Source organism: Xyrauchen texanus, chromosome 33 (assembly GCF_025860055.1).
Source record: "Xyrauchen texanus isolate HMW12.3.18 chromosome 33, RBS_HiC_50CHRs, whole genome shotgun sequence".
NCBI classification, from domain to species: domain Eukaryota; kingdom Metazoa; phylum Chordata; class Actinopteri; order Cypriniformes; family Catostomidae; genus Xyrauchen; species Xyrauchen texanus.
In genome coordinates this window covers 16,785,231-17,029,124 of record NC_068308.1, presented here as the reverse complement: position 1 = coordinate 17,029,124, position 243,894 = coordinate 16,785,231, and the positions used below count along the sequence as shown (strand labels likewise).

Genomic DNA, 243,894 nt, shown 5'->3' with positions numbered 1-243,894 from the left:
CCGACCGTATTAGCAAACGGGCTTATAGCGGCTGGACTCTCCTGTCTACATGATTACTTCTTACCATAGATATCTTTGTGCAGAAATTAGGATTTTCTAACAAAATGTCTCCCTCTAGCGTTTCAGTTTTAAAACAATAAACTGAACCTAGCAAAGCTAATAAGCTAAAATCTGACTTCAAGCCCAACGGACACAGTGATCGTGTGATATTTAATGGATGCGATTTAAAATTATACACGATGTATAGAGTATTACATTTTTTTTTTTTTTTTTTATTAAAAAGATTCTACAATGCCGATGGGGAATAAATAACGCGTCCTTTAAATGAACGGGCTCGACACCTTCGCCACATCCTGTTACCATGAATATTCATGACAGTAATAAATATGGGTCACAGACCATCAACGTTGTCTGAAATGATAAAAATTAGAAAGATTGTTAAAAATCTAGTTTAAAACACATGTAAAAAGCTCGTTCAAATATAATCTTTGTGCCCATGCTGATTTAATGTCTTTGAACATTTCAAGTGGTGTAACCATCAAGTGAAAGTGGACCTTGAATTTAAATGGGTGTACACAGCATAATTATTAATTCAAAAGAGTCAAACAAATTTGGGAATTTATGATTGTATGTTAAGCACTCATGCATTTTATTGTGTATATTGAAATATTTATTAATTTGTATCTACTATGCATGTACATATTTTCACATAACATGAAACGAATTTTAAGCAAAGTTAAGGGATGGTATTGCTTGTCTTGTTCAGTTGTTTCTAGTTTTGTGCATACAATTAATATTAATATAAAAATATTATTATTTTTCAACTTTTAATAAACTTCAAACACAGTCATGAGGGTTTGCAGGGGTCCTTTCTATTAATAATAATCTTATTAATCTTATTTATTTATGTATGTTTTGTCACATGACAACAAAATTGTTATCTGCAGGTTGGTTACACGCCTGACAATGATTTGGTGTACAGCAGTTTGTCACAAAGGCGAGACAAAGATACCCAAGAGCAGAGGAACAGTTCAAAGGATTTATTAACAATAAATTATAACTTCAGCAGATCCAAGTGAAGTGTGGAGATCCCAGCACCGACTGCAGTAGAAGGTGACTGCACTGTGAGCTGATCGATAAGGAATCCTTTGTGAAGAGTGTGTTTGTAGGCGAGTGTATGCATTGTGGTAGTCAGGAGCAGATTCGTGAAGAATCCTCTGTTGAAGAGATCTGGATGAAGATAATAGGCATACAGCAAACTGGAAGGCAACCACACTCCTGACACAAGGGCAGAGATGGCAACCAAAACAGATACAATAGACATGACCAACTAGACAGAGAGAGTGAGGTGAGTTACTTCAACACCAAACAGCAATCTAGCAAAGAACATGACGACGAAGGGTTTATATGGGCAGTGAATTAGCAAAGAGACAGGTGCTGCTAGCATGCTAATTAGTGGCGTGATCAGTGTTCCCATGGGAACAATCAGCGCCAAAGACACAGGAGGGAGAGAAATAACAAAAACAAACAGAACAGACCGACAAACTCACCGGAACCGTGACCATGGAACGTAAAACCGGTTTGATCTTGGAAACATAAAAATAGGGGATGTATGTGTTTGAGGTAAAGAGGTAATTTGAGATGGACCACCACCAGACAAATGACCGTGGCGATGGGAAACGGCCTGAAAACTTGGGACCCAGCTTACATGAGGGGAGTCAGAGTGGGCTGTCCTTAGAGGACAACCAGACCTTCTGACCATACACGTAAGCTTGGGGCTTAGACTGGTGCCGGCCTACCAACCTTTTAACATGAGCACCAGTCAGTATAAGGGCATCTTTGGTTGCTTTCTAGGTGCACCGGCACTTCTGCCTAAAGGCGTCAATGGATGGTACCTGAACATCGGCTCTTAAGTGGGGAACAGAGGGGGCTGGAAACCAAGGCTACACTGGAAGGGTGTTAACCCAGTAGATGACGACTACAAGGAGTTGTGGGCATACTCGACCCAGACTAAATGATTGTTCCAAGAAGATGGATTACGAGAGGCCACAAAGTGCAGGGTTTTCTCAAGTTCCTTATTCGCCCGCTCCGCTTGCCCATTTGTCTGGTGGTGGAACCCCGAGGATTAACTCACAGTAGCCCCCAGCTGTCTGCAGAATTCTGCCCCTAAACATGACACAATTGATGGTCTCTATCAGAAAGCACATCGACCTGGAGGCATGAATTTGAAAGACGTGGTTAATGACTGCCACAGCTTTCTCCCTAACTGTGGGTAATTTTGGGAGGGGACCAGTAACAAAATCCACGGCTATGTTGAACAGGGTCTCGAAGTGACTGACAGAGGTTGGAGGAGCCCAGACGGGGGGTTACTGGAGGCCTTATTAGTCACGCAAACGGGACAAGCGGCTACAAAACGGCGTACATCCTACGCTAGCGATGGCCGCCAGAATCACTGCCTAAAGAGCGTCTAGGTGGGAGCCACCTCTGGATGATGTTGGATGAGTGGCCCCACTGTAGGACGTGCGTCATGGAACAAACAACTGATTTTCTGGACACGTAGCAGGAGACGCTGTGTTTCGTAGTGCAGCCTGGACTTTAGTCTCCACATCCCTGGATACCATGCCCACCACCACAGTGGCAGGTAGAATGGTATCAGGTGGGATGGTAGAGGTCTCGATTTCGAAACATCGAGACTATAAATCAGGCTTGATGTTCTTAGAGCCAAAGCAATACGAAAGCACGAAGTTGAAATGGGTGAAATATAGTGCCCAGTGAGCCTGTCTAGAGTTAAGAAGTTTAGCGCTACGAATGTACTCTTGGTTCTTATGATCAGTCCAATGACGCCACTCTGTCAAAGCCAGCAAGAAAGCCAGCAATTCTCTGTTACTGACATTGTAGTTCTGTTCAGCTGGTGTTATTTGGTTTGAAAAAAAAGCACATGGATGCATCTTTCCATCCGAAGAAGAGTGCTGCGACAGGACCGCTCTGACACCAACCTCCGATGCATCCACCTCCACCACAGACTGACATGTAGGGTTGGAAGTTATAAAAATTGGTGTGGTAGAAAACCACTTCTTTAATTTAGAAAACGTGGCCTCGGCCCATGGGGACCAACAAAAGTCTGTGCGGGTGGAGGTGAGATCTGTCAGAGGCATGGCGAGTAGGATGTAATTACGAATAAACCTACGATAGAAGTTAGAGACCTCTGCAAAGCCTTGCAAGAATCTGGGGTTGGCCAATAGGAGACAGCTCTGACCTTAGCAGGGTCCAGGACTCCCTCGGACGAAACAATGAACCCCAGGAACGGAACCGACCGTGCATGAAAAGCGCACTTCTCCGCCTTGACGAACAGCTGATTCTACAGCAGTTGATGAAGCACTTGCCTGACACGCTGAACATGGTCCTGGATATTCTGGGAGAAGATCAGAATATCATCTAAATAGACGAACACAAAATGGTCAACCATGTGTCTAAGCACATCATTCACGAGCCCCTGGAAGACGGCTGGGGCGTTGACCAATCCAAAAGGCATAACCAAATATTCTAAATTCGGACGCTCCCTGCAAGAATTTGAAGGCTGAGGACATCAACGTCAAAGGATAACGATTCCTCACCATGATGTTATTCAGCCCTGATAATCTAAGTGAGCCATCCTTCCTCTCCACGAAGAAGAACCCCACCCCTGCCAGCCAAGAGGAAGGGTGGATGAGACCAGATGCCAAAGAATCATTGATATACCTTTTCATGGCCTCCCTCTCAAGAGCCGAGAGCGATTACAGCCGTCCGTGAGGAGAAGTGCCAGGGAGCAGTTCAATTGTACAGTCCCTATGTGTGATTAAGAGGAAGGGTCGTGGTGCTGGACCTGCTGAACACCACCCTCAAGTCATGGTATGCCAATGGTATTCCGGATAAATCCGCTGGTTCATCCTTCAACAAAACACAAGACTGGACAGGGGAAACAGCAGAGTTAGGACAGTGTGACAAACAGTAAGAACTCCAAGCAAGAACAGAATTGGTTGACCAGTCTATGTGTGGGTTGTGCATTATCAAACTGGCACTGACTGCAGTAGAAGGTGATGGGTGTGTTTGTCGACGAGTGCGCGCCCACACCGTAAGGAATCCTTCGTGAAGAGTGTGTCTGTATGCGTGTGTATACATTATGGTAGTCACGAGCAGATACTTGAGGAATCCTCTATTGATTTATCCTCTCCACAAATAAAATTCAAACTGAACTATCAGCAATGTAGCAGCTTGTAACTTGCAACAGAGTATACGGTGAAATCACACAAAACTGTCTGAGCAGTTTGGCTCACTTTCATGAATTTGTGTAGATGCATAAAATCTTGCAATATTCTATTACAGCCTGATCTGAGGGGGGAGGGGTTGCTTGCATTGATGGCACTGAAAGTAACAGGATACCAATCATATTGCCAGTGTAACAGTGATATTTAAAATTTCAGCACACATTATTTAGCATAAAAGATAATCAAAAAGAGCATATTATTTGTATTTTTAGGGGGCCCTTGGCTTCTGGGGGCCCTTTGCCTAGTGCTAAATCCTCCCCTGATCATGCATGCCGACACTTCCAGAGACACATGAGGGAGAGAAATAACAAAACAAACAGAACCAACTCTCCAACTCACTGGAATTGTGACACAGTAAAAAAAAAAAAAAAAAAACATTTAAATGCCAATTTTTCAAATAATAATAATAATAAAATGTTATTCCAAAATAATGATGGCCAAAAAATTTTTTTCTAGAATTTCAGCTTTTAATGATAATTTTTTACTGTCTCCAGAGTCATACCATGTGGGCATTTTTTATTTCACCAACAGAAAACAAATATAAAAATGGCTTTGAACTCAGAAATTGGCAACATGTTCATCATTGTAAAGGTATTTGAAATAACTTAGACTATAATGTATTTTTTTTTTATCAAGCAACGAAAAACAAATATTTACAAAAAATAACAGGGTAAAAAAATTCCAAGAGTGTTAAAAAAAATACAAAACTACAACTATCTTATAATAGTACAGCATTACTAGCTATAATTTGTTTTACTCTCTATCAAATTGATCATTTAAAAAAATTTAAAATCTGAAAAATAACTAAATCTTGGATTTTCTTTGAGAATATACACTTATGAATATAAAATCATGCAATAAATAATAATAAATTAACACTGAATGTATATAAAAATGGTCTAACATCAATGATTCGACAGAAATATTACACAAAATTAGCTGATACAGAAGTTATATTATATTCCTTTTTATAACATTTTAAAAGTCAGTCCAAAACACTACAATAAACAATTCCAAAACAGGTGGTGAACTGTTTCTTCAAAGCGATGATGATGATATTCTGACGTCAACACTCATATGGAGTGGCGACCAATCATCGCCGTAGATACTCCACCACGTGACCCAAACAGGAAGTGAACTCCTGGCTGAAATTTCATTTCCAAGTGACAAAACATCGCTGTTTTTATAAGACAGCAGCAAATAGTTTTCAAACTCACGCATTGTGCGAAGAGAGCTCGTCCCGCTTTTTAAAACTGTGTTTGTAATGTGACCGGCCACTATATTGTTTTATTACAGTAATACAGTAGTGATCGGGTGTTGTGCCAGCAAGAGTAAAGGACAGGTGAGTTGAAGCTCGCTAACTCTGCATGACCTCCTGGCAAATGTACTGAATTAAACGAAGGCAGATAAGTCAAGTCTCTTGGATGACTAGCATTTAAATTAATGGGTTTAATTCGCAAAACCTTTCTTAAAAGTATCGTGCATGAACTGAGAACACAGATTAATTCTCTTCCAAAGCTTGCCTTCTGAATATTGTTTAGAAACTAGAATGACACATGTGTCACCAGTGAATATAATTTACAGGTTGTCCACTTAATGAACGTTCGTCCGCAGGACTGTGGAAAAGATAGAGACCGTATGATATGCCTGCTCTTACAATGTCAGAGACCGAAGACTGTCAAAGACGCTTTCAGGCGGCTGTCGACGTCATTCAAAGCCTACCCAAAAATGGTAGCCTTGCTCACAATCGACAAAAATAACATCATCACTGTTATGCAGATAACATCTTCATTATGTTCCAGAAGTAAAACATTAATAGCTTGAATTGCAGACAGCTGTAGATTACTGTAAATTTGGACAAAAATGTGGGAGTCCACCACCACTGATTACATCATTAAAAACCTTTGCAACAATATGTGAATCTTGTGTTAAATGGTCAACTCTGCTTGCACAGGTGCCTACAGGCCCTCTTATGAAGTTATGCTGCGCTTTTATGGCCTATACAAACAGGCAGTCTCTGGCCCATGTACAGTGTCACGCCCTGGCTTCTGGGACCCTGTAGGCCGTTACAAATGGTTAAGTTTTTAACCTGTTTTCCACAACATATTCAAGTTCCATAATGTGCCTAATTAAAGTGTGATCCTCTGGATGGATTCCAGAGCCTTCAGAACATTTTAAACCTTTTAAAATCATATTAGAATTGAAGTGTGGCTAAGAGAGAGATAGGACACAGCCACTTTATGACATGTTTTCCTGGTCTTATGTCAGGGATGCTTGGAATCAGCAGGGACACATGAGCCGAGAGAACGCAATGGCTACTTATGTGGATGAAATGAAGAAAGTCGCACAAGAGGTGAGACAACATGCAAAATTTCAATGCAAACCTCATAAAACCATTGCGCAAGTTTTGAGAGAAGATAATATTGCAAAATGTTTACCACATCGCTGTAGATTACTTTAAATCATTGTTTGTTTTCATAGAGGCCGTGCAACTTTGTTTTCTTTTTAATATGTCTTATAAATCTGTTTTTACATATTATTTACAGGTAATAGACAATATGCCAATAAATGAAAAGACTGCATCCTTTTTCCACTATTTTGAACCTCTCTATCATGTAATTCATGATATGCCTAGACCTCCAGAGGCACTTCTAACTCTAACATCAGGTGTGTATGGATTTGTTTGCTTGTAATATGTATGTTTGTGTAGGTGGTTGATTATGGAGTAAACCAAATACCCAGTAAATGTAGAATTTTGCATTTTTAGAGTTCTATTTATGATTTCTGTGTTTACTTTATAAAGATGTAAATGCCAAAGAACCAAATGATGGTTTGGGTGAACATGAAGAAGAGGGTCCAACACAAGAATTGGCACCTCAAGAGCAGGACTTCACAGAGACAGTTCCTGATAGTGAACCTCAGTTGGAGAGCACAGGTAGTGGAATGATTATCTATGTGCGGGGCCTAATGTCAGGTTGTCTATTGTGCAATCCACCAAAAACTTCCATCCTAACATTCTTTTTTGCAAAGGAAAGCACTGTTTGTGCCCTGTTGGTTTTAAGCAATACTTGCCAAAAAATGTTTTAAAACAACTTATTTATTATGATCAGAGTAGAACTTTGTGAAACACTCATTTTGCCATATATTTATATGATAATAGAGCTTACCCTGGCTGAGATGATAAATGCCAACCATTAGGGTTGGAATCTATTTTTATTCAGAACTTGTTCCATCTTTTAAAAAATACGGGATGGGCCCAGGAGAAAATATATAATTGTAAAAATATTAACAACTACAGTCTTGACCAACTCAAAATAGGTATAATTTTAAAGCTTAGAATCTGTACTTTACAGTGCATGTAGGCATTATGACCAACACTGAACAAGTTCTTTGAAATTTGCTGACAAATCAAAAGTGTTCCATTTTGATAATTTATTAATAATTGTACATGGTACATATTATTGTAATCAGTAAAAACATCAGACTCATCAAATAGCCATGTATAATATGTTGTTGAAAAGCTCTCAAAGAGTAGAATACAACCAGCGTACTTACAGACAAAAATCTAAAAATGAATAGCTAAGTATATGTCTTTGACATTTATGGTATATGTTGCTCATAAACTGCATTTTCGCTTATATTTACATTTACATTTATGCATTTGGCAGAGGCTTTTATCCAAAGTGACTTAAAGTGCACTTATTACAGGGCAACCTGGAGTTAAGTGCCTTGCTCAAGGACACAATGGTGGTGGCTGTGTGGCTCGAACCAGCATTCTTCTGATTACCAGATTACCAGTTATGTGATTAGACCACTACACCACCACTCCGATATATAATTTTAGAAAAAATAAACAGAGCATAAAATATCACTTAAAATACTCACAAAGAGTATGTGAGAGAGTACTTAGAGGTGCCAATTATATTTCAAACGAGCCCCACACTCAACGTAATCGGATGTATAGATCATTAGATAATCCACATGAAGCACAATGTGCACAGTGCTTACAGCACCTGGCTATCTGGCATCTTGCAATCTGTCTAAAAACACATTAGATTTCCAGGATCAGATGAAGTCATCGGAAACGATGTAGCATCATGGAACGCTAAACTAATCGGATTGGGTTCAGATCAGTAAAAAAAAAAATTCATATTTGGACCGAGAGACATGTGATTGGTGACAGTTACATATGGTAACCAGAAGATGGCACCAAGTACATGACACAGACTCAATGGTGACACCAATGGCACAGAATGAAACTCATTCTGTAAAATCTCATTACTAAAATCATGCCTGCATGCTATGCAAACCTTTAGTCATTGTTGTGTTTGCCTGTGTAATTAGTTTTTATTAACAATTATTATTAGTTTTTATTTATTTGGAGATATTTTTGGACTCGTTCAATTCCATATGATGCCCATCCCTATCAACCTTGTTTGTCTGGCCAAAGTTACTATTCAAACATCTGACTTATAAGGAATACAGGGTATCCGAGGGTTATTAAAAGGTATTACATCAATTTGGTGACAAATATGTCCATTAAAAAGTCTTAAATGACAAAAAAAAAAAATAATAAAAAAAAAATAATTATATTGAACAATAATTCAATAAATAAAAAAATGTTTTGGACGCATAGCTGATAGCAGAGAATAGATTGGGCGCGCGGCTTCACTGATCCCATGAGTGCTGCTCCTGACTCGAGATGTTCCCCATTCATTTTCTCCATTGTCACATCAACAGACTGGGCGATTACATGAGAGAAGACACACTTCACTAAGTTGTACCGTATCTACTTTCAACATACCTTGAGAGATTTATTCATGTTTTTTTTATTTTTCGTGCTATGAGTTGGAGAGAAAATTCTTTGATTCAATGGAAATGTCTAAAAATATGACGCCAATTTGCCCGTAAATATGATGTTCACACGCAAGTAATGTTAATTCCTAAGTAGAAGTACCTCAGTAGATGAGTGCAGAGTATATAATATGTATAATTATATCAATAAATAATTAAAATAAAGTATTAGACTAAAAGTACACCTGTAAAATGTATTTTCTTTTCTCTTTACATCATTATATCTCTCCTAAAACTTACCACATACATTCCCTTCTAAAGTAACTTTGTTCCCTTCTCACTCAAAGCGCTCGCGCTTGTTAATGAGTGGCGTGCTGTCATAGCAACCATGTTCCGTTCCGTTTCCGTTTGTCCTACGAAGGCCATCTCGTTTAAACGAGACTTGTTTAAAAGAGGACACTCGGACACACTGCAGCCTTCCTATTCCAAACGACACACAGCATTTGTGACACGGAAACACCAGGCGTCGCTCATTCTAAGCTGCAGGGAGCGAGAGGGGACATAGACATGGATGAATGAATTAAAGTAAGAGGGTGCTGTTCCATCTGCTGTCCTGAACGCCAGAGTCAAATCCAAATTATTATACAAATCTAAAAACGTGACACAGTATCACAGATAACCAGATTTGAAATGAGGAACTATGTTAACCGTTAAATAAACATGTCCTTCTCTGCCAAAATAAAGGCTTCGAGTCTGCCAAAATAAAAGCTCCAAGTGAAGGTGAAGTAAATACTACAGAAATGTATTTCTATATAAACACAAATCTAATCCTCATTATAAAAATTATATTTTATATTATAATAATAAACTTGAAAGGAACCCACAATGATAATACTATTAATAATATATTCAAATAATATTCAAATGGGTTAAAAAAAAAATAAAGTGAGTGAAATTCTACTGTAAATTTTGCACATATTGTTATTTCACAAAAAAAATTTTTAGTAAAAATATACAGTATGTTGGTAAATACTACTTTTTATTAGGGCAGCAGAATTGCTGTATTGGTTCAAATAAATAAGTAGCAACTGATTCATTGCAGGCTGAAGTTATGTGGTGGCTAAGAACACTCATTCAGGTTGAATGAGGATAATTGCTAGATTGTTCAAACAGTGTTCCCCGATTTACCAAAAATATAGCTCCGATAAATCAAAAAGTTTCACGTGTGGCATGACGGCATAAATAATTTGATTTGGTGTAGTTCAAGGTGAAGCTTGTTGGTAGTGTCAATAATGCAGGGCCATTTGTGCTCATGTTTGATGAGAGCCTTGTTGAGTGCACTAAAAAAAACAAAAACAAGTGGATGTTTATGGAAGATTTTTGGAGTGACATCCAGTCGAGGTACCTTGTGTATAGTATTGAACATAAGCATAAGTAATGAACTTTAATAACTACTCTAGATGTCTGCATAAAAATACACACAGTAAACATACAGTATCAAACCAGCCCTTTATTCTCGCATTAGCAATGCGTAATTTTAATATGTGACTTAATGTTGCATCTAGTGGTGGGTATATTTATACCTATATAAGTATATACATTAACCCCAGTAGTGATTGAAGTATCGATCAAGTCTTAAATGTTTTTTAAAAGGTCTTGAAAAGGGTATTAAAAAGTATTAAACTGGATGAGCTGATACCAGCAGATACCCTGTAATAAGTGATGCCAAGATTTTGTGCACTATACCACTTCCCTTTCGTCCCTGTATATGTGTGTGGAGCTAGCTTTGTCTGATGGTCAGGGGCCGACTAGTGACTCGGAGAGTGAAATCTTCTGTGACTCACTGGAACAGCTGGGTACTGTTAAGGTACGATCTTGGACTGATTCAAATTCTACATCCAATTCATATTTATCAAAGCTACAATGCTTGTTATTGTATGCCTTTTTTCATCGGCACACAGTTTTCTGCAGTGCCAGATAGTTTACAAAATGGGCATGTACACTCTGAGACCTCTGAAATCCAGGAGCATCACCTTACCTATGTCTCTCAGGTGACTCAGATGGGCATTGGACATGGTGGCGAGGGGGCAGAGGATAGTCATGGTCCCCCCATGAGGAGGAGGAATACAGGAAGAGAGAGTCAGCAACAATACTGGAGAGCACCCTCAGGTAAGTATCTATCTAGATATTTAGACCCTCATTAATAACAAAAAAAAATCTGAAATATTTTTTGTTGCAACTTATAATGCCCACCATGTTTACCACCTTTAAAATCATTAAAATCACCTAATCTTGTGCACATTTAAAGAAATACACCATGTTCAATACAAGTTAAGCTCAATCGACAGCATTTGTGGCATAATATTGAGTACCACAAAATCTTGGTTACAGTGAAAATGATTGGCCCCATGCACTTCCATAATAAGTGCCTTATTATGGAAGTGCATGGGGCCAATCATTTTTTTAACATTAAAATACTACTGTTTCAAAAGTATAGCCACAAGACATAAAGGATATGCATGTAAAAATTATTTTAGTGTGATAAAATCACTTTTTTTTCTGTAAAAAGTAATATTTTACAACTTCGTTACCATGACGATATAATGTCAACAAACCCTTAATTCCTTAAACAACTGTAAAAAATTATGTTTAAACAACTTTAAAGCTCAAATAATACACAAGTTGTAACAGAACAATTTATGCAAGTGCTTTTATAAAAGCACTTTTTTTTATAAAATATAAGTCGAAACTACTTTTTTGATAATCAACATTGTCACAAATACTGTCGATTGAGCTTCACTTGTATTGAACCCAGAAAATTCATTTAATGATGGGGCATAGGGTTTGTTTCTCTTCTTCAGTTTCCTAATGTCATCCTTTCCCAAAGTAAGTGGTTAAGGAAAGTGTTTTTGAAAGTTTCCTTTTTTAGGTGGAGGAAAATGCTGTTCCAGTGTAAATGAGAGGCACAAAAAGAATTTGGGGTTTGTTTGGGCACTGTAAACTAGCCTCAAAGCAATAGTTCACCCAAATATTATAATTCTCTCATCATTTGGTCGGTTTTGGGTGAGACAGACCACAATGTAACTCCTTTTCCACAATAAATTTTGCCAGCTGCAGTCTCCTTGGCGCGATCATGATGTCCTTTTTGGAGCTTGAAAGTTTGGTCCCCAAAACTTTATGAATATTTTTACCTAATTTCTCCATCAAAATATCTTCATTTGTGTTTCGCAGAGGAAAGAAAGTCATACGATTTTGAGGCAGTGTAAGGGTGAGTAAATGTGGAGAGAATTATAATTTTTGGGTGAACTGTTCCTTTAAGAATCAGTGCAACAAACACAGTCAATACACATTAACTGTAGACAAAACAAAGGAAATGTTCTATTATTTATGTAAACATTTAATTATGAAATTGTTTGGAGGGTGTTACCACATAATCAGTGCATAATGACCAGGCTCTCTCTGAAGCCCTAGATGTGTGGTGCTAACTCATATACGATGTATACTGAATCCATGTTGGAGACGTCTGAACTGAGATAGATGCTCAGTCTATGCCCAGTATGATTCAATATTTTGTTTTGTGTGTGTAAATATGTGTGTGCGTATGTGTTTTGTTCCAGGTAATATGGCCCAACATTATGCTAGATGGACGGAGCGGTCTGGCTCAGGGGGAGGCGGTGGAGACAATTCTGAGGGTGGGCCTGACAGGCTACAGGATGCCCAGGTGCAACAGCAGATCATTCTAGCCTTACGGCAACTCCGAGAGGACATGCAGAGCGTCATGGAAAGACTAGAGGTGGTTGAGGGTCTTGCCACTGCGAATGTAAGTATCTGAACTTGACAATGCAAGGCTCAACAATAAAGAAGCCCGTTGGCATGGGGCCAGTTAACAGAACTGTCTCTTAATCTGTTGGGACACTGCTGCTTTGTCACTATACATATCTTAATTTGTGTTAATAATTGATATGTGTTTTTGTGCCTTTAACAATTGTTTTTCTATGTACTGAACATGTTTTGTTGAAATTGTGAGAATGGTTTGCGGCCGCGGATGATTGTTTGCTGGGTCGTGAGATCTTTTCTGTTATGAGTACAAATTACCAATTATAAGGACAGAACTGTACATTTGCAGTGTTTGGGACAACAGTGACCTCTATTGTCAAATCGTGTTCATATCTCCAGGTTTACGTAAATGACTGTAAGTAAGAGGCTGCATTTCTCTGATGTTAATTATTACCTGTCCAATCACAACAATTAATCAATTCGGCGAGTCTTTCTTTTTGGACAATGTAGCATTGTATGCGCTAGCTCCATTCATTACTGTGCTAGTCTGAATGCGTTCCAATTTCTGTATATCATCATTTCACAGCGGCAGTTCCAAGTGTAGAGGGAAAAAAAGAAAAGAATAATGTACCTACAACAATGATATCACACATGTTTCTGCGATGGCCATATGCTCTTTAAACAGCAAAAAAATTTATATAATAATAATAATCTGACCATGGAATGCTATTGTCTAGCCAATCAGAAGACTGTGAGTTGCTTTATGCCTGTCAATGTGTCTGCTGATGTCTTTGGAGGATGGGATTTTGGAGAGAGAGGGGTGGTCTTATGTGGTCTAAACGTGGCGGAAGGTGGTGATACAGTTTTTTGATGACTGAATTAATTAAAGGAATAGTTTTACCAAAACTGAAAATGTAGTCACTCTCATGCCATGCCAGATATGTATGACTTTCTTTCTTCTGCAGAACACAAATAAAGATTTTTAGAAGAATATCCAAAACTTTTAAGCTAAAAAAAACACAAAGGCAGAATAAAAGTAATCCATAATTGGTTTAATCCATCTCTTATGAAGCAATCTAATCAGTTTTAGGTGAGAACAGACCAAATTATTTATTTTCACTGTACATCATGTGATTGCAGTCTCCATGCACAATCATGTTTTCAAGCTTGATTACACTTCATAGAGCTTGACACATGCGCAGAATGCTAGATGGCACTATAGGAAGTGTAATCAAGCTTAAAATCATGATCAGCAAGGAGACTGATTATGTCAAGGTTTACAGTAAATTGAAAAAGGAGTTATATTTTGGTCTGTTCTTACCCAAAACCATTTGGATCGCTTCAGAAGACAATGATTAAACCACTGGATTATGGATTACTTTTATGTTATCTTTATCTGCATTTTAGAACTTGAACATTTTGGTCACCATTCAATTGCTTTGTTTGGACCTACAGAGCTGAGATATTCTTCTAAAAACCTTTGTGTTCTGCAGAAGAAATAAAGTCACACTCATTTCATCTGGGGTGGCATGAGGGTGAGTAAATTATGAGAGAATTTCATTTTTGGGTGAACTGCTCCTTTAAGTCCACAATTTCACCTGTGTTTATTTTTAAGGCCCAGAACTCAAAATGGAGATCCCATGTACAACTGACATCCCCAGAGGTAAAACTTGTGACAAACTTGGTATGAACCTCAACATTGTTAGTCACTTTACATTGTAACATTGATTTTGATCATTTGTGTGAAGATAGATGTGCATCCATTGTTATTTGAATTCCTTTTGTGTCCACAGGAGAAATGGTGGCCATTCGACATCTCTGGACGCACATTGCTGCTTTTGTTGGTGTGGCCTTTTGTGACTCAGGGCATGGTGTTCCTAATGAGGCAGAGGAAGAGAAGGCTTCATGTGTGCATATGAATTTACTGTGCTGAGTAGAAATGAAAGAAATAGTCAAGTTAAAGAATGATCATTAATACATTGTGACCTGGCTTTTGGTGTTTTAAATATATAGCACTTGTTAATTAGCTTCAGATGAAGAGAGAAAATGTTTTAACCTCATATATCTTAAATGGATTTTACCATTTAATCTTAAAATGAACAAGATGATTGCAATTTCCAGAGACATTCTGGGGTGTATTGTGTAATTTAATTTTATTCATTTCAATTTGTTCAGTGTAATTCTTTTTATTTGTAGCTATGTGCAGAGGTAGTCGCTGACTTTGTCAATATTGTATGATATCCATATTCTTAATTTAAAAAATAAGCAACATTCATCAGTCATTTTTGCTGAAGTTTGAAACATTGGCCATGTACATGCCATCTGCACCATAAAGATAGGCACTTTGTAGAACTGATTAAAAATATTGGTGTAAAATGTACGCAGTCAAAAAGCCTTAAATAACTAAAGGGGCCATTACTTGGGGAATATGTACACAGAAGCAACCGCTCTGAAATGAGAAAAAATAAAAAGAGCCAGCAACAGAATATTTTGGACTGTACACAAGATGTGTTCTGTAATGAGATGATACAAATAAATGCACTAAACTGTGGCATTGTACTTGGAATAAAGGTCATCCAATTTATGTTTAAGAGATTAAAACATGAGATTAGTAAATAGTTTATTTGACAGATGGAACACGTGATTGTTTTACTTTGTGTCGTTGCAACTCGGATTGAATGGATACGGGATTAATTTAGTTAAATCTAGGGAAGTAAAATAAAACTAAATCTATTCCTTCAGGAACGGATAGCTTTTGATGTAAAATGCATTCACTTCCATTGTCAACGTGAAATTAAAGCAAGTATCTAGACTCTTAGATTAATTTTAGGAATGTGGTCGCACTGAAAAAAACCCGTCATGGTTTGTCATCATTGTGTACTCGGGCTTTTTAAAAAACAGGTTTTAATTTAACCAAATACCCTCACTAAACACTTTATGCCAATGTCTGTCTTACAAATCATGGTTAGGGTGGTAATTTGAGAGCTACGCTATAGTTAGGAAATGTGCTTTTACACTGTTTCGACTGAAAACTCAAAGTTCCTAAGAACACGGATAAAAGAAAACCCACTTAAAAACGTAAATTGCAATCAAACGGGCCTAGTGTTTTGCTTCATGTTGGCTCTTGGTTTAACAGATGTGAAGCAGCTAGCTAACTTCCCTAGCATGATTAAACGTCTGTCTTGGCAAACACTGGGATTAAACATCGATACAAAGAATTTATATTTATATCATAGAAATGCATCAGTGTCTTCTCCAATCGTGATATTTAAAAATAATTTATAGTCGTAGATCTACTCCTCTCACATATACGTGAAGGCTAAATGGTAGTTTGCCAGCTAGCTAGTCAGTAAATCCGCCTATTGTAATATGTTCGGCATAGACTACAGGGGATTTTATATTTGATTTAAATATAACTTGATTAGGTTTAGAACTAATGCGTCTGGTCTGCGTTTTAATCAGTTTGCTTGTGCCATTTTTTTCACGTTAATTTAGGATCCATTACCAGCTAGCAAACTAGCAAGCAAACAAACAGATGGCTAAATAAGGCTTCTTCACTCCATCGTTAGAGATAATTTCAAGAAACAATCAGAGGACGTATTATATTTTATGTTGAGATGCAATTTCTTTTCAACAATAGCAAATGATTGCAGTCATAATAAATTGCAAGTCCGTCATTGCTGTGCACACAACCGTTCCCATTCACTTTGAACAGATAATACGGTTGTTAAAAGAGCCACTTTATTCGTGAGTGGTGATCATTCCTGCCGAGGGCGCAGGGTGTGCATTGAATTGTTCGGTTAGCAATGCAAGACAACCAAATACGATATCACATAATAACAGTATGGGTTTTGACAATTCAATCTTACACTAACACATTCGGCAGAGTTTTTTCTTGATTAATCGGAGAAAGTTTGATGTGTCGTAAATTGTGACGGATTTTTGTACCCGCTTCGGGCGCCTTGGTAGCGTCCACTAGAGTGGCCGGGACGGCTTTCGTTTTGATTGACAGTGGAAACCACCAACCAGAATTCTCGAAAGGGGCCGCGAACGCGCAAAACTTTTTAACCAATGAAAATGTCGTGTGGGCGTATCAAGATCGGAACTGAAAACAACTGGTGAATTGTGGGAAATGTAGGTTTTCGGTTGAGATGTCGTTTAATTCTAATACCGGGCGGGACTTCAAGTCCCACAAAGCAGAAAAATAGAGGGCTGGCCGCATGCGCCTTTACGTGGGGGAGGTAATAAATTCACAAGCCCCAGTCTTCTCCGTAGCAGAAGCGAATTGGAGTTTGAACAGGAGGGAAGTGTTCTCGTGCCGCTAGGAAACCAAGTCAATAGTAGACGGAACGGAAAGAGTTAACATTAACAGTCTTAACAGATAGCATAATAACTCAAACACGAGATTTGTTTTGCACGGTAAGGTGATGGCAGTTTTAACTTATGCGAGTTTGTTGATGCTGTGTCTTATGTTAAAAAGCAAAAACTAACGTTCACTTATTGAGTTAACATTTTCGTCAACGTTAGTATTTGGTGGGTTGATTTAAAGGCAGATATATATTTTAAGATGATTTCTAGTCATACATCAGTTTTAACAAAGGAGGGTGTCCCTCATCACACTGATCACAAACTTGTATCTCCTTCAGGTGGGAGTGTACAGTTATGGAGCTTAAAGAAGAAGCCACACCGGAGGATGACAGCAGAGGGCGGCAGAGAGACGTTCCGACAAGAGTCGGCACTTCGAAACAAGTGCAAACAAATCAACTGAAGATCTGTCCGGTTCTAGTGTCTGGAGATACACATCGTATGTGCCGTGGCCGGGATAGGAGTGATCCGGAGCCCAAGGCTGGCGACGCTGCAAGCGACGACGGGTTTCCCGCGGATCAAACGTCCGGTGCAGTCCGCGAAACCCCGGAGAAAGACTCTCGTTGCACTGGAGAACACACCGAAAGCTTGTCAGATGGCCGCCAGGGCAAGAAGAAACACCGGAGGCGACCCTCCAAGAAGAAGCGCCGCTGGAAGCCTTACTTCAAACTAACCTGGGAGGAGAAAAAAGAGCTGGATGACCGGGAGACGGCACGGGCATCGCGAATGCGAGCCGAAATGTTCGCCAAAGGTCTCCCCGTCGCCCCATACAACACGACCCAGTTCCTGATGGAGGAGCACGACCGCGAAGAGCCCAATCTCAACACGGAGCTGGGCGTCCGAAGATCCGGTGCGATCCGCTCCGACGACACGGCCAGCGAGGAGGATAATTTTGAAGCCGAGGAGGAAGACGAGGAGGAAGGCGGTGATGACGGGGGGAGTGACGGGATGGGTAGACCCGGGCAGGCAGGCGGGGAGTTTCTGCAGAGAGACTTTTCTGAGACCTATGAGAGATATCATGTCGAGACCCTCCAGAATATGTCCAAGCAAGAACTGGTTAGGGAATACCTGGAGCTGGAGAAGAGCATGTCGCGGTTAGAAGAGGAGAACAACTGGCTCCGCCACGTCCGGAGAAACCCCGAGCCTTCTGCGGCTGACAGCAGCACCGCCGCCGCCGCCGCTCACGGTGAACAGCGTGTCCGGGAGCTGGAGACTGAGGTGGAGAGACTGAGAGCCGAGAATAACGAGCTATTACTCAAAACCCCCAAAACTGGAGGGCCGGGACTCAACCAATCTCAGCCGTGCTGAATGAAATCCATTGATGGACAAAATTTCTACATGTTTTGTTTCTGTTTTACTTGTCAAATCGATCTAATGTTTCTCTGTCTTACTGTAAACAGCAGCATCTCTGTGGTAGCTAATACTCTCTCAGCCTATGCCGTCTAAAGGTAATGTTTTCTGACAGAACATTTGTTTATTAAAATCTTATGTGCGGTCCCACATATTTGGTCAGATGACAATAATATAAGTGTTAATAATAACACATTAAATTGACAAAGGATAGCCTACAATGCTTTTTTTTTGGTAATGAAAATGTTTAAAACAGTCAGAAACGGACCTTTTGTGATTGCACGAGCCGTTGCCATGGCGTTACAAATGACTTTAAAGCTAGTTTAAGGTCTTTGTTTGTGTCTTTTAAGCTATTTTCATGTAAAACACTCAAAATAGAACAAATATACAGCGTTTCAGGTTCATTGTTGATGGCGCACATGCTTCCGTGTGTTAATGCATGACAAGACAGTGTTGTAAACCGTGGAAAATCGTTAACGGTATTTTATCTTGCTTTGCCCAAATATGTCGTCCATTAAATTATTCCACATTTTAGTTCTAATTTGTTTTCTTCCTCTGTCCGTCTTTACAATACACTGAATCCTCACGTGATGATTAATGTCTAAGGGGCCGTTCAAACTTAACGCGAATTTATTTTCGTCCGTTTTCAGATTTATTTATTTTTCTGTGTAAACATACGCAGTACGGATGTTTTTGACCGTAACGCCGTGTGAAGTTAAAATAACTAGCAGCAGTTAAAGCTGAAAGCAACTAGCACCACTCAACGGAATTGCAAAAATATACTGTTTTCAAAACCGCGTTCTGAATACATTATTCAACCAATGGCATAAGGTGGGGGCGGTACTATCTAAGTCCCGCCCCAATCTTACACCATTGGTTGAAGAATGCTGTTCGGGCGGGTCTTAGCGGAACCTTTAAAACAAACATCCATTATCATAGTCACAGTGCAACAGAAACACTTCTAGAAAATTAACCTATGAATGGGCTTACTAATAGTTGTCTCCGCAGTTTAAGCTGGTGTAGGAGAAAGTTCTATTAGAAGTTACATACATTTAAAACGTGTCTCGAGAGACCTGTGTCCTGTTATTCGTTGCACTTTTTTTTGTGCAAAAACTGATGTGTATTCTATTCGACTAACAGATTCACACTGAAATAACGAGAAATACAAAATGGTAATTTTTTTCTGCATTGTGTTGATACGAATTGTGGGGAAACGTGCGTAATTTTGACAAAAATAATGCCACAATGTATAAAAAATATGAATGGCCTTAAAAATAGGCTTAATTTTCAATAAGAAAAAAATAGGCCTAGCAGTTGTTAAAAACGCACCTCGGGACACCTGCGTTCTGTTCTATATGGTGTGATTTTTGAGTGCAAAAACACTTGTCTTGAACGGACCCCGACAATTCATTAGATGTGTCTCCACATATGGACAAACCCATAACGTGATTTTATTTTACATTCAACACAAACGTAAGGATTCAACAATTAATCCAAGATTCACTTTCATTTTTGCCTAACATCCACTAATCTAACTTTGCTCTTGTTTCTGAAGCCATTATATGAAGGAACAATAATATTTGTTTTGCCATTTGTTTGCACTAAAGCCTACCCTTTTCATGGGATGGAGTGGGCCATTTCTGAAATGTTATCAAATTGATCTTGTCAGTTTAATAAGTATTTAAACTCTTATGTTGAGCAATTAATACATGGTTGTAGATTTGTTATAATTTACAGGGTAACCTCTATAAATGCCCATAGGAACCCAAATATTTTCAATGTAGTGTCTTTCAGACTTTTTCTACACACAAGCACCACACAGAAACAATATATTTTTTATGTAACAACACAAAGGAAAACCAGTATACAGAGGATTGCACAATAAGAAAGAAACAATTGAAAACAAATAATATTATATATTATATCATATTTATCATTTGTAAACAGAGGTTAACTTAGCAAGGCTTTGTACATTTGTTACAAAAGTTGGTCCACACAATCACCCATATACTATATGTACATGCACAGGTGCGGGTAAAACAAACATAACACTTAGTTTGTTGAATAGGATATTAGATCACGGGGATATGAAGTTGACAAACACACTTGCTGTCTTCCACAGTTTTATCAAAGCTATTTTGGAGTGAAACAGCAAATAGACAGGAAAGAAGATGAGCACAGTGAGTTGGTATTCCAGGACAAATGCTTTGATGTCTCTTAGTCTGACTTTTATGTGCAATTCTGACACTAACACAGCTTTCATTGCAATGGGCCATTTTTTAAAGGGCAGGTATTCCTTTGCAAGGCAAGAAGAAAAACTCCAGACATCTTTTTTTAAGAAACAGTCGAGAGGTATTTTCACAAACTGTTTAGCCATCCCATTACTCTTTTAAGATTGCTTCACCTGAGACTAGGTGCCACATTGTGTTTAAAAATACTGCTTAGCTGGTGTGCAACCCATTGTTGATATAGAATTAGAATGTTGCTCTGTCATATAGTTTTGACATAAGCATTGATAAGACAATACAAAAAGTGGCTTTAGAAGCTGCCATAGAAGTCCTCCTCTTGGCACATTCTCATGAAACCTGTTGTCCTGGTGATATTTAAGCCCAAATCAATACAAAAAAATAAATAAATAATATTTCACAAATAGAAAATAAAGCATACAATTAGGACCATTAAGATGTTTAGCCTTGTGACATTATGATAAGGACAGCGCATTTAGAATGTTTGGTCATCCCTCCCAGGCATATTAACCAACACTGTGTGGCGCCTCCAGTCTCTTCTCCTGCACCGTGTCTCTGGTGAGCCCGGCCGCTGCTGATCCGCTACTTCCCACAAGCCATCAGTTGGAGCCAGGAGACTACCCTGCTTATGGCTCATCCAGCCTGGCTGGTAAGATGGCTCCTTGCTGCTCCTACTAGGCGACACTGCTTGACGCAACCTCTCTTGACCTCTAATAAGAGTGGCTTTGACTCTAGAGAATCCCAAAAAGTGATTGTGAGTGACAGGAAGCATACCCAAGCCCTGCTCCTCTCCAGTCCTGCTCCGCTCCACGTATAGCGAGTGAGGTCGCACTCTCTCTCCTCTCAGTTTCCTCCGGGTGAGATTTGCGGTAATACTTGAGGGTTGCGGTGGGTTGGAGCAGGCTGAGGAAGAGGAGTTGCTTGGCTGTGATGAGGCTCTGAGCCCTGACACACTCTGACGTTGTGAATATAGGAAGCTTCGAGGTCGCCGAGATCGAATCCGACAGGTCTGTTCTCTCTCAGGCACCTTGTCTTCTTTACTAACCTCCCCCTTCTGTGGAATGACATTCTTCTCTTCCGTTAAGCTCTCTCCTACTTGGTCCTCTTCCACCTGTTTTCGTGTTCCCTCCATCTCACCTAATTCCGTATTGACTTCTGCCGATTGTGGTGGGTGTTCACATTGCCTTGCTTTGCTTTCCCCCTCTCTGTCCTCACTCATCTCCTCATAGTTGCTGGCTTTGACTGGCTCGTGCTCAGAGTCCTCATCAGAGCTGCTGCCTGAAGGGCAGGTGCTCTGGCGTTTCTTTCTCTTCCGAGTCACATCTGATATGATGGACAGGGGGAGGGAGTCCTTGGCACTCAGGTCTTTCTCTTTCTTGGAAGTCGACGCTCCCTGTAATGAAACAGGAAGATGTTTTGTATCAGAGATTATTGAAGAACCCAATGTTGTCATGGTTTTTTAGCTGGATCTGAGAAAAAAACAAAGATTTTTTTTTTTTTTTTACCTTAGATTTAGCTGAGTCGCTGTTGGTGGAATCTATATAGGTGAAGAAAAGTGAACAGAGGAAAGTCAGGGCTTTTGTGAGACTTAAGAGAACTAAGAGCTAGCAAATTGAGAAATTAGGGAATCTGTGAACAATAGAATCTGTGCAGTATTTACTTAAAGTATGGAGCTCCTTATGCGTTCCAATGCAATATATCGTTCTCCCTCACAATAAGTATTTTGTTCCCTCGCAATAGATAATGTTCCTTGCAATAAGTTTTGCATTCCCTCGCAATAGTTTGCCCTCCATCACAATAAGTTTTGCGTTCCCTCGCAATCATTTTTGCGTTCCCTCGCAATAATTTGTGTTCCATCACAATAATTTGCACTCCTTCATAATACGTTTTGTATCCCCTCGCAATAGTTTGCGTTCCAATGCTATAATTTGCACTCCCTCACATTAAGTATTGTGCACCCTCGCAATAGTTCACGTTCCCTCGCAATAGTTTGCATTCCATCACAATAAGTTTTGCGTTCCTTTGCAATACGTTTTGCATTCCCTTGCAATAAGTTTTGCATTCCCTCGCAATAGTTTGCTCTCCCTCACAAAACGTTTTGCGTTCCCCGCAATAATTTGCATTCCATCACGATAGTTTGTACTACATTACAATATGTTTTGCGTTCCCTCACAATAATCTTTGCGTTACCTCGTAATTGGTTTCGCGTTCCCTCCCAATAGTTTGCATTCCCTCGCAATAAATTTGACCTTGATATTCATAGTGAAACCATAGTAATAATACAGGAAAATCCATAGTAACCACAAGATTAACCATAGTTAATCTATAGTAAAACCATGGTTACTATATGGATACAGTAAACTGTATTAAAATCATGGTTTCTGCCAAAAAATAACAAAACAAAAAAACATGGTTAGCCTACAACAGTCATGGTTCCTACAATATTTCTGTAGTAAAACCATAGTTAAACTAATGTTTTTGTAGTAAAACCATAAAACCACTAAATGATAATTTTTATTACCATAGTTTTTGTTTTCCTGTATTATCACTATGGTTATACAGCAAATACTGTATCATGGTTAAAGTATGGTTACTGTAGTAAAACCATGGTGAATTTATTGCGAGGGAACGCAAAACTTAACTTTGGTGCCCAAAAGTTTGGAATAATGTACAGATTTAGCTGTTTCGGAAGGAAATTGGTACTTTTATTCACCAAAATGGCATTCAACTGATCACAAAGTATTGTCAGGACATTATTGATGTAAATGTTTTTTATCAAATCTAGACAGGCCCCATTTCCAGCAGCCATCACTCCAACATCCTTGAGTAATCATGCTAAATTGCTAATTTGGTCCAAGAAAATCACTTGCCATTACATCAAACACAGTTGAAAGCTATTTGGTTCATTAAGTGAAGCTTAATATTGTATATGTTTTTGTTTTTGAGTTTCCACAGTATGTAATAGACTGGCCTGTCTTAAGGACAATATTAGACCAAAAATGGCAAAAAAGAAACAGCTTTCTATAGAAGCTCATCAGTCAATATTTGTTTTGAGGAATGAAGGCTATACAATGCTTGAAATTGCCAAACAAACTGAAGATTTCATGCAAAGGTGTTCACTACAGTCTTCAAAGACAAAGGACAACTGGCTCAAACAAGGACAGAATGAGATGTGGAAGGCCAGATGTACAACTAAACAAGAGGATAAGTACATCAGAGTCTCTAGTTTGAGAAATAGATGCCTCACATGTCCTCAGCTGACAGCTTCATTGAATTCTACCCGCTCAACACCAGTTTCATATACAACAGTAGAGAGAAGACTCAGGGGTGCCTTATGGAGGAATTGCAAAGAAAATGCCACTTTTGAAACAGAAAAACTTAAAGAAAAGAGTGGGCAAAGAAATACAGAGATTGGACAACAGATAATTGGAAAAGAGTGTTATGGATTTTAACCCCATGGAGCTTTTGTGGGATCAGCTAGACTGTAATGTGCTTGAGAAGTGCCCAAAAAGACCTGAAGTGCTTCAGGAAGTGCAGGGTGCACCTGAGTATCTGGACAAACTGACAGCTAGAATAACAAGGATCTGCAAAGCTGTCATTGCTGCACATGGAGGATTTTGTTGACGAGAACTCTATGAAATAGTTTAAGAAGTTCTGAATATTTTTTTATAAAATTACAATAGACATTTATCATGTTATTAATGTCCTGTATATAAATTGTGGTCAGACGTATGACATTTTGGTGAATAAAAGTATCAATTTCTTCCCATAAGAGCAAAATCTGTACATTATTCCAAACATTTGGCCACCAGTGTATTTCGAGGGAATGCAAAACTTTTTGCAAGGGCACGCAAAACTATTTCAGAAAAAAAATTCCCACCTTGTCCGCTAAGGGGCTCTGTATTAAAGAGGTCACAAATTTTGTATTTATATAATTTTTTTCCTGAGGTCCACTTAGAAAGTTATCAATATTTGCATCAAAAATAGTCACAATTTAGGTTTTCATTACCATTTCCCATTCTCTGTTCTCACAGTTTTTTTTTTTTTTTTTTAGCACCTGTGCCTTTAAGGCTTGAATGTAAACACCCTATTCAAATGCAAAATGAGTAACAGTATTTTGCTTTGCTCACACATGGGCTGCAGTTTTGTTTTCGGCCTCAACATAAGTTGTATTTGCTCTCTGTCTCTTTGCACAGCATGAATTACATTGTATCAGATCATAGAAATGAATAGCTGTAGAATGCCAGACATTCCACTCTGCAACCGTCTTGGAAATGCTCCTTGGCAGCTATTATCTATGTATACAAGCAGCATACAAGTACAGCTCCTTTCTATTTCAATAGGACAAGAACAAAATCTTCAAACAGTTGGTCAAGATTACGATCAAAGAACATTTAAAATCAGCAATTAAATCTGACAAAAATGGTAATATAAATTGTGCTTCCTTAGCTCAGATCATGCTAAAAAACTACATTTTCCCAGCTTGTCTACCTTATGTGCATGCATGTTCTTGAGTTGACTGATAGTCGATATCTGTATCTAAAAGATTATTGGCTCTTTCACCTGTAAGGCAGGATTCGCCATATTGGATGTTCCAATTTCTCCCATTTATTTTAATGGAAGTGGTCTATCTCAGGCTAAATAGTCTCTGGTAAGATGGCAGTTAGCATGAAATAGGGTATGTATCTGAGGTACCATTCTTTGGAATAAATAGTTTTAAAACTTTTTCAGGTACAGATGTCTCCAGTAAGACAAAAACGTTTAGAAATGTAAATGCAGCCCAATGGAGGATTTGGCTTGATAGACTGGTAAACGCCCCCTAGAGGAAGACCCTGTTATTTCTCATAGGACACACTTAGTGTCCAACAGCATTTGCTGCTCAGTGTGTCAGATTCACAAAACAATCCTTTTGGACTTGGGAGACATTTTTAGTTCTCATGATATGACCCCTTTAGGAGTTGAGAACAAATGTCCTTGTAATGAACAACACAGATTTGTAAAGCACAGATGCGGTTTCAAATGTTTCTAGTGATCATAAAGCAAAGATAAGATTACATCAACAGAATTTAAGGTCAAATGTAAAAAGTTGCAGCAGATGGTCAAATCTTTTGATGAATACACAATGCACAAACACACTCATAAAGGCCGCCTACCACAAACTTTGCTCCATTTGCTCAGCTAGCAGAATGATGCAGAGGGTGTCCAGTAAGAGAGAAATGACAAGCAGCAGGAGAGAAGAACAGAAAGAGTAGGTGAAAAGTGAGTAAGTTTAATAAAGAGGAAGAATAAAAATAGAGATTACAGTAAAAAGGAAAACCATCTCCCAGTACGAAAGAAGAAATCTACTAACTACAGAACGAGAAGCAAGATTTTATAAAGATCTGGATGTGTTAATTATGTGTCCTAACCTTGTGTGACAAGCAATTTTTCGTCTACATTAAAAGATAAAACGCAGTGCTACACAACAAAATCACAACCAGTAAGAACAGTGTAACCGAGTTCCCTGTTTGTGTGCTCTCACTCACTTACAATGCACTCACTACAAAAATATTTTTTGAAAATTTTATTTTTTTATCTTGCTTTCAAGTAATAATATCTAAACGTCCTTAAAACAAGATACATTTACTTCAGAAGCAAAAGGACCTCTCAAAACAGAGAAGAGTAACAAAATTAGTGAGGTTTATGCTTGAAAGCTATTTTCCAATAGGGTAAGAAAAATAAACTGTTTTTCATTTGAATTAAGAGTATTTTTCTAATCCTCAATAGCAAATAGATCATTTTTGTCATTTTTTAAGCATAAACCTCACAACATTTCTCTCAAAACAAGACTTAATATCTTATGTAATTTTGCTTCTTAAATAAATGCATAGATTTTCTACTGGAAAACATTTTGAGTAAGAAAGTATACACTTTATAGTTTTCTTAGTGGATTTGAGGGATTTGTCATATTATATCCCATGTTACTCAACATCCACAATCAATCTCTCCTCATCCATTTTTGATGTTTAATAATCATGAGGACTTGGGTTTTGGTCCAATACGTTTTCAGTGTGGGCGTGGCTACTCGGCACAACAAAACAAACGACCAACAAAATGTAGTGTCTTTCGCCTGTCAATGCTGCTGCTAGTTAGGACTCAGCTTCACATAAAACAGCATGCACTGTATTGCTGGTTGGACTTGGTTAGGACATGGTGTTACAGGTGAACACTGTGACAACAAATCCCATATCTCAACTCATCTCATGTCAGTATCTCTCACCTGAGGAGTCTCCCAGTGGCACCATCCTCCCAATGTTTGACAGGAGGTGGTCAATGTTTGGAACAGGCTGTATGTCCTGCTGGTCCTCTGGTGTCTGCAGGAGAAGCAGCAAGAGATGGATGTCAACTTTTATTAGCTGATACAGAATGATTTTTCACCAGGTTGAACAACACTTAAGTTACTGTGCTCTACCTTTTGTAGAAAAAGTAATTCTAACCTATTAACATCTTGATGATAAGACAGAAAGAAAAGACTGTCAAGAACTCCGCTTGGGGTGAGCTTCCTTATTAAATGTAATACATATTTAATATGGTTATAAAAGACCTTCTCAGTACCTTCTCATCCTTATCCAGCTCATCACTGAAGAACCAAATATGCTGTAAAAGTACAGAAAGGTTATTTTAAGACAGGATATCTTTTCTTATATATCTTAAATTATAAATGTTTTGTGCTTTAAAGGAATGTTCTGGGTTCAATACAAGTTAAGATCAATCGACAGCATAAGAAAAAAAAAACGTTTCAATCATCCCTGGTTTCTTTAAAAAAAGCAAAAACCTGGGTTAGAGTGAGGCACTTATAATTGAAGTGAATGGGGGCCAATCCAAAAACGTTACAATACACATTGTTTCAAAAGTATAGCTATAAGATGTAAATATTATACATGTTATCATGATTTCAGTGTAATAAAATCAGGGATTTACCAGCATTATGGCTTGTACATCGCCATAACATTTAATATACATTTAATAACATAACATACATTTTAATATTGGACATAAATATACTTTTGTTAAATATTTGTAATTCTTCTAATAAAAGTTGTAAAATTGACTATAACTTTACAAAGAAAAGGTCAGTAAGTGATTTTATCACATTAAAATCACGTTAACACACGTATTGTTAATGTCATGTGGCTATACTTTTGAAACAGTGAGTATTTTAACGTTTACTGATTGGCTCCATTCAAGTGCATTGTCCATTGCTTTTTAAGATAAGTATGGATGACCTGAATTAAAATGTTGTGGTAATCAACATTATGCCACAAATGGTGACCTAGTATTGAACCTGGAACAAATTCACTAAATATTTAGGTGGGCAAATCAGAGGAAAAATACATAAAAAAGCATCCCAAATAAGACTTACATGCAAAATGAGAGTCTCTACGATCTTGTAGCGGTCTGGCATGTGAGTGACCATGTCGGTCATGTTGTCTTCTGAGGTCCGCACCAGTGTGGGACCAAAAACCAGTGCCAGGTTCCTGGGCTCCATCTGGAGAGCGAAGAAAAGGAAGAGTTTATTTAAAGTGTCAGTTGTATCAGAAATTTCTCTTGTATATTAAAATGACTGTAGGTCAGGTATGCCTGGTTCAGCAAAAACCTTATTCTTTTCTGAATGGTCTGCAACTGTTTTCAGGTGACCAATTAGAAACTTCAAAGTGTGGTAGTAGTGATCTGGAAGGTCACGTATCTGAAAGGGGCAAAAATAAACAGAGATCACAACATTTTGGTAACCAACTGCAAAAGAATGGAAAATGAACTGTTTATTTAATTAATTGATAAAAATGTATTATTTAACTGATGACACATACTAGTTTCCTCATAGTTTTCAAGCGGTCCCCTGCGTCCTCCAAACGGTTGGCATCAATGAAGTCATTATATTTTTCTGCAGGTAGAGGACAGCAGTGAGCCATGTTTTTTGTTGTTGTTGTTGTTGTTGTTGTAAATATAGGTATCTCCAGTCTGACACCCATGCAAAGCCTTTGTGTAAATTCACTAATGAAGGAGCTGAATTCAACATACCATCTGTAAAGAGAGGTTCTGGAAGCTTCCTTAAGAAAGACTTTAATAGACTGCTGATGACGTTCAGGTCTTGCCATCTCTGTGAAGAAAAAGATAGGTTCCCTTAGTGAAGAAAAATGACAATTAATTGTTTCTTCTAGACAGAAATGAGACTGAAGGGAGCGTATATTGCGACTTTTGCTCATCTCCTGCTTCTCAGATCTTTCTCCTGAGAAAAAGACTTCAGTAACATCAAATGTTCTCAACAATGTCACAAACTGTATTCAGGTGTTTCGAGAAGTCTGTAATAAATCAGAGACAGCTATGCTATCCGGTATCCACATTCATTTGATAGATCTATACTCTTACTGTATGTCAACAACTGTATGATAAGTGTTTGTTTTTTAGTATGGAATTTTTGGTGAAACATCTGTGATAAATTAGATACTTAGAGATACTCCATGATGTCTCTGGAGTTGTAAGAGAGTAATATGCAATAAAATAAGCAGTATAGTTTTCCTCTGGGGTGTGATTGCATTTTTGATTTATCTCTGCAGATTTTCTCTCTGTCTTTGTTACTCCCTCCTCACCTCCTCAGCAGTGTTTATGTCCAGGCCCTTGTTGAGCTGATCCTGAAGAGAAGACACCATGGCATTGTTCCCTGGCACTCTGTAAATGCCAGTATATTCCAAACCCATCACCTCCACAAGATGACAGCAAGTGTCCACGATCTGTGGGACAAACTACACACAAAAAAAGCACATAATAAATTATTACTATATATCTCTGTCCATCCTAATTTGTACATGCTTATAACATATCTTTAGAGTTTAGTTCCCAATTAACTTATGGTAACACTTTATTTTACAGTGTCTGTGTTACACATATTACACGCAAAAACACTTACACAGTATCTACATGTAGTTAAACAATATTACTTAGTGCACAACTACTAGGGGTTGCAAAACTACTGATTTTTAATTGTCGTCTAGTCAAGCACATTAACCGAGTCGAATTCGACTAGTTATGATGTTAGTGTTAGGTTTACGGCCCAGTGTGTCCAGAATTTTTGGTTTCAGCCAAGAATTTTTACTTCGGTGCATCTTGAACCCAGAAAATTGCTTTAAAGCACAACACATTTATAATTTAGGATATATAAGAAAAGATATCCTGTCTTAAAATAACCTTTCTGTACTTTTACCGCATATGTGATTCTTCAGTGATGAGCTGAATAAGGATGAGAAGGTACTGAGAAGGTCTTTTATAACCATATAAATAAATGCATCTATAACCCAACCCCTACATCTAACCCTAACAATTAGTTAGAGTTTTCCTCATTAGTATAAATGAGTCTTCCCTTTCCATACTACATTTCGGAAATCAACCACCCGCAGTATTTTGTATAGAAGTGTTTTGTAAGTCACAAGGAAAGCGACAAGTAGTAGTCGACTAGTCGTGCTACCCTGCGTCACGTGCGTGGCCATTGTTTTTTGGCCTTGCTATACGCAGCGCATAACTTAAATGAATTTAAACCGACTGATCTCAGTTCAGGAGGCTCTGCTGTCAGTAAAGGGCTACATTTCGGCAGGAGAGAAGAAAACATGGTGCCAATCACAGCAGAGTTTGTCTTTGGGAGAAACGACAACAAAACTACATCTGGTAATTCAATTTTTACATTGAAACCTGTTTGAATTTTAGTGATTTAATGTGAAATGCCACACTGCTAATCACAATGTACACTAATATATACTTTGAGCATTTCCTTGGAAATCATATATTCACTGTGCATTATCACATTAAGAATCAATGGGTTAATTTAAAAGCTGAAAAAGTTTGTTTTCAGAGGCTTTATATGGAGTTAGGATGAAAATAAGGTGCAACTATTCTGAGACCAGGGCAGACAGACAGCACTGGGGGTTAAGAAATTCACTAAATAGGGAGTATCCTATAGCTTTCTAAGCAGCTAAGTGCATTCACTCCAAACCTTCTATCAAAAGTTCAGTTTCAGGCTGTAGATGATGTTTGGACCACGCAACATATTTGGCAGACATTGGTAATCAGTACATAGATTCAGAATTTATAATGTATAATTTTATTTTAACATGGTTGGCAGTGATTGGATGATCCTGGCCATTACTTTAAATCTTTCTGCTTTACAGAAAACCAGCTGTAATATCTGAAATGTCTCAAAAATATGAACAACCAACACACCTGGAAACATAATAAACTATTATATATATATTACAGTATATATAAAAAAATAATAATCTGACTTTCAATAACCTGACACAGTTTAGTCTACCATGTTGCCATCAATTTTTAGAAAACTTTTTGCTCATGCTTGGGTCTCATGAGGTTATAGATGAAGTGTGTAATGTCTGTGCCACTAGCGTCACTGAGCAGAATTGCAGAAAATAATGACTGTTTCAAACAGGTTTCCTGAGCACTCCCCGGTCCATCACTGGTCATTCAAAAAGATATTTCAGCGTCAAACTCATGCCATTTGTTTAGCCATTTTTGCAATGTTGCTATGTCAGGATGGTTGGGGTGCTCAAACAAACAAAGTAATATATTCATATCACCATGGAGCCTCATTTCTTACACTTTTCAGAGAATTTAACCTGCAAATGCTTGTCTCAATCCCTAAAGTAATTTTTCATTTCTCATAGAGGAGCACTAGATCATGACTCTGATTTCAGCATTTTTACAGACCTTATTATTGGCAGCAGGCAGGCAGTCCTCCAGCCTTACCCCAAAGACTTTTGGACCAGTTTTCTTTCCCTTTTTCATGATGTTAATTCCCCATGGAGCCTTAGGGGGATTACTGTCATCTATTAGAGTTGGGAGAAACCAAAATAATTCAAATAGAGAGACTAGAGCTAAAAAAAAGAAGAAGAAGATACAAATCCATAATAAGAGATGGATAATTACTGTATTCAGTATTATTTGAGCAAAGAAGTTGTAATAATTTTGCCATTTTTCACCTTTATTTGATAGGTAAGTAGAAAGGGAGACAAGAAATAAAAGGAAAGAAGGCGGGTACAGGATTGAGAAAGGTCCTTGAGGCAGGACTCGAACTCGGTTGCCTGTGATGCTACTGCAACATATTGTATGTCAGAGCATTGCTCACAAGGCTACAGCTCAAACAAGATTTCTTATATTGAGCAGAGAGTAGGTGGGACTTAGTGTCAGAGTGTGTTTGTCATGGTTCACAGAGTTCACCTTTCCCTGGGGTACGGTTCACTCCTGATGTGTTCTCAGTCTTAGAGTGGAGAAAAGGTTGTATCATTCGATGGATCCTAGGAGAAGTGTCTGGCCTACTGCCTGTTTGACTGCAAAAGGAAAGAGATAAGATCTATAATAAACTGCCACATGCTTGTGAAAGATACTCTATTTGTAGTTGGTACATAGACTAAATACTAATGGCATCACCACACCATAAATACCATTTAGTAGGAGAGAGAAATCACCTCTGTTTCTTATAGTCATTTAGCTTCTTATTGATGAGTGCCTGTCTGGAGAAACCTAGTTCCTGTACCAGAGAACAAAGTAAGCTTCACATTTAGTATCCTTTACATTTGATTAATTTATGCATGCATACACATTTAAAACAACTTGCAAAAAAACTCTATGAGCTGTGGGCTATGAGAACTTTAAGAATAAATAAGACTTTTCACAAGTTTATGAGTTCAAAACAAGGCAGAACTTGTGAAGTTATTTTTGTTTGAAACTTTTAATGTGCCGCCAGTCTAGACTTCAAGCTTAATAAATAATTTAATAAAAACTTACTTAAATAAGCAGGGGCACACATTCAACATGGCCTTAACATTGCTTATCAGTAAAACAGGGTAGCTATATAAAAGTCTTTCTAGCAAGTCCACTGTCAGCCATCTTTGGAACGCTCTAGGGAGGCTATTTTCAGTCATGCCAGTGCAGCTCCTATCTACTTGAATGGGGAAAGACTGAAATCTCAAAAATGGTTGGTCAAGATTACGATCAAAGAACATTTTTCAAATCAGCAATAAAATGTTATAATTCTGGTATCAAAACTTGTGTTTCTTTACCTCGTGTTATGCTAAAACACTCAATTTTCCAGGCTTGTATAGCTAATTTGCATGCACATGTGTGAGTTGCTTGACAAGTGATGTCTGAAGAATGGAAGTAAATGGAGCACTGGTGTGACCACACCTTTAGTCTTGGCCATTCGCCCCCCAACAAACCTCATTGTCAGTCTTGCTGTTCTCTCTGATGATTCTGATCCAGCTCAGCATGTCATCCCTGTCCTCTGCCTGCAACAAGTACTCGCAGAAGTCTTGCGTCGTCAAACGCAAGGTGTGCTTGCGCTTTGTCTCGCTGTAAGCAATGTCAATCAGGCAGCCTCGAATGCTGATTGGCTGATCATCCTCGCCTTGTCCGTTGCCGTGACCTCCTGCTCCGGCTGCGTAAAGTACAGCCTCCCGCTTGTCCTTGTAAAGGAAGAGCGAATGGGAGCGCAGTACAGAAAAGACACGTTTCCATGGACGCATGCCGCCACCCACTTTCTGTATACAATATAGACAGAAGCAAGGAGGACTCAAGAAATGCTTGGGTGGTTCACACATCCACAATTTCTCAAAGGTGTAATACAGATTAATGTTAAATATAGGCTTAAAACTCTACACTTAACCCTGGGTTAAAGTATGAACAGTGTGAAACATGGAACAAGGTAACCCAGGATAACGTTTACCTAATAAAAACCTCTAAAAGCAAATGACAAATAATCAGATTCATGCCAGATAAGGGGGTAAGTGAGTGTTAGACCTTTCCCTTCTCGGTAAGTATCTGTTTATAGTGCAGCCAGCCTTCCTTCCTGATGTCAGTGAGAGTGATGCTCCCCAGTTCAGAAGTGGAGTGACGTTTAGAGCGTGCTTCCTCTGCTGCTCGAAGACTCTCTAGAGACTGAAAAAAAAACACATAAAGAGACACTCAGGGCCATTACTTAATTTACTCTTAATGGATAAATAATTACTGTATTTGAGGTTGGGTACTGAAGAGAAGAACTTACTCCATCTGTGAAAAAGCTTTTGACCCTTTTTGGTAGTCTCCTGTAAAAGGACAGGACAACATTATTAATAACATACTTCCGAATTTACCAAAGAAAAGCCAGACAAAGAAAAGCCAGACAAAACCTAGGATAAATCTAGGACAAATCACTTCACATTACATACAGCAGTCCTAAAATGTATTTATACACTTAAGCAAAACTTTAAAACATCTGAATGTCATTGCATTAGATATTTAGTGTCAATCCAATTATAATCTGCAAACAGATGATGACAGAGCTTTTCTCAGAACTAACTTGCATTTTTGTAATAACTTTCAACTAACTAAAAACTAAGAAAAATATAGTGGATGTATGACAACAGTTCCCCTCACGTTCACACAGGTGGCCTAACAAATTAAACAAAAATGTAGTTCATCACATTAACAATGGATGTGATCTACTAAGTTTTGTCCTAATTCTGAACAATGTATCTATGGTTTTATAAACTGAAACCTAATCAGCTTATTTTGTGAAATGTTTTGCTTGAAAAAATGTTTTGTGTGTGTGTGTGTGTGTGTGTGTGTGTGTGTGTGTGTGATATTTCTTTAAAATAAACACCACTTGGTTGGACATTCATATATTTTTTGTATGGCCAAATCCTTTGTGTGACGATTGTAGAATGTATTTCCACACATTAAGATACTTAAAAGAGATTTAAATTCCCTCATCATTTACTCACCCTCATGCCATCCCAGATGTGTATGACTTATTTCTTTTTCTGAATACAAATGAAGATTTCTAGAAGAATATTTCAGCTCTGTAGGTCCATACAATGCAAGTGAATGGGTACCTCCAAAAAGCACATAACAGCAGCATAAAAGTAATCACTAAGACTCCAGTGGTTAAATCCATGTCTTCAGAAGCGATATGATAGGTGTGGGTGAGAAACAGATAAATAATTAAGTACTTTTTTAATATAGACTCCTCCCTGCCCAGTAGGGGGCGATTTGTACGAAGAATGCGAATCGCCAAAAACAAGAGAAGAATGTGAAAGTTAAATTAAAGATGGAGATTTAGAGTAAAATAGGACTTAAATATTGATCTGTTACTCACACCTATCACATCACATCTGAAGACATGGATTTAACCAATAGAGTCATATGGATTACTTTTATGCTGCCTTTATGTCCTTTTGGAGCTTCAAAATGTTGGTACACATTCACTTGCATTATGAGGACCTACAGAGCTGAAGTATTCTTCTAAATATCTTTGTTTGTGTTCTGCAGAAGAATGTCATACACATCTGGGATGGCATGACTGTGAGTAAATGAAAAGAGAATTTTAACTTTGGGGTGGACTATCTCTTTAATGCAGTAATCTGCATTTCAAATAACACAACCTCAGTTCCATTAGATTAAATTGAGATTTTGCCCATGCACAGACGCTGTACTAAAATAAACCCTGAACACATCAACTGAGAATGTAATACAAAAGCTATACCACTGAGTCCCTGAGTATTCTCGGTAAGAGATAAGACAACAAACACTATGTTATGTGCACTGGCTCTTCCAGAGAACAAAGTGATATTTCTGACTGTGCAGTGACACCCCTAACACTCACGAGAAGACATGACCCTCCTCCCTGAAGGTGTTCAGGCCCTCGTCACATGACTTAGAACGCTCCGTAGTGATGGCCAGCAAGTAGGAGGAGCGACGGCTGTTTTTGATTTTCCCTGTTACAAAAAGACAGTGGAGTGATGCATGAAAGAAAAGAAATACATGAAAAAGAGAAAGAAGAGGTGGTGATGGATAAGACAAGTGACAGGACAAATACAGAAATTAATTTCTTAAATGATTTTGGAAAGATATAAATTAAAAGAATACTTAATTTACTCTCCTTAATGTTGTTCCAAACCTATATAATGTTATTTTTTTATATATTTGTTTTTAAGAAACCCACCTCAAATCTTTACCATACACAACAGTTTTTATTGATCATGTCTGTCAACCTCCAAAATGGACAAATAACACTAAAAGTAGTCCATACAAACACAATTATTTAAATAACCAAAGCCAAATCAAAAACAAGTTCAAATGACCAAATTCATTATTCCCTCTCAAATCGAATCATTCATGCAAATCATTACGTACAGTAGCTTTCATTTACAAAATGATACAGGTTTGCCGTCATGACGTTTTTCGCAACACAATGACATTTGATGTTACTGAAACCCAACAGAGTAGTGAAAGGGAAGATTATAAGTGAATCATTGTGGTCTGTTCAACACACAAAGCTATTATACGGCTTCAAATTGGACCATAGTGCATAAAGTAATACAGACTACATTTTTGAGGATTTTTTGGCCTTTTGGGAACTTGACAAATGTGGTCACTATGAACTGTTGCTGTACGGAAAAGATCTTTGTGAATATTCTTCAAACTTCTCTTTTTGTGTTTCAAAAGATAAATAATAGCATATGGGTTTGGAATGACATAAGAGTGAGTATTTATGGCAGAACTATTAAAAGTGTTAAAATATCACCCCAATTAGCAAATACCAATTGCAAAGCTGTGAACTTGTGGAAAACTTACCAGCCATTAGAAATATTTGCAAACATTTGGCTTGATAGCTGTTAAATTTGGAGACTGTGTTGATGACAGATGTGAAATAGAGGGAAAATGATGGACGTTAGAGACATTGAGAGGTAATGACAAAAGACAAAGACAGACACAGATATAGTGACACCATAATGGAGTAGACATATTGAAAGAAGAGACATGGATAGATGAGATAATTCTTTGAGACAGCATAACAAACAGGCAGTGTGATATTGGCTGAGGAAAGAGTCATCAGCAAAAAAAAAAAAAACATGATAAAAGGCTTTGATGTCTACAGGAAAATTATAAATGTGACAGATGATGCTGGTTTTGATAGACAGATGACCATGAGAGCCAACGGTCAGAGAGACAGACAAGAATGAATGAGACTGATAACATGTGAGATAAACTGGAAAGGCAACTGGCAGATGGAAAAACTAAAGATAAAGATGGTGATACCTAAGAGACCTTAAACATTCATGTGTGCTAGAAAAACTACTAAGACGAAACAGGTGATTTTTGTAGAAAGATGATCAGACAAAGGGACAACAGAGCGCAACAGTCAGAAGCAAAAATCCCACTTATATTCTCTTAATCATTGCTGAACAATGATATGCTTTTGTAGAAGCCACAATTAATACAAATTCAATTCCTGGTCTTCCTAAACTCTCAAACTGCCAATATATTTGTCTATAAATCCATAATTTTATAAAGTCGCCAGTCTAGTTTATTTTTTATTTTATTTTTTTTTCACACACTGAAATCTCTATGGAGAAGATTTATGGGAAAAATACTTCTGGAACCAAGGGCGCAAAAAAAAGTGCATAGTCACTGTTGCGCTCTATGGAGGAGTTGGATTTGGGGTTGGGGAGCGAGGGACTCACTGCAGTCTGTGTAGAGGAGGCTGGTAGGGGAGGTGAGGATGGGAGAGACAGGGCTGTTGCTGTGGACAGACGCTTGGCATAGGCTGCTGGACACCACAGAAGACGCTGGCACATGGCGGGCACAAAGGTCTACACTGGGACTGGTGATCTCATCTATTAGATGTGAGAATTAGAGGGGTAAGGGAGGTTTTAGTTGGGGATGCTGAGAAAGAAGGCACTGGTTGCTCCACAGGACAACGGATATAAAATAATTTAGTCTCCCTGAGTTAACTATGGAATTAAAGGTTCTTTGTAGCAAGCAGTATGCCAATAAGCTGACCCAAGATGGTATCAAAAGGAACACATATCTAGGCCCTCATGGAATCTAAGGACTTTTTTCACATTTAATATGCCAATTGTGAGTGGACGTCTGTGGAAATCCGTGGAATAGAGTGAAATATGGTGAAATGTGTTACACAGAGCTGAGAGTTCTAAATTTGTATTGTTTAGCACAAAGAAAAGTATTCAAAACTCTTTCAAATGCAATTATAATAGGGAAAAACAAATAAACAAAGTCACAATGTGTGGGGATGTGATGGATTTTGTAACGGATGGGCATTCAGATTCTGTGGAATTCTGTTAGCGTGGATTCCATGTGGGCCTATACCAGTGTCTGACTCTGAAATTCTTTCAATCTTTTACTAAGCAGCAATATTTTCCCCCTGGAACTTCCATCCACCAAAAGGAGTAGCCGCAGCCATCCGCCGGGGGACAGAGGAGTTGCTGCCGGCCACCTGGATGCGGAGGAATGGCCGCCGTCCGCAAGAGGAGGAGGGGCTCGCTGCCGGCCGCCTGGAGTGGTGGAGCCGCTGCCAGGGGCGGAGGAGTTCCCTATCGGCCGCCATTACGCGGAGGGGCATTCCATCCGCCAGGGGTCGGAGGACTGGCTCTGATCCACCCGGGGAGGATCGGCTGTCATCCGCCAGAGGGTGGAGGAGTGATCGAGGACCAGGGTATCCAGGGATAAGTGCAGCGGAATGCAGCAGTTCGAGATAGAGAGAGCCACATGCAGCTGCCATGTGTGTGTTTACATTTTTGTGTCTTTTTGTTTAAGTTCGTATTAAAATATGACTTTGGTTGTTCAGCCGGTTTCCATCTCCTACTTTCCCATCCTTAACCTTGTTACACCACGATTTTAAGGAATGTGGCTATGCAGAAATTGACTAAAAATATACTCTGAATAATAATCACTGGAGTAAACTGACCCTGGTCACTGCTATATCAAATGTGAGATAACCTAAAAAACATAAATAAAAAACCTGAGAAAATATTTGGGGCATTTTTGCTAGGGGCCATGGTTCATTTCTGACCCTATTAAAAGTGATACATTAAGACAAAGAGTATAATCTAAAATTAGGTTGTAAGGTCCTGTAGCTTCCAGACTGACCTATGAAAGGGATGGCAGCCAGGGAGTCCTGCTCCACAGGCAGGGGTGCAAGTACACCATTAATTTGTTGCGCTGGGTCTCCTGAGCGTGATTCTGGGGCTGTTGCTGAAAGAGGTTCAGACGAATCCACAGATAAAACATATTGGGAATGTCGCAACCCATGAGGGGTCTTTCTACCTAAAGGGGGCTTTTGTCTGAGGACCACCTCCTGAATCTGAGCCTGAACAGGCTCTTCTTCAAGCCCACCAACCCCTGAGCCTGTTCTTGTTACGTCATGGAGCTCTGCTGTGGGGGGCAGTGGCTGAGGAGAGGACTCATGTCCTGAGGAAGACACACTTTCTGGGGAGCTGGTTTTAGGGGTCCAGCTGAGGTGAGGTCCAGTGTACAATGGATCCCTGAAGGAGTGTGACTGCTGCATAAGATGGCTGGCCTTTCGGCAGAAGGAGGGGCTATAGCTACGATAGCCTATTGTCTGGTCATCTACAGTTTGTGCAGGTAAACTTTTGATCTGAGCAGCCTGCTGTGATTGAGGTCCCATCTGTTGCTGCTGATGGGCAGGGCTTGAGGCTCGCCCTGAGAGTGGCACTGTTGCAGAAATGACTGCATGATGATTGACCAGGCTGGGGGGCTCTTCAGTCTTCATTGGCGGACTGTTCTGATGAGGCCAGGCTGGTCTTTCATAGCGTGGTGAGATCAAAACGGATGCCTTTCCTAGAGTCTCTGCCGAATGGACATAACTCTGCTCATACCAAGTGTAACCAGTCAGCAGGTTCTCTGAGCAGGAACGGCTTGAGGTCTGACCTCCAGGCATGCCCCATCTGCTCAGCCCGAAAGAGTCCGTACGAGGGGAGTGGTTGGGCCCAATTGCTGCACTGTAGTGGTGCAAAAGGGTGTCATGAGAGGCACTGTGTGGCCATCCACCATGAGAACCTCCCATTGCAAATCCCAGCTCAGACAGTCGGTCTTGAGAGATGCTCCGATGTTGATGTGACATAGCAAGGCCTGGGCGCTCCGCTTGACTGTAATACCAATCAGACAGAGCCTGGTGGCACAGTTCACTGCGGGCTTGCGGAAGACTGCCTTTCCTAGGGTGGGGGAGAGTGGCGGAGGCAATGGCTGCATTGTGGTTGGCAAAGTGGAAGTCTAGCGGGCTCATTGTTATCCCTGCCGAGGAGAAGGAGCGGGCACGGTGGTGTGTCAGTTGATGATGGCTGGGGGGAACGCGCGGAGTCGCTACGCCCTCTAAGGCATGTCCAAAGATCCCAGAGCTGTCTCCTCCAGAGCATTTTTCTAGAGGGGGCTTGGGTTTACAGTTCAGGTTATCAGGAAGACCGTGGTTCTGGGTAGTGGAGGTGGATTTGTTGCTTGGGTAGCAGATCAAAGGAGGTTCTGGAAGGTTGTGGGCTTCTCCAGTGTATGGCTCATTCCCTCTCAAGTAAGCATCTTGAGAATATGCCTGTAAGAGAAGGAACCAAGTTAATGATGAATGGGGGCTTACTCAATATTCAAATGCAAACAGGCAATCATTGCAGGAAAAAAGACCCATGCTTAAACCAGTTTAGCTGGTTTAATCTAGACTAGCTGGTTTAGGTGATGCTAGAGTGTACAGTATATCAGAGCAGAGCATTTAGTTTCTTACAGATGTGTTTGAGTAAGGAAATGGTGTAGAAAAGGAGAAAGAACAGAAGAAAGGTCATACTCACACTTACCAACTGTAGCACATCCTCATCTTTAGGCATGATGGACAACTCCAGCATATTCTCACTAAAAAGAAACACAAGCAGCTATCAAATTACAAATTCACAGTTGATACCAATCCACTTTGTTCTTTGTAATTAGTACAGTTTATTAATTAATAGCTATTCAAATTAGCCTCACCTATTCTGAATCAATGCAATGACCTGAGAATAAGTTTTCCCCAGCACGCTTTCTCCATTCACCTTCACCAGCCTGTCTCCTTAACACAAACAAGCACATATTTACAATAATGGCTCCAGTTAGGGTATGTGAACAGACAAAGCACACAACACGTTTCAGATATGGCCATACCATGTTCCCCTACCTGTACACAAGCCAGCCTGATGGGCTGGGCCTTTATCTTTCACATTCTTCACAAAGATGGTGTCCATTGGCTCCAGACGAGGCCTCTGACCTCCTTAGCAAAAGCATAAAACTATCATACAAGCACTCACAAGTGAAATACTACGAGCATCATCTAAGGTTTTAGATTAACTTACCTTTGTCATTGCCATTCTCCTCATCCTGAAAAACAGAGTTAATGACTGAGGTCAGTAAAACTGCCTGTATTGGCATGTAACCTACACACCACTAGGGGGAGTACCCAAATGTTCAATGCAGTTGGTTGTTACTCATTTAGCACTTTTTCTTATCCAAAGCAATTTACAGTACAGTACAGTACAGTGACAGCTACTCTGCACATTAGGACTTTACCAATACAATTTATGCTCACATGGAAACATAAATGTGGACTTCCTTAAATCACTCAAACACATACACAGAGCTGAGTGTGCAGTTTGCATGTAGCTAGCTGTGTGAAAGCTTTAGGCTTCGCTGACACGGCTCATTCCTAACGAATGCAGACAAAAGCAAAGGGCTTTGCTGCCCAAGAGAAGCAAAGCACCAGTCTGTCCTGACCCTCTCAGTGACACTGAGGCAGGGGACCTGAGAGGCGGGTAGGGGCTCTGGGGTAATTTATAGGTGGAGTGGACATGGCTAATATGTTGAACAGGGGTGAGGTCCCTGCCTGCTTTCTCAAATGGGCTTTTGATCAAATTGGTGCACCACGTTGACCTACATACTCATGATATATTTGTCTGAAAGATTTAAGCCTTCACTGTGCTTTGTGCCAAGTCAGAGAGGCAGAAGATCACTTACAAGTGTCCTAACCAGACGTCAAACCAGAGGATTTATGTCATGTACTAAAAAAAAAACCTCACTCTAACCCAAAGTAAATGTTGACTTATGTTTTCAGTCACTAACATGCTTACAAGCATCTCCTTTTGTGTTCGACAAAATAGAGACAATAATGCAGGTTTGAAACGAAGTCAATGATGATAGAAGTTTCATTTTTGGGTCAACTATACATCTAAAGTTGTTCATTTTGATACCTTCACATTAGTGTGGAAAGCAGACTCCGGTGGATACACGATGAAGTGCCGCAGTGTAAAACCGAAGCCCTGAGAGTTTTTTTGCAGCACCACCGTGCGGGGACCCTTCCAGGCCACACCCTCTCCTGACATGGGTCGAGTCTTCTGACTGGATGACAATCCTCCATCCTTGTGGCCTTTAGCCTGTAGCAAACAAAGGAACATAATGAGACAACTGATATGAACATCCATAAAGTAACTTCCTGGAAAATTTTTAGAAAGGCAATGTTTATATTTTCCAGTGTCTAAAAGATGTTTTCACTCTTTCTTTGGATGAGTGAAGTCTGATGTTGATGCATTGTAATTTATTAACAAAGGAATTAGTGGGAGATGGGTGGGTTCAATTACATACAAAGGTAATTTCTGTACTTCACCCACCTTAGGGCTTGACCCTTTAAACAGCGGAATGAGAAATGTCTGAAGAATGTCTATTTTAAACGCAGATGCTAAAATAAAGTACCACATGGGACTTCACAACTGCAAGAGGAGAAAATAAACAAAGGAAAAACGGGAGCAGAAGGGCCTTGCAGCCATGTACACAATTAACTCTTAATGCAAAATGTGTGAATAAAGGTAATCTTTGACTCCAGGTCAAGTGGTGCATAGAGTCAGGGACATTAAACATCTGAGAAATTTATGAGAAATTCTACATTACAATGAGGCGTGTTGATACGCTATTGATCAGCTCTATAGGTAGAGTCAGGTTTATTGACTTCAGATATTTAGTTTGAGCTTTCTTTACTAGAGAATTTCTCAACCACAGTGGCTCCTTTACTAGAGCATTTCTCAACCGCAGTGGCTCATTTACTAGAGAATTTCTCAACTGCAGCAGCTACATTAACACTGCAGCTGAATGTGGCCCAAATCAGATTTTTGTGATCGCAGATCTGATAATTGGATGACAGTGAGAACAGACACAAGAGCTTTGAATCTGACATTTTCAAATCCGAATTGGTCCACTTTCATATGTGGAAATAAATCAGATATGTATCAGATTTTTTCCAAAGCCTGTAGTGTGAACCGCCTGGTCGGATTTAATGTGATCTCAAAATGCATCATTTGCACACTTGATTTGCCCACTTATAAATGTCTGTTATGGTTTAAAATAGGGTTGTACCGATACCATTTTTTGAAGAACGAGTACGAGAACCGATACAATTTTTTTTTAGTACTTGCTGATATGGAGTCAGCATTTTTTTTTTTTCCTGAACTCTATTATTTTAACAAAATTATGTTTAAATAAATTAATTCATTAAAACTTTTATCAAATTAAAGTTTAACAATTCATTTTTGACATGATATTGTATTATTATTTATCAAATTAAGTGATTTTATACAGAACCTCAAAGCGCAATTCTAAATACAACACTGGGGTTATTTTTGTCAAATAGTGTGAGCATAACAGAGCAATAGAGATGTGAGATATTGATTCAATTTAATACAATTTCAATTGCTTTATTATTATTATTAGTAGTAGTAGTAGTATAACAGTGAATATTACATAACTATACAGTAGTGATTTATTTCTGTCATAATATTTTCATTTAAATTGAGCTTTTATTTTGGCTGAGCTTTTATTTTGAAGTGTTTCTGTGTTATTATGACCAAAGAGCTCTGATGTTATGATGGCGGCTTCCCAATCCAGTCGTTACTTGACTCAAAAGTGATTATTAAACCACAAAAGGCTACTATTTAAATAAATAAATATGTAGTCTGTATATGACTCATGCTAAAAAGTGAATTAGTGCTCTGCCTCCTGTCATCTACTATAAATAGAGCATGCAATGCTCATAATAGTGTTTTATGTGAATGAACCAAGGATCTCTTTAAGGTAAGAGCTGCTTGTGGCTTTATGTCTGTACAACATCTACTCCACACATTCATAAGCACTCACATTTAAAAGACTGCATGTGCAAACTATATATTTATCACATTAAATTGCAGCTTTTGCTGTTAAATAACCTCAGTAGGACATAACGTGATTTTAATTTGTGCGCTGAATATTTATGTAATGATTTTCGTAAATCAGATGTATCGGTTTTTGGACCCAAGTGTTGGGTAACATCTCACAGCAAGAACTGGCAAATCTGGTGCAGTCTATGTGGAGGACATGCATTGCAGTAGGCCTACTTAATGCAGCTGGTGGCAACACCAGATACTGACTGTTACTTTTGATTTTGACCCCCCCAAATCAAAAGAGTGCCTACTTTTTTACTGCCTAAATATGACTTTTGGACCATCAAAGTGCTGACACCCATGTACATCCATTATTTTGTTCAGAGACACATTATTCCATTTCTACTGATCACATGTCTGTGAAACTTGTTCAGTTTATGTCTTAGTTGTTGAATCGTTTTATGTTCATACAAATATTTAAATATGTTAAGCAGTTGAAAGTGAGAGGATATTTCTTTTTTTGAGTTTATATTTCTTCTTGACAAACTCTAAAGAGTTGAGTTCAACTTTTTGTTTGGATTACACATGTGCATGAAAAGATAGAGGGAGATTTTCTGCACAGAAAACACTGCTGATTTTATTTATTTTTTTCAAACTGCGAATGCAAGCAAGTCAATTGAAATCTGAAATAATTATAAATAACTACTCTTCTTAGCCTATATGTAACAATGCCTTTTTTTCCAGCTGCCCTTCAATCTTATAATGTTTCGCTTTTAATATAACATTCTTCAGCTTTGAAGGTAATCACATTTCCAACGTACGACTGCAAATTACTTATAAATACTACATTAGCCATCAAGAAATAGCCTATGTCTCATCATATCCTGAAATATTATTTGATATACCAAGTTTAAAAACAACATAACAGCCAATTATAATTTGAATGATAATTGAATGACTCAATATACTGTAAAAATACAATGATAAAAATTGCAGGATTTTTTATATGCATGCTCGGGGAGTGTTATACACATGAGGGTCAGTTTAGGAGCATCGGCTGTTCAGACTAGTATCAGATATGGGCTACATTTAAAATGTCATGTGAACAACCTTACAAAAAAAAACATTTTTTTTTCAAAAAAAGAAACAAGTCATTGGCTATTTCTCTTATGCAAAAAAAAAAACAATTGTATATGAATTTAGCATAAGAGAAATAGCCAATGACTTGTATCTTTTGCCTGACACTACACTTATTTCCCCTATGCCCACCCACTTCCTCTTCCCCTGGCTCCATTCCACTGCAACTCACACCAGGCTGTGCTGCAGTGCCAGAAAACAACAGCAGGAAGTGGAAACTATAAAGCAGGAAGTGCAGTACCTCCCTTAACTGGCCATTAAGGGAATCCTCTATACCCCCAAAATAATCCTGACTAATAAAGCTTTCCAACATTAAGCCAGTGACCGTCAATAGGCTGTCTGAACACCATCACTACTTCCCAAAAATCTCTCCTACCACTTCCCTTACTCATGTAGGCTATACTTGTTCCATCTCCAAGGTAACACTTCCCGCTCCAGATTCCCTGAAGTATGTCAAGACTCCACTGTCCATCTGCCCTAACATATGGAGATGGCATTAACCTTGACCATGAAAAATTGATCTAAGGAAGTACTATCCAAACAAAGAAAAGATAAAGATGGAGTACAAAATTGTAAGGAAACAAGAGCAGACATTAGGAATTTGAAAGTTGGTTCATGTGGAGACATGTTACAAAGAGAGTGGATAATACAAGAAAGTAAAAAAAAAAACAGTCAAGCAGGGCAAGGTGCAAGAAACAGAAGGACAGAGAATAAGGAGCTGATCAGACAACATACATTCTTGCGTATGAAACAGAATGCATTTGTCTCAAGATGTGTTAATGTGCAAGATGCTAAATAAAGACTGAGATGTGGTGCAACATTCAAAGATGTCCATCTAGTGCATGTCTACATACAAATGATACAAAAAACAGTGCAGACAGATGCAAAAAGCATTTGTTGTGAATGGCCCCTGTGAAAGCAAAAAGAGTGATAGAGGTGTTGCTTCAAAATGACAAGATTCCTCATTGTGTACCCTGGTGACAATACGCACATTAGTGTTACACTACATTCCAGTGATCTGATACACACAATAGGTTCAAGATCAGTAGATCTCTTTGGAGTGGTGATATTGTAATTTCTCTTGTTTAAATTAATGTCTAAACTGGACTAGACTTAACAGGCACAATCATTAGGGAAAACACTTAGGTTGTATTTTTAAATAAAATGCCATACAATCTTCAGGCATCTGACTCTTTTCTCACCTGCTTATCAGAGCTGCTCATCATTAGGTCTACAAGGTTGTGGAGCACATACTGTGATTCACTCCCACCTTCATACATATGTATAAAACACTCAAATGCTTACTGCAGGCATGGGAGCCACTCTAAATCTTTTCCTCTCCACTTGGCTTTAGCTCCTCTCCAAGTACACCTTATATAAGCCACAGCAGGCAAAGCACAGCAAACACCAAGAAAAAAAGCAGATTCAAAGTCTAGAAAGCAAATGTGAACCCATCAAGCAAGCCAGACATAAAACATCAATAAGAGCCACATACCTGAGTGACACAACATGTAAGCATGTAGGTTTCTGTCACCTGACTAGGATACATAATGTTGCTGTTTGGGTTTCCTCTCAAGAAACTGGAGCTGAATTTACTTTTGACAGCTTTAGACATGTGACATGATGCATTTCAACATCACATCCCTGTTGAAAAGACCAGCATATGTTGAATTTTGGATGCTGGTGTGCTGGTATCCCTACCAGGCTTCTTACAAGCTTAACCCGCAAGCCTTCCATGGTCAACCAGCTTTATCAGAAAGAAAATGTTGGTTCTCCAGCATTTTTTGCTGATGAACAGCATGGCCATGCTGGTCCACCAACTAAACCAGCACAAAGCAGCTTGGACCAGAATGGAAATTCACACTTGTCTAAAATGGTTTCAGCCTCAATTATGTAGTATATCACACTGTAATTAATCTCTTACCCTTCTTGGACCAAAGTGCATCGAGCCAGTTCCAGATATCTGTGCATGATGGGGCTGAACACCAGCGTTCCTCAGAATGGCCAACCATATGCAACGAGGATCTGAATCACTGCAATCCACGCCCACTGAGAACTCAAAAAGCCACTCCATTCCCACTGGAGCTGGAATCCCTGATACGCACTGCATTACTGAACACATAATCAGCCTGACTGAACATAGGGGACCACCAGTTCCACCACCACAGGGCAGAATGCGGCAAGGTCAGTCGGCTGTAGAGATCCCACCCATGAACATAATCATGTGCTCATCTCCTCTTGGAGATGAGCACTTGTCCCTTGGTGATCAACAAGCCAACATTCATCAAAAGATTTAAGAGCCATTTCTAAATCATTTGAACTTGAGATATGGTGTTCTTCATACCAAAATAATGATATTCTTGGCTTGTCACACCCTCATACTGGTTTGATGGTTTGTTGTCAAAGTAGACGTACAGTCACTTCCTTTCCTTTCCTTCTCTCTTTCGAAGATGTCCCCTTCTTCTGCGAAGACATCTTAATGCAGTTTAATCCATTGCATTCCCTTTACATAGTCCACAATATGATTCAGAACCTCTGTAAAGTCTCCCTTTCAGCAATATCTTTCATTTATATAGCTTACCCTGCCGTGCAAGAGTGGAATGAATCATAGTCATCTGTTTTTCCTCTCAGATTGACCTGTAGGTTGTTGAATGCCACAGATTTGAATACAACAGCCAGTGTTAAGGCAGCAAGTTAAATTAAAACTAGGTGTAAAAGTCTCATATCCAAAATGCTGAGTGGTAGTTTCCAATAAAACACGATCCATTTGAATCTATAATCATTAGAATGAAATCCTAGTGATTTTTACAGTCCTCCAATGTCCACTTGCTTTGCTTCTCTGACCAATAAGGGGTTTTCCAAAGCTTGAAGTTTAAAAATGTTTCATAAAGCAGCAGTCAATATATATGTCAGCTCAGTGTGATTTCTGCCAATCAGACAACTTGGGGTTTCAATCTCTCATTCTATCCTTCTCGCCACCTCTCTTTCCTACTCCACTGTATCCCCGACCCGGTCAATCCTGCTAGTTGTGTGATGAGCAGCTCTTTTCATACTGACAAACGTCACTCTCTCTCTCTTTATCTCTCCCTCTGGTTGAATCGCCCTGCATCTCTGTCTGCTCATTTTAGACTCAGAGACATGGCAGTCGCTGCTGAATTCCTACTGAACTAGCTATTGCACACTCAGAGTTAAAAACTTAAATTGTGTGTTAATGCATGATTTAAGCTTCTGTTGAGAGTAACATCACAGATCATTGCTCTTTGCCTTGACAGCAATGTGTGAGGTGGGTAGAAAGCAAGTAATACACTCACAGTGTGAAGGGTTTAAAGTAGAGTTCAGTTGATAAGGTTAAAGGTTTAGTGGCGAGGAAGAAATGCTTGTGTGTCTGGATCATTAAAGAACATCTTTTACTAATGAAATTTTGCCAAAATCAAGGGTGCCTACTTTATTATATAACTTTTGGACCATCAAAGTGCTGGCACCCATGTACATCCATTATAAGAACCTGACAGAGCTCTGTCTTCATCAAAAAATCTTCATTTGTGTTCTTCTGAAGAAAGACATCTGAGATGGCATTAGGGTAAGTGCATTATGAGACAATTTACATTTTTGGGTGAACAATTCCTATAAGTTGTGGATTTGGCGTGCAGTCCATAAGGGAGGGGCTTGAGCACACGACTGGGCTTGAGCACTAAGACCCCCCCCCCTCCCCAGACTATTTAACTAAAGCAAGAAATAGAAAGAGATTTTTAAAATAAGCATTGGTATATGCATGGCTGGACATGGGGGGAGGAATGAAGAGGAATGCTACATTTGTCTGGGGAATAAAGAGTATTTCAATCTTCACTAAATAGCATACAAAAGTTTTGTAGGTTATGCTCATAAATGCATGGGATTTTCTGCATCTGTGGTTCTGCAATGTTGACTATCGTTATTTTCCAGAACACATTCATGCATACATCAGAAGCACAGGGGAATCCACATGCAACAGATCCACACAGTCAATTTAGAAATCCACAAACCAGAAGAATGTTTTTCTTTGCTCACAATACCATCAACAAGTATATAAGTGTACGTGTAATTTTATGCACAAATAAATGCTGAGCTGTTTGTATTGGTATTCTTCTTCGAGAATGTATGTTCCCCGTCTGTTGCTCACTTCGACGTTGTGTCGAAGAAGCGACACTAGGGGTCTCTCTTGAGAGCCTTGCGCATCTCTGAACTTGAGAAAAGACCACTGAGAAATTGGTAGACAGAATTTGCATGTCCCTCCCCTGGACATATGGGTATAAAGGGAGGGAATCATGCATCTGTCCATTCAGATTTTTTCTTCGGAGCCTAGCGGTTGTGTGATCAGGGAGCTACAGTCATTACTGTTCCACACATCTCTATAGAGCGTATGCTGTTGAATCTATGGCGCGTATCGGCGGCTTTCTCCTTCTCTGCATGGCAGTGCAGCTTTGCCCCTGGGAGCTTTGATAGCGCTTCTAAAAGAGAATATTTCTTAAGAGTTTATTTTCTCTAAAAGAGCAATACATGGCGGCGCTGAACATCCTTTTCAGGACGCGTCTTTATAAAAATGCCCTTCCGCCCCGTGTAGTTCCTGGATGCAGTCAAGTTCTCTCTGCTCCTGATGGTCACAGACGCTGCCTCTTGTGTCTGGGCAGCGATCATACCGAGGCAACATTTGTGGATGGTTTGTGTTCTCACTGCGAGAACCTCACCATGGCAACATTGCGGTCCCGGCTTTCCTTCTTAAAGAGGAACGCCACTCCAGCTGGCCCCCCCCCCCATGTCACTCCTTCTGGGATTGAGGACGACACGGCTGGTAATGGAGGCGATTTGGGGATGGGGTATATCCCCACGAACCACCCATCCCAGCACACTCGTTGACTTCCGTCCAGGCTCAAGGTGAGGGCGCCTTGCCTCACGCTCAGTCTGCTTGCTCCCTCAAGCCCCACGAGCTGGATGATGAGTTCGCTGCTGCATCGGAATCGGTCCGCAGTCGGGACATTGCTCTCATTTCTGCAGGAGAGGCAGGAGGGGAGGCTGTCCCCCTCCACCTTGAAGATGTATGTAGCTGCTGTTCCCCTCCTGGGATCTATCAGTGGTCCTCTCTGGCCTTCAGAGACCCCCCCTTCGAGCCACTAGAATCAGTCAAGCTCAAAGCCCTCTCCATGAAAACGGCCCTCCTGATCGCACTCACATCCATCAAGAGGGTTGGGGACCTGCAAGCGTTCTCTGTCAGCGACACCTGTCTTGAGTTCGATCACTCATGTCGTCCTAAGACTGTGACCCAAGGTTCCTCCGACCCCCTTCAGAGACCAACTAGTGAACCTGCAAGCATTGCACCGGGAGGAGGCAGACCCAGCCTTTTGGTTGCTGTGTCCAGTGCATGCTTTGCATACCTATGTGGATGGCACTCAGAGCTTTAGATGTTCTAGAGTAGCTCTTTGTCTGCTTTGGCGGACAGTGGAAAGGGAACGCTGTCTCCAAACAGAGAATTTCCCACTGGGTTGTTGATGCCATCGCATTGGCCTATCACTCCCAGGCCGGGCCCGACCCCTTGTGGGTTTGAGCACACTCGACAAGAAGTGTGGCATCCTTGTGGGCACTGGCCAACAGCACCTCCCTAGCAGACATATGCAGAGCAACGGGCTGTGCAACACCCAATACCTTTCAAGATTTTACAATCTCAGGGTTGACTCGGTCTCGTCCCGTGTTATATCAGGTCCGAGCCGGTAGAACTCGGTAATGCGGAACAACTGACCGGTTTTACCGCTGGCACCTAGCGCCTTTCCCCTCACGTGCGCTCTTATCCCAGGAGATCCAACTAACTCAGCTCCCTGGATGACTCCTCCCTGGGGAGTTCGACACAACTTTGAAGTGAGTGACAGACGGGGAACGTCTAGGTTACTGTTGTAACCTCTGTTCCCTGATGGAGGGAATGAGACGTTGTGTCCTCCCGGCCACGACCCTGAACCGAGCCACTGTTATGGATGAACCTCATTCTATGCTCCTCAGTGCAAAACCTGAATGACAGAGGCATGATTCCCTCCCTTTATACCCGTATGTCTATGTATAGAGGGACATGCAAATTCTGTCTGCCAATTTCTCATTGGCCTTTTCTCAAGTTCAGAAATGCGCCCTAGTGTCGCTTCCTCGACACAACGTCTCGTTCCCTCCATCAGGGAACAGAGGTTACAACAGTAACCTAGACATTCTGCAGTCTTGACACACACACATGCACAATGCATTCATTAAAATTAAGAGAAATATCGAGTAGATTTGGCAATTTGTGTTCAGAATTTCCCTAGTGTAATGTTGTTATAGATTACAGAGATATAATCTGAAATGTGTTTTTAAGTTTTTATTTATAAATAAATAAATAAAAATTCCATGATGGCAAAGCCCAATTTTCAGCTGCAATTACTCCAGTCTACTAAGAAAATAGTGTCACATAATCCTTAAGAAGTCATATAATATATTAACTTTTCTTTTTGTTAAAATTGTTAAAATGGCTGTCTACTTAATGAAGTGTGGAAATCACAATATAGTGTATTTTTCCAGAAGAGGTGTCGAGTACACTGGCAGTTACTTTACACCTGAAAGTCAAATTTCGGTTTTCAAAATAACCAAAAAGAAACATATTTCTCTTCATCACTTGATCTAACTGGGACAGGGAGATAAGTGGACAACCCAGATCCACAACAAGTACATCAGAGTCTCAAATTTGAGAAAAAGATTCCTCACAGGTCCTAAACTAGCAGCTTTAATTAACAATATATGCTGAACACAAGCAAAGGATTCTTGGATGAACAAAGTTTTAAGAATACATAATTTATTTTAAAATATATAGTAAATTGTTACATAATAACTACGGTTCCCCCACTGAATCTTGGCCATTTCGGTCACTGGGTATAGGCATTATTAAATATACTGTAAAGGTGGAGATGGGGAGGTGGAGGGATACAAAGAATAGTTACAGGTGTGAGGGAAGCAGCTGCTTATATGGGATATGATTGGCAGGCCTAGTTGTACAAGCTTGTCCCGAACTTACGTTTGGAGCTTTATTTATGATGATGACACAGTAAATAACACATTTTTCTGTGAGAGAAAGACAAACTGAGAGACATGCTCATTTAATGGCTCTAAATCAAACAGCTGCTATTGCAAGATGCCAGAAAAATAATTGTGACAATCTCACAATTGCAAACACATCAAGGAATTCTCACAGTTTGACGCATGTGTCCCTGTGAGTATGCAGTTGCTGTTAAGCACAACCAGAAACTGTTTAGCTCGAGATAGAGCACTTGAATTAAAATGAATTGGAGAAATTGGAATGCCCAATATGGCAGATGTAAATAAGGAAGTTCTGCCTTAAAGATAAAAGAGCCAATTACCTTTTAGATACAGACATCAGTCAGTTAACTCAAGAAAATGACAAATAGCATTTTTTCGTGTGATCTGAGCTGAAGAAACATAATTTATGATACCATTGCTGACAGATTTAACTGCTGATTTGAAATATTTTCTTTGATCATAATCTTGAACAACCGTTTTAGAGACTTTGGTCTTTCCCCAATTAAGTATATAGGAGCTGTACTTTCATGCCTCTTGTATACATAGAAAATAGCAGCCCAGGAGCTTTCACAAAATGGCCGCCAAGCGTACAGACTTGCTTTGAAAGGGACTTTGGCACAGAAATATAAAAATGATAGAGGACTGAATGATGGGAGTGATTTCAATACGAGGAGAAAGAGGAAAAGACAGGTGGATGGGCAGATAGACAGATGGTGACACAGAGGATATAAAGTCACTACACAAAAACAGTCGCACTGACAATAAAGTAGCTGACACAGAGGAACAATGAGACACGTGGGACTGATCAGGGTTGGGGGACAAATTAAACACACATATCAGGCTTACAATCAGCATTTACAAAAACAGAATTTGGAAACATAAAATGTATATATACCCAAACACACATGTCCAACAATATTTTGGTCATAACTCATAAGTCTTTATAAAGAATCCAATCTAATACTTATAGAAGGCGCATACCATGAAACTGACCATCCTTGAAATGCATGTGTAATTGCCCTTAAAGGGCACTGGTGGGCATCAGGACATAATCAGGCTATGCACTATACACAATATACTATACACTGTATAATAACTTATTTTTTAAAGTAGTACGTGAAACATTAGTTATGCAAAGGTAAACAAATCAAACACACTGTTGTCACATGATCTCATTTCATTGATTCAGCAAGTGGCATCCAGTTATCATCTTCGATAACTCTTGGCAGTCTGATTAAATAATGACTGAGAAACAGATGTAAAAAATTATGGTTAATATTTTTTCAATCATCACACTGGAAATGGAAGATCAAGCAGAGTGTATTGCAATGTGGGATGCAGTATTCCTCACTGTGTTCAGCATGTATAGCCTACTGCACAATCTGGCATATGCAGTATATCTTTGAATTATGTGCATACAGACAATTCACACACTGCACATAGTACTGTATACCTACTACAGAAGCAGAGTGGTACTAATGTTCTTCCACACACAGCCTCAGTCTCATCAACTGCACTAAGTAGACACACCAAATCCTCAACAAAAAAAAACAGCCACTAGTAGGACATCGTCATCAGTCAAGCTGCCCATTACCAGCTTGATCTCATGACAATTGTACAGGACATTTTTTTGTGTAATTATATTATGTGGTTCCTTCGGAAATGTCCACTGTGAGGTGCTAAAAGCCATATCAAATCTTTTTACAAAAATGTAGGTAAAGTAATGTTGTTCTATGAGAACAGGCTGTCCATAAAGCTGCTTCAAATAGTGTAAAAATTTTTACAACAAACCAAAATACAAACCTGCTCTTTTCATTAGACCCATTCTGTAGCACCAATTATTGTGACACTTCTCACTTGCATAACCACACAACTCTGAATGGGAGGAAAGACCTCCTGAATGACCTATATTAAGTCAACTGTGAAATTGTTCCATGCTAACAATAATGTTTCATACTGTATTTCTAAACAAAATGTCTCTGGCCCCCTCATTCTTTTTTCCACATAACATGTTCCTACAATAGAGCTAGCAGTAGACTATCCATGTAACAAATGACTGCTGTTTGACCTCTTCTATGGACCATGAATTATTGTGATTTGGATGTATCCATAATATCTGAACTGGGACCAGTGATCAGATCAGCTCAATCACTGCATAAGATTCAGAGGACTTGTAATACATACAGTATCTAATCTATACAACAGACTTGGAGCCATTTTCACTTGAATTAAGTCAGTCCAGATGATGATTAAAAAATAAGTTCCTTTTCGGTACTCGCGAAACGATACTTGGTTTATTTTTGTAATGTTAAAATACATATGTAGTCTTTATATGAGCTGCATGCTGTAGAGTGAATGAGGTCTGTTCTTGGTCATCTACCACACACACAGAGCAAGGTGATGCTCCTAATGGAGTGTTTCTAGTGTATAAGCAGCCACTTCACATGTTCACTTTGAGGCACGCAGCACATGCAAATTGTATATTTATTTGATTAAATCGCATTCATTGGGGTTTAATAATAACACTAGGACACATAGCAATTTTAAATTGTGCACTGAATGCTTACGCTATGACTTTTGTACATCAGACGGTATCGTGAGTACATAAGCGCAGTATCGGACCCGATTTCGATACCAGTATACATTCTTAAAAATTCTATAACATTTATTTTGCTAATGGAACAAACAACTGTCATCATATTACCCTCAACTTCTCAAAGTAACTTATTACAATGTCACTGAAATGGTAAGTTAAAAAAAGAAAATACAAACCCACGCTTAAGACACATTTAAAATTACCATAATCTTTTCGTAATTCTGACTAAGCACTTTTACATTTTCATTTCATTCATTCTCCTGCTGGCTTCTATGTAAAGTCATTTTTCAAACCCACACTCTCAATTGCATCCCAGTTATCTCTTACTCTACAGCATGTGCTGCTACACTTAGATTCTTCCCCATTATAAATCTCTCATGCTCTTTCTCAGTACTGCTTCTCTCTCTGGTTTACCAAACCCACAGAATGAGCTTATGCTGCTGACTTGAGAAACAATTAACTGCACTTTTTGTCCTCTTTAGCCCACACAATGGAGTCTGAAAATGACAACACTGCTCAAATATTCCTGCCTGAAAAGAATAAGTCCACTCTTCCTCTGACTGTCCATCAAGCCTCTTCCCATTCCAGTCACATTCCACTTGAGCAGAGAGCCAGCCAGATCTGATTTTTCATCAAGCTGAAAGAGCAAGTGCCTCGAAATTTGTGGGGAAAACAGCACACCAGTCATGTGATGGTGACAACTGGGCTAAAGAAACATGTCACAGCATCCATCAATTCTTTAAATTATTTGAGAAACAAGTGTAGATATTCCTGATGTGTGTTAAAGAAACCTGAAAAAAGTATGCTTAATGACAAGAGTAAAAACATGGAAGCATATGGGGCCTGGGTATCGAATCGAGGGCGTGCTGAGTGACTCCAGCCAGGACTCCAAAGCAACCAAATTGGCCCAGTTGCTAAGGAGGGTAGAGTCACATGGGGTAACCTCCTCAAGGTCACTATAATGTGCGGTTCTCGCTCTCGGTGAGGCGCGTGGCGAGTTGTGCGTGGATGCCGCAGAGAATAGCATGGGCCTCCACACGCGCTACTTCTCCGCAGTAACGCGCTCAACAAGCCACATGATAGGATTGATGGAAAAAAAGGGACAAAATGGAAGTATAAAAGACTAAACTTTGGAGATGTTTGAGGTAAAAATCACAGACGATAACACCTTAACTCGACGTATCAGGCTTATTTAAGTTTTATCTCTGGACTCATACCCTTTTCTTCCCTTACTCTTTTGTCCATTGGCTTGTTTTGTAAGAGACTACTATCTTACATGGGTGACAGGAATTTTGCCAAGCAGTATATTTTCAAGGATCAGCATATTTTTGAGTCAACAAAAGCAACATTCTTGTCAAATAAACATAGTCCTAATCCTATCCCTAACCCTTTCCCTATCCCTGGAATCTAATTTGTTTTATAGGAATATTGTTCCAGGACCAACAAGGATGTTGATCCAGTAACATGTCCTACTTAACAATGTAGGAATCATATCTTTACTTATTATGAATCATATACATTTCTAGAACTCCATTTTCATTCATTTCAGACCGCTGATGGAATTGTCATTTTATTAATCAGCAAATGATTTTCACATAAGCCCATTTAGTAGCATGACAATTTACAATATTAGAACTCTCCAATTACAATCAAAATATCACCCACATCACAAGAAGCACTGTCTCATCATCAGTGAAATTCTTTCATGTTGTTTGTTGACATGCTATCGCGAATAAACTATCCTGTTACTTTGTGCATGTGTTTGTGAATGAATTTGGGGATTGTAGCTTCAGTTGAAGACAAATGATCATGTAGTTGATATACCCAGTCTGCGATTAGTCATGTAGTGTGCGCACCATCACAACAGAAAACAAACGTTAAGTGTGTGCTTTGCTTAAGGGAACAGAACTTTGTTGATTGCACCTGAGGATTCATGTTTCCCTTCCTTCCTCCTACACTACTTCTCTTTCATTTATGACATACTAATGTGCTGAATTTCACCCCCCATAAAACATCAAACTATGTCTGCTCTGTGAACTGGTATTACTCCTTCTGCTATTTTATAGAGTTCTTATCTACTGTTTTTCTTCTCAATTGTTCCTTTTCGTATTTCATCATACTACACACATTCTTGTACTAGTCTCCAGCTGGGCTAAGAATGTTTCCTTTCTATTGCACAAGAAGGACATTCATTCCTTTTCCTTCTTACCTCCCTTTGTGTCCAGCAGGTCTCCTATGATTTACTGTCAGTCTTCACACCAGGCCACTTGAAGCAATCTCACCTCTGAGAGAGGGGTGGAGCTGTTCTGTCTGACCCTTCAACCCTAACCTACCAAATCCCCCATCCTTTCATCACACAGTTGCAGGTCCCACTCCACTCCAGCAGGGTACGGACAGTGGCTCATTGTCAACACTGCATTTCAAAGGCAATATCAAGACTGGCTTGTACCTCCCACTCAGAAATGAGCAAGGCCCTTTCAGAGGCCCACTCTATCTCTCTTTTAACCATAATTCTCTCCCGTTATTTTGTTTGTTGTTTTCACAATGTCCTTTTCCACTGATGGTACTAATGCCCATTTTAGGTACTTCTCCACAAGACTAATATTTTTCGTCGCTTTTAAGGGGACGTTTTTAGCTCCTACACCTGTGTAGGGACTTTTAGGACTGTGGGAGACTGTGGGAGGTACAGCAGCCTTTGATTGGCCAAAAACCTATGACACACAAAGAGCTCTGAGTATCTCAAGAAGTCTGTAGTTGCCATTTGTAAACTAACTTTTAGCTGCTAGCCTGCTTTTCATTGCACTAATTTTACACTTCCCTTATGTTTTCATTGCATTTGTACGGTTTGTATTGTGTGACTATACAGAAAATAAAGTGATTTCTGGATTACCACATTGATTTTTTCTTGGGATGACGAATATAAATAATCAGACGTTTATCGAGAGTGGGTAACTGAACTCTATTGTACACTAAACCATCATGAATTTAGTTTACTTGAGGAGAGTATTGTGTGCCTGTTACTCTGTGATTAACTTGCATCAAGATGTCTTTTTTAAGTCAATTAATGTGTATTTTATGTTGAGTCATAAAAGCCTTTATTGTAAAAGATTGTGTTGATAAATAGGTTTATAGTGCATTTTCAGCATGTTGTCGGTTGAGTTCAGCGTATGCTGCAGGGACCACACGAGACCAGTTTAAACTGCAACCTGAAGACAGACTGCATTAGAAAACTGGAAAATGCCTTTGAAGGCTGTATAAGGATGTAGGTAGGATGAAATAAGGTGCTTTTTAAACTGTTTAATGAGTTCCATTCATCCAAAAATGCTGTCAGTTAAACCATTAATCGATTAGACAGCTTCCTGCATTTTCAGATTGTGGTGAGCAGGGCAGCGCGAATGACTTCCACCTGCGTGCCACAATGGCCTCGCATTCCAGTGAGGGGAGGCGGAAGTATTTAAGGAGAAGAGACAGAGGGAGACGGGAGAGAGCTGTACGAAGCTTGTCCGCATCTTTGAGTGTTTTTATGATTTGATGCAGCTGGCTGAAAAGAAGTGGTTGTTTTTATTTATTTGTATGCTGAACATTTTTATTTAATGTCTATATGTTTGTCAAGCCAGTCCCAGCTTCCTCCTTACCTTCTTAAGCGTTACACCGATGCAGCCAATCTCGTATAAAAACAGCCCTAACAAAAGTATAGCTCCGATCCTGTCATCCTCCATCATTGTTGTTGATTATGTTGTTGTTGTTTTTGTTGCGATTGAATCGCACCGCCAATTAATGACAAAAGAAAAATGGCCGATTCTAGATGACGTCCCTATGAGGGTTACTTCTGTGAGTCGGAATGCAAAAGAGGAAAAGTCTCTATGGTTGTTCTGTTCGTCGTAAAGAGTTCTCATTTAGAACGTTACTAAGGGAAAAGTACTAGGACCGTAGGTGTGAAAAGGGCCTATATATTAAACAAAATTGAAACTCTAAAGAGTGTCACTCAAGAACCAGCTCAATTGGCTCCAATCTGTTCCCCAGCCCAACTCAAGGGTACAAAAGGGTAAAAGGTTAAGCATGCTCCAAACTCAATCATTCCCATAATGAGCTAAAAAGAAAACTTGTATAAAGTGAAAGGACAAGGGATGAGTATTGATGCAGACCACAAAATCAAGAAGAACACTTAAGAAAAAGACCTTGCTTCAATGCTCTCTTGGATTTACTTATCACTCTGAGAAGGTCAATGCTGAAGTCTGACAGCAAGTTAATGGCCAGTTTTGAATCCCTGAGGAAGAGCAGAGTTCTGGGAGGCCTGCAGGCGTTTGCCCATGGGGGAATGGCACCCATATCTTCCTCTCCAGGAGATTACTGGATTAGTTTAATTGGACCAAGAGCTTCTCTTGTCAAGCCTGAAGAACTGTCCTTTGCTTCTGATGCACATTGGGCATGCTCACCCTCTCACACACAAAGTCAGCAAGCTAGGGCAAGGGCCAAGTTAATTATTGAAAACAGTCTGTAATGTATACAGAGATAACTGGTCACCCAAGGCCCCAAGGTTACAGAAAAATAGAGGATTAAGGGCTGAAATTGTTCAGCTTCTCAGCCTTGGTTAATTGTAGCTCAATCCATTCCTTACCAATTAAGAGACTGATTAGACTAAGTCCTGTTTTGAAATATGACAGGGGTGCTGAGGAGGGCATAGTGTGTTTAAACCTGGTGCTACCTAGCTTTTATGCTGTGATTTTTACCAACGTTTTTGTCTAAGTGGCAAGTCTGGCCTTAATCAATCGAGTGTAGACTGGACAACGATATAGCATGAAATGCAAATATAGACAAGCTTGAAATTAGAGGTGTGAATCTTCACTGGCCTCACTAATCTAAAAATTAGATTACAAAACAATTCTCGAGGAATCGCGATGCATCTTGTCCTCCATGGAGACAGAAGTTTTTTCTCTACATTCCCACTTCTTCTTTAACTTTCTACCTTTTCAGTTTTATATCGTAATTACAATTATGAAAATGTTTAGATATGGGCAAGGTAATGTCATTTCTTCTAATAGCTGTTTTATGTTCCCTTATTTGTATTTTTAAAGATCTTGACGACTTCCCAACATAGATTAATGGACAGGGGCATTTTAACATGTAGATTACATGTGATCAAAGAGTTAATATACATATTCCATATGTAAATCTGTGAATTGATTGGTTCTTATTATAGAGGATAACAACCCTTTATGAATGCATGTTTCTTTTATGTAACTGCATCAGATTTTACCAGTTGATTTGTTAAATTACGGGTTTTGTTTTGTGAATGAATAAAGGAGGATGATAAAATAATGTCCTGCAAGAAGGATCTGTAAAAGGAATGTACCAGTATTTTTTTTATAATATTTTTAATTTCTTGAGAAGATTTATTATAATTAATATTTTTAATTTCTTGAGAAGATTTATTATAATAGTACATAATTAACCAAAAATTATTTACCCTTTCTTTTACAATTATGATTTAGTACTTGTTCTAGTACTTGTACCTTTAACAATATTGTACACAAATTGAAGACAATAGTGTGGGTATCCCCTTGATTTAAACTGATTAAACACTATGTATGACTGTTCTTCAAAATTCTCCTCTGAATCACAGATCCGATGTAACCAATGGAATTGGCTGAGCAGTAAAACCTTTATTTAACGAGAGAGGGTGATAACAGTTAAATTACAAAATTGTGTTTCTGTCCATAACTTCCAAAAAAAAACGTAGTATTTAAGGTGTTATTCTGCTTTAAAAATAATACATCAACTTAGGAACACTTCTTGACATACCTGTACTTTTAAAAATTTGTCAGTGACAGATTTATGGTAATTGATTCCATTGTAAGTTTGTGGTACCCAGCTTGACATCTTGTCCAGCTCTCAATCTGAGATCAGTGCCCCAGATTCTCACCAGCTTCTTATAACATTACATAGTAAAAGTCATTTCTTGAAAGTATCATCTAGTCAACAAAAAACAACCTTGTCTCATAGTACCACGATACTATACCTGCAAAATGAATTGATCGTGGCTCGTTTTACGGATTGCAGCAGTTTTCTGGTAAAATGAACACTAGAGAGCTACTGATTTTTTTAACCTATTCCTCACACAATGGTATATTATGACATCAAAACACTTTTACTAAATTGCATGACTTGTAAGGCAATAAATACATTGCATTGTGTGCATTATATGACCAACTACCTTTAGCCTAAAAGCCTGTTCAATTGCGAGAGCACAGTAGCTCAACTGATCGATTGTTGCACTTGTGATGCAAAGGACTGGGGTACGACTCCTGAAGAGCACATGCATTGACATGTGCGCTGAAAATGTCATAAAAGCACCACAAAATGATGTAGTTGCTTCAGCAATTGTGTTTTTCATGTCACATTTACTTTTTATTACAATATCGGTTAAGTTTAGGTTTAAGGTTTAAGGAAGGATGTAGGTCTGTTTGGGAGAAAACTTTATTTTTCTTTTGGTGCCACACAGTGGACCTTCCATTTTTATATTATTTAGACTGTGATGCAAGAAAAAAAAAATGAATTCCCCAGTTATTTTCTAAATTATAAAAACAAAAATACTATTCCATTTTTATATTATTTAGACTGTGATGCAAGACTAATTAAGCAGTCCTATTCTGGTTTTCCAAAACTAAATAAAGCAGGTGTTCAGTAAGTATGTTCAGAGCTCTAACTGCTCAGCAAATACAGCTGTGTTTCTAAAAAAAGCTTTTCCAACACTCTACAAGTGTTGGGAAACTCTACAAGAAAATTCTTGAAGTGCCACAGCACTCCTACATGAAGTGAAACACATGTCTATGTGGTTCAGTAAAACTGTGGGACAAAATTGGAGGACCTTGAAGAATATTCAACAGCATAAAGGAAAAGGACTATTTACACAATCTTTTTTTATCTTATCTGTAAATTCTGCACCACTAGCATCACCAATTGGAATTGCACAAATAAAGAATGTTTTCAAACAGGGAGTTTTTTGTTTTCAAAACTCTCCCTGGCTAAATTCAGAATCGGATACTACCATATTGCTCTTACTATTTATTGTACGGCAGAAATTGTGAGAAAATTATAGTAGTATAGTATGTGATAACGAATTTAGCCCCCATCTTACACTGGATGTTTAAACATATAGGGCCAAATTCACTAAACCAGTGATTTCCAACTGGATTTACATGGGTGTGCCCTGGGGGTGCATAAGCAGGTTCCGGGGCTACGTAAAAATAATTCGATTTTGCTATGTTGAAAATTTTATAAAAACTAAATTAACATTAAATAAAACACATGTACGCAATATGCCTATAATATATGCAATTTCAAGAAATCATATTTGTTGATGAAATACTTGGAATTTATACATTTTTAAAAAGCTAAAATGTGACCAAGATTATAATATTTTGTAATGTACCAAGTAAGAAGGTCCACTATATAATTAACAGCATTAGCTAAGAGACAATTTATTTCATACATAAGCAAAATGGGAATTATAACTAAAATATACCTGAAATATAATCAATTATTATTATTAATATTATATATTTTTTATGATAATGTTAAATACTGCTCAGAATCATCCAGCAAGTTCAGAAATGCGTAAAACAGTGCTCTCAGCTGTGATATTTTGAGTGCGTTTGCCTGATCTGCATAATTTATTTAGGACACTAAACCAGCACAGACTACATATACAAATAACCTTCAAATGGTTTACTTATGCAGGGCCGTAGATTACGGGGGGATGGGGTGGAGCATTTGTGGCATAATGTTGATTCCCACAAAAAAATATTTAGACTCGTCTCTCGCTTAATATATATATATATATATATATATATATATATATATATATATATATATATATATATATATATATATATATATATGTTAAAAAGCAAAAGTTGTGTTTACAGTAAGGCACTTGCTATGTAAGTGAATGAAGTCCAAGAAAATAGTTTCTCATTTGCCATCTTAAATGTACCAGCTTCAGCATTATGCCATGAATGCTGTAGATTGAGCTTAACTTGTATTAAGTCTGAAAAACTTAAGATGGGATATGAGAAACTACTTTAACGACAATTACACACTTTACTCTTTAATTAAAAGATACATGTTACTACATAACTTTGTTAAACTGTTGACATCGATAAATTCCTGCCTGATATTAACAACATTCCTCTTTTTCCTTTTGGGTCAACTGCAAGGCCACACAATAATATCAAATAAATGATCAATCACATCATCTACCACATACTATGCTAAGCATCCAAAGGCTTACAACCTCTGAGGGTGGGGAAGTTCCAACTGAACAAGTTTTACAGTATGGGTAGGATGCAGCTGGTTCATGGACCAGTGTGCGCTTCAGTGTTCTGTGCAATATGGAACAATGGACACTGACATACATCCCCCCGCCTTCTGTGTGGGGTCTTGACTGACAGTCACAATGTCCCTTCTGTCAGTCTCTGGGGGCCGACATATGGAATTTACTCTAGTCAGGCACACATTTTTCTTCCAGTTCACTTTTGTTATATCATATCTATATGCCAGTTATGTCTAAGTGTTAAGGTTAAACATATATCTTAACCTCTAGCACCTCACTGCAAAAAGCAATTTGCAACCAACTGTGATGTTATACATATATTACAATGTTAGCACACATATTTGACTTCTCCAAAAGCCTGTGTTGCCATTTAAGAGTCCTAGATAAAACATCTCGACATACATTTTGACAGCCTAACTTCCTTGAAAATATAATAAGTAAATAGGACCTATAGATTTCTCATTCATCCTCTTCAAAGCAATGCATGGCATAGCACTGGGTTATTATATTACCAGTGAAGTTACAGTACACATGTATGCAAAGTAGTCACAGACACAGTCAGCTTAAAATATATAAAAACGTGAAACTTACTCCAGTTTCTCCATTTGGGGGTATTCCAACAAGGCAAAATGCAACTCCATTCATTTGGCAATTCTGCTCAATCAATTAAAAAAAACAACAACAACAAAAACATATAGGCAGGTTGGCATTGACTTGCAATTACATTCTCCAAGCAGAAGAAAAGCGCAAAGAATAAACTAAAGCTATACACAGCAAAAACTTTCTTGTATTTGTGTGTCTCTCTCTCTATATATATCTTTGTTCCAGCGAGTTGAAATAAATGTAAACTGAATATAAAGTTTCTTTCCAGAGCAGTTCCTCATAACTGAACATTGCGTGCAGACTGAATCGCTCGACACATCCCACCCTCAGAGCTTAACGAGCGATGGGCGTGGTCTTCAGAACGTACAACAACACGTGTCAACCAATGAGCAACTAATGTTATTTATGCTTGGGCGGAGTCTAGAGGTTCCCAAACCAAGCGCGGGGCTCAAAATGCCTCAAACACCGACCGTTTTCACAACAGTGTGTGAGGAGGCCAGTATAATTGGCGGGATAACGTCAAGAAGTGAGAATGTTGAAAATGTTTGAAGGTAACACGAGACTGCTTGAATGGGCTGATGTAATTGTATTCTGTCAACAGCAATTTGTTTTTCAAACTTTAAATTCAAATATCAGAATTCTAAATGGTGACGTATGTTTCAGCCTAGAGTATTCTATTCAGGGGCGGAGCTAGGGGGTGGCCAGGGGTGGCCACGGCCACCATGGAAATAATCGCGGCCACCCCACTGGCCACCCTGATCGTAATTACGATCTATTATAAAAAAGAAAGACTAAACAGAGCTCAAAGCTCCATGGATATGTTACAATGTCCCAACTAGCTGGCCGTTCTGAAAGTACTAAAGACACTTTTCGGACCAGTATATTCTACCTCGTGCTTGACAAGATGCTGAGTGAGTTAAACAGACGATTCTCAAAACCAAACTGTGAAATTATGATGGGAATCCAAGCTCTGAACCCAACTAGTGCAACATTTTGCCATGAGAAAGAACTTTTTCCATTTGCCTCTATCTACTCATGCAACATAGATGACCTAAGACATGAACTTCACCAAATGAAAAGAATTCTGGAGAGGAAAGTGCAAGCTGGCATACAGAAGCCCACTAGTGTTGTAGATTTGACTGTGCTCATTGAGCCATTTAAAGAGGTATTCCACGAGCTCTTTAAATTGTGCAAAATTGCAGTTGCCATTCCTGTGAGTACAGCTGCATGTGAACGCAGCTTCTCTAGTCTCAAACTGGTAAAGAGTTACCTGCGCTCAACCATGCATGATAGACTGAGCAATCTAGGTGTCTTAAGTGTGGAGTCCACAAGAGCCAAGTCTCTGAACCTTGATGAATTTGTGAATTTCTTTGCTTTAAACCACAATAACCATAGAATCCAACTAATGTAGGTTGTTTGTACTAGTGTCATGTAATTTGGAAACAGCTTGTAAGTTTGCTGAGTTTTCATAGTTTGCACTTACATAATTGACATGTACATAATCTTTTTTATTATAGATATTGATTGCTATTTGTTAAATAGGTTTGGTCAGCCTTTTGGCTGTTGTAATTGTGCTAAATAAAAAATAAATAAATAAAGTGATCTTGAACATGATTTTCTGGTCCTGTTTAAACTATTTTTTTTTTTTTTTTTCAGCATTGGGAAATATGTATTCTGTTTTCAAAGTGAATTTCCTAAGTTTTATTTGATTAAATAACTTGAGGGTGAGTAAAATTATGACACACAGTTATTTGGTGAACTTTAATAAAAATGTCATTGTAGGCTAACTATTGTACATTATACATCATTGTGATTTTGGGCACCTACAATACTTTAAAAATTATTTTAAGGTTGGATGAGTGCCATGTTTGTTTGCAAAATTATGTTTTTTGTGCCACCCCAGAGTAAATGCTGGCCCCTGCCCGGCCACCCCTATGAAAAATTCCTGGCTCCGCCACTGATTCTATTGCCCTCTCAGTAGGCTATGACAGAATTTACCAGTCACCACAAGAGTACAACAGAACAGTATGTGGGCACAAAGTGTGGGCATGTGCTTTAATGAGAGGCACTCTCTGTGACATGATAAATCTTATTAAACTTTCTGGGTCCTAATATCAATGAAATACTGTCTAAGTATACTTTGAATAATACTTCCTATTTTATTTGATGGATAATATAACTATAATCTAAGACAGAATCTGTTCACTGAATTGAATGGTTTTTGCCCTCTTTATAGTAAAGATGCAAATGAGTTTGTCCACCTGGTTTGTTATTTTAGTGCAGCTGCATCATGTCCCATGAGTGTGTATGGAACTATTGTTAAATGAAGCGAGACCTTGTTTTGATGCTTACATTAAGCGACAAGCCCCTAAAGCAGTACACACACACACTCACTCTTTTTTTACTCTCACTGGCTTACATTTATTACATAACAAACACTGCAGGACAGCACAGAGGAAAAGAAAAAAGTGGAAAACATTAATACACACAGTGCTTTACTTAGTGAAACAATCCCCATACTGATTTGTGGGGCAAACAAACAAATTCAAAGACCACACAAAAGTGTGAAGCAATGTGCAGTTATTATAACCTTATCACTTTCAGTCTTGTTTAAGATAAAACAGCTTTAATCTGACATAACACAAGAACATTCATGTCCCTTTAAGTATTCAAAATTAATGTTGACACATTTTATCTCATGTTAAAAAGAAATTAATACAATGTATAAGATGTGTAGTAATACATTGTATTAAAAACAGTTTGTCTGCTTCACTTTTGCAATACATTATTTTACCAGCAGAGGGCACTGAAACAAATTAACTCCCCTTTCTCCCCTCTTTTCAAAATCTAAGTGTTAACTTTGTTCAGCAGTAATGATACATATACATGTAATTGTTGTTTACTTGCATCATCATTTATATATTATATTTGTTAACCTTAATGCATATTTGAAATTGATAGTCCTGATCCTGGCTGCTGATTGGTCAGTATATGGCATTCCAGCCATACTTAAGTACACAATATAGTAACAACCATTGGCGTTTGTAGACTTCAATCTCCACTGAGGCACATGCCCCCCAAGAATTCATAAAGTGTCCCTTTTTTTCCAGGGGGGTCCGTAAGAATTGGTAAATACCTTTCAGTCTTTCAATTTAAAGTCGATTAGTAACATTAATGATCATCTTTGCATGTGAGGTTCTGTTACGAAAGGGGGGCACAAGGGGGTAAGATATATTTTATTAGATAGATTGCTAATGAGAAAAAAAAAGATTCTCATCATTTAGTCTCTTGTTTTGAATAGGAAACCATATTTCAAAGATCGGTATGTGGTTCACCCTCATGATTTATTGGGACAATGTTACTTGGGCACAGCAGAACTTTACTGGGGACTTGTGCCCCAGTTAAAGTGGTCTAGAGACACCCCTAGTACCAACTATGATGCAAAACAAGTATTGAGGAATTAAACAGGTAGTCCCACCACAAACTGACACCACTGGTTAAGTCTGATCAGGGCTGGACTGGTAATCTGGCATACCGGGCATTTTCCCGGTGGGCTGTCGGACTTTGGGGCCGATCAGGGGCAGACTGGCCATTGGGAGAACCAAGCTTTCTTGAAAATTGTAAATAGTGTGTCACTGTAGCATTACAAATATTATTCTGTTTGTTTTGTGTGAACCGTCTCATGAGAAACAATAACATTGACTCAACCAGTGACGTGAGTTAATGGCAGGACTATATGTTTGTTAGATCAATTGATTGCAGGACAGTAGAGGGGCAGTACCTATGCTGCATGACACAAAGCTCAATCCAGCCCCCTGGTAAGGTGTAACATCATGATATTCAAATTTTACCCTCTTAGTCTTGAATGACCTCTGACCCTATTGAATATAATCACAGCATCGCTTTTGCTATTTCAATTTTAAATTATGAGATCACTTGTATGTGACCTAGGGTATCTTTTACCAATGGTAAACCCAAATTTTAATGCATATATCTTTTACTCCCCTGAAATCTCATTCCTTTTTGTGGATATATGACCTTTGGTTAAATTAAACACAAATTATGACTTTTTGCTTATTTAAACTGTTGTAGAAACTTGGTAAGTAAACGAAAATGTCATTGGTAGAAGCATGCTATCATGAATAATGTTTTAAAGGTCCAATAGTAGACAAATATCTGCCCTTTTCCAGTGTAGACAGGTTAAAAAAAAGTGAGTGTGCATCTGTCGATCCTACTGTCAGTGCTAGAGATTCTAAAATATATAATTCACTAAACCTTCCAGCATGCCAAAGCAGCCATAACACTCATCACAGTCTAACTACAGCTGGGACCATAAACAAATATATATTATTACCAATACCAAATAAACATTAAACAAAGTCAGATATTCTGTTATTGCAAAATGTTTCTGTTTCCTTTTGTTGAGTAATATGTCCTCATGACCACATAAATATATGCCACAAAGAATTTATAGTGAGTTCGTTTTTAAGCATGTATAAATACTTATATAGGGTAAACCAAGTATAGTTGTAATAGAGTACAGCTGTAACACTGTGAATATTTCCCTACTCATGCAAGTTTGAACACACACACACACACACACACACGTTTGGTTTCCATGTTTTATGGGGACTTTCCATAGACATAATGGTTTTATATATATATATATATATATATATATATATATATATATATATATATATATATACATACAGTAGACTGCTCTTGTTACCCACAGTGAGTCATGCATGCATATGTGCTTATTAATTCCTGATGTTTGCAAGTGGACAGATGCAAGCACAGATAACACCTACATCAACTTTCATTTCCCCTATAGAGAGAGAGGAAGGTGTGACATTGTGTTCAGGATCTTTCTCCGACCACTGAAGGTGCTTTCAATTCATCATTATTACAATCAGTAACAGAATGATAGTTTAGATGGTACAACTGAATAATAATTAAGTGTATGAAAAATTATTAAATAACATTAATTACATAATCCTGAGCCAGTGGCTACCCTTGTATTGCAGTGGGTTTCCTTTTAAATGAATAATCAACTTAGCTATTGTATTTATTGTGAATGTCAGTTTCAGACCGTATTATCAGATTAACTTTGTTGTTTCACCAGCTGCTCCAGAGCACATCTAGTAGACAACGTTCCCACAATGTTTACCCCACCTCTCAGTCTACCGTAATGCACATAGATGTATTTGTAGAATACAAAATGGTTAGAAATGAAACGTTTGTTGTGATTATTCAGCTTCATCGGTCATTAATATCAACCTTCATCCGCAGCAACCCCAATTAACCCAAATTAATTCACATGATCCTGCACAAATAGATATTCTTAGCCAGTAAAAAGTGCACTGTTGTGTTAAAACAAAATATACAATACCTTAACGTTCACATTAACAGTTAAAGTTAACTCAGCATTAGGAAAACATTTGAATATTAATATAGAATATCATATATAAGATTGGCAGTGTGTGCACTCTCTGTTTTAGTTCATCCCCACAGACCGCAGTTGTTACACAACAGACTTAATCCTGAGTCCTTAAGCCTTCCACATCACTCACTACCCACGTTCCCCTGCTGCTGCCCACCCTTTCCACCATACAATACTGCCCCACTACTAATACCTCTCATCACACACACACATGAATGCACTCAACTATGGCCTCCTGCTCAACTGTGTCTGGCAAAGGGTAAAAATAAACACAATATGGTTAGCTGAGCTAACCATGTTTACTTCCTGGAAATGCCTGCTTTGTTCTGAGACCCTGCTCATTTAGTCATCTGTGAGTAAAACACTTGCTGTACATTTCACACACTAAAACGTCAAACTTTCACTTTTTAATACTTGTTTGCAAATCCTTTGCAGTCAATTATAGCCTGAAATCTGGAAGGCATAGACATCACCAGACGCTGGGTTTCGTCCCTGGTGATGCTCTGCCAGGCCTCTACTGCAACTGTCTTCAGTTCCTGCTTGTTCTTGGGGCATTTCCCCTTCAGTTTTGTCTTCAGCAAGTGAAATGCATGCTCAATCGGATTCAGGTCAGGTGATTGACTTGGCCATTGGTTGCTTTCGCAGTATGCTTCGGGTCATTGTCCATCTGTACTGTGAAGCGCCGTCCAATGAGTTCTGAAGCATTTGGCTGAATATGAGCAGCTAATATTGCCCGAAACACTTCAGAATTCATCCTGCTGCTTTTGTCAGCAGTCACATCATCAATAAATACAAGAGAACCAGTTCCATTGGCAGCCATACATGCCCACGCCATGACATTACCACCACCATGCTTCACTGATGAGGTGGTATGCTTTGGATCATGAGCAGTTCCTTTCCTTCTCCATACTCTTCCCATCACTCTGGTACAAGTTGATCTTTGTCTCATCTGTCCATAGGATGTTGTTCCAGAACTGTGAAGGCTTTTTTAGATGTTGTTTGGCAAACTCTAATCTGGCCTTCCTGTTTTTGAGGTTTACATCTTGTGGTGAACCCTCTGTATTCACTCTGGTGAAGTCTTCTCTTGATTGTTGACTTTGACACACATACACCTACCTCCTGGAGAGTGTTCTTGATCTGGCCAACTGTTGTGAAGGGTGTTTTCTTCACCAGGGAAAGAATTCTTCGGTCATCCACCACAGTTGTTTTCCGTGGTCTTCCGGGTCTTTTGGTGTTGCTGAGCTCACCGGTGCGTTCTTTCTTTTTAAGAATGTTCCATACAGTCGATTTGGCCACACCTAATGTTTTTGCTATCTCTCTGATGGGTTTGTTTTGATATTTCAGCCTAATGATGGCTTGCTTCACTGATAGTGACAGCTCTTTGGATCTCATATTGAGAGTTGACAGCAACATATTCCAAATGCAAATAGCACACTTGAAATGAACTCTGGACCTTTTAGCTGCTCCTTGTAAATGGGATAATGAGGGAATAACACACCTGGCCATGGAACAGCTGAGCAGCCAATTGTCCCATTACTTTTGGTCCCTTAAAAAGTGGGAGGCACATAAAAAAACTGTTGTAATTCCTACACCGTTCACCTGATTTGGATGTAAATACCCTCAAATTAAAGCTGAAAGTCTGCAGTTAAAGCACATCTTGTTCGTTTCATTTCAAATACGTTGTGGTGGTGTATAGAGCCAAAAAGATTAGAATTGTGTCGATGTCCCAATATTTATGGACCTGACTGTATGTAACCTCCGCTCCCTGATGGAGGGAACGAGACGTTGTGTCCTCCCGGCCACGTCGCTGAGCCGAGCCACTGTGGTGGCCGGACCATTTCCGGGTCCTCAGAAAAATCCTGAATGAACTCGACATATTTCTCTGCCTTTACCCGTATGTCCGGGGGCAGGGTATGCAAATACTGTCTGATTCTCATTGGCCTTTTTTCATAGATCAGAGGCATATTCGGCGCTCAAGAGAGACCCCTAGTGTCGCTTCTTTGACACAACGTCTCGTTCCCTCCATCAGGGAATGGAGGTTACATTCGTAACCTAGACGTTTTTATAGTCAAAACAAGTGAAAAAATCTACCAGTGCTGAAGAAGTAATCCAAAGTATTTATAATACTGTGGCAGCGGGGGCGTGGTCAAGCGCCCGTCCGGGAAGGAGGAGGCGAGAACCGGCTTGACGATATAAATAATAGTTTAATGTTAAACTTAAAAGACAACATAAACACACATGACGGACATGTCTGCTAACGATCTCTCTCTCCCGCACGGCCCTCTGCAGTCAGCCTTTAAACCTCACGGAGGCATAATTAGTAGGATCACGACCCGGCCCCGCCCTCCGCCCTGCCACAAATACGTTACTGACCTTGAGTAATCTAACGAAATGCGTTACAAATTACATTTTACAGCATGTATTCTGTAATCTGTAGTGGAATAAATTTCAAAAGTAACCCTCCCAACCCTGTCAGTTACTGATGTCATGTAGAAGTTCACTATTTCCAGTTAGCCATGATTATTTTAATCAATGAGTGAAATGTCAAACAACAGGCAGTTTCTGAGATAAAGTGAGTAGTATTCAGCTGATCATGTGATTCTAACATGGTCGTCCCCATAAGTGGACCCTCTCCATGTAGAATAAGCAGCTTTTATAGGGTTACCGATATGGCTGATATCTCAACAGAGGTGTTATGATTTTATAGATATATTTCAAAATTACAGTTAATTTCTTTAGGAGTAGAACTATTTTAATGAGGAAAAATTACTGAGTGCACCTTTAACACATTTGATCATAGTGTGATTTAAATTACACTATGATTTAGGATAAAATGACCTGGAAATGTTAACCCAATTAAGAGATAAATTTAAGCCAGCATTCCTGTAAAAATAAACTTGCATTTTGGTTGAATAAACAACCCATTATACTAGGTTAAATTAGCAACCCAACTTGCTGGGTAAGATTAGCCCAACATGTGCCTTGCCCCATATTTAAACAGTGGTAGGGTTAAAAACAGCCCAATTTGGGTTGGTTTTAACCCAGCATTTTTAGAGTGTAGGTTTGCAATGATCCTGTTTATGTTGGAAAAGGGGACATAATTCACCAAGAAAAATTAGAAGTCATGCCCTCTTCACTATATGACAGCCACCATACGGCCCGCACAGTTCAGTCCATGCAGGCTTACACTGCACTATTTATAACCCGGATAAACCTAATGAACGGCCATTGTGAATTCCACTCTTTGCAAGAGCAGATGCCAGGGCAAAAATGTACAGTTTACAATAAATTCACAATGTAAATACACAAAATATTGACCTACAACATCGAGTATTAGCAAAAGAGGAGAGTAAAATCAAACACTGTCAAACATGCCTCAAGGTGACCTCAACTGCTCACAGTGCATTATGAAGTTATGTTGATTCGACCTCTTCTCATCAGCCTGGCATCGTTAAACAAAACGTTGTTTTGCCTGGAGACATGCAACATGCCTCCATATTTACGAATGACAGACTTGTATTGCTGGGGAGAGATTCTGAATGGGTTGCCACTCTTGATATACTATATATAGAACCACAGAGGGAATGTCTATTTAGGAGCCAAGAGACGAGGCCCGAAATGATTAAGAAGGCATAAAATTTCATCTAATGTTACACACAGATGCCTCCTGGTTGGTGAATCTGGTATGAGCGAGAATAAAATGCTACAACCAGATAGAGGATATTTGTGACAATGACAAAATGTAGTAAATATGTCCTTAAAGGTGAAGTTTGTCATTTTTTTAAAATGTTATTTTATCTGCAGAAATAATTAGAAATATGCCATTCAAGGTTTGATTAAACAACTTCTGGCTCATGAGTTTGAGTTTGAGTATGTGGTGGGACTCTTTGTTTGGCCAAACAATGGACGATGTTGGTGATGGTTTTGTGATTCCATTTAATGCTACTAGTGGTGCATAAATTATACGTTAAACTTTAAAGCAATAGTTTACCCACTTCAATGCTAATAATCTAAACAACGCAAGCTCTTGCGTAAACATGTGAGCCACTGTGAACAAGGTTCTCTCTTAGCACTCATGCGAAGATTTCACTGAAAAATTGCTTACATTTCTCACCATACGACTTCAGAAGACTGGCACATGATTCGCATGGACTACATTTATGATACATTCAGTCCTTTTAGAAGCTTTAAAGTGAGAAAATATCAGCTGCCATTGTATTGAATAGATGGACAGAAATATTAATGAAATATGTCTGTGTTATGAATAATAACAAAAGTCATATGCATTTGAAACTGTGGAGTAAATTATGACTGACTTTTCACTTTTGGGCAAACTCTTCCTAAAAGAGAGGTATGAAGATAAATTTGGTATTTTTTAAAACTAATGAGCAGTAAAAAGACACAACCAGATACAAGCCCTATATGTATCCAGCAGAGGAAAAGGAACAAGTGAAAGCTCAGTGAATTCAGTATAAAAACAGAGCCAAGCACGTAAAATAAACCCTGCTGTATTCTGTGACACAAAATGACTAATGTTAATTCAAGCATAATGTTTTTATCTAATTCAATCTGACAAAGGCAATTCTGTGTGGTGGAAATAAAGAGTATACATGACCTTCTATTTAGGTTTTAAATAGGGCACAATTCCGTTTTCTATTTCCCTAACCCTCCCCCCAACACATTCTGCCTTTTGGAGATACACAACATCTCAGGGTCTGGGACTACGTTATAGTACAGGCTTTGGAATAAAACTACTATTGCTGCAGAATTTACAGTAGTTTGTAGAGGAAATGTGTATTGCTCATAGATTAAAAATGTTAACCTAAAAAATGTGGTTACATCTAAATTAAATGGTTTCATTCAAGTCTAAATAAACATGACTAAAATAAAATATGTTTAGGAGTTAAAGCAAGTACAAATATAATTAAGGCAACCATTGCAGGTTACCACTTTTTACAATGTACAGTAGCTCAGTAAACTTAAATTGAGTCCTCAGTATAAACTTTGTCTGAGATTTGTCTTCCCATGTTATTTTGGAGAAATAAAAGTTACAGCAAATTATACAATTGTTGACACAGTAAGAGTATAGAGCAACAAATTCAAAGTGGATAACATAGCTCAAATAATTTTTTATATTACATTTTTTTGTTCATATTAAAGGGGTCACATCATGAGGAATCAAATTTTCCTTGATGTTTTGACATATAAGAGGTTATTCTACTATTAAAACATACAGTAAATTTCAGAACTCAAAACGTAATCCCAAAAGCAATAAAAGCGTTTAATGAAACCATGCTGCAAAAACCCCTCGTTCTCTTCTTCCGCAACTATCCTACATCATTTGGGAGCTCATTAATTCATGACCTCCTACAGCATCCTTGGCCCCGCCCATAGGCGCTCCATTCGTACACAGAGAGAGAGCAGGACAAACAGGCCTAGTGTGGACTATTCCTGAACACCAAATGGGACCCATCTAGACTATTTTCATTTATACTTTATATAAAAATATGCACTATATGCTGTCATGTATCAGGTACTGCTTTTAAAATATGCAATGTCAAGTTAAAACTCGGAAAAGGAAACACCATTCGGTTTCCTCAGTTGCTCTGGGTCTCGCTGTTTTGAGTACAAATGCGTCCTGGATGCATTCTTTTGCACATCTGCTGTATTTTTAATTGTTGGTTTATGTAAACATGCATAGATATATCATGACCCCTTTAAAATCTATGACTTTTTTTGGCAGAGTTTGGTGTCTTGGAAAATCTGTGCACAGTTTTATGATATTGTTGAGATCTCATATGAAATTCTAGAGGAGACACCTGTGAGATTATTAGGGTCTTAAATAAAGCAGGAGAGTTAAACTAAAGTCTCCATTTGCTCTCCATTTAATCTCATTGGTGCATAGGAGAAACAACACAAAGATAAGGCAGAGATCTTATTCCTGGGTTACATCAGTTTCTCATAAACATTCTTGTTATTGTCAGAGACAGAATAAATCTTATATGGCAACAGATAATTATAAAGACTTCAAGAACTTCCCTGCAGGGCTTGTTTGCTGCTGCAGTTTATTATTCTGTTAGTCGGATATGGGGAGCAGATGATAAGCATCAGAAGCACTGCTCATTTATAGAGTCTGTGGTGTGTGTGTGTGTGTGTGTGTGTGTGTGTGTGTGTGTGTGTGTGTGTGTGAGCGTGTATTTATCACTTTGTGGGGACCAAATGTCCCCATAAGGATAGTAAAACCCGAAATGTTTGACCTTGTGGGGACATTTTGTCAGTCCCCATGAGGAAAACAGCTTATAAATCATACTAAATTATGTTTTTTGAAAAGGTAAAAATGCAGAAAGTTTTCTGTGAGGGTTAGGTTTAGGGGTAGGGTTAGGTTTAGGGGATAGAATATAAAGTTTGTACAGTATAAAAACCATTATGTCTATGGAAAGTCCCCATAAAACATGGAAACACAACATGTGTGTGTGTGTGTGTGTGTGTGTGTGTGTGTGTGTGTGTGTGTGTGTGTGTGTGTGTAAGAGCGAGAGAGAGAGGTAAACTTAGTTAGGTTACCACATAATAACTACAACAGAACTGGAACAGAGGGAAAGATTTTTAAAAGGGCTTCATTATAAGTTCAAAAAACTTAGATTACTGTGGTGAGGACATAAACTCAGATAATTGCATGCAATAAAACAAACAGAGGTAAAAACAACTTTTCAAATCAAGAGCATAAAGAAATAAAAAGCTAAACCCTAGACTGAAACATTTATAAACATTACACAAATGTGTTTACAAATGTGTTTTTTTGTTTTTGTTTTTCTAATCGGACAGAAAGTGTATTGTGTGTGCATTTGAACTTGTGGTGAACACCGAAGCTTTGACAGTGGATATTTTAAATGTCTTGTAATAAAGTTTTAATGGTGGGAGGAGATGAGTTCTCTGCAGTGAGTGAAATTATGTCTAATGGGTGTGAAATCAGTGTGGAGACTGTGGGGCCTGATCCATTAATGTACTGCACAAAGCTCACACACACACACACACACACACACACACACACACACACACACACACACACACACACACACACACACACACACACTCACATCACACACACACACACACACACACACACACACACACACACACACATACACACATTCAGCTTTAAAGTGGATGTGAAAGTGGAGAACAAGATATAATGTCAATTATGAGAGAAGGAGAGATTTATTGCTTGAGTAACTACATCACATCTGATTGAGACAGACTTAGGGAGACAAACTGAGAGAGAGAGAGACTGCAAGAAGCACTATTGTCGAAGAACCTTTTATTCTAACCTTCTATTGTAGAAGAAAAATGAGGTATCTCCAACTATTTTTTTTTTTTATATGTCTGAGAATACTATAATGTGGGCTCAAATGTAAATGTTGCTTCTGCATGTTAAGGTACCTTGAAATTGACCCTATTCAGACGAATTACTGAAAAACGGCATACCCCCATCTGACATTTTTGCATCAATGCAAGCATGATTACATTTCCTTTTGGTGCTACAGACAGCGAATTATGCGGGCAGCCAGAAACTGGTTCTGGTCCGGTGGAAACCAGGAAGTCATCACATTCAAAAAAATAATGGTGAGCGTGATTCAAAGGTTGCATTTTACATCTAAGAGGCATTTTATTCCACTGATGGTTAGGTTTTGGGTTGGAGTTTGGGAGATAATAATATATTCATTCCCGCAGACTGTATTACATAAATTACAAATAAAAATACAACTAGTTTCTGGCGCCACTCTGTGGCCATTTTAGCTGGAAACTGAAGCTCACACGTGCCATATGTTCAACAACACTTCCAACTTCGGCCACTGAGGGCAGTGATTTGAATTTCAGTACACAGAAAAAACATTTTAAACTATAATCGCCAAATTCACTGTGGGATCAGTCTAGTGGAACAGCAGTGTAATTTTTAGGGCTGCCCCCGTCCAAAGATCGACTAGTAGTATTTAGTTTAAGCATATTCATTAGATGTCACATGTCTGCTGTTGCTTGGCAAATATGGATTCTTATGCTAAACTTAAGTGGTTGACTCAGCACTACAACTGGGTATTAATGCAAATTTCCTGATTTGATTCTAACACACAACCTCGTGATTTGATCCCGATTTCAATTCAACATTGATTCATATTGGGTGTATTTTAGTTATACTGAAATTTTGCTTACATATGAATCACATTTTCTCCCAGCTAATTCTTTAAATTATACAGGGGACTTTCTAACTAAGTACATTCTGAAAATATTAATTTTACTAATGATATTTTATTCGTTTTTATTATTTTGGTCACATTTTGGCTTTTTAAAAATGAACAAATACATGTATTCAATCAATTAATAAAAAATTATATTTCATATACTATTTCTTGTTACATGTTATTGTTTAATTTAATAATTTGTACTATTTACAACATGGCTGCTGCAGAGTTTCTTAATCAAATTTAAAACTTTTTAAGACATTTTTCAAGACCTGAACAAATAAAATTAACACTGTATCCCCATACCAAAACAAACTCACTCAATCTCAAAATAAATCATGTATCACAGAATCTTACATAAACAGCCAGGGGCACACATTCAATATGGCCTTAACATTGCTTGTCAGTAAAAACAGGGTAGGCTTTATGCAAGTTTAAAATACTCAATATGTTTTTTCTACATACTGTATAAATCACATTAAAATTAGTTTATGTCTTATATAAGTAAATACAAATTAGAGGTCAACCTATTTTGGATTTTTCAGATGAGATAATTTGCTAAAAGAAAGAAAATTAATCTGACAATAGTTTTTAAAAATGGTAGCCTATATAAATATTCTTAGTCTTGAATCCTTCCTGTGATGGGCGGGCCAGACAGAGGCAACAAATGTCAAATTGAATTAATATCAATAACCAGAAAGAAGAAGACGAAAAAAAGATTTTATTAATAGTCTGGAACTTTTAACGTTAAAGGCTGAAATACGCCTGGGACTTTTATTTTGAAATGTTTGCACTTCACTGCTTCCAGCTGCTCATTAAAATGTGCACTCCTACAATAATCTAAAACATATTACAATATAAACAGTTAAAACTAAGCATTGTCATATGATGATCATCATCATCATCAACAGTTCATCTTTAGTGATCGCTTGTCATAAATTTCCGATATGGCCTAATGATTGCAAACTTCTCTGCAACAGCTCGAAATATTCACAAGCCCCCTGTGTGCTTGGAGAATATACAACAGTGCCACCTTTTCACTCTTAAGGATGCAGCGCATATATATATTAATTAAATCATATTCTTTTTAAGTTTGATAATCACATTAGGTCATATCACGATTCCTGTATTTCCGCCCAAAAACTGAAGACCTCTTTAAATTATTATTAAGACTTCTGTTGTATCATTTAAGATATATAAGACTTTTTATTTTTAAAAACTGAATTTAAGACAATCTAAGACTTCTCTCACATCAATCTGGTTGCTTCCGCTTCTGAGACAGCCAATCCGTGCATCTTATTACGTGGCTTGCTGTGCATGACATCGAGGAGACTCACAGCATGTGGAGTTTCATGCTACTCTCCGCGATCCACGCACAACTTACCACACTCCCCATTGAGAGCAAGAACCACTAATCTTGACCACAAGAAGGTTACCCCATATGACTCTACCCTCGCTAGCAACCAGGCCAATTTGGTTGCTTAGGAGACCTGGCTGGAGTCACTTAGCACGCCCTGGATTTGAACTCACGACTCCAGGGGTGGTTGTCAGCGTCAATACACGCTGAGCTACCCAGGCCCCACAGTTTAAGACTTTTTAAGGATTCGTGGAAACCCTGTACAAGTATTTATTGAACACATGCTAAAACCAGTACAGTCTCTTTAACAAAACCGGCAGTTCTGTAAAGAGCATCTGTAGATAAACACGTTAAGAGAGAGACTCCAGTGGCTTTATGTCATCTGTGCCATGCATGATTAGAATTAAATGGTTTTTTTTTGTTGTTGTTGTTTTTAATCAACTGACTGTAGAGAACAGAAAGGGTATTAAAAGAGACATTGACAAATGGCAAATGGGTCGCATGGACCTCGTCTTTGGACACACATTACATGGAACAACATTTACTCTCAACATGCAGTGAAAGGATCTCGCTGCTGAATAATCCACCACTATACTACACAATTGCTGGTGAGTGAAATGTCAAAATGTATCAGCTAGTTGCCAAATATATACAGTACATTTTTTGTCACATTTACTCTCATTGTAGTGGAGGGTTGCTCATAAATGATTGATCTTGGGATTTAAGAATCTATATAATTTAAATGAAGATCGTGATGCATTGGAAAATCAATATTTTTACCAACCCTACTCAGCACTGTAATTTTAATGAACTGAATAAAACCTTATTAGTTAAATGGCAACATTTTGGGACAACCACTGCATATGTTATATTGTGCCAACTTTCCTTTCTTATTTTTCTTAATATTGTAGTTTTTTTTTAACAGTGTGAAGTAACAGAGAAAGGGTAGATGAGAGGGCATGAATGAAAGGAAAGTACAGGGAAAGAAAGAGCAGAAAAAAGCCCTAATTGCTACAATGAAAGAAATGAGACAGAATGAGTTGGACTAGACCCTGCGGGCAATGAAAGAACTACAGCTACAGTTGCTGACTCTTTAGCACACACACATCCACTGCTCACATAATTGCCAGGTCTATTTTTATTGCTTCTGAAATATCCTCAGCTCTATCTTCTATCCTCTGTGCCGGTCTCAGCTTCAGTTTCTGTCATGTTCTCTTATTGCCATTTCCCATTTCCTCAATTCTCTCTCAGCACATCTACAGCCCATTATAGTCTCATATCAAGTAACTTACATTTACATGTATAATTTACAAATCCAGTGCACTTTCCTGTCTACCAAATGTTAGGTCTATTTTATCTGTAACATCTTAGTGTTATGGCTCCATTGTAGTCCACTTTATGATGTGTGAGCAAATGCCGTTTTTTTGACATCCCAGCTGACCTGACCTCAGTTCAGTTGTGTCATTTAAATCCCTCAGAGTCACCAAAATAGTCCCCTCCCTTTCACTTGAATGCACACCACTCATGATAAAACCACTCACATTTAAAGGGATAGCCCATCATTTACTCACCCTCATGTTGATTCAGACCCATATGACTTTCTTTCTTCTGTGGAACACAAAAATAAATGTTAGGCTGAATTTCCAAGCTGCTCCTTTCCAAACAATGAAGTAAATGAGGACTGTTTGTACAGACTGTTTGTCTGTATGGTACAAAAAAGTACCATAAAAGTAGTCAATATGACTCATGCACTTCTAGGTACCTTTGTGTGAGGAACAGAGCCTAACCCTAACCAAATATAAGTCGTTATTTACTGAAAATCTAGCTTGACGGTCGTGGTCACCATTCACTTTCATTGTATGAAAAAGAGCAGCTTGGACATTCTGCTAAATAAATTTGTTCACCAGAATAAAAGAAACTCTTGAAGCTAGTAGTCACGTTTTCACAGTGTTCCACAACCAGCCTTCTTCCCTCCAATTCAAACCACAAACTGAACTGTAAAACTGATCTGAAGACCAAGAAAAATAGCAAGTTCTACCCGCAGAATTTATACACATCCCACCACACGCCAACAACAGGAACAGAGTCAATGAGCCAAGTTTCCCTAAGCATCCTTGACCTTCTGTTCTAATGATCGCTCCAGGTTTTTCACAGAACATTTAAAGCAGTCCAGAGGTTTCCTGCCATCTATGACTGGACAAGGCTTTATTTGGAAACATTTGTGTTACTGTAAACTCTAACAAGTGACAATGCTGGTGGAATTGTTCATCAATTTCATGATGCCACTGATCAAAGTCGCATTGCAACAAAAAAGGACTGCATGGAAATCAGAAATGTCCTTGTCATTTTAATAAAAAACAATAACACACTTCGAATAACAAACTCGAAAGAATAGATCATACACAAAAGGAAGATGTTAGGCAGAATGTTAGCCTCAGTCATCAATCACTTTCATTTTTTCCATAAAATGAAAGTTAATGGTGACTGAGGCTAACATTTTGCCTAGAATCTTTTGTGTTCCGCCGAAAAAAGAAAGTCAAATAGGTTTGAATTGGAACAACATGATGGTGAGAAAATGATGACAGAATTGACATTTTTGGGTGAACTGTCCCTTTAACACACTCACACATGCAAAACACTATCTGCGTCTATGTAACACACTCCTGAATGGATTTTCCTTAATTTTTCACAAAATCCATATATAGACGATTTAGTATTTAAACAACCATGACAACGTAACTATAACTTCTTTGCACATTCGATCACTTTTAATATTATCTGCAACAAAGCTCAAGCAGCATTCAAACACACATAAATAAAGGTAAGACTTTACGTGTTCCCTTTGTTAAGGGTTGATAAAGGGTTTATTAATGACTAATAAGTTAATGCAGTTAGAGTATAAAAAAGGCAAATTTCATCCAATACTTGCCAAATAGTGAGCATTTAAACTCACATGTCATAAATGCTTAATTAATACACTTATTACTGCTGTTTATTAATAGAAAAAAACACAAAATGTCCTAATTCCAGATTGATGTAATAATGTAACAAAATAGACTATTATAGTGATATAAATTATGTCATTTTCCTCCAGTCTACTTTGTTTATATTATTTACTGTATTGTTTTCACTCTCTCCTGCTGTGACTTGCCTGGTCACGTTGATGTCAAAGAATAATTTTTACCTTGTCAATGTGACCTTAAGTCCTCTGCAAAAACACTTTTCAGGATTTCATGCTCATTCAAGGCATTTAAAAAGCATGATTACCATATTAAACCATACTGAACCTTTGTGTATAGGTTTCTTATGTTGGCAACTCCTTAATAAATCCTTTACAGGTGTTTACTTTACATTGAGGTACAATTTCAATGGTTACACATGTTGAATAAATGTTATTAAGCATTTATAACATGTAAGGTAAAATGGCTCACTATTTTGCATGAAAGTCACCCTTTTTATCCGTGTTGTTATAACAGCATATCAATGATTTACAATTCGTAAATGATGAACCCCTTTAAACTCCACAATACCCCATTCCCGCACCCCTCTCCCACACTGTTGCTCCTCTAAGCACCTGCAGGTTTTGCCGGTGTGACACAGGAGACTATGAATATTAATGTTAAACACTCCCAGCATGATGTACCTGCTGTGATTTGTTTAGACTGGTGAGTATGTGTGCATCACTTTATGTGAATAATACGGATTGTGTGATACGTTAATGTGACACCCTCAGTCCCCACCTCACCTGAGCCATGTCTTCAGTGAGCGTGCCCGAGACTCCTAGTTCTTGACATGGCACAGAACATCAGCCAATCTCTTCATACACAGTTCACACACACTCCAGACATCTGAGGCAAATACAAGCTGCTGTGCCTCTTAAGAAAAAACATGATCTCACGTCCCCTGTGTCTCTCACAGTCCTCTTTGCCCTCAGTGAGTCACCGTTGTGGCGATGTCACCTCTTCGATGTGTTGCCCTCCACCTCTCTTCACTGTCACTAGTTCTCTCTATCCAAAAGAGGTGTCTGCGACCCTTCTCTTTTCTTTCTAGGGTCACAGAGTAGCTGTGAATGCCTGCTCTTCCAAGCACTTGTCCTGTTACCAGTGTGTTTGCTCTGTGCTCTAAGCTGGGCTCATCTCTGCCTCTCCCTCCTCTGTTTCCCCTCCTCCCCTCTTCCCCTAAGCACCCCTCCCCCTGCCTTCCTCCCTTCCTCTGCCTCTACACACACGTACACACACAGAGCGAATTATAGGCTGTAAGCAGGGGATCAGAAGGATAGTAAGGAGGTCACGTGACTATAGATAGTAGCGAGTGTGCTGGATCTTCAAGCAGCTGTCACACCCATTCCTCCATGGAGAGATTTGTCACCATTGACAACAACCAGTGTGATCCTAGTGTTATTCAGCCAAACGTCTCCTGCTCTAATCTTATTGGGCTGCCACCAGCCTATCCTCCCCTACTGTCTGTGGAACATGGGAAATGTAGTATTACATGTTTCTAATAATATATATTTTTTCTTTAAATCTGTCAAAAATGAAAATTCTGTCATCATTTACTCACCCTCGTGTTGTTCTAAACTCGTATAATTTTCTATCTGTGATGCAACACAAAAGGAGATTTTAGTCAGAATGTTAGTCTCAGTCATCATTCGCTTTCATTGCATCTTTTTTTTTCTTCCATACAATGAAAGTGAATAGTGACTGAGATAGTCATTAAATTTATTTGGTGTTTCACTGACGAAAGCCATATGGGTTTATAACAACATGAGGGTGAGCAGATGATGACAGAATTTTCATTTTTGAAGGAACAAACTCTAAACATGCATCCCTTAATACAAACTGGCACAACCACACACACACACACAAAACATCCTCCTATGTTTCCCTCAAACTGTATTGCGGGAAACTCCCAACCCTCAACAACAGGAAGCTGGCTCCTGGTGTGGTCCCGGTGTTTCCCACACCTCAGATTCCTGAAACATGCCTTCAATTGATTCTTCTGAACTGCAACATTACTATATTTTTCCTTTTTCTCTGGGCAACACAAGTCCCTGTTTAGGAAAAACAACAACAATGATATAAATATCTCCTCGATCTTACCTGATTGAGAACAGAATCTCCCTAGAGTGTCATCCTATCATTTTATCTCCAACCAATCCTGATCCAAGATTAAACAGCTAACTTTGATTGATGAGACTTTGTTAAAGCATCAAGTCCAAGTGTTTCTGTCTGCATCCTACAAGACTACAAGGAACACCCACTTCATGACACACCCACTACATGTAACACCCCCTTTGGATCATCAAGCGATTCTATTGGCTACAACAACTTTTAAAATCCTATGCAATCGCTGAATGATTCATTGTCTCTTAACTCTTTAAATATGACAAAGAGTAACTTTATATGTCACATCTCATATTTACATGGAAGATATACGTGGTAAACTGAACTTACTTTTTTAATGTGAAATTGTTTGGAAGTGCTCTTTATTCCTGAAAGTGTTTGTACAATTTCTGCTTATTCAGTAAAAAATTTATGAATGGTAAGATAAACATTTATCTGTTCTGTTTTGTCCAGTTAGCTTACAAGCTAATTGGTTAGCCTATTAGCTTAGCATACCACTAGCTTATTCTCTCTTTACTTTCATAACATTTCTCATCACTGTCACCATGATGCATGTGGTGGTATGAATTAATTTAAAATAGCTTTTAATTTTTGCTATAATTAATGATTTTAATCATTTTGAAAATATTTGTGGTTATGGTTAGGTTTAGAGTGATGATAGGTGTAGGTGTATATGGTTGCTGCGGGACTCCAAATAAACACAACAAAAAGTGCATGAATGTGGCATCCAATTGTTCCAAGACTTCAGGATTTCGCTGGTAATCAAGAAGGGGCGTAACTTGTCGTGGGCGTGTCTTTAGTAGTCTTGCAAGATGCAGTAAGACCCCTCTCAGGCCATCTGCCTCTCACTTTGAACATAATCGGTCCCTTTTTGACGTCACTGTCTATCTTGTAAATGGCGACATCTGCTGGTTAGTAGTAGAAGTGCATAGAGAGGGCGCGTATTGTTGAGAAAAAAAGTAATAGTACATTTGTACTAAAACATGTTGCAGTTTGTTGATTGTAATTATTACAATATGCAAAACCAATGTCTACTGTTCTTAGGCATCGTTTCATTAAAAACATAGTATACATTGTGTTATTCAACCAAAGAGATCAAAATTATTGGCAATTTACCTATATTTTGACACAGGCTACTAGTTAAAAATGTGTTTCAGTTTCATGAGCCAAACCCTGTTTACTTTTAGTTGCCTTTTTCAACTATGGAGAAATAGGGAAATGTGTATACCTTTATTTGTGCTGTCTGTGCAGTGCACAAAACACTCCAAATTCAGTTGCATTTCATGATGTGCGGCTTTAGTAATAATAGTAACACACTGCACAACCAGGCCCTGGAGCAGAGATGTAGGTGGTATCTCAAAATCTAAATGCTGCCTACCTATTCAGCATTTTGGGGAACAATATAGGCCAGGCCTGGTTCCAGATCAAAATCTGCTTGCAATTTACAATATTAGTCTTACATATTCAATTGAGCAGGTCATGCAATTCTTTTGGTACTGGGACCACATCAGCTGTTAAGTACAAAATGGAACAGAGAAGATAAAAAGTTCAGCATAGTTTTATCTTACAAGCCAGACATGCACTCAATGTAGGATGCACAATTTTCTGAAGTGTGTACGGACTGATGGGACCATTCTGTGTTTTGCTGCTACATTAGTATAGTATTCAATTTAACACTATATCAGGAGTCTGGTTTAAAAGTGAAATAAAATATTTGGGAAAGAGATTCTAAAGGCTTATTATAATGTTGGCCACAAAGTGAACCCGCTTACAATACTATTGTTACTTTTATATATATATATATATATATATATATATATATATATATATATATATATATATATATATATATATAAACTAACAATAGTATTAATATATTATTATTAAATGTATTCTATTACATGAATACTTTCAAAGCTTCTCAAGTTATTCAGCCAAAAACATTTTGATGCACTTTTTGTCCCACTGTTTAAGTTCACTTTAGACATAAACGACTGCGTTTACCTTAAATCCTCATTTGATCATTTAGGCATTAGCACTCAAACATTAGCCACCTGTCAATCAAACAGTAAGCAGCGACAGACGTCAAGAAATAAAAAGTCAATCTTTTATATTTCATCTAGATCAACCCAGGTGTGCTCTTGCTATCACGATTGGTGTGATGAACACCCCTGTTCTAGATGTACAACATAGACTAAATATAGAAAATTACTCAAAAGTTTATCATCGATATCGAGGACATCTCTCTCTCTCTTTTTTCCAGATAAACATCAAGATTGTTTTATCGAAAAGCCCTATTGATAACATTGCATTAATCTCTCACAGCAGCCCAATAATCTCAGAGATAGATGGTTAAATTACAGCAGAAATATGAAATGTACCTCGATATGTTTGTTCAAATTAGAGACAGGATTAATGCTGATATCTGGCTTGAGCAAGTTAAACTCACGTGACACAGTCATGCAATTGGCCTTTATCACAGCGAAAATCCCTTCCAGGTGGTGTTGTGATGTTCAGGTGTTGAACTGTGCTTGAGGCATCCTCCACAGTTGCCGCAAAATCTGCAGCTGCCGTTCAAATTTTCTTCGTGTGATTTGATTTGACGGGAGTCATGAGACTCTCTCTACCCAATCATGTTGATAGATAAAAATACATTCAGGACAGGGAAGTAGCGAACACAGATGGTGGGAATATAACGCAGTAAAAGTACAGTTACAGCACTTAAAATAAACTCAAGAAATAGTAAAAGTATACAATTTTTAAACTACTTAAAAAAGTCAAATTCTTGGGGGAAAGTAGTTAATTACAGTAACGTGAGTAATTGTAATTCGTTACTTTACACCCCTGATTGTGATGATATGAGTTTACCAGTAATACAATTTTCACTGTAAAAATTGAGTAGGAAATTATCTCAATCTAGTCAAACTGATAAAAAGTGAAGCCCTCGGTTTTTGTCACTGTAAATTTTTACAGCTATCAGCACAGCATGACATTTCATTAAGCTTAATCAGACCATTTAAATGTAACTCTTTTTGAGGACCGGTTCTACTCGCGCTGGTGCAACACAGGTCTGTTTGCCTCCATTCTTTTTGCCAAAACAGTGGACACGAGGCAACAGTCAAAGACGTCTGTCTAGTGCACGTTTACATAGAAAAACAATGATAAAACAGCGCGGATGGACGCAAAAACTAAACGCGTTAGGTGTGAATGGCCCCACATGCGCTGGGCATCATCTGACTCCGAACGCGTATATGATGCCAAAAATCCATGTAGGCAGCATGTTAGATTTTGAGACACCACCTACATCTAATGCTCCAGGGTTTGGATGTGGAATGTGATCATTACTAATTCCGCACGTGCATTAATGATGTGTCAAGCATGTTTTCAACACATTTGTCTCTCTCTGGAAACGCAAGTTTTACTTTTCGAGTCCAGCCCATCACTTCTCAGTATTTTCTGATTCTGTTTCCTGTTTGCATACCCAGCCCCTGCAGTCAATGTAAACACAGAAGTTGATGTCTCCGCGCGCTCTGGTGCTGCTGGAGCACAGTCGTTGAACACATAAGCAATGGAAAGTACAGAAGAACCGGCGGCTGTCACATCGCAGCTCTTGCCGGTTCCACCGCGAAGCGACCACGTCTCCTTCCTGGAGGGACACACGCTGTACATCTGGGGTGGATGTCAGGTGAGGGACATGGGAGAATATTCTAAATTGCATTTATTCGATTTTCGTCCTCTTAATCTTTTTTTTCCTCCTTTATTTGAATTGACGACAAAATTTGAAATAGCATGAACTGCTATTAGAATTTTTCATTCTTTGCTTTGCACTTTTTAGTGTGTGGATGGAAAAGAAACACTTCTGCCCAGTAATGAGATCTGGCTTTATGACATGGAGAGTGGAGTTTGGTAAGATAAAAAAAAAACAACAACAACAAAAAAAAAACATTATTTGTTTGACCTAGTAATGGTATTTCCTAAATAGCTTACATCCCTAGCAATAGGTATCCCTTCTACAAACTGCACTTTCATTATTTATGGAGAGTTTTTCTGTTGTGTTTATTCAACCTGCAGTGTTACATGGCACATTACACATCAGTTGTTGAATCTAATGAGGAAGCAGGGAGAGTTTCTCACTTGTTGCTAACATTGCCAACCTAAAACAACAAGATTTTCCCTTGAGTTTTAATTATGTGTGTATGTGTGTGTGGCAGGTCTCTGAGGCGTATGGGTGGAGACATTCCTCCTGTCCTGTCTGAGACTTGTGGTGCATTTCTCCAGGGTGTGCTTTACATTTTTGGGGGATGTAACAGCAATAGCCACACCAACCTGGTGAGCTGCATTTGTGTTGATAACATCACACAGCAGAATATCTATATCAACAAGTACATCGACAGAGGCAGATTAACATGTTTGTATAAGTCCAAGAGTTATACTGTACATGATACACTATCTATTAGTGGTGTCCTGATACTGATACTGATACTGATACTGGGCTCATGTACTTTGCTCATAAGAATGCTCCCATACCAAAAATGTATACCATATGACGTACGATGATGTACTTAAACATTCAGAGCACAAATTAAAATCACATTATGTCCTAGTGAGATTATTTAACAGCAAAGTCTGAGATTTAATTATTTATATATTTGTAGCAGATGACAGCAAGCAGAGTGTTAATTCACTTAGTAGCACGAGGCAAATACAGACTACATATTTAGCAGCCTTTTGAGGTTTAATAATCACACTGAGTCAAGTAGCAACCTGCTTTTCCAGAGGTGAGAAGCTACCATCAAAAACACAGAAATGGAAAGGCCTTCAAAATAAAAGCTTCCGCCAAAATAAAAGCTAAATTTAAATATTTTGGTTTGTGCTGACGTTCTGTATAATATCACTTCCTTTGAAAATAAATACAATATTATGTTGTTTATATTATGTATTAAAGTTTTAATTAATTCATTTATTTAGATGCCATTTTGATAAAATAAAATTGAAATTAACTGTTAAAAGGCTTGCAAAACAGGTATCACTTTTGGTAACTGCAAGTATCGAAAAATAAATGATACTGTGTCACGAACCCCGCTCCTCTGCCCCATCCCCGCTTCGTCGCACACACACTCACTCCCTCGACCTCACTCCCTCGCTCCGCCCCCTCGAGCTTTTCACGCTCTTTTTGCTCGCTCGAGCCCTCACGCCCACTTTGCTCCTACTCGCTCACATGCTCGTGAGGTTATCTCCCTTCCTCGAAGTTTCTCACGCGTTTCCAATCCCCCAGAACATTATGACCACCTGCACTCGCGTCATCTGCACTCCTGCACATTAGTTTCACCTGCACTCGTCTCATCACCTATCATTGTTTACACCTGCACTCGCCCCTATATATTTCACAACCCGTTCGGTCTCACTCCTGTTGGTTATTGCATTTAGTTTCCCGTGTCTTTGCCCCCGCTAGTCTCGTCTAGTTTTGACCTCCTCTCGTTCACCTCTTAGCTTGCCAGCTCCCCTTGTTCCCCTGTCTTTTGCTCCCACTAGTCTCGTCATTTTCCTCTTGATTCCCCGGCTTTCGACCTCACGCTCCCTTTGACTACTCTTCACTGGATTTGCCCTTTTTCTGTACTTTTGCCTGCCTGCAATAAAATGCAGTTTTTGACTTACATTGTGACTGTCTCTTCTTGTGCGGGTTACAAAATAACCAACTGTTACCGAAGACAGTCACAATGCCCCGCGCTGAGGATTCGCGCAGCTCACTAGAGCGGAGGTGCACGTCACATTCGGCGCGAGGAGCTACAGTTTGGAGGCAGGACCAAGCGCTCGCGGCCCAGGGGCAGCAGGTATGTCCCTTGTCTGATTTATGTCACCCTGTTTCACCTGTGTCTGCCCCTGAGCCCGTTTATGCCTCCAGTGCATTTCTGAGCGCCGTAAGCCTTCAACCCCCTGAGAGGTTTGATGGCTCTTCGGGCGCTTGCCAAGGGTTGTTTATGCAGGGCAGCGGTTGTAGAACTTTTAACCATGCCCTTAACATTCTGGACCCAGCGGCCCAACTCTTGGTTTTGCGTCAGGGGAGTCAACCCTTGGAGGCTTATGTGGTTGATTTTTGTGCCCTGGCCAACCAGGTGAATTTTGATGAGGTGGCTCTGAAAGACATTTTTCAATTTGGACTGAATGAGCCAGCCTCATCATTCATGCCTGGTGGTCGCTGCTCTCTCAACCTGGCTCAGTTTATTGACCTCGCCCTACTGTACGCTGGTTCCTCGTTTACTGTGGGGGAGGCAGAAACTGAACCAGCCTTCCATACCACGGCCCCCGTCTTGAAGCCTACCACGGCCCCCGTCTTGAAGCCTACCACGGCCCCCAGCCCCGAAGCCTACCATGGCCCCCAGCCCCGAAGCCTTACACGGCCCTAGCCCCGAAGCCTTACACGGCCCCAGCCCCGAAGCCTGTCACGGCCCCAGTCCCGAAGCCTGTCACGGCCCCAGTCCCGAAGCCTGACACGGCCCCAGCCCCGAAGCCTGACACGGCCCCAGCCCCGAGCCTACACGCCCCAGCCCCGAAGCCTGACACGGCCCCAGTCCCGAGGCCTGTCACGGCCCCAGTCCCGAAGCCTGACACGGCCAGCGAGTCAACGCCCGTGCCCGCCACGGCCAACGAGCCAGCGCCCATGCCCACCACGGCCAACGAGCCAGCGCCCATGCCGCACGCCAGCGAGCCAGCCCATGCCGCCACGCCAGCGACCAGCTCTATGTCTGCCATGGTCGGCGAGCCAGCGCCTGTAGCCTCGACCGCCCCAGAGCCAGCGCCTGTAGCCTCGACCGTCCCCATGGCCACGTCCCCTGTTGGCCGAAGACGTAAGAGAAGGAAGAGGGCCCCTTCTCCCCAGTCTCGTCTTGTGCTCAAGACCGCAGAGGTTCCCTCAGAGTCTTCCACAGCTCTACCGACCTCTGCTCCGCCCCCAGAGTCTTCCACGGCTCTGCCAGGTTCTGCTCCGCCCCCAGAGTCTTCCACGGCTCTGCCGGGTTCTGCTCCGCCCCCAGAGTCTTCCACGGCTCTGCCGGGTTCTGCTCCGCCCCCAGAGTCTTCCATGGCTCTGCCGGGTTCTGCTCCGCCCCAGAGTCTTCCACGGCTCTGCCGGGTTCTGCTCCGCCCCCAGAGTCTTCCACGGCTCTGCCGGGTTCTGCTCCGCCTCACGAGCCTCCCAAGGCTCCTCCTCCCGAGCCTCCCAGGGCTCCTCCTCTCGAGCCTCCCAGGGCTCCTCCTCTCGAGCCTCCCAGGGCTCCACCTCTCGAGCCCCCCCGGGCTCCTCCTCCCCTCGAGCCTCTCAGGGCTCCGTCCCTCGAGTCTTTCATGGCTCCACCCCTCAAGCCTCTCACGGCTTCGCCTCTCGAGTCTCTCAGGGCTCCTCCTCCCCTCGAGCCTCTCAGGGCTCCATCCCTCGAGTCTTTCATGGCTCCACCCCCTTCCAAGCCACTCAGGGCTTCGTCTCTCGAGTCTTCCAGGGCTCCTCCTCCTCCCGAGCCTCTCGAGCCTTCCAGGGCCCCACCTCTAGAGCCTCTCGAGTCTTCCACGACCTTTTTCCCCGAGCCTCTCACGGCTCTACTCCCAGAGACTCCAGAGCTTCCTAGGGCTCCGCCTCCCGAGCCTCCTACGGCTCCGCCTCCCGAGCCTCCTACGGCTCCCCCTCCAGAGCCTCCCACGGCTCCACCTCCCGAGCCCCTCACGGCTCTGCTCCCAAAGACTCCAGAGCTTTCTATGGCTCCGCCTCTCGGGCCTCCTACGGCTCTACCCCCCGAGACTACAGAGCCTGCCAGGTCGTCGCCTCGGAGACCTCCCACGGCGCCACCTCCATTGGCTCCACCTCCTGAGCCTTCCAGGCCTTCCCCCCTAAAGCCTCCTTCGGCTCCACCTCCAGAGCCTTCCAGGCCTTCGCCCCTAAAGCCTCCTTCGGCTCCACCTCCAGAGCCTTCCAGGCCTCCGCCTCTAGAGCCTCCCACGGCGCCACCATCATTGGCTCCACCTCCAGAGCCTTTCAGGCCTTCGCCCCTAAAGCCTCCTTCGGCTCCACCTCCAGAGCCTTCCAGAACCCCACCTCCAGAGCCGCCTACAGTGCCGCCTCTGATGGCACCGCCTTTCACGGCTCAGCCCGGACTTCCTGACCCTCTCCCTGTCCTGTGGCCTCTTCCCTGGCCTCCGGACCCCATTCCTGTCCGGTGGTCACCTTCCAGATCCCCGGACCCAGTCCCTGTCCTCCAGTCGCCTTCCAGACCCCCTGACCCTGTCTCTGCCCTTTGGATGCCCCCTAGATCTCCCGACCACCCGCCTGTCCACTATGTTCCCCCTGACCTTGCCTTGAAACTGCCCATTGACCCCATGGACTGTCTCATTTCCCACTGTGCCCCTTGGACTGCCCTCAATTTTGTTTGTTTGTTTTGTGGGTTGTCCGTTCAGGGTTGTTTTTTGTTTGTTGGGATCGTCCAGCACCACTTCCCTTTGTCTGTCCCCCGATCATCCTGCACCGCCTCCCGCGGCCATCAGGAGCCGTCCTATTCAGAGGGGGGAGTACTGTCACGAACCCCGCTCCTCTGCCCCATCCCCGCTTCGTCGCACACACACTCACTCCCTCGACCTCACTCCCTCGCTCCGCCCCCTCGAGCTTTTCACGCTCTTTTTGCTCGCTCGAGCCCTCACGCCCACTTTGCTCCTGCTCGCTCACATGCTCGTAGGTTATCTCCCTTCCTCGAGTTTCTCACGCGTTTCCAATCCCCCAGAACATTTTGACCACCTGCACTCGCGTCATCTGCACTCCTGCACATTAGTTTCACCTGCACTCGTCTCATCACCTATCATTGTTTACACCTGCACTCGCCCCTATATATTTCACAACCCGTTCGTCTCACTCCTGTTGGTTATTGTATTTAGTTTCCCGTGTCTTTGCCCCCCGCTAGCTCCGTCTAGTTTTGACCTCCTCTCGTTCACCTCTTAGCTTGCCAGCTCCCCTTGTTCCCCTGTCTTTTGCTCCCACTAGTCTCGTCATTTTCCTCTTGATTCCCCGGCTTTCGACCTCACGCTCCCTTTGACTACTCTTCACTGGATTTGCCCTTTTTCTGTACTTTTGCCTGCCTGCAATAAAACGCAGTTTTTGACTTACATTGTGACTGTCTCTTCTTGTGCGGGTTACATACTGGGACATCCCTTCTATCTATTGTCTATAACCTGATCGGGAATGTACTGGGAGAAGATGATATATACTGTATGTTCCCTTATTTTACCAGCAGAGGGGAATGACCTATGAAACCTGCAGCCCAACCAGCTTAAAATGGTTTGCTGGTCTTAACTCGTCTCCCAGCCTGTCCAGACTGGTCTGCAGATGGATTTAGACTGTTTTGGGGCACTTTTCAGCTTGTCAGGCTGAGAGACCAGCTAAGACCAGCAGACACTCTTAGGCTGGTTTAAGCTGAAGGGTTTGCACATCTAAGTGATATTTTGATATGCAAATGTTGATATGAACCACAAATAGTATTTAATCAGTATACACTGTAGGAAGTTGGATATAGTGTTATTCATGGCTTATATGGCTGAACAAAGCCTCTGTTGAAGGGAAACTCCACCCCCCAAAAATTTTTTGGAGAATGTTTTTCTTGCTTGTCTGCCACTGGTGCACGAAGAGAACAAAGACATAATGTGTCATTACACACTTCCCTCCTTACAAAACATTTATTCCAGCTTTTTTGATCCACTAACATTTCAAAATTGTAGACACATCCGCCAAGTCTAAAAATGTGATCTGTCCAAATATCCTGCAGAAAATTGAGGAAAACATGAAAAACAGGATTTGGATCAGTATCTGGCAGCATTTGTGCAGTGAATAAAAATCTCACTGCTTCTGGCTAAGCTCTTGTTACTGGTGGTATGTTATGACAGGTGTATTGTGTTGACATATCAGATGGGGAATACAGCTGGAGAAAAGTAACAGACACAGTAGGAGCGACGCCCTCTCCCAGGGTCAGACATTCCTGCTGGGTCTATAAAAACAGGTAGGAAGAACAAAGTCACTGAAGAACAATGATTTCATCATTATGCCATCCAATTAAAGTCCACTCAGGGTGGCCAAAAAAGTGTAATGTACTTATCGCTGCAAGTTGTAACTAAAGCAGCACATTGATTTTACTTTAAGGAAGCAATTGAACTTAAGGGATAGCTCATCTGTAATCATTTACTCAACCTCATGTTGTTCCAAACCTGTATGACTTTCTTTCTTCTGTGGAACGCAAAAGGTGCTTTTAGGCAGTATGATAGTCTCATTCACCATTTTCACTGCATTTTTTTTCCAAACAATGAAAGTGAATGTTGACTGAGGCTGTTATTCTGCCTAACATCTCTTTCTATGTTCCATTCATAGGCTCATCTACTTTGGCGGTTACGGGTGTAAAACTGTCAGAGAGGTCAACAACGCCAAGAGCTTTATGGTAGATGAGACATCCTGGGTAAGCAAAAGGATCTTGCAAATAAATGCACATCTACAGTTGCTGTAAAGAAGAACAGGAGTTCATTTAAACATCTCTTCACAGGCAACAATCGGGTCAGAATCTTTCCAGTTTTGGGGTTGGAATAATGAAGTCTATATGTTTGAACCTGAGTCAGCCACATGGACTGAACCACAAACACAGGTAAAAGAGATATGATAGGCAAACATAAACATGATATCATAACAAATGTGCTCTTCTCTTAGGCATAACTATTAATAGATGACCATTTGTATACTACTAAATGTGTACATTGTTTTGTTTTCCTTCTGTCCGGATCCACTTGTTGCAGGGCCAGACTCCAGAGCCACGGGCGTCCCATGCCAGTACTACTTTAGGCCATAAGGGCTATATATGTGGAGGTCTGGTAAGTAGACATTACACTCGGTAAACACATACTTTTAAATAACCAGAATTCAGATAATTAAAGTGACCACTGAAGGACACCGAACATGCAAGGCCAATGTTCTGGATGCATTGCTATGCATCATGTTTTATGTGTTACGTGCATATTAAGTATGTTTCAAGGTCTGGTTATTGTAGTAGGAATCCTTAAAACTATATATAAAAAATGTCATCATAGAATACTGAAAATCATTCTGTCATTGCAGGAAACGAAGACGATAGACATTCATTGCTTAGATCTGGTGACGTGGACATGGACCCAAGTGTAAATGCAGTTTTTTCCAATTGACCTGCTAATTTTGCTCATTAAAAAGAGCAAACAATGTTAAACATTTTACACAAGCGGCTCTTTAAGCACACATTGGTTTCTACACAATGAGGGAGTGTGTCTGCTGTGGAAGACTAAATATCATGTCTTATCAGTACTCTCGCCACTTTATTAAAAATTAACTTGATTTTTATATTTACAAGAAATGACGCTTATCCATGCAAAACTTGCCGCCACAATTGAAGGGTATTGTGGATGGTTGCCAGGGCTTTGCTCTGCACTTGCTAAGGTGTATTTTTGAGGTTGCTTGCTAGTGTGTTCCGAGTGGTTCCTAGAGTGTTGCTACACCTAAAAAACTGGCTTCATGTGGACAACTTTCCTGGTTTTATTTAAGTCAAAAATATTATTTAACATCACCAAATCAACCTGAATACATTAAGAATGAAAACATTATATACATAAGGGTAAAATCAGGTAAAAATATTTCTTTAAAGGGATAGTTCACCCAAAAATGGAAATTCTCTCACCCTCATGCATCCCAGATTTGTATGACTTTCTCTCTTATGCTAAACATAAACAAGTACTTTTAGCCGAATATCTTCAGAAGTGATATGATAGGTGTGGGTGAGAAACAGAACAAAAGTCATTCACATCTGGGATTGCATGAGTAAATGATTAGAGAATTTTAAATCATCTGAAAGTTTCAGCTCTGTAGCTTTCTAGTGAACATGATCTCTGCTTTTGGTTCTGTTGATTTGCTTCCATGTCTTACGGTTTGTTTTATTTCAGAAACATAATTGTGAATATGCAAAACATTTAGTTAAACATTTAAGATTAAGACATTGAGGATGAAACATTAGTGATGGGTGAGCATTAAATGTACTATGTTTTATGTCATGGGACAGTTTAGCTTAATTATTCATCAAGTCTAACTGTTAATGAATGTATATTACCAGTCAAAGGTTTAGACACACATCACTGAAATGTTTGTTGTGATCTTTAAAGCTTTTTGATCTAAAGGCTTATGCTTAAATACTTGAAATTAGTTATTGTAGACAAAAATAAAAAGTGGTTATTTATGAGTTCAATGCTGTTTAAAAAGCATTCCAGGTGGCACTTCATGAAGTTAGTTTAGATAATACCCCAGTGTGCAGAGATGTTATCAAGGCTAAAATGTGTACAATAGTCATTTAAAGAATACATAGGTGTGTCCAAATGTTTGACTGGAAGTGCTGGTCTGCATTTCTTTTCTTGAACCCAGTGACCATCAAGCTGATTCTCTCCCACGGGGCCGCACTCTTCACACGCTCACGGCCGTCTCAGACCACAAACTCTTCCTGTTTGGAGGCCTCAGTACTTCTGGGGAGGTTCTTAGTAAGTTCAGAAGTCAAGGGTTTAGAAACATACGTGTCCAAAAATAACCATGAAAAATTTTGCTTACATTCCATATTTTTTTGTTTAGGTGATGGATGGGAATTTGACACTTTAAAAAGAGAATGGAGAGAGAGAGACCATGCACACAAAGACAGACTCAGGTAGAATACATTGTAATATAGTGTTGTATATGTTTAATCTCAATTTTGAGTTCATGTATTAGACATTCGTATTACTTTTAAGATTGTAATAATTTTCATCATTTGTCCATGCCTGGAAAACAATTTTAAAATGTCCTGATATTTCAAGGTTTTTCATGACAATGGGAAACCTGAACAGATTAGGCCTGAAGAAGTCCATTGAGTGTCAACCTTCTCTGTCCTCAGGTTATGGCATTCTGCTGACAAGGGGAGGGATGGTGATGTAGTTGTTTTTGGAGGTAGCCAGACCTTCATCTGCTTAATGGATTCGGTATGTGCAATCTACTAGAAAAGGCTTGCATTCGTGAAATGCACAGCAGCTTTCATAAACATTGTGATGTATTTATGGCTAGAACATTCACAGGCTCTGTATCGGCTTTAAAAGATCTGATTCAAGGCTTGTTTTGTTTGAGACATAATCCATGAGCTCTGAACAGGGTTACATTCAAGTATTGCATGCAGATCAAGGAGGGTTGCACATACCAAATGTGACCCCAAAATGAATGGATAATGAATGGAAGTTTACTTATGGACTCAACAATTGCGTGACACATTAGCTCAGAACTCTCTGGGAGATGAAGACTTTGGTTAGTTGGAATTCATCCAAGAACATCAAGAGTTGGTTAAACCATTGTTTGATTGTGATAGTTGAGTCACAGCCAAAGTGCATGCACTGAAAGGTCATGTTATCAAGCCCAGCACCTGGCTTCATAAAAACTTATATTATAACTTTTAACATATATATGCAAATTAAGCTCTATTAACTATCGTCTACTACCCCAAAAACATGACTGATAACTAAAAAAATTCTGTACAGAAATGCACTCATGATGAACTGTTGTACACTTACCCCACATACATTTTTATAATTTAAGTCAGTTACTGTCTACATGCTACAGATGCTATCAGTATAGTTTAACTTGTATTTAACCCTGAATATTCCTTTAACATCCTACCGTTTCTACCTCTTTAGGTGGTGGCCCTCAGATCTCCCTCTCAAAGTCACTGTGGAGATGTGTTGGTGTTTCAGACCCAACCATACTCCCTGTCAAGGTAAAAGCCAGGCGAAATACACAGTGCACTGAACAGCTCAAAAAATCATTCTCTGTTTGGGAAACAGTTAATTGTGTCTACAGCCTAACAACCCATTGGTGACCAACACCCTTACTAAATTTGTTGCCTTCTTCCAGTTATAATAATATACGTATATAATCCATTAATAAATATATAATAGCTCATTTGAAGTGTTCTTAAGTGATCAGTGATTTGGTATTTATTTTTAGATTGTGTGAGGACTGCCTAGGAAAACACACATTTTCTATCCAAGAGCAAGTATCTTGGTTACCAGCCAAACTTCAGAAGACAATTGGCAAGAGGATATCCTACTTCAGGGCAAGTGCTCAAAATTAGATGCAGTATCATAAGATCATAAAGGACATTTCTTTTTTTAATTGATGGTTTTAAGAATATTTCTATCCAAGCATTCCACATACGAGAAACACATAAATGCACACTTTGTATTTAAAAAATAAAGACTATTATTATTAATAATGGATTATTTACATCCTAATAAACCTTTAAAGCTTTTGAAAATCTATTAAGGAAGAACTGCACTCTTTTTTGAAAGTATGTACAGAATTTGTGTAAAGGATGTCATGAAAAAGGGACAGTTCACCCAAAAATTTTAATTCTCACATCATTTACTCACCCTCATGCCATCCCAAATGTGCATGACTTAGAAAAGAGATATAGGATTTTTAGAAAAATATTTCAGCTCTGTTGGTCCTCAAAATGCAAGTGAATGGGTACCAAATATGTTAAGCTCCACAAGGACATAAAGTCAGCATACAATTAATCCATAAGACTCCTGTGGTTAAATCCATGTTTTCAGAAGTGATATAGGTGTGGGTGAGAAACAGATAAATATTTAAGTCCTTTTTTACTATCAGTCTCCACTTTCACATTCTTCTTGTGTTTTTTGCAATTCACATTCTTTGTGCATATCGTCACCTACTGGGCTGGGAAGACTATTTATAGTAAAAAAGGTCTTTTAAATATTTATCTGTTTCTTATATACACACATCTCTTCTGAATAAATGGATTAAACCACTGGAGTCTTATGAATTACTTTTATGCTGCCATTATGTGCATTTTGGACCTTCAAAGTTCTGGCTACTATTCACTTGCATTGTATGAACCTACAGAGCTGATCTTTGTTTGTGTTCAGCAGAAGATAGAAAGTCGTACACATCTGCAATGGTGAGTAAATGATGAGAGAATTTTCATTTTTGGGTAAACTATCCCTTTAATACTGTTTTCAGTGCTCAGTGTGTGTGTGTGTGTATATATATATATATATATATATATGTGTAATATGGTCTTACCCATTTAAAAGTGAAATCGCTTGCAAGTGCATTTGCAAAAGGCTCTACCACTCTTTTTTCATTTGTATATATATTTTTGGGTGAGTATATATGTTTTACAGACAATAAAAGCAGACATAAAATAAAAACAGACAACCTTAGGAGGAGCTTCTGAGAATTTGCTGGATAACGTGTCTAACGTGCTGCTATTGTTTTGGGGATGTCTTCTCATTAACAAATCTGTTAACTTTAGTAACCGGAGAGCAAAAACTTTCAAAATATCAATCTTTGCATAGGTTTATGTGGGAGAAATTAGATTTAATTTTCATTTAATTATTGTGCATTACAATAATACACTTACCCTTTCATTGCTTTAATTATCACTTTATTATTCAATATAATGGACTGGAATGCTTTGTTACAAAATAACAATGGAATGATAAAAAAAACTGATGATTATACTAAACATTGTTTTTTTTATTATTATAATTCTATAAAACCTCATTGTCTTGTGGTTCTTATTCTTGAAGGACAACAACTTTCAGTGTTTACTGTACCTGCTTGCCAAGAAAAAACGTTTTTTTTTTATATATATAAAACCTAATATTCTTTTTGGTATTCCCTCAAAGTGCATAGTAAAGTATTCTTTAACCGTTCTTTAACTGCAGTGCTTGTGGTAGAAGACGACCACTGTTTAAGACTTTGTACTGCTCAAGACATTGTTTGCATGATGAATGTTGTCCATTCATACGGCCATTTATATAATATTACAAATTCCTAACCGATTCTACAATCTGAACGTACCGATTAGCATTGCCCAATCATCTTAAAAAGGTCCATGGGAAGTTTTATCCACTTCACAGTTTTAAAATCAGAGACAGAAAATAATCTGCAGATTTTCAACACAGCAGCAAAGCAATGCATAACCCCACCAAAACTATGCAGCCTTGCAGGGAGACCTCACAGGGATAGTTGACGGAAAATGTTTAATTATGTCATCATGTACTCACCCTCATGTTGTTCTAAATCCGTTTGACTTTATATTACCTGTATGACCCTCCCTTGTGTTCCACAGAAGAAAGAAAGTCAAACGGATTTAAAAGACATGAAGGCGAGTAAATGATGACAATCTTTCATTGTTGGGTGAACTATCACTTTAAAAAACATTGAAACAAAAAGCCAAATTGAAAACAAGAAAAACAATGCTTGCTCAAATGCCAAGAGTCTAGCTAAAGCCTAGATGTCTGGTTGAGTAGGATGAACGTATTGTAACATACACTGGGGCAAATTAAAAACAGAAAAGAAACTTAAACGTAACCAGAATTGTCATGCGCTTCTCAGTGCATCCCTCACTCCTGTATCCCTTTCGTCCTCTATACCCCTCACCCATTCTTCCTTAGATTGGCTGTACATAGTTGGATGGGAGCATCCCCTGCATTCCTGTGCGCTCCACGCGTCCAAACATCCAGCCCTCGTCTATCTGCTGCACGTCCACTATCAAGTCCCCATCTGCAAATGATACCTCATCCTCATCAGCAGCAGCGTAGTCGTAAACTGCCCTAAAGCACTTCTGTAGACACAGATGAACAGGGTTAAGAAAGAAAAGTTCCAAACCTTTTGACTTTCTTCTTCATGTGCAACATAAGAGTCCAAAAGTTAGCCTCAGTCACCATTCATTTTCATTGCATCTTTTTTCCATACAATGAAAGTAAATGTTAAACATTATGCCATGCATCTCCTTTTCTGTTTCACAGAAGAAAAAGTCATATGGGTTTAAAGAATATGAACAAATGATGATGAACTATCCATTTAAGAGCCTAATTTGTATTAATGTCTATGAAAATAAGCATTAGACAAGTTCCTTACCCCACCACTAGAGGGCGGTGGAGGAGCAGCAGCTGAACGCACAGGCTGTGGATCATAGTTGAAGTTCGGAGAGTGAGTGGGTTGCTGAAAGCCTAGCCACAAACCAGGAAATATATATTAGAGTATTCAAATGTTTAATCCTACAGACAAAATAAGGAAAAACAGCCTTGTTTGTGTATGCGTTCATACCCGGACTGGTGAAGTTGTCAGTGGGTAAGCCCTCTCCCCCCATCCGACTTTTTTCAAATTCCTCATGATACTTTATCTATTAATAAACACAAAAAACTGTAACACTTCACAGAAACACTGATGGCATGTGTGTAAAATAAACCACAAAATGCTTTAATAAGTAGCATTTTATTTCCTGTGTTTACATTTGTTATATTAAAACAGAAAGTTGGGTTAGAACATATCGAAGGGCTCAGTCCATACTAAATATATATATATATATATATATATATATATATATAGTCAAAAACCTTTAGTTAACATTACTGCCTGGCAAATCACTGAGAGCTTGTACCATGGATCAAAGCAATGAAGAAACTTAAAAAATTGATAAATTCCAGGAACTTCCATTGCAATCAACTGGTGTTTGAGAAAGGACATTCATTTTCAGATGATTACTTGTTATTGCTATTCAAATGTAGGAGGTACTTATAATTTAGGGGTAGGGAACATTCTCTCTTTTGACAGCATATTATTGAACAAAAATGTCTGTGCTCCCCTGCATTCAAGAGGAGAGTGCAACATTTTTGGTCCATTTTCCCAAAACAGAAAAGTACATTTTAAATGAAAATACCAGCTTAAAGTTATTTTTGTCAACTTTAAGGAGTACATTAGCACATGGATCGCCTCAAAGATAATAGGCATTGATTAAATGCCAAAAAACTCATAAAGCAATATTCTGGGTACAATACAAGTCAAGCTCAATCGACTGCATTTGTGACAATGTTGATAACCCCAAACATTTATTTCAACTTGTTACTTCTTTTTAACCACAAGAGGTCAGTGTGTTGCTCTACACTGCTGCCGCTTAGTTTGGTCTTTGCCTGGTCTTGCATGCACCAAGACACTTCCCTTTAAAGAAGAGGCTGCTCACAGACTGAGAGGAAATGACTCTTCAGCAGCAGACATGTGATCAGAGAGTTGCTTGTCAACATTGCATGACACGTAGGCTGAGTTTGGAATTGCATACTACAATACTCATCATATTTCTGCCATTGACAAACGTGGGAGGAGTAGTAAGAGTAGTATGGGTAGTATGCCATTTCAAACTCAGCCATACTGATGAGGATAAAACCATGAAGGAGGGAAAGAGCAAGGTGGAGACAAGGGAGAAACAAAAGTGAGTGTGAAGATACATTTATCGAAACAACCTGGCTAGTCTAAAAATTTTGGGTTTAAGTATTTGAACAACGAACGTGGACTGATATCTATTCAATGACATTGCTGTTAATGTTCTTCTTATACTTACATTGCTGATCTGATCTTGCATTTTCTTCACCCTCTGCATCTCTGGTGTATCAGCCACCGCACTGAAGCCTTTCCCTTTACTCTTCTCAAACTCCTCTTTGTACAGCACCTGGAAGAGAGAGAAACTGACTCATGTTGGGTTCACTATCTGATTCATAGAAGTGACTAGGGTTCATTTTTACAGATTTTTTGTTTTGTTTTGGTCATAGTATTTGTCTTTTGATGAAATACCATTTAAATTTGTGAATATTTTGTCATTTTATTTGTATGTAATTTTACGCACATAATTTTTGTTGACAAAAACAAAACTTTACTTATAATATGAGGGGATGCAAACTCATATTCAGTGAAAAAGGTGAGTCATAGCAGCTGTTCCAGATATGCAATTTATGTTGATTTGTTTAAGCTTAAAGTAACCCTTTAAAGTGATTTTAATAAGGAAAATATTGAAAATGTTATAATGCAATTTTTGAAAATTAGCTACAGAAAAGGTGACAAGCTGAAAGGTGCTATATAAATGTAAAACATAAAAAAAAAAAAAAAAAAAATCTATTTCAGCCATATACACTAATCAGTTTTCATTTAAAAACTCCCATTTATAATTTCCCAACATCATCTATAGATCTTATTCACGGTAGCAGTAAAAACATTTGATTGTTTTATGGGAATGACAACAAGGATTTGAGGGATAGACTGACATCTCTTCCATGGCACATAAGTATGAAGCTGTATAAAGCTCACATCTGATTTTCCACAACTCTGGAGTGTCTGGAGTTTTTGTCTGGGAAAGATGTTTTTTCAATGTTTTGTCCATGGAACTAACCAAAAACACTTTAAACAACAGTACAACCCATTGATGAGACTGTACGTCTATCCCTAACAGACTCGTTGTCATTCCCATCAAAAATCTTTAGCTGTGAATAAGGTCTATATTCAAAGTATGTGGTAATGGTGAGTGCTCTCAAAACGCTCCTGTGGAAGAAACAAGTGTTGACGTGGCATATGACAGACTAAATTGTAACCGATAATTTTCAAAAATATCTAAACATTTGTAACATTAAAAGGTGCTGTAGGCAGTTTTAGCCATTCTAGAATTTCCACAAACTGAGCTGTTGGATTAGCCACGCCCCCTTTTTTAAAAAGCACAGCACTCCAAAGATACCAAACACGCTTTGAGGCCAACAAGAGCAGAAACGGTTGTAAAAATCAACAGCAGAAAAATAGCGCCCTCAACTGCAACTTTTATAAGCTACATGGAATAAAAATGGCATTAAACCTAAATAATTTGCTACAATGACAATACTAGGAGAATATGGGATACGAAATGCGACAAACGTGGTTAATGGTAATACAATAATTGATAATGGTAAATCATCAAATAATGATTATCAATTATCCAAAGTACAACCATTACCCTCAAGTTTTCCCTTTGGATAATCGTTCACTCATGTTTAACCATCAAGCCATTGTCCCGTTTCTATTATAATCAACCACTAAACTATCACTTGTTGTATTATCACCTAGTGGCTTTGCAAATTATATGGTGTACTTCAGTGTGGCACATTCAATTTCAATGGCTGCTACATGAACAAGATGAACTCTCCAGTGGCTTTGACTGAAAATAGCATTATTTTGCCAAGACAACAGATGTCGCTGTTGCACATGTAAGAGCGTGAATCCCTCCCAAATATTTGAATTCAATGCGCTTGGAGAAAGGACATGGCTTCCAACAGAGGTTCACAGTGTTGTTGGCGGAATGCAAAGTAAGCAATTTGTGAAACTAAACAACTTTACCGCACTAATGTAACCGGTTCTACATTTATGTGTGGATTACAGCTCCATCTTTGGTGTAATTATTGCTAGTATCAGGTCTGTATGTGCAATTCCACCACACTCCCCCCAATCTAAAAAATGAGAAGACAAAATCAAACCTAACAGTTGTTCAGCTCATGCAGAAGTGGGGAATCCCCAACATACAATGACAGGAATATTTGAATCAACTATTTTCCTTCTATATCTCTCGTCTTCTAAAAACTATATTACATTGTTAAAATATCATATCAGTGTCAAGGTATTTTCATCTTGTCTTTATTTTAAAAAAAAAAAACATTTTTGGGAAAAGATTAACACTGGACAGACCCCAGGAAGCAAAAACAAGCTCTTACAAGGAAAATCTACTAACAAGTCTACACATGTATAGCCTGCCTACAGCTGATTTAGCCTTAGTGGTGAAAATATGCTATTTGCTTTAGGCATACAAACACTGACTCAACACACAGCCACACACACTAGATATACAGTAAAAAGGGAATAGCATGAAGAGTGTGTCTGGATGGTCTTAGCTCAATATTGCACATGCTGTTTTTAACTGCACATCCAAAAAACAAACCACACAACTCCCATTAATAAAAACCGTGTGAAGAACTGTTACAGAGCAACAGTCCACCATTGAATCCCATCTTTTTAGGTAAAAAAAAATTACTGAATGTTAAATAAATAGCTAACTATTTTACACTGGCACTGCTGCGAGGGAAATTAAAATCAACTCTGGCTGTTTAATATATTGCAGTACAGTATACTGCCACGCAAACAGCAGATAAACACTAACCTTAGCTTGGTAAAGTCGGTATAATTTGTATAGTGCATTTCACTATACATACAGTATGGCTTCAAAGCAGCTTTGCAGAAAATCATGCCTTAATGTCTTTAAGCCACCAGTAAGCAACTATTGCAAGAAAAAAATACTACATTAGATGTTTAGATAGTAAAGGGAGACAAATCTTTAGAGGAAAATGCCCTTGAAAGAAACCAGCCCATCCTTGTCTGCCATTACAATAAATGTATGTTTGTCAAATATAATCTAGGTACATATTATATTATGTCTTGTGTTCATAGAATAAATTAAATCATTCAATATGTTAGTAAGGCAATGTTTAAACCATATGAATAACTAGTAAAGTTAGACATATTCTATGGGACTTGTTTTTATTTGGGGTGGGGTCCGGAACGTCAGCGTTTTCAAAACGTTCCATTTTCTTTGGAGGAAAACTGCATTATAGTGTAGGCTTAATCGTAGCAGCAATCAATTCGTTTTCAAACAAAAACATATTAATGTGGATTAGAAGCGTAAACGTAGCAAAATCAATGCGTTTTTTCAAACAAAAATGTAATGCTGAATATGTATTAATTATTCAAGGCAATATCTCGCATCTATGCTAGAACACCGTTTTCCTTAATCATTCTGAAAAACGCTACCCATTTCCGCAAACTAAACAAAAACAGGACGTTGGGAAATTGAAAACTGAGTTTTCAAATAAAAACATATTTTGTTTTAAAAGTCACATTAAAAGTCAGTAGTCTGAAGGACTGTGTTGAGTTTGGCGGATGAAGCTTAAAAGCTCTAGGATGAATTACAACCAGAAATTTTGGTCTCGAGACGGTTTAGGGATTTTGAAAGTACCCTAAACCAAGTCTATACAATAACATCATGTTACCATTGTCAGGCCAACATAATGATTAGTTTATAGTCTTTTAACTCTATTCTAAATCAATTAAACAGATCCAGTGGGTCAGTTAAGCCTTTGCTTTCTGAATAATGAAGGCTGTAGTTGGCAGTCTACGTTAATTTATTGATTACAGAGGGCTAGTGCATGGCTACAATTTATGAGGCTGTCAGTGAGGGGGTGTATACTGCTAGCCAAAACTCCGCTCTGGGTGAGGTCTGCCCACCATTTAGACTGGCAAAACGAGTGTGACTGAAACACTGTCATCAGTCCTTGGCTTTACATCACTTCCTGAGAGTCTGACCCAAATACACGAACACCACTCAAATACACTTTTACACACATTTATGGTTGAGCCAAGACAGGGTGGGGTGGGTTGGTAATACATGCTCACATATGCATGCATTAAAAAGGCCCCTGACATTACCCGGATTGACATCCCCATCCACATTTTCTTGCATCATCCTGGAAATTCCCTATAAATTGGCCAGTCTGAGCTGACTCTGGGGTGTCGGACTGCTCCATTCTCCCATAGCCTGTAAACAAAGACCCTAAATAGAGAGAGAGGGATAGAGAGAGACCCCTCCACTGCACAACTATGCTAAAAATGATGATTAACAGCCTTGTTATAATGGTTGTGCTGTATTGCTGCAGTATCCCTTCTGTGGTTTACACAGTTACAAATGGGCTGTGAGAACATGATATAATGATGGATGAAATGAAAGAGATAAAATGACATGTACGTTATCTTTAAAGGGGTCATATTAAAGATTATTTATTATTTTGTTTTATCTATTTATTATTTCCCAGAAGGGTTCTTTCATTATTAATATAATACATTTTAATGCATGACCATTTTACACCATTTCTCTAATATTTTTAATTATGCTGGCCATTGTTTGGTGCTGTGCCTTAAATGAATATTCCAGATTCAATACAAGTTAAGCTCAATCGACAGCATCTGTGGCATAATTTTGATTACCACAGAAAATGATTTAGAAAAAAAAAAAAAAAGTAATATAAATTTTATAAAAGCACTTACATTAATTATTCTGTTAAAACACTTGTATTTCTTGAGCTGTTGTTTACATTTTTATATTTACAGCCATTTTAGGGGTTGTTGACATTACATCGTCAAATAAAATTGTCAATAACTTTACACAGAAAAGGTTTGCAAGTGATTTTATCACACTAAAATCATGTTAACATGCAAAATATTTCCATCTTGTGGTTATACTATACAAGTCAAAATAGATTTTTGTGATTTTACATCAACATTATACCACAGATGCTGTCGATTGAGCTTAACTTGTATTGAACCCAGAATATTCCATTAAGACTTTTGTAAAAGTTCTTTTTGCTTGTGAAATGAGCAACAATGCTTTTCTGTAAATACCCAGCAGCGTTTTTTTTGCCATCAGGTAAAAAATGTTTTGTAACTGCTGATTCTTCCATAACAGCCCCTTTCCAAAGCCTGTATGACAGTGTGACAGGTTCAAAAATGCAATACACACTGAAATGTCCCACTCCAGCTGTTATGATCAGGATGAAATGTTTAGAAATATTGTTAAAAAATAAACTTCCAGACTGATCAAACTGTGAATTCAGTGACTGGAGTTTGAAATGTCCACAAGATGGTGCCAAAAGAGTGTTATTTTAATATTATTTAATTTATTAGTATTTTTAAATGTAAATAATGTAATACAGTCAACAGGGATGCATGTTTTATTAATTCTACCCCCTAGCTCAAACCCCAAAACTAAAACTAACTATCAGAGAAATAAAAATGTAATTTCAGAGAGAAAAGGCAAACTCCAAATTCTGCTCGCCATTGTTTACATGAATGCGACTACATTCTGGTTTTCGTGGGACTATTACAGTGTCTCTGATGCCCCTTTTCCACAGACATAGTTTGAGGGCTGATGAATTCCACCACAGAATAGGCAGTTCCAGGAAGACATATTTTTTTTTTTTTTTTTTATGTATACGTCACGGGGCGGAGTTCAGAATAATGCATTGTCATCAAGTAAAGTTTACAAAAAACTCTTTGTAACAGTTAAAGGATGGGCAAATAGGCAGTGGGAGCCAGCTGAACGGTCAACATCAATTTGAATGTAAAACTCAACATAACAAACAAACACAACACACACATGCAGCGCGACTGCGTGCGTGTCTCTCTCTCTCTCGAACTGGCGTCTCCGGCGCTTTATCCCGCTCTCCCGCTGATCATCCGATTCAGCGCCAGCAATGAACCCTCACGGCCCAGCCACACCCTCCTACTCTTCACACTCTTTAACTACAACTAAACCACTAAGATGTCAGACATCAACAGAGTTTACCAGTGGTCCATAGAAGAAACCAGCATTCTACTTGTGATATGGTCTGCTATGGAGATCCAATATACATTAGAAAGCTCGCAAAGAAGAAGAAAAAAAAAAGTGTATGAGGAAAAACGGCAAGAATTTATGAACTGCGGCTTCAATCAGACGATTGATCAAATCATAAACAAATGTAAAAAATTTGAAAAGGAGTACAGGGATCAGAAGAAGGACCGATTAAAAGCAGCTGTGGACAGAGCAATAAAACCGTATACTACGATGTCTTGGACTCGGACACCGAACAGCTAGCTAACTAACCGGGGCATTAAAATAACTAAATGAATTCAGCGACAGTTACGCTCGAGACAAACACCAAATCGAGTCATCTGTAGTTGATATCGGAAAGTTATTACATTTGCTATCTTTGATAGCTTTCCTTACACACTTTTGTGCCTTGTTTTGGTTCAGTAAGGGCATTTTTTGGCCAGCTACTCACTTAGTTAGGAAGATCATGGCTATCTGTTAAGTAAACTGGTGGAATTCTCAATCAAGATGCCAACATAATATTATATGCTATGGAAAAAATCCAAATATAACCATCTGTTACACCAATGTGAATTACGTTTCCACTGTTACATTTTATAGCAGGGACAAAAATTTTTATGTTTTTTTCATTTCAGTTTGTTCAGTTGAGCAAAAACGTAAATTTTTTCATTAAAGGTTAGAACAAAATAAAAGAACAATTAATAACGTTCTTTTTAAAGTGACAGTACTCTGTGCAAGAGGTGGTTGAAATACCAATCACAGTGTTGCCAGATCTCACAAGAGAAACAGGCGACCTGGTCTGGAAAATCAAGCTCAAGTTAAGCAACTTGCCTCACCAAAATAAGCAGTTTTCTTGTAATGAGACATACAAATCATAGCAAGTAGTAAATTTACAATTTAAGTAGAATTTTATTTACAGATCTGCTTCGGAGTCAAAACCCATAAGCATCAAATCTGTATTAATGAATCATATCTAACAATAATTCAGTGAAGACTTGGAAACAACTGAGAAATTTACTTTTTACCTCTAATAATGTTTTCCTTTTATCTGGATTAACTGTGCATGTGTACTGTATGTTGTAATTATACGGTTGTTAAAAAGGTCTTCATTCAAAGAATGCAACAATCACAATGGGCGATAAGGCAAAGAAATGTGTGATACAGCAGATTCATTCAGGATCAAAGCACATTTGTAATTTTTTCAGGCAACATGAAATGGTGTAGTTCCAAAAATTTACTGCAATAAACCAATGAAATATTATCTGAACAAAATGAACCATTTACAACCATTTACCAGCATTAAAAAATTATGTTTTTACTCTGGAACAATTGAAAATCACCTAAAAATCTTTTGTTCGTTTTCATTCCAGGAACTGTTTTTAATCCCTGGTTTATAATGTTTAGCTAGTCAAACCACATTAAAAGGTTAATCCAAATAATGTAATTACGTTACCTGTCATCTTGAACATCGATGTCATCTATGGTAATCAGTTTAGATAGTCACGTAAAACTACCACATAGCCATGTAACCAGTTATGTCAATGTGTGAAAAAAAAAAAACAGCCATTTTGCGATAGGCTCCAGATTACCCCAGTCAAGAACCAGCCTAGTACATGCTCTGGCATGAGAACCAGCGCAATTTCAGTGGAAAAAGTCAATGAGGTTGCACAGTAATGCAACAAGGCATAGTAAATAATTCCGAATTGATGCAAAAATGTCTGATGGGAAGTAGCCATTCATTCTGTAATATGGCTGAATGGGGTTGATTTCAGGGTACGTGAACATTCGTAATCAGCATGTCGATTTCCTGTGTGATCATGTTGAATCTTCAGCCACTTTGACTGAACACTGGGATCAGAGCAGCAGGTGCAAAGCCAGGGAAAGCACAAGGTTTGGTGGACTATACTCATATTTGACTCTTTATCATAACTTCGGGTGTAGTTGATGTGTGAACATGTCATATGTAAATATTATGCGAGCGAGGCATTCGTTTTTCCAACTAAAGCCTAGTGTACACCGCACGACTCAAGCTCATCTCCTCTGATATTTTGAGTCTGCGAATGGTCTGTGACGAGAAGTCTCAGATCTCACGACTAATGATCTTGTTGTGTGCGCACTACTGCAACATGCCTAGAATAGTCTAGGGCTGAAACGATTAGTCGACATTATCGACGACACAAAATTGTCGCCAAAAATTTTCATTGTAGAATAGTCGTTTGATCTCATTTTACGTAACATAAGTCAACACAGAAGCACTCTCGTTGTGGAATAAGTGGAGTCGGAGCTCTTTAAAGGATACACCCCAGTGTTACATCTTAAATGCAGTTTAATGCGTTATAGCTTCATTAAATTTCAAATAATACGGAAGCAGATCATGTAATTAACTACAAACTCCAAAACTGGAATTTCTCTGTGCGGTCAGTGCCTCTTCGATGAGTTGCGCAAATTTCCTGATATAAGTGGGAGACACTGAAACTGCACCCGGCTGATCGAGCGTCGCAGGGACGCTCGTCCATCGATGCAGCTAGATTATAACGTGATGGCTCGTGACATATAATATGATTCAATATGTCCCTGGGCATTTCTAATCATGAAGAAAATTGGCAATACGCAGCTTTATTAAGAAGAGAGTTCTTTTTTGTGAGTTAAAGATGGATTGAAGAACAGAAAGGTGAGAGAGGAAGTCTTCACCTCATTATACACAGCAAACAAAATAAGTTTATGATATGTTTTGGCTTATTTTCCAATAAAAATATCTAAAACTAATTTAAAACAATGTACATTTATATTAGAAGCTATACTGCAGAAGAAAAAATTGTTATCTGAGAATGTTAAATATTAAAAATACAAATATTTTAAAATATCTAAAAATCCTTAAAAAAAAACAAAAATATGCATTCACCTGAGAAGCAGCAGATAAGATATTTATACTTGCTTTTAGAGAATAGATCTTGAATACAAGTACATTTTGTCTTTACTGCATTTGCAGAAGTAGAACCAAGTGAAAAAATACACTTATATACAAAATACACTTACTGTATTTTTAAGATTCTCTTAAAGCAAGTCTAATATCTTATATGTTGCTTCTTAAGTAATTTATTTATATTAATTTATAATTAAGGATGTTTAGACAATTTTAAATGGAAAACCAGACAAAAACACTTTTTTTACAGTGATTTTCTTTACTGAATTAAACTTAATAAAAAGTATTTTTCCCTTTAATTCAGTGAATATCATTTAAAGGTATTTTATTCATATTGAGTGGTATCCATATCTTCCTCCCCACTGTTTTTTTTTTTTTTACTTTTTCTTAAATATTTCCATTTACAAATAGCAAAATTGGCACAAGCCAATCTATCACGTTTGTTGAAAGAGGAGAGCAAGATTTGTGTAGCAGGAGACAAAAAATTATAATAAAATAAAAGCATAATCCACATCTCTCTACCAGCTGTCTTCATTATTGTCAGTGGTTTTTATTATTTATCTTTTGCTAATTAGCGCAAATATGCGTAAAAATGGGCACATTGTTGACACATTATCAAAAATAAATGGTTTGAGTTTGTGAATGACTATTGTTATCTAAATATTAAGATGCACTTTGGGCGATCCATTTGAAATAGAATGACGCTAAAGGCAGCTATAAAGGATGGTTTTTCGCCAATTAAGAGCAGATTTAAAAAGGAAATAAGCATACAATCAAAAAAAGCAAATGCATGAACATGCACAATACGGACACAGATATGAGCAGCATGCATATTAGAAGCTCAATTACAGGTACTGCACTAAAAAAAACTCTGAATTCTGCCCTAAACATCATGTTTGCAATTACTTAAGAGAAACTGTGTGCTGATTTTTATCACTTTGTCATCTTTTACCTTTTTGCACTTTATTATTATTTAGTAAAACGCAGATGTAATGAATAATGCATGTCCTAATAAAATCAGAGAATCTCTCCTCGATTCCTCGAAATCTAAACAAAGATGGTCAAAAGAGATGACCGGATGTAACGGTGATGTCTCACTTGTACATTTGTGATCGGATCGCCTAAAACGCATCTTAATAGAAGTGTACTAATGGCCTAAGTCTGGGACGAATGGTCGTGCATGCCCAAAAACAGAACTATGAGTTGCAGGGCGCACTCTGCAAGCCGTGTGGTGTACACCAGGCCTAAGTTGTCAATTATAGGTTTTTTTTGGACTTGAGTTCTGAAAGTTACTGTATGTTTTCGTAGTACATTGAACTATTATATCTGAAAAGATAAAGGAGAACTTGATTAAAATATATATGAAATAATCCCTTAATCTTCTTCAAGACATGTATTTGCATACAGCAGTTGAATTATCTTTTTGCATCATGCCTCTGGGATAGAAGGCAAGCATGGCAGGTTATCCCATGTTTAAATCTTGTAAAAATAAATATCTCCCCTCCAGCAGAAATATAATCTGGATTGCCATTCTTAATTGTCACTCAGGGGTCCCCTGACCTTAATCCACATTCATTGCACCACGTTCCCTCTTTAAGAACATAAATATATCTTAAAGGGATATTTCACCCAAACATGAAAAATGTCTGTCCTTATTTACTCACTACCATGTCATTCCAAAACCTTATGACTCTCTTTCTTCCATGGAACACAAAAGGTGATGTCAGGCAGAATTTTAGAGACTTTCAACTTAAGTCACCATTCACTTTCATTGTATTCAATTCAATTTTATCTATAGAGCACTTTCAAAAACCGCACTGGGTACCAAAGTGCTGTATATGGAGTTACAAAAAATAAAAATCACATACATACAGCTTAAAAATGCAACAAGCATTTAAAACCAACCAAGACAGGATAAGATAAATTGACCTATTACCATTTATAATGCAATTAATTAAAAGCTAGGGAAAATAAATACGTTTTTAAGGCCCCCCTGCAAAGACACTAGAGACAGAGATGATTTAATGACTAATGGAAGCTCATTCCAAAGTCTAGGGGCTGCCACCGCAAAAGCTCTATCATTTCTATCATCAAGTTTTCAGGCGATATCGAGGGACTGACAGACACAGCTGATCACCATAGCAGAGAGACCGTGAAGGTTGATGCAAACTTATTAAATCAGCAGCTCAACGTTCTTCAAAATGTCTTATGTGTTCCATGGAAGAAAGAAAATGATGACTAGATTTTCATTTTTGGATGAACTATCCCATTAACAAAATAATATATCAGGATACAGGAGAGACTGTAATACATAACGTCTATATGAAAAATAAATAAATTAAAATAATCTCCATACCATAGCAATTATACTGCTGCTTGGGAAGCCCAATACAATAAAAAAAAACCTCTTGAAAAGAGAGAGAAAGCATGTGACAGGAAAGAGAATGGTGAAGTAGTGAGATACAATGAGAAGTGAGATTAGAAGGGAGGGAGAGGTGAGAGAATAAAGATTCATGAAAAGGCAAACATCGGAAGTAGAAAGTGAGTGAGTGAGTGAGTGAGTGAGAGAGAGAGAACAGATGGTGCTGATGATAGCTACATGGTGAGTGTAACCTTACAAGGCTGTGAACGACTGTGGTACTGACCTTTTATGCATATGTTACATAGATTTGTTATGAGAATATTAAAGGGGAGTTAAATATTTTAAAAATGTTAAAATCCTTTCACCAGTCCCAACTAACCAAACTAATATGCTGATTCAACTATAAAGTCAAAACAATGTGGGTCTGTGGCACCATCAAAATATCGCTCTGTTTGTTTCAACATCCCATCCAGCCCGACACAGCAAAATTGGCTCAACCAAAGCCTAGGTTTGGGGCTGGAAAATCTGTTTTGAGGACAGGGGAAGTGTTCAGGAAACCGGTTTTAAATATTATTATTTTTAATCTGTGTGGTGTTTCACAGCTCTGATGTAATAGAATTAAAACAAAATAAAATGTGCAACATTAAAACAATACCACTCTTGTGCTAGTTTGTAATGACCGGTTTTGCACAAGTGTGGTTCAGAATTTGTCAGCTACCTTTTTAATAAAAAAAAAAAATGCAGTTTCCATGTTTGTGATGACCTTAAACAGAACAACTCAAAGAGAGAGGGGGCATGTTTTGGAAGATAGTAAGACTCTTTGTGAAAACTCAGCTACTAATGGAATTAAATGGTCAAAAGATCAGATAGCTGGAAGCAACCAAATCCAAACCACATTATTTAGAAGGACTCAATGCACGATTTACTCCTCACTTTTTTGTTAGGCTTGGAATGTATTGTAAATAATGAGTTCATCTGATCCACAGCCAGTTTCCCAGTGGTTAAATGTGAAAGTGAGCCAAGAGCGGAAGAATGAGAGGAGCATTGGGAATAAGAAGAGACATAGGAGAAGGAAGGATAAAATGTAGCTGAGGTTTTTGAACAGGATACTTACTTGACTCTGCATTTTGCTCTGCTGCTTGAGTCGAAGGTTCTCTGGTGTATCAGCCACGATGGTGAAGGACGTTTTAGGGTAATGTCTGAAAATACAAAGACATTATTTTTACAGTTGTTTTTTTTTTTTTTTAGATAAAATACACTTCTAAAATACAGACTACATGACACAAACCAAAAGTACTATTGTATTACCATTGTCATACTAATATATATATATATATATATATATATATACACATACATACACACACACACACACACTTATTTTTTTTACATGTATGGTAATATATTCTTTGAGTTACAAGTACCTCAAAAGTTCTATGGTATATGAATAGAGAAAAAGATTCAGCACCATAGTAAATAGGGTAGATGACGTGATGTTCATTTTGTTTCCAGATATGTTAAGTAATTAAAGATTCACACAAAATAATTTTTTGAACATCTAACATGATAAACATGCTATTAATTTATAAGTTAAAAGCCATTTTTATATTTCTCTGAAGCTTAAAGTCAAAGTGTGTAACCGTCTGGATAATAAAAAAATAAAAATAATAATAAAATATAATATATATATATATATATATATATATATATATATATATATATATATACACACACATATACATACACATACACACACACACACACACACACACACACATCAAAAGGAATATCCACAACAAAACGTCATGATATATTTGACTCAAATTTAGATATTTTAGATATTTTTTTTTTTAAATCAGTTTGATTGATTTTTTTTTTAAATCAAGTTGTGTATACTCAAATGACACCACCTGACATTTTCAAGTCATTAAATCATTTTTTTTTTTGGAAGAAAAAGGTTATAAAATGCTTTTCAAAAATTCATAAAAAAACAACATGGACACAAAGATTACATTTCTACTATATATATATATATATTCCTCCCTTCCCAGCAGATGGTGATATGCACAAAGAATACAAATTCTTCAATTTTACAAAAACAAAAGAAGTGAAATATGACATTTATAGTAAAATAATAAAAGGACTTACATATTTATCGGTTTCTCACCCACACCTATCATATCATTACTGAAGTTCTGAATTTAACCACAGGATTATTTTACGTTGCATTTATCTGCTTTTTGGACCTTCAAAGTTCTGGCCACCATTCATTTGATTTGTATGAACCTACAGAGCTGAGCTATTCTTTTAAAATCCTTTGTATTCAGCAGAAATAAGTCATACTTAGGATGGCATGAGGGTGAGAACATGATGCTATGTTGATTGTATGATGCTATGTTTGTGTGTATGACACAAAAGAGCAGCAATCATTTACTGAAGTGGTCTGTGTATGGAGAGTATATATTTATTTACTCAGCCTTTTGAGATTCACAAAGCAATAACATATCTTCAAGAAACTTTAAATAAAATGCACGAGTCATACGGACTACTTTAATTGTGCTTTTATGGCTTTTTATGACATTTTTGGAGCTTGACGTAATGACCATAACTAACACAGTTTTGGATTTGGATTGGGCTCGTTGGACCAATAAACAATCCAGCTAAAAATGGTGCAGTTTACAAAATTGACATGTTTTCAACTACATTTTAAAAGGTTCTCATTTGTAGTTTTATATTAAATGCAGTTATTCTAAGTACAATATAACTCTATCCTTACCTGAAAGGCATACATGCTCATATGGAGATGCATACGCTTATGGATACTTTCAAACAACTAACACACACAAAACAAAACAAACAATATTATGAGCTAACTGTTAAGCACTAATCCACTGGGATCTATGCCATTACAGCATGTGAGAACACTGGTTTAAACTAATCAAGCGATTGAGTCAATACTTATACTGTGGTTTTGTGTGTGTGTGTGTGTGTGTGTGCCTGTTCAAGCTTGACATTATTGCAATCAAACAAAGACTTTTTAAAACCAGTTACTGAAGTCTAATCTTAACCATAAAATACAGTTTTTGGCACTTCTAGTTTAATGAAGACGTTAAAATTGGCCCATTCATGAGTCTTCACATCCGCACAAGGACATTTTGTCAGTTTTCTACATGTGTGAGTAGACCCATCTCAATCTAACTAAATCTAATCATTAGACTCAAAAGGCATTACCCAACATCAGCTTCCTTTAAGAAGTACATCGCCTGTGGAGTAAGTGTCCAACACAGGTCAGGTGTCAGTGATCAAACATGCCAATGTGTCAGATAAACTGTAAAAATACCCTTATTTGGTTGTAAATCTAAAAGAATGTATCTCTAGTCATCTCAGAGGAAAGGGTGGGTCATAATATTTGGACTGTAGGTGCACTGAGTAACATTTTGTCTGGAGGGAAGATGTCACATCTTAGACAAGCTTAGCAGTCGAGATTGTGAAAGAACTGTGGTAACACTATAAAAATGCTTCTCAATGGCCATTATTAGTTAAACTGGAGGGCAAACTGGTAGGGGAATGTGTTTTTTTTATATAAAGTGCTTTTTAAAGTGCATAAAACTAAGGACCCTAAAAAACAAAAAAAATGTAACTAAAACACACTTCATTTAGGAAATTTCCATGCTAATATCCATGTCAGGACATTGTACATCTGTGATGCGTATTAAAACGTCTACAGTCAAGGTTTGGCGTTTACAAGCCAGTTACTGACGTTTACATATGTAAACAAACAACATAATGGGCACAAGGACACATTCAAAAGAGCAGCCCTTCATAAAACAGGACAAGAGTTGTATTCACAAAACCACAATAAAGAGAAGGTCACCATTTCCCAGGAACGGTTTCAGTCAGAAATTCCCCAAGCGAGCAACAGAAGATGGGTGCACATAACGAGAAAAAACGTGAATTGACCTGAAGATCCTCTTTGTGAAAATGCAGTGGCTGCAAGAATTATGTTTTAAAACACTATCTGTATCTACTCGGCTTTTATACATTGTGAAGACAAATCCAAAAATGGATCAGTTGAAAATGAGGTCAGATTGAACATCAGCCTTGTCTAAATAAAGCCCAGTGTAATGAAGTGATTGAGAACAAAACTTCCTGTAGCCATTTCCAAAAATGAATATTCTGTCATAATGTTCTCACCCTCATGCTATTCTAAAACCAAATTACTATTTTCTTTCGTGGAACACAAAAGGAGATGTTGTCAGAATGTTGGCCTGGGTCAGCATTCACATGTTTTTTTCCATATAATGAAAGTGAATGGTGACTGAGGTTAACATTCTGTCTAACATCTAATCTTGTATTCCACAGAAGAACAAAAGACATGGTTTGAACAACAAAATGAGTAAACGATGACAGAATTTTACATTTTATGTGAACTATGCCTTTAAACTCAGCATGGAAGCATGAGTCACAGGTCTGTAAAGTAACTACAGAGAAGAAACCAACTTCTTAATAAAGCCTATGTGCCAAACATTGGTATTTTGGTATGTCACAAGAAACAATGAGCCTACTTACTGTACATGACTGTGCTGTGTTTGAAACATATGAAACATTTGTTATTGTCTCTAAGACAAGACCAGAGTATAACCATTAATCCACAAAAGAAGCTTTATTGAACTCAACTGACCTGTGCAAACAGTCACAATGAAGTCAAATGTATTGTTGTGGAAGATTATTTAATGCTAGCTTTTGGCACTTCCATATGATAGTAATGTTCAGACAGCAGGCTAAAAGACAGAGTATAAAGAATTTGTTTGTACATTCATTGCCAGTTTGAAAAAAAGAAGAAGTCGAAGAAAAAAAAGGTTGGTTTGGCAGAACCTGCACAAGAATTCTTGCTTCCCTAACTGAACAAAAACCTCTTACAAGATACCTCCTCAAAATAAAGTATGGGGTCATTGAAAAACAGGTGTGGTCTTACCAAACAGAACTTCAAATATTTGTCAGGAGAAAGTGATACAGTTAAAAATATCACATGATTGTGAATGTAAGTCTTACGGGTGAGACAATTTCTGCATTCATCTGATTGGAAAAGTTCACCCAAAAATGAAAATTCTTTAATCATTCCATGACCCTCATGCCATCCCAAATATGTGTGACTTTCTTCTGCTGGACACAAAAGAAGATTTTTAGGAGAGTATCTCAGCTCTGCAGGTCATTACAATTCAAGTGAATTAGGGACCAGAACTTTGAAGCTCCAAAAATCACATAAAGACAGCTTAAAAGTAATCCATAAGACTCCAATGGTTTAATCCAGTGGTTCTCAACTGGTTTTGCTTCGGGATTCAGATTTGACATAAATCAAGTGGCAACCCACCATAGTAAAAACGTAACTAAGTACAAGGGCATGCATCAAAGACATTATTTTTGCTATTGATTTCAACAACATAAGCTACAGGAAGTCCCCCCCCCCCCCCCTTTAAAAATGTAAGATCATATTTTTTTAATATGCTTGAAGCCAATTATTATCACTTTCGTTTCCTAATTTCAAACATAATTCAAACAGAATTACACAGGTGGAAAGGCTCCTCATTACCATGGTTTGGTCAGTGTAGCTAGTCTTAAATAATAGTAATAATAAAAAATTATATATTGATGAAAATAAATGCTAGCTGAAACACATCTTGAAACTTTAACTATAACTGCCACTGTTGATATAAAATGAGGTCTAATAGATTCTACCTTTAGATTATTTCATGTGAAACTAGAACATTTTGTCAAAATATAACAGTTACTTTTACTCATGTATAGTCCTGAAACAATTTTGTATCGCAAAATAAAATAAATTGCAGTGCAGATGAGAAACCTTTAACTGAATGCAAGATTATCATTAAATAATCTCTTCATTAAATATGATATTATCAATTAATAATCTCTATCACTTGGGCGGCCGCCAAAAATTCTTCAATGGGAGAACCACAGCATTGTTCTTTCCCTGCTGTCAGTGACCCAGTCCGAATAGACCTGCGACCCACTTTTGGGCCGCAACCCACTAGTTTAATTACCATTATTACCAATACTTAGTTCAAATCACCAAAAACAAAAGAAGAACTCTAAAGAGAGGAGAGTTAAAGTGAAAGTGGACATTTATAGTAAAAAAGGACTTAAATATTGATCCGTTTCTCACCAATACCTATGATATATCTTCATAAGACATTGATTAAACCAGTGGAATCTTATGGATATAATTTATGCTGCCTTTATGTGCTTTTTGGAGATTCAAAGTTCTGTCACCATTCACTTGCATGGAATGGATTTGCAGAGCTGAGATATTTTTCTAACAAATGTTGTTTGTGTTCTGCAGAAGAAAGAAAGTCATACACATCTGCGATGGCATTTGGGTAAGTAATTCATGAGAATTTCATTTTTGGGTGAACTATCCCTTGAAACATTTCAATGTCAGGAAGATTTATTTTTTCCATTGTGGCCAAAAAAAGTTATAACACAGAAGCTTAAAAATGAAATTAGTCTAAAAATTATTCTTAGGCATGACTAAACATTTGGACTTGGAGAACCAGGGACAAAGTATAAAAAAAATCCTTTAAGTTGCACAAAAATGAAAATTCTGTCATCATTTCTCACCCTCACCAGTATAAAATTTATCTTCCATGGAACACAAAAGGAAATATTTTGCAGAATATCCAGGCTGCTCTTTTCCATGCATCAAAAGTAGACAGCAACTTTCAAGCTCTAATAAGAACAGAAAATAATATAAGATATATGAAGATGAAAGATATATGTCAGGTCTTCTGAAGCCATACGATAGCTTTGTGAGAGTCAAATTTTTGTTTTTATTCACTGAAAATCTTGCCAGTACATTCTATATCTCAAATCTAGTTGATTATGAGTAGAGTAGAATGAGATGATGACAATTTTCATTTTTGGGTGGTGCTCTATCCCTTTAAGAAAAGCAGGACAAAAGGAAAGGAAAAAACAAAAACAAAAACTTACTGGCTGCAGTAAGGTTTCTTGTCAAAGCCTTTGTAGTTCTTCATATTCAGAGTCATTTTGCAGACCTCGCAGCTGAAACATCCTTTGTGCCAATACTGTCAAAGAAAATACAACAGAATAGTAAAGGAAAATGTATTTAGTATAACTAGAATGCTGAGAAGGCTGGAACCAACATAGAAAACATATCGCAGGTGGTCTCTTCTGACAACCTAAGAGACTCCACTGGTTTCAAAGAGATATCTCTTTGTCCCCAGTCCATTTAAACAAACTTGTTTTTTCTCAGTGTGTCTCCCCACTCCTCAACTATCGACTTATCTATCACTTTCAGTTTCATGGTCACGTCTAAAAAAAATCTATTGCCCCGTTGTGGTCTGAGGTTTGTAACCACCAGAGCAATGCAAGAGTGCACGTAAATATATGTACAACGGGACCACACGTTGGTCATGCATTGGTCAAGTGCTCGCATCTGCGTACTTGTGTGAAGTATGTTTCGGCCTTAAGATGGTTATGTTGTGTATTGTTGCTTAACAAATTCCACCAACCCAAATATTCAAACTGTGGCCGCTGCAGTCAACAATACCTGAATAGCTTACCTCAATAAGATAACCTTTGACCTCCTAGTTTGCTTATCTGTTTAACAGGCAAATGTTCAGAGATATCTAACTGCCTTTGCTGTATTTTCAAACACTCGATGACCTAAAATAAGCATTCAGATACTCCTCAAAGACTTTTAGTTGGGATATTAAGTTCTTTCACATTAGGGCTGTTTTTTGTACAATGGAAAAATAGGAAGCAAAAGAGCATCCAGTCATCACTGAGAATCACATACAATAGCAGTAAGCTAGAACAAAAGAGCCATGGTTATTAAAAACAGCAAGTGAAGTAGGTCTACAGAGCTTTCCAGAATCCAGGACACTGCAGATGAATTGGGCCTATAGATAAACACAAAATTGGAAGATCTGCAAAGGTCCACAGAGTACATCAGCGATGCTTTGCACTCCCAATGAGATGGCATTGTTGGCTCTGCATTCACAAAGACCACATGCCGTAACTACGTAGAGAATGCCATGCACAAGTGACTTTGACTCTGCTGGTCATTAGGCAATTTGTTTCCTCATTTCTTTCGTAATGTGTATTGCAATTCAACAAAGTTCTTATTTGGAACTGGCAAGAACTGTTCTGACTAAGACTTTCTAAATTTCAAGGAATTCTATATGAATGGCAACAATCTGTCACTGAATCTTTCGAGGCCTATTAGACAGATCATACATAGCATCACTTTATTGCATGGCTCTCTGGAATACTTGATACTGTCAATTGCAGCATGCTGTGGTCAAATATTTTTGTATAATGACTGCTAAACTTTATAATTAGCCACCTTTTTCCCTGGGTGTTGGAGCTCTGTGCTTATTTCAATTCTCTCCTAACACTCCACATCCTCGTTCTTCTTACATAATAAGATATTTTCTACTCAAATCAACATTTCATGCCAATTTCTTTAATTCTTTGGTAATTATCTTTGTAATAAGAGGGATAATAGTAAATATTAGTGGTCAACCTATATGGGGTTTTCAATGACCGATGCCGATATCTAGAGTGAAGGATGGCTGATGTATCGGCCTGGGCTGCATTTCCCAAAAGCATTGCAAGCTTAAGTTGATCGTACAGACCATTGGCGCCAATGGTTTCTATGATCTACCTAGGCTTATGATGCTGTTGGGAAATGCTGCCCAGGCTGCACTAGATTTTATTCTAGAATGACACAGTTCCCCTTCACTTTCGTTTATTTTCTGATCACCTGACTTCATTATCTGTTAATTATTCAATTTCTTTCTGATTTTATTGCGTTTCATATGTTCGGGACTTAGGACCTTCAGCAGCTGATGGTAAAACATCAGCCCACGGCCTCCCCCTTCACAAACCCACCCATCTGCCTGACAAACACAAATGTTGATACAGACACATCTCAAATGGGACCAATAAGAAAAATCTAATCAGTATCAGAAGGCCATGTCGATGAAATCTGCAATGACAGCATGAGAACATTCAAGCAAACCAACAATTCATCCGTTACTGACTCAATGAACTTCCCACTCAATCAACAGTTCTGGGGAATGTAGTGCTTGCTTTCACTCTACGATGATACACAACCTTGACACAGTTTATAACACTGCTCTACATTATAATTACTTTACTAGATAAATTTGTCATCAGAATGGCTGCATGTAAATATGACATCAAATTTCTAAAGAATCTACAAGTAGCTGTTATCTGACATAGAGCTGAGGAGTAACAGAATAAATGTAACAGGATTACGTTTTTAAAATACAAAATATAAGTAACTGTATTCCACTAGTTAGTTTAAATAATTGGTAATTAGAATACGGTTACATTAAAAATGTATTTTGATTACTAAAGAGATTACTTTGCATTTTATTGTCATTTGATTCATTTAATATTTAGTCCTTTCAGATGGAAAACATTTATACCTATAAATGATGTGATCTAAAGTGCATTTGAACAGCAGTGAAACACTTTCTTATGATGCGTTACATTCATACGAGCAGACAGAGAAGTACGTTTGAATTCAGTTTGGAGCAGAAGAAATAGAAATAAACCCTGTGTAAATTTCTAGCCATTTTACATGCACATGTTACCAGGCACGATCATATATTTCAAGAAAATTCATGTTGGATCATGATTTCATTTTTCTAAGACCTTTGATATTAGGGCAAAAATAATATTCTTGGTAATATTTTTTGTATTGTTTTCCTGTAAAAATATCAAAAAACCCAAAAGATCAAATTTGATTTATCTTGTTTAAGAAACAACACTGCATAAGATATTTTGGTTTTTCAGAGAATGTATTTTTAACATGTATTTTGTCTTACTGCACTGGCAGTTTTTAGTCAAAACAAGTGAAAAAAAATCTACCAGTGCTGAAGAAGTAATCCAAAGTAGTGTTGTCATGGTACCAAAATTTCAGTAGTCGGTACTAATACCAGTGAAATTTCACGGTACTCGATACCATTTTCGGTACCAAAGCAAAACACAAAAACAGGTTACTAAACAACACTATTTTATTAACAAAGTCTACAAAACATTAGCAGCATGACTAAGAACAGAAATATGCCATTGAGCAACACTTTAATTTAAATATATTATTTTTTAATTATAACAAAACTGAACAATGTATGTTTAAAGTATTTTTGAACACTTATATAAGATTTGCTTCAACTTTTAATTTAAGTTTTTACCAAGTACTAAAAAAAAAGCGTAAATAAACAAGCATAGGCCTACAATAGAATTAATAAAAAACAATTTAAAAACTAATGTGCAATAAGTGCTCTCTTATTAATAAAGCTGCATATTGCCAATTTTCTTCATTATAAGAAATGCATAGTGACATTATGATTAAGTCGCGAGCCATCGCGTTCTAATCTAGCTGCATGCGTGCACGCTCGAGGGATGAGCGACCGAGGCAGAGTCTCTCTCAGCCGGGTGCAGTTTCAATCTCTCCCCCTGAGATCGGGACATTCGCGCAACTCATAGAAGAGGCACCGACCACACAGAGAAATGCCAGTTTCTGAGTTTATAGCTATTAACATGACCTGCTTCTGTATTATTTTAACTTTAATAAAGCAATTTTACTGCATTTAAGATGTTACGCAGGGATGTTTCCTTTAAAGAGCTCCGCCTCCGCTTATTCCACAACGGTAGGCCTACATGCTTTTGAATGTAGGCTACTTTTTTTTTTTAATCATTCCCTAATACTTTGGGATCTACATAAAATAAACTGTGAATGTTTAGAGTGCATCTGGACTGATCTGTGTAATTCTTCCTCCATCAGGCGTGAACTGCTGCTCACGTGATATCGTTACAGTTTAATGTTATTTCATGTTACGTTAAATGAGATCAAACGGCTATTCGACAACGAACATTTTTCTCATCAATTTTGTATTTTCGACGATGTCGATAATGTCGACTAAACGTTTCAGCCCTAATGCAAATGATAATATGCTTTTAAACTCACCTGTTTTATTTGCTTGTATAAATCCGGCCGGGTGTCTGTCTTTATTGAGTTTGATGTGTTCCCTCATATCGTCAGAAAATTGCGAAAGCAAATAGGTTTTTGCTGATCTGTGATGTTTCCCTTTTCATCATTCTCAAATGACCTGGCTTTTTCCACTTTTCATTTCGATATGATTCAGTTGAGGCTCCGCAGCAGCTTGTCGTCATCTTTTGCTTATTGTGAGCGTTCAAAAGTTATCGCCTCTGCCTCGGTACCTTCAGAAATTCTGGTATCGTAAATAATATTTTGTTTGAGTACCGACTTAGTACCGGTGTTTTTGACAACACTAATCCAAAGTATTTAGAATACGTTACTGACTTTGAGTAATCTAACGAAATACGTTACAAATTACATTTTACAGCATGTATTCTGTAATCTGTAGTGGAATACATTTCAAAAGTAACCCTCTCAACACTGGTTATAGGAATATGAAAATGCCCATTTCGACCACACAAAGTCAGCAAACGTGTCCTGACACTATTTTCCTCTCAAAAATAGACAACCACAAAATAACAGACAGCAATTAAATGCACGAAACATGTCAAAGCCCACAGGTAACATCTGGAAAGGATGTGCTGTCAAACCACAAAATATAAAAAATAGCTATAGGCCGTCACAGTAAAACAAAGCATAAAGGCCAGTCCAGTGGCAAAATAACGAGAAACCCTTGTTAAAACGTAAAGTTTGCCACAAGAAATGTGGCAGAGGGCCATAAATTGTCATAACTGACACCTTGTAACAGAGCGGACTAATCAGTCCTATCACCCATACAAAAATGTACCATGGTAACCCTACTTTTCACCAAAATACAACAGTTACTACAGTGTAAAAAAGTGGTAACCTGCTATTGTTATAGAAGCTATAGAAGCGATTTCTACCTGAACTCTTAAAATTAGGCTAGTTTTGTTGGTGTAACCCAATTCATTCAGGTTGATTCTGTGATGTTAAATAACATTTTGATTAAATAACACCAGTTCCATTAGATGTTACCATATGAAGCACATTTTAGGTTATTATTTTCTTCAGCGTACACTGTAAAAAGAATTTGTGAGGTAACTTAAAAATGTGCTTCACATGGTAACATCTAAATTAAAGGTACTGCAAGTGATTTTAGCCATTCTGAAATTTCCATAAGTGGATTAGCCACGCCCCATCTTTCCAAAGCCCGCGAAAAGTATATAGCTGGAGGCAAAGCTCCAAAAAGGGGCAGGAGCTTCAAACCAACAGCAAAGATATAGGGAGCACCTAACCCTAGTGATTGGAAGTGACGTCCCCTTTTGGAGTTGGCACAACCCCCTATGAGTATACCCACCCTCTTATTGATTAACTCCACCCTCCTTTTGAGATTCTGCCCCAATTGGAGATCTCTGCCCTGTAGTTATGGATACTTGAACCGGCACTCCAAAGATACTAAATGAGCTTTATTGAGTTGGAAACGGAGTACAAGCGGTTGTCAAAAACAACAGCAGCAAAACAGCGCCCTCAACTGACAACTGTTAAGAACCACACAGAATAAAAATGACATTAAGCCTCAATAATTTGCTACAACTTCAAGACGAAGAGAACACACAAAACGATTAAAAGGCAAAAGCCAGCAGACACATTTTTGTTTGCTGTTTACGGAGTCTAGTGCTGTTACAGAGGCAGGTGAGACCTCAGGACACTTATTTCATTCATATCTTTCGGAGAGTAAAAAAAAGTTTTTGAAAAGTGTTTACAGCACCTTTAATCTGAATAAATGTACCTGCTGAATAATTTAGTTTCACCAATGAAAGCATGTTTTATGGGTTAAATCAAGTAGATTATTGTAAATACTGTGATAACATGGATCATTCACCAGTTAAAAAAAAATAAAGGAAAAATAAAAAACATGACAGAGGGATTTTAAAAGCTTCTTATCCTGTTTGAAGGAGATCCCGTATTAATATATGCTTTAACAGTTGTAATACATTAAACATTAAATTTTTTATGAATTCTTTTAAATTAATTTATGGACAATTAAACCAGCCACACTGACTGTAAACTGCAACAGAAAAACGGCTACGCCCACATTTTTCTAAAACAGTTAAGAACAATTATAGTATTCAATCAGGATCCTGCATCATGTAATAAAACAAACGTCTAATGCAAGTAAATGGTGTATTCCCTACACTATTAAAATAACAGCTTAAGTTAAATAAAATCTTGGTACATAAGTTTCGTTCATAGGAATGTGTCTACTACAGGAAGTTGAAAAGAGACTCCAACTCCAGTGTTCAATGAGAGCGAGAGAGAAAACAGATATAAAACCCAACAGTTTAGTGTCTGTAAACGCCTTAATTTGATGATAATGTAGTGTGCATTGCATATGTGTTATGTTCATGAATTATTGAAGGTATGTAAGGAACTGTAGCCTATGGGTTTATAATATTTAAATGTTTAATTGAAGACAAAAAAAATCATGACTCTGAAATGTTTTGTGTTACAGTATGTTGCAAATCTTTAGCAAAACATGTCTGACGATTTGGTACTAATAAGGCATTGTAAGCATCACTCACCTTGTCCAGACAATTGACTTTTTCCGTAGGGTACACAACCTTGTCACATCTGCTACACAACGGATTCATGTTGCTCAACTTGCCTTTGGTCTCAAAACGAACACTGATGTATCTATGTATGCAGCAGATGAAAAAGACAAGCGAAATGGATGTTGAATGTGCCCCCGCGCTCTCACCACCAACTAAAATGCTCTGCTGTAATGGGCGAGTTCCTGAACCACGCCTCACGAGCGCGTGTAATGTAGCGAGTAGGAGACGCGCGCTTTCAGAAGGGTTGTAGCCCTGTGACTCCGCCCACATTGCACAGTTCCGAGGAGAGGTGGGCGGAGCCACTGTGCACCAAACCACTGAAGCACGTTCAAAAAGACCATATATGTACAACACTTCGTCCAAATAAATGTAAAGCAAACACCGTTACACGTCTCAGCTGTTTTTGGGGAGTTTAAAAAACATGAATTTATTAGAAAGATCTGAGCTAGAGCAACTAGTGGGGAAACAATGGCTAAAGATAATCAATTAATTAATCATTTAATTATCTGGTTTTACATCGTGCTATCTCGAAGGATAGAGTGTAGCATTTGTTACTGCTCCCTAGAGCCGCTCTTTGATATTACATCTTTAAATCTGAAGTAGAAGCTTAGCAGGTAGCTTCGTAACAAGCGATACTAAATATTGATGTCTCCGGGATATTAAGAAAATATTTAATTTGACATAATTGATGTGATAGTTTTGGAACTATCTGCTGAACGATAAAGGCTGTGAGTTAACGGTGATATACAGTGCTATGCTATACTGTTTGATTCACTGGTTGTATAATCAACGGTGGTTTCATTTTGAATTAACGCACCAAAAAAAATTACAAAAACTTTTGAAAAATTGCTACTTAATTAAAGTAGCGTAAATATTAGATGGGATGAATATAGTACGTTATCTATATGGGGGTATAGCTCAGTGGTAGAGCATTTGACTGCAGATCAAGAGGTCCCCGGTTCAAATCCGGGTGCCCCCTCTTTTGAAACATCTGTTGTTTTTTTTACCCTTTTCGCACTCTGTGTTTTGAAATGCGGAAGTAAATGATAGCAGTTTAAACTTCGACAGCGGCGAATAGGAGTGAATGGGAGATCACAGCAAATATTATTTTCACTTGCCCATTTTCTCCAAGAGCAAAATAATCCACTATTAAATTTGAATTATTTGACGTATTATATTAAAAAATAGAGAGCGGTGATTTAAGACAGTCAGATGGGAGAAGATGCCAAATTTACTGTCACTCTCCCGGCAGCTGTGCTAATTATATCTTTTTTTAAACTATTTCCAGGGTCATATAACAATAAGCAAAATGTTATAAATTTACACTCAATATAAGAAAATAAATTATATATATATATATATATATATATATATATATATATATATATATATATATATATATATATATATATCATATAAAAAACTACACTGATAAATAAGGCGGAAACGTCATTACAGTTTGTGAAAAAGTTCTATTGTGAATAAAACAAAGATCACACGTTTTAATCTTGATATGAACATATTTGGAACATGGCAAGTGTGGTATATTTATTAATATATGCATTCAAGTTTATAAAACTATTATAGCACATATTATAGCACAGAAATTGGTTACTGCCAACCATCCAACACCAACTGCAGGATCTAATAACGGCCTGTAGGTGTTGCTGTTGATCACCTTCTGCACGGGCCCGACCCGTACCCGATACCGTGTGGCTCGAACCTACCCGGCCCGAACGATACCATCAGATTTTAAGCCGATATCGCTCACTATCTAATTTCTTCTCCTAGCAAGTAGGCCTACTGTTGCAATAGTGTGTATTTAACAGTAAACATAGGCCTACACAGTTTTAACAAGGCACAGCAGCCCCTCGCTACACTAGAGCAGGACTGAAAAGTGTCAAATGACAAAGACATAGGAAAACAGAACAGACCTGCACAAAAATACCTTTGGTGTGAAGGGCCCATAACTCGTCCGTTCACGCCTGTTTGTGAGTGAGAGTTAGGTAAGCCTGCATATTTTTTAATTAAATACAAACCCGAACACGACCCGAACCCCATGTCCTATTGAACAACTGACCCAAATCCGGACCCATTGGTTTCTGGTTCCCGTCGGCCCCGGGTAGGGTTGCAGACCTTTTCTGTGTGCTCTTTTGGTTAATTACATCACTTTTTCAGACTCATCATATATTGTGCTTATCAAAGAAAAGGCTACACATTATTCAAAACATCTCATTTGATTTTTAATGATTCACTATAAGGTCAGAATGTAACATTGCAATGATATTAAAGGAAAAGTTCACACAAAAATGAAAATTCTCTCATCATTTACTCACCCTCATGCCATCCCAGATGTTTATTTCTTCTGCTGACCATAAAAGATTTTTAGAAGAATATCTCAGCTCTGTAGGTCCTTACAATGTAAGTGAATGGTGATCGAAAATTTGAAGCTCCAAAAAGCACATAAAGGCAGCATAAAAGTAGTCCATTTGATTCTAGTGGTTTAATCAATGTCGTCAGAAGTGATATTAGAAGTGTGATTGAGAAACAGATACATTTTTAAAGGAATGGGTAATCAATATTATGCCACAAATGCTGTCGATTGATCTTAACTTATCTTGAAACCGAAATATTCCTTTTAAGTCTTTTTTTTACTATAAACACTCCTGCCTGCCCAGAAGGTGGTGATTTGCATGAAGAATGCCAAAAACAAAAGAAGAATATGTAAGTGAAAGTGGAAATGTATTTAGTAAAATAGGACTTAAATATTGATCTGTTTCACACCCACCCTAATCACGCTACTGAATATATGGATTTAACCACTAGAGTCTTATGGATTATTTTTATGCTGCTTTTATATGATTTTGGTGCTTCAAAGTTCTGCTCACAATTCACTTGCATTGTATGGACCTACAGAGCTGAGATATTCTTATAAAAATCTTTGTGTTCAGCAGAAGAAAAAAAGTCATACACATCTGGGATGGCGTGAGGGTGAGTAAATTAGATAATTTGTATTTTTGGGTAAACTATTCCTCTAAACGCAATAGAAATTCACTAACTTTGCATTGTATTTGGCCACAAGGGTTTGTCATTTCTGACCATTTGTTCATAGCTCAGCAGTAAAACACATTTTTACATTAATTCCACAAATGTAACAAGTGTAACATAGCAGGCAGACAGTTTTTTGTCTGGAAATACAGTCCATTTTCACTTGGCCAAAACACTAAATAAAACAATACAATTTTCTTTCCAAATTTAGTGTTGTAGTCTGCTTGTTTGTGCTTTCCATCAATATTTTATGTGCAAATTTATATTCTGTTTCATAATTCAATAACAAGGCAAAAATGTAAGTGTGTGGTATGACAAATCACTTATACTAGAGTAAACTAATTCAATTAAAGTGCTGTCAAGTCCATTTGGCTAACTGAGTATTTTGCATCTTTTTCCACTGAACATATAAATCACAAAATATTTTTTTCAAAATGAAAAATCTATAAAGATATGCTGTACTGTACATTAACTGCAATACGTTTGTAATAACAGACATCTCATTCTCACAATTAAGGAGTGAAATTAGCAGATTTGCTGGTCACAATCACCATTTCTTTGTTGCGATTTGTTCCTCTTTCAACAAATGAAACCTCCTTTATCACAATCAAACAGCATAAGAGGTGTTGCAGGATGGACTTAATGACAGTCTCAAATGATCCCTCAATTGAACAGCCTCTCATTGCACCTTTGTCTTTGTTCCTAAAATCAATCAGCAAAAAAACCCTATTACACATATGTAATATTCGTTTAGTTCATCGCGTGCGTAGGAAGTCCCGCATCCTCAGCACTGCTCTGCCTCAATGAAGCCCTCTTTCTCGTAAACCCCAAGTTCAACCTCATTGTAGCTAGAATGGCATCCTTGGTTCCGGAACTTCATGGAGGGCCAATAGTTATTAGTGCGGCGCTGTGAACAAAGAGAGACATAAATATACCTAGCAGGAGAGACCAGGGCAAGTTGTCACACAGGGAATATGTATGGGCTATGTCTCATGTATGTTAGTTTCAAACACATTCATATTGCTTTAAATTACAATTATTGTGAAGTCTTTCCCCACAAACTAAAATGTAAAAAGTAGCATATATATATATATATATATACAGTAATCTATAATATTATGTAATATAATATATATAGGCTAATAGAAAGAAATGAACTATGTAATGAAGATTGATTTTAACTGAATGGTTGCACATTGTTTTTTGTTTTTAGGACAGGAGTATTCAGTCACGTCAGGGCAAATTGTCACATGTGTTTTAAAAGTAAAAAATGTATATAGGCATTTTCAGAACTTATTTAGGAGGTGTGACAGGGCGGAGGGTGGGGCCGGGTCGTGATTTCACACACCCGGTCCCGGGTTTCGGCACAAGTGTAAAGGGGGTTCAGGGGAAAGGAGGAGGCGAGAGCCGGCTTGACAATATAAATAATAGTTTAATGTAAAACTGAAACCAAAAGACACAAACACACACATAGGACGGACAGCTGCCCGTAAACATTCTCTCTCTGTCGCACCACCGTCCGCAGTCGGCTTGATTAGCCTGATAAGGGACTGGGTGTTTAAAATCACGACCCCGCCCTCCGCCCTGTCACAGGAGGGTTTCTGCCCCCCTAAATTTAATGTCAGCCCCCCTAAAACCATTTTTCCACTTTACCATTTGGTCATTTGAGTTTCATCGAGACGATTTGTGAACAAGCGATGATCATTGTCTGTTTACCGACTGAAGGAGAGAAGGCGTTTCGTTCATTTAATTTGGTAATCTCATTTAACAAGGGGTGAAAGGGGCTGGTTGAGTTATGAGTAAAAGCTGAAATGAATGCATGTTTTAGGCTAATATTGTTCTTTAGCTTGACAGGCATTCACATCAGTTCACGAAATTATAGCTATGCGTTGTTGTCATTTGTGAAGAAAATGCTTAAACAGTCTGCTGAACAGGGCTGGATCCAAGGGGGTGCTGGGGTGCCAAATTATCCCTATGCCTATACTTTAATGAAGTATCATTACACTAGTTATGGTCATGAATCTGTGCTTCCTTGATTATTTAATAACTCACTCAATACACATAAAAGATTTTCATTTGCTGCCACCTACTGCTGTAAATGTATGATTTGAAAAAATGGTCGAATTAAGGTAGAATGAATAAAAAGACTTGTCATAAGGTAATGACAGACAGAGAAATATCATATTGAGTTAATACACTCTTGATTTTTATTGTAATAATAGGGTTTTGTTGTGTTTTCTGCATCATAAATGTATTGAAGTTGTGAAATTATCGATTCATGTTGCATAATTTTTTGCTAATAATTGGAGAACTAAAAAGGAATGATGAGGACAGATGAAACATGTTGCCAATAAAGAGACCGATACGACAATATATGATTTTTCTATGTCTATGGTTGTTCTAGTGGATTTAGTTGTTATTTTTTAAATAACTTTAAAAGTGTTTATTACAGAAAATGACTATATTCTGAATTAATATTAGCTGGATAGCTTGAATGATGTATACACACGTACAAAATAAAACAGAAAAAAACTATCTTTGCTGGGGGAATACATTAAATGTTTTTTTTTAATGTATCTTTATAGAGTCACTGGGGGCTGAGCCACCCTAAGATTGAAATCCTAGAATCGCACTTGATTTCAAATATTTTTGTGCATATATAGAAATTGAAAAAGCAAAGAATGACAACTAGCCCCGGTCTCCCCTGTATTGTGCTAACAGAAGAAGAATTTGTGCTCACCTGCATGAGGTAAAAAGGAGGAGCGACAGTTGGATGTGAGTTAATGTAGTAGACAGCCAACAGAGTCAGGAACACCAGCAGAACCAGAGCTGCAACTACACCTGCAATTATCACTGTGTGTTCTGGGGCCTCATCCTCACTCTCACCTGAAGGGCGAGTTGGAAAGTGTGAGAGAATGAGGTGCAAAGAGTTGGTGAAAAGAGACAGGAATGCAAAGTGGTTATGCTCAATTCAAAGAATACAAAGGAGACAATTTTCCAGTTCAAAGAACATGTGTTGGATGTGCAAATCTTTAAATGAACAGAGAGCAACAAAAAACATGAGAGATGATTCAGCTCAGCATATTTAAGGTGAATTTATGGTCAAGTCAGCAAAGCCTGATCATAAAGTGTACATTAATGTAATAGAGTAGAAGCTTAATCTTTGAGGTAAAACGTCTAGGTTACGTATGTAACCTCCGTTCCCCGATGGAGGGAACGAGACGTTGTGTCAGAGAAGCGACACTAGGGTCTCTCTTGAGCGGCGATATTCACCTCTGATCTATGAAAAAAGGCCAATGAGAAGTTGGCAGCCGGTATTTGCATGTCCCGCCCCCGGACATACGGGTATTTAGGTGGCACAAATACAGGAGTTCATTCAGGATTTTTCTGAGGAGCCGGAAATGGTCCAGCCACAACAGTGGCTCGGCTCAGCGACGTGGCCGGGAAGACACAACGTCTCATTCCTCCATCGGGGAACGGAGGTTACATACTTAACCTAGACGTTCCCCTTCTGTCGCTCTCTCCACGCTGTGTCAGAGAAGCGACACTAGGGGTCCACTTATAAAAGTGCCATGCGCTGAGCCGTGTACATACAGGAGCGAGCAGGTATTCTTATGTGCAGTACGACCAACTGTATCAGGCTGCACGTACCCTTCCCCAATGCCCCATTCAAGCCATCAGAATCCTTTTCATTACCCTGGAAGGGGGAACAAGGTGATGGCCACCAACCTGGGTGGGCCTCTTTTCTCTCTATGTTTCTCGCATAGAGCAACTACGGCCGGGGCCCTTACACGCATTGAGGGAAGGGGGTCTTAGCCCTTCTTTCAGGGGGAGAAGACCCTGCGGAGGCCACACCTACCCGGCAGGGGAGGCAAAGAGTGGCAAATGCATCACATTGCCTGTTAGGACCCATGTGGAAAAGTTGGTGCGGTGGTAGATCCAGCCTCGTAGAGGGGGGAAGCATACAGCACGGCGACCGAGGCATCTGTAACTGCCTAAGGGAGACACGGGGGTCCGCTCGTGAGGGGACAGTACCGTGGAATTACACACAGGGGGAGTCCGGGCAGGAGGCCTTACCTGTGGAACACCTATTCCAGTACAGGGTAGCCTTCGGGGACCCGTAGTGGCTTGGGTCGGCGAGTTCCTCCGCTGAACTGTGGACCCAACAGGGCTAGGGAGGAGTCAACCAGCGACCCGAAGATGGGGTCTCCTGGGAACAGAGGCCCATTATTTTACCTCGGCTGAGGGAAAGGGTGCAAGCGATTCACCCGGTCAGTACGTGGCTCGGACCTGAGAAAACACGGGACGATACTGACTCAACCCGGCGGTTGTAAAACCTCGAGAAAGTGTTAGGTTGCCCACCCTGCTGCTCTGCAGATGTCTGCTAGGGAGGTGCCCCTGGCCAGTGCCCATGAGGACACAACACCCCTGGTGGAGTGAGCTTGGACCCGCATGGGTGGGCACGGCCTGGGTGTGATAAGCCAATGAAATGGCGTCGACAACCCAGTGGGCAAGCCTCTGTTTGGAGACAGTGTTCCCTTTCCGCTGTCCCCCGAAGCAGACAAAGAGCTGCTCAGAGCGTCTAGTGCTCTACGTGCGGTCCAGATAGATACGCAAAGCACGTACTGGACACAGCAATGCAAGGGTTGGGTCTGCCTCCTCCCGGGGCAGCGCTTGCAGGTTCACTACCTGATCTCTGAAGGGTGTGGTAGGAACCTTGGGCACATAGCCCAGTCACGGTCTTAGGATCACGTATGTGTCTGCCGGACCGAACTCCAGGCAAGTGTCGCTAACAGAGAACGCTTGCAGGTCCCCGACCCTCTTGATGGAGGCGAGCGCGATCAGCAGGGCGGCTCGAAGGGGGGGTCTCTGGAGGCCCGTGAGGACGATCGAGAGATCCCAGGAGGCGAATAGGTTAGGCCGGGAGGGAGTTAGCCTCCGGGCACCTTTGGGGAACCTGACAATTAAGTCGTGCTTAACAAGAGACTTGCCGTCTATCGTGTCGTGGTGAGCCGCGACGGCGGTGACATACACCTTGAGGGTGGAGGGGGACAGCCTCCTCTCCAGCCTCTCCTGAAGAAACACGAGCACTGACCTAACCATGCACTTCTGCGGGTCTTCAGCTCGGAAAGAACACCAGTTCGTGAACAGAAGCCACTTTAGGGCGTAAAGATGCCTGGTCGAGGGGGCTCTGGCTTGGTTGATAGTATCTATGATGGTCGGTAGTAGGCCGGCTAGATCTTCCGCATCCCGTCCAGGGGCCAGACGTGGAGGTTCCAGGGGTCTGGGTGCGGGTGCCAGAGCGTGCCCCGTCCCTGAGAAAGAAGGTCCATCCTCAGGGGAATTCGCCAGGGAGGGGCTGTCGCGAGGAGCGTGAGGTCCGAGAACCAAGTCCGGGTGGGCCAGTAGGGGGCCACCAGAATGACTTGCTCTTCATCCTCCCTGACCTTGCATAGCACCTGTGCAAGAAGGCTCACTGGGGGAAATGCGTACTTGCGCAGCCCCGCGGGCCAGCTGAGTGCCAACGCATCTGCCCTGAGGGGAGCCTCTGTCCGGGCATAGCAGAGCGGGCAGTGGGAGGTTTCTTGGGAGGCAAACAGGTCTACCTGGGCCTTGCCGAACCGGTCCCAGATCAGCTGGACGGACTGGGGGTGGAGCCTCCACTCTCCGCCAGGCAAGCTTTGTCTTGACAGCGCGTCCGCTATCGCTGCTGACTCAAAAGGAGGAGACGACGGGTGAGCTGTGACATGTGGAGGGAGCGTACTCCGCCTTGGCGATTTATGTAGGCTACCACTGTGGTGCTGTCTGCCCTGACTAGGACGTGTTTGTCTCGAATTAACGGGAGAAACTTCCTCAGGGCAAAGAAAACAGCCAGCAGCTCTAGGCAGTTGATATGCCAACGCAGCGGGGCCCGGTTCCAACAGCCTGCGGCTGCGTGCCCATTGCACACGGCGCCCCAACCCAATTTGGAGGCGTTGGTTGTGACCAGAACGCGTCGGGACACCTGCTGCAAGGGTACCCCTGCCCGTAGAAAGCAGAGGTCTGTCCAGGGTTTGAGGGTTTGGTGGCAGGCGGTGGTAACTTTCACATTGTGCTCGTCTCGGGACTCGAGTCTGGAGCCAGTGCTGAAGTGGTCTCATATGCATCAACCCCAGCGGCGCGGCTGCCGTGGAGGATGCCATATGCCCCAGGAGCTGTTGGAATCGTTTTAGAGGGACCACGGTACCTGGCTTGAGGGAAGCGAGGCATTTCAGCACCGACTGAGCACGCTCGTTGGAGAGACGTGCTGTCATTGAGAATGAGTCTAACTCCAAACCGAGAAAAGAGATGCTCCGGACTGGGGTGAGTTTGCTCTTTTCCCAGTTGACCTGAAGCCCCAAACGGCTGAGGTGCCTGAGCACCTGGTCTCTGTGTGCGCATAGTAACTCTAGCGAGGGGGCCAGGATGAGCCAGTCGTCGAGGTAATTGAGTATGCGTATGCCGGCTTCTCGGAGCGGGGCAAGAGCTGCCTCTGCAACTTTCGTGAAGACGCGAGGGGACAGAGACAGGCCGAAGGGGAGGACTTTGTACTAATACGACTGGCCGTCGAACACGAACCGTAGGAAGGGTTGGTGTCGAGGGCAAATCGAGACGTGAAAGTACGCGATCCTTCAGGTCTACCGCTGCGAACCAATCTAGATGCCGGACGCCAGATAGAATTTGTTTCTGGGTGAGCATTTTGAACGGGAGTTTGGACAGGGTCCGATTGAAAACTCGTAGGTCCAAGATCGGTCGTAAGCCGCCGCCTTTCTTGGGTACAACGAAGTAAGGGCTGTAGAAACCCTTCTTCGAGTCGGTTGGAGGGACAGGCTCTATCACGTCCTTGATTAGAAGGGAGGCGATTTCTTCGCGCAGGGAATGGGCATGTTCGCCGTGTACTGCGGAAAAATGAATGCCCACGAAGGGGGGCGGAGGCCTGGCAAACTGAATTGCTAACCAAGTCGAATGGTCCGGTGCAGCCAGCGTGACGGGCTGGGCAGTGAAAGCCACGCCTCTAAGCTCCGTGCTAGGGGCACCAAGGGGACGAGTATTTTGGACGTACCCGGCGGGGCTTCGAGTGCTTTGAGTCTATTCTCAGCACCGGAGCCTCGGGCTGGGACGGTCATCTCAGGAGCGCCTGGGAGCCTTCCGGGTCCTCGAGGGGGTCTGTGAGACGAGGGGCGTCCAAGTTCTGCGGGGAGCTCGACGCTGGGGCTGAGAGCTGGGCCCACTCTCTTCGTTAGTTGAGGCGGAGCACCACTTTCTTTCTTTCTTGAAAGCCGCAGGAGGACGCCCTCGGCGAGCAGACAGGGCATGGCCCCTGGCAGCAGGTTTGCGGAAGGCAAGATGTGTGAAATAGCCTCCGTCTGTTTCTTCACCACTGAGGACTGCTGGGCAGAGTCGTCAAGTGGTGTTGCCGAATGGACGGAACTGGGAGACGGGGGCGTTTGAGAAAGCGTGCTTTGTCTGCATCCTGTACTGCGACCAGGTCCTGTCTATCGTTGTGTTTCTGGACCACGGGGGGTGGCCATCGCCTGTTTGAGTGCAGTTCCTGTAGCACGTCAAGAACAGGACTACCCAAGTGCAGATTTGAAGTGCCCTGGACCGGTGGACTTGCAGGAGGGGGCCATGGCGTGCAGGGGGGAGCGGTCTGGGACCGTTCTACCACCGAGGGTAGCGAGAGCGGAGGAGCGAGGAAGCTGGGCTTGCTCAGCTCGTCATGCATGTCCGGGAAGGAATGGGGGGGCGCGCGGCTGTGAGCGGCGCACATGCCCGCGGAACCAATAAAGCCAATCTGAGCATCAAGCTCAGACTGGGCGCAGACCCGAAGGTGGCGGCCCAGGCGAGTTATCCGCATCCGCCGCCGCTGTTACGCTCTCCGATGCAGCGGTGATGTCATCCTCCAATGCCGGGGAGCTCGAGGGACCGGACGGTAGGCCGTTAAGCGGACCGCACTAATCCCGAGCTCGGGGGAAGCAGGCAAGCGTGCTGGGGAGGCGGCGGAGCGATTTACCGGCAGGCCGTTATTCTCCCAGATCGTCTCATCGCCGCCTGCCTCAATCCCGTAGGAAGGAGGCGAGGTGTGGGGGGGCGGCTGAAATGGCTCTCTCTCACTACAAGAGAAAGCAGAGATCGCAGTGTTGCCGCGGTTATGTTCTCACACTGAAAACATAACCCATTGGAGAGAATGCTCATCCCGAGCTCAGACGGAAACAAGCAAGCGTGCCGGGGAGGCGGGGGGTTTCGAGGGGGTTCACCCGGCGAAACGGAGCCCGTCATTGTCCCCAGATCGCTTTCATCGCCACGGCGCCTGCCTCAATCCCGTGGGAAGGAGGCGAGGCGCGGGGCGCTGAAGCGGCTTTCTCACTACAAGACAAAGCCTACGACCGCAATGCTGTCATGGCTATGTTCTCGCGACTGAAAACATAGACCATTCATAAAAACGCTGCCTGCGTGTGATCGCAACCCAGGAATGCAAGGCAGTTTTTATGACCGTCAGAGGTGGGGAGAAATCAACCACATCCAGAAACTACACAGGGCGGAAATATCGTCTTTAAAAGACGGCGTCCTGAGAAGGCCGTTCAGCGCGCTGTGTTTTGCTCTTTAGAGCTGAAATTACTCTTTTAGAATAACTCTTTCGAAGTTGTCTGCGCTGTCGGCGCTCAGGGGCAAGAATGCACAGCTGTGCACGAAGGAGAAAGCCGCTGTTATGCGCCGTCAAATCCAACAGCATGCAGAGCGTCAGAGGATTAAACAGGAACTTGGTGTGTAACTCGCAGCAGACTGCATGCACGCACCATCGGCTCGAAGAAATTTTCTGAATGCACTCCTGTATTTGCGCCGCCTAAATACCTGTATGTCCGGGGGCCGGACATGCAAATACCGGCTGCCAACTTCTCATTGGCCTTTTTTCATAGATCAGAGGTGAATATCGGCGCTCAAGAGAGACCCCTAGTGTCGCTTCTCTGACACAACATGGAGAGAGCGACAGAAGGGGAACTGTGTGCTATGGCTGCATTCAAATCGAACTATTCGTTTTTGACTAGTTTACTAACTACACTAAAAAACTGCAATTGTTATTTCAAGAATCTATATCTACTTGATCTAACAAATACTTTTGTTGGTGTAACCATAAGTTTGATTTAATAATAAAACATTATAAATATATATATATATATATATATACTCAACTAAAGGATTATTAGGAACACCTGTTCAATTTCTCATTAATGCAATTATCTAATCAACCAATCACATGGCAGTTGCTTCAATGCATTTAGGGGTGTGGTCCTGGTCAAGACAATCTCCTGAACTCCAAACTGAATGTCAGAATGGGAAAGAAAGGTGATTTAAGCAATTTTGAGCGTGGCATGGTTGTTGGTGCCAGACGGGCCGGTCTGAGTATTTCACAATCTGCTCAGTTACTGGGATTTTCACACACAACCATTTCTAGGGTTTACAAAGAATGGTGTGAAAAGGAAAAACATCCAGTATGCGGCAGTCCTGTGGGCTGAAAATGCCTTGTTGATGCTAGAGGTCAGAGGAGAATGGGCCGACTGATTCAAGCTGATAGAAGAGCAACTTTGCCTGAAATAACCACTCGTTACAACCGAGGTATGCAGCAAAGCATTTGTGAAGCCACAACATGCACAACCTTGAGGCGGATGGGCTACAACATCAGAAGACCCCACCGGGTACCACTCATCTCCACTACAAATAGGAAAAAGAGGCTACAATTGGCAAGAGCTCACCAAAATTGGACAGTTGAAGACTGTAAAAATGTTGCCTGGTCTGATGAGTCTCGATTTCTGTTGAGACATTCAGATGGTAGAGTCAGAATTTGGCGTAAACAGAATGAGAACATGGATCCATCATGCCTTGTTACCACTGTGCAGGCTGGTGGTGTAATGGTGTGGGGGATGTTTTCTTGGCACACTTTAGGCCCCTTAGTGCCAATTGGGCATCGTTTAAATGCCACGGCCTACCTGAGCATTGTTTCTGACCATGTCCATCCCTTTATGGCCACCATGTACCCATCCTCTGATGGCTACTTCCAGCAGGATAATGCACCATGTCACAAAGCTCGAATCATTTCAAATTGGTTTCTTGAACATGACAATGAGTTCAATGTACTAAAATGGCCCCCACAGTCATCAGATCTCAACCCAATAGAGCATCTTTGGGATGTGGTGGAACGGGAGCTTCGTGCCCTGGATGTGCATCCCACAAATCTCCATCAACTGCAAGATGCTATCCTAACAATATGGGCCAACATTTCTAAAGAATGCTTTCAGCACCTTGTTGAATCAATGCCACGTAGAATTAAGGCAGTTCTGAAGGCGAAAGGGGGTCAAACACAGTATTAGTATGGTGTTCCTAATAATCCTTTAGGTGAGTGTATATATATATATATATGTCTTTGACTTGAATAAAACCAGTTGATTTAGATGTTACCTCATGAAAAATTTTTTTGGTTATGTGACAGGTTTTCAGTGTAAAGACCAGCCAACAAGCTTAATCTGATTTTAGCTGTTGTTTTTAGCTGTGTTGTTTTGTTCCTTTGTGCATTTTATTTCAGCAGTATTTTTTTTCTCCATCTCATACTACACAAATCAATTAAATGGATTTGATCCCAAAAAAGCTTTGCCAGAGACTGTTTGCTGTGTTCCTCCGGCCTGCCCTGCACTGTTTGGCTGCTGCAAATTATGTGGTTACGGGCTGGGTTATGTGTTGGCTGGAGGCATTTTATGGCGTGGGAGAAATGGGCCATTACAGCTTGTCTGTCGCCCCCAAATTTAATTGCTCCTGCTGGGACTGCTTGTTTGGACATTTTATTTTTCCAGTTGTACTCATTAAGTTTGGACTAGTAGATTGTGCACATCCTGATCGAAACTATTACTCTGGACTATAATGTTGACTCTGACTCCTTTGTTATGATGTTGTTGTAGGTTGTTGTATATGTCTATAAAATGTATTTTGATATGTTACTGATCGGTTTGCTTGTCTGCTTTGTTTAGCACCTTAAGCACTGGAAATAAGCTATATACTGTACATTTAAAAAAAAATCATGATTATTAACTTGGTCATGTGATTTCTATATGAGGGGGTGACCCACTCTATGTTAAAGGAGTAGTTCACCCAAATTTCTGTTATAATTTACTTACCCTCATGCCATCCTTGATGTGTGACTATCTTTCTTCTGCAGAACACAAATTAAGATTTTTAGAATTATATCTCAGCTCTGTAGGGTCATAGAATGCAAGTGATTGGTGGCCAAATCTTTGAAGGTCCAAAAAGTACACAATGGCAGCAAAAAAGTAATCCATTTGACTCCAGTGGTTTAATCCACATCTTCAGAAGTCATATGAAAAAAAAATGTAAGTCCTTTTTTATTATAAATTCTCCTCACTGCCCAGTAAGTGGCAATATAGAATACTAACAGCCAAAAACAAAAGGAGAAATATGCAGAAGTGAAAGTGTAGATTTATAGTAAAAAATTACTTAAATGTTGATTTGTTTCTCAACCACACCTATCATATCACTTCTGAAGATATGGATTAAACCACTGGAGTCATATGGATTACTTTTATGCTGCCTTAATGTGCTTTTTTGGACCTTTAAAGCTCTGGTCACCATTCATTTGCATTGTATGAACCTACAGAGCTGAGATACTTTTCTAAAAATCTTTTACGTTCAGCAGAAGACGAAAGCCATACTGTACACATCTGGGATGGCATGAGGGTGAGTAAATTATAAGAAAATTTTCATTTTTGGGTAAACTATGACTTTAAGCAGCTTTTCATGGTTACTGAGAAGAGCACTTAGTGCAGCTTTAAGGTAGCTTTGGTTGAAAAAGTACACAATTGATGTACAGGTGATCAATTGTGCAATTGTCCCAAACAGATGAGCCCTTCAAAATTCACAGGGTTGTTAAAAGGTTTGGTGAAACAGTCCTTCTACAACGTAATGAAGCAAATATAATTTTAATGTAATAGAAATGAACATAAATAAAGCCTGGATGGTGGAGGGACACAACTTTGACTGGATTAGATGTACATGCTTGTCCAACTTTGATATTGAACACGATTTAATTCATGATCACGACAAACCCTCAACTGATTTCAGGCTACAAACTGCCACTGAAATGTATATAGCCAAGACTGCCAAAAGCACACAGCCATTCACTGACTCACCATTGCCATGGTGGTGAAAGAGAAGTTTGGTGTCATCTGTGGGGGAAAGAGACTGTTGTTGTACAGAGCGCAAGGAAAGCACAGGAGTATTTTAGCATAAGTGCGCATGCAAAACGCATTCACAAGACACAAGACAAAGACACACAGTAACGTAATACTAGCTGTAAGACCTTAAATATCATGCAAAAAATAAATAAAAGGTGAAATTCTACCAGATACCACTTGTTTCTAAACTGTACACTGACAAACATCAAAAGACTGAATTTGTTTGATCATTTTACAATATGTCAGCAAAAAAACAATATTTAAATGAGTGTTTACATCAGCAAAATACTGCAGTTATGAATGTGATGGCTTAAAGCATTAAGGGCACTTGTCCTGGTTCAATTTGATACTCACCCTCAGTCACAGGACTGGCTGGTCGGGCTGCAGCGGAGGGAGTGGCCGGTGGTGGTGAAGAAGTAAAAGGGCTGATTGAACTCTCTAGTCCTCCCTGAGCATAATCTTCACATGTGCCTTTTGCCTTAGAGAAGTAAATACCAGCTCAAATTATGATTTATTAAAAGTGTTAGGGGGTACAAATGCATATTTGCTCTAATGGCACTAATAAGATTATGTATACACCTTCTGGTGTAGTGGTCAAAGATCTGGTCTTGTAAACAGAAAGTTTGAGGTATTTCAAACTGATTCATTTACATTTGGCAGACGCTTTTATCCAAAGTGACTTACAGTGCACTTATTACAGGGACAATCCCCCCAGAGCAACCTGGTGTTAAGTGCCTTGCTCAAGGACACAATGGTGGTGGCTGTGGGGATCGAACCAGCAACCTTCTGATTACCAGTTCCATGCTTTATCCCACTACGCCACCACCACTCCGGTGAGCTATTACCTTTCGGTCCTTAAAGACACCATGAAATCGAGGGTTGGTTATTTTAGTCCTGTTAACTTTGAGCCCATTTATATGGAAGTGTAGTAGATACAGTCTTTCTCTTCTGGGAAAATTGATCAAAACTATTGTTAATTCATCTTGCACACAGAGGTGTATGGAAAGGAATGTTACCTTTCCCTAATACCACCTGCAACCTGCAATAGCAAGAAGCAAATTATGGTTTTCCCAACTATGACATTAACTAAAGTCTGTTGGCGGGGCCGGCACCTAGCTATTGGCAGGTGGGATCCTTCCGGAAGGACTGTGAATGTTTTTATGTTCATATGTGTTTTTATTATGGAAAATAATTGTGAATTTCATTTAACTTAATTTCATTATTTTAATGTAACAAATTATATATGTTTTTTTGTTATTTATTTCACACACACACACACACACACAGTTGTGTTTCCATGTTTTATGGGGACTTTCCATAGACATAATGGTTTTTATACTGTACAAACTTTATATTCTATCCCCTAAACCTAACCCTACCCCTAAACCTAACCCTCACAGAAAACTTTCTGCATTTTTACATTTTCAAAAAACATAATTTAGTATGATTTATAAGCTGTTTTCCTCATGGGGACCGACAAAATGTCCCCACAAGGTCAAAAATTTTGGGTTTTACTATCCTTATGGGGACATTTGGTCCCCACAAAGTGATAAATACACGCTCACACACACACACACACACACACACACACACACACACACACACACACACACACACACACACACAAACCACATGCACCATTTAGTGACTGTTTGGCTAAAATAAAAATAAACAAAATTAGTTTAAGACTTAAGGCTTAATTAACCTCAGGTGTGCTTTTTGTGGGAGATTCGACAATTACATTGATAAACAGTTAAAAAGACACATATATTATAAAATAAACAAATAACATTTATTTTTTATCTTAAACAGCAATAGTCATGTAACTTACGGGTTACTATTCTAGAGAATTATATTAATTTAAATATATAAAAACATATATTTAATAAAAATACACGTGAATGTATTGTATAAATGTGTGTGTGTGTATAAATATATACACAGTATATATATATATATATATATATAAATAATGGTAAATTGTATTACATTTAATTTTTTTTAAACAAGAATATTATATAATCTTACTTGACTAAAGCGTGTGTTTGATGACATTGCGGGGAATTCCAAATAAATAAAATGTGTCAAGTGAAGTGAACTTCAACAGATATCCCGTGCTCAGTGAAAAGGGAGCAGTTAACATGTTAATTTGCATGTGAGGAACCTTGGTGTCATTATAGATTCTGACTTGGGCTTAGTCCGACAAATTCAGCAGTGAAAAATATTTTCTATCAGTCACAAATGATTTCCAAATTTAAATCAGCTTTATCTTTTCAAGACCTGGAGACTGTTATTCATGCTTTTATCACCTGTCGATTGGATTATTGTAATTCTCTTTATTTTGGTCTTCCTCAATCCTCTCTTTTCCATCTTCAACTAGTTCAAAATGCTGCAGCCAGATTTTTGACATCATCTAAAAAAAGGGATCATATTACACCAATCCTGGCCTCTCTGCACTGGCTTCCTGTTTATTTTAGGATTCAATTTAAAATACTGTTGTTTGTTTTTAAAGGGGTCATTACATGAGAAACCAAATTTGCCTTGATCTTTGGTATATAAGAGGTCTTTGTATCATTAAAACGTCCTGCAAGTTTATTATTTTAAGACGTCCTCCCCATTCTAAACGAATCATTTATTTAATCAAGCTCAAAATACAGCTTGTTCTGGATTCATGGTTAGAAGTGACGTGTCGGTTAGAAGTGACGTAACAGCGTTTGCATATGACCGCCTCCAGCACAAGATAACTACGCTTTAAGCGCAAGACTACGCTCATTTCAGTATCGCCGTCGCCTCACAAGTGTTCAGTCGATGGACAGCGAGCTCTGACAGAGACTACTTGTGCACAGGAAAATTACGATGCCACACAGATGTGCTGTTCCTGGCTGTGGTCAAACAAAACCTCTGAATAAGCTGCCGAAAGATCCAGACGCCAGGGAAAAATGGATGCAGTTTATTTTTTGCGGATCTGACCCAGTCACGGCAGTGTTAACTTAAGCGTTTGTTCTGTACATTTTAAGGATGACTGTTTTGAGAACAAATCTCAATATGATGCTGGCTTTGCCAGAAAACTGTTGCTCAAAGATAAGTCCGTGCCGACTATTCTGGGAACAACGACGACGCAAACTGTAAGTAATCTATTTTAAACTTTAAACTACTTTTTAAAGCGCAATTTCATTCATTATGAATAATCACATTGTTTTTACTTAGTTTACTTGCATATTGTTCTGGCTGGGGCGTCAATAATTGATACATAGGCACTGACGTTAGCCAATCATAACAGTGGGCGTTAACACTGAAGTCTTAAATGGAAAACGCCCCCAAAACAGACTGTTTGAATCAGAGGATGAGAAACAGGGTGGGAAAAGGTCATAAATCACTAGATTTTAAAAGTTTTTCTTAAAAAAAAATATATTAATACTATAATTGCACCTAAGGGAACATAATAATACAATAAAAAAAAAAACATGTCATGACCCCTTTAAAGCTCTTAATAACAAGGCCCCATCATATATTAGAGATTTAATACAGCCATATTTACCAACCAGGTCTTTAAGATCTGCAGACAAAATTTTAATCCATATTCCTCGATCACGTTGTATACGCAAGGGTGATAGAGCATTTGCAGTTGCTGCCCCTAGGCTATGGAATCAGCTACCACTTGACATTAGACAAGCTTCATCGCTGTCTATTTTTAAACTTCGGCTTAAAACGCACTTATATTCTCTAGCGTTTTGCAGTATTAAATAAGATTGTCTTGCCATTTTTATTTTTATTTTTTAAATGACGTTTTGTTTTAATATTTTGTAGATTCATCTGTACATGACGTGTTTCTTTTATTTTAATGTATTATAGATTCATCTGTACAGCACTTCGGTCAGCTTTGCTGTGTTTGAGTGTGCTATAGAAATACATTTTACTTACTTACTTACTTACTAACCAGAAACTTTGATCATGATTTATAAATCTGCAATACATTTAATGGCATCTATGCTTATATTATTTTATTTGTTTCCCTGTCTCAACCTCTGGACTCCTATCCTGAGGTCACCAGAACCGGCTGGATCCAGCACCATTCCTGCTTCATGTTGGACTCCACTGCTATGAGTCGCTGAATGATGATGACTAAATGCAGCCGGTGCCAACCAAACATCACTTCAGTCTATTATGATGGACTTCAGAGGATGAACTGATGCCAAATCCAACCAAAAGAAATGGGATACTTCATATGCCATTGTCTGAACCTTGGATTTAGGATGAACCACACCGAACCTCACCAAAATTACCGTCCAGGTTGAACTGCGTTTCACATCCCTGATCTCTGCCTGCATCACCTCGGTCTATTGATGGACTACTCTCTTGAAATGGAATGCTTAGACTAACTACTGCCAACAAAAGCCTTCATCAGCCAATTAACAAGGACAATCATCTATGTGAACTTCTGCAGTTAATCCAGGATGGACTTCAAAGACATTGGTCATTAATCTTATAGTTCAAACTAAATCAATGTTTAATCACTGACCCTTAACACTTACTTAGTTTAATCATTTTAAACCATGACTTTAACTATACATAAGTAATATTTACATTATATTCATGATGTTAGCCAGAGGGGAACTGGCCCCCACAGTGAGTCTGGTTTCTCCCAAGGTTCTTTTTACTCCATTAATCAAAATCTTATGGAGTTTTGTGTTCCTTGCCACAGTCGCTTTCAGCTTGCTCACTGGGATTAGTAATACAATTATTATTTAATTACTTATTTTTAAACACGATTAACAATTGTATTTTAACTAATTACACAATGATGATTCATCGACATTATAGACATTACAGTTTTATCGTCTGTTAATGCCTGATATTCTGTAAAGCTGCTTTGAAACGATGTGTGTTGTGAAAGGCGCTATACAAATAAAATTGACTTGACTTGGGACAGGGGAGCAGCCTCTGTGGTTATGAGCACAGGCAGTGACTGGGGAACAGCCTCAGTGGCTGTGAGCACAGGCAGTGACTGGGGAATAGCTTCCTCAGCTGTGAGCATTGGCAGTGACAGGGGAACAGCACCGAGGCAGGCGTGGGTTCTGGCTCGTTGACCGGGGCAGGTGTGGGTGCTGGTTTGTTGACCGGGGCAAGCATGGGCGATGGCAGCAGCAGAGGAACAGGAGAGTTGCCTGTTTTGAGGTCTAATCCAATCCTTCCAGTGATGGATGTATTCCAAAAATTCCCAGAATCAGAGGGTCCCCAGCCCTTCCATCTCCCATGTGCAAAGAGGATCATTAAGGCATACCAATTATTTAGGCCTCGGTGCAACCCAACTCATCTGCCACAAACAAAAACTTGGAGGCGAAGTCTGTAACATCGCCCTCTCCTTCCTGGAGAAAGCAGAGTGGGGTGATCTGGGCCAACCGCTGGTTGAAGATGTCCTACAGAGAGGGGCCAGCATCGGAAGGTGTGCGGAGCTGCTGTACAGTGGAGGTGAACTCAGCGAGCTGTGAAGCCATCATCTCCAGAACCCAGTTTGATCCTGCTGACGTCCCATCAAAGCTCCCTGCTGAGAGAGGGTGAAGCAAAGAGTGGATTCCTCCACTGGGCCCATACTTGGCTGTATTGTTCTGTCAGAGCGAAAGCGAGACAAAGGATCCAAAAGCAGAGGAACAGTTCAAAGGATTTATTCACAATAAATGTCAACATAAACTGTGCTGGTGAAGTATAAGATTCCCAGCACTGGCTGCAGTAGCGAGGGGTGTGCTGCACTGTGTTTGCGTAAAGGGTAGATAGAAAGAGTGTATTCGTAGACAGGTGTATGCGTTGTGGAAGTCAGGAGCTGATCCATAGGAAGTGTCCATTGAAGCATAGTGAGGTGCAGAGAACAAAGCCTTGGCAATTAGGAGGCAGTCATATTCCTGACATGCAAGCAGAGACGAGGAATCCTCCACTGGCGATTCAGAACAGACATACAGCAAGCTGGAAGGTAACCACACGCCCGAAACGCAGACAGAGACAGGTAACCAAACAGATACATGAGCACCAGCTAGACAAAGATAGCAAGATTAGTTGCTTGACATCACACAACAATGCTCAAAACTCAGTCAACACTGAGCAACATTAAACATTCAACGTCTAACTACATTTAACAATACAGCAAAGGATTTGACCCACCAGGGGATTATTATAGGCATGAACAAACAAGGGGCAGGTGCCAATTGAAGCTGAAAGTTGGCATGCTCAGCGTTCTCATGGAAACAATCAGGGTGCCCATGGAAACGCTGATTTCGCATGCCAGCAGCACCTGAAAAACATGAGGGCAAAAACGTCAACATGCTTGGAATAAAACCACAGTCCTTGTCCATCTCTTGGAACGATGATGCCATAGTCCTTGTCAAAAAAATCCCAACCTTACCAGGTGACAGGAGCGTGACATCACTGGAGAGAGCATGACGGTAACTCACACACTGCGGTAATCAACAACCTGACAGATACGCTTATACAAAGAATATACATGAAGCACGAGACAGACAGGGGATGATAATGCCATGGTCCTGTCAGACAGAAACCCAATCCCGGCGTCCCAATGCAAATCACTGGAAAGTGATGTTAAATTCCTGATGTTGGAGCCCATCTATCCATCTTATAAAGTTGACCACATTTATGTCCACATCAGCGATTAAGAAAAGTATCTTGTTAAGGCTTTATTTAAAAAAAAATTTTTTTTTAATGCTCATAAAGTTTTAAATGCTCCTTATAGTATTCATCTATTCAGAATATTCCACCTTATGTAAAACAAAGGGAAAAAAAATGCTCTTCTTCTTTAAAATGTGCTACCTCTGGTAAGGCGTTATATAAATCTAACATTATTATTATTTAACTAAATAATGTTGTCTTATCGTATAAATTCCTGATAGACTTATGAGAATTTCACCTGTTTGTAAGCTATATTGATTTTATTTTCTGTTAATTTAATGTTTACATTTTTTATTATTATTCACTGCAAAATCTGTTCTTGACATTTTACATTTTACTTGAAACCTCCTGCTTCCAGAATAATGTTGTTATACATGCACAGACAAACAAAAATTCTGTTTCATGCAGATATTAATATTAGAAATAGCAGGAGAAACCACAGTTAACAAGATATTCCACAGTTAATGTAGCCGACAAATTCAGCTTAAAAAAAGAATATTTCGAATATAGAATCTTTTAAAATAATTGTTGTATAATAATAATTAAAATAATAATATTAATTATTATTATTAGGCTATTATTATGAAAAGCCATATTTTATGAATAGAAACTATAAATGTAAGAGTAATATTTAAAAATGGACATTTGTTTTATTTTGACGCACTTCCGAGTTAAGCCCCGCCCACACCCATTTCTATCCGAATGCAGAGACAGATACAGATAATTTTGTTATATGAACAGATACATATACAAATACAGATAATGGCTTCACTGCACACCCCTATTATTTACAGTGGGCTACAGTGGCACCCAAACATTAATACAAAAATGTCAGCACAGTAAATGTCAAGCCATTTCATGACGTCTTTAAGCAAGACACTTGACAACAGGTTGCTTGGGGGGGTGCTATGGATTTAAGCAACTTCTGTTTCTGTTCTGTCTCTTGTTGATTTTTTATGTGTTAATGCAAAGCTTCACCATCCTAAACTCGCAATTTAACAACAGATCCAAAATTCTCTATTTTAATCTACCCTTTTGGAAAGTCCCTAATTTTTCCAAGAAATCTAAAACTTTTACTTGGTATAGCAGTAATAGTATAATATGGGTGCTTCTTTAACTTCAGGCACTTTAAGAACTTTAGACTTCAAAAAAGTAAAGTCTTGTTAAAACATGTTTCACACTCTAGCCAGTTTTTTTTTTGGGACAAGGATAAAACAATTAATATGGTAACAGGCATTTGAAAAGCACAAAAAATACATTTGAATTTGAAGGAACAACCAATTGTGCACATTTGGAGATTGATTTCACTTACCTCCTCAGAGCAACTGTAGTCCAGCCATTCCTGCCTGTATCTGTCTATACCATCTGAACATCTGAGTGATTACATACACCACACACACACACACACACACACACACACACACACACACACACACACACACACACACACACACACACACACGTTGTGTTTCCATGTTTTATGGGGACTTTCCATAGACATAATGGTTTTTATACTGTACAAACTTTATATTCTATCCCCTAAACCTAACCCTACCCCTAAACCTAACCCTCACAGAAAACTTTCTGCATTTTTACATTTTCAGAAAACATAATTTAGTATGATTTATAAGCTGTTTTCCTCATGGGGACCGACAAAATGTCCCCACAAGGTCAAAAATTTCGGGTTTTCCTATCCTTATGGGGACATTTGTTCCCCACAAAGTGATAAATACACGCTCACACATACACACACACACACACACACACACACACACACACACACACACACACACACACACACACACAAACTGTCAGAAGACAAATGGCTTAGTATATTAAGCTTGAATTCAGTGGAGACACACAGCAGACTCTCAGTTAATGCCTGTACCTTTGTAGAGTATTGCACCACCCACAGCCTGTTGTTACGTTAGACTGGATACATTGTCCACAGGTAGTGTGCTGGAGGCAGGCTAGAGACAGATATTCCAGCATAAAACAGGATATAATGTCTAATGTCAGGGGGCAAATCTTCATTTACAAGTGGTCAAATTTATGAATATTTAGTTTTAAAGTGAGCCATTTTGTGATTGACGTAGAGGAGAGAAACACGAGAAGTCATTGGTACTCACTAGGTAAGGGGCTAAACTCAAATGCTGATCTACTGACGATCTTTGTTGTGTCAATTTCCACCCGATGGTATTCGTAAATAGTCCTTCGCCTATTATCTGCTGATGATACATCAATATATTGTTGATCATAAGGGTAACTGTGTAAATGTACTGTAAATTAAAACATTGAAAGAACAGTTCACCCATTAATGTAAATTCTGTCATTACTTATCGTCATGTCATTCCAAACCTGCTTGCTGTTGTTTTCCAAAAGGATAATTTTTAAAGACTCTTCACAGTTCATAGTGACCAGTGGCTGTCGAGCTCCAAAAATAACAAACAAAGCTGTGATGAACTAAATTCCAAAACTTTTGAAAACATATGATAGGTTTCTGTGAGGAACAGACCTAAATTCATAATGTTTGGTTACGACACAGCATTTTTTAACCTGGTACAATATCAACTTTTGTCTTTTTCTCACAAAAAGCTATCGTGTGGCAAAAGAAGAAATGGGATGTCATATAAATCATATGGACTACTTTTTGGAGCTTCAAAATGTTAAACTGTTGTGTCCCACAGAAAAAATAGAAAAAACAGCATACCTGTTTGGAACAACATGTGGGCGAGTAAATATTGTCAGAATTTTCACTTATGGGGGAACTATCACTTTAACACTCCCAAACTGACCTGGAGACTGTGGAGAAGAGAGAGAAGCCATAAAGGCATCAGACAGTCCCACTTTTACTGGGTGCTCTGTAGAGTTGATTTTCTCCACAAGCACCGGAACCTGTTAAGAAATGCCAAAAATTGGAAATTAGATACTATCAAAACCATGTTTTTGCTTCTTTGTGAATTTGATATGCATTAGCCAAGGTTTGTGCAAAATGTATTTTGATGACAGCAACTTCGACTGATTATCCAAGTAATACATTCAACATTTTCAACAGTTGGCTACATAACAACTTTTGTGAATTCATATTATCTCGGTTAAGCTGAGCCAAAGAAAACAGTTGGAGTCGACTCACGTCTTTGTAGCCAAAGACAATGGTCCCGTTACGATGGAGAACAGCTTGGAATGTGAAAGCTCCTTCCATCTCTCGATCTTTCAGCCTCACCTTGTCCCACTGCACCACGAACACATCACCTGTGGCACCAAAAGTCAGAGGTCAATAGTTAGGTTAAAGCTCAAATAGACATGCAGGGCTGCAAATATTCACTAGTGATAGGAAAGCACATACTTCAGTCAGACTATATTGGTACAAACTAGCATAGAAGTTGTACTCATTGCCTGAGTTTGACTGAAAAAGTTAATAGAGAACCAATCTGTTGGTGGTTCTGGTGCCCTAGGCAAGATATACGAGATAGCAAGTACACTTGCTAAATGGAGATTAACATGTGTACTGGATAAAATAAAACCTGCAATATAGGAATATAGAAAATTGCAATTTTCTTTTCTTTTTGGGAAACAATGAAGCTTGAACACTGTTCCGGATTTTTCGAGCCCAATTTAACCCCTGGTTGTGCGCAACAATAACCAAAAAAGCATGGATGGATGCACAGTCCTAATCCTGAATACTATGGACCTTATTCAGAGTAGCAACAAATTACATTTTTGACAGGAATAAAAACAAGGCTGTGATGGACAGACATACAGTTTCTTCATGGGTTGCACTTTTGTTTAAATTGGCACTGATCATTCAGCTGACAAAACTTAAAAAAATAATCTAACCAAAAGAAATTTAGTAGATAAAAAACTAGAGTTGTGAAAATTAGATGATATAGGAACTTTATACACTGCATGATGTGGTATACACTGCAAGTTTCCAATTCAGTATAAATAAAATAAATAAAGTAAAATCCTGACTAATTCTAAATAATATGTGTAATATTATGATACGATAATATGTGAATTGTGATGCAGCCATACATATTTCTATTAAAAAGGACTCACCATTGTCCAGATACCGTACAGTGGAGTTTTTAGAAAAACTGGGGTCAAAGTTTGCCATGAGTGGAGCAATATACTGGGTCGCCGTCAGCATTCGATGTGTGATCTCTCCAGTGAAAATAAACCCTATAAAAAAGTTTGAGTTGAAAGGGAAGAAAATGTTTTTCATAAAAGATCCTTGTTTTGATTCCATAAATTACAGCCTTTGGCATTACTGTTAATTAAGATCATTTTGAGCTTTTAAGATTCTATTGTTGTGTTCCAGAATGGAACAAATCTCTTTCCATTTTAATATTATGACAATAGTTTTATGGAAATGAATTAAAGTAGAATAGTGCTACAGTGAGTCTGGGGTTAATGTGGAAACAGACAAATTGACTCTGTAAAATCATCCCATAGGCGAAGGGAAATATGAATTTTTCATTAACCGAAGCTTCCTCCTCATTCCACTCCATTTATCTGAGACTAATTTGGGAAGGGGTCATTAAGTAGCCCATTATTAACTTACCTTTAGTGAAATGAGCTAAATATCAAAAAGGAAGAAACTGACCCCATCTTAAATAAGACACAGGAACTTACAGAGGCATAGTGGATCTTTTGTCGGTTATATTATCAGTTGTGTTTGTGTGATCTAAATGCTCTAAAATGCTTTAAATGGCCTGGAATAAAAGGTAGAGGTGAAATGCATCTATGTACAATACCTCCAGTTGCTATGGTGATTTGTCTCACTTGATGTCCATAGAATGGAAAGTCAAAGGTTAGTGCCACCCGCTAGTGAGGGGACCGGGAGTACAAAAAGTGGAGGAGAGAGAGAGAAAAATAGGAAATGTAGGCAGAGATGTAACAACATAATTACATGCTTGAATAAGATGTGTGTTTTAACTGTGCCCATGTGGGCCATGTGAATATATATGTAAGAGCACAAGAATGTAGAATATATATATTTAATTGCGTGGTTGTCTCACCGATGCTTGTCGGTGTGTGTTGGACAAAATACCATGCACTCTGACAGGTCCTTGATGGACCGAATCAAGATCGACCCAGAGCTGCTGCGTTCGTTTGTCACCAGGACCAAAACTATGCCAGGAGTAGTACTTCTGAGAGTCCTCCTGAGAGACAGAAAAAGAGAATATTAGCATAATATGCCAATAATAACATGCAAAAAGGCAGATTATAGGATAATTAAAGGGATAGTACACCCCAAAAGGAAAATTCTGTCATTATTAACTCATTCTCATACTGTTATTCTTTTAGTATTTTTTATATAGCTAGGCCAAACTATAAAATGTGAGATAATTAAATTATTATTATTTAATTATAATTATTAACTGATAATCTTCCACTTCAGTGAGCTGTTCACTCATCATTTACATGTTCTTACCTTCATATCTTTCCAGACGTGTATGATTTTCTTTATTCTGCTGAATACAAACTAAGATTTTTGGAAGAATATTTCAGCTCTGTAGGTCCATACAATGCAAGTGAATGGAAAAAACTTAATCCATAAAACCCAGTGGTTTAATCCATGTCTTCTGAAGGCATCCAGTCAGTTTTGGGTGAGAACAGACCAAAAAAATAAATCCTTTTTCACTATACCTGTTGCCATTGCTTTATCCTTGGGACAATCAATATTTCAAGCTCGATTACACTTCCTAATGCTTGAAAAATGTGCAGAGCACTAGATGGTGCTAAAAAATTTAATCGAGCTTGAAAACATGATCATCAAGGAGACTGCTGATATGAAGATTTTCTATGTAAAAGGAGTTACATTCTGGTCTATTCTCACCCAAACGCTCTTTGATCTCTTCAAAAGAAATGCATTAAACCACTGGAGTCATATGGATCACTTTTATGCTGCCTTTATGTGCATTTTGGAACTTCACAATTTTGGTCAACATTCACTTGCATTGTATGAACCTACAGAGCTGAAATATTCTTCTAAAAAAATTGAGGGTGGCATGAGGGTGAGAAAATGATGAGACAATTTTCGTTTTTTTTGGGTGAACTGTTGCTTTAAATTTCAGACTTTTATTCATACAAAGCTTGAAATGCAGTGCACAATTTGTATGGGCTACTTTTCTGGTGCTTTCATAGTGCCTTTTTGGGGATTGACAGCTGTGGTTACAATAAAATGTTTTGTATGGAAAACAGCTGTGAAAAATCAAATTTTATGTTCCAACAAACAGGATTAGCTAGTGTAGGAGGGAATAAAAACACAACATCAAATCGCTATGAATATACACACATATGGAATTTATTTGACTTTATGCATAAGACGCTTCAGTGAACTATGGTAAACTCTGTCTGTACCAGTTCATTATTCGTAATTACTCTTAGTTCAAAACACGATGAACGGTTTACCTCAGAGACAAACAGGGAGACCACTGCAGGTAAACCAAAGAAATATTAGAGCTGAGGCTCTCAGTATTGTATTATGCATCTTGAGGCCTTCCCACATGTGTGTGTTTGAGCACATGTGTGTGCTTAAAGGACCTCGCAGTCCCAGTTCTTTGTCACATTATTAATGAATCCTCCTGCTCAAGGTGACGGAGAAGGATGAAAGCAGTATATATAAAAGGTGCAGGAAGCAGAGGAAAATGGAGCAGTTAAAAGCAGTGCACTCTCTCTCTCTCTTTTCGCAGCACAGCTCCACAAAACTGCCTGCAACCCAGATTATCTACCCAAAGACCAGCCTGTATTTCTGGGGGAAACATCCATCAGCATACACTCTCATTTCTCCAACAAAGAAGACCTCTGCCTGATTACTCCTGCTTATGGTTAAAAAAAATTCTGGACATACCAAATAATCTCCAATAAAAGAAACACAGAAATGCTAGTCATAGGGTTGGTCAAGAAAAAATCCCCATTTGGACCAGCCTTAGCTGGTTTGTACATCTTAGCTGTTTAAAGCTAATTTCCAAGCTTTTCCAAGCTTGGAAAAATGTAAAGATTCACTAAAACATTTTAGATCCTGCAAGAACTCTAAAGGTCATCAATGGTTCCTTTAGTAATCCCGTAATAAGGGCAAGGTTTTGGGCCTCTTAAGATATACACAGATGAGCCAAAATATAGACCACTTACAGGTGAAGTAAATAATGATGATAATTTCAAAACAAGGCCACGTTTCAAGGGCTGGTTAGATTAGCTGGTAAGGGAAAAATCAGTTATTGTAGTAAATTTGTAGAGCGCAGGAGAAATGGCCAGGAGTAAAGACTTGAGTGACTTTTACATGGGAACATTTTTTATGGCCAGATGACAGGGTCAGAGCATCTCTGAAATGGCAAGGCTTCTGGGTTGCTACCAACAGAGTTTTCCAAGGAGGGACAAACCACAAACCAGTGACAGGGTGATGGGGCTCAAGGCTCGTCGATGTACGAGGGCAACAAAAGATTATCCTGTCTGATCTGAACTGACAGAAGGTCTACTGTGGCTATTGTGTACATGTGCACCATTTATCTGGAGAAGTGATGGCATCAGGATGCACTGTGGGAAGATGACAATCCGGTTGAGGGAGTATGATACTCTAAAATGTTCTGCTGGGAAACCCAGGGTCTGGCATTTCATGTGGACATCAGTTTGACATGTGCCACCTACCTAAACATTGTTGCAGACCAGGTACACCTTTCATGGCAGTGATGTTCCCCTTATGGCAGTGGCCTCTTTCAGCAGGATAATGCGCCCTGCCACACTGCAGGGCGCATTATCGGGAATTGTTCGGGAATGGTTTGAGGAACACGATGAAGAGTTCAAGGTGTTGCCCTGGCCTCCTAATTTCACAGATCTCAATCTGATTGAGCATCTGTGGGATGTGTTGGACCAACAAGTCCGATCCATGGCGGCTCCACCTAACAGCTTACAGGACTTGAAGGATCTGCTACAGAAGTATGTTTCTCAGAGAACTTAATGGGTACCTTCCGAGGGTTCCACCCCAAATGATACCTAAAGAATCCACTTTGGTCTTACATCCACACCAGCTGAAAAGTGCCCAAAAGTGACCAGGCTGAGAGGTCACATAAAGACCAGCCAATCAGCTTATGCTGGTTTAAGATTTTTTTTTTCAGCAGGGAACACAAACTCAAACAGACCCCCACAGTCTCTCACACACTTAGAGGAGCATTGTAATCTGGCAAGACTAGCAGGAAATCTGTTTTTAATTTGTACTGAGGGGAGGGAAGCGTAACAATTGATTTGATCAAAACTATTCTTACATGCACATATTAAATATCAAGCCCTCAAGACCACTGTTGTGAAAAAAAAAATATTTAGCTTTTTCATTACAAATTATATTAGCATAACATTTTGAACGAAAGGATGAGTAACATTTTTATGTTTTTCAGAATTTATGACAGCATGCACTGGAACTCAAAACCTGATAATCCATGTTATCCAGCATGATTTGAGAATGTTCTTAAGAGCATCTTGTGTTCATCAATGGAAGCAAGCACATCTGACATTTTGTGTCACAGTACTCTATGGGGTTTTGTCTGAGAGGACCGTGGCATCATCATCCCATGTCTGTCTTGTGTTTCGTTGTCTGTCTTTTGTGTGAGCGCACAGTATCGGTTGTATTCCCTGCCGTGCGCTCTTCGGTCTGTCTTCTTTCATGTCTGGAGAATGGTGTCTGGGTCCTGACTTCCTGTCTGGTTCGGTCATGCTCCATGTGTCTGTCTGTTATTGATGTGGGTGCATCGTGTTTATGTCATCTTGGTAGCACGCACTCTTGTCAATAGTTTATGTCTGTCTCTCATGAACACAGGTGCGCCTCATTTCATGCTGCACACCCAAGTTGCAACTGTCTTGACGTTGTGCTGAGGTTCAGTCACTTCGGTCTAAGATTTGGGGTTTGTGTGTGGTCGAACTCTCACACAGGTATTTCTGTCTTGTTTTTGTAGATTGCATGGCGTATGCCTCGCTCAGATTTAGTTTATTGTGAGAATGCATTGCTCCGCTTTCGCTCGTCTTGGCTGTCAGTTGGCATGGGTGTATATTGCCTTATTGTCTTGGCGATGTGCGATCATCTTGTGAGCACGTGGATTTATTTTGTTTGCTGAATCGCTGTGTGTCTCTCTGTCATACGTCACACCCCACCTCTTTGTGTGCCCATTATTAGTTTATTAGTCACAACTACCCTGTCTTGTTAACCTATTGTTTCTTCTCCCTAATTTAGTCTCCTCATGTTTGCTATCCAGTGACAGTTTGTCTAGTTTCCAGTCATGTTTTCCAGTCGGTCCTGTGTATTTGTTTGTTTATTCCAGTCAGTCTGTCAGTCGGTCTAGTTTCCTGTCCTGTTCATCTCTACCCATTCCAGTTGTTCCCGTTTCCACTGAAACAGTGCTAGATTACCTTTTCCCCCTACGGGGTAGTTTATATTTTTCCCCCTTGTGGGAGTTTTGATTTGTTTTGCCATTTTTGTGTTAATACATCATTTGTTTTTTTAAACTCTGTGCTTGGATCCTGAGGCTCTCTGTTCCTGACACATTGTACAAAAGGACTTAACATGGACAGTTTCACAAATGTACTTATTTAATTAGTGACCTAGAAATACTAAAACTTTGTTTATTTTTCTAGGTTAAAATTAGATTTTGAATCTGTTTTTCAATGTGGTCTCAGACTTTTGGACCCAACTTTATATACACAAACTTGCACCGACAAACACTCTGGAGAGGATCTGCTTGTCCTGCATGGGACATTTATTCCCTCCCGTGATCTCATAAATTCATGCTGGTTTATCCTGTAGATGAGTAATTCCTCCATTGACCGTATGACCCAACAATCACATCATCAGAGGAGATGTGTTTCGTAACCTGTTGCAAGGACATTAAGCGATCTCATATGTATCATTAGTAAAAATGTTAAATCGAACCTTTCAGGTAAACAATATAATTAATTGCATGCTGGCAGTAAAGACATGAGGGGTTTTAAATTACCAAGGAAAAAAACATCACTTACCGAGTAATTAATGTCAATGACGCATTTAAGAAGGCTTGAATGTTAATGAATGAGTTGTTAAAGTGACTTTAAGATAATTCTTAAGGCTAGCGACCATTAATGCCATGGCCAACGAGCCATTGTCCATGCCTGCCAAGGTCAACGAGCCAGTTCCTGAAGCCTCGTTTGTCCCAGAGCCAGCACTTGAAGCCTCATCCATCCCAGAACCAGGGCCTGAAGCCTCGGCCATCCCAGTGCTAGCATCCTCACAGACACAAAGGCTTTTCTCCCGTCACTACCAGTGCCCAAGACCACGGAGGTCATTCCCCTTTTACTGCCTGTGCTCACAGCCACTGTTCTCCTGTCCCTCCCAGTGCTCACGACCAAGGAGACCATTCCCCAGTCTCTGCCAGTGTTCATGGCAATGGAGGGCATTCCCCTGTTGCGGCCAGTGCCCGCCCCTGAGCCATTCCCTCCTGTACCATGTCCACCAGACCTGCCCCTTTCCTTAAGTTCCCTCCCTGGTTTTCCTCCCTTTCTGTTATGTTTTCTGTTAGCGTTCCTTTTGTCTGTCTTGTGTATTGTTTGATGTTCCCATTTTGGGACACAAGGAGGCATCCCTTGGGGGGATGGGGGGTGTTAAGGTCACAGTCCTATCTGTTTGTCTGGGGTTTTGTCTGACATGACCGTGGCATCATTGTCCAATGTCTGTCTTGTGTTTCTTTGTCTGTCTTTTGTGTGAGCGCATGGTTTTGGTTGTATACCCTGCCATGTGCTCTTCGGTCTGTCTTTTTTCATGTATGGAGTATGGTGTCTGGGTCCTGACTTCCTGTCTGGTTCAGTTTCAGTCCATATCAGGATCCAGACACTCATGCTCAGTGTGTTTGTCTGTTATTGACGTGGGTGCATTGTGCTTCTGTCATCTTAGTAGCATGCACTCGAGTAAATAGTTTACATTTATGTTCCCCTTTATCCAAAGCGACTTACAGAGCCCTTATTACAGGGACAATCCCCCCAGAGCAACCTGGTGTTAAGTGCTTGCTCAAGAACACAATGGTGGTGGCTATGGGGATCGAACCGACAACCTTCTGCTTAACAGTTTAGTGCTTTAGCCCACTATGCCACCACCACAGTTTATGTCTGTCTCTCGCGAACACCGGTGCACCTCATGTCACGGTCCCGTAGGACTGCGTGCCCGAGTCTCGACTGTCTTCACATTGTGCTGAGGTTCGGTCACTTCGGTCTAAGATATGGGGTTTGTGTGTGGCCGAACTCCCACACAGGTTTTTCTGTCTTGTTTTTGTAGATTGCATGGCGTATGCCTCGCTAAGATTTAGTTTATTGTGAGAATGCATTGCTCCGCTTTCACTCGCTATTCTCCCTAATTTAGTCTCCTCATGTTTGCTATCCAGTGACAGTTTGTCTAGTTTCCAGTCATGTTTTCCAGTCGGTCCTGTGTATTTGTTTGTTTATTCCAGTCAGTCTGTAGGTTGGTCTAGTTTTCTGTCCTGTTCATCCCTACCCATTCCAGTTGTTCCCGTTCCCACTGACTGCTGCCCCAGTGCTAGATTACCTTTTCCCCTATGGGGTTTATGTTTGTTTTCCCCCTTTGTGGGAGTTTTGATTTGTTTTTGCCCTTTTTGTGTTAATACATCATTTGTTTTTTTAAACTCTGTGCTTGGATCCTGAGGCTCTCTGTTCCTGACACTTTGTACAAAAGGAATTAACATGGACAGTTTCACAAATTTGCTTATTTAATTAGTGACCTAGAAATACTAAAACTTTGTTTATTTTTCTAGGTTAAAATTAGATTTTGAATCCCAGTTATTCAATGTGGTCTCAGACTTTTGGACCCAAGTTTATATACACAAACTTGCACCGACAAACACTCTGGAGAGTTGCCGGAGGATCTGCTTGTCCTGCATGGGACATTTATTCCCTCCCGTGATCTCATAAATTCATGCTGGTTTATCCTGTAGATGAGTAAATCCTTCATTGACCGTATGACCCAACAATCACATCATCAGAGGAGATGACGTGTTTTGCAACCTGTTGCCAGGACATTAAGCGATCTCATATGTATCATTAGACATTTTTTTAAATCGAACCTTTCAGGTAAACAATATAATTAATTGCATGCTGGCAGTAAAGACATGAGGGGTTTTAAATTACCAAGGAAAAAAACATCACTTGCTGAGTAATTAATGTCAATGACGCATTTAAGAAGGCTTGAATGTTAATGAATGAGTTGTTAAAGTGACTTTAAGATAATTCACATGGAACAAATCCAAGGAAAAAAACGTACAGAAAACGGAAGAGAGACAGGACAAAAGTAGGAGCTACAGTATTAACTCACCACCACTCTTGTCATGTTGTCAGGGAGTGTGTCAATAGACAGGCCATTGGACGTCTCTTGTCCAGTTCTGTTCTGAGTGTGTCTACTGGGATCCTGTTGGCCTCTCCTTGTTCTTCGGATGTCTGATGGAGCTCCATCAGCCTGTGCTGTCTGCCCATGTAGTATACCTGACAGAGAAACAAAGCAAATGACATGCCATTTTAGCAAAGATATGCATGTGGTGTGCAGACAGAGTCAAGTAGTTATTAGTTAAAAATTAAAGCTCTGTCATCAATTACTTACCCTGATGTTGTTCTAAACCTTTATGACTTTCTTTTTTTCATGGAACACAAAAGGACAAGGTAGGCAGAATGTTCGTGCTGATCTTTTTGATAGAATTAAGATGAATGGGGACAGAAGTTCCAAAAATTACAAAAAAGCAAAATGAAAGAATCATGAAAGTTGTAGTCATATTTTCCATATTCAAAACTGGTGTGTTACGATCGAATATGGTATGCAGCAAGCAGTGATGGATGTTATTGGAGTTTTGAGAGTTGCAATAGCAATTTGGGCTGTTTCTCACTCAAATCTATTGTATTGCTTCTAGGAATTTCATGATTATTACATTTGAACAATTAATTGTCATAAAAATAATTGTGATTATGATGATTAATTGTCTGTTTTAGGGCTTGCATGATTATGACGATTAATTACATCTTTTAGGGCTTTCACAACTATGATGACTAGTTGTAATACAAATGTGTTTCATACACCTTATGAAGTACAAGGATATTAGTCCAATTTAAATATGAATATTTTGGAATAATATCCTCGTGGGACAGTCTAAGGAGTCACTTAATGATTATGGGTTAAACTTCTGACTTAATGAGTCATCTGACCAAACACCAAGGCATAGATTTCCGTTAACTGCTTCTATGGGCACAGTGCCAACAAAAGTGCCTCTGGTAAGCAAATTCTTCAAATGTTTAAATGAAACCTATGTCAGTTATTTTGGTTATTTTGAATAACTTTTCACAGTAGGAAATCTGTGGGTCATTTGCTTCATTTTAATCAAAATTTTGTTACATTTATGTTTGTTAACACTATATAATAAGGTGCTATACATTTACATTTTCACAATGGCTACGTATCGTTCCCATTATTTTGCGGCACCTGGCCTTTTTATTGCGACAACATTCAATTCAAACTTCAAATGGACATTCAAACGGACACAACTTGGGAAAATATGTTTTCTTTTGCCATGGGGCTGTAGATGTGGGAGCACCACCTCTTGAAAATGGTGCATGGAACTGCCGTTTAACATTAAGCCAAAAAGTAAATGTAGCCTTTTCTTTTTCACAATGTCTTCCATCCTGTGCTTGAGTGGAACATGATCCATCAGCAGCACTGGTGCAGCCGCACTTTGGTCAGAGTGGAAGGAATGCAATTAAAGTATTTACATTCCAGTATAAAGTGATTAAAATTGGAGTACTCCACATATCTTACTGCAATTATAATTACTCTGATTATTAGCATAATTGCAATATTCAGTTTACATGAGCTGTAGTTTAATCACATTATTGCCTTAATCGCATTATAATCGCATTATGATGGTGCATGTAAATATAGCCATTGATAATAAATGAGTTCATCCAAAAGATGAAAAAATTTTGCTTTCAGAGGCTTTATATGGAGTTAGGATGAATATAAGGTGCATTTCAAACTGTTCTTGGACCAGTGCAGACAGACAGCACTGGAGGTTTAGTCATTCACTAAATAGGTGCATCCTATCCCATCGTTCCTTTGCAGCTAAGTGTATTCATTCCTAGAAATCTGACCAAAAGTTCCGTTTCAGGCTGCAAATCATTTTTGAACCACTCAACATGTTTGCAGACATGGGACAGTGATAATCAGTTCATAGATTCAGAATTTTATAATAATTTTCTTTTTTTTATGTGATTGGCAGTGATTTGATGATGCTGGCCATTACATTTAATCAGAATTATATATAAATGTTTTTAAGAAAATCAGCTGTAATGTCAATAACATCTCAAAAACATGAATAACAAACATTCCTGGAGTGAAAGAATTTTATTATATACTCCTGAGACCATTCCTGGGTCTCAGGAGTATATAATAAAATAGAGATATATGATTTCCTTTAAGGCTTTAAAAAACATATGAATGACATGAAAAATTATATTGAAAAAATCGCTGTGCTTTTCTGCATAGCGCTGCCCCATTCAGCACATTTTGTGGCCCATTCTGCATAACTCGGCAGCTCATTTCAGCTTAGTTCCAGTTCTCCCGATGGCCAGTCCGCCCCTGATCAGCCACAAAGTGCGTTCGCCAACCGGGAAAATGCCCAGTATGCCAGATTACCAATCCAGCCCTGGACAGGCCCATATTTCACAGAGGGCTCCTCTGTGTCAATGTGTCAAATTTACACTCTGTGGATGAACCCACAATGACAAAGAAAATTTGCCACTACACAATCATTAAATGAAAGTGAATCGGAGCACATTATTAATTAATAATAATATTTATTAGCTACGTTCATCAAAACGTTGATTTCGATTTTTGCAGGGGTTTGGCATGAACCTCCGTAATGGTGCGTACTTCACCTCATTAAAAGTGGTTAATCTTCACGTGCTCTTTGGGAGCTGTTCTCAGTGCGATCCTTAATTAGTTTATGGCATGTTTAACAGTATCCGAGAGCTTTAAAATGGCCCATGTATTATAAAGATATCCAGTGAAGACAATGGACTCAGGATTTAACAGGATCAACAACTGTAATGGGCGAAGTAATTCAATTACACTCATAGAGTGGGAGAGGAGATGCTCAATCAATTCCAGCTCACTTTCTTCTCTCTCAGCACCCACAAGTTACCCAAAGTTCTCTACAGGTGTATGAATATCAAAATAAAAGCCTTCACATGTGAACATTTTTAAATAAATAAATCAGATTCACATTTGGACTGTAAAATGCAACCTGGTCTCATAGTGAAAATGTGACTATATGCATTTTTGCAAAACTTGTTATACAGGTCTCACTGTTCAATTCCCTGCAGTTTCCAGGTGAAATTAACACCAGGAGGCGCTACAACAACTGTGTGTTTAATCCACTTTCGTTTTATTCACTTTTACTGAAATCATGACTTCAATGGCTGATAATGACTTTATAAACACTTATTTTTCTCTCTATTACTCAGACTATAGCTATGTTATGATAGTGAGACACCTTTACTCTAATGCATCTTTTGAAAAATTATACATTTTAACGCTTGTATAACAGATCCACCTACATATATATACACTTTTTCCAATATGATTACCTTGCACGGTAGCACACCTCATAGAGTCTTGGACTTTGGACTCGGAGGACTGTGGATCAAACCTCACAAGAAATCAAGCTGACATGTGACACGACAGAGGTATAAAAATGATACAAATTGACGTGGTTGCTATAGAAAATTTTATTTCCGCTTCTACATTTTGAAATACTATCGGTTAAGGTAAGGTGTTGGTGAAGGGTAAGGATGCCTGTTTTGTTAACCTCAGTTCTCATTTCTCTTTATGAACACTATTGGTTAAGTTTAGGATAAAATGTTACATTAGGGAGGTACGTTTTATTAAAACCTTGATGCCTTGATGGCCCCCCATCCCCATTCACTGGCATTGTATGTAAAAGAGCAGCCTGTACATTCTGTCTAACAACACTTTTTGTGTTTAATGGAAGAAAGTTTGAATTAAATAACATGAGTGTGAGTAAATTATGACAATCTTCCAATTATTCCTTAAGCCACATCATCCCTTTAAATTCTTTTCTCAAGTCTTAATCTTGAATGAAATGTGACTTTGGAAACCTTGCAACAGTCAGATGGATGAGACAACACTTATATAAATCACTCATAGAGCAACTTGGACAGATTTTTGGCTGTTAGGGCAAACTTTATCAGAAAAATAAAAAACACTGAAAAGAAAAACAATCTTGACGTTATATGTCAGGCTGCCAGCCATTCCTTCTCGAGTAAAGAGAGAAATCTGCCAGAGGCCAGAGCACTGGCGGCTGAATGTCCATCTATAAAGAACAAGACAACTAGACACAATCCTGATGTCTTTTCTTTCTCTATATCTTTCTTCTACAACCCTCTGTGGGACCGTATTTTATCTCTATTTGGCACAGGAGCTCAGTTTGATCACCTCAATCAGTGGCAGCCAAAAATATGTTTAATTACCCTACCCTGCTAAAAAATAAAATGAAATAAAACAGAAAAAGAAAACGATTAATAAAAACAGCCAGTTGGCTGGTCTTAGCTGGTCTCCCAGCCTAGTCAGGCTGGTCATGTGGTTGGTATTAGAGAGGTTTTTTTCAGCCACTAAACTTTGCAAGGCTGGGAGAAAAAACTAAAACCAGCATATCACCTCAGACCTCTTTTTTTAGCAGGGTAGTAATAAGCACATAGAGACTGAATGGCTGTTTGTTGGTGGACTGGGATCATTTAATCAGTATGCGAGCAATCCTAATCATATGTGAGCATCCACCCCCCAGAATCGATTTGAAAATGTTGACCTTTTGTATGAATCTCTTGCTGTTCATCATGTCTAAAAAACACAGGCTAATGTAGTGTCTGTATAATTATGCCACTCTTCGGAAACAATCAGGCCGCTGGAAACAATGTGGGGGTGACATGAGTGAGGAAGTGGGGTGGGAGCTGCATTGCAATCATCATCATCATTGCGGTATCACAGACTGTTGTTGAGTCAAGGTGGTAAATTGAGATTGAGACACCACACAGTGGCCATGCGCTCAGATTAGGGTACACCGAGTACAGTTGTAAAGGAGTACAGTTGTAACACAGTCAATTTTACATTTTCTTAAGCCTCTTTCATTGTAAGTCAACTGCTTAATGACCAAGAAAAGAAACATCCTTGTTGTAATTATTGATTTGCTTACTTAAATTGAACATAATTGGGACATGTTATAGTGCAATAAGTCACATGGTAGAAAATGCTTCTAGAGTTTTGTTAACTTGGATGGATGGATGGATGGATGGATGGGTGAGTGGATGGATGGATGGATGGATGGATGGATGGATGGATGGATGGGTGGGTGAGTGGATGGATGGATGGATGGGTGGGTGGGTGGATGGATAGATGGTTGGGTGGGTGGATACATTATGCAGTGGCAATTCTTTTGCTAAGTACATTAATTGGGACATGTTACCATGCAATAAGACACATTGTAGCAAATGCTCCTTCTACGGTTTTGTTAACTTGAGTGGATGGATGGATGGATGGGTGGGTGGGTGGTGGATGGGTGGATGGATGGATGGATTGATGGATGGATGGATGGATGGATGGGTGGGTGGATACATTATGCAGTGGAAATTATTTTGCTAAATAGATTAAGTCCAATTTGATTTGTTTGTTCATGTCACAGGATGCCTCATTTAAAGGTTAAGGAAAACCAAGAAAATATTTCCAGCTGATGTGTTAGAATTGATACGTATGTGTACATATAAAAGAGTATAAAATGTGTCAGTATATTTCACTTAAGCCATTAAGCACATAACAAATGAGTACTTGTTCTACCCTTCATGCAGTCAGAATAATAATAATCTACCGCTTAGAGGGGTTTGCTGATTGCCCTGCTAAAAACATAAGGCAAAAGGCAAAAAATAACCAACAAAAAAAAACAACAACAACAACATCAGCTTAAATCAGCCAAGCTGGTTAGGCTGGTCTGTTTTGATGCTTTTAGAGGGGATTTGGGCACTTCTCAGCTGGTCATGCTGGGAGACCAGCTAAACACCAGCTTGACCAGCTAAATACCAGCTTGTATAGAAGCAAGTTTTAATCCCAAATCAAATTAAAAAAAAATTATTATGCACATATAACTCTCTGGGACTTCCATCATTCTCCACCTCTTTTACAGCAGATCTTCATCTCATAATGCACATTAATAATTATGTTTTGCCTACTGAAAACCTATATATAAAATGGTGAATTAAATGGAACATTATGACAACTTTGGGAGATCCAGCTTGACCAGGCTGGGAGACCAGTTAGACCAGCTATATACCAGCTTGACCAAACTGGGTGACTAGTTAGACCAGCTAAACACCAGCTTGAACAGGCTGGGACACCAGTTACACCAGCTAAACACCAGCTTGACCAGGCTGGGAGGCCAAATAAAGACCAGAACAGCTTAAACCAGATAAGACCATCAAACCATGTGCATCTACATATGTATGCACACACACTTACCCAGATGCACTCCCCAGACACACGTACAGATGTGTATGTAAAAATCTCTAAGACAGATACATAGGTGAGCACAAACACATGTTCTCTCTGGTTTAATCTTCACCTCAGATGTGAGTTGAGACTGACACACAGGAATGCATTAAATGCTTATTTATTTTACAACTGTCAAATGAAAAGCAATAGATCAAAATAAAAGGGCCGCACAAAGACCATGGTGCCCTGACAAAAAAAGAGTAGTAAGATAGATGAAAGAGAGAGAGAGACTGAGATTGAAAGAAAGACACAGTGATAGCAATGAATTGGGAAAAACTCAGGCCTCTTTTATTGTGTGAATTACCCTCAAAGGAAGATAGAAATGTTGTGTCTTGAAAACTTAATTTCTTAAAAAGCAACCCCAAATGCTAGTCAGAGATCTGGCTCTAAACAGATGTTATTGAACAAAATTTGCCTGAAGAGATAACTATAGATAACTATAGCAACAGTCATAATCCATGATTTTATTATGGATGGACTGTACTTAGCATTAGTGTGTCCCCCCAAAAAACATCATACATTTAGCTAAATGTGCAAAGTGTGCCAAAAGACCGTGTTGCACAATACAAACAGATTCACTGTGTAATTTTGTCACTGGTTTATTTGTATGTTTCTTCTGAACATGTAGCCCCATTACCCAGCAATTCACTGCAGCTGAGCTTTGTCTTCTGACCTCAAGCTTCTCCTTAACAGCCTATTAAAAGAACATTGGAGCTAAAGGTTCTCAGGCCTTAATAATATATACTGGAGAGGAATGAGAGTGCAAAGGATTGAAATAGAGAAGAAGAATTAAAAAGGATTCAGGGAACCAGAAAAATGGTGGATTAAGTTACAATGGGCTGCACGTTCAAATGATTGAGCATTTCCTTCAGTGGTTTCAAGGGGAGTTCAGCCAAACCAACCACTTACTATGGGATTTTGCCTGAAGGAGTGCTAAACCAACCCTTCAAGTGAGAAAATAAGAATGGCAATGTTTAGACAGAGAGAGCTTGTGCACAAATACAGGAAAAACTAAGAAAAATGGAAAAGGCCTACTCAGCATGGTAAAGATTGCAGACTCTTGTGTGGATTCTGAGAATGCAAATGTGTTGGAGCAATCTTAAATAGAATCATTTTGAAAATGGCAATTTTGCCGTATATAATATTTATATGTTATATAATAATAATAATTAATACAAATATAATAACGAAAAATATTTAGATAATAATTCTTCATTTATTTAATTCCTAGTGGTGGCATAGTGACTCAATCTGGGTGGCGGAGTACGAACCTCAGTTGCTTCCGCATCTGAGACAGGCAATCCGGGCATATTATCACATGGCTTGTTGAGCGCGTTACTGTGGAGATATAGCACGTGTTGAGGCTTCACGCTATTCTCGGCAGCATCCATGCACAACTCATCATGTGCCTCACCGAGAGCAAGAACCACATTATGGCGACCACAAGGATGTTACCCCATGTGATTCTATCCTCCCTAGCAACCGGGCCAATTCGGTTGCTTAGGAGACCTGGCTGGAGTAACTTCAAACTTGCATCTCCAGGGGTGGTAGTCAGCGTCTTTACTCACTGAGCAACCCAGGTCCCCATTGAAGGGTTTATTAACTGTGTGGACTTCCTTAAAATCCCATGATCAAGCCTAGAAATGCCTGTCTGGATTCTGGATAATGCAAAACACTTTTGCTAAGTCTTGCTCTCAATACAATGTAGTTTTCTGATCTCTGGACATTTTCACTGCATTCTTACTCTCGAAAAAATCGGTACAATTGGACAAGGTACAATATAGACAGCTGGAGAGTAAAATAGATAGAATGAGAGAAAAGAGTGGGAAATATAAATGTGGAACATAGAGAGGGACACACAAAGTGGAAGAGCAGATGATTAGAGATGCAGCGAGGGGGAGGAGAGTGTTTGTTTGGAGGAATTATGTGTCAATGGGGTGCTGGTTTTAATAATAGGTCTTGTTTGATTTTATTGCCAGAAAAGCTCAGCTATATCTTCTGCCACATAATCAAGGTAGACAAACAGATGAGCATGAGTGGATGAAGCACTAAAGAGAGTCAGTTCAAAAAGAGAGAGTGAGGATTGTATGTATGTGTGTAGAGAGGGCAAGTTAAAGGTGAAGTTTGTAATTTCTATGCCAAACTACAAAAATATTGACTCTTCCATTGGTTTGATCAAACAGATCGTCCAACCCTAACTCCTGTGTAGCTGTTAGGGCTGTTCGGGATACTTAATCAAACAGAACATAAGGGAAAAAACAAGCAAGAGAGATTCACTTAAGTACCAAAAATGCCAGATGAAGTAAAGAACACAATCATATCAACATGATTACATTCAGCAAATAAATATCTAATCTCTCAATCCAAGTAAACTGCCTGTCATCTGTTGCACACTTGTTCAGTGCAGCAGGAGCTGTGTAATGGCTGTGAGACTATTTGCAGAAGGTACTTGCCAATTTCAAAGAGGATATGTCAAGCTTAGGATAAAAATATGATCAAAGAAAGAAAATAGGCCAGGTTCAGACCCACACAGCACTGTAAACATACACTGACACAGTACACTCACCCACTCCTCAGTTAAACCGCATTACCATGCTTTCTGCCCACACCACATCACTTTGTTTAATCACAGAGAAAACTATCCATTCGCAAATGCAAACTGGAAGCTTGATGCTTCAGTTTTTCTGTTTTTACTATCCCACACTTCTGTTGTCACTCAGCCAGGCTGTCAAACACTCCTGTCATAGTCCACTGATATCTCATGTATTGAGCTCATTATATTTCACTGCTGGAAAAAAAAGCTTACCAGCCTAAGACCACCTTCACACAAATATGCTTTAGTTTGAAAATGCATAAAGTTTTCTACATCTATGCCTCTCATAAAAACTTAAAAGGGTGTTTTCCTCCACTAAAAATTGAGACTTTTGAAAATGCTCTCCATACATTTACATTCAGTCATTCAGTAGACACTTCTAACCAAATTTTGCACCCCATGCTAAATCCACAGTGACAAATGTGTATTTGTTTTTGTTATATTTGATTCTGCGTTAAAATTTGACAAACATAAATAACTGCAGTAGTCAAATCAAGTTTTTTCCAATTTTTACAACAAAGGTCATAAGCTTTTTATCACTTGAAGAGTTTGAGAGAGTGATACATGCTTTTGATTAATCTTGTCTTGACTACTGCAACTCACTTTTTATAGGAATAAGCACATCTTACATGAATCAGTTACAAACAGTTCAAAATGCAGCTGCTAGACTTCTAACTAACACCCATAAATATGAACACATCACGCCAATTTTACTTTCTTTGAACTGGTTGCCAGTCTGCTACAGAATCGATTTTAAAATTCTAGTGTTTCTTTTTAAAGCTTTAAATGGACTGGCACATATCTATCTCTCTGACCTTTTGAATACTAGTACACATGTCAGAAATCTAAGATCAGTGGATCAGAGACTCTTGATGGTCCCTAAATTCAGATTAAAGTCTAGGGGTGATTGTGCTTTCGCTATAGAAGGCTAGACATTTTTAAACAATCTACCGCTATCTCTTAGAATCATTTAGACAGAATCAGAATTTAAATAAAAGTTAAAAAAACATACCTTTTCAAGCTGGCCTAAAAATAATCCCAGAGCCTTTCCTTGGTCGGTGTACATTTTTATATGTATATGATGTCTTTATTTTTGTGCTTTGGGGTTATACATGGATTTGTAATTGCATGCCCTTATGTCCTTTTAATTATTTTTGTACAGCACAGTGGTCAACCAGTGTTGTTTTTATTGTGCTTTATAAATGATTGATTGATTGATTGATTGATTGATTGATTGATTGATTGATTGACTGAAAGTGACTTACAAAATGAGGAACAGAATCAATTTTTCATACAAAATCCAACAATATCCACAGTATCGCACTGCTAACTTCTAATTGTAACTGGAGTTTTAAAGAAATCAGAGCAGAAGAAAGACACAGAAGACAGACACGAAAGTTATTATTTATTTATTTTATAATATAGAATACAAGTGCCTTATGTCTGTGGACTGATTAAGTGCTCATAGATGTCTCTTCAGCTGTTTTTTGAATGCTGAAGTCAGGTGGGTGTTGGAAGCTCATTCCACCACAGAGGAGAGTGACTTTGTGCCTTGTTGCATGTTGCACTCATTCTATGATCAAAGGAAGCGAGAGGAGACATAGAACTGGAGGAGTGAGTTGAATTAAAAAGGTGCTGTTCCATCGGCTGTCCAAAAGACCAAAGTCAAAGCCCTGAATTTTATGTGGGCAGCTACAGGTAGCCAGTGGAGTGAGATCAAGAGGGGAGTAACATGAGACCTCTTATGTTGGTTGAAGACCAGGCACACTGCCACATTCTGGACCAACTGCAGTGGCTCAATTGTGCCAGTGGGGAGACCGGCCACAGAGCATTGCGGTAGTCATATCTTGATATGACAAGAGCTTGGACCATGAGCTGCTCAGCATATTCAGACAGGAAAGGTCTGATTTTCCTGATGTTGTTAAGCGCATACCTGCAAGACCGTGTGGTTAATGAGATGTGGACAGTAAAGTTTCCCAAAAGCATAGTTTGCCAACTATGGTCACAAGTTCAATCGTTGCCAACATAGTTCAAATATTTGGTGTTTCTCGAAACCGCAATTCCTACAAATATTTGCAAACAGCATTGCAAAGTTGTGTGGTTGGAACTACTGCTCTCCACTTGTGGTTAGAAGAATAGTTCCTTGTTAGTTTGCTGTGTGGACAAAATTTGACTTTGCCGAGGCTTTTATATTTTTTATTCCATATATATCTTCCATGCTGTCAAGACTTTGACCATATTTACATGCATTTAAGAAAAAAGTTATTCTGAGGTTTTACAGAATGTGCCATTCTGAAACATCATGTAAACGTGAATGCAGCCATTTAAGGTATTCATGGCTGTGAAGAGAAAGCGATTTAACACTTCTGTTGGAGAACATGGCTAGTGTGTCCATGTTAATGAATAATTTTTTGAATAGTGCAGATGTGCTCAGGTGTGTTAGAGGATCCCCAAAGTCTGGTGTAAAGGGAAACCCCACTATTGCAGAGCAATGTATCTGTCACATTTGCAAAGTGCATGCAGCTTTTGTGTCTATAGCAGCTTTCACGCATTAAACAGCTTTCGGGAGTACGTGTAGATGAGCTGTTATAATTTGAGTTAGTTATTACTCTACCCCCTGCGTAGCATCTTTAACGACAGCTCTAAAGTATATTGTTGAACCAACTTGGTTCGAACGATGGATGTGGAACATAGTCACTACGGTTTTGGAAAACAGTTGTAACTAGCTAGTTAATTTCTCCAACGTAGTTGTGCGGGATTACCTGAAGTTCTGTCTTGGCAAGGTTAACCTGAAGGTGGCGTACCTTCATACAGGCCGAGATATCTGTAAGGCAGGCTGAAAGATGAGCTGAAAGCAATCCATAACTGCATACTTTGGAAAATTAAAACAATGTTTTCAAACACAAACATATTAGTGTGGATATGACCGAAGACTTTGCCAGTCTAAGCTGGTTTAAAATGGTCTAAAAATGGAGCGCAAGCAGAAGAATTACTCTGTCAGTCATATCACCCTGCAGCTCTTGCCTGGTTGCCCACTAAAGCTAAGCAGTGTTGAGCCTGGCCAGTATCTGGATGGGAGACCTCCTGGGGAAAACCCAGGTTGCTGCTGGAAGTGGTATTAGGGAGGCCAGGAGGGGGTGCTCACCCTGTGGTCTGTGTGGGTGCTAATGCCCCAGTATAACGATGGGACACTATTCTGTAAAAAAGCACCATCTTTTGGATGAGATGTTAAACCAAGGTCATGACTCTCTGTGATCATTAAAAATCCCAGAACACTTCTTGTAAAGAGTAGGGGTATTGTCCTGGCCAAATTCCCCCCACTGGCCCCTATCTATCATGGCCTTCTAATAATCTCCATCCCTGAATTGGCTACATCACTCTACTCTCCTCTCCACCAATAGCTAGTGTGTGGTGGGCGTTCTGGTGCACTATGGCTGCTGTTGCAACATCCAGGTGGATGCTGCACACTGGTGGTGGTTGAGGAGATTCCCCTTATAAAGTGTGGAGTGCTTTGAGTGCCTAGAAAATCACTATATAAAATGTAAGGAACTAATATTAAATTAGAGGTATTTTGTGGTGCATGGAAGGATATTGTCTGTAGATAAAGACAGGCACTAATAGCTGCAAGGTCAGCATATTTTAGCAAACTCATAGAAAATAACCACAACAATCCTAGGTGTTTATTCAGTACTGTGGCTAAATTGGTTAGGAATAAAGCCTCAACAGAACCAGATATTCTGTCGCAGCACACAAGTAATGACTTCATAAATATTTTACTGATAATATTGAAATAATCAGAAATGAAATTGGAATTATGCAATCATCTGTCACAGTACCTCAACTCAACTCAATTTTATTTCTAGAGCACTTTCAAAAACTACACTGGGTACCAAAGTGCTGTACATGGAGTTACAAAAAAAATAAATAAAAAATCACATACATACAGTTAAGAATGCAACAAGCATTTAAAACCAATAAAAACAGGATAAGATAAAATTGACCTAGTAAAATTTATAATCCAATTAATTAAAAGCTAGGGAAATAAATACGTTTTTAAGGCCCCCTGGAAAGAGAATAGAGAGGGAGATGATTTTATGACCAATGGAATCTCATTCAAAAGTCTAGGGGCTGCCACCGCAAAAGCTCTATCACCTTGAGTTTTTAGGCGAGATCGAGGGACTGACAGACACAGCCAGAGAGGAGAGACCTTGAAGGTTGATGCAAGCTTATTAAAGCAGAGATGTACTCTGGTGCAAGACCATGGAGAGCCTTAAATACATACAGCAACACTTTGTACTTGATTCTGTATTGGATTGGTAACCAATGTAAGGAAATCAATACTGGGGTAATATGCTCTCTTTACCTCAGAAAGAATGTCTCATAATTTTCCTCACGTGCAACTTCAATCCTTCACTGTCATAGGTCATTAAGAGCTAACAAAACTTATCGAAACATCAAAAGCCACAACATGAATGTTAGATCCAATACCAACCAAGCTCTTAAAAGAGGTATTCCCTGTAATCTCAGAGCCTCTTCTAACTACTATTAACTCATTGCTATCCTTAGGACATTTCCCAAGAAACTTCAAAATTACAGTTATCAAACCACATATTAAGAAGCCACAACTTTATCCTGGACAACTGGATAGTTATAGACCGATTTCAAATCTCCCATTTATGTCAAAAATACTAGAAAAGGTGTTATCCTCCGAAATGTGTTAATTTCTACAGAGACATAGTATATGTGAACAAAGTATTTTTAGGCTTCATTACAGTACAGATACTGCACTCAGAGTTTATCAATTAAATAAAAGATTGGATGGCCAGAAATTTCCTTCTACTCAATTCCGACAAAAAAGAGGTATTAATTATTGGACTAAAAACAAGCTGCTAAAATATAATTTGACTCTAAATGAATGTACTGTTACATCGTCTTCAACAGTGAAGAACTTAGATGTTATATTTGATACCAATCTGTCCTTTGAAAATCAAATTAGCAATGTTTGTAGAACAGCATTCTTCCACCTAAGAAATATTGCTAAATTACGACACATGCTCTCTGTTGATGATGCCGAAAAACGAATTCATGCATTCATGACCTCAGGACTAGATTATTGATATTCATTACTGGGAGGATGTCCAGAAAGATCAATTAATAAACTTCAATTGGTTCAAAATGCAGCAGCCAGAGTGCTGACTCGAACCAAGAAATATGATCATATTATATATATATACTTCAGCTTGCTCATTAGGGTTATAAATATAATTATTATTTAATTACTTAATTTTAAACACAATTCACAATCGTATTTTATCAAACTACACAATGATGACTCTTAAGACATTATAGATATTACAGTTTAATTTTCTGTTAATGCATGATCTTCTGTAAAGCTGCTTTGAAACAATGTGTGTTGTGAAAGGCGCTATACAAATAAAAATTATTTGACTTGACTTGATTAACTGGTTTAGCCAAGTTGGTTCTCACCTGGTTTAGCTGGTCGACCAGATGGTCTCCAAGCTTGACCAGCTGACAAGTGCCTGAAAAATCAAACAGAAAGTGGTCTAAAGCACATAACTGGTAATCTGGTAATCAGAAGGTCGCTGGTTCGATCCCCACAGCCACCACCATTGTGTCCTTGAGCAACTCCAGGTTGCTCCGGGGTATTGTCCCTGTAATAAGGGCTCTGTAAGTTGCTTTGGATAAAAGCGTCTGCCAAATGCATAAATGTAATAAATGAGACTGGGTATGAAACTCCAATGGGAAACACTGGAATTGAAGATCAGATCCTTCAAGAAAAGATTCTGTTTACCTGACAGATGGTACTTGCTTTAAAAATGAGAAGAGCTCTACAATTCAGAGAACAATTACATGCTAAATGATTTTCAAGAGAAACAAAGGTCTGGTTGCCCTTTGATTTGGCCAGGGAGAGATGTTCATTGACCACAAACAATCATGACTTGCCTTGGGGGCAAACATAAGGGACCAGTCCACATATGCAAGTGCGTATACTGATATTGGCAATGCTATGGCCAGGGCTCATATGAATCAAAACCTGATTCATCACATTTCCATAGCAGATAAGAAAATCCCACATTAAGCCACAGCTTCAATCTAAATCAATAAATTAGTCTGGGTGTCCTGTGGAGCACAATACTAGTTTGCACACATAATACATTTAGCGGATGAATTATGTTTTATACAGAAGAGGGTCAGGGATTATGAAAGGGACTTTTCTTTATGAAGAGCAGCCGAATACATTTTTGGAATTGCATCAGACACTGTAACCATAGCACACAATCACAAATAGAGGCAGCAAAAGAAAGAGAAAGAGAAAGAGAGGGGTCGCTAATATACAGTATGTTGATTAACTCCCTCTAAAACAATGGCTTCAATGCAAAACAGATGAGGAAAACTATTGTCAACATAAATTATACTGGAATATGGGAATACTTTCCGATGTTATGCCGAGTTTGATGGAAGCATACAGTGAACCTGGAGCTTACGATTGATTCATTACTGTTTGATTGGTTCATCAAATTGATTCAAAATGGTGAGTCAACGATTATCCTCTGGATCATACTGTAAAGTCAATAGCAGTGATGAGTGTCAGATTTTTGTATCATGGTTGTGAACATTAAGTGTAAAGGATATAGACTGTGGCCTGGAGGTGGAACACCATTTGACAGGCTGGAGCCTGTTGGATGCTGCATCAAGTGTGTGCTGACTCACAGATGTCCATTAAATCCAGATTTATTTTCTGATGATAATGGTGATAAATACAGATGGAGGACCTGTAGGTGACCCACATCAGAGAACTCACACCTCAGAGCAGTAATTCAAGGAAACTACGAGAGTATTACAAAAAATTTTAACAAACTTCAGCAGGCTGTTTAAAGAACAAATATAACTGCCCTGCAAAAAGCCTTAGACCAATATAAATTCCAATGGTGGTTTATGCAGGTTAGTGCTGGTTTGATGCTGGTCTATTTGGTGGAATTACATAACCATGCTGTTGACCAGCCAAACTAAGCCAGTGAAGATCTTCATGTAAATTAACCAAATTGGAAGCAGTCTCAGCATTTACAAGTAATGAACAAATATTTCTGTTGCTATTTTATTATGCCAGTGTTACCTGGAGTGCATTCTTTGTTCTTAAAGATCTTGCAGCAAAATATAGCTAGGTGAATTAAGGAATTAATGTAGTGATAAATATTTTGCAACAACAAAGCCGTTTTGTTATTATGAGAGTCTGAGTTGCCATTTTGTAATGACAGTTAAACTTAAAATCACCAAGTTAACAGACTGTGTTCCAAATCTGTTGCACTTTACCCTGTGCACTTACACTATGCATTCAGCCATCTAGTGTATGCATTTTCAAAATTACAGGCTCAAATGGAACACATCTTTTTTTATTACTTCATGGATATTTTTTAGCTGCCTGAAGTGATGTTTCAAATGCAAGCGCTAGCTTTGGCATGTTAGCCAACCTCAGTCCAACCTTACATGTTCATACAACATGAGTGAAAATAGTGTTTAACTCACATTTCTAAGGTGCTGTCTAGAAAGAGGTTGAGTTAGTTGTCACATTCTCCGATACTATTTTTTTTTAAATTTTCTGGCAAGCATTGCGGCCAGGTAACCCCACCCCTTCTGAATGTAGGGTAAATTGTGAAAAGCTATGCCAATGCTAATTATGCTAATTTTCATCTAAGTCATGATTTCAAATGGGAATAAATTGAAAGCCAGTTGAAAAACCTAATTAAATCCTAAAAATAGGATTACCCAGTTATTCCAGTCAGCTATACTGTACATCTTGCATAACAATGAAACGTGATGCTGTACTTATACATGTCTGTTTTTTGTTCAGTCCACACATGGCTGTTGTAGGTTTGCACATGCTCAGTAACCCTTAAGGTGTGTAGCATGTGGTGATGGCCAGGTGAGACATGCTACTTAGACATGCTAAATCCCTGCGTGCGGAAATCGCTACTCTTCTACTCAAAGACGCGACATCGTACCCAAGAAAGGCGGCGGCTTACGACCGATCTTGGACTTGCGAGTTTTCAACCGGGCCTTGTACAAACTCCCGTTCAAAATGCTCATGCAAAAACACATCTTAACTTCTAGATTGGTTCGCAGCGATAGACCTGAAGGACACGTACTTTCACGTCTCAATTCTGCCTCGACACCGACCCTTCCCACGGTTCGTGTTTGACGGCCAGGCGTATCAGTACAAAGTCCTCCCCTTCGGCATGTCTCTGTCCCCTTGTCCTTGCCCCGCTCCGAGAAGCTGGCATCCGCATAATCAATTACCTCGAAGACTGGCTCATACTGGCCCACTACCGAGAGTTACTATGCACACACAGAGACCAGGTGCTCAGGCACCTCAGTCACTTGGGGCTTCAGGTCAACCAAGAAAAGAGCAAACTCAACCCGGTTCAGAGTATCTCTTTTCTCGGCATGGAGTTAGACTCAGTCTCAATGTTAGCACGTCTCTTCAACAAGCGTGGGCAGTCAGTGCTGGACTGCCTCGCCACCTTCAGGCCAGGCACAACGGTCCCTTTAAAACTTTTCCAGAGGCTCCTGCGGCGGTCGCGCCGCTGGGGTTGATGCATATGTGACCGCTTTAGCACTGGCTTCAGACTCGAGTCCCGAGACGAGCATGGAGCCACGGCACGCACCGGGTAACAGTCACCCCCGCCTGCCGCCAAACATTGAAACCCTGGACAGACCTATGCTTTTTACGGGCAGGAGTGCCCCTACAGCAGGTGTCCCGACGCGTCCTGGTCACGACCGACACCTCCACATCGGGCACGCAGCCGCGGGCAGTTGGAAAGGGGCCCCGCTGCGCTAGCATGTCAACTGCCTAGAGTTGCTGACTGTTTTCTTTGCCCTGCAGAAGTTTCTCCCGTTAGTTCGAGACAAACATGTCCTAGTCAGGTCAGACAGCACCACCGCGGTAGCATACATAAATCGCCAAAGTGGTGTATGCTCCCGCCACATGTCACGACTCACCCTTCATCTCCTCCTTTGGAGCCAGCCGTGACTCAAGTCTCACTGAGGAAAGACCTTCTTTCTTAGGGACTGGACACGCTCTGGCATCCGCACCCAGACCTCTGGAACCTCCACGTCTGGCCCCTGGACGGGACGCGGAAGATCTAGCTGATCTACCACCTGCCATCGTAGACACGATCAGCCAAGCCAGAGCTCCCCCTACCAGGCAACTTTACGCCATGAAGTGGCGCTTGTTCGTGAATTGGTGTTCTTCCTGGGTTGAAGACCCACAGAGGTGCGCAGTTAGGTTAGTGCTCCTATTCCTGCAGGAGAGGTTGGAGGGGAGGCTGTTCCCTTCCACCATGAAGATGTATGTTGCTGCTATCGTGGCCCACCACGACGCAGTAGATGGCAAGTCTTTGGGTAAGCACGACTTAATCATCAGGTTCCTAAGTGGCACCCGGAGGTTAAATCCCGGCCTGGTCTGTTCCCCCCCTGGGATCTCTCAGTGGTCCTCAAGGGCCTTCAGAGACCCCCCTTTGAGCCACTAGAATCAGTTGGACTCAGGGCCCTCTCTCTAAAGACTGCCCTGCTGATCGCGCTCGCCTCCATCAAGAGGGTCGGGGACCTGCAAGCGTTCTCTGTTAGCGACACTTGCCTGGAGTTTGGTCCGGCACACACACATGTGATCCTAAGACCGTGACCGGGCTACATGCCCAAGGTTCCTACCACGCCCTTCAGAGACCAGGTAGTGAACCTGCAAGCACTGCCCCAGGAGGAGGCAGACACAGCCCCTTCGTTGCTGAGTCCAGTACGTGCTTTGCGTACCTACTTAGACCGCACGCAGAGCTTTAGACATTTTGAGAAGCTCTTTGTCTGCTTTGGTAGACACCGGAAAGGGAACGCTGTCTCCAAACAGTGGCTTTCCCACTGGGTGGTGGACGCCATTTCATTGGCCAATCACACCTAGGCCATGCTCTCCCCCCCCTGCGGGTCCGAGCACACTCAACAAGGACTGTTGCATCCTCGTGGGCACTGGCCAGGGGTACCTCCCTGGCAGACATATGTAGAGCAGCGGGTTGGGCAACACCTAATACCTTTGCAAGATTTTACAATCTCAGGGTTGAGTCAGTATCGTCCCATGTTTTCTCAGGTAACACGCTGATGGACTGGCTGGGTGGATCGCTTGCACCTAGCGCCCTTTCCCCCGGTCGAAGTAAAACTGTGAGCTTTCTCTCCCAGGAGATTCCGTATATTCGGATACCTGGATGATTCCTCCCTAGCCCTGTGGGTCTGCAATTCGGCGGAGGAATTCGCTGACCCAATCCACTGCGGGTACTCATATCTACCCTGTACTGGAATAGGTGCTCCGCAGGGCGGGACTCCTGCTTGGACTACTCCTGTGTGTATTTTCCGCAGTACGGTCCCCTTGCGAGTGGACCCGTGTCTCCCTTAGGCAGTTTCAGCTGCCCTCCGGATGCCGTGCTGTAGCAACTCCCCCCTCCTTGAGGCTGGATCTACTACTGCGCCATGTTTCCACATGCGACCTGAATGTCCCATGTGATGTATTCGCTACTTTACCACCGTATTTGTGCAGGTGTGGTCTCCGCAGGGTCTTTTCCCCTTGAAAGAATAGGAAACTGGGTAAGATCCCCTTCCCACGATGCGTGTAAGGGCCCCAGCTGTTTGGCTCTATGTGAGAAACATATAGAGAAAAAAGGCCCGGCTAGGCTAGGCTCGGCCCACTTTTTATGGGGCATTAAGGAAGGGTACGTGCAGTCTGACACAACCGGTCGCATTTGCACATAAAAAATCTGCCCGCTCTTGTGTCAGCAGTACACGTACACGGCTCAGAGCATGGCGTGATTTGAACTGGACCCCTAGTGTCGCTTCTTCGACACAACGTCGAAGCAAGCGACAGACGGGGAACGTCTAGGTTACGTATGTAACCTCCGTTCCCTGATGGAAGGAACGAGACGTTGTGTCCTCCCGGCCACGCCACTGGACCGAGCCACTGTAGTGGCCGGACCATTTCCGGCTCCTCTGAAAATTCCTGAATGAACTCAACGTATTTCTCCGCTTTTATACCCATATGTCAGGGGCGGGGTATGCAAATACTGTCTGCCTAATTCTCATTGGCCTTTTTTCATAGATCAGAGGCATATTCGGCACTCAAGAGAGACTCCTAGTGTCGCTTCTTCGACACAACGTCTCGTTCCCTCCATCAGGGAACGGAGGTTACATCCGTAACCTAGACAATATGTTTTTAAGTCATTTTTGGCTAGAAGTTCTTCTCCCTGCACTGCAGCGGGAAATATGCAGAAAAGAATGTGAATCACCAAAAACACAAGAAGTGTCAAATATTCTGTGTTGTCTTTTGTTTTTGTGCTTTTATGTTGAAATTCTTGTTTAGTTCCTGTTTCCTGTTAGTTTTTGTAGTCCTTTGTGTATCATTTTATGATTGGTTTTCCCCTGATTGTTTCCACAGGTGTTCCTCGTTCCCTTGTTTGTTCCCTTGTATATTTAAGCACTTGTTTCTCCTGGTTAGTTTGTCAGTTCTCACAAGTGTTGTCAGGTTCTGTGCCTAGTTGCCTGCATTTTATTATATTCTGAGTTACCTTGTTTATCTTTTGTTTCATTAAAGCTGCACTTGGATCCTCATTCTTTGCCTGCCTCATCACAAGAAAAAGAATGTGAAAGTGATCTGTTTTTGATCCACACTATCATATCGCTTTATAGATATTGATTTTACCACTGAAGTCTTATGGTTACTTTTATGCTGACTTTGTCAATAAGAAGAGAGGTTTGGAAACCTTTCTAGTAATTATTACAATGAAATGTGAACAATGTCCCACAGGGAAATATAAACCAAAGCAAGATTATTTTTATTAATGCCTACTTTCGCTATTTCATGGCTTTTAGTTGTTATTTCAGTGCAGTTACAGTATTCAGTGTTAAAAAACTTTAGATACTTAGTTCACAGTATCGCCACTCTGCGTAGGGCCCCACATGCAGAAATGCTGTCTGTTCACACTCCAGTTGTCAATAACGCGATTGGCAGAGCAAAAGGCATTACACTTAACGTAGATGTTTACATGGATTTATACATTTAATTAGTCCGAAATAGCAATAATTTCCAGTTCACCTGTAAGGGCGTGAGGTTAATGCATAAATACTGCTCATGACATGCGAGATGCGGGACAAAACGCACTGATATATTGCTGCAGATTTCAAAATGTACACTTAAAATTGTATGTCATAACAGCCCAGTTACAGAATCGTCCTGAAAATTACCATCACATTACACAGAAAAGCCCGCGTTAGAGTCACAACTTACCTCAGGCGTGCTGCCTTAAGTTACAGCTGCGATTTTAATCTTGAAATATCCACTTGTCTTGGTGTTAATTGAAGGCATCGCATGAACACATTTTTTTTTATGTGCAGAGTGAAGAAAGGGTTTCACTTTGAAGGGCTCGATGCTGTAGCAGTGATGGACTCGTCTTGAGTGATAGTCTGTGACAGTACGCGAAGCTGTGTGAACTTCCGCTGTTGTAAAAGTCTTATTCAATAATCTCTCAATAAATTAAACATTAATTAAAATTAAACCCAGTAATGTAACTATAGTACGCCGCCCAATATAATGAAGTAAATGTACAAAAATTTCATTCTAAATTTACAAGTAAAATGTAACATGAGTAAAATGTACCCACTTTTAAATCTACTCTAAAAGTAAGATTTAAGATTAAAAAGAAAATGTTTTTCCCAAAAAGTTACTTGAGTAAATGTAGCACGTTACTACCCACCTCTGGTGATGGTTCTTGGTTTTAAGGTCATGCCCAAACACAGTCCATATGCTCATTGGTTTATTAGCTGTCTTTAACAGATTTTGTTGGATCCCATGCTCAGTATATCATGTGTACACACATAGGCGTCTCAGAGGGACCAGAAAGAGACGAGAGAAAGAGAAGTGCTGGAGGGACTGAGAGGCCAGTGAAAGTAGAGCAGCGCTGCCTGGCAGAGAGAAGAACCAGGGCTTCTAAAAATACAGTATCTCAAAGGAGGACAGAAATACACACACATATTGGGTTTGTGCCATCAAAAAATTAGAACAATGTATAAAACAAGCCAAGCTAATCTGTATGACTACTCTTTATGTATAGACACAATCACACAGATGGTTTACATTACCTTCATCCCTGAAAACATAGAAGAGGATGTTTGATTGAAATTGCACAAAACTCTTAGCCCTGGCCAACAGGGGGCACACTGTTACTAAACCCCCATGTTACCTGACCCAGAAACATCGAACTAATCTTTCCCAGTTCTCTGATTGACATCTGTTGAACATAAAGCTGATGTGTGCTGGAAAGAGGGATGCTCTGCTTGCATTCTCCAAAAGCAGAGCCAGCCCTCAGACACAAACCCCAGCATCCAACACATGGGTTTATTTCCTCTGACTCATAAAGCTCCTTCGAGAGAGAAACACTGAGATTTACACAAACAATCCCAGCACTGACCTTCAGTTTACATATGGCCATTACAATCCAATCACACATACACACACTAACATGCAGGTATAATGTGGAGTTCAGTAGTTTGAGTGCGCATTGACAATCTGGGATTCAAACTTAATCTAAATTTGAAAATGGACTGCCCTCAATTTGGTATGCTGAAATATCACTTGTAATAAAAACAACTTTATTAAGTTAGAAAAATGCAAATTAGAAGCATTTTTACAAGGGGACTCAGACTTTTAAACTTTTTAGGCTCTTGTTCGAGGTACACAGAGGCAAACATGGAAGACAAAACAACATCAATCTGCAGATATATATATATATATATATATATATATATATATATATATATATATATATATATTTATAATTTAAATAGCTTCTAGTTGCACAGTTTGTAATAATGCAAAATGAATCCTTTTCAAATGAGAGTCATGAGGTATAGATCAGTGATGTTTGATTTGTTGTTGATTCAGTATATCACTTTATGAGTCAGAGCATGTTTGCTAATGTCTTACCTCTCTGCTCCTGAGCCCACACTCTGGTCAGCTCTGCCTGCGAGAGACAGATCAACAGCACGGCACACAGACCCATGTCCAGCTCGCAATCCTTCTCTCGTACTCAACTCTCCTGCACACGGTCGTCTCCTCTCTTCTCACTCTTCCTCTCCCTCCTCCTGTCACCTCTCTCTGAGTTGGGTTTAACGTGCTCTCCTTTTCCATGGACTCCCCCTCCTTTTCTTATCCCGTCTTTTTCCCCCTCCCTCTGTTCTTCCCTCCTTCTGGTTTTTTTACTTTGAAAACAAGGGATTCAGACTTTTGTCTAGCTTTTTTTCTGTGGCTTCTCTTTCGGTGACCTATGGGATGGTGAAAGAATGGAAATGCAGGAGTTGAGAGAGAGAGTGGAGGTATGGAAGAGAGATCAGTAAAAGGAGTCCTATTTCTCTAGACTGTACATTATTACTGCTCTCTCTCTCTCTCTCTCTCTCTCTCTCTCTCTCTCTGCCTCTCTGGATCGCTCTGTAGGTAAGGCTGAGGCTATGCTTTATATTGCCTATTTTTTTTTTGCTCTTAGTGATTTTAATATGAATTGCAAATTTTATTCAAAAAGAAATAGTAGAATAGTATTTTTAAAAGTACACAAATTGCTGTCTGCACACTGAATTTAGATACAGGCTAGAAAAATTGGTGAAAAAGTTTTGGTATTTGGCATTTTAAGCATGCTAAACCTTCTCTTTCAAGTGGGATGAATGAAAAGATTTCCTGTTTTTTTAAATGTTTTTTTTTTTGTGTGTCTTATTTTTTTCTGTTATTTTTTAAGCCTTAGTAATTTTAGCACTGTCAATTTAAGACATTGTTTGACAACTCATCGCCCCATCCCCCCCCCCAAAAAAGAATTCTCTCACCATTTACTCACCCTCATGACATCCCAGATGTGTATGAATTTCTTTCTTCAGTTCAACACAAACAAAGATTTTTAGAAGACTATTTCAGCTCTGTAGGTCCATAATATGCAATTGAATGGTGACCAAAACTTCAAAGGCTCCAAAAAGGAGAAAAAGTGAGCATAAAGGTAATCCATAAGACTTCAGTGGTTTAATCAATATCTTTTGAAGTGATCCAGTTTGTTTTGGGTGAGAACAGAACAAAATATAACTCCTTTTTCACTATATATCTTGACAGCTTATCATGATTTCAAGCTCAAATACACTTCCTATAGCACCATTTAGCACCCTGTGCATGTTTCATGTGCAAAGTGTAATCAAGCTTGAAATCATGACCATGCCTATTGACTGCATTGGCAAGAGGAACAATGAAAAAGGAATCATATTTTGGTCTGTTCTCACCCAAAACCAATTGGATTGCTTCAAAAGACATTGATTAAACACAAAAAGCAAAAATCGAGGTTACAGTTAGGCACTTACCATGGAAGTGAATGGGGCTCATAGGCAGAAAAGTGAGGTTTACTGTACATTAATAATTCTGTTACAATTCTATATTTGTATTATTTGATCTGTAATGTTGTTTAAATCTTTGTCTTTACGGTTGTTTTGGGTTTCAGGGTTTACCTTAATATGTCGTCATGACAATGAAGTTGTAAAACTGGCTATAACTTCACACAGAAAAGGTTAGTAAGCGATTTAATCAAGCTAAAATCAGATTAACGTGCATATTGTTTATGTCTTGTAGCTATAATTTTGAAAAAGTGAGTATTTTAATGTTTACAGATTGGCCCCATTCACTTCTATTTTAAGTGCCTCACTGTAACCAAGATGTTCGCTCCTTTTGTGTTTTAAAGCTAAGGAGGGACAAGTTGAAATTCATTTTTGTAGTAATAAAAGTTATGCAACAAAGGAGATTAACTTGTATTGTACCCAGAATATTCCTTTAAAATGCGTTTTCAGACCTGTAGCTTGTTCAATTTGTTCTAAAATTGATACAATGCTGCACTTTCTCATTGGTTCAGATTGTTTTTTAAGGCAGCATTTAAAAAAAATCACATTTGAGCAAACTGCCCTCATTGGTCAGAATGTTTATTTGTTGTTCCGGGATTTGGCTCATACGTCAATATACATGTTAAAATGATATATTGTTAAAAATGTGTCAACCAGCACACATTTTAAAGAGTATTGTTTATGTCACAGTTATGTAGCACACTGCCAGAGGTAATTCTTCAAATAAAAATTTTCCATCACTTGGATGGATAAGAATTGTAAATATTCCATTATGGTTATTTTTTATCTGTCATTAGTTACTTTTGCATTATTTCTGCAATGAAAAATGAGAGAGTAAAGATAGTTATGATGAAAACTGATACGCTAGTTCTTTTCATACCTTGTAAATGGCTTTCTTTCATTTTTTTTAATCTGTCAAAAAGTTGCCATCACTGTCTTGTCTGTGTCTTTTCTTACCACTATTCAACAAAGAGAAGAGAAAATACTAAAATGACCTAAAAAATTATTAAGTAACACCTTTATTAAACATGCAATCTATCTATCTATGCACTATATCTAATGTAAGTTTCCACTATTTAATGGAAGGCTGAATCTATGTTTTGAAAATGAATGACAGTGACATGCTGAACTTCAGATTCTCCAAAGATCCATCAGGTATGCTCATGGATATCATTGGGATATTGCTTGGTTCGTTGGTCCACTGGGTTGGTTTGTATTCCCAGCACAATAGTTTGTTTAAGATCAGACTTGAGGTAGTCTCGCTCTTATTATATCAGTGTGATTGCCCTGTTCATTGATGCCTAAACAAACCAAACCAAACTAAGGGTTGTGATTGAACTTTTGGAATAAGTGTACATGAACAGAAAATATTTTTAAGAAAATTAAGAATAGGATGTTCTGAGATTTGGTAACTATGATTGGAAATTATTGCTTATGACTTTCTATGTCTACGAGGAACTTAATCCAGTAAGACCTGGAATCATATCTATCTTTGCAACACTGACATTAAGCAACACCTGTCATTTGTTTTTAATATAAGTTTTTTAGAAACTTCTTAGAACAGAAAATTTGGCTGAGCAATAAGATTTGAACCAATCAGAATGAGGTAAACAAGTATTATTGTTAATGAATTTTGATTTGATTATGCAATGAAAAATATATAAGCTTATGTTTAATCTTTGTTGAGTTGTGTCTCCCATTGCTACATCTGATAGGGAACTCCCTGCAGTAAATTAATAAACAAAGGAAAGGGAAAGCTGGAGTCTGTCTGAGTTATTGCTGCAGTATAAAGAACAAAATACATGAGAAATCCGATCAGAACCAGAGTGGATGTATTTGTGTTAGATAGGATGTACGATAAATCATAAAACATCAAGAGTAAGTACATCTGAACAGACAGGATGCCGTCAACCTCTAGGTTAGAGGCCAAGTTGTAAGATAACTGGGAAACTAGGATACCAGTGTAAGTTTTGTGGACATATATATAATTAATAGTTGTTGAGACACTGATTAAAGGAATATTTCACCCAAAAATGAAAATTATCTCATCATTTACCCTCATGTAGAGCTGGGTAGTAAGAGATTACATGTAATCTGTATTTGTAATCAGATTCAAAAAACAAACATGTACTTGTAATTATATTAAATTACATTTTAAAATACTCATAGTGAGACTACAGTTATGTTTATAGATTACATGATTACATATTATTTTCATTTAAATATCATATTCTTACCCCGAAACACATTAGTTTCACAGACGAACATTTTGAGCATGTGCTCCTTTTACGTTACAACAGTAAGATATGCACCTCAGCTAAGGAAATGTGATAGACTATTACTAAGTAGTAAACGTTAAAAGTAAGTGTGTCAGAGTTTTTAACTGTTATCACTGTCATTGCTGTTGATTTCAGGTTCATTACTGTTTGTTCATGTAATGTTTTTATTCTATAAAAAAAAAACTATGTTCTATGCACTTAAAATAAACTAGATATGTTTATTTCTTATTTTTTAAACATTTATTATTTATTGTATTATTTCACCAATGGTGTGCAACTCACACATTGAACTTAACTGCTGCAAAGTATCTAGAGGATGCCATATCTGAGGGTCCTGCCCGCAGAGTACACAACAGTTCAACTGCAAAATGTGCCGCAATATGGAACAAAGCCCATCCCAATACTATTACTGCTGATTCAGTGGAGTCCACTGGCTATAAATGAAACTTGAAATAAAACGTGTGCATTCCATGTGTGACTTGGTGAAACTCTTTAAAATATTCTGCTCTTTTAGAATATTCTTACTTTTATTTGAAAATGACTATCCTACTCAAATGCATGTTACATAAAAAATAAAATAGAATTAGGTTGAAAGTAATCAAAAAGTAATCATATTAGATTACCCCAAAAAATGTAATCTATGAGATTATGTTACTAATAGCATTTTTTGTCATGTAATTTGTAATCAGTACCTGATTAAAATTCAAAAGACTTCCTCCCAGCTCTGCCCTCATGTTATCCCAGATGTCTATGAATTCTTTCTTCTGCTGAACCAATGACTGATTAGCAGACACAGGCCATTTCTATTAAAATGAATAGGAAAAATTGGAACGTCCAATGGCAGCCAACTGTCAACGGATGTAGGAAGGAATTTAAAACTTTAACAGTTAAAAGAGCCAATCACATTTCACAAAAGACATTGCATGTCAATCAACTCGAAAATGCACATGTGCATTAGCTATACAAGCCAGGATAATTCAGTTTTTAGTGTAATCTGAGGTAAAGAAGCACCATTTAGGATTCCAGTGTTGTCATATTTTACTGCTGATTTGAAATATGTTCTTTGTTAGTAATCTTGACCAACTGTTTTGGAGATTTAGGTCTTTCCCCATTCAATTAGATAGGAGCTACTCTGTTTTGCCAGGAAATAGCCTCCCGAGAGCGTTCCAGACATGGCTGTCTGTGGATTGACTTGCTAGAAAGACTTTGGCTGAACACAAATAAAGTTTTTTAGAAATATATCTCAGCTCTGTTGGTCCATTCAATGCAAATGAATGGTGGCCAGAGCTTTGAGGCTCCAAAAAGCACATAAAATAATCCATAAGGCCAGTGGTTAATGCCATGTCTTCTGCAGTGATATTTTTTACTCTAAATGTACACTTTCACTTCCACATTCTTTTGTGAACTATCCCTTTTTTTCACTTGTAGAATCTCTACCACAGAGTGAAAACCCACCAGGTTCCAAAACAAATGTTCTAAACCAGCCAGGTATGAAAACACCCTAAGAGAAAAAGCTGCTTTATTCTACATATGGTGCTGGGCACACATTTGTGATGTTGATTACCACAACAACAACAAAAATAAAAAGTTTCTTAAAAATTTCTTTTAAAAAAATCAGTCAAGACAAAGGAACTTTCACAAAGGCACAAACTACAATCTCATGAAACACTTAATGTAATTGAAGTAATTGAATAAAAAATGGTGGAAATATGTAAAACTATGGATTTTAAGTTATAAGCATAGAAACAATATAGTTTAACCATTTCGCACGTGCGATCAAACCGGTGTGAATACACTAGGCTGGGCTCAGACATGTACGATCAAACTGGTGTGATCTGCATTCGTGCTGCTGTTTACCAGCCAAAGAGGAACTGAATCATTTGGCATAATGAACCAGCTGCTCAAATAGTCTTTTCAACTTTACAATATCTTTATTTTTATGTTACAAACATTAAAATAATCACTAAATAAAAGTTTAAAGGCATTACCGTCAGAGTGCACTGTTTTAATGCAGCGAAGTGGCCATTTTTTCTGTTGTCAAACAAAGAATATACTAAGTAGTCAGACAAATCGAGCCTTCTCCCATACCGTCTGTCACTCATTCTAACCACTTCCGGTGCTGGGAAAGTGGATGGACTTCTATCACAAACTCAGAATACCATGCTGCATTGCATGTGAACAAATGCATTTGTGATCATATCTTATCTATCATTATCAATTGTTATAAACATCTAAAAACCACATGTGTGTATATATATATATATATTTATATATAGTTTGATCACCTTCATTGCACCTGCTGTGACATAATCTGTCCTTCAGTGCATCTGCTGTGAGGTGTAAGTTAAGATTTTTTTTTTATTAAAGCACACTAAAGAACTCATGCTGGGAGGTTTGTCAGAACAGGAGAATCTCACATGCAAAAAGGTTAAGTTTACGGAAAAATATTCTGGTATATATACGTAGTTTGAGGGTATAGGGAGTCTGACTCAACTGGTTCACAGTAAGTCATGCGAGTAGGCGATCGCTCCCAGGCTTTTTTCGTGGGCTATGTTGGCTGCGGTTCTCTGGTTGGTGGAGCTGTCTTTGCTAGACCATGGGTAATGTAGTTGTTCACCAGGAATTCTGCTATTAAACACAAATTTTATACTATGAAGTTGAAATACAGTGGACTCACTGTTTTAAAAAAAGGCAAATACCATAGAACCTCATAACTCATGGTATGTCTGTCTTTAAAATGTTTAGTTATCATTGAAAATAAATAATTCTATGGAAAAAATGAATAGGATTTTTACTTCCAGAACCAGACTGTTGCACTCTATTAGCCATTATAATTAGACTATAATGCAGTGTGCTTTGATGTATACTGCACATGCACTGAATAGACTAATGAATAAAGAAAATCTGCACACTCTGTGTAGTATACATACTATATAAGCATGTTGTAATGCTATTGCAACATAGGATGGGATTGGCCCACACAGCAATATTAATGTATTCTTTTTTCTGTCTTTCAAAACAAGACATACTGTAACTGTGTTACAGTGCCATCTAGTGGATATTACTTCATGCAAATAGCCAATAAAGCCCAGATCTATTCGTCACCGTAATGTCAACAACTATTATATATACCATACTATTATATACCATTTGCTGGTACTGTATTACCGCATAGATTGTCATATGACTGTGATATAAGCATAATATTTTTACACCCCTCACTGACATATTGCTATGGTGACAAGTGGCAACACTGTAATTTTGTACAGCCCTGTTGGCTGGATGAGAGAATTAAGTGGAAAAATTCTGCAAAAATCCCACGCAGCTGCTGAGCATGAATAAATGCCTGCATTCTCAGAGACTAAGAAGCTCTCCAGCAAAATGTAACAAATGAGGGCTCACACCCATGTGCTCTCTTCTTTGCTTAAAACAGTCACCCCATGACTGATGTTGTTGATCCACCCGCTTTTTCAGAATGATGGAATGTAATATTGAAGACAAAGTGATTTCTCAATATTCCTTTGCCAAGGCCAGAGCAATTAGAGTCAAGAATAGCGATGTCAGTTGTCGCTATGGATAAAATTGTTACTTTGGATTAAACACATCAACAAAACAGCATGTGCAAAGCATCCTTGAAAGTATTGTGACTCTGCAAACTATAGGACCAAAGTACCATAGGACTTCCATGTTTATTTGGAAATAGTTCCATGGTAATACCATGGTTACTTTGACATGTGCCATGGTATTATCATTGTTTTTATTTAATTATCTTGGAGTACCATGTATCATCTCATCCTTGATTTTGCAATGTAAATTATTCAAGACAGAGGTATATTTAGGGGATTCAATAAAGACTAAAAGAGGTTGTCAAGTAGGGGCCATAGGGCCCACTAAGGGGTCTCAGCAAACATCCAAGGGGTGCTCAACATAACTTAAATGAACATTCCGGGTTCAATACAAGTTGAGCTCAATCAACAGCATTTGTGGCATACTGTTGATAACCGCAAAAAAAAAAAAAAAAAAATACTCGTCCCTCTTTTTCTTTGAAAAAAGCACAAATCTGGGTTGCAGTGAGGCCAATCCGCAAATGTTAAAATACACACTGTTTGAAAAGTAGACACAAGACATAAACAATATGCATAAACATGATTTTATTTTGATAAAGATTGATTACTAACCTTTTCTGTGTAAAGTTCTAATTCCAAATCCAATGTTACTATTTTGTTGCCATGACAACATAATACCATAAACCGTAAAACTCTAAAAGAACCTACATAATTACGATTTAAACAAATTTTCAGCTCAAACAATAAACAATTTTTAACAGAATTCATGTAAATGCATTTATAAAATTATAGGTGTCACATTTTAGCCTATAAACACTCCATTCAATTCCATAATAAGTGTCTCACTGTAACCTTGATTTTTTCTTCTTTTTTTTTTTTTTTTTAAAGAAAAGGAGGGATGAGTTGAAATTATAATTTTTTTTGGTGGTAATCAACATTATGCCACAAATGCTGTCGATTGAGCTTAACTTGTATTGAACTCGAAATATTCCTTTAATATTACTTAACATAAACTGTGGTTATTGAAAAAGCTAAATAATAATAGTAATAATAAAAAATAAACTTATATTTATTTAAATCGTCAAATATATCATGAGTAATTATTTTATTTCTTAAAATAGGTTATAAAAATTATTTGGACTCCTTATTTCTGGGGGTGGGGGTCTTTGAATATTATCTTTGGCAATGGGGGGCCAAAAAGTTTGAGAATCTGGCCAAGAATCAGTGCCATTGTGTTTGATACATTACCTTGGCATTGGTCGCATTAAGGCTTTTAAGGCCATTGATTGATGTGGCATGTCAGACAGGTGGAGTGTATATCGATCAGTTATGCCTCTTTGTGCTGTGATAGTCTGTTGCTGTTATACACTTCTCAGTCTTTGACAACACACACTTGTCTTTGACAGAAAACAAATTGCTGGATGTTAAATTAGGGAGAGAAGCTGAGACAAGGTGGTAAACCAGATCCAAAATATATCTGGACCTTGACCAACTAAAGTAGTGGGACATATTTCATCATTCTCTCTAAAAACAGGTTATGCAATGTTTTTTTATTTCCCAGTTTGACCACACACCTGGAAAACAAGGTGTAAGAAAATTAATAGAGGGATTTATGAGTCTAAATAAGCTTATTAAAACCAATTTGACTATTGAGTGTTGATTCTGGTCTGACATAATTTTGGACACTGAGAGACCCATGATCATCTTTCCAGAAACAGATTTGATTTTACCAACAACTGAAAACTCACTAGTTTGCCAAAGCAGGATGTTGTGCTTTAAAGTGACAACCTGGCAAAACTGACCTCTAATGAAAATGTGTTTTCTTGCCCTGTGCATGGATGTTACACATACTTTATTTTAGGTGGGGACATAAAGATATGTGACTAATTCCACAGTTTTTCATACATCCAGTTGTTTTCTACACAAGAAGATGTAGCAAAATAACTTCAGTGACACTTTTGAAGTGGTTCGGCCATTCAGTAATAAGTTAAGAGCTGGAAGACTTGCTGTTGTAACATATTTTCACCCTGTGATGTGGTCTAAACATAAACAGTTTTACAAAGCGTTGAGGTTAAAATCGAATTAGACTCTTTCAGGCCAAACAAATCACTCTCATTTTCATCTGACGTTGACTGTCAAGAATGTCGCAGAGCTTATAAAGCGCTTCTTGTGGGATTATTTATGTCAGATCAGGTGTCAGTTAAGCTTTGTAAAGGAAGGGAAAGTACAGTACCTTCCTCTTTGTTATGTATCCAAAGTCAGACACACTGGCCCAGAAATAGTTTTTAACAAACAAGCAGAGAAACAAACATCCATGGACACAAGCTGATTCCCACAAGATGACAACTAATGAGTAATCGTCATGTCTCGGTGAACCTTGTTCTAGATCTTCCAGTCTCTCTCTCTCTCGCTCTCTCGCTCTCTCACCATCCACCTGGCACATGAACGGTGCAGAATGGTTCTAATTAAAGCTGGAATCTACATTGCCCTGCAATGATTGAAGACAGAGCACTGAGTAAAGAGGGTGGTGTTGGCTTGCAAGGAACTCAAGCTTAACATCAGTGCTTTAGAACATCTGTTAGAAAAGGGATTAAACAAATCTAAAACATCCAAAATTATTATGTAAAACTTGTAATGCTTTGCAAAACTTGGTAATACTTGTCTTATAGAACGTGTGTGTTTGTGTGTGTTTGTTAGTCACTGTGATTTTGCCTAGGTGTGATTCTAGATCTTTTGTTGGTCCTGGAACAACATTCCTTTTAAACAATATCCTAACCCTGTCCCTAACCCTAGCCCTACTCTAAACATGAACTAGGGTTGCCATATATATAGATCAGTGGTTGCCAGCTGTATTTTGGCCAAAATTAAGATACCCCAACATTAATTGTCCTGTATTTGAAAGGTCCCTGGTCATACAACGAAATGTCTCGTATAGAAGGCGTCCTGTACCTTATTGTAGTGCTCAAAATGCCCAAGTGTCCCAAGAGAAAAGTGTGGTTTCCCATGAACAATGTTCTCAGAAAATTGACACCTGCCGAAATAACTTCTGTCACCGGGTGCTCCCACAACATTTCAGAGATACTGAGAGAGGAAATCTTACTGCTTCTAATAAAACATGTACTGTACATGTAAACATGTAAAATACTGTTCATGTTTGTTATTTGTTATGCTTATATTACATCTGTTCATTTCTCAAAATGCATGAATAAAGGAGGCTTTTCTTCAGAATTTTACAAGCCCTATGTCTGTAACCAGTGGAATCTCAAATACTATAGAGAACTTATTTCTGTGAAATAAAATTTGTCATTTCAGGTTCCTATCTGGTCCCCCACCAGAGATATTCAACCCAAAATTAAGGGAATAAAAAAAAGAAATAAAAAAAAGACTGACACTCAAACCCTTCCATTATAAATTGACCCTAAAATTGGAACTTGAAGCAATCTTGAGCATTACATTAGGACTTAAGTCTAAGTCTAATGAACAAGATTGTATATGTACATGTACCTTATAATGTGCTCTAGAGATCCATTTTTGTCCCAATGAGCTAGGTCCATCCTGAGCCAAGATATTGAGGTTTCTGTAAACAGCTGTATAACCAAAATGTGTCGTGTGCCATGACAAAAAGATGGCCGTCGTGTCCATCTACCACGTAAAATAAAAATAAAATCTGGTGGATTTGCAATACCAATACTTAGAGCAAATCACTCAAATAAAATTTTTTTTGGAAAAATGGTCAAGCAGGCAACTTAACTGACCCATGTTGAAAAAATTGCCCTACCATAAACTACCCCCTAAAATCGAAACTGATCATATGGGAAGTCTGCTAAAATCGCTCTGTGCTTTCTGAATGGCCCCCAAGGGGCAGAAACTGGAACAAGTTGAATGCACGCACACCTTTGTGTGACGCACTGCGCTAGCACAAGATTTGAGCAAACACTATTAAAAGTAAACATTTAACTGGTAATTACTTTAATATATTCCTTACCCTAAAGGCTTCGTTTTTACACGGTCCGGTACGTCTCTCGCACAGTTGAGTGCTCAGCTTTTCCAAGTATGTTTTACTCTTTCACGAGCCCATACGAATGCGTTTGACAAATGTGTACATGACTACGTTATAAAATGCTTTCAACAGCAGGCGCATGTACCGATGATGCACAAAGACGTGGACAGTCCGTCCCACAAGACTGATGATGCCATTTGCATTGTGTGCACTATGCGTGAGACGTAGTGTTACATGGAAAACTGAAATCTACTTTGACCTTAACCCTAAATCTAACCCTAACACTTCTGAGACCACAACTGTGCTAGCTGGAGATCAAAAGATATGTCAGGTCACAGCGCAGCTGATATTTACTGGGTTGGTTTGTGGGCAAAAATTAGCTGGCATAATATTTGTGTATTTCAGCTTCGGCCTGTTTGTGTATCAGCGTATTAATAGAAAGACCACCTTGCATGCTCTGAAATTTTATTTAATGGTCCACAGATTACTCTTCATTTAGTAAGGCTTTTAATTCCAGATAGTCTTTCAGCCAGATGCAATGGAACAGTCACTAAGCATCACAGATTACAAACACTGAGATACTTGCATGTGGTGTACAACATCATGCAAGCATATGCAGAGGCAAAACAGACATAGTAAGAGAATGAGCAGACGAAAAACATGCTATCTCGCCAATTAAATGAGCAAGCAGTGAACTTTTGGCCTTAATTCTCTTGGAGATTATTGCAGTTTAGGTGAGTTCTGTGAGAACACAGAGTTCCTTGAAAATATCACAAACAGTTTTACAGTTGCTTGTGTGCCTAAGAGGAGCCTATAAAGTATTAATACAAACACACAATAAAAACTATAAAATAACAAATTAAATAAAGAATTGCTCAAAAGATTTACCATTGGATTTAATGAGGCTGTGTTTGCAGGTTTATGTGCTATGAATGGATATTTTTAGTGGCTTAGACCACTTGAGGAAAATGGTAAAAGGGAAACTCCATGTGCTTTATCTTTTCTGTTTTTAAACTAGTGCAGTCAGTCGATTAATAATTTTTTATAGTAAATCACGATTAATCGCAGATGTTGAAAATGCTGAAAATTTACTATATATGTCTTTTTTCTGCCAAAATGCATTTATTTATTTCTTAGGAAAGAAAAACAAAACTAAATATAACAATAATGCTTTATTAACATTTTCCATTCAAAGCCTTCCAGGGTATAAAGGTAAAAATGCACTCAATAGCACCAATGCAAATAACATTAAACGTTTCTAAATGGGAGGTGACTAATTGAAAGAATTGCAATTACCTAATAAACCTCCATCCTCCACAATATTAATCAGCCAGCAGGCTGTTGATATCTACTTTGCATATGTAATTCACATGATTTGCATCAGGGTGTCAAGCGCTGCTTTGAATTCCACATGAAAAGCGCTCTAGACAGTCTGGAATGGCATTCCACCCATGCTACTCATATTGCTTCTGTCATATCTATGTATAATAGGAATAGTAGGAGTATTCTGGTAGTATGCCTGTTATGTATGACCTTGTCTTGTTTTACCTTTGCCCCTTTGTTTACCATTTTGTCCCTTGTTTTACTCCTTAGTTTTCACTTTTGTCCCTTGTTAACTCCATAGTCTCCTTGTTAGCGTTCGTGTTCTCTGTCATTGTTTTCACCTGTCCTCATTAGTTCACCATTGGTTTCTGTTTATTCCCTCGTTATCTTGTTGGTGTTCTGTTTGTTCATTGGCCCCCTTGTCCCACGTTTATGTATTTAAACCCTGTCTGTTTGTTCAGTCTCTGTCTATCGTTGAACGTTGTTAGCCTGGTATGTTTTCCCTGCCCGTATTCTCAGTGTTGTGTTTATTTCCCCATTGAGGGTTTTCCTTTGTGTTTTTCTGTTCCAATAAAGTAAGCCTGCGTTTAGATCCAGTCACCTCGTCTGCCTTCGCTGCCTTCTGTTCATAACAGAACGATAGACCGCCAAAATATGGATCTAGCGGCTTACCTTACGGAACTGACCCAGGCGGATTTGACCATCCGCGAGTACTCCCACTTCTTTTCCGCTGTTGCCATCCACACCGGCTTCGACGACAAGTCCCTGAAGACCATCTACCAGCTCGGGCTACCAACATACCAGCTGAGGGAATTGCCGAACTCCGGAGACCTCACGTGGAGGGAATATGTGTGTCTAGTCTTGAGAGAACTCGCTGCCGGGGAACCACCTCCCTCAATCCCGGTTTCCGCCTCAGGGCTTTCCGTGCCTGCCACGGCCAACGAGCCAGCGTTGCCAGCTTCCGCCCGGCGGAGGAGGAGAAGAGGAAAGGCTTCTGCTCCCCAGTCTCCGCCTGCCACGGTCAGCGAGCCAGAGCCCACGCCTGCCACGGTCAGCGAGCCAGAGCCCACGCCTGCCACGGTCAGCAAGCCAGAGCCCACGCCTGCCACGGTCAGCGAGCCAGAGCCTGTCGCCTCGGAGGTCAATTAGCCAGCGCCTGTAGCCTCGACCGTCCCTGAGCCAGCACCTGTAGCCTCGACCGTCCCTGAGCCAGCGCCTGGAGGAGAAGAGGAAAGGCTTGTGCTCCCCAGTCTCCGCCTGCCACGGTCAGCGAGCCAGAGCCCACGCCTGCCCCGGTCTGCGAGCCAGAGCCCTCGCCTGCCCCGGTCTGCGAGCCAGAGCCCTCGTCATCTATGGTCAGCGAGCCAGAGCCCTCGCCTGCCCCGGTCTGCGAGCCAGAGCCCTCGTCAGCTACGATCAGCGAGACTGAGCCCTCGTCAGCCACGGTCAGCGAACCCAAGCCAGCGCATACCAAGGTCATCCAGCCAGAGCCTGTAGCCTCGGAGGTCAGTGAGCCAGCGCCTGTAGCCTCGACCGTCCCTGAGCCAGCACCTGTAGCCTCGACCGTCCCTGAGCCAGCGCCTGTAGCCTCGACCGTCCCTGAGCCAGCGCCAGTAGCCATGACCGTCCTAGAGCCTGCGCACCTCGAGTCCCCCGAGCTTTCTAGAGCTCCGCCTTCCGAGCCTCCCGAGCTTTCCAGAGCTCCGCCTTCCGAGCTTTCCAGAGCTCCGCCTTCCGAGCTTTCCAGAGCTCCACCTTCCGAGCTTCCTAGAGCTCCGCCTTCCGAGCCTCCCGAGCTTTCCAGAGCTCCGCCATCCGAGCTTCCTAGAGCTCCGCCTTCCGAGCCTCCCGAGCTTTCCAGAGCTCCGCCTTCCGAGCTTTCCAGAGCTCCACCTTCCGAGCTTCCTAGAGCTCCGCCTTCCAAGCCTCCCGAGCTTTCCAGAGCTCCGCCTTCCGAGCTTTCCAGAGCTTCACCTCTCGAGCCTCCCAGGGCTCCGCCTCTCAAGCCTCTCGAGCCTCCCAGGGCTCCGCCCCTCAAGCCTCTTGAGCCTTCCAGGGCTCCGCCTCTCAAGCCTCTCGAGCCTTCCAGGGCTCCGCCCCTCCAGCCTCTCGAGCCTTCCAGGGCTCCGCCTCTCAAGTCTCTCGAGTCTGCCAGGGCTCCTCCTCCCGAGATTCCCAGGGCTCTGCCTCCAGAGCCTCCCTCAGCTGAGCCTCCCTCGGCTCTGCCTCCTGAGCCTCCCACTGCTATGCCTCCTGAGCCTCCCACGGCTCCACCTCCTGAGCCTCCAGAACTTCCCACGGCTCCGCCTCCCGAGTCTCCTACGGCTCCGCCTCCAGAACCTCCCGAGCCTCCTACAGATCCGCCTCCCGAGCCTCCTACGGATCCGCCTCCCGAGCCTCCTACGGCTCCGCCCCCAGAGCCTCCCGAGCCTCCCTCACAGGCTCCTAGCCCCCAGAGCCTCCCTCCTGGCCTCCTCGCCCCCAGAGCCTCCCTACGGCTCCAGCCCCCAGAGCCTCCTGAGCCTCCTCACGGCTCTGCCTCCTGAGCCTCCCTACTGGCTCTCCCTCCTCAGAGCCTCCCCTCACGGCTCCAGGCCCCCAGAGACTCCAGAGCCTTCCAGGTCTCCTGCCCCTAAAGCCTCCTCCCAGCTCTGACGCCCCTTCCTCGGCCCCTGACCCTGTTCCTGACCTGTGGCCTCCTCCCAGGCCTCCTGACCCTGACCCTGTTCCTGTCCTGGGGCCTCCTCCCAGGGCCCCTGACCCTGTTCCTGACCTGGGGCCTCCTCCCAGGGCCCATGACCCTGTTCCTGACCTGTGGCCTCCTCCCAGGCCTCCAGACCCGGCCCCTATCTTGTGGCCTCCTCCCAGGCCTCCTGACCCGGCCCCTGTCCTGTGGCCTCCTCCCGGGCCTCCTGACCCGGCCCCTGTCCTGTGGCCTCCTCCCGGGCCTCCTGACCCGGCCCCTGTCCTGTGGCCTCCTCCCGGGCCCCCTGACCCAGTCCCTGTCCTGTGGCCTCCTCCCGGGCCTCCTGACCCGACCCCTGTCCTGTGGCCTCCTCCCCGGCCTCCTGACCCTGTTCCCGTCCTGTGGCCTCCTCCCAGGCCTCCTGACCCTGTTCCAGTCCTGTGGCCTCCTCCCAGGCCTCCTGACCCAGTCCCTGTCCTGTGGCCTCTTCCCAGGCCTCCTGAACCTATCCTTGCCCTGTGGCCAGCTCCCAGGCCTCCTAAACCTATCCTTGCCTGGTGGCCAGCTCCCAGACCACCTGAACCTGTCCTTGCCCTTTGTGCCCCCCAGGACTTCCTGCCTGCCCTCTGTGCCCCCTTGGACTTCCTGCCTGCCCTCTGTGCCCCCTTGGACTTCCTGCCTGCCCTCTGTTCCCCCTTGGACTTCCTGCCTGCCCTTTGTACCCCGTTGGACTTCCTGCCTGCCCATTGTGCCCCCTGGACTGTCTATCTGCCCCTCGTTGCCCCCCGGACTGCCTGTCTGCCCTTCGTTGCCCCCTTGGTCTGTCTGCCCACCACAAGCCCCCCCCCCCCAGTCAATGGACATTTTTTTTTGTTTTATGTTACTGTTGATCGTCTGGGATCCGATCCTTTGAGGGGGGGCTATGTTATGTATGACCTTGTCTTGTTTTACCTTTGCCCCTTTGTTTACCATTTTGTCCCTTGTTTTACTCCTTAGTTTTCACTTTTGTCCCTTGTTAACTCCATAGTCTCCTTGTTAGCGTTCGTGTTCTCTGTCATTGTTTTCACCTGTCCTCATTAGTTCACCATTGGTTTCTGTTTATTCCCTCGTTATCTTGTTGGTGTTGTGTTTGTTCATTGGCCCCCTTGTCCCACGTTTATGTATTTAAACCCTGTCTGTTTGTTCAGTCTCTGTCTATCGTTGAATGTTGGTAGCCTGGTATGTTTTCCCTGCCCGTATTCTCAGTGTTGTGTTTATTTCCCCATTGCGGGTTTTCCTTTGTGTTTTTCTGTTCCAATAAAGTAAGCCTGCGTTTAGATCCAGTCTCCTCGTCTGCCTTCGCTGCCTTCTGTTCATAACAATGCCATTCCAAGAATGACCAACGTCTTGTTCTGCTTTTAGTGCAAATTGTCCGATAATCTTTAGCTTACACTTCGGAAAACTGTGGCAATGGGTACAAAGTTAAAATAATTTTAACTTTGTGTGGAGCGTCGATAGACCCTCCACGGAAGAACTTCAACAAGCTGTGCATCAGTTTTGACATTCTTCTGTGGTAAAATTCTGACTCACAAAGGATGCTAACTACTTTATTTTTGCACATTCTGGGTTTGTTTTGTAAGAAGTCCTATTTCCATCTCTTGATCATTGGCACGGAATCGCTGTTGTGTGTTTCTGGCGTGTACATCTGTGTAATGTCCCCACCAGAAACACACTGTAACAGTTCAAGGACAGGCAAGGAGGAGGTGGGAACCTGCTGAACAGTAAAAATATTTTAAACAAACATAAACAACCACAGACACACATGCAATGCGGCAGCGTGCGTCTCTCTCTTGAACTGGCATCTCCGGCCCCCATTTATCTCGCTCTGTGAACCATCAAGGCCCGGCCACGCCCTCCTTCTTATCACAAATGCAAAAGTTCTGTCCTATTCCAACAAGTGTTTAGAACTCACACAGAGCTGAATAAAATGTCAGAACCGAATGTGAAGATTGGGAAATCCGTTAATCTCAATTAAGAAAAATGTATACGTTAAAACGTTCATTTTGACAGCTCTATTTAAAACATTGTTAGAATACACATACACTAGCCTCAACGGTTTTTGGACATTCATACATAAAATATCTGAATGTCATTGCATTAAATATAAAACATTAATCTAAAGTGGCATCTGCACACAAATGATGCTTAAACATGTCTAAAAATAAACTTCACTTTTCTTTTTTCTTTTTTTTTTTTTAAACCAAATGATCTCCAGGTGATTTGTAGTGGCTGTTTGAAGTAAATTCTGTGCTATTTTTAACACAAAACCTGTGGAATTTTGCAGATTTGACTTTCAACTACCAAAGCTCATGTTGGTAGTTGAAAGATTGATCACATTAGCCAGAATTGTTAATGAAGAAACATTGAGTATAAAGTTCATGGAATGTGTAGAATTGTATAAACAATTCCTTGGAACAGAATTTGCTTGATTACAATAATACATGTGAGAAGAGAGGAGATTTTTAGTTAAAGAGGAGAGTAAGAACAATTTTTAATGACATTGTTGTGGTTGATGTTTATGTACTACAAACTGCAGATAGGCTCAGAATAGCTTAGCTAGCCTACACTTAAAAACAAGCTCCCACTCATTTCATTAAAATGCGTAGGGAGAAAGTGAAAGAGGAAGAGAGAAAGCAAGTGAGAAAGAGAGAGGGAGATCTTTCTCAATACAAAGATTCATGCCATCACATAAACACACTTGATGTATCATTTTCCACTATTCATGCCAATTTCATAATGCTGAGGAAGTCTGAGAGAAATGACAGAGCACTTCAAAAACACTTGACGCAACACTACATACACAAACAACCCTGTAAACAAACATTCAATACACACATTAGCCTGATTTTCCACCTAATGAAACCCAGCTGTTTTACAACAGCTAAACTGCAAGTTTTTCGTAGTTACAAATGAAACACTAACTGCTGTTTTATTTGAATGATTGACCTCCTGCCATCTCAATCAGCTCCTAATCAGACTTTAAATGTGTGTTTTGTTAATGCTGATAAGCAGAAGAGCTCTAAGCTCAGGCAGTACACAGGTTTGGTTACAACACAGATTCTTAATATTCCCTTGTTCGGATTCACATGGTATAACCTCAATATCGGCCCAGTGAGAAAAAACTGTTATAGATTATAGATGTTCTTGCCCTCTGCTCACATCTGTTTGTTCAGGAAGTACATGTCACTCCTGAGAAATATGCTCTGCGGAGAAAGAAAATGTTTTGCTTTTGAGCCATTGACTAGAGAGTTGTTAAATGGGGCCCTGAGTTTTGGACTTTACCATTTATTTGTGGTAGAAAAAAAGAGTTGAAAATCATTTTGAGCCACAGTACCAACAACATATCCCATGCTCCCTCAGATAGCCCATACTCCTTTAGATTTTTGATCAGGTTGTTTTTTTTATATCCCCACCCCACCAAAAAAACTTTTGCTACACAATTATTGTATGTAAAAATAAGTGCCATTTGGACCATTTGACAGCCAGCAGCTTGATGACACCCATTCACATGCATTGTCTGGACAAAAGAAGCTGAAATGTGCTTATAAAAATCTTCACTTTGGTTCTGCTGAAGTCGGAAAGTCATACACATCTGGGATGGTTTAAAGGTAAGTAAATCATAAGAGGATTTTCATTTTTGTGTGAACTAACCCTTTAAGCAAGTAGTATTCAGCTGGTCATGTGATTTAAACATGGCAGCCGCCATGAGGGGACCCTGCTCCATGTAGAATAAAACAGCTTTTATAAAGTTACTGATTTTTACTCAGGAACAAATTACTGACTGCACCTTTAAGTAGTTTATAGCTACACTTTGCGGTTTGTGCTTCCTTGCTATAAAATAGCTAAATAGCCAACTCCTGATAATCATTTAATCATTTATTTTTTGTCAGAATTCGCTATATTTTCTGTTCAGAGCTGCAGATCTGTCAAGCAGCAAAATCATGGTCAGTGTGTAAGCTCAACTCTTGCATGCTGCTTTAATTACAAAGCAGTTTCAGGTGCACATTGTTTTGGTGTGTGTGGTAAAACAGAGTTCCCATTCATTTTCTTTGTATGGAGAAAGATGCAGTGAAAATGAATGGTGATAGAGCCTAAAATTCTGCTTAAATTCTCCCATTGTGTTCCACATAGAAAGAAAGTCATATGGGTTTGGAACAACATTAGGGCGAATAATAACAAAATGCTAATGTTTGAGTGAACTATTCCTTTAAACTGAAGGATCAAAATGCCAATGCAGCTCTTTTTCATATTAATGGTCTTATCACTTACTATCAAAATCAAATTAGATCCCTCTTACATTTATGCATTTGGCAGACGCTTTTATCCAAAGCGCAGAGCCCTTATTACAGGGACAATCCCCCCGGAGCAACCTGGATTTAAGTGCCTTGCTCAAGGACACAATGGTGATGGCTGTGGGGCTTGATAATCCTTCTGATTATCAGATTACCAGTTATGTGTTTAGACCACTACACCACCACCACTCCATGCTTAATAATAATAATAATAATAATAATAATAATAATAATAATAATAATAATAATAATAATAATAATAATAATAATAATAATAAAATACCATTAGACTATCTCATCTCATACTATAAATAACTAAAGAGTCATTAAAAATAATTTCCCCCCCTTTGGTCTTGTATTATCTCATCTTGGGCACCAAGTGAGCCAGAGCTGAGACTGTTGCACCCTCAAATTAGGTGCATGATGGCCCTGCCAAAACAAATAGCTAATAGAACATTAGAATACACTTCATAGCAATTAATGGAATATTCCGGGTTCAATGCAAGTTAAGCTCAATCAGTAGCATTTGTGGCATAATGTCGAGTACCACAAACATTTACTTCAACTCATCCCTCCATTTCTTGAAAAAAAAAAAAGCAATTAATTGTAAGTGCCTCTTTTTTTTTGGGGGGGGGGTATCAATTTACTTGCATTGAACCCAGATTATTCCTTTAAAGATTATTAAAAAATGGATAATAATAATAATAATAATAATAATAATAATAAAATGGGATGGCTTTCATATACCAATCAGTCTGGGTAGTGGCATCTTTGTCCACTTGCTGCCTGAAGCAACTATACAGACAAACTCCCATGCACACAGACCCAAAACACAGCGTCTCCTCACTATCATTCTCCCTCGATTTACTCCCCCTCATTATCAGCCCTGCAATCATTAATTGTTAAAGGCTTTTAATTAATTCTAATGAGGTGGGAGAGTGGCAGACAATGGCGTCAGGCCAGACAAGAGCCGTGTATGCAAGGAGCCAAAATACACAATACACTTACAGCCCAGAACAATAATCTAGCAATGCAAAGATTAGGAGATGTTATCCATTCACAGTGGCTAAAGTGCTCAGTGATTTGAGCAAACAGAAATGAGCTCACTGCCTGATGCCCGTTATGGCCCGTCACCTTTAATAGGACATGGATACATTCACAGCATGCTAATAATCATGTTTTCGCTCATTTGCGTGCTGTTTAAGTATGTGCTGCTCGAGTGTTTCCTTTACAATACAAGAATGATTTAACACAGCATGAATTCAGCTGTTGAATCAACACTGCTTTAAGTGGCAGATACATTTAAATTTAATATGTGCCAAAGAGGCTGGTAGAGGTATAAAAGGGTAATTTCATACAAAGATCAAGGTACAAAGAGGTTAGTCATATTACTGGTATTCATCAGTGTGGACAGAAAAGAATAATGAAAACATTATAAAGAAGTACTGCCAATTTCTCCTTTGTTCAGACTGTTCCTAGCACACACACACACACACACACACACACCCTTACAGCTGACAAATCCACATATTGCACAATGAAACTTTTTTATAGTGAGACCAATATGAAGCCATTAAAAAAAGTCAGTGATTACTTCGTCTACATGCAAACATCTGAGACTAGTGAAAATGCTTCAATTGTGCGTTTTTCAAATGTAATTATCAAAAAAAAGATTACAAGTTATATTTTCAGCATAGCACTTTCAGTGAAAAGTTTAATCGAAAACTTAACATGTACAGTATTTAAGACTTTCTTAGTATTTGGTTTTCCCCCCTTTTTGCTTTAACCCACACACACCTCGGGTCTTTAGAGACTCGGGACCTCATTCCACCCCCTGTACGTCATCCATTTTTTGGATTTGTACCCACACCTCTTTAGTATTCCTCAATCTATCTCATATAAATACTGTAACACACTCACACACATCTAACACAAATTATACATAATTATATACTAGGTATGTAAGCGTGTAATAGTTTTTTGTTTTTCCATAAATTATATTTGTATATATATATATATATATATATATATATATATATACAAAAAAAGCTGATGGTAAAACTAGGCCAAACCCTAGTGAATAAGAAAGTTCAAGAAAGTTGTAGAGATCCCAGTCTGTGTCTGTGTCCGGTCCACTCTGACAATTCCTCCATATAACACCACCTTATGTATAATGCCCCAGCCACACTCTCTCCTGCTGTTGTGTTTGTATTAAATAGGACAGGAGGAGACAATTAGTAGCTGATGGATTAGTTGAATTGCATGTACCACCCCCCCACCCCCTCCATTTAGCATGGAAACAGTGGCAATTTCGTCAACAACAGGGGTGAAAAGCAGACGAGGGGTGGGTTTATCAGCACTAATAGTATGATAACAAACCACCCCTCACAATGGGGCAAGACAAGCATCTCACCTCAATTCAGGCCAATTCAGAGGAGAAAGGTTGGACAAAAGCAAACAAATGATAGGCAACTGGAGCATGGAGGGGCGGCCACAGGCTTGTTGCTGCTGACCTCACCCTCCTGTCACTGGACAAACAGTCTCCCATTCACCCCCTCAGTGGACCCCCTGTAGCCACACTGCCCCATGCTGGGATTAATTTGCAGAGGTGTGCTCCACAGACGACCCTGTTGATCTCATTAAGTGGAATTATCATCAGCAATCAACTCCCATTGAGAGCCCAAATTTAGGCCCAAAGGTAAAATGTGTATGACATTTCATTGACAGCCATTTTGCCAATTGGACACGCAACCAGTGAAATTATTAGGTCCAGCTATGTTTAATATATTATATAGTGGGGCAAAATATTATATATATATTATTTATGGAATAAATGTTTAGACATAGACATAAATATTATATAATACAATATATATATATATATATATATATATATATATATATATATATATATATATATATATATATATATATATTTCATAGTAGGTAACTACATGTACTTAATATGGGTTAGGGTTTGAACCTAGTAATTGCTTTAGTGGTTGTAATTATTTTGTACGTATATTTGGAACAGTACTGTAAAATAAAGTGCTAACCCTGGAAATGTATTTTCAGCTTTAAATAATATTTTGAATCTCACATTTTCAATGTAAACTCAAAATATTTTGCCCCACTATATAATATATTAAACATTGCTGGACCTAATAATTTCACTGGTTGCGTGTCCAATTGGCAAAATGGCTGTCAATGAAATGTCATACACATTTTACCTTTGGGCCTAAATTTGGGCTCTCAATGGGAGTTGATTGCTGATGATAATTCCACTTAATGAGATCAACAGGGTCGTCTGTGGAGCACACCTCTGCAAATTAATCCCAGCATGGGGCAGTGTGGCTACAGGGGGTCCACTGAGGGGGTGAATGGGAGACTGTTTGTCCAGTGACAGGAGGGTGAGGTCAGCAGCAACAAGCATGTGGCCGCCCCTCCATGCTCCAGTTGCCTATCATTTGTTTGCTTTTGTCCAACCTTTCTCCTCTGAATTGGCCTGAATTGAGGTGAGATGCTTGTCTTGCCCCATTGTGAGGGGTGGTTTGTTGTCATACTATTAGTGCTGATAAACCCACCCCTCGTCTGCTTTTCACCCCTGTTGTTGACGAAATTGCCACTGTTTCCATGCTAAATGGAGGGGGTGGGGGGGTGGTACATGCAATTCAACTAATCCATCAGCTACTAATTGTCTCCTCCTGTCCTATTTAATACAAACACAACAGCAGGAGAGAGTGTGGCTGGGGCATTATACATAAGGTGGTGTTATATGGAGGAATTGTCAGAGTGGACCGGACACAGACACAGACTGGGATCTCTACAACTTTCTTGAACTTTCTTATTCACTAGGGTTTGGCCTAGTTTCACCATCAGCTTTTTTTTGTTTGTTCTACCTGCTTAACATTTAGGCTGGGCTTTCAAAATGAGCACAAAGTTATGGATGCTGCAGGTCCTGTATGTTTGTATGTGTGTGTGTGCTGTTCAAGCGAGGATCTGGGCCTGGATGCTGTCTATACCCTATAGCCCACCTGAGGATGGACCCATGGGGCTTAGAGACAGAGAAACGGAGATGCCCCCAAACACCCCTAAAGGGGATATTGTGAGTTCATAGCTTGGCAGAGTTCCCACACTTTTTATTGAATTTTGATTTGGACTTTTTCATGACCTTTCCATTTATTCAGGATTACTGTATTAAGAATATTATACAAATCACTTTACATGCATGCAGTATGCTGGGGCAGATTTCCATTTGTTTGTCAGGCATCCTTTCATAGAATTCATAGATTTAAACAATTATACTTATTAGGAGTACAAATGTGTCCAGTAAGGCCATAAATGGACAAACTGATATTATCACGCTGGCTTGCGGGCAAATTTTACTTTACAAAGAGCCCTTTCTAGCAGTGAAATACTTTAGAGCAGAGGATAAATAGAAAAATGTACATTCATGTTAGAAATTTCCATTATTATTATTTTTATGTGTTTTTAAGATTTTACTAATTTCAATGCCCTGAAAATCAGAATAAATCCCCAATTTGTTCAGGTTTTCTATGACCATGAAAACCCTGATGTGTCGTGTGCTGCAGGGTCAGAAATTAAGGGGGACTCATATTTCAAAATGTGGGGGCAAAAAATATCCCATTAATTATTCTGCTTTTATTTGAAACATCTGATTAAATCCTAGTTATACATATTGCTGCATTAAATATGAGTTGATGTGTAACACTTTACAATAAGGTTGCATTCGTTAACATTAGTTAACATGAACTAACAAAGAACAATACTTTTGCTTCATTTATTAATATTAGTTAATGTTAATTTCAACATATACTAAAATATTTTTACAGCAGAAGTTGTATTAGTTAACATTAGTTAATGCACTATGAAATAACATGAACAAACAATGCACAATATAATTTTTATTAACTCAAATTAACCAGGATTAATAAATGCTATTGTTAGTTTGTGATCCCTAATGCTTAAACTAATGGTAATGAATTGAACCTTTTTGCAAAGAGTTACCGATTGATGTTATGTTATTTTAAAGCATAAGAGGTAATACATTCTCAGTTGGACTTTAATTTACTTAACAGTGTACTCTACTCACCCAAGAAAGTACTGAGTAATATTAGGTAACTACATGTACTTAATATGGGTTAAGGTTAGGGTTAGGTTTAGGGTTATTACCTAATAATTACTATAGTTGTTGTAATGATATAGCACATAAATATAGAACAGTACTGTAATTTAAAGTGCTACCAAATTCTCACTTTTGAGAATTTGTATTAATGACTGATTAAAGTATTTAACATAAAAAGAAAAGACATCGATTACATTTTGAATGGTTTAGAAATGTGCCCTTAAAAATGTATAATTCAAAAATAAAAATAAATAAATAAATAAAAAGCCCCAGAAAATATGATCCAGGTGGTAAATATTGCCTCATAATGTAAGTGCATTTCTGGCACTGGTATGCTGGCAAGGTTAATGTCAATGAGGAAACAAATATGTTTTTTTAAGAAATGATAAATGCTTTGATTAACTTTACTATAAATATTGAAATAATATTGTTTTGAAGCCTTAAAAGCTGACTCATGATTGGAAACATGAATATACTATATGAGATCATACTGTTCCTGTTTCTTAGATTTACGGGCAGTTATAATTCACTGCATCTTTCAGTGCCAGACAGAAAAACAACCAACAAATGACAGTTAAAGTAAAGTTTGGATGTGTTCTTTTTTTCTTGTAAAAAGAGTTATTCTGACTTTTCCCTTCCTTTTTAGGTAGCTTGTGAGCAAGACCGAGCATGTGGTATGGGCCTCTCCTGTGACCGCCATTTTGGCCTATGTGTCCCCCTTAGGCAGGAAGGGCAATACTGCAGGCGAGACGCTCAATGTGTGCGAGGGCTCAGCTGCATGTTTGGCAGGTGCATCAGAAGCATTCCACATGGGCAGGAAGGTAAGATTCAAATTACTGACTGCACATTTCTCACTGGATTGAATTACAACACGATACAAATTGCAAACCAATGCATACATTTGACAAACTCTTTACCTCCTTCTTAGGGGCTCGGTGTAAACTTGACAGAGACTGTGGTGCATCTATGTGCTGTGCCCGTCATCATGGTGAAAGAGTGTGCAAGCGTCGGCTGGTTTTGGGTGAGAGCTGCTTTGTGCCTGATGGTGGACTGGCATTCAGCATCAACCAAATCTGTCCATGTGATGAGGGTCTGTTGTGCCGTGACCATGGAGAACCACTTAAAAGAGAGTAAGTGACGTTATGTAAGTGACATTAATGCACAAATCAATGGCACACATGTGCATATCAATAAAACTGACATTATAAACTAAAAGAACAACTGACATGTTGATCTAGCCAAAATTGAATCTTTTAGCACTGAGCATTAACAGAACAACCTTTTTTTTCTTTCCTAGGAGAGAATATGTATACCAACCAGAGTCCACCAGCTGGACCTGCCAGGCACCCAAACCATGAAAACCTCAAATCTGTATAATTTATTAAGCTATAGTGCTGTGTAAATATATATGAAGTGTCTGTAAAAGATTGTATATTTTAATAAAAATATATTCTCAAACACTGTGTTTATGAAATGATCAAATGAATTGAAATTCCTCTCACAGTGGAAGATCATGCCCTTTGCTCTTATTCTTTTAACTTAAAGTAATTAAAAAAGTGAATATAGTCAAGATGCTTCAACATTTTAAAGATATGCTAGATATGTTGAGAAAGACATTTTAACAGTATTGGGGACTGGATGTTTTTTTTAGGTCTAAGTGTTTAAATAATTCAAATGTATAAAATGACATTTGTTTCTCTACTCTACATGTTGTCAGTTTGAAACTTTTATTTGAAATTAAAATCGGGTTCTAAACAAAGAGTAATCTGAATCTAAAAGTAAATGTTGAATAAAAAATGTAAACAATATTAAGGACGAATGTTTCTTAATTATGGTTTACTCTAACTTTGATCTAAATTTTTTATTATTTCAAGGGTATAAAATAACATTTGTTTCTGCCCTCTTCGTGTTGTAAATGTGAAACCTTTATTTTGAAATCAAAATCGGGTCCTAAACAAAACGTGAATCTACTTTTGAGGCTTACTTCACATCTTCACAATAGCAGTTGTCAAAAATAAATGTTTAAAAAGGTTAAATAAGAAATATAAACAATATTAGGGACGAAGTGTTCCTTAAGTATTGTTTCTGTAATACAAGTCAAATATTTTATACATTTCAAAGGTCTAAAATGAAATTTGTTTCTGTCTTCTTTGTGTTGTAAGTTTGAAACTTTTATTTTGAAATCAAATCCGGGTCCTATTTATGAAGTAAGCAACTTTAAAGGATTCATTCGCATCCTTACATGAGCAGCTGTCAAAACAGTGTGTCCTCTTTTCCAACAAAATCCCGTAAACTTTACATTAGGACAAAATGTCAACGGCGATGAACTTCGGAAGCAAGACGTTTCGACCGCGTGCACCGGACAAAGGAGCATTTCCCTTAGATCATTTTGGTAAGAGTGTGAACATGCATGGTTAAGTAATAACACGCAGTCTGACTTCACACTTAATCACAATACTATTGTGTGTACACAGGTGAATGTAAATCATTCAAAGAGACATATATGCGATGCCTTAGAGACAACCATTTCGACAACTCACAATGTCGGATACAGTCAAAGGAGTATTTACAGTGCAGAATGAACAGGTGAGTTTCTCTGACCTCATTTCACCTGAAGTTGGAGAACTACAAGCGCACCAGAAATAAATAATATTAAAAATGTATATATATATTTTTTCCATTCATTCATTTCATTTACTTCACAGGCAGTTGATGGCAAAGGAACCACTTGAAAAACTGGGCTTTAAGGACTTGATGGACAAACCGGAAGAAGAAAATAAAAACCAAATATGACTTGGACTTATGTTCCCAGTTTTCTTTATCATCTGGTAAAATTGTATATGCTTTGCACAAATGAGTATGAATAAATATTTGTATTTTATTTGTTGTATTCTTTCCATTTTTCATCATCTGGTAAATTGTTAAATGCTTTGAGCAAATTAACTGTGTGTGTTATTTAGGTCTATGGTGGCAACTGAATCCTTAATCATGCAAAAATACAAGTTGATCAACCTCTAATGTAAGAGATTTGGTATTGAAAATGATCTAAAATTAGCTGAGACAGGCACTCCATGTTCAACAAAACGTTTGCGTCATTAGGAGCATCACATTTAGAAGTACTGCTCCTGACAAATATACTTCCTGCTTAGAATCAACCACTGATCGACCACGAACCCTCAATCTTCTGATTCGAAGTCAGACGCCTTATCCATTAGGCCACGCGGTCACTTAGAAAGTTTGTTAGACCAAGTCTTAAAATCAGGAGTGGCTGTTCAATTACATTCACGCTGAAAGCAAATTGCACATTAGTTCACAAATAGGCCTAAGCCTAATTAAAATGTTGCAGCCTGGCCTGAAGAGACCCTGTTGTGTAAAACATCTCAAAATATCAATTAAAATGTGAGCTGATTTGTTTAAGAGAGAGGAAGGATAACCGTGAAAACAACAGAAGGAAAGTGGAAAATGAGTCGGAAGCACAGTAGCATTTGTATACATTATAATAATGTAGACAATGTTAGAGCACAGTGCAGAATTTGCCAAAACAAAATCTCATATAAAGCCGGTTCTACGCACAACCTACACCGGCATATGCGAACTGTACACCCTAATAATTTAATAAGAATTATTTTAACACCAATCATAGTCAAACTATGACTATGCATTGTCCTTGTCAAATCAGAAACTGTCCAATTGTTCCATAGATAAGTCTGGAATTTTCAACGCAAATCAATATTTTATGTTCATGTATCGGAGTCCTGGTTTATTTGACTTGGAAATCACATTGACTCACATGGTAGCGTGGCCGAGCGGTCTAAGGCGCTGGATTAAGGCTCCAGTCTCTTCGGGGGCGTGGGTTCGAATCCCACCGCTGCCATACGGCTTTTTTGTGTGTCTATGAAAAAGATAGCAGCAATCGTAGTTGCATTAACAAAAAGTTCTAAAATGCGGCCAATCAGTGTAACATGTTAAATCGAAAGTATTCAAGGAAAGCGTGTGGTCGAGTCGTTTAACAGTCAACGCAGTACAGTGTTCGTTTGAACTGTAATAATGTTACCGCGTAGGACTATGAAGATAAATTATAAATTAAAAACAATAAATAAAAACAGTGTTAAAGAAGGGGGAGGCTGAGATATTATGGATATTATTTAATTTAACTTCACTTTCTCATGGATCAAACAGTCCATTTGTAACTAAGGGGGTTGTTGTTGTTTTTTTTACATCATTACCGTCAGAGTATTTAAAAAAGAAAACATGCATTTCTATTTTTAAACACCGAACATTTTATAACACAGCTCTCCTGCTTTCCATGGCATGATGGTCTTTATTTATTTGATGCATGATGAATTTGTTGTTGCTATAGTAACGAATGCAACATGTCTGTTGACAGATAAAAAACGCACGTTCTTATTTCAGTGTTGATGTTAATTTTGTAGTCATTATTTTGTGGTTATTGCTTTGTATTCAGTTCAACAACATTAATAATTTTGGGGTGATGTTGTCTTTAATTTTCTCAAACACTGTGCACTTTTAATTGACTTACAGGATTTACAGTTCAAAGTTTATTACAAGGTACATATGAATGCCAATGAGAGATCATTGGCAGAAAAGTCACATTTACATTTATATGCAATTGTAATGCCATTTAATTCATTAAACTTTGGTTATAAAATATTTACCTGCTCTATCCAAGAGTCTTAACCAGTCAGATTTCACATAGGCTAAATCAAACATATTAATAAACACCAGCACGTCACAGACACCTAATAAACGCGTTTTCGTCAATATAGTAAGACTGACTATCGTCTGCACTCAACAGGAGTCGGAAAGCACGTCTTTCTGTTATATGGATTTTAATCGCGGCTGGCTTGACCGCAGTGACCAGCGTGCATATATAAACTATAAACAAATGTATAACGGTTAGTGATTTCAGAAAAAGAAAGAAAAAACATACCTTTATTGGTATTTGCCATTGCCAGCACGTGAAGATGCTCATGGAAGTTTATTTTTTTCCCTGTTCGGGCGTCATGTTCCGCCAATGGAGAGGCGCCCAAACTAGCTCTTCTGATTGGCCAAAATTCTCTGATCTCTGAACAGTGCCCGCCTGCTGCCTCTACAGATCCACAAATCACTTTTGCTCCATAGTTTACACAGACATGTGGTGCAAGAAGGGAGAGCGCGGGAAAAACTGTGTTTGAGACTCGTAGCAGCAGATTCAAGCAGTTTTAGTTTTGTACTTGTGTTTGTGTGAGAACAATATCAAAGAAAAAAATATATATATTTGTGAGAAAATATTCTACAAGTGTGCAACTCTCGTTGGATGAATTCACATACTGATTTGCGGATGAGAAAAATCTGTCCGTGACTTCACATTTTTTTTTATGCGGGTTTGTGAATGTGTTTTGCACCATATTTACTGGAACAACTGTACCAAAAATGTGAGCGTATGAGTTTCTTAATTTGTGATTCATAGAAAAGGATTTGTGCACCTGCAAAGAAAAATTTGAGAAGGTGTAATTGTTGTGTTGTGTTTGTGGGAGAGAAAAAAAATCTACAAGCTTGCAACTCTTAACATAAATTTCTCCGTGACTTCAAATTCACTGATACACATGTGTGGCAACACTGTCACATGTGCTCATTTGATTTGCTCCAATAATAAATTCATATAGGACTCTATTTTGTCATCTTTATTGAAGGAAGCGCTCAGTCTGCCTCACTTCAATGAATAGAGATCACAGTGTAGGTTAGCATGTGTATGTATTCCTACTAGGCATTTTCATTAATAAAATGTAATATTTAGATAATGCTACATATTTAAACGTTACATGCTACTTGTGTTTCCCTTTGATCCTATACATTTCTGTTTTGTTTTATAAAATGAGTAAAGCTAATAAGAAACGAGAAGGTTGCACATTGACTCTTGCACTAACTGTGTGCTCTGCAGCCATTGGTGGCACTTTTCAGTATGGCTACAATATTTCAATCATCAATGCACCCACATCTCACGTGCAGAAGTTTATTAATGAGACATGTATGAAGAGATGGGGTACAGCTCTTGAGTCCAGTCAGGTGACACTGATATGGACCATTATAGTCTCTACTTTCTCACTTGGAGGACTATTGGGATCCCCGCTCGCTGGCCCAATGGCCATTCACTTTGGACGGAAGGCATCTCTGCTACTGAACAGCTGCTTTCTTTTTTTATCCCTTTTCTGGCTTTGAGTAGTCGCTAAGCTGGATCCTTTGAAATGCTCATCCTTGCTCGTCTACTTGTGGGAGTCAGTGCTGGAGTTAGTATGAATATCCAGCCTATGTACTTTGGAGAGAGCACACCTAAGAACCTAAGAGGTGCTGTAGCCTTTTCCTCCGCTGTTTTTACCGCTCTAGGTATCTTGTTGGGCCAGATCACTGGTCTGACAGAATTCCTGGGGAGCGAGTCTCTCTGGCCATATCTGCTGGCAAGCAGTGCTCTCCCTGGTGTAGTGCAGATGCTCGCCTTGCCCTGGTTTCCAGAGAGCCCACGATACCTGCTCATTGACAGAGGAAACCAAGAGGCATGTGGCAGAGCCTTGAAACAGCTTCAAGCATGTAGTGGTCACAGGGTTTCTTCCTGCTGAACTGTTTGACCAAATGGCAAGGTCTGTGGCTTACATGATTGCTGGCTCCATGATGTGGATTAATCTCTTCCTTATAGGAATGGCATTCTCATTCATAGTTAACAGCCTGGGACAGCTCTGCTTCATCCCCTTCAGTGGCGTTTGTGTGACTGCATGTCTTTTCATTGGTTTCACTTTACCTGAAACTAAAGGGAGGACTCTAGCAGAGATCACTGAGGAGTTTGACAAGCTAAATAGGAAAGTCACGACTAATGGACTTTCTAATGATGGACAGCATGAGCAGACCCAAAGCCTGACTGATCAAACACTAGAATACCTGGAGATCGAAAAGATTTGATTAGAGGGTTGCTAAAAAAAACTTTGAACTTGAACTACAAGTTCATCAAAGTCATCAGAGTGGCACAGCTGTGTTGTACATGCACAGTTGTGCTTTAAGTTCAAAGTTATTTTTTACAATTTAAGTACAAAGTTCTAAGTAATTTTTCACAGATACATTGGTACACTTCAGCGCAAAGGCAGTGAAAGGTGTTCTTCAATACCTAATTTTTACGTTTTAAATGCTGTAATTGTAGTGCTTGAAAACGAAATCTGTGTTAAAGGGATCTATACGCATAAATGTTGAGGTCTACTCAGTGATAGTATTGCACTTTAATTAAACAGTCTTTACTGAGCCATAAAGGTAATTGTTGTATTTTATAGGCTTAAGTGGCCTTATTTGTTTTTACAACTTTTTAAGTTAAATAATTTCATAATTTAACCTTTATTTTTTTTTATTCTAAGGACATTTTTGTGATGCTCTGTCTGTTTCCCTCTCTACTCTTTTTCCAATTTGACTGTTGAAATGCTGTTAGATAATATAGGATGAATCCTATATAGAAAATATGTGGATCTGCTATCTGGATCACCTTATCAGGGATGCATGTTCTATTTAAATACATTGAATCTTAATGCCTGTAAAAGATAGAAAAGATTTCAAAATGATAGAAATGCAATTTGCTCTAATGTGTTTTACCTCAATAGTCATATACATTATGATGTTATTCATTATTAATTCATATAAAACAGTTTTTAGTAACCAATTTCAAAAGCAACATCCAAACAGCAATGCTGCATATTAAACTACTGTCTTTTATGCATTTGTCAGAGATCAAAACAATTATTGCCTGAATGAGAGCGTGTAACTTATTTACATTTTGCACCTGCAGATGGCACTATATTACCATAATTGTAGTCTGTTCTCTGTCTGTATAATTGTTCATCAAAACAAAGTCACCCACAGCATGCTGTTTGCGTTCAGGTGACAGTTGTGAGAGGAAGGCAATCAGCATAAACACTGGCCAAGTGAGCTTGTGATGTGACTTTCCTTCAATTAGAGTTTCACATGGACTGGCTGTCTAATGAACATGCAGTATGATCTCCAAAGTTATAGCGTAATTTTAAATCCAATATACTGTCTGTGTCCAAAACATTGACTGAATAATTAATCCAAATATTATTAAAATGTGTGACGATAGGGTCCTGGGTAGCTCAGCGAGTATTGATGCAGACTATCACCCCTGTATTCGCGAGTTCGAATCCAGGGTGTGCTGAGTGACTCCAGCCAGGTCTTCTAAGCAACCAAATTGGCCCAGTTGCTAGAGAGGGTAGAGTCACATTAGGTAACCTCCCATGGTCACGATGAGAGGTTCTCACCCTCAATAGGGTGCGTGGTGAGTTGTGCATAGATCACGGAGAGTAGCATGAGTCTCTACAGTGACAAGCCACATGATAAGATGCTTAGATTGACTGTCTCAGAAGTGGAGACAACTGAGACTTGTCCTCTGCCACCTGGAATGAGATGAGTAACCATGCCACCACAAGGACCTACAAAGTAGTGGGAATTGTGCATTCCAAATTGGGAGAAAAAGGGGATCCAATTTTTTTTTTTTAAACATCTTATTAGGGCTGTCAATCGATTACATTTTTTAAATCGAATTAATTTCCTGATGTCCCGATTAATTAATCGCATTTAATCGCATTTACAAATATTTGCTGAGAAAGTCTCTCATATAACAATAATTCAATATATAATGATGAAATAATTATACATTGTTATCTTTAAATATTAAAAAATTATTTGAAATACATTGCCACACAGTTGAAATTTCAATTACTGCCCTCTGGAGTAAACAGGTGGTACTACAACCTTGCATTTCTCAGGGATCTTCCTTATTATAATTGCAATTAATTGCGTAAATTCTTTTAACACGTTATTTAAAAAAAAAATAAATCGACAGCCCTACTTCTTATTCAATCTGTAAAACTTCCTGGTGGTGCTGTTTTTGTCAATTCATTTTCTAATGTTATAGCTATTAAAGAGTTGCTTGATAAGGAAAAATAATTGGTTCATCACACTGCTCTTTTCAATGATAATGCATTGATATGAGTAAGTTTCTATTCGCTTTAAAGAAGATAAGTTGGTTGTGACAATTTGACTTTGCTCTGGTGCCAACTTCACACAAATTACTGGTACAAAGGAAAGCTCTCTTATTTGCACTTATTTGTCTGCTAACTTTTTTAGCTGCCAACTGATGTGTAATCTTGGGAGTTCCTCACTGTTCTGAAGCAAAGAAGCTACAGTGAAGAATGTCTAAGGTGCAAGGTGATGACTTGTGTAGCGTAACCATCCTTGTCATTATATTAGCCGCTTTAAAAGAGTTTAAAAGGAATTTTCATATTTCTATTGTTAAGATCTTAAGACAAGAATAAAAAAATGCTGGTCTATGTTGTTTAACATTTAGTGCTTCCCAAATGTATTTGTACAGTTGTTTCACATTCATTTAAAAAATTAATTTCAGTTCATTAGATATAAATATATCAAACCAAGTGTTATCTGCAAAAAAAACACTAGGGGTCCCTATTCAATCATGCCATGCGCTGAACCTTTTACATGCGCTGCTGATGCAGGTGCGGGTAGGCAGTTGTGTGCCAAAGCGACAGACTGCATCACACTGCATGTACCCTTCCCCAATGCCCCATAAAATCGTCATAAACTTTTTAGGTTCCCGGCATAGCCCTAGTCATGTCTTCGTAGGATGACATCAGTGTCTGCTGGACCGAACTCCAGACAAGTGTCGCTGACACAGAGTGCTTGCAGGTCCCCAGGAGGGCCGTCTTCAAGGAGAGGGCTTAGAGCTCGACTGATTCTAGTAGCTCAAAGGGGGGTCTCTGAAGGCCTGAAAGGACCACGGAGAGATCCCATGAGGGGAACAGGCATGGCCTGGCAGTGTTCAGCCTCCAGGCGCCTCTAAGGAACCTGATAATTAGATTGTGCTTCCCTAGGGACTTACCGTCCACTGCGTCATGGTGAGCCGATATGGCTGCTACATAAACCTTCAAGGTGGAGGGGGACAGCTTCCCCAGAGCACTGACCCAACTGCGCATCTCTGCGGGTCTTCAGATTGTGAAGAACACCAATTTGCGAACAAGCTTTATTTGCCTGGTAGAGGGAGCTCTGGCTTGGTTGATGATGTCTATGACAGCAGGTGGTAGGCCACTTATATCTTCCGCATCCCTTCCAGGGGCCAGACATGGAGGTTCCAGAGGTCTGGGCGTGGATGCCAGAGGGTGCCCCGTTCCTGAGAAAGAAGGTCCTATCACGAGGAGCATGAGATCTGAGATCTGAGTGTGGGCCAGTAGGGGGCCACCAGAGGGACTTGTTCCTCATCATCCCTGACCTTGCACAGCACCCGTGCAAGTAGGCTCACTGGGGGAAATGCGTACTTGCGCAGACCCGGGCCAGCTGTGTGCCAGGGCGTCTGTCCTGAGGGGAGCCTCCGCTAGGAAGTACCAGAGCGGGCAGTGGGAGGTCTCTTTGGAAGTGAACAGGTCTACCTGTACTTTGCCGAACTGCTCTCAAATCAGCTGCACCGTCTGGGGGTGGAGCCTCCACTCTCCGCATAGCATGCCATGTCACGACAGCGTGTCCGCTGCCGTGTTGAGGTTGCCCAGGATGTGAGTGGCGCACAATGACCTGAGTCGCTGCTGGCTCCAAAGGAGGAGATTGTGGGCGAGTTGTGATATATGACGAGAGCGCACGCCGCCTTGGCGATTTATGTATGCTATCATAGCAGTACTGTCTGAGCAAATCAAGACGTGCTTGCCCCGTATTAGCGGAAGAACCCTCCACAGGGCAAGGATTACAGTCAGCAACTCTAGGCAGTTGATGTGCCAACCCAGCCGATTCCCCATCTAGGAGCCGGCGGCTGCATGCCCTTTACACACGGCGCCCCAACCCTGTTTGGAGGCATCTGTGGTGACCAGAACGCATCGGGAGACCTGCTGTAGGGGGACTCCTGTCCGCATTAAAACAGAGGTCTGTCTGGCGGCAAGCGGGGGTGATGAACACACGGTGTGTGCCGTGGCGCTATGCCCATCTCGGGACTCGAGTCTGATGACAGTGCTGAAGCGGTCTCATATGCATCAACCCCAGTGGTATGACCGCCCCAGAAGATGCCATATGCCCTTGGAGCTTCTGGAATTCTTTTAGAGGAACTGCTATGTCTGGCTTGAATAAGGTGAAGCATTTCAGCACCGACTGTGCACGCTCGTTGGTGAGACGTGCTGTCGTTGAGACTGAGTCTAACTCCATGCCGAGAAAAGAGATGCTCTGAACCGGGACGAGCTTGCTCTTTTCCCAGTTGACCTGAAGCCCTAGATGGCTGAGGTGCCTGAGCACCTGGTCCCTGTGGGCGCACAATGACTCGAGTGTTATTTCTCAAGAAATAACGCAGATGGATGGCTCCGTCGGAAGCATACAGTTTACAATCGATGAACAACCTTTTAGCTCACGGTAGGTCTGTCTTTAAAGTTTTATTAGTTATCACTGAAAATCAATTCGTCAATGGGTTAAATTAATGGGATTTTTACTTCCGGAACCAAACTGTTGCTCTCTATGCTGCCACGTACTTATTATTTTTCCTCCTCCGTTACATCACAAAAACTACATCTTTTCTTTTAATGATGAGATATTATGAAATAAAAACGACATATTTTCTCATAATAACAAGATATTTATTACATAAAAATTATATAATCTGTAGTTTTAGCTAGATGTTGAGCAGTTGAAAAATAACTTATAGGCTTTGTATCACTTTTCATGTTCCAGACCACCTTTGCGTACAGTAAAGTGTAGGCTATCAGTGGTAAATTCATCCTACACTTAAAAAAATCTATTTTGTAAAGTCAGCATGAATTTGTTTAATTTTCTCAGAAATAATGATGTTTCAAATAACAATATTTAGAAAAAGAAGCTGTACAAGGCTGTACAAAACCGTTAAACTACAGGCCAATACATTTTGGAGTGTTCACAGAAGGACGCAAATATAATATCTATTTTACAATGAATTTAATATATTTAATAAATTGACAACAATATTTTAAATTACTTTAATTGTAACCCTTGGGAGTGCTGCCAAAAATATATACATAAAACTATGTCAGGCTATTTAACACAAATTGATCTTAAAAAAAACTATGATATACGGTAGTTTTAAATCATAAAAGTAGCTATTTTCATGACAATTAGAAAATAATGCAATAATGGCCACTTATCAAACAGATCATGTTACAGCATATGATAAATATATTAAACATGTTCACAAGAGATTGTTCATTGTTTGTACACTTGTCTAACATAAATTATTCTCTAGACAACTTATATGTAATTACATATATGCAATCCAATGATTTTCATGCATTTAAACAAATAAAACGAGGAATTGTAATTACAATTACAATGATACAATAAAAATAATATATATATATATATATATATATATATATATATATATATATATATATATATATATATATATATATATATATATGTTGTTTTTTCTTTTTATTTGCCAACTAATAAAATATGCAATGAATAAAACGTTTTAAAAGCTGTTAAAGTAAAGCTATTTATACATCGACATTTTGATGCATTTGCTGAATCTAAATATATAAATTAATCTAAATAATAAAAAAATATTTTAGCCTATTTTTATGATTTATATTATTTTATATATTTTATTGAACATTACTCAATGTCATTTGATTGAATTTTGTTATTAAATAGAAATGTGATTTTTTTGAGTGAGATTTTTGTTGACGTTTTTCTGACATAACTGAGTGAAAAGTGAAAGTACGTGGCAGCATTGCACCACCGTAATTTTCTATGGATAAAAGCAGCATAAAAGTATAGCTCCTATCTACTTGAATGGGAAAATACTGAAATCTCCAAAATGGTTGGTCAAGATTATGATCAAAAACATAGTTGAAATCAGTAGTTAAATCTGAACAAATGTATAAAAAAGTGTGCATTTTAATCTAAAAGAAATATATATTTTTCAGGCTGGTCCAGCTAATGCATATGCACATTGTTGAGTTGACTGATACTTGACATCTGTATCTGAAAGGTGATTGGCTCTTTTACATGTAAGGCGGGTCTTCCTTTTCTACAGCTACCATATCAACCCTTTCATACTCCCGATGCGTCAAATACTGCCACTTGAGCAAGATCCCAGCTTGTAAATCTACAGATGCCAAAATCACTCTCTGGCATCTGTATCCTACGCATGCAGAGGGCAGTCTAAAAGGGAGGCGTGACTGCCAATTTTCAGATAGTATTGCATGTGTTTAAATGCAATATGATTTATTATACTTGTAAATATATTAGTGTGGTGATATTACACGATCATGTTGATTATTTTAGATCCCTTAACCCAACCCCATTCCTGAACCAAACCAATTATCAATTATATAAACGTTTCCACGTTTAACAAATTGGTTAGGTTTAGGGGTAGGGTTGGGTAAATTTTGTAAAGATTTAAATTTACATTACAAAATTTTATTTAGATATATTTCAGCACCTGACCCCACCATTATGCCAAAACCTCACAAATTCTCAACAATATTAAAGACATAACAAGCAGATAAAAGTAATGCCACAATCATTTATTTAAAATAAAAATTATACAAAAGTACTATAATAATTCCAAACCATCCGATAGCATTATGTACAGGGAACAGAGTGAAACCGAAGATTTTATGAAGGCAGTGCCATCAAATACCGGTTACACATCTCATTCAGAAGACACATCCGAACTTGTGCTCATCATAATCGGTTACAAGATACGCAAGAGCCAATGGCATTTGACAGGGGAGGGAAACAGAAATAATTAAATGGGGGGGGGGTACTTCCTGTAACAGTGTAGTACCCCCCCCAAAAAACACTACAAATTTAAAAGAGAGGGAAAAGGCCAACGTAGAGCAGCAGTGATAGAGAGAGAGGAGAGAGAGATAAAAAAAAAACGTTCTCGCTGGTTCTCTGATACACCATCGCATGTGTCACGATTGTAGGTGAAGGCAGACAAGAGACAAGGATCTAACTGCAGCGATACTTTATTGGAACAATGGGGCAACACGAAAACGAAACGAACAAAGAAAACATCCACAATGGGAAATAGTAAAACAAAAACACGGAAGGCATACGAAGATAGAACAGGCGGGATAACATCGACGGGAAACAGGCATCCACATACATCAAAGACCGACAGGGGAAAGGAGAAATAAACAGGATTATATACACAGAGGTGATGGAACTAAACGATAAACAGGTGAAAACAATGAGTGAGTGCTGGCAGGTGGTGAGGTCAAGGAAAGATGGGAAGTGTAGTTTTCTTGACAATGACTGGTGAAAACACGGACCGGACCACAAGGAACATAACATGGAATGTGACGTGCTGAGTGAAACAGAAAACACGGGGCAGACAACACAGGAACGTGACAGCATGGTCTTCGATCACTCCTCCCCTCGCGGACGGCGGTCTTCTATCGACCCCTCCGTGTTTCTGGGGGATGGCAGTGCTCTCCTCCACCCCTGGCAGCGGCTCCATCGCTCCAGGTGGTCGAGGAGTCCAGTCCCCACTCGCCTAGCGGACGGTGGCCATTCACCGTGTCCGGGTGGTCAGGCTACTACATCCCGGCAGTGTCGAGGACTCCGCGACGGGCATCCCTCCTCCTTCCCGGATTTAGGCACCAGTGTAAAGGGATTTAGATGGGCAAGGAGGAGGCGAGAACCGGCTTGACAATATAAATAATAGTTTAAAGAGAAACAAAAAAAAAAAGACACAAACACACACAACAGAAATGCCTGTAAACGATCTCTCTCTCCCGCACCATCTTCCGCAGTTGGCCTTTATGTCTGCCAAAGAAGCACCATTGGTCAGGGCTCCGGAGGCCGCCACGCTCCTAATAGAGTGTGCTCATGGCCCCAAGGGGGGTGGCATGTCTTTGGTGTGATATGCCAAAGTCAATGACTCAGAGGGCAATCCTCTGTTTGGAGACAGCGCTCCCTTTCCGCTGTCCACCAAAGCAGACTTCTGAATTATACTTTTGTGCCCTTTTGAAGAGGTGGCCACCATGAACTGCCATTGTGTTACATCACTGAGAACAAAATGTTTTCACAGTTTCTCCCTTTATGTTAAGAAAAAGAAAGAAGAAACTCATATAGGGTTATAACAACACAGAGGTGAGTAAACAGTGACTGAATTTTCATTTTGGGTGAACTATCCCTTTAATATTAAATACAAGTTTTCCTTCTGGGATAGTCTCTGGTTAAACCCAATTAAAATTCCATTGAGAGGCAGTATTATTTCAGATTGCCCAGACACCATCACCTACGGTTCATTAGAAGGTTTGCATCAATGGGTTTAACATTAGATATTGATTTGTCGTGCAAGTAGGTAAAGGATAAATACTGTCATTGAAGAAATTAGTGGTATGTGGTATCACATGTGGTATCAGAACACCTCTGTTGTGTCTTGGATTTTAGCAGTCTCTGCAAATGTATCATAACCTTAGATTTTGGGGTGCTTCACATAAATTGATCATGAAATACATGAAATTACAATTTATTCAGCTACAATAAATATATAAAATGAGAATATGATTGACTAGACTTTAATTGACGGGAAATGTTGTCTTTCTTACTTTACCCTGCTTTTAGATGGTTAAACATAGATGCTAGCTGTACTATTTTAAATTTAAAACCATGGACCTCACAGGAACAACTGTGATGTTTACCGAGAACCAGATATAGAAAAAGAATATTGCAAAATGTCAGTGGGGTTGAGGTGCAGAGGGTTAAAATTTTCAGAGTTTAAAGTGCAGACAGAAATACATTTCTCCATTACCATCACTCGCTGAAAGCACTTTCTAAAGCAATACCAGGCACCAGGCATTGTATAATACAACCGGGAAAAAAAAACATGGAAAATGGATTCTGTCTGATGATGCACAAACATATACACACCCAATTCCCCTATTTTTTCTTGCAGTTTGTTTGTTTGCTACAAGATGGGATAATTCAGCTTACTGCAATATGTTTTACTTTGTGTTTTAATACAAGACTATTAAGTTATTGTAACATTATAGCTTACCAGGAATCAATTAAGAGCTTTGACTTTGTGCTGTTCTACCTCAAAACATCAAAAGAGTGCAAAGAAACCAAACAATCAATTCATGTGTGACCCTGAGCCACATTTATGATGCTAATGTAGTGGTGACCCTGTATTATTAGGAGTGTGCCTGAGCAAGATTATTACAGATATGGAATCTGTTATGTATTAAGTATATATAATGTATGTATTAAGTATATACTAATATATAAGACTTCAAAACAAACCGTTTACTGTGTAAAAGAGACAGCACATCAAAGCTATGTAATTACTGTTAAACATAGTTACATGTTAAGACCTCGGTCACCATTACATGAAAGTTTGAATTTAATTAGCTGTTTTAATTTGCAGTGTGCTACTTATAAACAGTAATAGTAGCATGTAATGTTTCATTCTCTTTTCAAATCACATACTTGAACGTTCCCCTTCTGTCACGCACTCGACCCGGACATACTGGTATAAAGGGAGCGGGCGAGCGAATGCCAGACAAATTTTTTCTTCAGAGCCGAACGGTTGTGTGTTCAGCGAGCTGTGTGTGCGACTGTTTCACCACCTCTGCAAGAGAGCTTTCCTTTTGGCTTTAACGGCGCATTCCAGCAGCTTTCTCCTCTCTGCACACTGTGCAGACTCTGCCCTTGGGCACTTCGACAGCGCTTCTATTATAAAAGAGTTGATTCTCTGAAAGAGTTTATTTTCTTTAAAAGAGTTTGATTCTGATAAAAGAGCAACATACACAAGTGAGTGTTGAACGTCCTTTTCAGGACGTGTCTTTTTAAAGATGCCCTTCCGCCACTGTGTAGTTCCTGATACGGTCGATTTCTCTCCACTTCTGACGGTCATAAAAGCTGTCTCGTATGCCTGGGCTGCGAACACAGGCAGGCAGCGTTTTATGAATGGTTCATGTTCTCAGTGCGAGAACATAGCCATGGCAACATTTCATTCGTGGCTTCCTTTTCTCACGAGAGAAAGCCACTTCAGCCGCTCACCACTCACATCCCGAGCGACCGCAACACGATGGTGGACGCGCTGTTGCGACAGGTCTCAATCAGCGGAGGGTGGAGTCTCCACCCCCAGGTGGTCCAGCTGATTTTGGACCGCTTCAGCAGTGCTTTCATTCCTGCAGGAGAGGCTGTACCCCTCCACCTTGAAGGTGTATGTCGTTGCTATTGCACCCCACCAGTAGGCGGCAAGTCCCTTGGTAAGCATGACTTGATTATCAGGTTCCTTAAGAGACCCCCCACTTCGAGCCTCTTGATTCAGTCAAGCTCAAAGCCCACTCCTTGAAGATGGCCCTCCTGATCGTGCTCACTTCCATCAAGAGGGTTGAAGACCTGCAAGTGTTCTCTGTCAGCAACACTTGCCTGGAGTTCGGTCCGGCAGATGCTCACCTCATCCTACAACCCCCCTTCAAGGTTTAGGTCGTGAACCTGCAAGCGAAGCTGCCTCGGAGGAGGCAGACCCAGCTTCTTCGTTGCTGTGTCTGGTACGTGCTTTGCGTATCCATGTGGACCGCACGCAGGGCTCTATATGCTCTGAGCAGCTCTTTGTCTGTTTGGCGGATAGCGGAAAGGGACCACCATCTCCAAACAGACATTAGCTCACTGGGTTGTTGATGTTATCCCCTAGCCTATCACACCCAGGTTCGAGAACACTCTACGAGAAGTGTGGCATCCTTGTGGGCACTGGCCCATGGCACCTCCCTAGCAGACATCTGCAGAGAAGTGGGCTGGGCAACACCCAACACCTTTGCTAGGTTCTACAACCTCAGGGTTGAGTCGGTCCCGTGATTTGACAGGTCCACGCCGGTAGAACTCGGTAATACGGAACAACCGACCGGGTGTTCCACTTGCACCTTGCACCCTTCACCAAGCTGATCCAGTGCGCCTTCTTTCCCAGGTGAGCCAGCAAGCTCTCGCTTCCTGGATTCTCTTCCTCCCTAGTCCTCTCGAGTCGAGTGCTCTGTGCTGGGCTTGGGCACCACAGGCATAGTTCCTGCTTCAGGCAACTCCCTGTGGCGTATTTTCTGCGGTATGATCCCTCGCTGACAGGACCGGTCATCGTGTCTGTAGCAACTCCTCCCTTGTTAGGCAGGATCTACCATGTCCACGGGTGGCTTGAGAACCCCCGTGTGTATTCGTCACATGTTACCTCCCCCCACTCTGGGCAGGTTGTGGTCTCCCCAGGGCCTTTTTCCCCTGAAAGAATAGGAACGGAAAAGGACGCCTTCCCCGACGCATCTATAGCGTTAAGATAGCCCCATGCAAGTCATGTCGCCTGTTTCCGTACGGTACGGGGAACCTAAGTGCAAATTCTGTCTGCCAACTTGAAATTCACTGCAATCGACACAACGTCTCGTTCCTTGCATCGGGGAACAGAGGTTACAACGGTAACCGTGACGTTTTTTATAATGTGCAGAGATATAGAGTCTTATAATAGAATATAAAAATATATATATATTTTTTTTTAAATCAATTAAAAGTGTGATCCATAAAATAGTGATTTCTTCATAAAATCTTCATACAATTTCTTATTTAAACATTTTGTATAGCACATTTTGGCCTTGCATTATACATGTACATGTATAGCACTGTACACATACTGTACATTATACATTGTTATGTACATTTGTAAATTGATATATACATTACACATTGTTACTTTAACATAGTGATCTTTTTTAATGGTGCTCTAATAAATATATATAGGCCTATTAATAAGCATTTATTAATTTATTAGACATTTTGATCATTTTCATGGGGGCATAAAAATCCACTTATTTTCTGTAATCAGTAACCCATGAGAGTCCAGCTCAACACTTATGAGCAACTTAATTTCCATAAAATGAAAAAGCATAGACAGCTACCCTGCTTAATGAGATTCTCAAGTGGCTCACAATCTCATTTCAAATTCAGTGTGGTTGAGCAGAAAGAGCATGCCTCTCAGGAAAAGGGACTTTTATGGTTTGTTTTTCTACTTGTTAGCAGCTCTTCCTGTCATGAACTGTGGCGGTGTTGTGACACTGCTTCAGGAGGAGACAGGAAGCTGAAGGGGTCTTAAAGGAGCAGGGGCTCACTGAAGCAAAAAAAGATCAAAGAAAGAGACAATGAGCTTCTCAACTAAGACAGCACTAGTACCTTTAAAACATGATAATCTACTATGTGGAACAATATAAGTCTGCTTTATAAAAGAAAGTTTGATATTCTGCTTATGTAGACTTTATACATACAGAGGAAGGTAACACTTTACAATAATGTTGTATGTGTTAACATTAGTTAATGCATTAGGTATGCATTAGGTGAACAGAGAAAGCAGGTTTGCATTTTGTAACCTTGTGTTCGCTATTCAAAATTCATAATTTAATTTCATTTAAGCAGCTGATCTCAGTACAGGGCACTCTGGGCTGTTAGTAAGAGTTGTGTGACAAAACAACATGGCACCGATCACAGCGGAGTTTGTCTTTGGGAGAAACACCAACAAAACTACATCTGGTAAGAAATCTTTTTACACTGAAACCTATATTTTCATCTGAAATGCCATTTTTTTATTTGAGCAATTTATGAAGAAACATCAAAGCTTTCCTCTGAAGCCAAGTACATTCAATCCAAACTTCCTATCAAATGTTCACTTTCAGGCTGCAGATGATGTTTAAACCACTCAATATTTTTGGTAGATATGGGGCAATGGTAATCAGTTCATAGATTCATAGTTTATAATGTATAATTGTGTTTTAACATGGTTTGCAGTGATTGGACAATGCTGGCCATTACTTGTATCAGAATTAATTATGCTAATTTCTGATTGGTAAAATGCTTCAGCACTGGCTATCACTTGTTTGTTTGAGAGTGCAAAGACAGAACATTAAGATTTTGTTGACAAAGTAGAAAAAAACATTGAAACATAAAATTTAAATCAGGTCAAATCATTTAAATAATACAGAAAATCAGCAGTAATATCTGTAAATCTGTAATATCACAAAAACATGAATAACCAACACTCCTTGAAACATAATAAACCATTATATTTAAAAATCAGACTTTCTATTGCTTGGTATTATTTAAAATTTCACAGCTTAGTCCTGCTGTCCACATATGTGGACATCCATTTTTACAAAAAATTTTGCTCTAGAATTAGCTTTTTTCCCCTTGCATGTTTATAATATACTAGTTACAAATCAAAAAGGGAAATGGAAAATGCATGCAGCAGTCATGCACAGGTCTCAGGAGGATAAAAATACTATTTTTCATGTTTGTTCATAAAGCATAAGGCTAATGTTAACATACTTTATAGAACTTTCAATGTTGAAAATGCATAACTATATTTAGAAATTAACATTAATCATGATAATTAAATTCTGTCAAAGTATTTTTCATCACTAGTTAATTTTAAGCATTGTGTAAATTAATGTTAATGCATGTAAGCTTACTGTAATATGTTAACAAGAGGAATTATATATTTTGTATATTTTATATGGCAAACAAACTTTGATGGGATTGCTTGCATATACACCCCGATGGTTTAGTTGATCTTAGTTGGTATTCTTGATCGGTTTATCTGGATTTGCCATTCTGGCATTAGATTGAATGGCCAATATATAGCCTTGTCTTTTTTTAATCAAACACAGAAGAGAAACTATTATGTTTAAACTTCAAACTGATTTCACAAATGGTTTGAATGAATATCTGCATGTCCATCTGAGTGTAGGATGAAACACAATTATTTATTTATTTAATATTTATAATGAATAGCATATGCCTATTCAATGACAGATGTGATAAGTCTGTAAACATTTTTGTGTTTCTTTCCCCAGGTGTGTTGTAAGTGAATATAGAGCATATGATGGATTAATAAATTAAAGTGTGTAGGTTTTAATCTTTTCTGAGCATCTTGTGTCCCCAAGGCCCACTATGGTTGACTGATACAAAGCATATGATGATGCTAAGATTGGAATCCGGGGAATATATGACAGCAACTTGAGAGCAGAATCCTCTTAGAAATATAGCCCACATTAAACTCTGACAATAGAGAAAATATCTATATTAATGGGGAGCCAGAGAGCAATTGTTACTACAAATCTAAACTAATTGAATCTACTCTAAGGCAAGCTTATACAGTATGTTGGACAATCATTATAATAATTTGAAATTAGTTAAATCCTTTTTATCCTTTTAAAACTCAAATAAATAGTTCCACGAAACAATGTTACATATTTTAAAGATGAAATCTTTTAATTCAGTCATAAATAATTTGTGTTACAATTAACCCCAACTTATAGTCTTGTGTGGTAGCTATACCAGCATCAGTGTAAGCATCATGTGAAACTTATGGGGCTTTTCCACTGCACGGTACAACTCGACTCCACTCCACTCAGTTCGCTTTTTGGGGGTTTTCCACTGTGGATAGTACAGGTACCTTAGGCATGTCTGATTGTATCCCAGACCTGAGGACAGTGACAAAAATTCTAGGGCATATTCCCACATGGACATGTCCTCCTGCCTTACCCCGCACAGCCTCTTGGCATGCTCTGCACGCTGCATTTTTAAAAAAAAAAAAATCTCTGCTGGGTCCATCTTGGCCAGTTCATTCTGTCACGATCATAGGGAATGATGAGGCTCAGGACAAACCAAAAACTCCTACAAGGGGGAAAACAAACATAAACAACCCGTAGGGGAAAACGAATAATCCAGGGTTGGGGCAGAGGGAACCGGGAAACCAGGACCAACTGGACCGGACAGGGATGGGATGAAGAATAGGACCAACAAACAGGCAATATCAACTAACTAGACCAACTGGAGACACAAGACTGACTGTGTAATCAAGACCAACTTGCACTGGATAGCACACATGAGGAGACTTTAATAGGGAGAAAAATCTACAGGTTAACAAGACAGGGCTGGTGTTGATAATAATTCTCAATGCCAGCAAAGCCTTCTCTGCTGGCCTAACATTTCTAATAAATAAATATTATTTCATCCATTCATTCTCATTCAACTTTTTCTTATTTATTTTCAATCACTTTCCACTTCTAATTCAACTAAAAATGAATAGTAAACAATGAATAGTTTATCCAATCAGAATTTATTCCTTGATCCTTACAAGCAAAACGTGATGACTGTTCACAAATCACATGCACAAACCAGCACGCATCTGTAGCAGCATCTGTTGCAGAATTTCTACAGAATCCCACAATAGTGCAGTGAATAGGCGTCTAAAGTCAGATTGTCAGATTCATCAGCCAATCAGATTGATTTATTTGTTCTTGTGGGTATGGTCTTTAGGATATGTCCCAGTCCAGGGACACGTTCAGCCCTGACAAAAAGTAGCAAAGAGTTTTGTAAAGATCTCCTCCAAGGGATGACACTTGACGCAGTGGCTCAGAGGTGAGGTTCTTTATTATTAATTATCACAACGTGCACAGAGCACTTTTAAACAGCGAGCTTTTTCACACACAAACACAGTAACTCTTATGTCACTCTCTCTCCCCCATGGAGGCCCTCTGGCTGCCTTTTATGCCGCTCTCCCCGTGCTCACTGAAATTAGAGACAGGTGTTAGACATAATCTAGCTCAGGTGTAAGCGCCCTTACCGCTTTCCTCTCCCAGACGGGCGCTTGACCACGCCCCCGCTGCCACAAGTTTATTTAAACGGAAACGGTGGTGAGTTGAACCGCCCGACTCAGGCCGGGGCGCCATCCGGCCTGTCTACCACTCCCCCCCCCCATTTCTGGAGAGGAAGTCGGCGACAGCCATCTGCACCCCCGGTCTGTGGACCACCTTGAATTTAAAGGGCTGGAGAGCTAGATACCAACGGGTGATCCGGGCGTTAGTATCTTTCATGCGATTGAGCCACTGCAGTGGGGCGTGATCCGAGCAGAGGGTGAAGGCCCACCCCAGCAGGAAGTAACGGAGGGTGAGGACCGCCCACTTGATGGCCAAACACTCCTTTTCCACGGTGCTGTACTTAGTCTCCCTTAAGGAGAGCTTACGGCTAATGTACAGCACCGGGCGCTCCTCCCCCTCCACCACCTGCGAGAGTACGGCCCCCAGCCCTCTGTCTGAAGTGTCCGTCTGCAAAATAAAAGGGAGAGAGAAGTCAGGTGCATGAAGAAGCGGCCCCCCACAAAGTGCGGCTTTAATCTGCATAAACGCCTGTTGGCACTGCTCCGACCATTGGACCGGATCTGGAGCCCCCTTTTAGTGAGGTCAGTCAGCGGGCTGGTGACGTCCGAATAATTAGGCACAAACCTCCTATAATAGCCAGCCAGCCCCAGGAACTGCCTCACCCCCTTTTTGGTCTTGGGTCTAGGGCAAGTCGCAATCGCCGCGGTTTTGTCAATTTGGGGACGCACCTGGCCATGACCCAAGTGGAACCCCAGATACCGTACCTCCACACGCCCAATCGCGCACTTCTTAGGGTTTGCCGTGAGCCCCGCCCGCCGCAGCGATCTCAGGACGGCCCTCAGATGTTGCATGTGCCGCTGCCAATCATTGCTATAAATGATAATATCATCTAAATAGGCAGCGGCGTACATGGTGTGAGGTCTGAGTATCCTATCCATGAGTCGTTGAAACGTGGTTGGTGCTCCAAAAAAACCGAAAGGAAGCGTCACAAATTGGTGTAATCCAAACGGCGTAGTGAAGGCTGTTTTAGGCTGTGTCAAGGGGATCTGCCAATAACCCTTTGTTAAATCCAAGGTCGAATAAAATCGAGCAGTACCTAACCGATCGAGCAGTTCATCAACACGGGGCATTGGGTACGCATCAAATTTAGACACCGCGTTGACTTTTCTGTAATCCACACAGAATCGAACAGACCCATCACCCTTGGGAACAAGAACAACCGGGCTGGACCAATCACTGTGGGATTCCTCTATTACGCCCATATCAAGCATCGCATCTAATTCCTCCCGTACTATTTTCTTTTTATGTTCGGGTAAGCGATAGGGGCGGCAACGCACCACCACGCCCGGCTCGGTCTCGATGTGGTGCTGTATGATGTTTGTACGACCCGGTAGAGGGGAAAACACATCCGCAAATTCCTTTTGTAAATCGGAAACCTCTGTGAGTTGATGCAGTGAGAGGTGGTCTCCACAAGTAACCGGAGTGTTAAGATTGCAGTTTTTGCTTACCTCCGGTCCGAGCACCGCCCTCTCCGGAACTACCGTGGCCAACGTCACAGAGGCCGCCTCCTCCCTCCACAATTTCAGGAGGTTGAGGTGATATATTTGACGTGCGCCCCCTCTATCGGTACGTTTAACTTCATAATTGAGATCCCCTACTCGTCGTGTGACCTCAAAGGGCCCTTGCCACTTGGCGAGTAATTTAGAGCTCGATGTTGAGAGTAATACGAGTACCTTATCTCCCGGTGCAAATTCCCTTAGCCGAGCACCCCTGTCATACAGCCGGCATTGGCGTTCTTGAGCTTGGAGCAAATTATCCTGTGTTAGTCGCCCCAGTGTGTGGAGTTTTGCTCTAAGATCGAGAACGAACTGAATTTCATTTTTACTATTAGAAGGTCCCTCCTCTCAAGCTTCGCGGATGACGTCAAGGACCCCGCGTGGGCGTCGCCCGTACAGCAGCTCAAATGGGGAGAACCCTGTGGAGGCTTGCGGGACCTCCCGTACTGCAAACAACAGGGGGTCTAGCCACTTATCCCAATTTCTAGCATCATCGTGTACGAATTTACGAATCATGTTCTTGAGCATTTTATTAAATAGTTCCACTAGGCCATTTGTCTGTGGATGGTAAACGCTAGTGCGAATCGATTTAATGCCCAAGAGCTCGTAAAGTTTGCGAAGTGTACGTGACATAAAAGTCGTGCCTTGATCGGTGAGGATTTCTTTCAGAATCCCCACCCGGGAGATTATCTTGGAGAGTGCCCCTGCAACACTACGTGCGGAGATGTTGCTCAGAGGCACTGCTTCCGGATATCGCGTTGCGTAATCCACTAGGACTAACACGAAGCGATGTCCACGTGCTGACCGTTCTAATGGCCCGACGAGGTCCATCCCAATTCTTTCGAAGGGGACCTCGAACAATGGTAGAGGGCGCAATGGCGCTTTTGGGGTGGCCGGTGGGTTTACCAGTTGACATTCACGGCACGCCGCACACCACCTGCAGATGTCACCACCAATGCCCGGCCAATAGAAACGGGCTATTAGACGGAGAAGTGTTTTCCGTTCCCCTAGGTGACCGGCCATAGGATTATAGTGAGCCGCCTGGAAAACCATTTCCCGGCGGCTCCGTGGAATCAATAATTGTGTCACTTCCTCTTACGTTTGAGCGTCCTGCATCACTCTATATAACCGATCTTTAATCATGGCAAAATATGGGTATGAAATGGCGATGCCCGGCCGAAGCTGTTGACCATCAATTACTCTCACTTGGTCATGACTCACTTGCATGTTTAAGGGTTTCGTCCCGCGACTGCTCTAGAGGGAAGTCCCCCTCAGGGAATTCCCTGAGAGGAGGGGTGGCCACCTCGCCCCTTCCCTTGTCATTCAGAGCAGCCGAGGACGGCCCCGGCTCCGCCTCCCCTGCCAAAGCATCGCACACCGCACACCTCTTTATGCAGGACCCATCCGCACAAATACCCTCTAAAATATCTTCAAAATTTGGCCAATCAGTACCCAAGATTAGCGGATGAGTGAGGCGGGAACTAACCGCTGCCTCCACACTATGGTTTCTTCCCCTGAATTTAATCGCCAAAGTCACCATGGGATACTTGTGAACATCCCCATGCACACACCTCACCCTCACCAGTTTAGATAAACCCAAAGCCCCGGGTTGAACCAAGCATTGGTGGATGGTGGTCTGATTGCAGCCGGTATCCAGCAAAGCTTGGTAAATACCCCCCCTGATCCTTACCGGAAACCGGTATGCTCCAGCCCGATTGGGGGCAGCCTGCGGGATGTCGGAGACCCGCACCACCATCCCCACCTCCATCAGCGGACACTGATCCCGGAAGTGGTCCGGGTCTCCGCACCTCCAACAGGAGGTGCGGAGACAGGAGGTGCCCAGACAGGAGGTGCCCAGACGTTACGGCCGCACTTGTGCTGGCGGGCGCCCCCACCTGAGGAGGAGAACGGATGAATGACAAGGAAGGGGAGGGTACATTCTCCCAAGGCCGGGAAGCTGGTCTCTGGTACACTCCACGCCTGCGCGGGGCAGGCACGGGCCCTGGGGAGAGAACAGAGAGAAAGGACATAGGGGAGGGGGAGAAGGCAGGGGCAGACACAGGGGAAGGGGAAAGAGAGAGAGAGAAGGAGGGCTCGTCCGCCCTCGGGATCGCCGCCAGATGGTCCTCCGCAAGGCGAACGGCTTCCTCCAGCGACGCCGGGCAGTGGCACTGGACCCACTCCGCCGTTTTCCAGGGCAGCCGTTGGCCAAATTGCTCCAGTACCACCTGATCGATAACTCCCTCGACGTCGCGGTCCCCCGCGAGCAGCCACCTCCGACAGGCGTCCCGGAGCCGTTGGGCAAACGCGAACGGGCCATCGGACTTTTCCAACTTCATGCCCCGGAAGAGCTGACGATTCTCTTCTGGGCTCCGACCGACCCATTGCAAAATGGCTCTTTTTAGGTCTGTGTAGGCCAGGAGGTTAGTTGCCGGCAGTTGTTGAGCCGCGAGTTGAGCTTCCCCGGACAGGAGAGGAACTAGGCGGGCTGCCCATTGTTCCTGCGGCCAGCCCCAGATTTCTGCCATTCGCTCAAAAAAATCAAGGAAGGCCTCAGGATCATCTGCTGCCCCCATCTTCTGTAACGTGGGCGGGGGCAGCGTGGAGCGGGGGTCTGGGGTCGCGGCTGTGGCCGGCGCGGCCTCCTGGCTGAGGAGGCTCCGGATGGCGTGCCGGTCCTCTGCCTGAGCCCGCATGATCTAAAAAAACCAGTGATCCTGGTCCTGCCAGAGCTCAAGCAGGGACTGTTGGTGGCTCTGGTGTAGTGTTGCGAGGGACTGGAGGACCTCCGTCAGCTGGGAGGACTCTACGGGGTGACCCATCTCCATACTTGGATGAACAATTCCCGGGTTTCGGCACCAGTGTAAAGATCTCCTCCAAGGGATGACACTTGATGCAGTGGCTCAGAGGTGAGGTTCTTTATTATTAATTATCACAACGTGCACAGAGCACTTTTAAACAGCGAGCTTTTTCACACACAAACACAGTAACTCTTATGTCACTCTCTCTCCCCCATGGAGGCCCTCTGGCTGCCTTTTATGCCGCTCTCCCTGTGCTCACTGAAATTAAAGACAGGTGTTAAACATAATCTAGCTCAGGTGTAAGCGCCCTTACCGCTTTTCTCTCCCAGACGGGCGCTTGACCACGCCCCCGCTGCCACAAGTTTATTTAAACGGAAACGGTGGTGAGTTGAACACCCTGTTGTGTTACGGAAGTGTTGCAATATGGCATCTGAGAAGGCCATTCTTTGCATTCTTTTTGAAGATTTTTACTAATACGCGTTTAATACTACAAAATACGCTCATTGTTACAATCACTGCCCTTGCCATCGAGAACAACAGAGAACATGCCAATCGAGTGAAGGGATATGTGGAAACTGTGGTTCCTAATTATGTTGATCATACATTTGCCTCGCATTTCAGGATGACAAGGCAAACATTTCTTCTAATGTCTTCATTTGTAAAGGACTTTAGTTGAATCCATTGTGCACACTGCCTTTTTAATATGGCAGGATTTATGTACATGTCGCTGCTGATTGGGTAACATTCCACACTGTTTCACACCATTTCCAGGAAACATGTTGTTCAACCCGGAAGCCATAGCAAAATGGTGCACACTGTTTTGAGATTGAATATGCCCCAGGCCTTCTAGCTGGCATTGAGTGATGCAATAACACTTAAAGTGATGCACGTAATTTCAAAGCGAAGAGCATGAGATCTTGCTGATGAGTTGGATGTCATCACTGCCACTATCGCCACTGAGAAAGAGATCCTTATGGATTTAGAAACCTGAGATGTAAACAGGAAAGGAGGGCTGATTTTCACTTCAAGTAAATTGCTAAGTGCTTTGTTATAGCAACATCAGGAGTTTTTTAAGTGTAAATTAGGCTGCTGGATCATTCTGTTAGGGGGTATAACAGTTATGACCCGGACCAGATATGGAGAAAGAAAACCAGGAGTCGAGAAATTCAATTAAAGAATCAAAATTTACTGAAGAATAGTTTGCAGTGAAATTGGTAGAAATCCAGTATTGTTGCTGCTATAGTTAATTTATCCGCGTAAAATATTTGCTGCTAAAATCTTTTCGGTAGTGATTTTCAACTGTGACCAAGAAAAATGTCTGATAAAGGGAATTTTCTGAGTAGTTCTGACCAAAACGAGGAGGGCACACGCTGTAAACAGCTCTGCTCTGACGAGCTCAAATCAAAGAAATTTGCACAGCTCATTAAGAAAATGGTCAGTCAGGGGTTTGATTCTGATTGGAACGTCATGCAGCAGATTGACTGGCTGCAGAATAAAAAAGACGCTGATAGGGCCAAATATCTATCCGTGTTTGCCTATTCATGGATTTGTAAACTGGGTGGTGTACCCTTAAACCATGAAGAGGCAATTCCAAATATGATGGACGGATGGTCTAGTTTGATTGCCCAGCGTGATAGAGTGGCAAAAATTATTGGGCAGGAAAGGGCTGTGATCTGTGTAGTTTGAGTAAAGGTTTCGAGGCTGTTTGTGAAAAAGCAGAAAATACTGTGAAAAATTAGACTGTGAAATTTGATAAGATTTTCTGGGAAAAAGTGTGTGTGTGTGCTCTCAGCTTGCCTGACAGAAAAACAAATCCAGTTCTATTTTGATAGCAGGGAACACTGAGACACTTTATCAGTGATCAAGGCCAAAGAGCGTTCAGTCTCAGTCACCATTCACTTTCATTGAAAAAAAAAAACACAATGAAGATGAATGTGGTCTGCTGTGAGCAGATTTGGGCCCCTTTGTGAGAGAATGCATTAAAGCAACAGATTGGGCTAAATAAGTGCAGGCGTGAAACACAGCAAAAGTATAGGAGCATTTATGTCAGAATGTGGTCTGAGGTGATCAGTCTCTAGCAATCTTCTTAACATTTCATTTTGTATTCCAGCTAGCCGATGATGAGTGTGAAGGATGCCTTATTTTGATTGACACGGGCGCGACTGTATCAATTACAGATCTCGATCTTGAGATCACTTCTGAAACTTTGTACATAGAAGGTCTAAATGGCACAAATGTATATCATAAATTTGTTCCTGTCCCTCTAACCATTTCTAACTCTGAAAAAGTATATTGGACTGAATTTTGGGTAGGGAGAAATTCTGTAGGGACTCTAATCGGTGTTGACATTCTGAAAGAACTCGAAGCTGATGTTTTGCTTTCTCAAGATAAGCTAGTGCTTGGCTGCAATGAAACAATTCGCTTATCTCAGAGTGGTCCCCACCATGAGCAGAGATGTGCAGTGGCTGAACCTGCTAGTCTGACTGAAACTCACCCTGAGTGGAAGTTTATTATTTCCAAATTTCCTGATGTATGGGCAAAAGATAAATATGATTGTGGTTTAGCACAGATTCAGCCACTGAGCATCCCAGGTCCTTTGCATGAAGCCAAAAAATTAAGCTCGACAGGGGGCTGACACTGTTGTAGATGAATTATGCAAACGGGGGATTGTGATTCCTTGTGCCTCTCCCACTAACTCTCCCATGTGGCCTGTCAAAAAGCCAGATGGGAGCTGGCGTTTGACCATTGATTACACTTCTCTGAATTCAGTGAGAAAATGCACCCTCTGGTGGCCAACCCCGCAACTTTCCTACATGAGATAGGATCTGAACATTGTCTTTTTACTGCTTTAGACATTTCTAACGGTTTTTGGACTTGTCCCCTAGCCAAGGAGGACCAAGGCAGATTTGCTTTCACCAGCAGGGGTCGCCAATGGACATGGAGTCGTTTGCCACAAGGTTTCTGCAACTCACCCACACTGTTTCATCAGGTACTAGCATCCTTCATCGATCCGGTAAGAAAACAAATTGAATATGACGGATCTGTTGTCCTACAATATGTGGATGACCTTTTAATTGCTAGTCCAACCAAGTTCAAACATTTGACTGCTGTACAGACTGTTTTGAATGCCCTCCAAAACGGGGGATTCAAAGTGAACTTGAAGAAAGCACAGCTAGCACTGCCTGAAGTGACTTATTTGGGGCAAATTGTGGGTGTGCACGGCAGACGCATCACTCCTGAATGAGTTAAAGCTATCATGGAACTTCCAAAACCAAACACGGTCACTGGTCTAAGGCAAGTAATGGGTCTTTTGAATTATTGCCGCCAGTATGTTTCTGAATACACTGAACTTTCTAAACCACTCACAGAGGCGCTGAAAGGAGGAAAACATGGATCGGAGCTGATCGACTGGACTGAGGAGATGGAGGAGGCGTTTGTGAGTATCAAAGAAACTCTTGCTTCCTCCCCAGCATTACGTCATGCCGATGCCAGCAGGCCGTTCCATCTATGGACATGGGTGGGAACTCGATCCTATTCAGCGGCCCTGGGTCAAAGGGTTCCAGGAAGAAACTCCTATGGGATGGTAGGATATTATTCTGCTCCTATTCCTGTTTCACTGGCAGGACAGCATCCGTGCCTGTTGATATGCGACTGTGCAGAATGGGCTGTAAAGATTACAGAGGACATTGTGACTCATCAAAAGGTGATACTGCACACTAGACACCAGATTCTGAAACTGTTAACAAACACTCATTTAGGCTCTATCTCTAATCAAAGACGAGCTAAATGGGAGGCCACTCTCTTGAGTAAAAATGTGGATATAAATATTGACATTGAAACTGCTATCAACCCTGCCTCCTTGCTTCCAGAAGAAGGAACTGCACACAACTGTGCCCGACTGATCGAGATGGACAGCCAGAGCCCTCTTCAATCTGAACCACTTTCTGATGCCATGAAGCTGTTCGTGGATGGTTCCAGCTTTCATGAATAGGGAAAACGCTTCACTGGCTGGGCTGTTGTAAATGAACATGGTGAAACTGTTGACTGTGGTTCTCTTTCAGGAGGAGGGGCTCAAGTGGCTGAGCTGGTCGCGTTGACACGAGCATTGCAGTATGGCCAGGGGAAATGAGTCAATGTTTACACTGACAGCCTTTATGCATATGGTGCTGTTCATGACTTCGGCCCTGTGTGGAGACGCAGAGGATTTCTAACCACTGCCGGTCTGCCGATCTCTCATCAACAGCAGGTAAAAGAACTTATGAATGCCTGTGATCTTCCTGCAACAGGAGCAGTTATCAAAGTCACTGGACATGCAACGGACAATTCTCCTGAGGCCACAGGAAACCGAGCTGCTGACACAGCTGCCAGAGAGGCTGCAACACGGACTGAGACTTGCGTGAGTGTTATGGCTCTTGCTCCTCAGGAGAGTGAGACCCCCAGAGATATTTTTAAACTCTATGATGAGGATGACCCTGAAGAGATAGAACAATGGACAAAAATAGGAGCTCAGAAAAATGCAGAAGGACTGTGGAACTTTAATGAGCGTTTTGTTTGTCCTGTTTCTGCTAGAACTGAACTAATGTCTTTGTATCATGGTTTGGCACATGCAGGTCCTGAAAAACTACATGCAATGATTTCCAAAACCTGGTGGTGGCCCCGACTGAGGGCTTCTTACAATGATTTTTGTAAGAGATGTCTAGTATGCCTTAAGGTTAATTCTTCTTCTAAGATGAAAATTCCCTTAGGACATGCCCCTCGACCTCAAGGGCCGTGGACCCACCTCCAAATTGATTTCATAGGTCCACTGCCCCCTAGTGGAGGTTTTACATACATTCTAATGATTGTTGATCTGTTTTCCAGATGGGTTGAGGCATTTCCACTGAGAAACTGCACCGCAGATGCAACCGCCAAGATTATGTTGAATGAAGTTTTCCCAAGATGGGGTTTGCCCTTACAAATTGATTCAGATCAGGGTGCACATTTTACTGGGAAGGTGATGAAAAATGTCATGAAATTGATGGGGGTGAGGCAACACTTTCACATTCCATTTAGGCCCCAATCTAGCGGATCTATTGAACGCACTAATCTTACGCTTAAAACTTCATTGAGAAAGAGATTGTTGGAGTGGGGGAAAGGGTGGCATGCAGCTGTCCCAGCGATTTTGTTAAGCATGAGAGCCAGCCCTGACAAGACTACACAGCTCAACCCTTTTGAGGTAATGACAGGTCGCTACATGCAGCTGCCCTGGGATGCCCCCTTGCAACATGAGGGACCATCCGGGCCTTTGAAAGACGTTTTACAAAATTATCTGAAAGCTTTGGATGACAGTCTGCGAGACACAGGGTTAGTGTTAGCACACGACAAGCAGATCGAGATAATGTTGAGCAAAAAGACATGCCTGCTTTGCCTGAAATAGGTGACAATGTGATGTTACAGCGGGAGATAGTTTCCCCCTTAGGTCCGAAATTTGATGGGCCTTATCAGGTGGTATTGACCACTAACACCTCTGTTCTACTGGACAGGGGGGTTTTGGGTACAGTATGGAGACATTGGTCACAGGTGAAACCACTTGAAAAGTGTAACAACTTACTAACAAATGTCTGTCGTGTATGTTAAAATTCTAGAATTCTAGAACAAATGTTTTATCATTACAGATGGCTGAATCCGACGACATACTGAAGCTGCTAATTCTTCAAGAAGAAGTGCGTAGTGAGAGACGACTGAAAGTGAAACGAGCTTTCATCCGATTGGTACTTCCGCTCTCGTTGGTATTTTTAATTCTGATCGCTTTATCATTTTTGATGTGGATTCAAATTTCAATTTGGACAGGGAGATTCCATGCGTTTTCAATTCATTGGGATTGCGAGGAGATTGATAACCGTCCATCATGTTTATAATACCCATGTCTAAATTCAACTGAGGGTCTAAATTTAATTCCGACTATGTACCAAAACGTAAATGATCGTTGTTGGACGGAAATGAGACAGTGACCTATTGGCTTGGTCACTCCCCAAATTATCCCGATACATTATGCAAAAAGGTCGGTGGAGGGGGAGTGGGTGTCCTCTGTCTGTGTGTGTGGATGTGTGTTCGTTTCTGTTTTTCTTATGTATGCAGGTCTGCTTGCAGTAACTTGAACCCTTCCGAGGAGGAGTACCGACTGAGAAAACTGACGAGACGCTTGAAAGAGAAACTTAAGAAGGATAACATCCAGGCCCTATTGTGAGTGAAAGGTGGTAGAGCCTTTGTGTGGGGACTGGGAATTTTTAGTATCCAGCATGTCCGCAATGAGGCGAAGAGACAAGTGTGACCCGTCAGGGAAGTATGCGTTACCACTCCACCTTCCGTAGTGACCTCACTTGCTAGACCAGACGTGGCGGTATTGGACCCCACATTGGTCTAAAACGGGGGACTGAAGGGTGAGGGTCAAAATCCCTTGGCTCTTCAGATATATCAATACATATATATATATATATATATATATCCTTTTATATCAATATCTATCTGTATTCTGTTGCTTAACTTCTTTAATAAAGTGATGAATTAACTATATGCATGATCACATAATCAATTCTATTTTCTTATGCATAACTGAAATATACTTTGAATCATATGTGTGTTGAATGTTAGTGAGTCTCTTTTAGGAACATTCCAGAGTCTCTCTGTCCTGCACGTTGGCTGAAGGTCTTTTGGGGGATAAGCTTATTTGTGACGCTGTCCAGCCTCTCAGGGGAGGGGGTCAGGGGGGATGCGTTAAACATATGTTCCAGATGTATTCTGTGTTTGATTGTTACCTTTCCATGACTAATTATATGGTTTAAAGTCCTATGTAATAACACCTGAATAGTAGAAGTGTGATTTTCTCTTATTATTTCTTTAGGGAAGAAATGTATGTTATTTCAACCCTCTCCTCTGCCCGAGGAGTGAATATTTTATCTCTCTGTTTTGGTTCAAATGGCCTGATAATGTGTGCTCTGGCTCTCTTGTGCCCAGAGAAGAACTGTCGTTCATCAGTGTTTTGTGTGTGCGTTTGACCTTCTACCTAGGTTTTGAACCAGGGGTGCACACCAGGCCGACTCGAAGACGCCCCGCGACCATCTGCGAGGTCACTTCAGACGTAAATCTCGGCGCGGACGACAAGTGCGCTGATTAATGTTGATAGGCCATTTAACTATCTATATGTTGTGACTTTATGTTCTTTTAGCCAATCAGGAGTAAAATAATGGAATGTATGTCCTTGCAAATGGTATAATTGATGTAAGATTTTGTGTAAGGTACGAGTTAGCTTTCGATCTCCTCGTGAGACTTTGTCGCTGGCTCTACCAATTTCACTGCAAACTATTCTTCAGTAAATTTTGATTCTTTAATTGAATTTCTCGACTCCTGGTTTTCTTTTTCCATATCTGGTCTGGGTCATAACTGTTATACCCCCTAACAATTCAGTGTCGGATCAAGTTTTGAAAAGTAACAAAAATTATTAGAGAGCTTTTTCCTGGTATTAAGCCTTCTTGGCTTTCGTGCGTGGACGTTTTTTTAAAATGTCAATTGGTATTATTATTTGGCTGCGATGTAATGTATTATTTCCATAGGCATAGGGTGTCTTATTCATTGTAAACAGTTTTTTCTTTAATGGCACGAATCGCACTGAAGGCCAAGACTTAAAATGCATGGGCCACCACTGTAAACTAATAATGGGCAAACAAGTAGGCGAGTAGGCGGGTATGACGTAAGACAGAGAGACAGAAAAATGTCTTCTGTATCGAAAGGCTGGTGTGATCAGGTGGTAT

The 243,894-nt window shown here is 39.8% G+C and overlaps 9 protein-coding genes and 2 non-coding genes across 26 annotated transcripts; 8 read left to right on the top strand and 3 right to left on the bottom strand.

Annotated features, from left to right (window-relative positions):
- The first annotated feature begins 5,434 nt into the window (after positions 1 to 5,434).
- acbd4 (acyl-CoA binding domain containing 4) lies at positions 5,435 to 15,459 on the top strand. 5 transcript variants are annotated; one of them, XM_052102384.1, is made up of 11 exons: positions 5,435 to 5,646; positions 5,919 to 6,035; positions 6,259 to 6,379; positions 6,573 to 6,657; positions 6,851 to 6,971; positions 7,108 to 7,239; positions 10,883 to 10,965; positions 11,150 to 11,267; positions 12,716 to 12,918; positions 14,491 to 14,559; positions 14,669 to 15,459. In XM_052102384.1, the coding sequence occupies exons 2-11, from the start codon at positions 5,948 to 5,950 to the stop codon at positions 14,792 to 14,794; spliced, it is 1,146 nt and encodes a 381-aa protein (XP_051958344.1). In that variant the 5' UTR covers positions 5,435 to 5,646; positions 5,919 to 5,947; the 3' UTR covers positions 14,795 to 15,459. The 5 variants fall into 5 exon arrangements, with proteins under 5 accessions (XP_051958344.1, XP_051958345.1, XP_051958343.1 ...); XM_052102385.1 differs by having other exon boundaries at positions 5,889 to 6,035; positions 14,491 to 14,538; XM_052102383.1 differs by having other exon boundaries at positions 5,889 to 6,035.
- A 1,695-nt stretch (positions 15,460 to 17,154) lies between these two features.
- On the top strand, positions 17,155 to 19,127 carry hexim1 (HEXIM P-TEFb complex subunit 1). The gene is made up of 2 exons (XM_052102388.1): positions 17,155 to 17,294; positions 17,522 to 19,127. The coding sequence occupies exon 2, from the start codon at positions 17,538 to 17,540 to the stop codon at positions 18,546 to 18,548; it is 1,011 nt and encodes a 336-aa protein (XP_051958348.1). The 5' UTR covers positions 17,155 to 17,294; positions 17,522 to 17,537; the 3' UTR covers positions 18,549 to 19,127.
- Positions 19,128 to 20,446: 1,319 nt separating this feature from the next.
- Positions 20,447 to 86,248, bottom strand: arhgap23b (Rho GTPase activating protein 23b). Of its 9 annotated transcripts, none has more exons than XM_052102375.1 (25): positions 82,403 to 82,800; positions 80,229 to 80,265; positions 41,932 to 42,114; positions 41,041 to 41,065; positions 40,866 to 40,958; positions 40,682 to 40,760; positions 40,507 to 40,567; positions 38,804 to 40,259; positions 37,378 to 37,530; positions 35,517 to 35,628; positions 33,918 to 33,957; positions 33,674 to 33,811; positions 33,094 to 33,414; positions 32,344 to 32,405; positions 32,096 to 32,205; positions 31,586 to 31,704; positions 29,464 to 29,616; positions 28,895 to 28,973; positions 28,684 to 28,757; positions 28,473 to 28,562; positions 28,239 to 28,364; positions 27,431 to 27,472; positions 27,096 to 27,189; positions 22,342 to 22,373; positions 20,447 to 22,229 (listed from the first exon to the last, which is right to left on the bottom strand). In XM_052102375.1, exons 2-25 carry the CDS (start codon positions 80,232 to 80,234, stop codon positions 21,312 to 21,314), a joined length of 4,566 nt encoding a protein of 1,521 aa, XP_051958335.1. In that variant the 5' UTR covers positions 80,235 to 80,265; positions 82,403 to 82,800; the 3' UTR covers positions 20,447 to 21,311. The 9 variants fall into 9 exon arrangements, with proteins under 9 accessions (XP_051958335.1, XP_051958331.1, XP_051958333.1 ...); XM_052102380.1 differs by lacking the exons at positions 80,229 to 80,265; positions 82,403 to 82,800 and adding exons at positions 25,990 to 26,014; positions 63,609 to 63,909 and having other exon boundaries at positions 22,124 to 22,229; XM_052102371.1 differs by lacking the exons at positions 80,229 to 80,265; positions 82,403 to 82,800 and adding an exon at positions 63,609 to 63,909.
- A 1,017-nt stretch (positions 86,249 to 87,265) lies between these two features.
- LOC127626524 (kelch domain-containing protein 1-like) lies at positions 87,266 to 100,443 on the top strand. 2 transcript variants are annotated; one of them, XM_052102382.1, is made up of 14 exons: positions 87,266 to 87,465; positions 87,616 to 87,686; positions 87,992 to 88,109; positions 93,696 to 93,808; positions 94,174 to 94,258; positions 94,343 to 94,441; positions 94,590 to 94,664; positions 94,909 to 94,967; positions 96,232 to 96,344; positions 96,433 to 96,505; positions 96,731 to 96,815; positions 97,518 to 97,597; positions 97,828 to 97,936; positions 100,308 to 100,443. In XM_052102382.1, the coding sequence occupies exons 1-14, from the start codon at positions 87,349 to 87,351 to the stop codon at positions 100,320 to 100,322; spliced, it is 1,212 nt and encodes a 403-aa protein (XP_051958342.1). In that variant the 5' UTR covers positions 87,266 to 87,348; the 3' UTR covers positions 100,323 to 100,443. The 2 variants fall into 2 exon arrangements, with proteins under 2 accessions (XP_051958342.1, XP_051958341.1); XM_052102381.1 differs by lacking the exon at positions 100,308 to 100,443 and having other exon boundaries at positions 97,828 to 99,087.
- Positions 99,292 to 127,257, bottom strand: LOC127626528 (LIM and SH3 domain protein 1-like). The gene is made up of 7 exons (XM_052102389.1): positions 127,015 to 127,257; positions 120,406 to 120,500; positions 114,515 to 114,599; positions 102,251 to 102,358; positions 100,963 to 101,038; positions 100,774 to 100,865; positions 99,292 to 100,477 (listed from the first exon to the last, which is right to left on the bottom strand). Exons 1-7 carry the CDS (start codon positions 127,081 to 127,083, stop codon positions 100,304 to 100,306), a joined length of 699 nt encoding a protein of 232 aa, XP_051958349.1. The 5' UTR covers positions 127,084 to 127,257; the 3' UTR covers positions 99,292 to 100,303.
- Positions 127,258 to 127,951: 694 nt separating this feature from the next.
- Positions 127,952 to 128,023, top strand: trnac-gca (transfer RNA cysteine (anticodon GCA)). Its single transcript has one exon. It is a non-coding gene; the product is annotated as a tRNA-Cys (tRNA).
- Positions 128,024 to 128,607: 584 nt separating this feature from the next.
- LOC127626840 (plexin domain-containing protein 1-like) lies at positions 128,608 to 210,086 on the bottom strand. Of its 3 annotated transcripts, none has more exons than XM_052102920.1 (15): positions 209,953 to 210,086; positions 184,269 to 184,606; positions 161,365 to 161,531; positions 154,046 to 154,189; positions 153,782 to 153,851; positions 153,084 to 153,206; positions 152,158 to 152,276; positions 151,820 to 151,919; positions 151,154 to 151,249; positions 150,913 to 150,994; positions 150,337 to 150,397; positions 142,704 to 142,827; positions 142,305 to 142,340; positions 132,833 to 132,978; positions 128,608 to 130,999 (listed from the first exon to the last, which is right to left on the bottom strand). In XM_052102920.1, the coding sequence occupies exons 2-15, from the start codon at positions 184,342 to 184,344 to the stop codon at positions 130,877 to 130,879; spliced, it is 1,467 nt and encodes a 488-aa protein (XP_051958880.1). In that variant the 5' UTR covers positions 184,345 to 184,606; positions 209,953 to 210,086; the 3' UTR covers positions 128,608 to 130,876. The 3 variants fall into 3 exon arrangements, with proteins under 3 accessions (XP_051958880.1, XP_051958879.1, XP_051958882.1); XM_052102919.1 differs by having other exon boundaries at positions 128,609 to 130,999; positions 151,154 to 151,252; XM_052102922.1 differs by lacking the exon at positions 142,305 to 142,340 and having other exon boundaries at positions 128,610 to 130,999; positions 151,154 to 151,252.
- On the top strand, positions 185,824 to 210,455 carry LOC127626841 (dickkopf-related protein 3-like). The gene is made up of 5 exons (XM_052102923.1): positions 185,824 to 185,877; positions 207,882 to 207,994; positions 209,682 to 209,856; positions 209,964 to 210,165; positions 210,333 to 210,455. The coding sequence occupies exons 2-5, from the start codon at positions 207,899 to 207,901 to the stop codon at positions 210,391 to 210,393; spliced, it is 534 nt and encodes a 177-aa protein (XP_051958883.1). The 5' UTR covers positions 185,824 to 185,877; positions 207,882 to 207,898; the 3' UTR covers positions 210,394 to 210,455.
- Positions 210,456 to 211,260: 805 nt separating this feature from the next.
- On the top strand, positions 211,261 to 211,894 carry LOC127626842 (cytochrome c oxidase assembly protein COX19). Its single transcript, XM_052102924.1, has 3 exons — positions 211,261 to 211,427; positions 211,510 to 211,621; positions 211,741 to 211,894. Exons 1-3 carry the CDS (start codon positions 211,346 to 211,348, stop codon positions 211,826 to 211,828), a joined length of 282 nt encoding a protein of 93 aa, XP_051958884.1. The 5' UTR covers positions 211,261 to 211,345; the 3' UTR covers positions 211,829 to 211,894.
- A 933-nt stretch (positions 211,895 to 212,827) lies between these two features.
- Positions 212,828 to 212,909, top strand: trnal-aag (transfer RNA leucine (anticodon AAG)). The gene has a single exon. It is a non-coding gene; the product is annotated as a tRNA-Leu (tRNA).
- Positions 212,910 to 214,909: 2,000 nt separating this feature from the next.
- LOC127626659 (solute carrier family 2, facilitated glucose transporter member 11) lies at positions 214,910 to 215,986 on the top strand. The gene is given in 3 exon segments (XM_052102640.1): positions 214,910 to 215,237; positions 215,240 to 215,621; positions 215,623 to 215,986. Coding segments are annotated over 3 exon segments (1,074 nt in total).
- The last annotated feature ends 27,908 nt before the right edge of the window (positions 215,987 to 243,894 follow it).

What these genes read in the sequence shown, in the direction of transcription:
- LOC127626840 (XM_052102919.1), bottom strand. Translation starts at nt 184,344, where the DNA reads ATGGGTCTGTGTGCCGTGCTGTTGATCTGTCTCTCGCAGGCAGAGCTG. An exon ending in ACAACATGACAAGAGTGGTG is followed by an intron (nt 154,190 to 161,364) that starts GTGAGTTAATAC and finishes TCTGTCTCTCAG; the next exon opens with GAGGACTCTCAGAAGTACTA. An exon ending in CTTTCACCACCATGGCAATG is followed by an intron (nt 132,979 to 142,304) that starts GTGAGTCAGTGA and finishes CTCGCCCTTCAG; the next exon opens with GTGAGAGTGAGGATGAGGCC.
- acbd4 (XM_052102384.1), top strand. Translation starts at nt 5,948, where the DNA reads ATGCCTGCTCTTACAATGTCAGAGACCGAAGACTGTCAAAGACGCTTT. An exon ending in CCTGTAGGCCGTTACAAATG is followed by an intron (nt 6,380 to 6,572) that starts GTTAAGTTTTTA and finishes GTCTTATGTCAG; the next exon opens with GGATGCTTGGAATCAGCAGG. An exon ending in TGAAGAAAGTCGCACAAGAG is followed by an intron (nt 6,658 to 6,850) that starts GTGAGACAACAT and finishes TATTATTTACAG; the next exon opens with GTAATAGACAATATGCCAAT.
- arhgap23b (XM_052102371.1), bottom strand. Translation starts at nt 63,662, where the DNA reads ATGAATGGAGTTGCATTTTGCCTTGTTGGAATACCCCCAAATGGAGAA. An exon ending in TACTTACCGAGAAGGGAAAG is followed by an intron (nt 33,415 to 33,673) that starts GTCTAACACTCA and finishes TATTGTATACAG; the next exon opens with AAAGTGGGTGGCGGCATGCG. An exon ending in GCGACTCAGCTAAATCTAAG is followed by an intron (nt 22,230 to 22,341) that starts GTAAAAAAAAAA and finishes GTTTCATTACAG; the next exon opens with GGAGCGTCGACTTCCAAGAA.
- LOC127626842 (XM_052102924.1), top strand. Translation starts at nt 211,346, where the DNA reads ATGTCAACGGCGATGAACTTCGGAAGCAAGACGTTTCGACCGCGTGCA. An exon ending in ATTTCCCTTAGATCATTTTG is followed by an intron (nt 211,428 to 211,509) that starts GTAAGAGTGTGA and finishes GTGTGTACACAG; the next exon opens with GTGAATGTAAATCATTCAAA. An exon ending in TTACAGTGCAGAATGAACAG is followed by an intron (nt 211,622 to 211,740) that starts GTGAGTTTCTCT and finishes TTTACTTCACAG; the next exon opens with GCAGTTGATGGCAAAGGAAC.
- LOC127626841 (XM_052102923.1), top strand. Translation starts at nt 207,899, where the DNA reads ATGCTGTCTATACCCTATAGCCCACCTGAGGATGGACCCATGGGGCTT. An exon ending in CATTCCACATGGGCAGGAAG is followed by an intron (nt 209,857 to 209,963) that starts GTAAGATTCAAA and finishes CCTCCTTCTTAG; the next exon opens with GGGCTCGGTGTAAACTTGAC. An exon ending in GGAGAACCACTTAAAAGAGA is followed by an intron (nt 210,166 to 210,332) that starts GTAAGTGACGTT and finishes TTTCTTTCCTAG; the next exon opens with GAGAGAATATGTATACCAAC.
- LOC127626528 (XM_052102389.1), bottom strand. Translation starts at nt 127,083, where the DNA reads ATGAATCCGTTGTGTAGCAGATGTGACAAGGTTGTGTACCCTACGGAA. An exon ending in AAGTCAATTGTCTGGACAAG is followed by an intron (nt 120,501 to 127,014) that starts GTGAGTGATGCT and finishes TTTCTTTGACAG; the next exon opens with TATTGGCACAAAGGATGTTT. An exon ending in AAGAAACCTTACTGCAGCCA is followed by an intron (nt 114,600 to 120,405) that starts GTAAGTTTTTGT and finishes TTGTATTTTCAG; the next exon opens with ACATTACCCTAAAACGTCCT.
- LOC127626524 (XM_052102381.1), top strand. Translation starts at nt 87,349, where the DNA reads ATGGAAAGTACAGAAGAACCGGCGGCTGTCACATCGCAGCTCTTGCCG. An exon ending in TGCTGGGTCTATAAAAACAG is followed by an intron (nt 93,809 to 94,173) that starts GTAGGAAGAACA and finishes TTCCATTCATAG; the next exon opens with GCTCATCTACTTTGGCGGTT. An exon ending in TCATCTGCTTAATGGATTCG is followed by an intron (nt 96,816 to 97,517) that starts GTATGTGCAATC and finishes CTACCTCTTTAG; the next exon opens with GTGGTGGCCCTCAGATCTCC.
- hexim1 (XM_052102388.1), top strand. Translation starts at nt 17,538, where the DNA reads ATGGAGCTTAAAGAAGAAGCCACACCGGAGGATGACAGCAGAGGGCGG.